At 55.9% G+C, this 247758-nt stretch overlaps 79 protein-coding genes across 79 annotated transcripts in view; 38 read left to right on the forward strand and 41 right to left on the reverse strand.

Moving 5' to 3' along the window:
- Window positions 1-203: 203 nt before the first annotated feature.
- On the reverse strand, window positions 204-2031 carry IE81DRAFT_323063 (hypothetical protein). Its single transcript, XM_025513821.1, has 3 exons — window positions 1557-2031; window positions 1263-1477; window positions 204-1190 (listed from the first exon to the last, which is right to left on the reverse strand). Exons 1-3 carry the CDS (start codon window positions 1778-1780, stop codon window positions 445-447), a joined length of 1185 nt encoding a protein of 394 aa, XP_025369881.1. The 5' UTR covers window positions 1781-2031; the 3' UTR covers window positions 204-444.
- A 2050-nt stretch (window positions 2032-4081) lies between these two features.
- IE81DRAFT_356253 (hypothetical protein) lies at window positions 4082-4981 on the reverse strand. The gene is made up of 2 exons (XM_025516678.1): window positions 4734-4981; window positions 4082-4624 (listed from the first exon to the last, which is right to left on the reverse strand). Exons 1-2 carry the CDS (start codon window positions 4858-4860, stop codon window positions 4308-4310), a joined length of 444 nt encoding a protein of 147 aa, XP_025369882.1. The 5' UTR covers window positions 4861-4981; the 3' UTR covers window positions 4082-4307.
- Window positions 4982-6046: 1065 nt separating this feature from the next.
- On the reverse strand, window positions 6047-8389 carry IE81DRAFT_313037 (putative low affinity ammonium transporter). The gene is made up of 3 exons (XM_025512477.1): window positions 8163-8389; window positions 8064-8073; window positions 6047-7895 (listed from the first exon to the last, which is right to left on the reverse strand). The coding sequence occupies exons 1-3, from the start codon at window positions 8175-8177 to the stop codon at window positions 6370-6372; spliced, it is 1551 nt and encodes a 516-aa protein (XP_025369883.1). The 5' UTR covers window positions 8178-8389; the 3' UTR covers window positions 6047-6369.
- A 3158-nt stretch (window positions 8390-11547) lies between these two features.
- Window positions 11548-15985, reverse strand: IE81DRAFT_112887 (Vps5-domain-containing protein). The gene is made up of 8 exons (XM_025510107.1): window positions 15649-15985; window positions 15075-15555; window positions 14549-15008; window positions 13182-14429; window positions 12704-13081; window positions 12524-12617; window positions 12233-12438; window positions 11548-12141 (listed from the first exon to the last, which is right to left on the reverse strand). Exons 1-8 carry the CDS (start codon window positions 15725-15727, stop codon window positions 11719-11721), a joined length of 3369 nt encoding a protein of 1122 aa, XP_025369884.1. The 5' UTR covers window positions 15728-15985; the 3' UTR covers window positions 11548-11718.
- A 434-nt stretch (window positions 15986-16419) lies between these two features.
- On the forward strand, window positions 16420-18489 carry IE81DRAFT_112925 (kinase-like protein). Its single transcript, XM_025510109.1, has 5 exons — window positions 16420-17154; window positions 17288-17357; window positions 17446-17893; window positions 17980-18093; window positions 18223-18489. Exons 1-5 carry the CDS (start codon window positions 16600-16602, stop codon window positions 18386-18388), a joined length of 1353 nt encoding a protein of 450 aa, XP_025369885.1. The 5' UTR covers window positions 16420-16599; the 3' UTR covers window positions 18389-18489.
- Window positions 18490-18989: 500 nt separating this feature from the next.
- IE81DRAFT_112911 (hypothetical protein) lies at window positions 18990-19669 on the reverse strand. Its single transcript, XM_025510108.1, has one exon. It carries the CDS (start codon window positions 19522-19524, stop codon window positions 19042-19044), a length of 483 nt encoding a protein of 160 aa, XP_025369886.1. The 5' UTR covers window positions 19525-19669; the 3' UTR covers window positions 18990-19041.
- Window positions 19340-21142, reverse strand: IE81DRAFT_341146 (hypothetical protein). The gene is made up of 2 exons (XM_025515640.1): window positions 20639-21142; window positions 19340-20546 (listed from the first exon to the last, which is right to left on the reverse strand). Exons 1-2 carry the CDS (start codon window positions 20813-20815, stop codon window positions 19815-19817), a joined length of 909 nt encoding a protein of 302 aa, XP_025369887.1. The 5' UTR covers window positions 20816-21142; the 3' UTR covers window positions 19340-19814.
- A 503-nt stretch (window positions 21143-21645) lies between these two features.
- On the forward strand, window positions 21646-22652 carry IE81DRAFT_323071 (glutaredoxin-domain-containing protein). The gene has a single exon (XM_025513822.1). The coding sequence runs from the start codon at window positions 21772-21774 to the stop codon at window positions 22174-22176; it is 405 nt and encodes a 134-aa protein (XP_025369888.1). The 5' UTR covers window positions 21646-21771; the 3' UTR covers window positions 22177-22652.
- Window positions 22543-24700, reverse strand: IE81DRAFT_323072 (putative UBC1-E2 ubiquitin-conjugating enzyme). The gene is made up of 6 exons (XM_025513823.1): window positions 24155-24700; window positions 23974-24047; window positions 23654-23713; window positions 23216-23563; window positions 23076-23134; window positions 22543-22952 (listed from the first exon to the last, which is right to left on the reverse strand). The coding sequence occupies exons 1-6, from the start codon at window positions 24243-24245 to the stop codon at window positions 22901-22903; spliced, it is 684 nt and encodes a 227-aa protein (XP_025369889.1). The 5' UTR covers window positions 24246-24700; the 3' UTR covers window positions 22543-22900.
- Window positions 24701-25555: 855 nt separating this feature from the next.
- Window positions 25556-28014, forward strand: IE81DRAFT_323074 (aminotransferase). The gene is made up of 11 exons (XM_025513824.1): window positions 25556-25755; window positions 25822-26433; window positions 26537-26564; window positions 26627-26795; window positions 26908-26940; window positions 27026-27123; window positions 27193-27406; window positions 27491-27519; window positions 27596-27667; window positions 27737-27786; window positions 27855-28014. The coding sequence occupies exons 1-11, from the start codon at window positions 25676-25678 to the stop codon at window positions 27961-27963; spliced, it is 1494 nt and encodes a 497-aa protein (XP_025369890.1). The 5' UTR covers window positions 25556-25675; the 3' UTR covers window positions 27964-28014.
- A 1191-nt stretch (window positions 28015-29205) lies between these two features.
- IE81DRAFT_334364 (Alpha-glucosidase subunit 1) lies at window positions 29206-32497 on the forward strand (the record flags this gene model as incomplete). The annotated part of the gene is made up of 3 exons (XM_025515406.1): window positions 29206-31402; window positions 31467-31598; window positions 31662-32497. The coding sequence occupies 3 exons, from the start codon at window positions 29206-29208 to the stop codon at window positions 32495-32497; spliced, it is 3165 nt and encodes a 1054-aa protein (XP_025369891.1).
- A 4191-nt stretch (window positions 32498-36688) lies between these two features.
- On the forward strand, window positions 36689-40346 carry IE81DRAFT_329940 (hypothetical protein; the record flags this gene model as incomplete). Its single annotated transcript, XM_025515170.1, has 4 exons — window positions 36689-37146; window positions 37227-37333; window positions 37409-37802; window positions 37874-40346. The coding sequence occupies 4 exons, from the start codon at window positions 36689-36691 to the stop codon at window positions 40344-40346; spliced, it is 3432 nt and encodes a 1143-aa protein (XP_025369892.1).
- Window positions 40347-40847: 501 nt separating this feature from the next.
- Window positions 40848-41756, reverse strand: IE81DRAFT_334365 (Caleosin-domain-containing protein; the record flags this gene model as incomplete). The annotated part of the gene is made up of 2 exons (XM_025515407.1): window positions 40848-41355; window positions 41473-41756. The coding sequence occupies 2 exons, from the start codon at window positions 41754-41756 to the stop codon at window positions 40848-40850; spliced, it is 792 nt and encodes a 263-aa protein (XP_025369893.1).
- Window positions 41757-42502: 746 nt separating this feature from the next.
- On the reverse strand, window positions 42503-46488 carry IE81DRAFT_323079 (ARM repeat-containing protein). Its single transcript, XM_025513825.1, has 5 exons — window positions 46028-46488; window positions 45565-45930; window positions 44875-45489; window positions 43244-44803; window positions 42503-43165 (listed from the first exon to the last, which is right to left on the reverse strand). Exons 1-5 carry the CDS (start codon window positions 46169-46171, stop codon window positions 42629-42631), a joined length of 3222 nt encoding a protein of 1073 aa, XP_025369894.1. The 5' UTR covers window positions 46172-46488; the 3' UTR covers window positions 42503-42628.
- Window positions 46029-46769, reverse strand: IE81DRAFT_113179 (hypothetical protein). Its single transcript, XM_025510110.1, has one exon. It carries the CDS (start codon window positions 46612-46614, stop codon window positions 46180-46182), a length of 435 nt encoding a protein of 144 aa, XP_025369895.1. The 5' UTR covers window positions 46615-46769; the 3' UTR covers window positions 46029-46179.
- Window positions 46770-47447: 678 nt separating this feature from the next.
- Window positions 47448-49155, forward strand: IE81DRAFT_323080 (DUF962-domain-containing protein). Its single transcript, XM_025513826.1, has 5 exons — window positions 47448-47825; window positions 47917-47982; window positions 48090-48273; window positions 48342-48500; window positions 48704-49155. Exons 1-5 carry the CDS (start codon window positions 47620-47622, stop codon window positions 48890-48892), a joined length of 804 nt encoding a protein of 267 aa, XP_025369896.1. The 5' UTR covers window positions 47448-47619; the 3' UTR covers window positions 48893-49155.
- Window positions 49156-49209: 54 nt separating this feature from the next.
- On the reverse strand, window positions 49210-49808 carry IE81DRAFT_347111 (hypothetical protein; the record flags this gene model as incomplete). The annotated part of the gene is made up of 2 exons (XM_025516119.1): window positions 49210-49282; window positions 49366-49808. The coding sequence occupies 2 exons, from the start codon at window positions 49806-49808 to the stop codon at window positions 49210-49212; spliced, it is 516 nt and encodes a 171-aa protein (XP_025369897.1).
- Window positions 49809-50205: 397 nt separating this feature from the next.
- Window positions 50206-53089, forward strand: IE81DRAFT_323083 (hypothetical protein). Its single transcript, XM_025513827.1, has 7 exons — window positions 50206-50819; window positions 50916-51143; window positions 51227-51583; window positions 51655-51806; window positions 51885-52110; window positions 52191-52238; window positions 52319-53089. Exons 1-7 carry the CDS (start codon window positions 50352-50354, stop codon window positions 52634-52636), a joined length of 1797 nt encoding a protein of 598 aa, XP_025369898.1. The 5' UTR covers window positions 50206-50351; the 3' UTR covers window positions 52637-53089.
- IE81DRAFT_347113 (hypothetical protein) lies at window positions 53001-54591 on the reverse strand (the record flags this gene model as incomplete). The annotated part of the gene is made up of 5 exons (XM_025516120.1): window positions 53001-53730; window positions 53841-53998; window positions 54073-54127; window positions 54206-54261; window positions 54352-54591. The coding sequence occupies 5 exons, from the start codon at window positions 54589-54591 to the stop codon at window positions 53001-53003; spliced, it is 1239 nt and encodes a 412-aa protein (XP_025369899.1).
- A 2966-nt stretch (window positions 54592-57557) lies between these two features.
- On the forward strand, window positions 57558-58905 carry IE81DRAFT_113344 (hypothetical protein). The gene is made up of 3 exons (XM_025510111.1): window positions 57558-57703; window positions 57785-58012; window positions 58098-58905. Exons 2-3 carry the CDS (start codon window positions 57902-57904, stop codon window positions 58860-58862), a joined length of 876 nt encoding a protein of 291 aa, XP_025369900.1. The 5' UTR covers window positions 57558-57703; window positions 57785-57901; the 3' UTR covers window positions 58863-58905.
- A 1376-nt stretch (window positions 58906-60281) lies between these two features.
- IE81DRAFT_323086 (putative ATP-binding multidrug cassette transport protein) lies at window positions 60282-65359 on the reverse strand. Its single transcript, XM_025513828.1, has 2 exons — window positions 62955-65359; window positions 60282-62874 (listed from the first exon to the last, which is right to left on the reverse strand). Exons 1-2 carry the CDS (start codon window positions 65012-65014, stop codon window positions 60507-60509), a joined length of 4428 nt encoding a protein of 1475 aa, XP_025369901.1. The 5' UTR covers window positions 65015-65359; the 3' UTR covers window positions 60282-60506.
- A 3388-nt stretch (window positions 65360-68747) lies between these two features.
- On the forward strand, window positions 68748-70400 carry IE81DRAFT_323088 (hypothetical protein). Its single transcript, XM_025513829.1, has 4 exons — window positions 68748-69203; window positions 69315-69474; window positions 69615-69890; window positions 70040-70400. The coding sequence occupies exons 1-4, from the start codon at window positions 69049-69051 to the stop codon at window positions 70085-70087; spliced, it is 639 nt and encodes a 212-aa protein (XP_025369902.1). The 5' UTR covers window positions 68748-69048; the 3' UTR covers window positions 70088-70400.
- On the reverse strand, window positions 70342-72161 carry IE81DRAFT_323091 (hypothetical protein). The gene has a single exon (XM_025513830.1). It carries the CDS (start codon window positions 71980-71982, stop codon window positions 70474-70476), a length of 1509 nt encoding a protein of 502 aa, XP_025369903.1. The 5' UTR covers window positions 71983-72161; the 3' UTR covers window positions 70342-70473.
- A 1787-nt stretch (window positions 72162-73948) lies between these two features.
- IE81DRAFT_323093 (hypothetical protein) lies at window positions 73949-75923 on the reverse strand. Its single transcript, XM_025513831.1, has 4 exons — window positions 75548-75923; window positions 74854-75446; window positions 74489-74790; window positions 73949-74321 (listed from the first exon to the last, which is right to left on the reverse strand). The coding sequence occupies exons 1-4, from the start codon at window positions 75603-75605 to the stop codon at window positions 74144-74146; spliced, it is 1131 nt and encodes a 376-aa protein (XP_025369904.1). The 5' UTR covers window positions 75606-75923; the 3' UTR covers window positions 73949-74143.
- A 2270-nt stretch (window positions 75924-78193) lies between these two features.
- IE81DRAFT_113602 (hypothetical protein) lies at window positions 78194-80539 on the forward strand. Its single transcript, XM_025510112.1, has 3 exons — window positions 78194-78494; window positions 78943-78991; window positions 79237-80539. The coding sequence occupies exons 1-3, from the start codon at window positions 78397-78399 to the stop codon at window positions 80443-80445; spliced, it is 1356 nt and encodes a 451-aa protein (XP_025369905.1). The 5' UTR covers window positions 78194-78396; the 3' UTR covers window positions 80446-80539.
- Window positions 80540-81278: 739 nt separating this feature from the next.
- On the reverse strand, window positions 81279-84531 carry IE81DRAFT_329950 (hypothetical protein; the record flags this gene model as incomplete). Its single annotated transcript, XM_025515171.1, has 4 exons — window positions 81279-81454; window positions 81731-81776; window positions 81879-84440; window positions 84502-84531. The coding sequence occupies 4 exons, from the start codon at window positions 84529-84531 to the stop codon at window positions 81279-81281; spliced, it is 2814 nt and encodes a 937-aa protein (XP_025369906.1).
- A 5163-nt stretch (window positions 84532-89694) lies between these two features.
- On the forward strand, window positions 89695-90806 carry IE81DRAFT_347122 (putative H+-transporting two-sector ATPase chain b precursor, mitochondrial; the record flags this gene model as incomplete). The annotated part of the gene is made up of 4 exons (XM_025516121.1): window positions 89695-90138; window positions 90268-90393; window positions 90480-90702; window positions 90781-90806. The coding sequence occupies 4 exons, from the start codon at window positions 89695-89697 to the stop codon at window positions 90804-90806; spliced, it is 819 nt and encodes a 272-aa protein (XP_025369907.1).
- Window positions 90807-90927: 121 nt separating this feature from the next.
- On the reverse strand, window positions 90928-93851 carry IE81DRAFT_323099 (Arabinanase/levansucrase/invertase). Its single transcript, XM_025513832.1, has 7 exons — window positions 92750-93851; window positions 92487-92666; window positions 92357-92401; window positions 92112-92275; window positions 91824-92038; window positions 91288-91742; window positions 90928-91206 (listed from the first exon to the last, which is right to left on the reverse strand). The coding sequence occupies exons 1-7, from the start codon at window positions 93592-93594 to the stop codon at window positions 91080-91082; spliced, it is 2031 nt and encodes a 676-aa protein (XP_025369908.1). The 5' UTR covers window positions 93595-93851; the 3' UTR covers window positions 90928-91079.
- Window positions 93852-95133: 1282 nt separating this feature from the next.
- Window positions 95134-96128, forward strand: IE81DRAFT_113863 (hypothetical protein). The gene has a single exon (XM_025510114.1). The coding sequence runs from the start codon at window positions 95268-95270 to the stop codon at window positions 95814-95816; it is 549 nt and encodes a 182-aa protein (XP_025369909.1). The 5' UTR covers window positions 95134-95267; the 3' UTR covers window positions 95817-96128.
- An 835-nt stretch (window positions 96129-96963) lies between these two features.
- IE81DRAFT_334373 (glycoside hydrolase) lies at window positions 96964-98145 on the forward strand (the record flags this gene model as incomplete). The annotated part of the gene is made up of 1 exon (XM_025515408.1): window positions 96964-98145. One exon carries the CDS (start codon window positions 96964-96966, stop codon window positions 98143-98145), a length of 1182 nt encoding a protein of 393 aa, XP_025369910.1.
- A 321-nt stretch (window positions 98146-98466) lies between these two features.
- On the reverse strand, window positions 98467-102641 carry IE81DRAFT_289647 (putative AMS1-alpha-mannosidase; the record flags this gene model as incomplete). The annotated part of the gene is made up of 12 exons (XM_025511824.1): window positions 98467-98537; window positions 98610-99500; window positions 99570-99749; window positions 99827-100164; window positions 100229-100242; window positions 100322-100737; window positions 100807-100882; window positions 100950-101213; window positions 101281-101372; window positions 101439-101563; window positions 101634-102416; window positions 102514-102641. The coding sequence occupies 12 exons, from the start codon at window positions 102639-102641 to the stop codon at window positions 98467-98469; spliced, it is 3378 nt and encodes a 1125-aa protein (XP_025369911.1).
- An 860-nt stretch (window positions 102642-103501) lies between these two features.
- On the forward strand, window positions 103502-105521 carry IE81DRAFT_113981 (hypothetical protein). The gene has a single exon (XM_025510115.1). The coding sequence runs from the start codon at window positions 103669-103671 to the stop codon at window positions 105481-105483; it is 1815 nt and encodes a 604-aa protein (XP_025369912.1). The 5' UTR covers window positions 103502-103668; the 3' UTR covers window positions 105484-105521.
- Window positions 105522-106133: 612 nt separating this feature from the next.
- IE81DRAFT_337270 (hypothetical protein) lies at window positions 106134-108550 on the reverse strand (the record flags this gene model as incomplete). Its single annotated transcript, XM_025515499.1, has 3 exons — window positions 108418-108550; window positions 106470-108265; window positions 106134-106397 (listed from the first exon to the last, which is right to left on the reverse strand). Exons 1-3 carry the CDS (start codon window positions 108470-108472, stop codon window positions 106134-106136), a joined length of 2115 nt encoding a protein of 704 aa, XP_025369913.1. The 5' UTR covers window positions 108473-108550.
- A 4308-nt stretch (window positions 108551-112858) lies between these two features.
- IE81DRAFT_337271 (DnaJ-domain-containing protein) lies at window positions 112859-114529 on the reverse strand. Its single transcript, XM_025515500.1, has 4 exons — window positions 113851-114529; window positions 113513-113756; window positions 113305-113432; window positions 112859-113222 (listed from the first exon to the last, which is right to left on the reverse strand). The coding sequence occupies exons 1-4, from the start codon at window positions 114275-114277 to the stop codon at window positions 113161-113163; spliced, it is 861 nt and encodes a 286-aa protein (XP_025369914.1). The 5' UTR covers window positions 114278-114529; the 3' UTR covers window positions 112859-113160.
- A 120-nt stretch (window positions 114530-114649) lies between these two features.
- Window positions 114650-116739, forward strand: IE81DRAFT_323107 (PNK3P-domain-containing protein). Its single transcript, XM_025513833.1, has 5 exons — window positions 114650-115107; window positions 115186-115445; window positions 115522-115607; window positions 115683-116085; window positions 116157-116739. The coding sequence occupies exons 1-5, from the start codon at window positions 114897-114899 to the stop codon at window positions 116718-116720; spliced, it is 1524 nt and encodes a 507-aa protein (XP_025369915.1). The 5' UTR covers window positions 114650-114896; the 3' UTR covers window positions 116721-116739.
- A 19-nt stretch (window positions 116740-116758) lies between these two features.
- On the reverse strand, window positions 116759-119872 carry IE81DRAFT_114193 (hypothetical protein). The gene has a single exon (XM_025510117.1). The coding sequence runs from the start codon at window positions 119505-119507 to the stop codon at window positions 116796-116798; it is 2712 nt and encodes a 903-aa protein (XP_025369916.1). The 5' UTR covers window positions 119508-119872; the 3' UTR covers window positions 116759-116795.
- A 1335-nt stretch (window positions 119873-121207) lies between these two features.
- Window positions 121208-122006, forward strand: IE81DRAFT_114222 (hypothetical protein). The gene has a single exon (XM_025510118.1). It carries the CDS (start codon window positions 121369-121371, stop codon window positions 121900-121902), a length of 534 nt encoding a protein of 177 aa, XP_025369917.1. The 5' UTR covers window positions 121208-121368; the 3' UTR covers window positions 121903-122006.
- Window positions 122007-122967: 961 nt separating this feature from the next.
- Window positions 122968-124474, forward strand: IE81DRAFT_323109 (hypothetical protein). The gene is made up of 3 exons (XM_025513834.1): window positions 122968-123392; window positions 123475-124312; window positions 124379-124474. The coding sequence occupies exons 1-2, from the start codon at window positions 123272-123274 to the stop codon at window positions 123999-124001; spliced, it is 648 nt and encodes a 215-aa protein (XP_025369918.1). The 5' UTR covers window positions 122968-123271; the 3' UTR covers window positions 124002-124312; window positions 124379-124474.
- Window positions 124323-126825, reverse strand: IE81DRAFT_114088 (FAD/NAD(P)-binding domain-containing protein). Its single transcript, XM_025510116.1, has 11 exons — window positions 126478-126825; window positions 126180-126400; window positions 125855-126082; window positions 125671-125785; window positions 125446-125603; window positions 125146-125372; window positions 124996-125078; window positions 124805-124925; window positions 124679-124733; window positions 124548-124599; window positions 124323-124474 (listed from the first exon to the last, which is right to left on the reverse strand). Exons 1-11 carry the CDS (start codon window positions 126686-126688, stop codon window positions 124347-124349), a joined length of 1599 nt encoding a protein of 532 aa, XP_025369919.1. The 5' UTR covers window positions 126689-126825; the 3' UTR covers window positions 124323-124346.
- Window positions 126826-127819: 994 nt separating this feature from the next.
- IE81DRAFT_313105 (t-SNARE) lies at window positions 127820-129438 on the reverse strand (the record flags this gene model as incomplete). The annotated part of the gene is made up of 5 exons (XM_025512478.1): window positions 127820-128105; window positions 128188-128605; window positions 128680-128955; window positions 129074-129245; window positions 129303-129438. The coding sequence occupies 5 exons, from the start codon at window positions 129436-129438 to the stop codon at window positions 128094-128096; spliced, it is 1014 nt and encodes a 337-aa protein (XP_025369920.1). The 3' UTR covers window positions 127820-128093.
- Window positions 129439-130907: 1469 nt separating this feature from the next.
- IE81DRAFT_323112 (hypothetical protein) lies at window positions 130908-131952 on the reverse strand. Its single transcript, XM_025513835.1, has 2 exons — window positions 131454-131952; window positions 130908-131375 (listed from the first exon to the last, which is right to left on the reverse strand). Exons 1-2 carry the CDS (start codon window positions 131737-131739, stop codon window positions 130999-131001), a joined length of 663 nt encoding a protein of 220 aa, XP_025369921.1. The 5' UTR covers window positions 131740-131952; the 3' UTR covers window positions 130908-130998.
- Window positions 131953-132155: 203 nt separating this feature from the next.
- Window positions 132156-133509, forward strand: IE81DRAFT_323113 (hypothetical protein). Its single transcript, XM_025513836.1, has one exon. The coding sequence runs from the start codon at window positions 132369-132371 to the stop codon at window positions 133266-133268; it is 900 nt and encodes a 299-aa protein (XP_025369922.1). The 5' UTR covers window positions 132156-132368; the 3' UTR covers window positions 133269-133509.
- Window positions 133352-135753, reverse strand: IE81DRAFT_114717 (hypothetical protein). The gene is made up of 5 exons (XM_025510121.1): window positions 135225-135753; window positions 134996-135138; window positions 134761-134893; window positions 133575-134671; window positions 133352-133501 (listed from the first exon to the last, which is right to left on the reverse strand). Exons 1-5 carry the CDS (start codon window positions 135549-135551, stop codon window positions 133435-133437), a joined length of 1767 nt encoding a protein of 588 aa, XP_025369923.1. The 5' UTR covers window positions 135552-135753; the 3' UTR covers window positions 133352-133434.
- Window positions 135754-136378: 625 nt separating this feature from the next.
- On the forward strand, window positions 136379-137530 carry IE81DRAFT_114787 (hypothetical protein). The gene is made up of 2 exons (XM_025510123.1): window positions 136379-137145; window positions 137200-137530. Exons 1-2 carry the CDS (start codon window positions 136529-136531, stop codon window positions 137387-137389), a joined length of 807 nt encoding a protein of 268 aa, XP_025369924.1. The 5' UTR covers window positions 136379-136528; the 3' UTR covers window positions 137390-137530.
- On the forward strand, window positions 137395-139404 carry IE81DRAFT_114770 (hypothetical protein). The gene is made up of 3 exons (XM_025510122.1): window positions 137395-137448; window positions 137540-138719; window positions 138792-139404. The coding sequence occupies exons 2-3, from the start codon at window positions 137671-137673 to the stop codon at window positions 139105-139107; spliced, it is 1365 nt and encodes a 454-aa protein (XP_025369925.1). The 5' UTR covers window positions 137395-137448; window positions 137540-137670; the 3' UTR covers window positions 139108-139404.
- A 20-nt stretch (window positions 139405-139424) lies between these two features.
- IE81DRAFT_323116 (Bin3-domain-containing protein) lies at window positions 139425-141448 on the reverse strand. The gene is made up of 4 exons (XM_025513837.1): window positions 140660-141448; window positions 140227-140593; window positions 139865-140145; window positions 139425-139757 (listed from the first exon to the last, which is right to left on the reverse strand). The coding sequence occupies exons 1-4, from the start codon at window positions 140991-140993 to the stop codon at window positions 139504-139506; spliced, it is 1236 nt and encodes a 411-aa protein (XP_025369926.1). The 5' UTR covers window positions 140994-141448; the 3' UTR covers window positions 139425-139503.
- Window positions 141449-141963: 515 nt separating this feature from the next.
- Window positions 141964-144077, forward strand: IE81DRAFT_329965 (protein phosphatase 5; the record flags this gene model as incomplete). The annotated part of the gene is made up of 7 exons (XM_025515172.1): window positions 141964-142333; window positions 142364-142405; window positions 142547-142920; window positions 142989-143094; window positions 143173-143404; window positions 143471-143547; window positions 143632-144077. The coding sequence occupies 7 exons, from the start codon at window positions 141964-141966 to the stop codon at window positions 144075-144077; spliced, it is 1647 nt and encodes a 548-aa protein (XP_025369927.1).
- Window positions 144078-144450: 373 nt separating this feature from the next.
- On the reverse strand, window positions 144451-147578 carry IE81DRAFT_323119 (hypothetical protein). The gene is made up of 6 exons (XM_025513838.1): window positions 147155-147578; window positions 146988-147082; window positions 146625-146884; window positions 146344-146509; window positions 145425-146261; window positions 144451-145357 (listed from the first exon to the last, which is right to left on the reverse strand). Exons 1-6 carry the CDS (start codon window positions 147223-147225, stop codon window positions 144591-144593), a joined length of 2196 nt encoding a protein of 731 aa, XP_025369928.1. The 5' UTR covers window positions 147226-147578; the 3' UTR covers window positions 144451-144590.
- A 2305-nt stretch (window positions 147579-149883) lies between these two features.
- IE81DRAFT_114930 (hypothetical protein) lies at window positions 149884-157327 on the forward strand. Its single transcript, XM_025510124.1, has 5 exons — window positions 149884-150768; window positions 150881-154326; window positions 154396-155707; window positions 155791-156149; window positions 156230-157327. Exons 1-5 carry the CDS (start codon window positions 149994-149996, stop codon window positions 157226-157228), a joined length of 6891 nt encoding a protein of 2296 aa, XP_025369929.1. The 5' UTR covers window positions 149884-149993; the 3' UTR covers window positions 157229-157327.
- Window positions 157328-157891: 564 nt separating this feature from the next.
- Window positions 157892-160327, forward strand: IE81DRAFT_366337 (TMS membrane protein/tumor differentially expressed protein). The gene is made up of 5 exons (XM_025517002.1): window positions 157892-158420; window positions 158578-158681; window positions 158765-159727; window positions 159800-159957; window positions 160033-160327. Exons 1-5 carry the CDS (start codon window positions 158124-158126, stop codon window positions 160056-160058), a joined length of 1548 nt encoding a protein of 515 aa, XP_025369930.1. The 5' UTR covers window positions 157892-158123; the 3' UTR covers window positions 160059-160327.
- Window positions 160328-161906: 1579 nt separating this feature from the next.
- IE81DRAFT_115010 (hypothetical protein) lies at window positions 161907-162812 on the forward strand. The gene is made up of 2 exons (XM_025510125.1): window positions 161907-162396; window positions 162451-162812. Exons 1-2 carry the CDS (start codon window positions 161999-162001, stop codon window positions 162515-162517), a joined length of 465 nt encoding a protein of 154 aa, XP_025369931.1. The 5' UTR covers window positions 161907-161998; the 3' UTR covers window positions 162518-162812.
- A 294-nt stretch (window positions 162813-163106) lies between these two features.
- On the forward strand, window positions 163107-166949 carry IE81DRAFT_347143 (hypothetical protein; the record flags this gene model as incomplete). The annotated part of the gene is made up of 1 exon (XM_025516122.1): window positions 163107-166949. The coding sequence occupies one exon, from the start codon at window positions 163107-163109 to the stop codon at window positions 166947-166949; it is 3843 nt and encodes a 1280-aa protein (XP_025369932.1).
- A 278-nt stretch (window positions 166950-167227) lies between these two features.
- Window positions 167228-168706, reverse strand: IE81DRAFT_301592 (hypothetical protein). Its single transcript, XM_025512239.1, has 2 exons — window positions 167811-168706; window positions 167228-167575 (listed from the first exon to the last, which is right to left on the reverse strand). Coding segments are annotated over exons 1-2 (462 nt in total). The 5' UTR covers window positions 168272-168706; the 3' UTR covers window positions 167228-167574.
- Window positions 168707-169287: 581 nt separating this feature from the next.
- IE81DRAFT_347145 (hypothetical protein) lies at window positions 169288-170766 on the reverse strand (the record flags this gene model as incomplete). The annotated part of the gene is made up of 6 exons (XM_025516123.1): window positions 169288-169422; window positions 169497-169631; window positions 169721-169816; window positions 169915-170433; window positions 170535-170609; window positions 170680-170766. The coding sequence occupies 6 exons, from the start codon at window positions 170764-170766 to the stop codon at window positions 169288-169290; spliced, it is 1047 nt and encodes a 348-aa protein (XP_025369934.1).
- A 1096-nt stretch (window positions 170767-171862) lies between these two features.
- IE81DRAFT_289722 (hypothetical protein) lies at window positions 171863-174271 on the forward strand (the record flags this gene model as incomplete). The annotated part of the gene is made up of 3 exons (XM_025511827.1): window positions 171863-172151; window positions 172236-173152; window positions 173231-174271. 3 exons carry the CDS (start codon window positions 171863-171865, stop codon window positions 174269-174271), a joined length of 2247 nt encoding a protein of 748 aa, XP_025369935.1.
- Window positions 174272-175784: 1513 nt separating this feature from the next.
- On the reverse strand, window positions 175785-179835 carry IE81DRAFT_115129 (hypothetical protein). Its single transcript, XM_025510126.1, has one exon. It carries the CDS (start codon window positions 179558-179560, stop codon window positions 176003-176005), a length of 3558 nt encoding a protein of 1185 aa, XP_025369936.1. The 5' UTR covers window positions 179561-179835; the 3' UTR covers window positions 175785-176002.
- A 777-nt stretch (window positions 179836-180612) lies between these two features.
- Window positions 180613-182769, forward strand: IE81DRAFT_341182 (hypothetical protein). The gene is made up of 6 exons (XM_025515641.1): window positions 180613-181030; window positions 181102-181174; window positions 181257-181333; window positions 181408-181645; window positions 181717-182065; window positions 182153-182769. The coding sequence occupies exons 1-6, from the start codon at window positions 180823-180825 to the stop codon at window positions 182372-182374; spliced, it is 1167 nt and encodes a 388-aa protein (XP_025369937.1). The 5' UTR covers window positions 180613-180822; the 3' UTR covers window positions 182375-182769.
- IE81DRAFT_323127 (hypothetical protein) lies at window positions 182170-186147 on the reverse strand. The gene is made up of 7 exons (XM_025513839.1): window positions 185699-186147; window positions 185591-185615; window positions 184449-185501; window positions 183845-184381; window positions 183165-183769; window positions 182957-183079; window positions 182170-182867 (listed from the first exon to the last, which is right to left on the reverse strand). Exons 1-7 carry the CDS (start codon window positions 186040-186042, stop codon window positions 182582-182584), a joined length of 2973 nt encoding a protein of 990 aa, XP_025369938.1. The 5' UTR covers window positions 186043-186147; the 3' UTR covers window positions 182170-182581.
- A 750-nt stretch (window positions 186148-186897) lies between these two features.
- On the forward strand, window positions 186898-188603 carry IE81DRAFT_323129 (hypothetical protein). The gene is made up of 3 exons (XM_025513840.1): window positions 186898-186987; window positions 187067-187263; window positions 187378-188603. Exons 1-3 carry the CDS (start codon window positions 186924-186926, stop codon window positions 188530-188532), a joined length of 1416 nt encoding a protein of 471 aa, XP_025369939.1. The 5' UTR covers window positions 186898-186923; the 3' UTR covers window positions 188533-188603.
- A 3664-nt stretch (window positions 188604-192267) lies between these two features.
- On the forward strand, window positions 192268-193152 carry IE81DRAFT_115227 (hypothetical protein). Its single transcript, XM_025510127.1, has 2 exons — window positions 192268-192943; window positions 193123-193152. Exon 1 carries the CDS (start codon window positions 192407-192409, stop codon window positions 192869-192871), a length of 465 nt encoding a protein of 154 aa, XP_025369940.1. The 5' UTR covers window positions 192268-192406; the 3' UTR covers window positions 192872-192943; window positions 193123-193152.
- Window positions 193153-195875: 2723 nt separating this feature from the next.
- IE81DRAFT_366347 (hypothetical protein) lies at window positions 195876-197881 on the reverse strand (the record flags this gene model as incomplete). Its single annotated transcript, XM_025517003.1, has 6 exons — window positions 195876-196313; window positions 196434-196637; window positions 196727-196938; window positions 197024-197058; window positions 197152-197285; window positions 197366-197881. The coding sequence occupies 6 exons, from the start codon at window positions 197879-197881 to the stop codon at window positions 195921-195923; spliced, it is 1494 nt and encodes a 497-aa protein (XP_025369941.1). The 3' UTR covers window positions 195876-195920.
- Window positions 197882-198509: 628 nt separating this feature from the next.
- IE81DRAFT_289684 (actin-like ATPase domain-containing protein) lies at window positions 198510-201414 on the forward strand (the record flags this gene model as incomplete). The annotated part of the gene is made up of 5 exons (XM_025511825.1): window positions 198510-198642; window positions 198727-198953; window positions 199026-199340; window positions 199387-201089; window positions 201192-201414. 5 exons carry the CDS (start codon window positions 198510-198512, stop codon window positions 201412-201414), a joined length of 2601 nt encoding a protein of 866 aa, XP_025369942.1.
- A 259-nt stretch (window positions 201415-201673) lies between these two features.
- IE81DRAFT_334388 (PLP-dependent transferase) lies at window positions 201674-203342 on the reverse strand (the record flags this gene model as incomplete). Its single annotated transcript, XM_025515409.1, has 4 exons — window positions 201674-202237; window positions 202319-202730; window positions 202799-202857; window positions 202968-203342. 4 exons carry the CDS (start codon window positions 203340-203342, stop codon window positions 201674-201676), a joined length of 1410 nt encoding a protein of 469 aa, XP_025369943.1.
- A 1702-nt stretch (window positions 203343-205044) lies between these two features.
- On the reverse strand, window positions 205045-207481 carry IE81DRAFT_115507 (hypothetical protein). The gene is made up of 2 exons (XM_025510128.1): window positions 207023-207481; window positions 205045-206958 (listed from the first exon to the last, which is right to left on the reverse strand). Exons 1-2 carry the CDS (start codon window positions 207193-207195, stop codon window positions 205443-205445), a joined length of 1689 nt encoding a protein of 562 aa, XP_025369944.1. The 5' UTR covers window positions 207196-207481; the 3' UTR covers window positions 205045-205442.
- A 3746-nt stretch (window positions 207482-211227) lies between these two features.
- Window positions 211228-212156, reverse strand: IE81DRAFT_115560 (hypothetical protein). Its single transcript, XM_025510130.1, has one exon. The coding sequence runs from the start codon at window positions 211972-211974 to the stop codon at window positions 211264-211266; it is 711 nt and encodes a 236-aa protein (XP_025369945.1). The 5' UTR covers window positions 211975-212156; the 3' UTR covers window positions 211228-211263.
- IE81DRAFT_115559 (hypothetical protein) lies at window positions 212157-213162 on the reverse strand. The gene is made up of 4 exons (XM_025510129.1): window positions 212935-213162; window positions 212767-212862; window positions 212584-212688; window positions 212157-212511 (listed from the first exon to the last, which is right to left on the reverse strand). The coding sequence occupies exons 1-4, from the start codon at window positions 213000-213002 to the stop codon at window positions 212340-212342; spliced, it is 441 nt and encodes a 146-aa protein (XP_025369946.1). The 5' UTR covers window positions 213003-213162; the 3' UTR covers window positions 212157-212339.
- Window positions 213163-213629: 467 nt separating this feature from the next.
- Window positions 213630-214928, reverse strand: IE81DRAFT_323135 (hypothetical protein). The gene has a single exon (XM_025513841.1). It carries the CDS (start codon window positions 214518-214520, stop codon window positions 214050-214052), a length of 471 nt encoding a protein of 156 aa, XP_025369947.1. The 5' UTR covers window positions 214521-214928; the 3' UTR covers window positions 213630-214049.
- Window positions 214929-216484: 1556 nt separating this feature from the next.
- On the forward strand, window positions 216485-220404 carry IE81DRAFT_323137 (hypothetical protein). The gene is made up of 3 exons (XM_025513842.1): window positions 216485-219589; window positions 219674-219711; window positions 219776-220404. Exons 1-3 carry the CDS (start codon window positions 216719-216721, stop codon window positions 220197-220199), a joined length of 3333 nt encoding a protein of 1110 aa, XP_025369948.1. The 5' UTR covers window positions 216485-216718; the 3' UTR covers window positions 220200-220404.
- On the reverse strand, window positions 220265-221847 carry IE81DRAFT_323138 (carbonic anhydrase). The gene is made up of 3 exons (XM_025513843.1): window positions 221183-221847; window positions 220713-221019; window positions 220265-220638 (listed from the first exon to the last, which is right to left on the reverse strand). The coding sequence occupies exons 1-3, from the start codon at window positions 221784-221786 to the stop codon at window positions 220572-220574; spliced, it is 978 nt and encodes a 325-aa protein (XP_025369949.1). The 5' UTR covers window positions 221787-221847; the 3' UTR covers window positions 220265-220571.
- Window positions 221848-222248: 401 nt separating this feature from the next.
- IE81DRAFT_115663 (hypothetical protein) lies at window positions 222249-222603 on the forward strand. The gene has a single exon (XM_025510131.1). It carries the CDS (start codon window positions 222340-222342, stop codon window positions 222568-222570), a length of 231 nt encoding a protein of 76 aa, XP_025369950.1. The 5' UTR covers window positions 222249-222339; the 3' UTR covers window positions 222571-222603.
- Window positions 222604-223328: 725 nt separating this feature from the next.
- On the reverse strand, window positions 223329-227322 carry IE81DRAFT_289632 (hypothetical protein; the record flags this gene model as incomplete). The annotated part of the gene is made up of 7 exons (XM_025511823.1): window positions 223329-223415; window positions 223478-226246; window positions 226321-226401; window positions 226471-226597; window positions 226665-226861; window positions 226959-227156; window positions 227221-227322. The coding sequence occupies 7 exons, from the start codon at window positions 227320-227322 to the stop codon at window positions 223329-223331; spliced, it is 3561 nt and encodes a 1186-aa protein (XP_025369951.1).
- Window positions 227323-229645: 2323 nt separating this feature from the next.
- IE81DRAFT_337288 (MFS general substrate transporter) lies at window positions 229646-231922 on the forward strand (the record flags this gene model as incomplete). The annotated part of the gene is made up of 6 exons (XM_025515501.1): window positions 229646-230283; window positions 230354-230528; window positions 230590-231454; window positions 231541-231633; window positions 231703-231859; window positions 231888-231922. The coding sequence occupies exons 1-6, from the start codon at window positions 230085-230087 to the stop codon at window positions 231920-231922; spliced, it is 1524 nt and encodes a 507-aa protein (XP_025369952.1). The 5' UTR covers window positions 229646-230084.
- Window positions 231923-233441: 1519 nt separating this feature from the next.
- On the forward strand, window positions 233442-234258 carry IE81DRAFT_115833 (hypothetical protein). The gene is made up of 2 exons (XM_025510132.1): window positions 233442-233871; window positions 234050-234258. The coding sequence occupies exons 1-2, from the start codon at window positions 233561-233563 to the stop codon at window positions 234114-234116; spliced, it is 378 nt and encodes a 125-aa protein (XP_025369953.1). The 5' UTR covers window positions 233442-233560; the 3' UTR covers window positions 234117-234258.
- IE81DRAFT_323144 (monooxygenase, flavin-binding family) lies at window positions 233952-236213 on the forward strand. The gene is made up of 4 exons (XM_025513844.1): window positions 233952-234254; window positions 234352-234452; window positions 234621-234683; window positions 234759-236213. Exons 1-4 carry the CDS (start codon window positions 234174-234176, stop codon window positions 235996-235998), a joined length of 1485 nt encoding a protein of 494 aa, XP_025369954.1. The 5' UTR covers window positions 233952-234173; the 3' UTR covers window positions 235999-236213.
- Window positions 236214-236681: 468 nt separating this feature from the next.
- On the forward strand, window positions 236682-238621 carry IE81DRAFT_323145 (putative ras-related protein rab-18). The gene is made up of 4 exons (XM_025513845.1): window positions 236682-237347; window positions 237450-237568; window positions 237728-237856; window positions 237963-238621. The coding sequence occupies exons 1-4, from the start codon at window positions 237074-237076 to the stop codon at window positions 238137-238139; spliced, it is 699 nt and encodes a 232-aa protein (XP_025369955.1). The 5' UTR covers window positions 236682-237073; the 3' UTR covers window positions 238140-238621.
- Window position 238622: 1 nt separating this feature from the next.
- IE81DRAFT_289813 (mitochondrial tricarboxylate transporter) lies at window positions 238623-240137 on the reverse strand (the record flags this gene model as incomplete). Its single annotated transcript, XM_025511828.1, has 6 exons — window positions 238623-238869; window positions 238948-238966; window positions 239076-239214; window positions 239313-239387; window positions 239523-239754; window positions 239875-240137. The coding sequence occupies 6 exons, from the start codon at window positions 240135-240137 to the stop codon at window positions 238623-238625; spliced, it is 975 nt and encodes a 324-aa protein (XP_025369956.1).
- A 1603-nt stretch (window positions 240138-241740) lies between these two features.
- On the forward strand, window positions 241741-244650 carry IE81DRAFT_323147 (terpenoid synthase). The gene is made up of 3 exons (XM_025513846.1): window positions 241741-242471; window positions 242549-242893; window positions 242967-244650. The coding sequence occupies exons 1-3, from the start codon at window positions 242166-242168 to the stop codon at window positions 244422-244424; spliced, it is 2109 nt and encodes a 702-aa protein (XP_025369957.1). The 5' UTR covers window positions 241741-242165; the 3' UTR covers window positions 244425-244650.
- IE81DRAFT_323148 (hypothetical protein) lies at window positions 244580-246616 on the reverse strand. The gene is made up of 3 exons (XM_025513847.1): window positions 245792-246616; window positions 244886-245719; window positions 244580-244805 (listed from the first exon to the last, which is right to left on the reverse strand). Exons 1-3 carry the CDS (start codon window positions 246445-246447, stop codon window positions 244697-244699), a joined length of 1599 nt encoding a protein of 532 aa, XP_025369958.1. The 5' UTR covers window positions 246448-246616; the 3' UTR covers window positions 244580-244696.
- Window positions 246617-247064: 448 nt separating this feature from the next.
- IE81DRAFT_347167 (hypothetical protein) overlaps window positions 247065-247758 on the forward strand; it is a gene marked incomplete at both ends in the record, with an annotated part of 2399 nt that continues 1705 nt past the window's right edge. Inside the window, one exon of the mRNA XM_025516124.1 lies at window positions 247065-247681. Coding sequence (XP_025369959.1) covers window positions 247065-247681 — 617 coding nt within the window. The remainder of the gene's footprint in view (window positions 247682-247758) is intronic.

Below are 247758 nucleotides of genomic sequence, written 5' to 3' on the forward strand. Positions count from 1 at the left end.
ATAAGGATAGCCATAGCTTATACACCGAGGCTGTTTCAGGTGGTGCGTTTGTCGTTGTACGCATGCTGCGAAAAGTTGATCTGTCTTACACTGAAGGTCAATGCGCGTGTCCGCAAGAGCGCCCGCAAAACCGTTGTTCTCCACATGAGTACCTCGAGGCTGTCACAGCAGGCCGAACGTGGAGAACCATTCACGGAGCAGAATGCGTAATTCATCGATTTCGTCTTGGAGAACCATTCACGGGAATAGAATGCGTAATTCATCGATTTCGTTTGATTTACAGAGTCTTAAAACTGAGCAATTGAGCAAATGAGTTTCCGGCAATAGGACGGCATTGAAATATATAATGCAGGAGCACGAAAGTCAGGGTGTGAATAGCGCAAAGACGATCCGAGTTCCAAGCCAGGAATTGAAGAAATTATTGGCGGTCTTCGAGCGTACGGCTTAGTACTGAGCAGCGCACTCAATACGCTCTCCAACGGTTCCGAAGATGCGGTCCCAAATGCGCGTCTGCTTTCCGTAGTTCTTGCCGGACTTGCCGAATCGGTGGTGAAGATCGTGGTCTTCAACGGCAAGCTCCATGCCGAGGGGACGGAGCATCAGACCGAGAAGTGGGTGGGGCCAGTAAGCGCGGATACCCGAGTGTCCGAGAGCTTCAACGTAGAGCAAGTAGCAGATGGCGTAGTGAATCTCGACGAAGGACATCTTGGGCGTGACGAGAGAGGCGAGGAAGGGAACAATGAAGATCTCGATGCACTCCTGGATGTCGTCGGCCAAGATGGAGAGAATGGGTGTCGGGTGCTTGGTGGCGTGGTGCTGACGGTGGATGAACCACAGGCTGTCAAACTCGTGGCAGGATCTGTGGTAGAGGTAGAACCAGTAGTCGAGAGCAACCTCGAATGCCATAATCTTGGGGATGGAATAGATGCTCAAGCCCTCGAATGGGTTCGACATCTCTCCGCGCCATGACAAGATGAAGGGGCCGAGGGTGCGAAAGACGGTGTAGATGAAGATGGAGCGACCCAGGTGGTTGACGTGCCTGTCGTCGACCATGTCTCGTCCACGGTTGAGTTCGTCAAAGGTACCGTACGTGGCCATGTACTTGTGCAATCTTCCGATCATCAGGAACGCGAACAGGATGAAAGACAAGTGGTACAAGACCCATCCCGGCGCAAAGTGCAACTTGTGCTCTGTGGTGTCACGGGCAATATGAGGGGTGAGCGAGATGCTAATGCATGGTTGGCCATTCAGGCGTTACTCACCGGGCACAAGCTTGTTCCACGCCCAGTGAATCGCCAGAGGAATGGAAGCAGTGGGGATGATGAAGGCATTCTCACGCCACATGGGTTGGTAAGGAGGGGGGCCGCGCAGCTTTTCGGTTGCCGCTCTCCTTTGGTAAGAGACTTCGGGGCAAAGATCGAGCGAAGCGATGAACTCCCACAGAGTCCAGGTGGCGGGAGGCTTCAGCTGCCATGTACTGCGAGCGCAGGGACAAGCGACGGCAAATAAATGTCAGCGGAGGCGTTGAGTGGTACCGGTGCCGAGTGAACACTCACGTCTTTGGCCTGACACCGTACACCTTGTCGAAGTTCTTGCCCTCTGAGTCCTTGGCAATGGCTGCGTGGCCTGCGCCGCCGGGAGCGGTGGGAGCAGGCTCATCGCAAGCGTTGTCTGGCGCCAAGGAGGGCACGTTGCTGTCGGTAAGCTTCTGTTCGCCCATGTTGGGTCGACGGCTGGGCGCTTCGCCCATCGCCTTGGGGAATTGCGAAGGATCCGCCATCGTAGAGTCTATTGTGTTCGTGAAAAGTGTATCGAATGCCTCACGTTGACCTTACTTGTGAGAGGGTGGATGGTGGGGGTGGATTCAAGGCAAGGGATGGGCGTCTGCAGCCGTTATGTAGTCGCCCGCCCTCTTTGCTGCTTACCTTGAAGAGTGAGACGCTAAGGTCGAAAGGGAAATCTGGAGTGTGCGAATCGATCAGACACCAAGACGGGAATAATGCCCAAAGGCAGACGCTCAGACGTCATGCGCACCAGCTCGTGGCAAGAGCCAGCGCGCGGCGGCGCGGGGAAACAGAACTCAAGGGCGAACACCGCGCGATGCTGCTGGACTCAAGCTGCATGCTGCATGCGCGACCACAGCTAGGACACCGTCATTCGTGATTTCACGGCCTGGGCACTGCAGACTGCTGAGCTGGCTGAGCAGAAGTCACAGCTAGGTTTCAGAGCCGTGGTCCACGCACTCAATGACTGCAACCCTAACCCACCTTGATCGCTCGACGGACGACGCTGCCCTGACTCAGCAACATTCGCACTTCACAAGTACACTAGAGCCAAGCGAAGTTTGACATGCTTACGAGAGCCGCAGCATCGATCGCAGGCCGTTGACATCGCGCTGTGGGGTGGGCTTGAGTTGAGGTCGATTCGAATTCCGAATCTCATTGCGGAGGCTGGCCATGCAGAGTTTCGTGCGTCATAAGAGGAGCGACCGCGGTGGCTTGAGCACAGAGCCACTGCCGTCGTAGGCCTCTGGATGGTCATTCTGCCCCGATCGTCTAGAGCAAAAGCTAGCCCGGCTTTGCATCCGTCTCGCCACCTGAGCTTGGGCTTGCAGTTCTCATGCAGGCCTCATGCCGGAAATGCGAGCGACAGCAAGCGAAGCTTCCAGATTCGACCATGCAGACTGCTCCAGAGGCAGACCTTGCCACAAGCTTTGCTACCCCGCGACGCACGGCCGCATGAAGCGCTCGCCCGAAGGCCGAGGTGCAGGCTCCTAGCCTCGGCCGATTGTAGCTGTGGTGGTGCTGCAGCAGCAGCTTTGCTGTGGTGATTTTCCAGCACATAGAAAGGCGCAACAGACGCTTCGCCCGAACAATCGAGCAAGCGGCAGTTGGCCCGCCAACCAATCGAAGATCGAGCGCAGCTTTCAAATAATGTGCTCAGCAAGCGCACAGTCGATCCTCTGCTAGGATCGATCGATACGTGAAAGCGCTGCTCAAAACCGGGTGGAGGATTGTCAGGTCACGTGTCTCCGCCACCGCTCGATCTGCAATCAGGTTATCTTTTGATTCTGATTGCCAGTCTTATATAGCAGCGCTCTTCCGAGCCAAGCAATCAAACGGGAATCGCGCAAGCATTCGTGATCGGAGCACGCACGTTGCATTGTGGAATGCTGCGACACTCTTGATTGCTTCCCATTCATTCTACACAACGGTTAGAACACTGTAATCACCAGCCTTGGCCTCCATCGTCCGCGAATGCGCAGCAAGGCGTTGTCGGTTTCACACCGCTGCCAGCTGCGCTAACGTGATGTCCAGTTGTGTACGGGGAGCATGAGGCGTTACGATTGGCGGGCCCCCGCGCTGCAAGTTTATGCGTTTCGGGAAGTCGGCTTGTGAACCTCGCTGGCTGGACTCGCACTGAAATTTACGCAGATTCATCAGCATGCTACCCCGGCATGCCATCTTCACTCGTCACGCCCAATCATGCCGATAAGGTTGGCGAGGAAGGAAGCAGGAATACCCGAAGCACGGCACATCAACTCGGGTGCAAGCGCGACCTTGCGTGGGTGGTCGAGCCAAGGAAAAATATTCAATTACCTGGATAAATCGCTGGGCCTCATCGCTCCATTGCGCACAGACAACAGAAGCCTAAGCTCTAGATCTGACGACAGGAACACGAAGGCTCGCTGCTCACAGTCTGGCGTGTGGCTGCCCGATGCGTGCGCACAGATTCATCGCTTGGTCGAAGCCTTGATCGCTGATTCGTGCGTAGCGATACGGTCTTGCGTGATCTTTAGCAAGCGTCAAAGGTCGAAAGCTTGCGCCGTCACCTCTGGATGGATGGTGACATCTCGGCGAGGATAGCGATCGCGAGGTGGAGGCGCACAGGCTTATCACACTGCCAAGCTCCCGTGCGCTTCGCTCAGTCTAGCTCGCAACCATGATCTGCATCCATGGACCACAAGTTTCGAGTATTGCAGCCTCATTGCAGTATCGATGCGCACCTTTCATTGCCAGCTCTGGTTCTACATTTGGCGCCACGCTTCTCTCGACACGATGGGCGACGAAATGTGGACAGGTGAGATCAGGGTATTGACGGTGGTCATTTGTCAGAAAGTAATTCCCTGTCGCGGGTGCTTCGAGTACATTTCAACGTCGGAGCAGCAGCCAACCGGGCGGATGACGCCAATGAGTCGAGGCAAAGCTCCCTCGCCTCCTTCAAGCGAATATCTTCTACGACCGACAATTTTTCGCCGATCCCCTCTGCTTCGGGTTCTGTCTTGCGTCCTGCCTCTCACAAAATGCTCAAATGTCGAAGTTCAGCCAAGAGGAGTGGTGCAGTCCGTCCGGTGAATGGCTGAACTTGAGAGGACCGGAGTAGCTGGCCAAGTGGCTCTTGCCTTTGACGCCGCTGCCGTTGCCGCTGCCGCTGGTAGTAGACGACTCGAAGCGGGTGCTGGTTGTAGTGGACCAAGATTTCCCATGAGCAGTCTTTGTGGATGTCTCACAATGTCGAGATTCGGAGAAGCCGTTTTTGACCTTGTGCTTGTGGTGCTCGCAGAGGCTGGCTGGTTGTCTGTTGAAGAGCGCATCGACCTTGTCCATCGCTTGCTCTCGAAGATCTGCGTATGAGCAGGAAGGGAGCGAATGTCAGAAACGAGCTGGAGGGATACATCAAAGAAAAGCCCGCTCGCATCGTCCAGGTCTCTCCCCATACCCAATTGCACTCACAGCCGAAGCTTGGCACAGGTATCGCTGTGGTGCTCGATGTCATCGCGAGCAATGCAGCGAGACAGAGCAGCACGACGACCAGCGTCGGCTGTCTAAAGCTCGAGCGGATTCGACTTTGCCTGGTCATTTTGGTAGGTGCTGAAAAGTGGCTGTCTCGTGGCTATAGATCGTCGTGTCGTGGAGAAGACGGGGCAAGGAAGGTAGCTTTTCACAAAGCCTCGCCTTATACAAGACATGAATGGCCCTCCTCCCCCCCCTTTTGTAGCCAGAAAGGCGCAGACTCGTCTCACGATCGAGCAGCCCTACCTTTGCTCGTGCCGCATTGATCCAGCAGCAGTCGCAAGTCCGACGGGCGTACAAATTGGCTACAATACTCAGCAATGATGGTATCGCTACCACGTATACGCGGTGGCGCGCCCGCAACGCCAACGGTGCACGTTCGGCCAACACAGGACACTCTTCACTTGCCTGCTCGTGTCCCATTTGCAAATGGCGAATCCCCATCTCAATGAAGGGCAGCCTTGCTCGATATCGAGCCTCCGTTGGGGCCCACACATTTGATGTACGAAGCCAAGGGGCCTCAGATTGTGAGATGCACTTTCGCTCACACTCTTCTTCAGAATTTTGGCACGAAAAGAGCAGTTCACGAGCAGTGTTGCCATGTGTTGGAGACGTTGCGCGCCAGGGTAAGACGTCTGCGCCTACGACGCCGCCTCACCTCGCTCCAGCGTTTGTACGGCAAGACATGCCGTACACGCAGCGACATCCTCTTCGCGCCAAAAAAAAAAAAAGTAAACGATTTGTTCTCCTTAAAATAGCGAGCGAGGCACGCATCGAGCCGAATCTTGGGCGTCGACGGGACGCGTAGCTTTCGAGCCATACGATGAGTTGCTGGAGGGCGATCCAAATCCCAGCTCGAATCGATCGGACCTGCAAGGCGAAAAGGTCCTTCGACACTGCAGACTCGAAGGGTCTGTAACAATCACGAATGTGTCGTCGTTCTAATGACTCGTCCACGTCAGGATCAAAGTCGCAAGCTGCGTCGCCAAGCAGGCCCCCAACCGAGGGCGGATACAGGTTTCTCTGGTCTGCACCGACATGACAACCCACTCGCCTACAGCCGACTGCCATGTCCTTGGTCGCGACTTGCAACCAAGCCTGCGGCAACAGTCAGCAGTGGCAGCTGCGACACATGTCTCATTTCCATGCGGCCCTCAGATACAACAGAAGCACACAGAAGCACACGGGACAACGACCACTTGCCCCACCCCGCTCGCCTTACACAAAAGGACAATGTAGACCAATTCCAAGTTCAACTCGCAACTCAATCTCCATTGGTTGCTTGTATACTTTTGGCGAGCGCGTGGGCGAACAGCCGTGTCATTTGATGGTACAATCGGCCAGATGAGAGCATGATCTAATGGTGGCACGCCATCCCAAAAGCGAAGAAAGGACGACGCCCAGTGAGGTCTGGTAGGATCCTCAATTCAGATGCGAGGGAATAAGTAGGTACGGTCTCAAAGATAGCAGTAGACTGGCCGGTGGAATGCAGTCCACCGAGGCAAAAGCGATTGGAAAGAATGAACAGATGAAAGGCAAGACGACGAGCGGAGCTAGGCACTGCATGGCAAATGCCTCATGCTTTGGTGGCCTCTGCAGGTGCAGGAGAGGGCGCGGCAGTGCCGTTTCCCTCTTCGGAAGATGCGCTGGGAGCGCTCAAATCTGTCGCCTTCTCGTGAATGTTGAGAGGCTGGGCGTGGTGTCCCAAGTCAGCAGGAGAGCAGTTGCCCTCGAGATCTCTGTTGATGAAGAAGCTGTCCTGCGCCCATTCTCCACACTGATCCTCGTCCACACCGATAATCTCTGCGGTCTCAGATGCGCGGAAAGGTCCCACGTAGGGGATGTGGTCGATGACGAGCATGATGGCGAAGGTCACGCCACCGGTCCACGCGGTGGTGGCAGCGCACCATGCCAATTGGATGGCAAGCTGTACGTAGTGTTGGTCGATCCATCCACCAGGGATCTCGAGGATACCATCATTGTTGGCGACAGAAGCTTGCGCGAACAGACCAGTGCAGAGAAGCCCGACCCATCCCGCGAGAGCGTGTACGGCGAATACATCCATAGCATCGTCGCATCGCATGGGAGCCTTCAATTGTGTTGCCAAGTTGGAGAAGAAAGCGGAGAGGAAACCGACAGCCAAGGAAGCTGGCACACCAATGAATCCTGCTGCCGGGGTGATGGCCACCAGTCCAGCAATGGCACCGGTGCAGAAGCCAACAACGGACCACTTGCGCTCCAATCTCCAGTCCATAAACATCCAGGTGAGTCCTGCCATGCTCGCAGCAGTGTTGGTGGTAGCGATGGACATGCCGGCGCGGAGGTTTGCAGCGAACGTCGATCCTCCATTGAAGCCGAGCCATCCGAACCAGAGGAATGCGGTGCCGAGCACAACGTGGGACACGTTGTGGGGCTTGAAGAGCAGACGCTCAGTTCCGTAGCCGCGACGCTTGCCGAGGTAGTAGCTGATGACGAGGCCGGTAATACCGGAGCAAATCTCTACAGGTCCTCCACCGGCATAGTCCAGCACACCCCAGTTGTAGGCCCAACCGGCGCTGTTCCACACCCAAGAAGCGATGGGGTCGTACACCAGCGTAGTCCAGACAAAGACAAAGACGATGAAAGGCCAGACGCGCGCACGCTCGCATGCGGCTCCGATAGCAATGGCGGGAACCAGACTGGCGAACATGCACTGGTACATGGCGTAGACAATGTCGGGAATCTTGTTGTTGGCGTTGGCATTGGGAGCTTGCAGCACATCGATAAAACCGAAATGGTTGAGGTTACCCAGGAATTTGCCTCCCGTAGGTGAGAAGGCGAGAGAGTAGCCCCAGAAGACCCATTGAATGCTTACTACGGCAAGAGCCATGATGGTCATGAGGAGCATGTGAAGCGCATTCTTCCTTCTCGTCAAGCCAGAGTACAGGTAACCAAGACCTGGAATCATGAGCCACACGAGAGCTGTGCAGGTCAAGATCCAGGCCAGATCTCCTGGGTTGTACGCCACAATGCTCTCGTTGTTGGAGCCGTAGGTGACGATCAAGTCAGTTCCCTGGCTGGTGAGAAGGGTAGAATTTTCGGTGGCGCCATCAGGAGCAAGCACTGCAAGAACGAGGGGGCAGGAGCAAGTCAGTAACTTTGCTCTGATTCAGATCTGTCATGACTCATGTTTGCCGCGCATACAAGCGAGCGCGCTGCCGCCTCTGCACCATGGCATGCGTGTGCTTGTGCATTGAATCACGGCCAATGATGGTCACTCGAAAGACTCACATACTCCGTACTGATGGGCGGGAAAGCAGCAGCAGCAAGGTGCAGGCGTCAGTATATGTCCGGATGACAGGCAGAGCTTTTTCGAGACTGTCGACTCACAGTGATGTTGACCATCTTGTCAGGCTGTTGATCGGGGGACTAGGAAAGTTGCGGGCGCGCGGGGGGGCGGGGGGTGGACAGGAATGAGGGGGCTGAAGGAGAGATACCTCTGCGGAGAAGAGAAAAGGGGAAGAGGGTACGGACTGCAGCGGCGGGGCAGGTCTTCTTATGTGAAACGCAAGCTAAGCGTCGTCCGTAGAAGGAGAAGCCTGGCTGGGGTGTGAACGGGTGTGCATTGATACGGTTCTTCGGCTCGGCCAGCCAATGAATGATTGCACTCACTCCCTCACTCACTCACTCACTCACTCACTCACGACTTGCGCCTCGCTTGCCCTGAACGACCGAGAGCGAAATCCTTCCAAACGACCGCCGCGACCAAAAGAGCATACAGTGCATGCGTGCATGCTGCATGCACTCGTCGCAGCTATTCAGTTGAGCGGCATGCGGCCAGCTAGCTGATGAAGGCTAGATTGTCGATGCACGCGCACATCAGGAGTTGCTGCGACCGCGGCCTCCGGAACGATTCGCGTTTCATTGGATGACTGCTGCATGGATGTATAATATGTATAGCGCGTGTGATGGGTGCAGTAGTGCCATCCCATCAGTGTCATCGTTCCAAAATCGCGCAGACTCAGCAATGAACACATGCTGCAGCAGCAGTCTCAGTCCCCAGCGCTTGGAAGCCGCTCGCAGCTGAAGCACCTCCATAGCAGGTCGAGGAGCAAAGTGACAGGCATCACAACAAGAGCTTCCATCTTCCCAAATCGATGGACGTGCTATCAGTCGCACAAGGCGGAGCAATGACATCAGGCACCATCGAAACAATCACTAGTGCCGTAGATTACGCTCTTGGAGTCTCGAGTGTGAATCGAGTCAAATTAAGTCGTGAGTGTGAACAGCGCAGAGCGTGGAACAAAGTCGTGTGCACCGCAGGCAGGGTTCCATCCGCACCGATGGTCTCTCCCCCCGGCCCCCGGCCCCGCCCCGCTCCGCCTTTCCCCGCCGGTGGCTTCCATGAAAACCCTGCACCAGCCCACGGGATCGGCTTGATATCTAAGACCCTCGTGCTCATGTCCGAGGTGACCTCATCGAGGACGCGCTAGCGGCGCTTTCTGATGATCATCAGTCTCGAGTCAGAGTCGAGTCGAAGTGGGGGAGGTGGAAATCTGCAGGCGATCAAGCATTCGCTCGGAGGCGGCTGCTGCCTGCTGACTGATCCTCGCGTCCTCATGCACGATCGAGTCTTGGCAAGAAGTTTCGAATACGAGACTCTCGATCTGGTATGATACACGCGATGAAGAGGTTTATCTCTGCTCGAGACATATATGCTCTAGATATGGATATTCCTAATTCTCCTTCCCCCCTCCCCTCTCTCTCGATCTTGAAGGATGTTGTTCGATCGGATCAAGCCTGCTGATCCATTTGCTTGGCAGGCACACGACTCCCGCACCACACCACGCCATGCCGTCTTTAGGTATTCGTTCAACCTGCACAAACATTTGCGCTTGTAATTCACAATCCTCGCCCGACTCGAGAATTGGTCGGCAGCGTCGGGGCTCTAGCCGCCACAGCTTGCGAGTGGCTGTCTTGCGGAACCCCACTTCGATCGATTTTGATTCTTTCCCTCACCTTCCTCGCGCTCCGCCTCGTGATCGGTCGCAGCGACAAGGGCACGCACGACCCACGAGAGAGGGTTCGAAGAGCTCGCACAACAGCGGTGATGCATGGTATCCTGCTCAAAAGCTTCAATGCAGGTTATATGCAGGTCGCAAGCCAAGCCAGGATTTGTGCATACGAATCTCAAAGATAAGAGATAAGAGCGTCTCAGCAGTGTCCGACAAAAAAGCCTTCATATGCATGCTCATGCATCTCGATGCGAGGCTTTCAAGCTCGACTTTCTCTTCGCTGATCTATCTGGGCCATGCAGCTTCATCCTCTCTCCGCAGGGCCCGCCATTCACGATCGATTTCAGCGATTCCATGCAGTCAACGAACGAAACCTCTCGATATTTCCGTCTTGCTTCACCTAATTGCTCTCTTCTGTTGCATGCAAAGACAAAGGCCGGGCGACACGAGCGAAAGGGCTCAAGTACCCGTTGAATGATGGTCTAGAAATGTCACGCGAGCTCGGTTGCTGCGAATGATCGCGATAGCGAGCGCGAGCTTCCAGAGCTTCCCTGCACGTGATGCACCTGCGGAGCAGCTCCGATATCCCCGCTTGATCAATCGCCCTTGCGGGTCAGGCCTGATCAGAGTACTTCTACTATATACTGGTCTTTGCATCCAGGCAATGGGCTGACGTGCCGATAGCAGACGCTGCTGAAGCTGGAAAGCTGATGACCTTCACGTGTACCTTGGAGGTCAAATGCCGCCGTGAATTTGCAGTCTGATGAGAGTGACGTGTAGGGTGACAGGAGGAGATTGCAAGCACACGCAAGCACACACAATTCGCAGCAGAAGCTACGCAGGATACTATCCAAGCAAATCGCCCAGCAAATTCTGCTTGTTCTTCTTCTCCTTCGCCTTCATCTCTCTCATCTTCTTCGCCCTTTCCTTGTCCTCCTTTGCTTTGCTCTCCCTCTCCACCTTTTCTCTCTTCTCTCTCTCTTCCCTCTTCAGCCTCGCTTCCTCCGCAGCTTGCCTGCCTTGCGCCTCTGCAATCTCTGAAGCGGCGGCTAAGTCTTCGGCTCGAGCTGGGCCAGGTACTGGACGCAGCATGGGCGGCGGCGGCGCGGAGCTCTGCTGCGAATACAGCCTTGGCGCTACAAAGGCTTCGGGCGTTGTCGAGGGTGGTGCCTGTGTTGGTGAGCCGAGAGTAGTGACAGGAGCGCGTGATGGTTGTGAAGAGGCATCAGCATTCGGCGCGGCCGAAGCTGTTGTGTTTTCTTCTGATGTACGAGTGGCTGCAGAAGCTTGCACTTCTGTCGCTTGATCTGGGCGGGCCTCTTTCTCGCTTGGCTCCCTGGTGCCGGCTGCGGTCCCAGCGACTGAGATGTTTTCAACGAGCGCATCCTGGCCAGCTTTAGGTGCGATCGTCACTTCGCCCTGAACCGGCTCCGCTCCCGCCGTAGAGGGCGCTGGCACCGCAGCTGTCTGGCCTGCAGTGACAGGAGCTGGTCTACCTATGGATGGCTCGCTTTCCCGACCAGGCTCCATCTCGGTGTCGCCAGGAGCTTTGGCTTGCGTCGCTTCGTTTGACGAGGTGGCCTGCTGCATTGCTCCATCTGCATTACCACCAGCATCGCCACTCGACCCGCCAACTGGAGTAACAGAGACCGCGGAGGGCTGCGCCTGACCATTGTCATGTCCATCCAGTGGCTCGACGATATTTCCTTCCGCGCCGACCACAACAGTCGGCTGGCTGTGGCCGTTGACCAGAGTCGAAATTTGGGTAGCACTTCCTGTCTGCGCGTTGCCGTCGAGCGTTGGCTGTGGATCGGGTCTGCTTTGACCTTCCACAGGGGCCGGAGCGAAGGGGACATTGCCATTTGGCGAAGGCTGCTGGGCTTGTACCGGCGCAGGTGGAGGATTTGGCCGCGGTGTACCCGACTGTCGACTCAGCAACGCACAGTACTGTTCCCATTCGCCAATGAGCTGTAAAACGTTGAACAGCGCAAGTCAACGATGGAGGATGAGCATGGCAACTTGGGCACACGGGTGTGCAGAGATGTACTCACCTCGATCTGTCTCTCAATTTGGCCCTGGATCCAACTTTCCACAGCAGCCCTAACCTCTTGAACCTTCTCGCTATCGAAGCGATCCATTTCATCTTTGCACCTCAGGCCGACCAGATCGAAGTCTCTCTTCAGGCCTAAGCTCCTGCTCTCGGCGTCCGCAACGTCCTGCAAGCTCATGTGCATCCTCTCTCCTCCCGACCTGCCTTCCCGAGTCAGCTTTTCATGCTTCGAGCGCACTTTGCGGTATTCCTCTTCCGACTTCTGCCAAGCTTGCCAGACGTCTATACGAGTAGCGAATGCTTTCTAGAGAAATGTTTATGCAGAAGGATCGCGTCTCAGCCCAGTACTTCCTCAGTTGGTCGGATGAGCTAGGACACGCCAGCTCTTGACTCACACGAACACTGCCGACGATGCGCTCATACTCATAGAGGACGGCGCCCATCTCACGCATGTCAGCTTCAGCTTGCGCGTCATTCAGCTCGCAAGATCTTCTTTGAACTTCTCCCAGGCCAGCAAAGCATGTGGACAAGCTCCTCGAGAGGGAGCTTCCGGACAGCATCATCAGCGCGTGCGACAGCTCCGAGATGGCCGACGCTGCATCTGTGGAGATATGCGTAGTTATCAAGGATCAGCACCGGTGCGCCCGTGAGACTGCTTCTACCGACGCCCCCACACTGAAACGCACCTCGACGTTGCTGCGAGACCGAAGAGACGGCTCTGACGAGGTTCTTGAGTTGCGTCTCCAGATGATCCAAGTAATTCTTCTGGTTGCCAAACCACTGCCAGGCATATGCATTCATCGTCGGAGTGATGAGCAGCGCCATGACGAAACATTTCGCTCTGTATCGCTCATAGTCAGGCTCACCTCATCTGTCTCGTGAAATTTGGGGGCGCTCATTTGATTGCTCCATCCGAAGTACGTCTTCTGCTCCGGAGTAGGTACGGGCCCTTTCCTGATATCCCTCAGCCTGACATCTGCAGCAAAGTCCACGCTTTCCAAGAATAATCTCAGATCCTCATCTTCTTGCAAGAGTCTATGATTTGCAATCTTGTTGATGCAATTCTCCAATCCAAAACGTCTGGCTTCCACCAATTCGGGATTGAAACGACCCAGCTTGTGCTTCTCCGGCACTGGAGGAATGAATACGCCCGGATTATTGTGGACTAAGGCGGCATGTAGCCATCTGAAGTCTGAATAACGTCGCAATGCACTGAATTCTGATCGGAAAGCTGGATGATTGGTCTGACCCAGATGGCAGACAAACGCGCAAGAGTATCAGCATGTGATCGAGTAGTTTGACCATCGACGGAGCGCCTCTCACCTTGGTTCTGACTGTGTAGACAATGTGAGCAGTGACGGGATCACCTTTCCTTTGAGGATCTCCCACCTTGATGGAAAAGCTGGGTCTAGGAGCAACCGGTGTGCTTTCCGCTTCAGTGGATTTCCCATTTGTCACCTCCCACGACTGCTTGTGCGCCGGAGTGACGCCAGACCCCGCGTCCTGAGCAGCTTGTCGATTTTGGTCAGCCTCCTCATCTTTCGCAGGTGGCACATGATGATCTTCCTGCGAAAATTGAACAGAGCTTTCCCGCGGACTTGGCTGCCCATATCCATCTGAATCTCCATCATTGGGAACCTTGGTATCCACATCAGCGCTCGGCGCATGTTGCCCTCTCACGTCCAGGCCTGGATCGTTCCTTGGCACAGCCAGTGAGGGAAAATAGCTTTCGTCCCTCGAGGCTTGCATGTGCGTCGCGCTGGAGGCCGAACCAGAGGCAGACGCGGAATTGGAGTCTTGGGTGTGAGCTTGCGATGAACCTTGCACTAGCGCGCCATGCTCAGCATTCGCGCTCAAATTCAGGGGATCTTCCTCCAGATCCTCGTTCCTCGCAGTGCTTTGGCTCCGAGTGACGCTCGCATTTGCGCTTGCTGGCGAGTTTCCGCCACTCTCAGAGATGTTAGTCGGGGGCGGAGTGGGTCTGGCCCTGAGAGAGCTGAAAGATGGAGCATTCGGTGAACCAAGTAGACGTAGGGAAGCGGGCTTGGAATCGCTCGCGTGCGCGTGGTTCTCCTCTGCCAGTCTGGAGATGGGTGACCTGGCTCTGACTGAAGAAGACGATGAAGCAACTCCTGCTGCTGATGAGTTGTTTGCGTGCATTTCTGCGCTGACAGGCTGCTGCGGCTGAGGCTGCATTGGCGGACTAGCGTGCACGCCTTCGCCCTCAACGAATTGTGGTGTCTCTGATGAGGCTGTTACAGCGTCGTGTTGAGCCGCTTCCTCAGCCTGCCTTCGTGCAAGCTCTTCTTCCCTACGCTTGGCAGTCTCCTCAGCTGCTTTTCGTGCCAGATCCTCAGCCTGTCGGCTGGCTTCCTCTGCAGCTTCTCGCTTTCGCCTTTCCGCTATTTCTTTGCGCTCCTCAGCCTCTAATTTGGCCTTTTGCCTCTCCTCAGCCTCCTGTCTGGCTCTCCTGCTCTCCTCTTCCTCTTTTCTCGCTCTCTCTTCCGCCTCCTCTTTCTCCCTCTGAAGCCTTTCTTCTTCCCTCTTTGCGCGTGCTACCACGGCCAACTCGGTCAAGTAAGGTGTCCACCACTGTCATGGTGAAAGTGCAAGGGAATGGGGCGAGGAGAGAGCGAATTGAATTGAATGCGGTTCAGCACCATGTCCATCGACGATCTTTGACATTCTCGGTCGCGGATCGCGCCACTCACTTCCTCAAATCCGATGCACTTCGTATCCACTCCGCACCTTTCCGTGAGGTCCAGATCTAGCTTGACATGTCTAGGTCTGCTTGTATCGTTCGGATCCACTTCGTAAACGGGCTCCAAATGATCCGTGCTGGTAGGCTCTTCCAGTGCGCGCTGAACGCGAGAGAGGACGAAACACATGTCTTGTTTCGTCATCGCTTCTCTCGCTGAGAAATGCAGGACGGGCGGGACCCTGCCTCGAACGATGCCATTTTCGCTCTGCGCATTTGAGTCCTCTTCAGACAGAGACTTGTACCAGATTTGAGAGAGGGAGAGAAGTCCGCGAGATACATCCTCAACGCTCGTTGGATACCTGACGGCGACTGCGTCCATCTTGACCCTGCCTTTTGATTCCTCGCGAGGTGAGATCACGTCCAGCAAACAATTGACTGCTGACTCAGAGTGCGTCTCCGCTTTGCCGTACCTGCGGCTCAAACAAATCAAGCATTAGTGGCGACAGGCAGCGCAGACGAACGAGCGAAGGACTTACAGGACGGGAACTCTCCAAACGCAGACCCTCCCGCTCTCTCCTTTGCTCAGCACAGCCTTTTCCCCATCCCGCTTGCTGCGACCATATGAGTTGAGCGGATTGGGCTCGTCAGAAGGGCTGTAGGGCGGTGAGATTCCATCAAAGACGTAGTCTGTCGAGATATAAATTAGTAGCGGTGATTCTTTTCCCCCTCCTTCCGTTGGTGTCTCCGCCTCTGTGCCCGCTGTGGCCGAATGCGCATCATCCGTCACAAGCTCGAGAGCAATATCCCTGGCTATTTCTGCCAACCTTCCTGGGACGTCCACATTGAGCTCCATAGATCCCTGGGGATCAGCTTCAACCACATCAGGTCTCCTTTCTGCGGCTGTGTGGATGATGACGTCCGGCTTGAAACGCTGCAGTACCTCTCTGAGCGAGGAGGTGTCGAGCAGGTCCAAGGAGATCAGAGGCGGAGCTGCCCGTGACTTGGCAAGACCGAGGACTATGAGCGCAAGCGAGGTGATGCGCGTGTGAGCTGATGGCGCTTCGGTTGCTCAGGTAACGCGGCACGTAATTGGACAGTAGCATAGCTCACCTTGATGCCCCTCGGTTGTACATCTCTCTACGACCGCCCGGCCCAACAAGCCGGAAGCTCCAGTGACTGCAATCCTCATCGCTCTAGCTTGGCTGACTGGCGTCGCAAGATACTTCGCTTGCGATGTCGGCGTTAGTGCTGGCCTGCACTGTGATGGCCCCGAGCCACCCTAGCTGAGCAACAGTGTGGACTTGAAAAGGGCGATGAATGCCAGGAAAGGAGAGATGTGATTGCAGAGCCGCGCGCTAGTCGAGAGCCGAGCAATGTCACGGTGAAGCTGAGCCGAGTGTTGCGCTCGAGAGATGCAGGGATGTCATTGCGTGTGTGAGTGCCTGCCCCCACGCGCGCGTCTTCATCATGGCGTCCGTGCGCGTGCGCGGCGTTGGCACAAATATATGCGCGCTCGCGAGAAGAGCGGGGGGGGGGGGGGGGGGGGGGGGGGGGGGGGGGGCTGATGACCCGCGGGGGATGATAGAATGGCTGTGCAGCTCATGCTGTTAACCATTCGTGATTCAGAATTTACGTTCAATTGCAGCTCAGCGACATCCGTTCGTCACCTCCCGACAGCTCCCGCAATATTGGGTGTGTGATACGCCATGCGCTTCAGATCCAAAAAGTCATGTGCAGCGCAATACCTGAACTTGGACATCAATCCCTGAGCAACAGCCAAACTCCTCGCTTTGCTCTGCGGGAGAAGGCGGCCCCAAAGAGGTGCAGAGCTCGATCAAGCCTGGGCTGCAAGCGATCAAGGTGCACACGGAAGCAGTCGACGTCGCGTCAAGTGCAAAGTGCCAGCGAGAAAGTCTTCGGTAAGAGCTTTGGGGCTGCGAGCGAATCGGCGGGAGGGCAGAAGCACTCGCGTTGCCAAGCAGGAAGTCGACTCCAAGTAGCAATAGCAACGGCAACGGCAACGGCAACGGCAACCAAATCGACACCGACAACGACACTCACATGGCTTCTGGATCGGGAACGGGGGTGACGAGCACAGGTAGAGGCGGAGGCGCGACGTCGAGCTATTCAACTCCAGCATCTCTCCTGCCCAGCGCCATCAACGCAGCGCCTTCAGCCTCCTACATCGTCTCTTCCCATCCTCTTTCTTCTTCGGCCTCTTCAAGCATGGGCCCAACAGATTTGGCCCTCTCGCGCTCCTTCATTCCTCGCACGTCTTCTTTGAAAGACAGCATGGAGAGCTACAGAGCTTATCGTGATGAGCGCAAAGAACCGCACGGCGTTCTTCGAACGTATGATATACTCGGATTCCTCAGCAGTGGAACGTATGGACGGGTGTACAAGGCGAGGCTGAAAGAAGACAATGCGCTGGCCTTGAAGAGGAACAGGCGAGCGGCGGGTTCTGGAGCTTTCTCCCGCACGGCAGCTGCGGAGAGAGATGCGAAGATTCTGGCAGAAGAAGAATCGAACGTATTTGCTATCAAAAAGTTCAAACCTGACAAGGAGGAGCAGACCGGCTACACGGGCATCAGTCAGAGCGCAATGAGAGAGATTGCTGTGAGTCGGTCGCAAGAGGTGCGGTGTGGGACCGATGCCTGCGCTCTCGGATGTTCGAAGAGCCATCAGATGCCTCGCCCTTTGATGTTGTCCACACTTCTTCACTGACGCGCCACGTTTCGCTTCAATCCAGCTCAATCGCGAACTGAGCCACATCAACCTCGTCACGCTGCGGGAGGTCATCTTGGAGGACAAGGCAATCTGTGGGTGTGCTGCGATCCTGCATTGCGCGTCATTGTTTCCAAAGCTCGTCTGATAGTCCGCCTCGCCTCATCTCGTTATCCACCGCAGACATGGTCTTTGCCTACGCCGAGCACGATCTGCTTCAATTGATTCATCATCACCACGTCACTCTACGAAGCTCCATCTCCTCTGCCGTTCTGAAGTCCATCCTTCATCAGCTTCTCTACGGTCTGTCCTACCTGCACTCCCACGCCGTGCTACATCGAGACCTCAAACCCGCCAACATTCTCCTGACCTCTTCAGGCATCCTCAAAATAGCTGATCTGGGTCTGGCTAGGCTCTCCTCGCAACCTTTGCAGAGCTTGTATACGGGGGACAAGGTGGTAGTCACCATCTGGTACAGGAGTCCTGAGCTGCTGCTGGGAGCCAGACACTATGGTACCGCCGTGGATGTTTGGGCAGTGGGCTGCATTTGGGGAGAGTTGCTGGCACTCAGACCCATGTTCAAGGGTGATGAGGCTAAGGGGGACGGCAAGAAGGGCACACCTTTTCAAGGGTCAGTAGCTGCGCGTTGCGTTCTTTGACCGCGTCGTGTTGAATCGACCCCTCTTCGAACGTGCTCCACGTCGCCTTCGTCCGCAGTGACCAGCTCAAGAGGATCGTCGAAGTGTTGGGCACACCTACGAAAGATAGGTGGAACGACATTGATTTGATGCCAGAGTACAAGACTTGGTGGCCACACCTCCGTCTTGAAGGGTGCGTGCGAGTCATTTCTTCTTAATCAGCAGGCTTTCAACTCTTGAGTGTCACTGACTTCCAAGATGACTTGTCCCCAACCGCTCTGGGCATTCTTCTCCCAAAATCTGTATAAATCTGTATCGACAGATACCCGGGCGCCCTGTATCACTGGTACACCGTTCGCGCAAAGACATCGTCTGGCTTCGACCTGCTGGAGAACTTATTGCAATACGATCCTGCCAAGAGACTCTCGGCTGCTCAAGCTTTGGATCATCCCTGGTTCAAGGAGATGCCTTTGCCCACTGCCGAGTAAGTCGAGACGTTTCAAAGCACATGTGCTTCTTGCACAGAGCGCCTGGCTTCTCATGAAAAATGTCAAGGATGTTTTGTTGATGTCTGACTGGCTTCTCGGTCTCCAAGCGCATTTGCCTCGCTGGACAGGAGCACAGATACATATCCTAAACGTAGGCTGATCAAGGACGAAACGGACACAAAGATGGTTCCGGTAGTCGCAGCTCCCAGCACCAACACCACCATTGGTGGTATGGCCAATATCGTCGGAGCAGCTGGAGGAGGAGGAGGAAGCGGGCTTGGCGTAGCAGCAGCAGCAGCTCCTGGACCGACGGGGGCTCTTCCCATGAGCATCGGTGGTGTGGCCCCAGGCGGAGCTGCAGGAAGCGCAACGCAATCGCAGCATCCTGGCCAGATACAAACGCAGCATTCCAGCAGCACTTCTATCCTTAGCGATCCACCCTTGCCGACCGAGACGAGCGGCAGCGGGGCGAACAAGACTGGACTCGTCGCTACTGCTATTGGAAACTCTAGCGCTGGAAGGGAAAGGAAGAAGGCTAGAAGGGATTGAGCGACCGACTTTTTGAGCTTTGTTGAACGCGAACGACTTGAGAGCGCCTCGGCCTCGGTCTCGATCTCTTGTTACTGGCGAAATTTCGACTGCATCGCCCTGCTTCAGCAGAGACGACGGCAGCAGCATCCAAAGGGAGGAAGAGGACAGAACTGCAAGCCTGGTGCAGACACTCCCACTACGTCCAGACCTTTCGGATGTCTCAAAGCGTCTTTCAAGCAAGTCACCCACTCTTGTATTCGCGATGCCTGCGCAGATAGAATTGTACTCCACTCACATTGACCCTCGCAAAGAGACCTCTGAATACGGTACAAGAGCTGTACCCGTCTTTCAACGACCCATAACGTCTTGCCAGGCACAAAATTCGTCCGACTTTTGTCGAGCGCACAATTGCCAAAATGCGAGTCATTGGTTTCAATAGGTAGCACGATCTTTTGCTCGATTGTGCGAATTGCGATGACAGTACAAGTACAGTATTGCGTGGCTTTCCGGAGCTTGCAAGGCCCAAAAGATGCGACGAGGTGCTGAATTGAGACCTCGGCTTGACTGCCATGACGCTCGCGAATTCGGCCCAATCTTGCGAGCATATGAAGCTGCGGCGAAGAACAGTTGTTCTCGCTTTTTCACAGTGCTCGACGAAGGATTCCAGTGCCGATGAGATGTCCGGAGGCCCTGTGCAGATGCGCTGGATGAGCGAAGCTCGGACTACTTGTGGCCATTTACAAGAGGCGCCATCATCGATCTTTGAAGACCGAAAGGATACGGACGGCGAGACAAAGACCGCAGAGAGGCCCTGCTGGGCCATGCTGAAGCGTTTTGGAAGAGTCGCTACGCCGTCGGAGCTGCGGTAGGTTGCCCACGGGCAGCGCGAACAGTTCTACGCTTGCCTCTTGCGCTTCCTCGTCTTTCCCTCGTCATTGCGAGTACGCGTTGATGCGTCCCCGCCCAAACTCTTCCGAGACCTCTCTGCTTTCCTCTCTTTCTTCTTCTTCTTCTTTTTCTTCTTATCCCCCTCCTCCGTCCTCGCATCTCCATCTCTCGGTTTGGTTGTATCACCTGACCCAAGCTCTAGTTTCGCATCGCGCAACTTCTCTTCTTCACCGCTATTAGCCGTCAAACTCCCCACTTTAGCATTCTGTTCCTCTTTCTTGCGCCTCTTGGCTTCTCTTCGAGCTCTTCTTTCCTCTTTCTCCCTCTTCTCAGCCTCTTTCACCCGTAGCCGCTCCATCCTCCTCTGCGCTTTATCCTCCTTCTGTGCGCTCTTCATCTGCATCGGCACCGGCACCACCGCTGCCTCCTTCTCTTTCCGCGCAGTCAGCCTGGGCGGTGCCTCGCTGCCACTCGAAGCGGCTTCCTTTCGAGAAGTTGAGGGCGCGGCGTTCAACATTGCGCTCTCCTTTTCTCTTTGCTTCTCGCTCCATTCCAGATGCACTTTGCCCCTAACGAAGCCGGCCATGAGGGCTTTCTTGGCCGATTCCCTCTTGGCTGAAGCGATCAGAGAGAGGCGTGCTGCGCTCGTAGTAGACGTGGGAGTGAAGGATGAGGATGGCGCAGTATTAGTTTGAGGCGATGAAGCAGCCGAGGGCAGCGCTAAAGCTTTTGCTGATGCCTTTGTCGCAAAGAGAGCAGGGCAAGACATCATCGTGTTGTCAGTCAAAGGAAGCCACGTCTCTTTCATTGGCGCACTGTCATAATGCGCACCTCGAACAGACAATCCCACCATTCGTTCGCCCTGTCTCTATCTTTGCCGATCCCTTTGAGACCCCTCTTTTGAGGAATGGCGAGCGGCTTCTTCAAGCCTGATCCGTTCAATCCCAAAGGGTTGCCTTGGCCCGCCCAGCCTTGAGATTGCATATACGTGCTTGTATTGAGAGGCATGGTGAACCTTCTAAGCACGAGTGTATGCTGAGCTGTTGTGAGTGTGAGTTCCGGCTACAACGCTCAGTCTCTTGCGTGGTCCTGCTGCAAGTGGTGTTCCGGAACGCGCCTCGATGGGATGACCTTGTCTTCAGTCTCGGATGGCTCGGTAGACAGAGCTGGCTAGCGCTCCTCACGACCAGATCGTCGTGAGGCTTGAAGGTTGGAGACCTGATGCTTTCTCCCTTCCTTTGGCGCAATCGCTCCCGCAGGATTGCTCCTACGAATTGGTGACTGGTGTGCGATCTCCCATGGAGGTGCACCACAGCCTTGAATCGCGTTTCAGCTCCACTCGGAACAGACGACTTCGAAAATCAAAATCTTGAATCAAGAATAATTTTTGAATGCATGGCAACTCACGCACATCGGAGTGTGTGGACGCAGACGAACACGTGACCGTCAACAGCCCACGTGATTTTGCGTCATTTACGCGGCAGCCAACGCGGCCTCCACATCCTCTTCTGTCAGCATCAGCGAGGGAGCGGACGATTGTCGGCGCGCAACGCACCGCGGCCCGTAAGCGGGGGCCGCGTTGATCATCATCATGCCATTGTGCCGTGTGCTAAGCTTATGTCCGTGCGGGCCTTTTGTCAGAGCGAAAAGTCTCGCGCATCGGACGCAGCGTCATGCTCACTTCGAACGCATCGCATCCGCACATCATTGCGTTCTCCACCATCCAATCCAAATCGCAATACCTACCAAGCAATCTCAAGGTCGTCCATTCCAGACGTCCTTACCAACCCGAACATTCTATTCAAGCTGGGTCAATTAATTTCCTACTTTAAAATCACCCCTTGGTCCTCCTTGGACGAAGAGGCCAAAATGTCGGCTCAGAAGATTGTAGAGGACCTGATCAAGAGCACTACGGTTGCCGTGTTCAGCAAGAGCTACTGCCCTTGTGAGTCGCCCTTCAGAGAATGTGTGATGGAAAGAGGGAAAACGGGAGACGCATGTTTCTGAGGAGAAGGGCGCAAAGTTATGGACAGTCTCGCACGTCATACAGCCGTAGGAGAAGCAAGACCTCGGCACTGCTTCACCAGATCACCTTTCACGTGCAGCATACTGACCTCCCTGCATTGGCATCTCGCGCATTCACAGACTGCTCCCGCGTCAAGTCCGCTCTTCCCTCTCTGGGCGCTCAGTTCAAAGTGCTGGAGCTGGACCAAGAATCTTCGGGATCGGAGTACCAGTCCTACCTGGCCGAAAAGACGGGTCAGAGGACCGTTCCCAACGTGTTCGTCAACGGCAAACACGTGGGAGGTTGCGATGACTTTTTCAAGGCTCAGAGCTCGGGAGAGCTGAGCAAGTTGATTGGTGCTTGATGCGGATACGATGCCTCGACCTGGAGCAGGAACAGGCAGGCGAAGGCCTGTTCTAGCAGCATCAGGTTGAAGAGCGGTGGTGTGCAAGAAGACTGGAGATCGTTCTCAAGACGTCAATGGATCAGCATCATCCGCAACGTCCTGGCCACTTTTCTGCTGTCCAACCACTCCTGTCGTGCTCCCTCTGCTCTACCACATCTGCGCCCTCTCGATCTGCATTGAATCGAACATAACCGCTCCATGTTCTGTTGCTTCATCATAGGTGCCCGCTGGTTAGTCTTAGCCTTTTCGTCTCTGGCAACATTTGCACTTCTTGCATGTTCGCTTGTGTCACGCAAATGAACAGCTCAAAGATGGCGCAGGCGAGGCGTTTGCGCTAGGGAAATGGATGACATTCCTTGCCTTTCTTGCGCCCAATGGCGCGATGCAAGGTGAGACTTCGCGTTTGCAAGGGAGAACAGGGAGCGGAATCGATTATGGGGGGGATGGATCGCTTTGGCCGCGTATAGCAGTCGGCTAGTCTTAGCAGGGTTGATGCTCGATGGCGGCCTTGAATGGCGGAGCAGTCTGCCACGCTTGCTGCTTGCACAGATGTGCCAGTCTAAGTTTGAGACGGACACTTCTACGCGGTGCCTTCGCTATCTGCTTCGTGAGGCGCTTTGACTGCTTTGCTTGCAGCTAGGAGGCATGCACCGGAATCAAGCGCGATGTGGAGGCGCGATGCTCAAGCGCTCAAGAGAGCATTGAGAACTTGCTCATCCGTCACGTTGCGGACGCTACCCACAGGGACGTGGACGATAGAGCGTTACACGAATCATTTATAGTTAGCATGCTGTCAAGTGCAAGGACACGCCCTCATCCCGGGACCGCCCGTTGCCCCTTCTGCCCCTTGGACTCACTTGTCGCCCTTGTAGTTGAGCTTCTTGAGCACTTCTATCACTTGTTTCCTTGTGAAGCCCTGTATGGAGGCAGAGACGGAAGCCAAATTTGTTAGGATGCCCGGTGCGGCTGACGCCTAGAAGCCCGTCCGAGCACTCACCATGTCCTCGAAATTCTTGACATGCTGAGGCTCCAGCCCCGCCGTTCTGACCTCGTCCACCTCCACTTCCTTGGTCTTGTTCTTGTTGGCATTCGCTTTCGACGACGAGCCGGAAGGTCCACCCGCGTACAGCTCGCACCAATACCTGGCCGTGTTTTCCGCGTCTTTCTTGTCCTTCATGAAGTGTTGTGCAACGGCAGCATCCTGAGGGTCTGTATACTCAGGAGAGACCAAAAGCGATCGGAGAGAGATCAAGGTTGATTTGAGAGTGAGGACGGGCGACCAAGCATTCTTCAGAATATCCAGACAAATGAATCCGGTTGCCGAGGAGACGTTGGGATGATATATCTGTGGAAATGCGAAGCTGGCCTGTCAGAAAACAGAGATCGGGAAAACCCGCATAGCTAGCCCAAACAGCCCAATAGCACAACGACTGACCTTGGTGATGAAGCGCATCTGGATAGGCTGAAATGGGTACTGCTCGGGAATGACCACATCCTTGTAGGTGAAGCGGGACAAGCGATGGGGGGTGAGCACAGCTTGAGGGGTAGCTCTACAGGGCAGCAAGACATCCGACGCCGCGCTTTGTATTGTCGTGCCGAAATACTCGGAGGCAACGATCACCTCCTGGCTGCTGGTGGTAGTGGTCGCCCACACCGAGTGGTCATCGTGGAGCTTCGATCGTTTGCGCCCTCGAGTGTTGCGTCAAAGGAGCGAGGAGGGGGACAATGCAACTGCGCTAGCAGCTCGCAACTCACCACGTCGAAGGTGCCGCTCTCATAGATACTACCTTCTGGTCCTTTGAACGTCCCTTTCAAATGAAAAGGTGAGTCTGTTGTAATGGTCACGCAGTCCGAGTCGACATCAGTAAGGAGGAGCAGCCTGAGCCTGATCACCGGTCTCCTTCGACGCTTGTATGTGCGCCGAACTATGACTCACCGCCTACCAGCTGAATGGAGACTCCGCTAGCTGGATCTGACTGAATGTCCACGATCTCCTTGTTGACACGTCGGGTACGAGGATCCGACATCTTGAGCAGAGTCACGCGGCAGCGGACAATGGAAGTGCTGTACTCCCTCCTGTCCCACGTTCCTTTTAATGACCTCCTCTCCTACCGATGCGAGGTGGCTGTGGCGCTGGTAGTGGGCGTGTCGACGTGGATGGTAGTCCAAAGAGCTTGTGATCTCGAGACTGTGGAGGCGCGCGATGCGACGAAAAGGATCGAGGCTGGACTCTAGCTCCTTGCGACGCACCGCGGCCTCCGGTTGGGACAAGTTCTGCTTTCGATGAGAGTCTGGGTGAAGTGATACTGAGCGAGGATCCTCTACGCAAGCACAAGGCAGATTGGAGGAGAGTCGGCTGGTTCCACCTTCACCTGTTCAAGCTCATCGCGTCGATCACGATCGGGCTCTTGACTGACGGTGAGTGGTTCTAGAAGCAATCCGTGATTTGATCAGTCAAGAGTGTTTCTCATTCGTGATTGCGTTGCTCCTCGCGACTCTCTCTGACTCGCGTTGCTTATTCATAAGCCATCGGCAAGCACGCCTCACAAAAACGCCTTGGCTTAGCGCGTGCTACAAAAGCAGGGCGCAATCAGGTGGAGGACGACCGAGCGTCGAGCGCCACGCGTGGCACGGAAGCGTGTGTATCGTACGAGACAGCCCACAGAGATGCACCTCTCTTTATCACGTGATCTTCACCACCGACGCGATTTTCTTTCGTGCGCAAAACAAATTCGAAATCCGGTTCGCGGTGGGCCGCCATTCATACAATCAGCAGTCTCGACTCTCGCAATCATGTGACCCCTCTTCCCACTTCGCTCCAACCCTGGCTCAATCTCGAATGATGACACTTCTTGGTGACACCTCGCATGTGGTGATGATGGTGATCAGTCGGGACTTTGGACCGGCGGCGCAGGACGGCGCAGTCCCATGCATCATGCATATTGGCGCCGCGCTCTCTCGCCTTACCGCCGGTATAAGGGCGATCGCTCGAGCTACATAGCGCGTGCTGAGGCCTGCATTATGCGCGTGTGCCGGCGGAGCGCACGGACCTTGAACGCTCTTCTCCGCTTCGGCACGGTGGTGGACCTTGTGTGTGCAGTCACATCTACGAAATGCGGGTAATGTGAATCAAGAATGTGTAGACTGACTGGCGTTTAGAGCATGCAGCTAGCTCAGCTTGAAGCACCGCTCAAAGGGCAGGCTTTTGTGCCGCATCCGCGGTGCAGGCCGGGTCCCAGCGCACATGCTGGCAAAGGCGCGGTGATGGCGTCGAAAACAGATTTACGATGTGCGCTTGCTGAAACTGCTGACTGCGCGCCGGTCGGCACCGCATGCACGAGGTTGCTCGTTCACCTGTCACCACGTCGCACGCAGTCTGGAGCACGAGAGCTCTTTCTCTCCATCATCGCATCTAGCCTCGTCGCTCTCATCCCATCATTCGACCGCAGCCTTTGCCATGTCCGAAGCTCCTAAGCATGGCGTGCAGCGCTTGCATTCTTTCAAGGATGTCGCGCAAGCAGTCCTAGAGAACATCAGGTGAGCTCGATCTACTGCTAAGCGGCTATTCAGCTTTGCAACATCACTAATCTCGACTTTGCGCAGACATGAGTCGCAGTCGGAAGCACATCGCCTCTTCCGTGAGCAGCCAGGTCATCAAGACTTGACGAGCAAGCAACCAGCCAAGCACATCGTTCCAGGCATAGAGCAGCCAGGATCTGTCGGTGTGGTGTACGTGACAGAGCGCGCTGCTGCCAATGGCTTCAAAGCCGGGGCCAAAGACTGGGCCAACTTTGGACAAGGTGCTCCCGAGACGACAGACCTAGAGGGAGGCTGTCCAAGACCTACAGTCCTCGATCTCTCGGCTTTCGGTGACGACATTCACGAGTACGGACCTACCACTGGTATCACGGAGCTACGACAAAAGGTGGCAGATTATTACAACCACACTTTCCGTCAGAACAAGCCGAAGAAGATCGAAGCTGCCAACATTGCCATCGTGCCGGGAGGCAGAGCTGGCTTGGCACGGATCATGAGCGTACTGGGACCGGTGCTGCTTGGCTATAGTCACCTAGACTATGCAGCGTATGAACCTCTGCTTGGCATGAGTCAGGTTCAGGGTGTTCCCATGCAGCTAGAAGAGTCGAAGCGCTTCAAGGTAACCGCTGCCGACCTCGAAGCAGAGGTCAAAGCACGAGGTCTGACTACCCTTCTGCTGTGAGTTTGGAGGTGCCCGTCTCTCTGTATGCGAGGTGACCAGCACACAACCAGCTCACCCTTCAGAGGCGGCCGTTGCTGTTGCTACTGCTGTCACTCTCAGCTCCAATCCTCGCAACCCCACCGGTCAAGTGAGTATGCTTCTGATTGTCAGCCAGAGCGAAAGCGAGTCTGACGCGTTCTTCCCCTTCAGATTATTGAAGGCCAAGAATTGAAAGACGTGGTTGACATGTCCAGCAGGCTCGATGTCACAACCATCATGGACGAATTCTACAGCCACTATCTTCTTGAAGGGGAACTTGGGCGCTCTGTGAGCGCCATGGAGTACATTGATGACATAGAGGAGAGCAATGTTGTCCTCGGTGCGTGGTTGAGGCATGGACTTCTCCGTGGAGCGCCCCTCTGCGCCTCAAATTTGTTTTCTTGCGTTCCACGTGCTAATAAATGTCTACTCCTCGCTTTGCCCCCCTCCAGTCGATGGACTGACCAAGAACGCGCGCTTACCAGGTGTGTTTCTCGGCTCTCGACATTTGTCTCGTGATGAAGCTGCTTCTCTCATTCTCTCTCCCCAATGTCTACCGTACAATCTCAGGCTGGCGTGTATGCTGGGTCTCGGGTCCGCGCGACCTTATTTCTGCCATTGGCGCCGTGGGATCATATTTAGATGGTGGGGCCTCCCATCCCATGCAGGTGGGTCGTGTACTTTCCCGCCTTTTTCGTCTGAAGGCTCAAATTCCCTTCCTGACGTGTCTGGTGCAGGTCTTCGCCCTGCCGATGCTGGATCTCGATCGCATTGCGCAAGACCGACTCGCCTTGCAGAAGCACTTCCGCATGAAGAGGGACCATGTGCTCAAACGCCTCGCAAAGATGGGACTGCCCGTCAATGTGCCGCCTGTCGCGACATTCTACATCTGGCTCGACCTCAAGCCGTTGCCGCCTCCGCTCAATAGCGGCCTCGTTTTTGCTGAAGAGCGTGAGTCGCGCGCGCCTCTCCAGCTTTGATGGTCGTGTCCGATGGTTCGCTGATTCTGGCTACGTGCCCCGCACGCTTTTGCAGTGCTCAAGGAGAAAGCGATTGTGACGCCCGTAAGTCCTGAGACCGCCGCAGAACTCGCTGGACCAAGCTGATGCTTTCAAGCTGTCGATTTTCTGTCTGCTTCAGGGCATCTTCTTCGACATCAACCCGGGACACAGGCGCAATATTGTGGACTCACCTTGCGAAAGCTACATCAGAGTGCGTGGAGAGGAGGGAAGCAGCGAGAGGGCCTGTCTGCTGTGCTGATGTCAAAGTCTAACTGCACAGATCTCTTTCGGGCCCAAGCTCGAAGAGCTGGATAGAGGTCTCGATGCCTTGTGAGCCTGTTTCTGCAACTGCCTTCAATAGGACATGGTCTGATGCTTCCAATCATTTTCTTTCGTAGCGAGCGAGTGCTCGCCAAGGCCGCTAAAGGGGACGCGAGCCTCGGCACCAACTACGCAAAGGCTGACCCGAGCAAGAAGCATGAGGTCACGCCGCAAGCGCACGCTTAGAATGACCGGCACTATCGACTTTTTGCCCAAGTTCGAGCACCCCCCCCCCCCCCCCCCCCCCCCCCCCCCCCCCCCCCCCCCCCCTTTCCCCCTACTCCCCCTAACCTTGTCAAGGTCACATCTGATATCTGATGCTCTATGTCGATTGTCGATCTATATGCGATGTGCCCAGAATGCTTTTATTATTGTGTTCTGACTCGTCTGCTCTTTCTCGAGCATTCTTGCTGTCGTGTGCTCCTCGTCGGCCGCTTTGAGTCATGAAGTGACCGCGAATTCAGCACTGGCAAAATGACGGCGAGTGATACTGTAGCCTCGGATGTAAGCGGGCTTCTAAGATGCCGAAGGGTGCATCTCTCCTTGTGCCTCGCAACGTCACTTTGCAAGATCGTGGACGCGCCACGCGCGAAGGAATGCGGTCATCATGAGCAAGAAGAAGACGTATGGCGAGCCCGAAATGCGGGAGCTCAGCAGGTAGGCAGCAATCAGGAACGCAGCACCGCTATAGCATGCATATGATGAATGCAATTAGCTGTAGGCGGCGAGCAAAGATGTGGAGAAGGAAGCAAAACAACGCGATGCGCGCTCGGCCGCATTTCGGTCTCCAATTCCGCGCTAAAATGGGATTTGTGATTCTAGCGCGCGCGTGCGTGTGAGGGAATCGCGCTCGCGAAGAAACAAGTCAGAAAAGTCACACATCAGTGTGGGGCAGCGCGGCTTCCCCGGCCGCGCTTCGAACAACTCTTCTCTCACCAAGCCGCACCATCAGCGCGGTTGACCGATGCGTTGCAAGAAAGTCAATGCGTGCACTCACACAGCACGAACGTGCAACGTGGGGCTCCTCTGATCTCTCTGACGTTAGCGCCAAAGTTCCACCGAGCATCGGAGCTAAAGCTGCTTTAGACGATGCTTGGCTCAGCACTCCCGGGCCGCCCAGGCCGACGGATCTTGCCGTCGCTTTAGGAGCGGTGCCGCTTGGGCAGAGCATCGCTTTGCGGACCCCACGGGGTTCAAAGTTGCCAGAATGCTGGAGCCCTGTGTGGCCGTCGGTGCAGAGTAGCTGTGATGGATGTGCAACGTTCAGACGAGAAGCATAGCAAGCGCTGCTCACAGTGCCCGAGCGCCTTGAGCATCGCCTATTGTCAAGCTCGTCGAAAGGTATTTAAGCAAGGCTAGTCTGCAAATTTCTCGACGCCTTTTCTCAGGCTTCTCACCATTAGCCCTTCCCCCTCAAAGCTCAGCAGCATGAAAGCCACCATCACATCGACGCTGGGCAGTGCTGCGGCGCTGCTGGCAGCTGTCAGCTCTAGTCAAGCAGCACCCGCGGGACTCTCTGTGAGGCAAGAGCAAGGTGTACGGGCCTCGTACGATGTCACCAAGTGTCCAGGCTACAAGCTCGACGGTCCCATCAACGAGTCCGAGCACGGCTTCACTGCTCCCCTCTCCCTCGCTGGTGATGAGTGTCACGCGTACGGCTACGACATCAACAACCTCACGCTCTCGGTGGTGTACGAGACGGTGGACCGGATGCACGTTCACATCTACGACACAGATCTCAAACAATACCAGCAGCCCATAGACATGCTCTTCAATCGATCCGATTCCGATCCTGCCAAGGTTGACAACGCCTCCACCAAGGGCGTTTCCCACCTCGAGTTCCACATGTCCGACAACTCTTCGCAGCTGTTCGAGTGGTGGATCACCCGAAAGGGTTCTGATGGCGCACCCCTCTTCGACACACGTCAATCGAACCTTCCTACATTCGATGAAGGCCTTTCTCAATTCAATGACAGCCAGCGCAACACGACGGCCATCCGCAGCAACGCCATGGTGTTCGAGAATCAGTATCTGCAGCTTTCCTCTGCTCTGCCAAAGGACGCTTCCCTGTACGGACTGGGCGAGCGCTACAGCGGTGGCGGCATTGGCGATTCCAGCTGGCGACTCCCCACCAACATGCTTCAACCGTTCTTCACGCTGGATGATGGCGATCCTTTGGAGTCCAACATGTACGGCTACCACCCCATCTACCTCGAGACTCGCGCGACTGCTGACAACAAGACCGAAAGCCACGTGGTGGCTTTCCAATCGACCGCCGGTCTCGACATCCTTCGCCGTGAGAATGACCAAGGCGCTTTGATCCAGTACCGCGCTATCGGTGGCACGCTAGACTTCCGCTTCTTTAGCGGCTCCGCTGAAGCCGCGACGCCACCTGCTGACGCCGAGGCCGAGCAAGTCGAGGCCACCGTCGAGTCCTCGCTTGCTTCCCGCGCTGACATTGGCAGCAGACAGGAGGCGAGCAATGCGACGACTTCCGACGTTTTCGACGCGTCTCGCCTCCTGAACAACCCCACGACGGCCTTTGAGCAGTACGCAACTTATCTTGGTGGTGGACCTCTTCTCGTGCCTCGATGGGCCCTTGGTCTGCACTTGCTGCGCTGGGGACTCAACACCGTCAATGACAGTCGGGAAATGGTTGAGAACATGCGCCAGGCCGACATTCCCCTCGAGACCGCCTGGGCCGACATTGACTGGCTGCAAGCATACCGCAACTTCGCGCCAGATCCCAACCGCTGGCCCGCTGACGAGCTCAAAGCTTATGTGGAGGAGCTGGCTACGAAGAACCAACACTTTATGCAGATCATTGATGGTGCTATGCCCGCCGCCCCAACAAACGACACCGATGTCTACTTGCCGGGCACTGCTGGCGACGAGATGGACCTCTGGTGGAAGAACGCGAATGGCACCGACTACGTGGGCCAGGTATGGCCAGGCTACACGAAATGGCCCGATTCTCATCACCCCAACTCGAGCGAGTGGTGGTACCAAAGCCTTGCCAATCTTTCCCAGACGCTGCCCAACCTGGCCGTGTGGCTCGACATGCAAGAGCAGTCCTCCTTCTGCATTGGTTCTTGCGGATCTAACCAAAACCTCAGCGACACACCCGCTTACCAAGCAGCGACCAGTGTAGCTGGATGGCCCGAAGGTTATTCGAACACTACTTACGGCAACTCCGGCAACATTACCGTGAATGGCACGCTCACCTTTGCGGGCGTCGGCTCTGGCAGCGATGAACCTCTGCAGCGCCGTGCCGAGCTCCCTAGCAGCGAGCTGTCCGTCCGCGCTGTCAACGCCAGCGACTTCCACTACTCGCCTGCCGATCACGTGTACCAGAATGCCACGCAACGTTTCCTTTGGGATCCGCCTTACGCCATCCACAATGGCTGGACATCGAGCCCTGGACCATTGGTTGACAACCTCAACAAGAAGACCATCTCCATGGAGGCTGTCTCGAAGGGCGGTGTGTCCCACGACGTGCACAATTTGGAAGGCAGTTTGACCGGTGCACACATTCATGACTCTTTGCAGCGCATCAATCCCGAGTCGCGCCCCTTCATCATTGCTCGTTCGACCGCTCCGGGTGCAGGACGTCGTGTGCACCACTGTGAGTAAGACGGTACTCGCTGTTTTCTTGGATGGTGTTGACGTTAGATCATCGTCGATTGCAGGGCTTGGTGACAACTACTCGACGTGGCAATACCTTGCCAAGTCGATCCAGGGTGTGCTTCAATTTCAGCTCTTTGGCTTCTTCTCTGGCTCAGACGCCTGTGGTTTCAACCGCAACTCGAACGAAGAGCTCTGTGAGTGCTTGTCAATTTGAAGAAGCGCCTGACAACGTGGCTCATCGAGGCGCTTTCATCCAGGCAACCGATGGATGTCTCTTGCAGCCTTCACACCATTTGCTCGTGGCCACAACACACAAGGCGCCATTTCGCAATTCCCTTACGACTGGGAGAGCGTGGCCAACGCAACGCGTACAGGCTTCTATAAGCGTTACGAGCTCCTTCCGACGCTCTACACCGCTATCGCCCGTCACTCGCAGCGGGGCACACCTGCTGTGAAGTCTCTCTGGGTCGACTTCCCTGAGCACTTCAACGAGCTGAAGGCGACCGACACGCAGTACATGTTTGGCCCCCTGCTCGTCACACCCGTGCTGCAACCCAACGTCACCACTGTCGACGGCTTCTTCCCTGCTGCGGGTGGTGCTTGGCGCAACGTATTCGACAAGTCTGCCGTTACTGATTTCAACAAGAACATTACCATTCCTGCGCCGCTTTCCAGCATCAATGTCCACCAGCGACCTGCGAGCGTTTTGCTCACGCACGCAAGACCCGCTTACACCACCACAGAATCCGCCGCTGGTCCTTTTGGCCTGTATGTTAACCTGGGCGACGACGGCAGCGCGACAGGCGATGCGTATGTCGACGATGGTCTGACACCACTGCCAAACCCCGCCAAGGAGCTCAAGTTCAGTGCCAAGAATGGAAGCTTGTCGGGCCAGGCGTCTGGCGACTACAGTCTGGAGCAAAAGCTCGACGAGATCTTGCTCTTTGGTCTCGATGCTGCGCCATCGAACGTCACTGTCGGTGACAGACAGTTGGATCAGGGCGCCCTGATCTTCGACAACAACACCCAATCGCTCAACATCACTGGTCTGGGTATCGATCTGAATGGTGCTTGGTCCGTCACTTGGCAATGAGTACGCAGCGTCATTTCCCGCACTTTACCAATGAATAACATGATCTCCTCTCGATCGCGCGACTTGCCCATCCAATTTGAGCCCTAGCGCTTTAGACGCCGCATGTCCAGCGGCTGACATTGAGTCTAGTCGCTTGTGTTCAGCGCGGGGAGATTATGCCGACCGAACATTCAGGTGTGATGCTGAGGACAGAGTCGAGAGCTTTGCATATCTGGTATAGCTGCTGCAGCTGCTGCCAAGTTTTTCTTCTGGATTTCCCGTCGCGCGCCAAGAGCTTGCGTTCGCGTGAACGCTGCATCCCAAATCGCCGAGATGCAGTTGGAACGCTTGCATCCCTCCGGAATCAGGTTCTCCGCAGCACGCAACTCCCGACTCGCAAGTCAAAGGGCAAGTTCAGCCCCCTCCCCCCACACATGCAAGCAGCATGCGTGTTGGTCGTATCTGCTGATGCGTACCCACTCGTGACTGTGCATGCAAGCAGAGTCGAGGAGGTCGGACGCATCGGCCACTAAGTGCGGCGCTTCATCACGCATTCACAGTTCATCGTGAAGGAGGCCCATTCACGATTAGGACAAGTTTTAGACGCCGAGTGGCTTTTGCAGCAGGGACCCCAAAATGGACTTTCCGCGTACGCGAGGCGCACGCATATCATGCGCTTCCATCTTGCAGTCGAAGCAACTCAGCAGCGAGGCCGGCAATCTTGAATAATATGACCGGAATGACTTGGTGGAATTTCCGTCGCGCTTTGAAGCGAAGCAATCTCAAGGCGTGAATGTTTACGGGACCTGGGCGCGCGGGCTGCACTCTTCCGCATGAGCGCCGGGCTTGACACTAGAACACGATTTGTAGTCAAGACTGCTGGCACGAATCCGAATGCATCGCTGCTCATGCACCTCCCTCTCTCTGTCACTCAAGCGATGCGGGGCTGGGCTGGGCTGGGCACTTTCCTCAGCTTTCTTTCACAAACAACCATGTAGAAAGTTTCCGTGTGAATGTAAGCCGCAGGCGCAATCTTTCGGGTAATCTCCTGATGGTCTCCACGCATCATCCGGCACAATCGGGACTGACTCAAAAGCAAGTGAGGCTCGCAATTTGTCGAGGCTCATGCAGGCGCCGATGCAACCGGTGTCACAGGCCGAAGAGCTGATCATTTCACACCGCGACGTCGATTCTGGGTTGTCACGCAGCTCACGACTGATGTACCAACTACCATACTTCGTAGCTGTCACGTGTTCGTCCAGCAAGTCAAGTCGCCAATCACGAATGACTGCATGATCACGACAAAGTGAAATCCTGCACGGCTTGATTGGGAGGTTTCGGGGCATTTTGCAGCTGCAGGCACAGCCGCAAAACTACGCTAACGGCCGAGAGGCTTTTCTTTTCGGGCCCCGATCGGCTTGATGATGAAATTCGGCGCTCGCACAGCCCGCGCAACGCTGCCGGGCCCTGGCAGGGCGCAGGTCAGGATTTTGTTTTTGGGTGACGACCAGTCACGAAGAACAACTTCAATTTCAAGTGGACAGTCGAGGAGGAAGAAGTAGAAAACTTGCCGACGATACATTCAGGAGTTCTGCGAAATGACCATGGCCACGGCCACCCGAGTCCAACAGGGGCTCGGTGCGGGCCCGCGCAGCCACCACGAATCACGAATGCCGCCGGCTGTCCTGATAAAGTCAATCTGAGCGGAGCGTAAAGTGAGCTCGACGCATATGATGCAGCTAGAGAAGAGCGTCGAGATGTCGCGAAGGCAGCGAGCGAGCTGGCAGCATGGACAGCGTGTTGCGAGCCTTGAAACCGCGTCGCGTGATTCCTCTTCGCGCGTGAATCGAGGGTTGTGATGGCGCCTGCGTGAGCTCTTGCAGCATGCTGATGATCATGCGCATGCATGCCTGATGCATGCATGCCTGTGCTCAGAAGCCGCGGCCCGGCCGCATCTGTGTCAGATGATGACGGGCGCGTGAGGTCTGCGCCAGCGCCCTCGCGCCCGCCGTCGCACTTTTGCAGTCCGCGGTCCTTCTCACTTCTACCGCATCAAGCTCCTGAAAGTCCTCTCGACGCCCTACCTGCTCAGCTGCCCCGCCATTGACTCGATCACACAAAAGCGATTTGGCTCGGCTCAGCACATCGATCGATCGGCCGCAATCAACATCGGATTTATTGCTCAAGCTCAGCTGATTCTTGCATTCAAAATTTGGTGACAGCCGGCCTGGCCCTGTCTCGCCGTTTGCCGCCCTTCCGCCCCACGACGCGGACCAGTCAGCAGGCCTGACCGTTTCGGTAGGCCTGTACGGTACCTTGGGTCTCAGACCCGTACTTGCACACACACACATGACTGCAACTCGACTCTCTGACGCATCGGATGCTGCGGATACTTCCCTGCCGCACAGCAGGGATCAGTCTTCTCACGCCCGCATCCTCACTCGGCAACAGGCCAGCCCAGCAGCGACACGCGGCCATCCACCACGACCCGTCTTGAGCGCATCGGACCACGAGGTGAGTCTTCTTCTGTCTTTCTGGCTTCCGTTGGCTCTTGCAGGTGTTCCGACGACAGATTGAAAGTTCGGTGACTTTGATGCTGCAAGGCTACATGCGAGGGGAAGCTTCCCTTCCTCTCTCATCGATCGCAGTCCCCCCCACGCTTGCTGTGAATGTGTTGTTCGCGTTCACATGCTGCTGCTCCTCGTGAAGTTCAAGATTCCACACCTTACTCGCTTCACGCTAGGAAAAGAGGCTACGCAAGCCACACGAATGGGTAAATGCGCAACGGACCAAAGAGGCTGTGTTTCCAACTGTTCTCCTCCTTTGCTGCTGTGAGCCTTGCTCTCAAGCATATATGGGACTGGGGGCGCATATATCAGAGACTGTATACAGCTCTTTGGAATGCAGCGTCTATATCCGGAGAGCCAGGTACAGACAGATCTGGCGGCAGAATCGCTTTTCGGCCTTCTTCGGCTGTGGCCCCCTTGCCAGCTTCATTAAGCGGCGGCTCTTCTGTGCTCCTGCATCGTCATAGAGCTCGATCGTTCTGCACAAGATGTTGTTGATTTGGTTGCGAGATGTCTAATGCGTAGAGCAAAGCACAGCCTTGCGTTCAAGCAGCTCATCACAGACAGAAGCGACATGAGCGGGAAGCGCCGTCCGAGGGGCGGGCATGACGGTAATCGTGAATCTCTGCTGGAAATGGGGATCAGCAGTAGTAGCAGTAGCTGTATCGGCTTGTTACCATGCGCACCTCAGCAGAGATGTTCTTCGTGCAAGTAGTAGTAGTGGTATTGACATGTTCAGCTGGCTCTCTTGTAGCAGACCATAGCGGTGGTCTGTGATGAGCGCTGTCCTAGTGCAGTACGAGTCACAGCGCGCCCGCCTACCTGGGTGCAGATTATGTCTGTTGCGCTGCAGTCTCACAACTCACGACTCCCTCGCTTCTGGAAAGGCGAGCTTCGAACCAACGAGCCCGTTATCGTTGAGCCAAATAGAGGTACAAGAGTCACAGTCTACCTTGAAACAGCTCCGATGGAATCGGATCTCGCGCGATGCCAGGCCACGCTCGTGCTGTTACCTCTGCTGGGATCAGGAGTCCCGCTGCGTCGAAGTCTCACTTCCAGAATTTGCAATCCGCCCTGCAGCGCGCTGCTCCACCCACGCAGCACACGCGCGGCTCGCATGTATAGGCCCTACGCCCCAATTTCTCCGCCCCTCCGCACATTCGGGATTTGCGGTTCAAGCTTCCCTGTATGCACGCGCGAATTGCTGACATGTTATTCACTCGTCCTCACATCGACCTTCTGGCAACTTCGCTCTCAACCCTATCACCGCCATACGTGACCCATCAATTGGCCATCCTTTTGCCCTGCCCTCCCCACTCGTCCATTCGCTGCGGGTCATCTCACGTTTCAGCACGTTTGGTCTCCGCCTCCGGTGCACCAATCGGGCTCACAACACCATTGGGTGCCGAAACAGCAGTCACAAGCTTCCTTGCCATCGATCAGCGCAGCCAACCTTCCCCGACCAGATCCACGCTATCGCCCGCCATCAAGCGCATCGTCTCCATCGACGATAGGCTCTCCGGGCGACATTGGTCTCTCTGTTTCTCAGGCGCCGTTGCCCGTCAGGTTTGAGGAGAGTCCATCTCGACGCAGCTTCACCAGCGCAGCCGGCTTTCGCTCCCAGCGGGCAGTTTCAGGTTCCGAGATGCAAAGCCCTTATAGCCAGCACCAAGGCGACGCTCGCACCGCCGGGGGCGCTCTGCTGGCAGGCGCCAGCGGCGTTACTGGAATGCCGTCTCGAACCTTCTCTGGAGACTCGGATCACAGCACGCCCACCGGTCCGCAAGGCCAACGCAATCCTTTCACATCCAGTATTCTCGGTCAGGACTCGTATCAGCCATACGTGCACAGCCAGAACAACCAGAATGCTGCTGGCTTTCAACAAATGGTCGCGGGGTCTAGCGGGTCGAAACGCAAGGGCTCACCAGCAGATCATCCCAACGGCAGCAAAAGGTCGCCAAACTCTCACGATGCTTCGCCTGGTCGGGCAGGTAGCTCTAGTGACCTGAATGGAGGCTCGCAGTCCAACGGCTACCTTTCTGGTGGGGCAGCAGCTGGCACGAAGAGAATCAAGACTGCCAGAGCGTGTGATTCCTGTCGAAGGTGAGCGGCGTCACGAATGGCATCGTCTTGTGTGCTTCTCGCTCTGACGCAGCTGCTCGCTCTGATGCTTGTCTGCTCAGGAAAAAGATTCGGTGCGACGTTATCGAGGACGACGCCGCCCCCCTAGGAGATCCTAACAATGGCAACGGAGGCTTGATATGCGCGCACTGTCGACAATACGGCTTTGGTGAGTGGCCAAGGAAGCGGTGCGATGTGGTCGGACGGGTGGGAGCTGCTGCTGACAAACGGCCGCACTCTGCAGAATGCACTTTTTTCCTGCCGATCACTGAGACGCGCTTCAAGAAGAAGCACGAGCGTGAAAGGGAGGAAGCAGCGCAAGCCCAGGCCCAAGCTGCTGCTGCCCACGCTGTTATGGCCCATCGAATGGCCGCATCTGCTGGCCTTCCGCAAGCGGGTCCAACGGCAGCATTCCCTCTGCACTCAGGACCATTGCCTTCTGCCCCACTGTCCGGCATCGCAGCGGGTCGATACGCTTCTTATGCGGCTGCGCAGCCAATGTCAGCACTAGATGCGACCGGGCCCAGACATATCAGTGCGACACAAGAATGGCCTCCTCGCAACCCTTCGAGTGCTTCTGTCGCAGAGGGTTCGAGCTCCAGATTAGCAGTCAGCCCCAAGTCGGCACCCACACACGCGTGAGTCGCGGCTTGACACCGTGATTGCAGCTCGCCATACTGATGCATGCTTGCCTTTGGACCGATTTTAGTCGACCTTCGGGTAGTGCATCCGACAGCGGAAAGACGTCGCCACCACCACCGAATACAAGAGTGCTCGGTCCGACCAGCATTGCTTACATAGTGCACTCGACCGCTTTCGTGCCTGGTGCTGCGATCGAGGAACACGATTTGAAGCACCATCAAACTTTTGAAGTGGGTGCTTCTGGCGATGGCATCATCAAGTTCCACAAACCTCCCCGACGGCAGTCGCATCAAGGCTCGATCTCATCAGAAGCAGATGACTCTGATGACCTTCTCGCTGTGCCTGACGCCTTACGCTCCAGGCTTGCTGGCGATGTTGCCGAGAAGCTGGTCAACACGTACTTCGAGAGGATAGGATACCTATTCCCCGTCATCACCAAGAGCGAGTTCCTGAGTCAGACTCCGCCACCACCTTTGCTGCTCTACGCCATCTGCGGCATGGCAGCGTTGAGCCGGGAGACGCCTAGAGAGGTCTTGGGCGCAGTCAAGATGACTCTTGCTGCCTTTTTCAAGGAGAACGACCTGCTCAGCAATTCTAGCATCCACACAGTGAAAGCGCTGCTTATCATGAGTCTACACAGCGACCTGCATGGCTTGAATAACGTTTCTAGTGGAACCCGGTGCTGGAATAGGACCGGCATAGCGATTCGAATGGCCCAGGACCTCGGCATCCATCGCGATGCTTCTGGGCGCGACGATTTAGATGGCGATGCTTTCTTCCTAGAGCAAAAGCGACGAATTTGGGGTTGTTGCGTCACTGCGGACAGGTGCACCTCGATCTCTCTCGGGCACCCGCTTGCGATCGACCTTACGGATTGTGACGTTCGTCTGCCGTCCCCGCTTGAAATTTTGCGCCACCCCTCGGACCTACGCGCCAATCCAGCTTTAGAGCGTCCGTTCGCATTCAACACAGAGATGCTCAAGCTTAGCATCCTTTTTGGACGAACGCTCAAGACGATCTACAGCCCAACGGGTCTGATGAAGACCACCGACGAGGAGATTGTCAGTTTGCTTGCTGACATTGACAGTTGGAAAGAGTCTCTGCCAGCTGAGCTGCGGTATGATGGACCCGACGCCCAAGCACCCGCTGGCATTTTGCACACCTGCTTCGCCTGCTTGCAGCATCTCTTCTTCCGCGTCTTCATGCGTATTTCGTACAGCTGCCCACAGCACCTCAGTTTCAGCTTGAACATTGAAAGAATGACGGCGATGATCAAGAACGCTCGGGAGGCCATCGAATGGGTAGATAGGAACGAATTCTATTTAGACACCCTCCATTTCCTAAGCTACTCGCTGGTGTTCTGCGCCACAATTCAGTATCATGCATGGATGCGACGAGGGGATCAACAGGCTTTCGAGACTCTACGCAAGTGCAAGGAGTGCGTGACCCGTCACAAGCCGGAAGGCGCTCGCCACGACCTATCGCTCCGTGCCAAGACTGGTGAAGTGGTCGCCTTGCTCTTCAAATCGGCAACCGGGGTGTACAATACCGTTGATGGCAAACCGAGCTCAGGGGCTCTGAACCCCACTGCCGGTGTCACTAATCGTCGAACGACGGACACGGTCAGGGGCATTGTCTTCAAAGCAGATCAGTCCAAGCCTGGGGGAGGGGTGTATGTAGTCGCCGACAGAAAGCTGCTTCTCAATGATCTGCCGACCGGCACCATCCTGCTCCACGAGACTGCTGCTGGGCGCGTCCCTGCACTGGTGCGGACCTCGGACGAAGCTAATGGCGGCTGGCAGGCATTCCCACGCCAGACTGCAGCTGCTCAAGATGGAAAGGCTAGTGCTTCACCACAAGGCCAGCCTTCAAGCGATCTGACTCACATTGCCGGAACTGTGTTCCAAGACGCTGAGGGTATCCCAGTCGATAGACGCGGCTCACGCATGATCACGATGATACCAGTAGGTCAGCCAGGCATGCCACAGCAGCATCAGCTTCAACTTCTCCAAGCTGCACAGCAGGCAGCGCTTCAGCAGCAACAGTCTGACTCTAGTGCGCCGAACCCGCCTCCGGAAAACTCTGCGGCCGCTGGCTGGCAGTCCGACGCTGGTCTCAACGCAGACAATGGCAACTCGCTCTTGCAGCACCGTCCATCGCTCAGTGCTGGCAATCTCGGCAATGTCAATCCGCATCTGAACGATGCGTCCTGGGCATCGACTCTGGCCAGCTTGGGCTTTCCCGCCGATGCATACACCTTCGATGGCCAGAACGTGTTTCCGCTTGGCAACGCGACCAGCGCAGACGCCTCCGCCGGTTTTGAGCCGCTGGTCATCGACGGCTTCCCGGATGGCTTGGATGTTTGGGGTGCGTGGGCACAACAGCTCAGCCGCGCCAATGGCATGGGAGCGCTCGACGCGTCCACCACTGGCGGTGGCTTCTCAAACTCCAACGGTGCTCAGCACTCGGGTGACAGTGGATACAGCGCTGCAATTACCGCTCCTCCCACACTTGGTAGCCTAGCAAATGGCGGTTTCTGAAGGCGCATCGGCCGCTCAATCCCACCGTTACTTGTCTTGTCGCCGTCAACTCTCAACCTCGATTCCGCTTTCCGTGACCTCTGTCACCTCCGCGCGCCGGTTGCGTCTTCAGCTGACCTGCGCGTCATTCTGTCCGCACATTCTTGCTGGTCAAGAAGGATCGCTCTTTGTGCACAACATTTCAATCACCTGTAGCATGTACCTCGGCGCGACTGTGCTCGAAACCTTCCTTCCATCGAAAAGCGGCTTGGGATCGTCACCTTTTCACGTCACCAACGATGATCAGGAATGAAAATATTGAGTCTTCGACCTGGCTCGTGTGTGCGTTGCAATGGTCGTTCACTTCGTGTATGCGTCTATGGATGGCGAGCAGTCAAGATTGTGGATCGTGGCTCGAAAGTGCGCGCATTGTCAGAACAGTGGAGTGCAGAAGAGGGCGCAATCTATGGCGAAGCGCAACGAGCGCCCGAAAATTTCCGCACAATTGGGATGCCCAAAGCGCTAGATTTGCTTCCTTTCTCTGGCATGAAAGGCACCAAGACCTTCACGACGGCGCGCTGCGATAGAGGTGAAGAGGCTGCCATCGATGATGCCGTGGACGTCATCCTTCTTGACGATTCCGTCCGAAGGCCACAGCAGGAGGTAAGTGCTGCCCCACTCAAAGGCCATGGCGAACCAGCCAAACGGATCCATGAGGTTTCTTCGGGTGGTGATCATGACGACCAAGTCGTTGAAGGACAAGCCATCCTTGTTTGGGGCGGTCGAGTAGAGATCAAAAATGTCGTCGAATCTTTGCCTCTGCAGTTCGCCCTTGCGGTTGTAGGACTCGCTGTCCGAACCGTGCTTGTTGCGGTGGATGTTTGCGATCCAGATGCGAAAGAAGGGATCGGGAAGGTAGTCTCTCCACCTTGCCCCGGTGTAGGGAATTGTGGGGTACGAAAATGGCCCGTGAATGATGCCGACCGCTAGGAGGGAGAGGATCAGTCCGAAACCGAGTGCGTAAAAGCCGCTGATTTGAAGAAGCGCGAGGGGATAGGCAAGTAGGGCTCAGCGAAGTGTGCTGAGGCCAGAATGGCTAGCGAAGCGCTGAAAAGGCCAGCTATGGCCATGACGGTAGGCCACTCACAAGAAGGTGTCGGTAGGCCAGATGATGCCATCCGCGTCCCCATCGAAGTACACGCAATGCTTTTGAAGAGCAGTCAAACCGTTTGTCTCTCTCAAGAAACGCTCCCTATCAGCAACTGCGCCCGAGTATGTGCTCGCCTTTGTGTACGGCGGCTTGTCTGAGCCTCCCAGCCACTTTACATTGCTGTTGTTGAAGAATTGATCCTCGTCCAGCTTGCGTTTGGAACTTGCGAGTGGCACGCTCTCCACTTTCGTGGGGGCTGAGGATGTCTGGACGGGCGTCATGGCGTTGGATACTTGAGCAGAGATTGGTCGACTGAAGCGGAAAGGAATTTGGATCTCAAGACGGGGTGAGGTGACTTGAATGGTGGTGTAGCGACACGATAGCAAGCACGGGACGTACGCGCAATCAACTTGTCAATGAGACGACGGCATGGACATCGTGGATGCTGGTAGCCCGGCCATGGCATGCACCAACCATGACGCAATCCTTGGCTATCACGAGCAGTCTCTGCACCCAATCTCCTCATGAACAGCCCCGTCACGAGTGCTCGAGGACTGTGTGCCGGTACATGGACTCCTCGGCCAGAGTTTAGGCTGACCAAAACGTTGCTTCCTAGTGGAGCGCTGCATAGGAGCCGAGGGGGGTTTGCTTTGAAATCAAGTTGCCCCATTCCGTCTCAGCGCGGCCTCTCTCCTTGCGTTGCGAACTCTGCACCTCTCGATCATGCAGCAGGGTCGAATGACATAGCTCCGCATAGCTGCAAGCCCTTCAAGCCACACGCGCCACGACGATTGCACCGTGCAGCATCCTGGCGTCCCCCTGCGCAAGGTCGCGCACACATGCAGGGTCCTCCACGTTCGCCTAGCTTTGACTTGAATGTTTCCACGCCCAGATCTTTCAATCTATTATGAATGGGACACGATCACGCATGCTTGCAATCACGTGCTCCGGCGTCGAGTAAATCCACTAAGACTGGCATGGCTCCCTCGATGCTCCGCAAATGTACCGATGGGAGAAGACTCCTTGTGACTGTGCAAGCGCATCACGATTGAAGACACTCGGAGGGTGCAAATACATATCGGGTGACAAGTCTGATCACTTCAAAGTCGATGGTCGTACACCAGGCAGGCGCATCGCTCGCGCATCGGAGCGCTCAAGCGTTCTTGCTGATATAGTAGCTCAGCAGATCCTTGTGATGGGGTTCAAGAGGCGCGAGAATCGAAAAGAGAATGTCAAGATCCTTGAGCCTGCTATTCGCCGTTTTAATCACGTCCGTAGCAGCGATCCTGAGGTCCGTGTTGGGATCGGCAAAAGCGTCTTTGACAAAAGCTTTGAACCTCGGCAATTCCTCCTCCACCAGCTCGGCAGGCAGTCGAGCCAGCAGCTTGCGCAACGCATACAGACCCAGCTTGCGCACTCTTTCCCGTCCTGATCTCGACGCTTCGCTCTCGCGCAGCGCTGGCTCCAACGCGGACATCAGCGTGCCCAGCCCTAGAATCGGCTCAATTCCGCTGCTCCAAGCATCAATCAGGGACTCGCAAGCGTTCCTCGAGACATTTTCTTTCTCAAGTCTCCGACGAAAGACGAGGCTCAAAAATTGCGTCTCCTTGTCAGTCGAAGAAATGAGGGGCAGCTGGTTCTCCAGAATCCGTCTCAAGACGACCAGTGCGGCACCGGTGAGGTTGACATCCTGTGAGAGAAAGCGAGATGTCAGACAATGCTACGGATGGGCTGCTCGGATGACAGCGTCTATGCTGCATGCACTCACAGCACTGGGCAAATTCAGATACCGCATGATAGCTTCCCACAGACGCTCGAATATCTGCGCTTCCCTCCACGCCGCAACGACTCTCTCAGAGTCTTGCTCAGCATCAGGTTGAAGTCCAAGAGCACCGCCTCCGCTTTGCAAAGGGGCTTCGCCTCTTGTCGCAGCGTCAATGTCGAGTGGTGTCGCGCTGACCGGCAAAGGCAACTTGTATTCTCTCGAAAGCGCCCCAAGCCTTTTGAACGTGTCGAGGTCCGCATTTCCAGCATGGAGATTCGTAACCCACTCTTGCACGCCGGGCCTGTTGCTCAGGATTGAAATGGAGGTGCCTGAGGAAGATGCCTTGGCTCGCGGCGAACCTAATGCCACTTCAGCAGCCGCGCTGTCGCCGCTCAAGCCGTTCAGTCGCTCTTTCTTGGTATCTTCATTCGACGTCGCGCTGCTTTTGGCAGGCGATTCCGGAGGCGCTTGCGCATGACTCCGCTGCGCGGGCAGCAAACTCCGTCTCGTGGGTCGCTGAGGAGTAGGCGAAGCACTTCCCATGAGGTCGACGGACGCGTCCGCAACACCCAGATCTGCCAATTGCACAGTCTCATCGTGGTCCGGCGTTGCCGCAGGCGCTCTTTGAGCTCGCACAGGTCTAGCAACAGGGCGAGCTGTGGTTGACTCTGGTGATTTGCTTGCCCTTGAAGGCGCTAAAGCTGATGTTTGATAGGCAGCAATCCTGTCCTTCACGGAGCGCGAAGCGCTACCCGAGCTCGCGGAGCTAGGAATGGAATGTCCGTTGCCGGGTGCAGCGGGCTTGGTCAAATTGCTTGCTTGCGCTCCCGCCCGCTCAGTTGGCGGGGTATGCGCGTCTAAATCTCCATCCGCCTCTTCCGCATCCTGCGCCTCGGCTTGCTCTTTCCTCTGCTGAGCCATTCGTTCGGATGCAGCTCTTTTGGCAGCCAGCAGAGCGCTCGAGGGCCCGCCTGGCCTGCGAGGCGGTGCAGCCGAGACTGTACGTGCCTTAGCGGTCGTCGCATTTGCAGCAACAGATTGCGAGGTTGCAGCAGCAGTAGCAATCTGCTTCCTAGTCGTTGGATCCAGCGATTCCAAAAGACGTTCAGCCTCAACCGGCCACACAGCTTGAAACCGCCCAAACCCCTCCCTCGCTTTCGAGCGCACATCCGGATTCGGATCGGGCAGAGCCTTCTTGAAAAAGTTCTGAAACGTCTCAAGTCCGCTGTGCGCTTCGAGCTGATGTTTGCGAGTTAACGCATTCCTCTCGAGAACAATGCATAGATGCGCGCAAGCAAAACTTCTTATAGCCACGTTTTTCTCTTGCAGGCCGCCCCAAAGCGCTTCTAAGAATGTGGCTCGGTAAGAGACGTTCTGCAAGATGAGAGCGACTGCGCTCTGCGCAGCATTGGCAACCAGCTTCTTGGTGAAGCCTGCCATGCCAAAGAGACTGGTGAAGAAAAGATCGACTACGGACTCGTGCAACTCATCTCCGAGCGCAACAACAGCTTCTCCGACAAGACTGATGCTGTGCATAGCCAGAGTGGTGCGCAGGCTGGCCGTCTGTTCAGCAGGAAAAAATGGCTCGTCAGCATGCAAGAAATTGCCTCAAGCCAATCTCACCAATCGCTTACACCTTTGCAAATGCCCGCTCCTAGCCCTCGAATCTCCTTCGCCAAAGACTGCCCTAATTTCTCCGCGGTTCCCGTGCGCAAGATGCCTCTGATCTTCATCATCGACGCTTCCCTGGCCGCCCAATTGTGTTCCGTCTCCTTGCCCTCAAAGATGGCCTGCATAGGCGCAAACGTGCGCTCAATGTCTGCCCTCGACGCAACGTACACCATTGGCACATCGTCCTGAGCAGACGGGGTTGGCTCACCACGTGCCATTGCCTGTGGTCCTGTTGGTGCGGCACGCGAGGGGCCTGAACGTGCAGCGCTACCAGCCTGAAGCTCAGCGTCCCCATCAGCGCCGGCGAGATCAGCGGGAGGCTCAACGACTTCCGCAAAAACGGAAGCAAGGAGCGGATCTGCCGTCTGCTTCCTCACTTGCTTCCTCTCCAGCTCCTTTTTCAGATCAGTCTTGGCCGCTGCAGGTGCCGGCGCGAAGAGGGCGACGACGGATTGCCTAGCTGCTTCTCTAGTGGGGCCATCGGCGTCGGACAGAAGGTCGACGAGGTTAGGAAGGATCGGCTTGAGCTGCAGAGCATTCTTCACTTGGTGCCTGAGGATCGGCAAGTGAGCCGTTGTCTGCACAATGGCAGAGACGATACGTGAGCAGCGGACACCTCCGTCAAGCGAGCACAATGCTCGCCTGCCACTCACACCTTCTCTGACCCTCGGACTTTTGGCAGCCAGTCCATTGTCTTTCAAAACTCTCATGAACGCCGCACCAGGTGTCTCTTTGCTGCTAGAGCCGCCGAGCTGCGTCGATGCAAGCGTAGCCTCTGCAATGGCATCTAGTGCATCCCTTGCGACAGATTTGACCCTCTCCTTGCCATCGCCTATCCTCTCCAGTACAGCAGTCAACCACTTGTCTGCGACTCGACACAACAACGAAGTCGCGTTCGAGGCTTCCTTAATGGACTGGATGAGACCTGATATTGAAGCGAGCGCGGGAACGAACAGGCCGGGATGACTGTGCCTGAGCGCCTTTTGCAAGGGCTCAATCAGGGCAAGAGGATCGGGAGCCTGCGGTCCATCGGCGTCGAGGTGACACATCACAAGGGCGACTGGACGATGAGCTGACGGACTCGTCGCTTGGGTGCAAGCAATGCTGCTGACTCACGGGGGCGGTCAAAAGGCGCGTGATGAGCAGAGATAGTGCCGTCGCTCGCTTGTCCACGTCGTTGGCTGAAGAGTCCAAGATGGCCAAATTCTCAGCGATGCGCTCCGCATGCTCCTCCTCATCGAACGCGCTGCTTGACGCCATCGCAGGCTCTAACGCTGATTGAAGGTCGCTCTTTGTAGGACGTCTGTTCGGCTCTCTTTGATTCTTCTAGTCTGGACGTAGAGCCGAGGCTTTCCGATGATCTCGAATGTTACTGTTACTGTCACGTCACGTCTGATGCTGATGTAGGAGGACGACGTGGCACTTGTTCGCACACGACCGCTGGTGACGACACAATCGATTAGAATTTGTGGGGCGGTAGCTGAAAGAGATGAGTCGAATGGTGTGATGCCAAAGAGAGAGAAGGCGATGACCAGGTCAATGGTGCGTCGTGTTGTTGTTGTTGTTGTTTGTCCGACATTCTCAATGCTCGCTTGCGCGACGCTCGATGCTTCGACGGTCGAGGGTCTGAGCGTGCTGCATGGCCGCAACAGCAGCCGCACGTTTGCGCCGACGCAAAGCAGCAGCGCAAGCGCGATCTGCATCAGCCAACTAACTTCCCGCTCACGCGCGCGCGTCGACGCGACGAACACACAGACGAGTCACACCTCCCCATACAGCATATATGCTGTGGGCATGTTGGCTGACAGCCATGCACGAGTTCTATATGAAAAAGTGTGAGATGGATATTGTCCTGCACTGTGTCCCTTTCAAAGCGTTGGCGATGGGTCTCTGGGCGCAATTAAAGTCAAATCAGAGGCAATGTGCAGCCAGAGTATGGTGGTGCCAGGTGGTGTTCTCTCAGCAGCTGTTATGATTCGCACGATTGTCGCCTGGCATATCAACCTTGAGGCGATCACGATGCATTCACGCTCGTGATTGGCACGTGAGGCCTCTGCGACCTCTGGTGAAACGACGAAATGGCGAATAATGACGAATCGTGATCCAAGCATCTTGAATGCGAGCCCGACCACGAATCCGGTTCGCAATCTTCTTCGCACGCCGAGTAGAACCTGCAATCACGAATGAGGACGATGTTGATGTGATGTTCGGCTCCAAAATGCTTGTGGCGAGCTGGTCGAGCTCGCTCAGGAGCCGAATAGAGCGAGTTCCATGTAAGTCTAGGAAGAAGCTCTCCCCAGCAATCTCGCAAGGCTTCGAAACCAAGCTTGTGATTCTGATTGCAAACGTGTGACTAATCAATTGAATGCAATTTAAGGCTTCAAACCCAAGCTCTGCTTGCGGAGGGCCGGGACGAAGCGAAGAGGAGCCGATTTGAGTCCCATCGCCTACGTCTGTTCTCTAGCCAGCGCACAAAAAGTCGGGCGGTGCGCTGCGCAACGAGCTGCTGCACGCACCACTTACTTGCATTCACGAACAAGCACGCCCACAGGGCCGCCCGACGAGCTGAGCAGCAGCGCCACACGCAGCAGCGATAGAGAGACGTGTGCGGCTGCTGCGTGTGCAGAACATTGAAGCGGATGCTTGTGCCGTGTCGGCGTGCATGCGGGGGAAAGGACATTCAGGATCATTGTGATTGCTTGCTCGCCATGCAGTCGCTCGTATGTATGCAGCAACATCACTTAAAGTCAAACGCATTCCCTCACCTCCATCCTTGCAAGCGTACTGCCACATCCTACAGCTCGCACACCATCACACAGCAAGTCTTGAACCACGCGTCGATCTTATCGCCCAGCATGGCACTCAGCAGCAATCCCAAAGACCTCGTCAACCTGCGCAAGCAGCTCGCGTTCTAGTAAGTCGTCCTCACGTTGGGCTGTCTACGCATGTGCACCAAACGTCTGGTCAAGCGGCACTCGAGCTGACATTCTACTCCTGTTCCTCAGCGGAGCATACCATACCAACCCAGTCAATGTTGCCATTCACATCGTTGGCGTGCCGACCATCATCTTGTGAGCAAGAGCACCCTGCGATGCTTTCAAGGGCTACAATGACGATGGAGCAAGGTGAATGCATCAAACACGTACTGATAGGATCTTTCCGAATGCTTCCGCGACAGCGGCACAGAATGCTTGCTTGCTGCCATAGGTCCAGTGCAAGCACCCGAATGGGCCAAGCCGATGCTCGACTCTCTCTCCGACGCCGCACCAGACATTGTCTCGAAGTATGCTAGGCTCAATTGGCCCGCACTCTTTGCAGTCTCGTACTGGCTGTACTACACTCTACTGGATCACGTGGCAGCGGTAAGCATTCAGCCCATCTCGTGCCCGACGCTCTTGGCTGATCACACCGCTTTTGCTCTGACCTCCAGATACTGCTGCTTCCTATCTGGGCTGGTCTGTACTTTGCTGTGCAGTACGTTGCTTTGGATCATCCGGCCGATTTGGTCAAGGTTGGGTCCATCGCTTCAGCAATCGGTTGGATTAGTCAGTTCTATGGTCATGGCGTACATGAGGGAAGGGCCCCAGCAGTGAGTATCCTCCAACTTTGCTAGGGGGAAAGGTGGCGCGACGGGGGGCACCACCCTTCGGCTAGCCCATCCACTCGCATGGGCAAGGAGACGCAGTGGCAGGGGAGCAAGATCTTGATGTAGCGGACCAAGCATGCATGTATGCATTTCAGATGCATTTCAGGTGACATGCAGCGCTGACCTTTTCGCATCCACCATCGCAGCTGCTGGACAATCTGTTGGGAGCAGTCGTCCTTGCGCCATTCTTCGTTTGGCTGGAGGTCATCTTTCACCTGGGCTACAGACCCCAGTTGCAGAAGCAGCTCAACAATGACATTGGAAAGCTGGTGCTGGAGTTCCGAAAGGGCAACAAGAAGGCCAGCAAGGAGGTAGCCAAGGGCAAGGCTGCTTGAACGCTGAATGCATGCCATATATCGGCTGTTGTGTTCTCGTTCTGGTCCAACAGTCCCTTTCCACAAGCGGAATGGCCGCTCTACGCTCACCATCCTGCAGTGAATACTTGCTGCTGCTACTACTGTGTCGTCAGACACGCTTCTCGTCCTCATCGACCCAGTAGCCCCTCTTCTCCCAAGCAGGCTCATCTGTGTAGCGATTGCTTTGTATTCTTTCGGCTCGCCTTTGCGCTGCTTCTTGCTCATATCGCATGGCTTATTTTGCTATTTTGCTTGCGCCTTCTAGCCTAGCGCTCTTCGGCATGAGCGCCCTCTGCTCATTCGGAGCCTGGTGCGGCTCTCTTGCGTGCGCTGCCCTGTGCGACTGTCTGTGGAAGAGTTGTTTGCCACCTTTGTGCCGAGTGTGGGTGAGGGTGTGCATTCAGACGTTGCCTTCATGGTCTGGGATCGGGACAAAGAGACAGCTAACTCACCAAGCGAGGCAGCCGATGGCCAAGAGCCCATGTATGGCGGCCAGAGTGGTCTCTGGAGTGATCAAGAGCGTTTCTGCTAGCTTTCCGAAGGAGACGGGAACTACTCTAGGAGCTTGAGCAACGATGGGAGTGATCGCTCCATGGTAGACCAGTATGCCCAGCACGACTGCCCTCTTGCCTGGCAGGTGATCGGGCAGAGGTCTGACTAGAAGCAAGGGAACACCCAGCGAGAGGAGAGCGATGCCGTAGAGACGAACGAGCAGGAGCAGAGAGTTGCTCGGCTCTAGCAAAGGAATGGAAAGCGGCGAAAAGAGACTCAAAAGACCCAGAGGAAAGGTGAAGAGGAGATGTAGACCGAAGATGGAGCTGCCTAGTGGTGAGATCAGCGCTGCTTGGGATGCTGCTGGCGTCGCCGCGCCGCCTTGTGGCTTTTTGATCGGCATGGTCGTGTGCGCAGTCGAGCCGCAGATGCTGCGCTATTCGCTGGGATATATTTGCAGAGCAATGATAAGATGGCCACGCCAAGCAAGTCTACGAAAGCGTAGCTGAGCGTCAGCCGAAGATGATGAGAATGAATTTCAGTGAACACAAGTACAATTCTCGCAGTAGTCTGCCTGCACCGCCACCGAACGGCGTTCCTCCATGCAGCTGCAGCAGGCCAAGGCGGTGGTGACGAGGATTCGTTTGTGCTGTCAAATCGAAGCGCTGCTGGGCACGGCAGCAGCGTCTTCGTCCGGGCCGCCACGAAGATGGCGCGGGTGCATGGTCCGTGCTGCATGCTGCTCAGCAAGCCGCATGCTGGGCGCGCGGTCGATCCTGAACTTCCCTGCATGGTTCCCACTCGCTGCCATCCAGCGCGTCCGACCTGACGACCACCACCGAGTCGTAACCAGCACAGTCGCAACAACCGCTCAAGACAAATTTCAGCACTTTCGATTGGAGTACGCTCAACGGTCAATAGCGCTATCGGTCCCGCCCAATCCGAAATGTCGTTGGGCGTCAACCTGTCCGCTCCGGGCATCAAGTCAGCCTACGACGCCGTACTATCCGGCTCCAAGGACTACCTCATCCTCTCCTACGAGCGAGGATCCAACGACATCAAAGTGGATACGCTTGCCTCTGGCAGTCTAGACGATGCCTTGTTTGATTTTAGCGACGGGTCCATCATGTACGGTTTCATACGAGTGGTGGATCCCAACAGCAATCTTCCAAAGTACGTCCTGATCAACTGGTGCGGAGAAGGCGTGCCCGTGAATCGCAAAGGTCTCTTTCCAAGCCATTCTGCGGACGTTGCCAAGTTCTTGAGAGGCTATCATGTCAGTGTCAATGCGAGGACGGAAGCTGATCTGGACGCAAAGGCCATCATGAAGAAGGTGGCAGACAGCGGTGGTAGCAAGTACTCGGCTGCTGGCGATGCTGCAAACACTCAGCGCGGTGGGCGCATCGAGCCTGTGGTGAGTTTCGACTGGCTTCTTGGCATCGTCCGAAGCTTCTTGAGTTGAGACCCATCTTCTGCACCCTTCACATCACTCCTTCCTTCGCCTGGCCAGGGCACGGCATACACCTCGCGCAAGGACGATCTAGCCAACATCCGCGCAAATGCAGCTGCTACGGCATCAGCTCCGCCCCCTGCCCCCAGACCCGCAGTGACTCAGCCTTACACTCCTGCTGCTCCTGCAGCACCTCCAGCTCCTGCTGCTCCCGCGACATCCACTGGCGGCTTTGGTGCTCCCAAGGTTGGCGGAATTATCGGTTCTGTACCACCAGCTCCTTCCCAAGTGAGTGACGGATCTCCTGGCTCTCCATTTCGATTGCTCCGAGAAGCTAAAACAATCCATACGCGTGGCGGCTTTGACCGTAGCAGCCTGCCGCGACTGTTGTGCGCTCTGCTGCGCCAGAAGCGCCTGCGAAGCCTGCAGCAGAAGATCGCATAGGTCCCGTGGGAACGGCCTACGAGCCGGTCCGAATCGGAAAGCCCGGCAAGCTGGGAGCCAACAGATGGAACCCTAGCGCGAATGCTAGCAGCTCACCTTCGGCCCCCGCCGCAGCTGCTGGACCCGCACCTCGTGCGCCAAGCGGAGGACTCACCTGGAGTCAGAGACAAGAGGCTGCTAAGAAGGAGAGGGAGGAGGAAGAGGCTAGAGTCAAAAGCTTGGCTGGAGCAGCTGCGACTGTGGTGCCTCCCCCGGCTCCAGCTGCTCCTCCAGCACCTGCAGCTGTAAGTATGAAAGCCGTCCCAGCCACTATTTTAGATGCTTACCATACATTCTCAACGCCCACCATATGTAGCCTCCCGCCCCTCCTGCGCCACCGTCTGCCGAGCCCGACGTCGCTCAATTGGCGAAACAAGTAGACGACACCAAGTTGGCTCCGCAGACTGCCGAGGCACTTGCCGCACCTGCGAGCGGAGCAGCTGGTCTGCGTGCTGTCGCGGTCTACGAGTGAGTGTTAGCTTGCCTTGTTTTCTTCGCGTCCTTGTCGAGCTGTCTGACGCCCGGATCATCGCATTCACTCGTCAGCTACGACGCGACAGAAGAGAATGAGATCTCGTTCAGAGAAGGCGATACTATCACTTCGATTCAACAGCCGGACGAGGGTTGGTGGAGCGGTGTTGCTCCGGATGGAAGCGAGGGTCTGTTCCCGGCGACGTACGTCGAGGTGATCGAAGGGGAGTCTGCTATCGATGGCGCGGCAGGAGAAGAGGCTGCACCACCACCTCCTCCACCACCTCCTGCGCCTCCTGCTGTGAGTAAGGTATTTCGCAAGTGACGGCTTTGCACGTCTCGCTCACACCGTCTCTGGACTTGTCTGCTCCTCGCGAGAAGCCGCCTGCGGCTCCTGCAGCCCCTCCTGTGGCGGCGGAAGAGGTACCTGTGAGCGCAATCGACGTCTTGATTTCTATCAGCTCGTTGCATCTCTGACATGGAAACGCATCTCACTCCATCATACAAAGCCTCCACCGCCCCCTCCTCCTCCTCCTCCACCCCCACCAGCAGCTGAGCCAGTCGCTGCAATTCCTGCTGCGCCTCCCGCACCGCCCGCACCGCCCGCGCCCCCAGCTCCACCAGCGGCGGCAGCTCAAGAGCCAGCTGGTCCGACAGCCACGGCGCTTTACGCCTACGAAGCGGACGAAGAGAACGAGCTTACGCTTCAGGAGGGAGAAACGATTGTTGGGATCGTGTTTGAGAGCGAAGAGTGGTGGAGCGGTACCAGCTCGGCTACGGGACAGGCAGGTCTCTTCCCAGCCAACTATGTCGAGCTGCACGAGTGAGCTCGATCTTCTCGACGCTGGCCTAGTCCTTGATTTGCGAAAGGTCGAGGAGAACCGAAGATACTTTTCGTCTAGGAGAACAGAAAGAATTCTGGGCATGATTTGTTCAGACCTTTTGTCAAGCAAATATCATCGCATTGCTCGATCGGTTGCGAGTCGTGACGTGATGGGCAGCGAGACTTTACAGAAGAGCGCGCCGCGTTGAAGAGACGCGAACATGTAAAGGGAAACGAGGAATGCGAGGTCTTGAGCTCGAGAATCTCTAGAAGAAGAGGCCACTCTCTACAAATGGTCTTGGGCGAGGGCGGAAAGGCAGGGTCAAAGAACACTCTCATGGTGTGTTTGCGGTCGGATTGTTCTGCATCTACTCGTCAGAGCTGCGCTCGACCGAATTGGATCTCGACGTTCCCGCGAGCGTCTTTGATGATTCGTAGGGCTCGACCTTGCGGAGCTGAGTGGGTGCGCCATTGGGCGTAGCGCTGTTCCTTCTAACGTTTCTAAGCTTCATGGTTGAGCTGGCGGCCTCTTCATTGACGGACGGGTTGGTCATGAGCATTTCCATGGGTTCCGTCTGCTGCGTCTCAATGTCGTGCATGGGATCGGAAAAGATTTGATCCAACAACGTTCTGGTCGTCTCGCTTCTGCTTGGCGATTCTGCTTGACGTCTGTAACCTGGCGAACGTAAAGGGTCTCCTCCGCTGCCCTTTTCCGAAGAAGCGTTGCTCGATCCGTTGAGAAAGAGCGTGCGACGACTCGTCTGATCGCGAATCGAGGACCAGACGGTGGCGAGCAGCGCACCGATGCACGAGAGGTAGACGTGACAATTGACGATCGGTCCGAAACTTTCTGGATGCGTGTAGTACAGACCAATCTGAAGAGCGCAGGTGAGGCATGGCAGCATGAAAGCGCAGCAGATCGACTCGATCAGGAATTGCAACTGAGACCTGACGCGAGAAGTGTTGCGAAGACCGGCTGTGTTTGTCGAATTTGGATGCTGACGGTGGAAGGCAGCTCGAAGGTTGGACAGCTTCCAGATTAGGAAAGCGCAGCAGTAGGTGATGTCTGCGAGCTGCAGACTCCACTCGACGACTAGTCTGCAGGGCGCAAAGCGATCTTCGACGGTCAAATCCTGGCGCGACGTTTCCCCCCCCCCCCCCCCCCCCCCCCCCCCCCCCCCCCCCCCCCCCCTTTGCCGACTACTCACAGATAAGACTTGAAGATGGAGGGTTTCGCGAAGTACGTGATGACGACGTACATCAAGCAGATGAGACGTGGGATCTTGACAAGGACTGGAAAGGCCACCACGGCAAGTCGCTTGTTGTTGCTGGCGCTCGAACGTGGGTAGAAGGCAAGCAATTTGAACTGGAGCGATGAGATCGGATTGTTAGACTTGATCGCGTATAACGTGATCCAAGTCTGAAAGGCCAAAGACTCACGATGAGACTCGCGTCGATGAACAGCGGTAGCCAATCGGTGAGGATCATGGTCGAGCTGCAGACGATTCGAAGCCGACCATGTTTGGCTCTCAGAGCAAGCACAATGAGAAATCTCGGCGAGGCCCACACTCACATTTGAAGGGACAAAGACTCCTGCGACTGAGTGGCAAGGAAAAGGACGTTTGCTTCCTATACAAGACGGTCGAAATGTCTTCCGTCAGCCACTGCAACACACTTTGGAGATCGTTGACGGCGGATCATGCTGTCAGCATTGCTCACAATAGCCATCAGGATGCCCTGGATAATGGTCGCAATGGCGCATCCTACGAGCCACCAAAAGAGAAAAGTCTTGCGGGTGATGGTGGTGCTGAAGAGGACAAAGACGATGAGCAGGGCAAAGAGGAAGCCGGTCAAGGTGCAGTTGAGCGCCATTTCTTGGCGAGAAGCTTCGATGTACTCGATTCGCTCCTCATCAAGCAGCGGCACCGGAACGGCTGCTGGATCCATGGCATCTGCCATGCTGTCGCGAGCGTGGGCGTGGACAGGAAGAGCAGTGTGGTCTTTGAAGTGTGCTGTAAAGGCGGAGCGGCCGGAGCTGCACGCTTTGCGGGCAAATTTGGTCGAGAAGGAAGAGGTGACGGTAAGGCTGGAAGGAGGTGAGGGGAACGGATGTGCTCGACTTAAGAGGAGGCGGGGGCGATGTGCAGCAGCCTGTCAATGTAAAGTCAAGCGTTCGAGGTGGACCAGGTCAGAGGGGGCGCTTTGACAGTCAAAAAGTCGTGACTAGCAAATGAATGCCCCAACACGCATCTGATGCCACACCGTCACATTCGTTAGTGTCATTCGAGTGAGACTTGATTGATACTCACCTATGCAGCTATCTTCTTCCGTGAGGCTCATCGTCAACGACCGACGTCTGCGTTCAACGTCGTGAGTCAAAATGGTTGAATGGCATGGGCCGCCTGAAATATACATACCATACCCGGAGTTTGTTGAGCGTCCATTTGATTTCAACGGGCGTAGCCATACCACTTTGCAGGCTGTATTGAACTTTGTGTGTGGCGTCCAGAGCCACTTTGGCTGATGGAATCACGAATGGCCATGCATGCACAGATGCGTCGTCGTCTGTGCCGCCCAGCTGATGTGTAGCCTATTATAGCGCACACCTCGAATCTAAATATCGCCCTGAAATGTAATGGCGGACAAGCGCAATCAGCTAGATTATTCGCAGCAGCACTACGACTTTGACTGGATTGCCGTCGTGCTGCTCTGCTGTCCCGGATGCTGGTTGGATCGTGCTTGGAAGGCCGGGGTGAGGCTTTGAACGGTGAGTGAATCAGGTACCGCGACTCTTGAGTCGGAACGCAAACTCAATTCTTGATTGCGACTCTTTCGACACGTTGCTACGCTGAATCTTTTCCGCTCACTTGTTGGTCGATCGTGTGACACTTTCCAAGACTTGGTTGGGCCTGCAAGGCGACGTAGTCGATGTCAAAGTCGTGGGTCTTTGAGTCAAGACGCTTGACTGGATTAGTCACGAGTTGACTGTCGCAGCTGCCGCCTCACGGCAGCATGTATGCGTCTGTCCTAGTCTCTAGCCCACGGTTGAAGCCAACAAGCCGGCGCTTGGGACGAGTAACCAGAGTAACTTTGTTATATGAAACCGGCTTGAGCAGCTTGGATAAAGGCGCCCCTTGATCCGCGCCCCTCAAAGTGTCGAGGTAGCGCGTTCCACAATCATGGGATTCATCGAAGCGCTCTGGGTCCGAGGTGCAACGCTCCATATACCATATATGCAGCGCGCAGTCGCCTAGCGAATCCGCGCCCTCGAGTCGTGAGAGTATTTACGAGATCGATCCTGATGGGTGTACTTGCGCAACGCCCAGCATGCAAGCACGGCTCGTATGGCGGTGCATGGCTTGGATGCATGCTGCGTGTGCGGAATCTCAGCCACACGCCGGCCGACTCGATTCAGAGATTCTCCAAATGGTCCACTTTTGGCTCCGGGTATGGCTTCTATAATTAGGCCAGAGCTGCCTTTGAGAGCCTGTATGAACCTTGACCGTGCGTCGCGAGCAGATCGAGTGGCAGAGGTTGCCCAGCTTCACCTCCCCCCACCGCGTGAATAGCGCTTTGCGTGATCCGGCCAGTCAAGCCCCGCCTGGTCCAAGACTTTGTTTTCGGTTTGATTTAATTTCAACCTCGAGTGGATCGGTGAACAATCAGGAATTTGATTACCATTGAACTTGGATTGCACCTTGCTGATGCAATTTCGATCCGGTTCCCGACATGGCTCAATCAATTCGTGACTGTTACAGATTCCGGCAAACTTGCGCACCCATACCGGATGCCTATAAGTACTACTGCGACGCGGAGTGGTAGTCTTCAGCGGAAGGTGAGACGCAGATGTGATCGATCATGAAGGCGCTGCTCGACACCCATGACTGCGCACATGCCTTTGCACCCTCGGCCCCCGCCAGTAGCCACGTACGATTGGCCGTTGGGGACTGTGCTGCTTGTCAGCTTGTCACTCTCCTTGACTTGCGCCTCTCGTGGCGCGACAAGGCTGACGTTGACTTTGACAGTCACATGCTGCCTCGATGAGCGGTGCAACGGTGCAGCCACTGACTCGAAGACAATGGGGGATGCATAGCACGAAGCAGGCGCTGACTCAAGACTCTCTTGGACTCGTGACTGATGATGGTGGTAGGCTCAAAAGAAGAGCACGATGAGCCTTCGTGCACAATCAAGAATCCGCCTCTTGACCATTTGGCAGGAGCACGTGACTGGGGAGATGGCGCGTTGTGATGCGCGTCTGCGCGTCTAGGACAGCGTGGGTGAGTGTGAGCGTCAAAATAATCACAGGTGGGCGTCGAGCCACATGCCAGTCCATCGCGCAACGCACCCATGTCCACCATCCTGGGCCCCTGCTCTTCCATTCGACGCCGAAGTCGATGTGTCAACGCTGCGCAAAGCAGACCACGGTCGCACACCTGCTGTGCACGTCGCTCGCACAGCCGCTGTAGGGGCAGGTGGTTTTGCGAGGATGTCCCTCTCATTGCGCTTCGCCGATTTGGATGGGGAAACTCCGCAATATCATGACAGATCAAGCAGAGACAGCATGAGAGGGTGGACTCCGAAGGTTGAGAAACGAGCTTCGAGATGGCAAAATTGGCGAGCTTCTGCGGCCTTCCGCCCATCACCTGGCAAAGCGAAGTCATTATCCTCACCTTCGGCCAAGGAAATTAGTCATCAGCTGCTTAAGGACTCGCGATGCCGGGTAGATCGGAGACAGCTTGTGCTGGAGTGGAGCGGACCAGAAGCGCAGGCGCGGTGTGCCTGGAGTCGTGGATGTATGCAGTCTCCTAGCATGCAGTGCGCGCTGCGAGCCTTGCGGCAAAGCGTAGACGGCAACAAGACTGAGGATGTGCTGGTTGGCAATATCATCGATGTTCTCAACGAATACACAAGGCAGTTGAAGCAACTCAGGCAGACCGGCATTCAACGTACCGCAGGACAGCAAATCGAGGCAGTGACACTGAGCCCAGAGGCGACATCGGATCTCCAGAAAGCAGCTCTTGAGCTGGGAAGCCTCGAGGTCACGGCTCATTCGCAGGGAAATGTCACGCTGGTGAGCTGAAGGGAAGGCAAAGCTCAGCCTGCAGCATTGCTTCGCTAACTTCAACAAAAATTCTGCACTCGATATGCACAGAGCAGTAACGGTTAGCGCAACAAACCCGACATTGGGCTGCAAGCCACCCGCTTCAATTCCATCTGCGATAATCTCCTGGACAAGGACACTGTAATAGGAGACAAGTCTTTCCCCGACATGCCAGCACATATGCATCCTTGGTTACAGTACGTCGGTGTGATCGAAGTAAAGCGCCTGACCAAGAGCGACCTCGATAGCGAAATGGTCGGCCAGATGCTGAGGTACGCGGTAAGTCCATCTATCGACCTCGCCCACCCGTCTATCACTGATGGGGGGTCTTTCCACCCTTCCTTCACACCATTTTGAATCGCAGCGCCAGCTCCTGATCGCGCATCCATTTGCGCGTTGGGTTCACGTCGTATCATGGACCGGATTGAAAGTGAGGCTTTGGCAATTCAACGCAAATGGCGTGGTCTTATCCCGAGCTTTGGAGGTAGGCGACAAATCTGTGAGCTCTGAGCTGGAGCTCGATGAGCTTGGCAAACTGCTGCATCTCCTGCTTTCAGGAGAAGAGACCATTCTGCCACGGTGGACGCCTGTCAAAAGCCAAAAAATTCTTCAAGATGCCGCGAGAAAGGCACGTCTCAGCCCAGACCACATCCTTCGATCTCGCATCGTGAACGTCCGACCAGCTTTGAACGGCTCTCGCACGGTTGTCTTTGGTGCTGAAATCAGCGACGATTGCTCCGGCAGCTCGCATGAGCACCGCGGCAAGTTCGTCTTCGTCAAATGTAGCTGGCTACCAGAGCGTCTTGCCGACCACGAGCACCAAATTCTGACCGAGCTCAGCGGCGCTAGCGGCGCGCCTCTGCCTCTCGTCTCGTTTGAGCTGGGCTGGACCACGTCCACTTCCTACACAATCAGCGACCAGAAGCCTCCGGCGGGCAAAAAGCCTGCCTCAAAAGGCCGGGTAGCCGCATACGCTGTGGTCTTTCTTCAGCATCGAGGCGACCAGATTCCTCGCAGTCTGAAAATTTCAGACATGTCTCGGATCTTCAGACAGCTTTCCGAGCAGCTCCTTGCCTATGCAAGGCTGGGTTTCACTACAGAGATCTCAACACAGGAAATATCCTCATGAGGTACAATGAGCAGCGCGAAGCTGTCCTCCTTCTTGTTGATCACGGCAATGTCCGCAAATATGGCAGCGTGCATCGTGGCAAGGCGTCATCCTCGGACGGCTTTCTGCCCAAGCTTGTCCAAGATGACGCTCGGTCGGTCAACTCCTTCTTTGTCCCATCCGGCATGGAAAGGGCGAAGACAGCAAGCTCCGAATTTGGGCATGCGCTTGCCCATGTGAGGGAAGCTCGGCGAAATCAGGCCGCGTGCGAAAGGCATTCAGGGCACTGGAACCATCATGAGTCCAAAGCTGTGAAGCAGGACTTGCTTTGGAGGCACAGCTACAAAGAATTGTTTTCGCTCACTCATCGATATTGTGACGACCTTGAATCATCATTCTACATTCTGGTATGGCTTGTGGCTAACGAAGCTAGACTGGAAGAGCTCAGCGAAGATCTAAGGAATCAGCACAGCAAAGAGTCATCTTGGTCCGCGGTTGGATTTCCTGTGGTTAGTCAACTATTCCGTACTCTCTCGATCTAGGGATCGCGCGCATGACTGATTTGCCAATTTCGTATTGCAGTTCTGCAAAAAGTACTTCAAGACCCTAAATCTCAAGGACAGCCCTCGAGGACCTGCACGAAGTCATCTCGCAAGCTCAGGACGAAACACGCCAAGCCTTGGCCGAATACTACGATGCGGAAATTCTGCAGGGGCGTAACGATCTACCTCTTAGTGAAATAGACAGTCGCCTGGCGAAAGTGCCCGAAATGCCTCTCACCGAGGCTGAGGAGAGATGCATGTCGGAAAGTGTGCCAATGATCTTCAGTTACATCGAGTCCGAAGGAGCGGTGAGTGAGAAGGACACCTTCTGCGCGCCTGCTCCCGATTCATGCGCGACGACTGAGGTGGGCCCTTTGTCGCGTACCTCGCTTAGAATTGGCGGTCACAAGATTTGGCTAAAGGCATGGCAGAGCTGGACATCTCCTCGTCTTGGTCTTACAACTCATCTGATTGACTAAGCACGACGAGTGTCACCACGTAGAAAATGCGCAAAGCAATCCCTCGCGCCACTGCAAGACCTATTCCGGCGCTTCTCGTTTCGCCTCCCCGCTTCAAACGCGTCACACCTTGTATCCGTACCCGCGCCCCTTCATCTCTACGTACATCATACATCGTCACACGTGCCAAACCAGCCTGCTGGCCACAACTCACTGAACGTCAACATTCCGTGGTGTCGTCCAGCATCGACATTTGCAGGGGCGCTTCTTCGCTCCCAAGTCAGCTGCGCTAGAGACTTGTGTGTGTACTAATTGTGTGGAACATGTGCGCTGGCTGCGCCGCTGCGGTCCCCTTAGGTCTCAGTGCTTTGGCAGGGTCATTCGCGCCACTTCTTCACAAAGGAAGCCGATGCGCTTCGCACACTACCGTCCGCTCTTCATCACATTTACGGGTATTGATTGCTGCTCTGGTCTGACTCGCGCGTAGTCTATTGAGATCTTACATGGTAGCGTGGAAATCGTATTGGTAGGAAGAAACTAGCGGGAGCTGCTTGCGCCGATCGGAAGCACTAAAGTGGCGTATCAATCTATGTGTGGAAGCAGTATGTACGCGGTCGATGGGTTGCACCCAACGAACCGACGATGAGGCAACGACGCAATTTTGTTCATCTGTTTGCGAATCGAGTATACTTGGCGGCAAGAACCGTGATGATCCAATTTGATGCCGCAAAGGCAATCATGATACCGATCGAGCGACCACGATTTGCGAAGCTGACATTGATCGGTGCGAAGAATTCCTGGCCGAACTCGTATTGACAGTATCGGCAAGCTTCAGAGTCTCCTGGATTGTCCAAGTAGCCGGTGGCAGTGCGCAAGAAGTCTGCTGCATACGCTTGACAAGTTTGGTCGCTTGGTGGGTCGAAGATGGCGAATTCGTTGAGGTCGCATCGAATCCTGAGATCTTGCAGCTCGTTTGCAATGAATCCTCCAACAGTGTGTGTAAGCGGGTTCAGCCAGTACAGCCAGGCGCGCCAGAATGGCGTCATGGTGGCGTAGACGATGGTGACGCCGCAGAACAGACTGAAGGTTAGGACGATGAACGGAATGAAAAGCGTGCAGACGTAGATTGAAGGAGTAAGCGCAGCCATCGCTTGACCAAGGCCGATGGAGAAGAATTCCAAGACCAAAAGAAGGGCAAAGAAATAGCCGGCGCGGTTGGAGTCCGATTGGAAACCTGTGACGAAGTAGAAGAGCAAGAAGTAGACGACAGCGCACAAGATTCCGTATGGAATCTCGGCCATCATTTGCGTGAGAGCGAAAACGACTGGCGTGTACATCTTGGAAGAATTCTCTCGCAAGAAGGTGGAACGTGCGATGATGTACATAGGACCAATGGATGCCAAGATGATAGCCGGCAAGACCGCGGTCATGAAGATACCGAAGATGCGGAATTGGATGCTTGCGACGTTGTTGCCGAGCTGGAGGAAGACGAGACCAGTGAAAAGAGCAAAAGCGCCGTGCTGGAACAGTCGAGTAAATTGGTAGTCGGGAGTGCGCCAGCTGACCAAGAATGTGCGGTTGGCGACAGTCTTGATCTGGTACATGAACGGGGTGGCATATTCGGAAATATGACCTCGCTGCGAGGGCTTTTCGAGGCAGTCTCGCTTGATCTCCTGGATCTTCTCCAAATTAACGCGGTTGAGCTCTGATTCGTTGTAAATATCTGCCCAGTCACGAGGGCCAACACGCTTTTGAGATCCAGCTCCAATGATATCGAGCATTGCTTCCGCAGGGTTGACGTCGGCAGGCATCTTGGCGCCATTGGCTTCAAAGTAGTCGATGAGGTGCTGGGAGCCAGTTCCGATGTCGCCAAAGTAGACCGTGCGCCCGCCAGTGCTGGTACCATCGCTGTTGATGATACCACGCTCCAGCAGCAGAAGGCGATCGAAGTGCTCGAACAGAAGACTGCTAGGCTGGTGGATTGTGCAGAGGATAGTCATACCTGCGTGGGTCAACTTGCGCAAAAGACGGACGATGGTCATGGAAGATGCACCATCGAGACCACTGGTGGGTTCGTCGAGGAAGAGCAGCTGGTTGGGCTTGGCTGCCAGCTCGACACCGATGGTGACACGTTTGCGATCCGCGACGCTAAGACCAGCGACGGTCCATCCAATCATAGCATCGGCAATGTCTTGCATCTCCATGAGCTCGATAATGTCTTCGACGTACTGATTCTTCTCCTCCTCGCTCGTGTGGTAGTCTTGACGCAGGTATGCACTGAATCGAAGGGCTTCTCGGACCGTGGCAGTAGGCTCGTGCAGATCTTGCTGCTCAGCATATCCGCAAGCGCGTTGGAATTCCGTGTCGACTGGACGTCCTTCGACCAGACGGTCGCCTTCGATTTTGCCGACGCTCTTGCGATCAGCAAGGACGTCAAGAAGAGTAGTCTTTCCTGCACCACTGGCGCCCATGAGAGCGGTCAGAGATCCGGGTACGCAGTAGCCGTTGATGTTGTCAAGCAATTGTCTTTGCCCGCCCTTGACAGGTACGGTGTACGAAAGATTCTCCCAGGTGAACGCACGTCCTTCTGCCTTGAGTTCGACTTCGTCCGTCTTGCCTTCGAGGACCAGCTCACGACGCTCAGAGAGACGGGCGTTGAGCTTCTGCTCTTCTGCATTGGGCTTCTTCTTGAAAACGATGGCCGAAGAGTACGATCCTTGCTCCATTGTCTCAACAAAGAATGCGGTGAGAGCAGTGAAGCCAAAGAAGAAGATGAATTCGATGCCGAGGTTGAGCCATTGATGCCAGAGCTCGAAGCCAAACGACTCGCGCAGGTAGTCGATACCTCGAACTGAGGTCTGCCCAAGCTCCGCTCCTTGCAGAGTACATGTTTGGTACTGGATGTTGTTGTACTGGGGAAATCCCGAAGGCACAAGATAACCGGATGCGGCATCACATGCGAGGTCGAGACCACGGAACTCGTTCAGCATCAACGCTTCGAAGAAGTAGTAGATTGGGTTCAAGTAAGAAATCCTGAGAGGGGCGTAGCGTCAAGCGATGGTTCAGCTATGGGGTAATGAGACGTGAGCGAGCGAGCAGGAGTGACCACTCACCAGAAGAGCCATCGAGGCATGGCATCGCGTGGAAGCACGTAGCCCGCAAACAGCACAAGACCAGACATGACTGATGCGGCGAGACGCGCCGCAACGTCGTAAGACCTGCAGACAGTTCCGAACAGCGAGAAAAGCGCTCGGAAAGTGTAGTTCGCTAGGATGACGTGGATCCAGAAGGTGAAGAAGGCACCTGCGGTGTACCTCAAACCAGCCATGAAGTAGATGATGATGACGAACATTGTGATCTTGGGAATACCAGTCGGGAAATCTGCGGCAAGATGGGCGATAGTGAGAGCCGAGGGACGATAGAACGCGAATCCGTGGCTTTGTCTGAAAAGGATCGGGCGGCCTCCCATCTGAGTTGGCAATTCCGCAAAGGCGCTGAGAGATCCGAAGAGCAGCGTGATGAAGATGACACCACCGCGAGTGAAGGCGCCAGCTGCGTTGACCTCGATCTGGTAGAATAGAGAACCGATGACCAATGCGAGAATGAGTGAGGTGATGTAGGCAATGACAAGATCCCTCCTATCATTGAGGATCATTAGGACTTGTCTGATCCAGAGGGCCTTGACCTGTTGCAAATAGTTGACAGTGTATCGACTCTTCTTGCCGACACCATGGTTCTTGTCTTCCATCACGGCTTGGCGGAACTCCTCCGCTGCGCTAGAGTCCTTCTCGAGCTCAGACTTGTACGTATCCTTGTCCGCGATGACCTTCCGGTAGATGTCGCTTGCTTGGTAAGCCGCCTCAAGGGCCTCGGGCGTGGAGGGGACATTGGACGCGTCGCGGCCGTCGGCAAAGACACGAACGTACTTGTCAGTGCAGCCAGCGACGTAATCAGCACTGGTTTGGCGGGGGAGGTCCTTGTAGCCCAGGCTCCAGAAGTACGGTCTGCATTGCTCCCTGGGTCCGTAGTAGACGCAGCGACCTTCAGTGATGACCATCACGTTGTTGAACTGCTCATAGATACCCTCGCCCGCTTGGTAGAGAGAGACGAAAGTGGAAAGGCCAAGAACGTCCGTGAGGATGCGAAGACTCTTGGCGAGGTCCAGAGCACTACTGGCGTCGAGACCGCGGCTAGGCCCGTCCCAAGACAAGACGGCAGCACGCGTGCAGAGCATCTCAGCGACCGAGACGCGCTTGCGTTCACCGCCAGACACACCCCGTACGTAGGCGTCACCGACTTTGGTGTCGCGTGTATGCCTGATGTTGAGCATGCTGAGGAGCATGTTGACGACCTTTTCCCTGAATTCCTTCTTCGACTCGCCTGGGAGCAAGCGACCGGGAGACTTGAGTCTGAGTGCAGTCTCGAGAGTCTCGCCGACGGTGAGAGTGGGGAAATGCCTGTCATCTTCTTCATTGTAGACGATTTCTCCCGGGTACCTGTTGGTGAAGAGCTTGGCGGGCATGCCCCCGTAAGTGACCTCGCCGTTGACGCCAATGTATCCACCGCGTTCGTTGGCTATAGTCTTGAGGAAGGTGGAGCAACCTGAGCCTGGTCGACCGAGCACGAGGGTCATCTCGCCTGGACGCATTGAACCATTGAAGTTTTGAAGCAGTTTGCGCTGTCCCAGCTTGAGCAGATCCACCTTGAGCAATTGGAGTATCATGAAAAGGGGTGCACCAAAGTTCTGCACGAGCGCGTCGGGGAAAGTTCGGACGCCCAAAGTCAGAGAGCCCATGCCGAGGACTTCCAGGTTTTCCCAGACGACGCCGACACGCTTGCGCTTGATGCCAGCCTGGCTGGAGGCAGATGTGTTGCTCTGGAGGTAGTCGAGAAGACTGAATTCGTCGTCGTCGCTAGCGCCCTCGATGTCCTTTTCCTTCTCAGCGGCGCGAGCTTCAGTGCTGAGAGTGCGGCCGAGGTTGGCAAATTCCTCCTTGGCGCGCTCCACATTGACGCCTTCGCCGTGATTCTCCAGTGACTCTTCGATGCTGGACGATTCGACATCGGTGGGCGAAGAGCTGTGCGCTTCATTGCGCTCACCAGCAGCCGTCAAGGGGGCAGAGTGGCTAACGGGACCACCGACACCGCCCTCGCCAGCTGGCAAAGAAGACATGATGTGTGAGTCGAATGCGGATGAGGAGGTTGTGTCTTGGATGGCGGAGAGGTTTGAAAGTGGGGAGTGCGCAGTCAGGAGGTAGATGGTGACTGATTCGTCTACCTGGCGTTGGTGATTGATAAGCGCTCTATACCTGCGGAAGGAGGGGCGAGTGTATCCCGACTTCGCCGTAAGCCACGGTTGCTCACTTGGGGGAAAGCGGAGAGATCAATGCAGCGACCGAGAGCGTGCTTTATATAGACTGTTAGTCCCAACTCCAACTCCAAGAGTCACGAGTTGCACCTCGCGCGGTGGCGGTGTGACCACATACAAATCTTAGCTTTGATCGAAAGTGAGCCGAAGTCATGCCAGGGTGCTCGGCTTTGTGCTCGGCTTTGGACATCCCGATTTCAGCGTTTTGTCGTGCATCCACGGGACGAAGGATCCGTGTCAGCAGCAGCACCCATGATGCAGGTGCAGGGAGAGAACGCGCGGTCCAATCACCAATGGCGGGCTCAAATTGTGCCTTGCGGATGTTGGGCGCCGGAGCTCACCGAGCATAATGCGTGAGCTGCGTTGAGCTGCTCGGCCAAGGAGCTTTACTGCGAGAAAGCCAGAAGAGTCATGCATGCGGAGAAGGCTGCATGCATCAGATGCTGCTGCTGCTGCTGCTGCGATGAGTAGAGTCATCGAGGCAGCACAGATTCAAGATTGGCGCTGCTCAATGCGGGCGCGCCTCTCATGGATGACTCTTCGTGCATGACGCGCGGGCAAAGCCCGAAACATGAGCAGATCTGGATCGAGAGCTGTTGCAAGCTTGCTCCTGCGCCTGTACGGTAGCTCATGCTTTGCTTGAGTCGAAAAGCTGAAGAAAGCAGCGCGGATGTGGGCATCGAAGCTCCCTGTGACTCATGGCTGCGTACTTGTGCGACACGATGTGTCATCTCGCATCACTCCCCAATCGAGTCAAGTGAGTCAGAGTAGACACGAGTGTCATTTGGAAGATTTACTACTGCTGGTGACAAAAACTCTAATCAGGTGCATCACGCGTAGGATACCGGAGAGGCGTTCGTACAAGCAACATTTTCCCATCTGTCGGCCTCGGCGGAGTGAGCTGATGTCGCTTGCTGCAGGGGTACGTGCGGTCTAATGTACCTATAGACTACCAATAAAATAATGAAATGCTGAAAGATGTTCACAGATCGCATGCCTTGGCGCGAGCGTCGGCTGCTGACGATGACACCTCGTCAATCCCAAGCGAGGCGCAGCAGCAGCCTGCTGTGCTGGCTGGGATAGGACATGTTGAATCGCGTCTTCTTCCGGTTATTCTTCCGCGTGCAATCACTGAGGGCCGCGATACATACAAACTATATACGAGCGTAGTAACCCGTCCGAAAAGGCCGGCCGAGCGGGCGGGTCTCATATCCGAGAGTCGTGAGCTGCGTTGTACGAGTCGTGGGTCTTGGTTCCGCGAGTCTGCTCCCGTGCCCGCACCTCATCGTTCCACATCAATCATTTGATTCTTTCCGCGCGTGTTGGACTTTTGTTTTGCTTCGACCGTAGCCTCGAGTTTGAATCTTGAATGAATGCTTTCAGCGATTTGTAAAGGGCAGCATCCGTGCGCTCTAATTTGGACCCGATTTTGTTGATAAAACCGCGCTTCTTGCACCTTAGCTCAACACACCTGCAGGAGGCGTGGCAACATGAAGAGTCGAGGGACGAGTCACACACACGCTTTTTCCCACCCCTGGCCGCGTACAACTATACTCGAGACTCATCACTCAAACTGACTGATGACTGATCGAGACACACTCTCGTGACGTGATATTGCTACCAAAGTGCTGGCGCCAGCCGAGTCTACGCCAAAGGCGTCTTATTGGGTTGTCCACAGCACACTTGATCGCCAATCTCGAATCAAGAAGGTCAATCTTGAATCAAAAAAACGAGTCAGAGGATGGCGGAATTGGACTCATGAGACGACACACATCCTACAGTAATTCTTGATTGCTGCACGGTGACTCGCCCCGGCGGAATTCCGTCGAAGCGTGACTTGTACCGTGACTGGTGTCTATGCAGGCAGCGCCAGACCTTCGGGCGCAATGCGCGCATCCTCCATGAAAGGCCCGGGCATCCGAAATGGCAACCAGACTCATCAAATTCTGACTGACTCGGCCGGGCAAGTTCGCTTCTACAAGCGTGACTGGTCGAATGCATGCTGGTCGATCGCTCACTCATGATCAGTCACAACAGACTCACGACTCTTGTGCGAAGTTCGTATTCGTTGTGCCACCTACGGCATCGCAACGTCCGCCACTCGATCGTGAAGCTGCCAAGCACTCATCTCACGAAGCCACATACGATGCATCGCAGCCCATTCATAGACATGTATAGAGAGCCCTGAGCACCTACCTGCGGCCTGCAAGCAAGCAAGCAAGCAAGATGCAACGATTTGCTCGAACAGTCGTGAGCCGGCGTTCCCTAGGCTCGCGCGCAGCTTATTATAGGTCGAACTCATCAGACTCTGGAAATAGGACATGCATGGATGACGTGCATGCAGGAAAGGGAAACGTCACATCAACCGAAAAGTCGCGATCGAGTACTCACGACTGTGCGAGTGCGAGTGCCCGCGGGTCTTGATGATGGGCCTTGCATATTGAGCAGCAGCGGCACGTCACATGACGCGGAGCATGAAGCATCATCAGCTGACAATCAACTGAATCACGAATCAAATCGCGAATGAAAACTGCCAAACAGCCCAACGAAATTTCCCGCTTCTGGCCTTTAATGCTTCCAACGATGATGAGGAGTCGAGCTGGGAGCGAGCGCACGGTCAAGGCAGTCCAGTGACGACCGTGAAGGTTCGCACGCAAGCTTCCAGGCTGATCCTCACCCTCGGGCGGCGTCTTCCGGGGCATCCACGAAGGCGCGCGTCCTTTAATCACAAGTGAGTTTGAAAGGGAAGGGCTCGCGAGCCTCCACTCGTGTTGTGTACGACGAAAAGCATAGTTGCGCACCGTGTCATTCACGATGGCCAGTCAAATCAAGGATCGTGGTGATACTTCAGCCAGCTTCAGACGCCGAGGCGACTCGACGGGATCAACTACAGCACGCAAGAGTCGAGGCAAGCGTGCGACCTTCTGTACCGGTACTGTACTGTGTGGGGATGATATGGAAAGTCATCGCCGAGACACCGGGGGAGCATCTTGGCGGGTGAAGCTTGCCGGAGCGCAGCTAGCTCAGAGCTTTTTGCCTTTTTCCTTTGTTGCGGAACCGAGACGATGATGTCGCAGTGCGCTTTTAAGTTTCATGCACTTCTTGGCAATTCGTCCGGCCTATAGCGATACATTCGTGATTCACAGCGGATTTGATCGAGTGATCGTCCCGACGCCCACCTCTTCGCAGCTTAATTGCAAGACGAAGGTCGAGTGAGTTTCGAATCACCAGCTTAATGTCCCCTCCACGATTGGTGCCCCGTCGACCTGTAAGGCGACTTCTCTTCATCAGTAGTCACGAGTGGGACTTTGAGCTCCAAATCGATGCCCTCGTGCAGTCTGCGAAGATCAGTCTTGGTTTTGCCCAACGCTCACAGCTGGCAGATGCGGAGCACGCTCGCAGGCGACGTGAATAAACAAACACCCATCAGTCAGAGTGCTTCGTGACTGATGCCGAAGAGCTTTGCCACAGCGGCCCCGCTCATGGTATATAGCGACGGATGAGCCTGCCGTGGTTCGAGCTTAGGGACAAGAGAACAGCCGCTGCGTGGTTGTGCGTTGCGAGTCACGTGCTCGGGCGGGCTCTCGCACGGCCCTCTGTGAGTCTTATCGGCCGAGAAGAAGGCACCTGATTGTGACGTTTCGAGAAGGCTCCAAAGGCGCGTGCAGCAGCTGTTGTAGCTAAGTGACTCACTGTTGCTCCCAAGCGCTTCAGTATGTCTGGCTCCACCTCGCTTTACCCATCACAACTGTGCTCGCATCGCTTATCCACTGCACTAGCCACGTCCCTCAGCGCGCAGGATTCGCGCTCGTCAGTATTGCATCGGCAGAAATTGAAAGATGTCGGACTCTTGGAACAAGCAGTATCACTGGAGGACCAAGGGAACCACGGCTTGGGCAAAGAGCTATTTCAACGCTCACTTGGTAGGCCTGGAAGCGCAGCTAGCTGGTGGAAGCATCAAGACCACCGAGATCAAGGATTGGGAGGGTGGTGAGTGCAAGACTTTCTTGCTTCGCACTCGGCTGCGCTTTCATTGCTGTGGAGGTCCGATCGAGCCAGCTGAACTCCTCACTGTCGCATAACACGTCCACAAACGTGCCACAGATGTGGAGCTGGGCAACAGGAAGAACAAGTTGATCACCATCTACGATTGCTCTTTCGCTCTTAATTGGAGCGGTCAAGCATCCGATGGGTCTGAAGTAGCCGGTGTGATTAGGTGGCCGGAAGTGAGCCACGAGATTGAAGACAATGATGAGGAGTACAGGGTAAGTGCTTCTTCCCCTTCCGAGCCGATCGCTCGGAGTCGCTCCAAAACAATCAAGACCATGCGGCAAGCGATACGCGGAGCTTGCTGTCCACTTGCGACGTGAACCTCTGCTGACATGCTACATCGCTTCTGACGCAGTTCGAGACGGAGCTCACGACAGGCGGTAACAGCGCCTCGTCACTCTACACCGAGCTTCGTTCCAAATTCGCTCCGACATTGATCCCCGTTTTCAAATCCTTTAGACCCACACTAGTAGCTACGCACGCAGGCGATCTGGGCCACGAACAGGAAGCCGAGAGTGCCAAAAAGGATGCCAAGCCGATTCCGGATGGGGCGCCCGTGATTGGGGCTGCAGAGGAGAAGAAGGCCAGCGATGAGAGTGCAGAGAGGGAAAAGAAGGAGAAGGAGGATAAGGTGAGCACTTGCTTGCGTGGCTGTGCGCCATGGGCCAGCAGCTCTGCGGAACTGCAGGGAAGCGTGGCGCCTTTTGCACCGCCCGCGTCGCAACTTGTCCTCGAGCTTGACTCACTCGATGTGTTCCACACGACCATGGATATTCCCAGGAAAAGGCCGGCATTCCCCTCTTGCCTCCCGGCTTTGGAAGTATCTGAGCGTGTAAATGAAGCATTTGGATATTGGGGCAAATCTACAAGGCGAAATAGATGCGACAACAGAACACACAGGACTTAGCAGCGGCTCTACGTTCTTGAGCGTTCGCAGTCTGGGTGCGCTAGTTCAGTGAGGTCATGTCATGAACCAAGCGCAATCGGAGGTGCAGCCTCGCTGCCAGTTTGGTCACGTCACGGGACGGATACTAATAAGCGGTAGGGCAGAATCTCTGGCGGGCAATCGATGCAAAAGGTCATGACATTGAGAGTCTGGACGAGAGAGATGCAATGCGAATGGAGGTGACGTGTGAAAGCGGGAAATATTGTCATGGGGAGGCGAGAGTGGGAGAGTAGCGCGAAATCTCTAAATGCTTCGTGAGCGGCTCCGCTCATCTGCTCCGCAAACCTCTGGAGGAGAGATCAGCGGTCGCCTTGTTGCGTTGATAGATGTCGATGGAGTTGATGACGAACTCGGCGTCTTTGTAATTTTCGCCGCTGGCAAGAGCTTTGCTCTGGTCCGTGCCGCAGCTCTCTTGCATGGGCACATTTCCCGCCCATTTGCCAAAGAGCGTGATGTCCATGACGATGCGTTGCGGACCGATCATCTTGCCAAAGTCGCAGGCGTTGGAATTGGCGAATCTGGCAGTCGGGATGCCCCAAGTGGATGGATCCAACGTTTGGCTCGACACATCCCGAAGACGAGCGGCTGAGGATGGCAGGGAAATATCGGAAGCGTAGGGAGAAGATTGGGAAGCTGAGGAGAGTTCGAGGCCGATCTCGACGTCTCTGTCCCGGATAGAGTGGCTGCCGCTAAAAGGATTGCCATTGACTCCGTACGCGGAGCCTTGTTCTTCCGGGGAGGAAGAAGCAGCGGATGAGGATGCAGCGCTCGTCGAGACGATCGGCTCGTCGGTCTCGATGCTGGCAGGGATAGACGCGTCGACAGAAGCTGTCGCATCGGTGTAAGGCTCCGTGGAATTTGGGCCCCTGAACTCTTTGGGAAGTTCGGTCGAGTTGCGGCCCCAGAACCAGATGGATACGCCATCTTCCGGCGTGAAGCTCATGGCAAAGACGCCGCCTCCATTTTCGTTGAACTTGCTTCCGAAGCTGGGTCCCCGCTCGTTGGTGTCCTTGATTGCGCAACCCGCGTTGCCATTGGCGAACGCATCGCAGTCGGCAGCGCCGGCCAATATCCTGCCCGAATAATCAGTGGCTAATCGCGTGTTGCCTGTTCCAGCTACGGTCGTCGAAGGTGCGATGGTGCATCCAGGCTTGGTGTGCACCGTCATTTGATTGGAATCGTCGTCGCCAACGGATTCTAGCACGTCTATCTCGCTGTTCAAAGGCCAATCGTCGCCGACGGTCCACAGCGCAGGCCAAGTCCCGCAACCAACGGGCATCTTGACAACGTCGAACACGATCAATCCTTCGTCGTACGTCCTGTTGCCTTGAAACCTGACGCTTGGTCGATCTTCACCAAGGGACAGATCTTCCGAAGAGACCTTCATGCGCGCTGCGGTGCGGTTGGAAGCGCTGATCAATCCCAACTTCTCCGCGTCGGATTGAGTTTGAAAGGAGACTTGGCCATGGGTCGGGTCTGGAAGGGACCAAAATTCGAATCCGTCGAAAAAGTTTTCGCCGCGGTGAGAGTCGTATAAGGTCCAAATGGAGCTTTGGGAGCTTGAACTTGACGTAGCACTCGAGCTGCTGCTGCTGCTGCTGCTGCTGCTGCCAGATTGATGATTGGTGTGCGAGTGATTGGAATCGTCGTTCTGGTCGCGGCTGTCGTCCCTGTTCTGCAAGGAGTGGGACTGGCGGGATGGAATGACGAACGCTTGAGCGCAAGCTGCGATGGAGACCACGCCTGCTAGAGCGACGAGGCTGTTGGCTGCCTTCATCTTCAAGGAAAGCAAAGGAAAGAGAGCTAAAGGAGGAGGTGTTTTGTGTGAGCGATTGGGTTCCAAGTTGGCGAGTGCTGCGTGGAAGGTAGCGTATGCGGAAAGGCAGGCTGTAAGAACCTTATGTCTAGGCGAGAGGATGGGAGAGCATCGTTGGATGTGGGCGAAGCGTGACATCCCATCTTATACATGACTGCTATTCGCATTGAGCCAAGACAGACGAGACTTCAAAATCGAACGAGTTTTGCAATCCTCTCAATCAGACATCAGCTAGCTGAAACATCCGTTGCTCTGCTCCAATGGTGGGTGCTGTCCATCCATCGCTGTGGGAGAGGACAAGTCTTGGAGCAGGTAGAGTTGTCCAAGAGACGACTACTGCCCAAGCCGCCATTGATATCTCCGTAGCGCGTCTCTCTTTCCTCCCTTTTTCCCGACCTGTGCACCATCAGACATCTTCTCAAAGCGTCGATCGAGAGCGGGCACATTGCCATGCACGAACCAGCGTCCTACTGTATCGCATCTGGGACCTAGCTGGCTCGCTCGGCAAGACAAGTTTTGCGCTAGAATAATCAAGAGGCACCAAAGAAGCGCGCGGCTCGCTTGCGGGATGACGAGATGTTGGATGTTTCAGTTGGATGGCCCAAAAGATGACATATATGGATCCAAAATTGGCGCCGCGTGTCTGCGTGCTGCTGCTGCGTGCATGCATGCCGAGGCCCTTCCCCTACTCACACTCACGACTGCAGACACCACTGCGCACGCGGCCCTGTTGTCGCTCGTCACTCAAATCAGGCTTGCGTGCGCGCGTGCTCCATTCGTGGAAAGGTGCAGCTGTGATCAACGGTGCATGACCGAGGGAACGTCGTACCTAACAAACATGCTATATGGCCGCTGCTATGCTCGATCAAGCGGCGAGTCCAGCAGTCCAGCAAGGAGCGAGACGCGGGTGCTTCACAATTCCCTGAAAGATCCCGCCGTTGTGTGCCAGCTGCTGCATGCTGCTGCTCCCTTCAAAGTGCCGACCAGCGCCTCGCAGCCGATTCGCCATTCATCTTTCTCTAAGCGAGCGCATTTGAAGGAGCAAAAGACTTGACGAACGTGGGGCTCGCTCTGTCGAAGGGCTTCATTGACTACTCAGATTGCAAGTGCTGAGAGTTTTGTGGTCGCTTGAATCGCAAAGCTCAGCGTCGAATGCCAGATCAGATCCCCCACACGCACGTACGCGGTCTCACATTTGGATTCACGATTCAGATTCGAGCCCGCGTGAATGCTGCATGGTGTAGTGAGACAGGTCTGTCTGACTCGCTGCACGTACGCGCTTTGGTCCTTCGGTCAGGTCCGCATTTCGACGGAGGTGATGTGGTGATGAAAGGTCAGCTTGGCATCCTTTTACAACAAACGCTAGTCCCTTCCACAGAGCCTGATGGAGGGCTAAGCGAGGTGTGAGCAGGGCATCGCGGGCGTATCCACCTCCGCCCTGTGCTCTCTCTACAGCGAGCGAATCGTGATGGTGTGACGATTGGAGCAAATCAGAAAATGATTCTGATCGATGAGCTTCTCATCAAAATCGCCAGTCATGCAGATGGAGCGCGTCGTCGCGCGTCGCGCGCTGACCCGCACTAGCGCGTTTTGGGGGGCCCGCGGTGGAGCTGTTGCTCAGCTAGAAGTCGTGAGTCGTGAGTGAATCAAGAATCAAATCTGGCTGGATTCAAGCGTTTGTTTGTCTTTCTTTGGCCCTGCTTTGGTATAGTCCTCCGACCAATGTTCCTCATCTCGACTCTTGCTCTCGGCATTTGTGGGCCGGAAACGCCGACACAGAGTCAGAAGTCTTGAGTCACTGAGTGTCGAGTACGGGGGCGTCGCCTCCCACATTGGACACGTGACGCAGGTTCGAGCACACCCATCAAGGTGGTGCGTGCGTACAGATTCTTGATACGTGACTCTTCACTTTTAGACTGACAAAGCTCCACGGTTGACGTCGGCGGGTGACGAAAGGGGCAGCCCAGATGGCTGTCCGTCCCTCCCTTCCGCACATCAATCTCATCACCCAGACACCTATCGAACGGCTGCCAACGATTGCGAGACATCACACACAAACCATCGACATGTTCTTCTCAGCTCCATTTGCATTTCCGCGATGCGCAACCTCAGGGAGCGGCGCTTATCCTCTCCTTTCCGCCACTCTGAGAAGATCTGCAGTAACGCCGCTAGCGGTGACATCTGCACCGGCGCCTGCTCCCTGCACAAGCAGAGGCCTAGCCGAGTATCGCTTGGTGTGGAAGGCGATGATGTTGTCGCTGCCAGACAGAGAGGTGGCAAACGGGTGCGTGGCTGGGTAGCTGTAATTGAAAGTTGCGCAGTCTGGTGTCAGCACAGCCAGCTTACATGCGCCTTTGGTGGACTGGCTGGCCAAGAGCAGGCGTGTGGTGGCCAGCCACTCGTGTGGCGTATCGTGGTGCGCACTCCCAGGTGGCCCAAATTCCAGCATTCAAGCTACAACACTCACCTTTCCAAGCTCGCCTTGATCTCCTTCTTGGCAACATCGATGGTTCCTACGTATCTCAGTACCTTTCCTTCGCTGGCAGCTTTCGATCTCAGCGCGTCAAATTCTCCATCAAACTCTTTCAACCTTTGCGTGTACACTTCTCCGTCCTGCTCTCCCTTGAGCCCTTCCGGCGTCAACGACGAAGTAGGCACCGATTCGAAGCCTTGCGGAAGCAGGTTGACGAGCGAAGGGATGAGGCGAGACAGAATGGTGAGCTTCCTCGACACGTCCGAGCCCGACAGATCAGCGTCGGGATGCGGTTCCTGGGCGAAAGATTTACGACGTGAGCCAGCAAATTCCCTCGCAGCAGACATTCGCAGACTTACAGTGTATCCATTGTCCTTCGCCACCTTGACCACCTCGGAGAATTTGACTGTAGCGCCTGCTGGCGTGGAGAACTCATTGAATATGTAGCTCAGAGTGCCGGACAAGACTCCTTCGATTTTGGTCACCTCATCTCCAGTGCTGACCAGGTCCTTGAGAGTGCCAAGGATGGGCAGACCTGCGCCGACAGTCGACTCGCCGTAGAATAGCGGTGCGCCTGCTTGGGCCGGGTTGGTAAGCTTGAGGATCTGAGAGTACAGCTCCAAAGAACCGGACACGCCCTTCTTATTGGGAGTCACGACGCTGAAGCCGGCTTTGAGGAACTCTGGGTAGAAGCTGGCGACCGAGTCGTTGGACGTGTTGTCGACCACCGCAGTGTGTCTGCCAGTCTCTCGGGTAAGCTTTTGCAAGGTGGCGACCAGCTCCGGAAGAGCTGGCACAGAGTCTGTGGAGCCATCCAAGGAGGACTTCCAGTCCTTGAGGGCTGCTGAGCTCGGCGAGAGAAGGATCTTCCTGCTGTTTTGCAGAGAGATGATGTTCAAGATCGGCAAAGCGGCCAGCTGAGAGATCACAGCTGAGCCCACCAGGCCGACGCCTGCGAAGAGTGGTGGAGTCCACAAATTTGAGTGTGAGCTTCAAACCCTTGAGCGTACGCCTGATCTGCGACAAGGGAACTTCGATAGCAGCGGCACTGACCGATGATGGCGACGTTGATGCCTTTTGGAGCTGCACCGGAAACGAGGTGGGCAGCCATGACGCGGTCGAAGAGGATGCAAGGGTGTGTATATTGCGTTGCAGTCTCCAGAGACTACTTGTCAAAGAGTGGGTCGTTGGTGTGTAGAGGCTCGAAAGAACGGACGATCTCGACTACTGCTCGTGAGTGCTTGAGGGTGAGAAGTGATGAGTGCTTATGACAGCCTGCGCGATAGTCTGTGCACTCGTACAAGTGTCGGATTGCAAGCCTTCCGGAAATCAAGAATCACGTGAATGGGCACGAGGCAAATCAAGAGTTGGCGCCATACCTCGGGCATCGCACGCGAAGGAAGATTCACCCTCACGACTTGAACTCACGATTGCATGGAGAGCCGTGCAACCGTGCAAGAGAATCGAGTGTGCTGCATGGGCGTATCATTTACGCTGCGTGCACGGACATGCTAGAAGATGCTCTGTTGGATTCCACGTGATGACGAGGGAAGCCTCTGCTCGAAATCTTGAGTCGAGAGTATTCTGGCGCGGTACGCCCGACGGCTCCGAGCCCACCCTTCGGCGTCGCTGGCGCGCTAGACCACGCGCTGCGAAGCAGAGAACATTCGGGTGGTCGAGATGGTTGGCCTTGGCGCGCGTTCGCGCGGGCATGATCCTTCCGCATGCTGCGCTGTACCTCGCTCTTGAGAATCGTTGCACCTTAACGACACAAATCAAGCGACCCTCCAACGTGGCGAGACAAGGATTGTAGCCTTGCGGCTTTTGCCAGCGGACAGTATAGGCAACGTCGACGGTTACTGCGACTAACTCCAATGGCCCAAGCAAGTCCGAAGTGATTTGAACCCCTGAACGAAGTAGACGCTCATCATGATGCCATGCGAGGTCAAATGTCGACACTCCGCGCGATCTTTGGTGGCGCTCTAGCATGGGTCCGATGGGTTGAACGCCGGGCATGCTGGTCGTACTACTGTACCGCACAGCTTAGCGGCCCAATAAAGCTGACCGTTGGTCTGACGGGCATCGCCTCTGACCCAGCGCTAAGAGGCCACATGCACGCAAAGAAAACTGCCGCAGGACAGCGCTGTCTCCGTTGGCCGCTCGAGTGGCAGAGTCGATCACCATGCATGGGTCCATTTCACGGACAGCTCCGCAGTGACAATCACAATGGGCACTTAAGCGGCAGGTGATACAATAAGGGACGCAAGCTGCAGGAGAAGACGAGAATACGACCTTTCTTCGGACCGCAAGGCGCAGGCAGCACAGGAAGCCACCTTATCTGAGCAGGTCGTTCCAGCAGCACCACTACTATAGCTATAGGGGTGAGTGGCACAGCGAGGCGTGAGATATGATGGTCAAAGCGGCCCCTCATGTTTCATAGGTCCATGCTTGGAGAATGATGAGGCATGACGTAGATACGTATACGTGCCAGGGGGCGAAAGGAGGTGCGGCTCCTAAATTGGCACGCAACTCAAAGCGGCCTGCTGCTGGGGTCATTCAGCCATGGAAGACAGGATCAGCAGCGACAAGAGTAGCAACAACAATGGCAGGCGTCGCCCCCTTTGACGTTAAGTCGCCGCACGAGACGTTTGGAACAAGACACCAGAAGCGGATGTTTTCTCTCCAAGGCTCTTCTGCTGCAGCACCGTTGAAGGTTGCAGCGATCGTTGTTTCGATCGCGGCGTAGCTTGCAGGCGCAAAAGTGGACAAGGCCTGAGCCCGCTTACGAGTGAGTCTGACTGGGCGAGATTGTGCACCGTCAGCAGCAGCCCTTGATGCACCAAGTTGCGTGACCCGCGTCATGTCACTGTCCCCTGAGGGTGGAAAGCTGCCACGCTGCGAGTCTCTGCACCTTCAGCGGCCGATCTGCAACGGAAGAGATGCCGCAGGCGCACACGCCCGCTCTGAGACAGCTGTGCCGAGCAAAATTGCTCGATCCCATATGTCGCCCGCTTGACGGTACATGCACCAGCGCAACGGCCGGCCACCAGCAGCGGGGGCTTGCACGTTCAAGAGCTTCCTTCGCCTGTGCAGCCGTTCGCGTGGCGGGTGTAGTGCACTCTGCCACTCATACTCGCCTGCATACAGCTGCTGCAAGCGACTATTGCGCCCGCAGCGAGAGCCTTGCAAGAGTCGTGAGTGATGATGTGCTCAAGCGATGTCAACCTAGCTTTCGCTGCTAGTCGCTCGGCGCACATCGGCGCTGTTTGCTGCTGCACCTGTGTGCACGGCTGCCGCGCCTGACTGCCCGCTCTGCCCCTGCCGCACACGTTGCGCGGCGTTCCGCACATTCCTCGGCGGGAGAGAGGGAGCAAATAAGCGCGATCCCCTCGCCCGCCCGCGCGCCGCCAGACCAAAGCGATGATCCTGATTTTGAAGATTGCGCTTGGCAAGCCAATCTCTCTCCATCGTTCCACAACCTTCACTCTCTTGTCCCGCTCTACTCTCCGGTCTGATCTCCCCCATTCTTTCCAACAGAGCGTTTCCCACTCACACTCTCAACCATACGAGACGCCTCGCGCGCGCTATCTAGAGGACAGCGCGAATACGAGGGAAATCGACACGCTCTCCACCACGGACCTCTCAATCGGTTCCTCTCCTTCTCACACTCTCTTTACTTCAAGGCATACTCGCCTTTCTCGCTTCTTGCTTCATTGCGCCGGATCGGTCCGTCATCCAGGCATCTGAGCGTAAAGCTTGCATCATAGACAACGACAAAGGCGAGCAATCTCTTGCGAGACATTCTTGGGCAGGCCCAGCGATCGCACAGGCGCCTTGAGTAGCATCCAGCATCCAGCCTTTGATCCAGCGCATCATGGTTCACGACACTGCACAGGGGCTCAATGCTCATCGACGCATGGAACGTCATCGTTCTCGATCCCTTGCACCTCATGATTTGCCATTGGAGACTCGGGACTTCATCAAAGATGTTCGAGCAGCAGTCGAGCGTGCTCACGACGAGGCGCATTCTCCTCAAATCGACCGTCGATTGGGTCCTGACTTCTTCGACCCGTTTGGCCACAATGATGATGACGATGGAGGCTCTCCCGCTAACGATCAAGGTGGTGCAGGAGGCGATGACGATACCACTCCAACCAACACGCGTGGTCAAACTCGACCAACTACAAGCGCTTCTAGGACAACGACGTCCTCGAGTGACAGGGGCTTGCTGGATACAGTGCTCGATCCGATCACTCGTGAGTTATAGTCTTGCATGACAAGCGTGTGATGACATCGTCACCGACCTGCCATGTTGTGGGCAATGTGATTGACTCACGGTCTCATCACTTTGAACGGACATCTTCAGGCTCGCGCACCACGACGAGCAGTAGTAGCACCAGCACTACCTCATCGTCTACGAGCTCATCCACACGCACCACGTCGAGCAGCACGCGAACGACCAGCTCATCCACAGTGAGGCATACGACATCTTCTACGGTTGGTTATAGTTTTCGTCCCCTTTCTACCTTCCTGCCCCCTTTCCCGACTGGTTTGGGCCTGCGCCAACGACGTCGAAGAGTGGGCTCCTTTGCATCGAAGCTGCATCGCATGATCGCTATGCCTGCCTCGATGTCACAAGCGAGCCCCTTTTTAGATCGTACTTGCTCCTCCCTCCGATCTCCCCTCTCCTCGCCGTAGCTTTCCGAGCTCAATGCTGACGCTCCTCCTTTCTCTGCCTGTAGGAGCCCTTGCCGACATTGACCACTCCTACGCCATCCACCGCGACAGCCGTGGCTTACGTCACGTCCTCGTTGAACACCGTCACGCCAACCGCGACTCCCGAACCTCAAAGTGACGGTCCCGGTGCCGGTCCCATCATCGGTATTGTCGCTGGTGCCCTCGCAGGAGTAGCTCTACTTGCTGCCATCATTGGCTTCGTCGTCAAGAAGGTGAGGAGCAAGGAGGATCCATACGAGTCCAACCCCTTCGACCGTGACGATTTCCGCCGTCAGAGCGCTATGTTGCCGGAGAACTTTGACGATGAAGATGGCGCCCCTAGCATGTCCGAGCATCAGCATAACAACCTTGCTGCTGCTGGCTATGGCGCTGCTGCTGCTGCTGGCGGCATGGCTTACGCTGGTGCCTCGCAGTCTTCTCACAACGCCTCTGGCGGTCCTCGTCCCCCCACCATGTTTGAACGGCACATGGCAGGCCCTGGCGCTCAGTATGCCTTCGATGATGCCACCGCGCCTCCCGTCCCTCAGGTCGGTGCCGTATTTAATCAAGGCCCAGCACCCTCCCTTCCACCCATGGCGTTCGGAGGCAGCGATCCTTACACGCTTGCTGGAGTTGGAAACCGTGACCACGAGAACTTCAACAACTCTGTCAACCCTTACGCCCACTTGGATCGCAACCGCTCATTGGGCTCTGACCGTGGCTATCAGCCCAACTTCCAGCCTGGTCAGCTCGCCTTTGGAGCACAGGGCTCGCAGAGAGAGACGGACTTGGACCGCGCCGGTTCCAACGGTAGCGACTTTAGCCAAGGACAGGCCCTCGACGCTGCTACTCAGAATGGCCGCGATCTGATCTCGCCCTTCACGAATCCCCACGAAACTTTTGCACACCATGGTGTGGGCCAGCAGTTTGAGGATGACCACGCATACGACACCGCTGGTCGACCTGGCACTGCTGAAGGACGCAGCGGCACCCCTGACTTGGACAACCCTCAGAATCACTACGCTCCGACGGACACTATCAATGGCGACCAACGTCACTACCAGACCAGTCCTGAGCCTTCTGCTAGAGCCGCGTCTCCCTTCAACGCCCTCGACAGCCCGCCTCAGCAGCCATTGCAAGTGAGAAACCTCTTGCCAGGCCACCCTCAGCAACAACAGCGACCCATCAGCACCGCCACTGAAGACCCAAGCGATGCTTATGGCGGCTGCTACTAAGCTGGAGCGCGAGCTCTAGAGCGGCAGTGATCAGCATGGACGCTGTTGGTCCAACCCGCATCGTCCCGCTTTCGCCTCTTATTCTGAACGGTTTCGTCCGATCGGTCTCATAGTCATTACATTCAAGGTTTTGGGAGCAGTGACCAGGCTGCTCCACTGCGTGAATTTTGTCACCCCCTCCCCTTTGCATGCGCCCAAGAGCGACAGCAGGACACAGTCTAGCTGGTGCTCAACGAAGCAGCCATCGGCGCAAAAGCTCCGATTCTTGCTCCTTTAGATTGCCTACCTCTTGTTCCTTCCAAGTCCGCGCAAGAATCCCTGGTGGATCTTTTGCATGCCATACAATTACAGCGGATGTCAGTCCCTCTCGCCCCCTCCCCCTTCCAGGTACACTCTCCAATTTTCGAGTATCGACTGTTGTAGTGCCATTGCACAGGGCCTTTCTATACCTTCACACAGGTACCCAGTAAATGCATGGAATCGCAAGATCTCAGTGACTGCTGTGCACTCGGCGCACCAGCTCGCCCTATCGTGGACATTTGCAGACACGCTTAAAGGGCTCGAGGCAAGAGATAGCAACGAACATTGATTAGCTAGAGTACAAGTGCAAGTGCTGTGAGGACGGTGAAAGGAACGTGAGGCGAAGTGTGAGTGTTTACATCGAGGTATGAGGGAAAAGGAGTGTGTCTGCCTAGCGAAAGTCAAGATGAGCAAGCAAGCAAAGGTGCATACGTGGACTTTTTCGGATGATGTCTCAAGTGGTGCATGGCGGTGGTGCGAGTGCAGCGGTGGCAATGCCGGATCTACAAGTCGCTCTGGTTGCATTTTGCTCCTTACTTGGCCGGGATCGACGATTGGTCGGCTGTGCGCCCAAGGCTGATGATGGGCAGACACAAGCTTTGCAAGGCGTTCTTCAACCTCGAGCTAGCTGCCATGGGTGGTGGAGGCGGTTTCACCTTCCACCGCTTGCCTATGCTCTTTCTGAACTTGTGCGAAATGAGCGTCTCGCCTGAGAGGGCGCATTGCAGGTGGAGATAGATGCGAGGAAGGAGCGCTAGGAAGATGAAGCAAAGGCCGGAAGCGAAGAGCAGGCCGCTGATTGGAGACGCGCGCAGAGCTCGAGCGAGTGAACCTCGCTCGTCGGGAAAGACGGCAAGACCGGGAGGTCTGGGTTCCGTAGCGTTCAAATGTGCAACGTGAGCCAGATGCAGTGCTGCAAATACGACCGTGTAGCTGAGCGCGAGAAAGGCGAAAAGCAGAAAGCCAATGAAAGCGGCCAGATTACGTGTGCCGACATCGCTGCCCAGCCAGTCGGTGTGGTAGGACAGGTTCTGCACGCAGCGATCGCAAGTCACGCAATGATGTGTGCCAGGCGGAGGGTACAGCCTGCAGGCGGCACACCATCGAGTACGCATGACTGCGCCACCGCGCACCATCACGCTCTTGGGCAAAGGCTCCTTCTCGATGTCCAACGGTGGCAAAGAGTGACCGGCCAACCTTTGCCCACGAACGACTTTGACGAGGTGTTTACCGGAGAGTCGAAGTGGCCTGAAAATTCGATGCCGCCTCGTGAAGCGGTCTGCTTCATCGCCTTCGTATATCAGCCACGTCTTCTGACCTTCACGATCGACGAAGGGGATTGCGCGAACAGAGGTCTCCACCTGCAGCGGCATGAGAGTGGTCGCTCGTCTAGCTTGAGAAGTCGTTGAAGCCCTTCGCCGCCCGCGCTTCGTTCCGCTTTGGACTTGGTCCGCAGCTTGCTCGCCCTTTGGTGGTCTGATTTTGAATTCTGCGCTTTGCGCCTCGCGCTTCGCAACATTTTCGCTCGTGGTTCCCCCTACTCGGAGCTGTAGACCCGAGCCCCGCGCTTGCGTATCGCCAGCCACAGCCCGGGGCAAGGCGGACGCCGCTGCGCCGCGCAGCTGTTGTCGCAGCTTTGCAATGGCAAGACGTCTTCTCGGCGAATCTTCGTCCAGATCAAGTACCACCGCATCCGAATTTTGGGGCGCTGGCGTTGTCCGACCGTCCTGATCAGCGCCGGGAACGGGCGATGCAAACGCACGGTTAGCGCCATAAGGAGGATCCCTGTCAAGGCCCTTGGGCAAGGCGCCTGGTTCTCTAAAGACCGCTACAACAAAGTTGACCATCATGCCAAGGAACAGGTACCCCTGCACCGCGACCACGGAGGGATGAATGGCTTGAGCGAGGTAAGGGGCCTCAAAGACGCCCCAAAGAGCAGCAAAGGTCACTTGAAACAGGGAAAAGCAAAGCATCCGTGCGTGCGTCTTGCCCCACGTGGATCCGCCTGCCTTTCGCTTCGAAGCATACGATCCAGCAACTGCTGCATGTGGGATGGATGCAATCATCGCACGGAAGTCTTCGGCGCTCAGTACTTGATGGTCGACGTGCTGAAATGCGTTCGGAAGGATCGGACCGCGATTGGCCATGTAGGCGAAGCCTTCTGCTTCGGAGCTTCGCGCATCAACAGAACGTCTGCTGAGGCTGCTATTCGCATCCAAGCTACGTGGTGGGCGCTCGGAAGCCACCAGACTCGTGGGACGCCGGGTCGAGCGGCGACGGTCGTGCTCTTCCACGGCAGAGCTTTGCGAGGCTGGATCTACAGATGAGACCTCCCCTCCATGACTTTCGATCATGCTCAGACGCTGCATCCTAGCGTGTCTGGCTGACAAAGCATATGCAGGAATTGCGGCAGCTTCTGGCATGTCGTCGCTGGCCCGGCTCATGCGTCTTCCTCCTGCAGGCCCTTGGACAAAGCTCAGGTGGGAAAAGTTCCCAGAGAGGTTCCCAATGCTATGATGCCCCCCGCTTCCGCTCCAACGTGGTCCGCTGCTGCTACCAGCCGATGCGGAGGAGTCTCGCGGGGCACTAGGCCCAATGTCCACGGAGGCACCGAGCCTTTCACGAGTGGCATCATTCAGAGCTGAGATTGCGTCGTGGGCAGAACCGCGGCGCAGGATAGACACGGGTCTTTCAGGCGTCTGTGCAATGCCAAGCCCGACGAGAGGTGGCCCAGAGCGGATCGAGATGCTTCTCTGAGGAGCGTTCGAAGCGCTTGATGCCGGCGAGCGCACTGCTCTGGCCTTCAGCGGGGTGAGGGGGGGCTCAGCATCGGCTGTTCGAGGATCTTGAAGTACGTAAGACGATGGCGCACCGTGCGCACCGGAATCTGCAGCACTTCCTCGTCGATCCCAGAATTGGACGCCAGTGTATTCCAACTCTGAGCTGGGACGTCCCACCGTCGCCGCTTTCGAACCCATCTCGCTGTGAGCTGTGCTAGGCCGCAGTGCCTCGCGGGATCGCATTCGCGACCACAGTGATGACTTGCTCTGCTTCAAACGCAATCTGGCAAGCTGCGGATTCGAAGAATTTGGTTCAGCATCGTGTGAGGCCGAGTGCCCCCCGGTACCTTGGGCAGAGCCGCTCGAAAGAGGCAGACTTGTGTTGCTCGAGAAATAGAGAGCGAACTGAGACCGCAAAGCGGAGCCGAGCAAGGCCATTCCGGAGGATTCAGGCTCGGCGTTCCAAGCCGGGCCAGCAGACGACGAAGGGTCAGGTCGACGATCTTGGTTCTCGTCCGCGCCGACGGCACTAGTTGCCGGCAGCAAATCCAGCTGGAAAGCTTGCTGCTCGGTGGCGGGGGTTTGAGGGATCAAGTCAGGGGTCATGAAAGCGGGCGTGTGGCCTGATGACCCAACACTTAGAGCGGCGCCGGAGTCGCTTCTAGACATCGCGGCGTTCGACGTGGAGCTGCTTGTGGTGATCCCCAGGCCAACATTCGACATCGACGCTGGGAGCAGGCCTCCGTCTCGCTGTTCTCCACCTCTTGCTTCGCCCGCGGTGGAACGTTGTGGGGAGGGCCCTTTGCTGCCGCGCACTGAGCCGCTCTTCTCATCTTGGACCAAGGGTGCTTCCCCCCGCCCTCGCCCTCGGTCTGCGTCCGGGGATCGAACGCCGAACGTGCCCGCAGATGGAGGCTGATGAGAGGTGGAGGCAGTGAAGTTCGTTGACAAAGTGATGGGCGGTGGTCGGCGATACCGTGGCGCAGGTCGAGCGGTAGAGCGCCATGCTTCTGCTGAATCATCTCGTGAGCGAGGTACCTTGACCTCTTCTTGCAAGGACTCGCTCTGTGTCTCCCGACTGGCCTCGACTCGGTCATGCTCTTGTGCTACGGTTGGCAGGGGCTCCGAACGGGAACCATCTCGTGAGGAGTGGCCAGAAGGCGGGTCCAACGGATCGTGACTCTTGGCACGACTTGCACGATACGAAGTCGGCGGAGGTGAAGCAGTTGAGCGATCGAGACCGCCAACGGCACTCGCAGTTGACGGAGGATTGTAGGCGAACCCACTACCGGAGAGTCCACCAGGAGAGCGCGGAGATCGTGGCAGCAACCCGAAGCTTTGGGAGCTTCTGAGACGCTGGTGATCGCGACCTGCGCTACTGATGGAGTCTCTTTGCACGGTCTCTTCTAGCGCGGAGGTCTGTTCTCCAGCACTTGATGATAGGGTCCCGGCTCCCGCGGCATCATGTTGCTGCAGCTGCCTTACAATCCAAGAGGAAGGGCGAGACGTTGGAGAGGAGCTCGTCTGAAAATTTCCTGCGCTGTCGTACGAAGCAGCTGACTCCGGCCTTGGCGACGCCGATGTGGACCAAGACGGCGTGCGCCTGTAGCCAAGAGAGCGTTGGGACGAAATGACGACGAGATGGTGCGACCGTGCCGGCCGCCGCGCGGGCTGCCGCTACCGTCGCCTACGTAAACCTGCAAAGGTCGGTCCCAAACGTCATGTCAGCTTCAGAGCGTAGCGTGGACAGCGCCGTAGCGCTTCAACCGGTGTCCTTCGCCTCTACAACAATGATCCATCCGTTCTTCCGGTTCGGGCTCAAGCCGCAGCCACATGAATAAGGTTCAAGTAGCGCGTCACGAAATCAAATGCATGCATGAACGGCGAACTGCCCACTTCGAAGGTAGCGTGCTCGAACAGCCACTCCATCATCTATAGACGGCAACAACTACTCACTGACTATCAGAACGAGATGGATGGGCCAGAAGCGAAAGGGAAGACGCAAGTGAGACACGGGGTCTGGACGGCCTCCATGAGCTATTGTTGTTGCATCAAACATTCGTGGCGCGCAAAGCGCCCCTGTTTGTGTTCGCCCGCCGTGGTGCAAATTACTGTATCGAGACTGTCGGCGGGGCGCAGTACTTGGGCGACACCGACGCGCAGGCTGCGGTTTCCTGGAAGGGTATATACCGTCCTCAGAGCATTTGACAGCCCTGTACAGCGAAGGCCAGTGGTGTCAAGATCCGGAGAGATGAAAGGTGAAGCTGAATGAGGGCAAGGAAGATGGGTTGTACGAGGGGTAAGAAGCAAGCGGGAATGCAAAGAGGTGCTTTCTGCTATTGGTAGTAGGTCCCTCGCGGGTGGTGCATGCGTGATGGAATCATCAACCGTGGTGTCCTTGATCAATCGTGGTGTGCCTTGCTGAGTTTGACTGCGAGTACCATCCACCTAATCGTGAATCCGACTGGAACGCGAATGCGAATGCGACGGGCCAAGTCCTCGTTCGATGTTCCGAAGGCAGGAACAGCATGGTCAAGGCGCCTCTCCACCCGCGACCCTTCTTGCATGGAGCGAAGCGGTGCACCGACACTTCTTCGCAAGTTCTGGCATCTGGCGAAAAGGCTGCGTAACGAGGGACGCTGGAGGCAGCCTGCCTGAGCTCGACGACGTCAGCAAGAAGAAATTCGCATGCTCGCATGCTCGCATGCTGGTCACGCATCGCAGAAAGAGCAACACTTTGCAGGTCATCAGTGCATGTGGGAATCGGTCCCATGCGCTCGCTGCATATGGTCGAGGGAGCGGGTCGGCTTGCAGCAGAGATGGAGCTAGGGGCCAAGTTCGCAGGCGGGTTGATGCATGCGAGAAAGGCGAGAGCTGCGTCAAAGGCCGAGCCTGCAGTCATCATCAGCTCGACACAAGGCTCGCGCAATGAAGGACTTCCTGTTGCGAAGATAGAAGAACGGCACCGTCGTATCTACAAGGCCGTCAAGCCTTCGTCATCCTGTTCGCCCCGGAACTCCCTCTCCGTGAGCATTCTCTGTGCCCTGTCATGAAGTGCAATCCATGCGAAGGGCTCCTTTGCGTGAGAAAAGGTTTGTGCGCCTAGGCCGGGCAGCAAGTACAAGTACAAGCCACATCAAGTACCCGTGCCTCTGTTATGGTGTCCAGCCTCTTACCCGCGCTACTTGGCCGCAACGAAGAACACTTTTCAATGCGTTCTCTTCCTGCATACGCTGCCTCACATGAAGCGGCGCGGCTAGGCCGTAGCCGCTGCAAAGCTCCAGCAAGCGATTGATTAGCGAGTTGCCCTCAGACTGTGAAACTCGCGGAGAAGACCTTTCTTTTGCCCTCGACAAGGATAGTGGGAGCGCTGGTCTAGATAGACTTCTTGGTCGTCTTTCGCTTCGCAAGAGGATTGAGGCACTTTGCCAAGCTCAGAGGTCGAGGTGACGGCGGCTTGTGGAGATCGTTCTGCAATTTCCCAAACGCAATGCAAAGCGCGTGAGCTGAAGCGCAAATCTGAAATTGTGACCGCATGGCAGCATGTGTGTTTGTTTGGTTTGTTTTGGCCCTATCCGCTCCATCGTCAATCTTTCAGTGAGCGTCCGCGGGCACTTTCGCGCACGGTTAGCAGCTAGCTCATCAGCAGAGACAATCCTTCATGGCATATGGCCGCGCCTGAAAGTTGTCCCGCGCATTTTGCTGTACAGCACGTACATCTGCGTGCAGTACGTGCGGCCGACTGTGTTTACAATCTTGAGCTCCGCTGTTGCCTCCTTCTTTCGTGAGCTTGCTGCACAACGGCTCGGTGGGAGAGTAAGGCGGGCAGCACATCCATGTTCAATCATCTCCGAAGCTCGGCTCGCACGACTGAGCTCGCTGAGCTGGCGCTCCACCCGAAACAATGGGACCTCCTGCTGGCCGCAAGACGCTACTACTTTGCTCTGGTACAGCCGCTTCGAAACGACTCCGAGGCTGCTTTCATGCCGAGTAGCGCTGGCTGTAATGTGACAGGCCCGCCCGGTTCCGACCTCGATTGGCATGCAGAGACAAAGGTCAGGAAGACTTTGAGTAGTGACATTGCCGAAGCAAGTCACAAGACCGGTCAGCTCGATCGAGCCTGTTGTGAACGCGAGCTTTCGCACGCTCAGACATTCTTGGCCTTTTTCTCGAAAGAAGAGTCGTGAATCTGAAGGCTGCTACCGTTTGTGCTTCACTTCGTGATTGCATCTCCGCGCCGATGTACCAATGAATGACTGTTGTTGTGTCACTCCGTTGCCCTAGCCCAAAGGTCGAACGCCGATTCGAGGCCCATTGTCCCGGCTAGCGTGTCGTGTCGGGTGCCGGACACGCGAATCGTCTAGCGGATGTGAATGGCGATGTTCTCCTCTGTGGTCTTCGACGTTTGGGCCTCATGTGAACCCGGAGCTGCAGCACAACAGCTTTCGCGCGCTACCAGGAACAAAAGCCCGACCGATCGAAAGGGCTCTGTGCACGCGTAAGCCATCGACGTCTTCTGTAATCTCGTCTGCACTTGTCAGCCACACGAGGACCAGTCCTGCACGCGGGAGTACGTGCGCGAAGCTCCTCAAGCTTCATTGGATCGACAACGGTCTCTCAAGCCGGTGACAGCCACTCATACTGATCTCCGCAATAGGCGGACCGTGTCGGAAAGCGCAATTCCAAAATCGCGTGTAGCGAGTTTAGAAGCGACGGTCGTCGCGCGTAGACGATGATCCGCCCGCGCTTTGGAAACCTCACCTGATTCTCTGTTGCCTGGATCGACGCACACTTCACTCAGGAGTCTTCTTTGGCAATGTCCATTTGGCGCCGGACAGGCCGCCCGGTGTTCAAGCTTGTGGCCCTTCAAACTTTGCCCATGTCTCACTTGGAGTGTGAGAGCATCCATGCACGACTTTGCTGCATTCACGATTCACGATTTGCTGCTAGAGAGGCGTCATCTGCAGGGGCAAGGATACAGTACTTGTGGCTGCCATTTCCCCTGAGCACTGTGGGCGAACGCGGAGATCGGGTTGCCCTTGATTGTCGCAGCTGCGACTTGTGAGTGCAATTGGGAATGTACAAGTACAATGGCAGTATCAGTATCCCGGTCGGCCTCGGCCGTTGCTGCGCTAGAGAAAGTGTCATGCGAGTAGGCGTACTCGCGTAACGTATTCCTACTAGTGTGCTCCCACTTCGGAAGGAAATGCAAAGCTCGCAGAGGAGACACTCAAACTTTAGCTCTTCGGCTGTGAATACCGTCGGGTACGCTAACCTTACGGTGGCTTCCCGTTGTCAACGGTCGCCATTCACATGTGCCCCCTGTCTTGTCAAGGGAAGCCGCGACGTTCGAAGGCTGAGGTGTGTTGGGCTAGTGTGACTTCTAAGGCGAACGCAAAGGCGTCTCTGCCTGCCTCGGCGACACTCTGGCCTGCAAGCCCTTGTCAAGCAATCGGAAAGCAGTCACTACGCTCAGGCAGCTTGTGAGCTCAATGCTGCCTCACAGCAGCTACTCTGACTCTGGTCTCAAGCGCGATCTGATAGACCAAGAAGATATTACACGGAAAGTGCCAACTCTTATCGCGAAACGCAGCAAGGCGATCATAACCGCTACCAAGCCGAGAACTTCTCCCGCTCTCTTCTTCACCGCCCGAAGCGGTATCGAGACACGGCGAGCATCAGTGTGACTCGTCATCGCAATCAACGCCACGCCGAACGAAGGCATCGTTGTGCGATGTTACTCTAAGAGTTGAGAAGTCGCATGACACATCAACGCTCTTTGTGGTGATCAGGCTCGTGTCAAAATGTGAATTCTCATTCAATCGTGAATCACGAATGTGAACGTCATATATGATGCAAGCAGAAGAGGGGGCGAGGGGGCGCGTGCTTGTTGAGCCGAATATTCTCGATCGTATGCACACCTTCCCAAGATCGACGGTCAAGCCACGTGGTCGTCCATCACAGATAATCACCCTCGGCTCGAGCCGCGCGCATGGGTCTTGCCTACCTGCACGGTTGCCAGCCGCCAGAATCGTATGGGCGTCACGCTGATGTTCGACGTCGGAGCGCAAGCCTGGCGGAAGACGAAGTGGTCCAAAGTCGGCGATCATTCTTGCACACACACCGCCATAGACATCAGACCCTTACCTCTAGTGAGACTCGAGTCAAGATGAGTCTTCGAGCTGCTCTGCCCCGTGCTGGTGCGCTGCGCACCGCTGCGCGCCCCTCGGCCGCCATGGCCCAAGCCGTCACCATCCCCAGCGCTTCTCGCGGATACGCCGACAAGCCAGCACCAGAGAAGCGCGCTACCGCCCTCCTCGATCTCCTGCCCGGCAACTCCATTGTCAGCAAGACTGGATGGGTCACAGCTGGAACTGGCATCGGGGCTTTGGCCATCTCCAACGAACTCTACGTTGCCAACGATGAGACCGTCATCCTCGCCGGCTTCGTCATCTTCGCTACCCTCATCGGAAGAACCCTTTCCGGTCCCTACCAGGAGTGGGCCCAGGGCCAAGTTGACGTGAGCATCATGGATGGAAATGGCGTAGAGCTGGACCAGAGCGGGCCGATTGCAGTAATACGAGCCTACTTTGCGATCCACTGGGGACGTCGCGTAGGGCCGGCCTGACCGGCTTCGTCACGAGGGTGGACTTCCGTAACGCTTCAGGTCGAGAGCGCATCGAATCATGCTGGTCAATGGGAGCTGCGTGCGCTCGGCTGACGTGTGTCTTGCCTCTCACAGAAATTCACGAACATCCTGAACGGAGCTCGTGCCGAACACACCAAGGCAGTCCAGAGCCGCATTGACAACGTGTCCCAACAACAAGACGTTGTCAACATCACCAAGTCTCTCTTTACTCTCGCAAAGGTGCGTATCTTGTTGTGGAATACGTGTGTCCTCCTGAGCAAGGCACTGATCGTGCCACCCTTCATTCCCGCCTTGACCGCGTACAGGAGACTGCGCAAACCGAACAAGCCGCATTCGAGCTTCGCCAGAAGACCGAATTGGCTGCCGAGGTCAAGTCCGTTCTTGACTCTTGGGTGCGCTACGAGGCTCAAGAGCGTGAGGCTGAGCAGAAGCAGCTCGCGCGATCCGTCATCGAGAAGGTTACTGCCAGCCTGCGCGACGAGAAGCTCCAGAAGTCGATCCTGGACGATGCCGTCTCCGAGATCGAGCGTGAGTCTCACATGCCGAGCAGATGTAAGCCACGGATTTTGAATTGCTAACAGAATGTCTTGGACCGCTTACTACTAGGTCTTGTCAAGAGCAAGGCTATCTAGGCGCTTCGGGTCACATAGCGAGCAGGACCAGACACGCTGCATCGAAGCTGCTAATGGGCTTTGTTCCCTTATGGAAGGTCTGTCCAGGCACAAGAATAACATCTCGATTTGACTCAGAACTCTTGAACAGGCCTGCGAATGCTCTCGTGGTAGGTGCGCGCGCTCGATGGTTGCTACTACATGGTTCAATGCGCAAGCTGCGCCGGCCAGACAAGACATCAAGGGCGAGGGGACAGGAGAACATTTGGCAAAGTGGCTGTGGTTGAGAGCAAGCTATGCCCTGCCAGTCGCAGCATGCGCCGCTCCCGCCGCTTCTGCCGCGCTGACCGACCATTGCTGTCCTTCGCGGGATCGAGTAGATGTGCTGGACTGAGTTTGCATCGCATTGGTACCTAGGCTACTGTGTGCAGAGATCAGCGCGAGGCGCGGCAAGGATTCAGCGCTATGGAACTGGCTCGAGGCCAGTCTCAGTAAAACGCACCTGGCGCACGTGTTTGGTACTTCGGCGGTCACGACGGTCTTCCATTCGCCTGCGCGGTTGAGACGATCATACCTAACGCTGTCCGATCCCGGTTTGAGCTTGACGTAGCTTAGCACGAACAGGCCGTGTTTGCCCTTGACAGGTCGGGGTTCACCGAGCAGAGGTCTTCCGTCCGCATCCACCACCACGACGCGATTGGTGCCTTCCCTAATGTCAAAGGTGCCATTTCGGTGCGAAGTGACCGAAATGAGCAGACTCGTGCGCGTCTCTGAGAAGACGCACGATAGCTGGCCAAACGTGATGGGCTCGACCTCGAGTGGCAAAGGCTGATCTTGACTCGTCAAGGACATGGAGATCGTCGAGTCCAGACCCTGTTCTGCTGCGCTCTCCTCGTCTATCTTCATCCGCGTCGTGTACAAGAATCGATCTGACATTGTGGAATTGCGACCATGGTGCTGGACGGTTCGCATCCGCGATGCAATGGAACGCCGCTTCAGTTCCCAGCATTTCGAGCCTTCGTGCTTTAGACTACTCACAACGTAGAACAATTCAGAGCCGCTCGGTGTCTCGTGAGTGACGTCTTGAGCACCCAGCCAGAGCGTGTTGGGCGATGGAGTCGCTATGATGCTCCCGTGTCCCACGGAGTAGATTGGCGGGTCGAAGTTGGGCTTGGAACTCAGGATGGGATTCTTCGCCGACTTGCGGAACGGACCGAGAGGAGAGTCATGACTGTACGCAAAGCCGACCCCATCTGAGCGACGAATGGAAGCGAAGAGTCTTAGCAAGGTCGCTCGCGAAAAGGGGAATTCGCGAGAAAGACGTACAGTCGGGAGATTGGAAGTTGTTGGCACTGTAGGTGATGAGGTAGGTCGTAATTGAGGAGTTGGATGCGCGAAGCTTGCGGGAGATCAGCGTTGACCCCTCCGACCACCTTCGATCCTTGTTAGTGCCGTTGGTCTTTTGGTAGTCATCGACGTGCGCATTTTCCCTGACCATGGCAATGATGTTCGGGCTCTTATTTAAGGACGCGGCGAACTTGAATCAGAAAGCAGCTAGTACTGCGACTCACCAGGATTGCGGATCGGCGTGGTAAGATATGACCGTATAGAATCCGCTAAAAAAATCGAGCCGCATTTGGCGACAAACATCAGCAGACTGTTTTCAGTCGGCACCCGTGAGTGGAGAACATAAGCGCTTACTCTTTCCTCGGTGGATTTCCAATTTCTCCGGTACCATTGTACGAGGTGATGTTGCGAGGCAAATCAGGAGCATCTGGAGCGGTCTTGTCCTTTTCGCGACTGATGATCTCTGGCATCGTTTCCGCATTTGGATCCTCCCACCAGTCTCTAGTCAATTGCACGCCAATGACGTTCGACTCTCTGATTCGTTTGGACGCACGCACAAGCCGTCAGCACTGACATCGAGGCACCAACGGAAGTTTGATGCTGGGCAGCTTACTTACTCAATGTACTTGCTGAGCTGATCATCCCAAACCCAATTTCTGTACGCATTTCTACTCCCGTACAAATAAATTTTGCCATCCTCGTCGAAGAAGACGTTGGCGTCGATCATTGGGATAAATGTGCCCATCGGTGCTTGCCTGCCTTCCTGCTGCGTTTTGGGAGGCAGCAACTGTTCTTCGTCCATGATGAGATTGACGTCATAGTAATCGGGATCGAATGGAAAGTATTGAATGGGCCGATGCTGGATCTCCTCAAACGGACCGTATGGTTCTCTGGAGACTGCGACGCCAATTTTTGAGCCCTCTTCGAATTTGGAATATCTGAAGTAGTGCTTTGTCAAGTCTTTTTGCAATCGACCGGCAAAGAAGAAAAAGTACCAGCCGGTTTGGTTGTTGTGGTAGACTTCGGGAGCCCAGTGCCAATCTTGTGCCCAGCAAGCTTGACCCGATTCTCGAGGCGTTCCTCGACCCGAGCATTGCTTCATCGCGCCTCCATCCATCTTTGTCCAGGTGGAGAGATCGGGAGACTTGTATATTGCGAACAGATATCCGCTACCCTCCGCCCCCGATGTCGAGTAGGCGTAGTACGAGCCGCTGCGCTCGTCCCAAAGTGTAAAGGGATCCGCTCCTGGATGCATTGCTCCATTGTAAAACGTACCATTGCCAACTTGCTGCTCTTGCGCTTGAGTCTGTTCAAAGCCAACAGCACCTGCTTGAGAAGCGATGCGCTTCTGCAAGACGATCTGCGGAGGGATGATGCCCTGCACTCCTACGGACAACAATAAGGTGAGCAGCCCCACCACCAATGGCAGCACGCTCAACGAGAGACCGCGAGATGTGCGCATCCTTCTTGTCTTGGCCCGCATTCAGGTCAGTCAAATTTCTGCTTCACCTCGATACGCGCGGGCTTCTGTTCGAGGTGACGGTCAAAAGCGAGTCGGCAAGGTTGACCGCTCACAAAGGCCAAGTGAAGGGCGTCGAGTCAAACAAAGAATGCTGCATCGGCACTCTTGACTGCAAGTCGAAGGTCACGTAAGATGAACTCGGTCCGGAAGGCCGAGGGACCCGCGATGAGCCAGACGAGCATGCTTCAATCGGTAAGTGTCAATCAGCGCAGACAGACAGACATCTCTGGCCCCGTATCGGTGTGGGGAAAAAAAGGATGCCGAGCCGCTTACTGCATGGCAGCTACTTCTCCCAAGAGGGGTCGTTCCGCTGTGGCTCTGTGATTGTGTTTTTGGTTTGATATTCAATAGCAACGGCATTTCCGCGCGGGGCAGGGAAATCTCCTTTCAGGCTCCTCGCTCCTCGCTCCGTGACATGCTCAATTGAAGGCCGAGCTTGCAAGTCGGGATGGATACTCTGCTCATATGAACAGGTGCCATGATGGAGATGGTGCGAATCATGCGAGGCTAGTTGAGCCGATCGGCTAACATCGATTCCATGATCGCCAGACTATGCTGCTGTACTGCTCCGCTTCCCCATGAGGAGGAGGACAAGCACTTGCTGTCTAATCTTCTTCATTGCCGCCGCTCCAGTGCATGTCGGTCGACAAATGTCACAAGCCCGAGCGCTTGATCCTCTCGTAGCGCGCATCTCTCATGAAGCTACGTCCAGCACTGTATGAAAGCCAATCTTGAATCTAATGAGACAGCATCTCTTGACTTCAGGGTGTCGAATGCCGTAGTGTGCTGGCTCGCGTCTCCTGGCCCTTGCCCCGCACGCATAAGGTCGACCAAGTACAACAACTTCTTAGCGCGAGTCGCGAGTCACGAGTGTGGAGACTTACGACTCAAAGGACTTTCGCCGCTGCTGTACCGGTACATCACGCAACATGGAGCTTGGACTTCGGCAATTTCGGCGGGTGCAAGCGCTGCAGCAGCAGGAGCAGCAGGCAGTCAAGGCTGCTACGTACGTGTGCCATCAAAGTGCAATCTTGAGTCAGACAGGTCTTCCGTCTGCGGACCAGCAAGCTGCTTGCAATCACAATGCTAACTCGAAGCAGCCACAGTGTGAGTCACAGGAGGGGGGAGGAGATGCGTGAAAGATGATGATCGTCGTGGAGGCTCGCTGCGTTGAGCGGTTGAATTCGATGCACGTGGATGAGCATGCTCATCAGTCATGAGTGTGCGAGTGTGCGAGTATGCGAGTTCATGCTGCACGCGGTGGTGCGCGCCACCAACACACAAATCGCGTGAATTCTCTCACAAAAATGGGCGCCGTCTCTCTGCGCGGCGGGCGTTGCGCGTGAAGCGAGTCGTGAGTCATAGTCGCGTGAGTTAATTGACTTGGCTCGATGTTCGTGATTCGGTTTGACGAGAAAGGAAGCACAGCGTGCAGGCGCGCGCGCGCGCGCAACTCCTTCCCTCCTTTCTTCCTCCGCCATTCACATTCACATTGCGCCTCCAACACTTCATCTCACAGCTTATTTTTGCACATCGGCATCTGACGTCGCTTCTACAAATGGCAGCGACCATGCAATTGCTATGACCAAATGCAGATGTACAGTCACGAGTAGATGCTCAGTGGCTGTCGCAACCGCGCGCTCTGTGTTGAACTTCTTCGGCAGTCCTACCGCGCAACCCGAACACGGGCCGATGCAACAGAGCCAGAGCACTGCAGCGTTGATCCGACGTTGCTCGTCCGTTGGGACCCGTTGACCGAGCTTCTACGCGCCTCCTCCTCGTTGCTCCGACCCACGACCTGGGTGGTCAGGTGCGGGCGCTACTACCCTTCATTTCACACCTGCCTCGGCATCCGCTCACGAAGCGGTCATCGTGTCAACCGCACGTCTTGCGCGAATCCCACTCGCACCGCCTTGCAACAAAGATGTGGCTGGTCGGCTTCAGAGATGTCACAATTGGGACAACTAAGCTCCAACGCTGCTGGCACCTCTTGCGTCGCCGCGATACTGTACCTGTCCATTGCGTATTTCGTACAGGGCCAATGTTACTGCCAGCACCGGATGCTGCATCGCTCGGCACTTCTCGGCGCTGCTGTGGCAGAATCGCAAGCTGGATTAGGAATGCCACCGTTTATGCCATTGCTATTTTGCGCAGCGAGCTAGGAGGGGGATGTCAGGACAGCGCATGTACCTGTGCGATACCAGAGTGATCGAGAGATATTCAGATCGCCGCGAAGGATGAAGACGTGCGAGACCGCAGGAACGTCATCGAGCACGTCGGGGTACGTATGGCAGCTTATGTTCGGTGTTCGTTGGGAGAGCGTTGCGCTGGGGGCTGAGGTGCAGAGGCGTGCAGCATGGTGAACCGCACCCTGTATGCGCGTTGCGTTGCGTTCTGCTGAGTTGACGGCCATCGATGCCCGACTTTCCCTTTGTGCTTGGCCCGCCTTGCGGTGCTCAACGTTTCGCTCAAAGGCTGAGCTCAGCCCACTGCCTTCTTTTCTTCTTCCCCCTCCCACCACCATCAGGACAGGCCCTTTGGCTCACCTTTCAAAAAAAAAATTCCTTTCCACATTCTTTCCTTCTTGCGACCCTAGCGGTTCCTCGGGTCAGGCACCCAACTTCATTCTTCACACTCATTCCTTCATCCCACTCTCATTCTTCAACTCACAAGCGCCGGACGCTCTGGCACCTCTTTCGCATTTTCGAGGAAGCACAGCCTGGAGTCTGGAACTCCTGAACGCGCATTGTATTCCAGGAGTCGATACTGCTACATTTCAAGATCGACATGAAGCTGCAAAGACTCGCAGCTCTTTGCGCCCTCATCATCGCTGCAGCCGCAACGACGAGGACGAGTGCAGCACCTCTCGAGGCGTCGCAAGCCGAGGCTTTTGGCGCTGCGCTCCATGACGAACGAGCTCCGCCGCCCTTGCCGGTGCTTGATGCGCGCAGCGCTGTGGCGCTAGGCACACGATTGTTAGGATTGCTCGAGACTCGAGGGAATTTGCGAGGCGAGTCAGTTCAGGGAGGCCTTCAAAGGCGAGACCGGAGCAGGTCGAGCTACGCAGCGCAGGTCACGCAGCAAATCAGAGACGGCAGACAAAGACGGAGGCGAGCTCAGGCAGACGGGTCCAAGAGGCAAAGGAGACGGGGTACTTGCGGCACCAAGAAGAGCAACGCTGCATCATCTTCTTCCTCGGTTCCCAAGTCCACCTCCACAAAGTCATCCGCTTCATCCAGCAAGGCCACGTCGACGTCGTCATCTGCAAAACCTGCATCAACGACCAACTCGAACTCGACCAAGAACAAGATGGTCTCGGCGGGCTACTGGGCTGATTGGACTGCTGGCACGCTGGCGCCCGAAAAGATCGATTGGACCAAGTTTGATTTCATCAATTTTGCCTTTGCCACTCCGCAATCAGACGCATCCATCAAATTTTCGGATGGGGACAGGTCTACTGCCCTGCTCAAGCGGCTGATCAGCTCTGCCCATGCAAACGGCAAGAAGGTTGTCCTCTCCCTCGGAGGCTGGGGAAACTCGAATGGATTCAGCGGAGCAGTCTCTTCGCAAAGCTTGAGATCCACATTCATCAAGAATGTGCAGTCTCTGCAATCCAAATACGGTCTCGACGGCTTCGACTTTGATTGGGAGTACCCAAACAATGTTCAAGGAGGACCGACCGACCCGTCCGACACGAAGAATTTCCAGACATTCTTGGTGGATTTGCGTCAGGCTCTAGGCTCCAAGCCCATCTTGGCAGCTGCGGTGCCTCACTTGCCGTGGTTAGCAGCTTCGGGAAGCCCTGTCAACAATGTCAGCAGAGCAGCCAGTGCATTGGACTACATCACCTTGATGAACTACGATGTCTGGGGATCCTCTTCCAATCCCGGTCCCAATGCCCCGCTCGCCAATCTGTGCGGCAACTCTACCCAGCCTGCCGCCTCGGCTGCCGCAGGAGTGAAGCAGTGGGCTGCAGCAGGAATGCCCAGATCCAAGATCATCCTGGGCATTGCGGGCTACGGCTACATCAACACGAGCTCCAAAAAGACTCTGAGGCAGCGCGGCGAAGCAACAAGCAGGGAGACGGACGATTTGAACGCTTCTTGGCCCGTTCGTCCAGAGCCTCAACGCGACCCTCGATATCGCGCAGTACCCTTTGCCAAGAGGGCACAATTGGTCGGTCTGGACGGCTCGAGCTCCGACGGTCAGGTCAATTTCAGACAATTGGTCGATCAAGGAGCTCTAAAGGTCAAGTCGGATGGTACATACGGGGCAGGATCGGGCTGGACAATGTACTGGGACGATTGTTCCGACACTCCCTTTCTATCCAACGGTAACAGGGTCGTCACGTACGACGATACCTATTCCCTCTACGACAAGGGATCTTTCGCCAAACAGGCGGGCATTGCAGGCGTAAACATGTGGAGCGTGGATGGCGATACCTCGAATTGGGCACTCATGAGTGCTGCTAGATCAGGTATGGGCTTATGATCAGCCCCTATCATCATTCAACTTCCCTCGCGATCATCCATCGCCTTGCCGATCCCACGCACTAGCGCCGCTCCTACGCCAAGTGGTCGAGCCAGTGAGCTCCCGCAGCTCATTGACGCTGTGCCTTTGTCACACTGCCGTACCATTTGCTTCGCCAAGCGTTCCACCGGGTCTACATCTCCATTCTCCTGCTATACTGGCTCCTTGCAACCTCCGCAGTCTATCAGATCTCATCAATGGAATGCATTCGTGTCATGCGAGCGGCGTGAAAGGCGTAACTTGAGAAAGCAAAGTCTGTACGATGTGTCGTGATGTTGGTGCTTAGGCAGCCAGCTGAACCTTGAGTGTAATGACCTGGAAGGGCCTGAGGTGCAGTCGGACCCTAGTGTGCTCTCCATCAGGACCACTCTGGTACTGCAGCGTCTTAGCCTCACGAGAGAAGTCGGTTTCAACTTCGGTCCAACCCTCATCTGCAGGGGTCGTGAGATCAACGTGGTAGTCCGAGGCTTTGCCAATCGTATCTTCCAACAGATTGGCTAGCACAACGGATTGGACGTTCAGTCCAACGATATCCAGGCTCGCCCCAGCATGCGCACCCAATGCTTCGTAGAAACGGAGGATGACACTGGTGCCCGAGCCGGTCTTGCCGTGATAGTCAAAGTCAGCTTCTCCACGCTTGATCGTATCGAGAACGATGGAGGACTCGACATCTTGATGCAGACGGAAAGGGGAGCTGAACGCCTTGCTTGGACGCGTCGTTGCTGCTCGCGTCAACGGAGAGTTGAGCTCTCTAGCTGCATTGACCGTCAGCATCGACAGCGGACCGGAGTGAGGCAGGATGACAAAGTTTAGAGAGTGCTTGCCTTCATCCGTATGAGCATCGGGATACGTTGGCGCTTTGAGCAGTGAAAGTCGCATACGCCCTCCCTCGACGCTGGCTCCGTACTTGCAATCGTTGAGGATTGACACGCCAAATGAAGACTCGCTAAGATCGAAGAATTTGTGGCTTGCAACTTCGAACTTGGCCGCCTCCCACGTCGTGTTGCGAGTAGTAGGTCGCTTCGTGACACCGAAAGGAGTCTCGAAAGAAGCATTGTCTGCATTGAGGATGGTGGGCAGCTCAAAGCGCAAGAACCGATGTTTCTCCTGCCAGTCGATCTCGACGTGGAAGTGCAGGCCGCTCGTGCTGTGTTGGCAGCTTGCAATAGAAGTGCCTATCGCGTCAAGCGAGATCTTGACCACAGCTGAGCTCTGGCCCCACTGCGCCTGAAGGCGTAAGGCGGCGCGGAACGGCCCCACCTCCGAGATGCGCACTTCATGGAAGGGGATGTCTTCGGCGGTATTTAGAGAGTAGACTGCAAGGGAAGTCAAGACCACGCGTGTCAGACAGTCTAAAATTCGCGTGTGTCTGTCCGCAGGCTCACCCTCTGTCTCCCAAGCGTCAAATTGTGGCGGGTAGTCCTCGGCGATTGTCAGGCCAGCACGCCTGCCTGGTGGAATGAGCTCGACCCAAGTACGCTTCTGCAAAGTGCGAATGCTAGTAATGAAGCCACTCGCGACAGTCAGGGAAACGTTCGCATTCCGCAAAGTGAAGTTGGAGTTGTCTTGGATGACTGCGTTGCACGTGTGTGGAATCAAGGCTGATCAGAGGAAGCTGCAGCGTACGATCGAACTTTCGGACAATGTTCCTTACCGTAGACAGCTTCACGTGCCGCAACCACCGCGGTCCGCTCCTCCACGATGTTGCTCCCCTGCTTGTCCTCCAAGAACACATACTCAGAGCCATCACTGTTAGTCCCGTCGCGCTCAGCAGATTCCCAGCTCGGGTCAGCTCTGACAAGGTGCTTGCGAGGGATGCTAAGAGTGTTGTACGCCTTTGCGAAGCCGGTACCATCCTCTAAGGCGGCAAGACCCTTGAGGACCTTCTCGGCCTCCGCGGTGGCCTTTGCTACCCTCTTGTGCAGGTCAGCGTAAATCCGCTCCGCGTCGTCATAAACCAATCGAATAGAGCTTCCCGGCCTGGTAGGAGCGATGATCATATCATTCAGCACAAAGCCTGCAGCGTGCAGTAGCTTTGACTCACAGCACGTCGTGGAACTTTGAGATGCAGACAGGAAAGGGACCATTCAGCCGGAACGCGGAAGTGAAGCAGAACGGCGTGCGCTCGACTACGTACCTGATTCGTCAGCAGAGGCTCCCAGATGCTATCAATCTCATCCTTCGGATATTTGTAATTCCCTGTTGCGGAGCCGTGCTGCAAACCCAAAAGACTCGCGTGTGTGGCGAGCCATTCCAAGCGCTGCATGGCAGACTCGAGCTGCCGATTGTGCTTCTTGATGCTGCCGTGACTCGTCTGTACACCTCGATGGAATTCGAGGTACACATCCCCTACCCAACGAGGCAACCGATCGCCGCCTTCGGTTATGTCGAGCACATTCTTAAAGAAGTCCTGCACTGAACGTCCGACACCTACTTTAGGCATTTCGGTGTGGCCATTGTTCCAGGTGGCCCGCGCACGGCGAAGACGCTCGAGATGAGGGGTTGTAGGACCACCACCTCCGTCACCGAAACCAAAGAGCAGAAGTGCAGTGGCTTGGAATGGCGGCGAGGTCACGTCAATCAGCAATGGAGAGGTTGCGTGCGAAGGGCGTGTGTACTCACGCTGCACATTCAGGTTCTGGTTGTTCTTCACCCCACGAACGAGATCGTCGACGCCGCACATGCTGTCGTAGTTATTCTGCGCCACATATCGCAGCCTGGTCAGGGCCAAGTCGCATCCTGAGTGCTGCTACTGGTGTACTCACGACGGGCGTCAAGTGGGTGATGATCTGCGTGCCATCCAAGCCGACCCACATCATTGTGTTGTGGGGGAATCTGTTGACATTTGACCAGCTCAGCTTTTGAGTGAAGAAGTAATCGCATCCGCTTGAACGTGCGATCTGCGGCAGCTGCGCATTGTATCCGAAGGAATCGGGCAACCAAAACACGTTGCATCGCTTGCCGAAGCGAGATTCGAAGTAGCGCTGACCGTACAGAAATTGCCTTGCAAAAGACTCGCCGGAGGGCAACTGAAGCAGGTGGCTCCTCGTGAGACTCGGAGTGATACGTGCAGCAGCCGGTGATACCGCGACTCACGTTGCCGTCACACTCCACCCATGTAGCTCCAATTGGCTGGAACGTGCCCCGTTTTGCTGCTTTGATGAGGCGCGCGAAGAGCTTTGGGTACACTGGCGAAGCAATTTAGGATGTCAGCTGCAAGCGAACATCGCTGGTGGCTGGCCGCGACCACGCACGCTGCTCTAGCCAGATATACTGCTGGGCTGTGGAAGCAGTGAAGCGATACTCCGGATAGCGCTCCATGAGTGCGATTTGGGTGCTCCAAGACCTCGCGACTTTCTGCTGGGTGGCGGAGTATGGCCTAGAGAGGGAAAGCATCATGGTCAGAGGCGATTACAAAGCCCCATGAAGGCTTTTGTCCTCTTGCTCACCAGAGCCATGCAGTGTCGATGTGCGTGTGACCGATGGCCCAAAGTGCGACGTCCTCGCGATCTTTTCTGTTGCCGACATCGTACAAGCCTTCCTCGAGGTCTTCCCAGTCTTTGCCGAGCACCTCTTGCGCAATCTTCCTGCAAGCGTCAATGGTGCTCAGATCGTCGCGCCTAAAAGTGTCCTGGATCTTATTGGCTGCCCACAGCGCCTTATTCTGCAGAGGCCCGTCCCTTGGCATGTTCTTGACGCATCCTTCCAACATCTCAAAGTCCCAAAGCAGCTTCCAAGCTTGTGGACGCTTGACTACGATGGCACAAGAGTCGAAGCTGAACGTTCGATTTGGGTCCGGGTCGCCTTCTTGACCGTTGGGCACACCGAACATTCCATTGCAAGACACTTCGACGTAGAGCTCCAGTGTTCCCTCTCTCATCTCTGGCGTGAGAGGAAAGTCGACTCTACGATCAGCACCATAAGAGCCCGTGATACCTTGCAGAGACATGCCATCCGATGAAAAGATCATTGCTTCGCAACCAGGATCAAGTTGCAGCTCGACCCATTCCTTCTTCTGCCACTGCTTAGGCACTTGGATCTCCAGACGAAGCCAGTGGTTTGACCAGCTTGGAGAGAAGTTTTCATGGGTCGATGAAGGCCTGAAAGTCTGCTTGATGGCCTCATCGAAGCTTGGCTTGTCGCCAGGTTTGGGATCCCAACGCCAAATCCTGATGACGCCCTCATCATCGCGGCTGCTCTCAAAGAGCACCGAAGCCAAATTCCATCGAGAGCTGCACCCGGCGCGCAGGTGCGAGAGCCAGTCAGCGAATCGTTTCGGTTACTCTCCAAGACGTGACAGCAGCCTTAACGAACCGCGCAGCGACTCACTACTGGCCGCCATGGAACTCTTCCAGCCTCCTCTCCTGGACGGAGCGGATGTCGATGCCGTGGACAGGGCGCTCGGAAGCGATGGACAGCTCAGGGTAAGGCCGAGGACCTTGGCTGGCGCCCGACATGCTGAGAGTGATTGAGAGTACGATAGCTCGAGCAGTAGACGTGACTTGAGAAAGGCAAGTTATGCCTCTCAGCGACAAGGGAGCTGGTTGTAGACGCACAGAAGAGGGCGCTACCAGAGAGATGAAGTCGCTTGTTAATGATTCGATGCTGCTTTCCCTTTGGCGAGACGCCGAATGCGAATGATCGCGCAGTAGCCTAGAAGCTGAAAGAGCTGCTGCGATAATTATGATCGATGATTTCTTGGCAAGGCCAGTACTTGTATGTTGTGCAGCTCACAGGGAGAGCCATGGGTAGGTGTACAGTCAGGTCGGATATGAGGCGTCGAGCAATGAGCACCACACACTTGGTAACGACGAGGCGCGCGTAGAGGCGCATGGCCCTGCAGGATGAGCACCGCTTCATTACCTCGAGACTCACCGACTCGTGATTGTGGTTTACTGTCACCGCATCTATCACAACGTTTGCGTGGTCCAAGCGCACATCATGCAGCAGCAGGCCGGCCCCATCCTCCTGTGCCTGCCGCCGCCTGCCGCCTGATGCCGCCGCCGCCACGATGGCAGTCACACAGTCGGAGGACCGATGCCGCGGTCGATGTGATGGATTCTTCTTGCATCGCACTCTCCCTCCCCTCCACCTCTGCCTAGTCATCTTTGACATGGCAACGGACCACCACAGGGAAGAGGCCCGAGCCATCGATTAGGCACCCAACTACTCGTCCTTTGACGCCGCTCCCTGCTCACGTCGAACGTCGGCAACGCAGACAGGATCGCTTGCCGACGTTGCTAGCGACGCGCGAGGCTGTGCCCGTGCGCTCTGTTGGCCGCAGCATTATCAGGACGTATTCACCGGTACGATGTTCAAGCCGAAGGTCAGAGCAGCCCCACCTATGTAGAGGTATCTCGCCGTCACTTTTCCCAACCGCGGCTCAATCATCTTCGAGTCCTTTCGTCACCGTCAAGCGCCTTTTCTTGCACAACGCTGTCATGAGCTTGGCCAAGGCTCTTCTACGCACTCGAGTCGACGAGCATGAACGGTTTGATTCCTTTGGACGACTTCGAGGCGGCGCTTGCCCATCTGTACTCGGAGAAAGTCAGCAGCAGCAGCAGCCAGCGCTCAAACGCTGCCGATGACTCGGCTTTCACTGCCACCGATCAGCGGCGCGCAGATCAGTGCGCTATAGAGCGAGCCGGCAAGTCGGTCAATAGCTGGAGCATCGCCGGAGACAGATCGTTCAAGCGCTCAGCTGCGAAAGAGCGACCCACTCGCTCAGGCTCGCCAATCGTCGGGCCGGCCAAGCTCCCGCCCGAGCTCATCTTTCACATCGCTCTGCTCTTGTCCAGCGAGTGCGCCCCGTCAACGCCATCATGGCACCTGGCTGTTTGGCCAGCAGCCGCATGGACGAACAGCGATGGTACAGCTGTCGTGTCAGCAGGTCAGGCTGGTGAATCAATGGCTCCAAGCGCTCGAAGAGTGCTCAGGACGCTCATAGGCTTGTCAGCGCTCTCCACGGGACTGCGCAGACTCATCTCGCCCCTCGTTTGGGAAAGGATCGACATCAGCTACCCGTCGCGATTACCATCTCTCCACGCGCTCTTGAGCTACTACTCGCACGCCCAATCCTCCAAGAGTCACGATCGACTGGTCTCGCCCTTGACGCATGTGCGACGAATGCATCTCTCACTCCCCAGTAGGTACTCGAGCGTGGATCAAGAAAGTCTGCTCTCACTCTTGAACGGAGGAGTGCGCTCCGATCTGCTTCGAGAATTCATCTTCGAAGCTGGAGAGCCTCCAAGCGGCAGCCTTCTGCGCGCGCTGCTGCCCACCTCTCAAAGGGCGAAAGCTGACAAGCGGGTCAAGGCGCAGAAGATCGCCGCCGAGAGGTTGCGCAGCACCTCTGAAGGAAACAAATCCGGTATCACTACGACTTTTGGCCCGACAGGTCTGAGGCAGATCAGAGTCAGGAGCGAGATGAGCGACGAGGTTAGACAGTGGGAAAGAGAAGCTCGACCGGGCGCATATCCCGCCCTCGCGGTCACTTCGGTCAAGTCCGAATCCACATCGGCATTTGAAAATGGAGAGACAATCTCCGATGGCTCGGTGAAGACGGTTGGATCGGAGGAGGAGGAGGACGACTCGTCGCCGACGTACGGCTTGACAGCGCTCAGCATGTCGTGCTCCATCTTTTGGCCTGGTCACGCTTTGATGTCTTCGTTCAGGAACATACAGCATCTGCGTCTCACATCGTACGAAGCGCACCTCTTGCCTCAGCATCTTCCCGCCATGCTCTTGGCATTGACCAAGCCTCTCAAGAGTCTCAGCATGAGCACGAGCAAGACTGCGGTTCTGCACGTCAGGGAGCTGATAGACTTGGGCGTATGGCGAGGATTGGAATCGCTGGACGTCTACGCTGTGACGCCCGAACCGCCCTTGGCCGAAGCTCTGAGGAGCGCTAGAAAGACGCTCAAGCATCTGCGGCTAACGCTCGACATCAATGGAGCATTCGGCAATTACGATCGATTGTGGAGAGACTTGACCAAACGTCAGGAGGCCATTCGTGATTCGGAGGATGGCAAGCATGCGCACGAGCACGAGCACAAGCACAAGCACAAGCACAAGCACAAGCACGATCATCCACACGAAGACGACGACGAAGGTTTGCCAGCACTGCAAGTACTGCAAGTCGATCCATTTCCTCAACAACACACCTCGCCTTCCTTTCCCGACTTTGTCCGCGCTTGCCCCTCTTTGCGCCTCATCAACGGAAGGGATGCTGATCGTCTCAGGCTAAATGGCTTTGAGCTGCTGGACCCGGATCATTACACCGGCGCTTTGGCCTACTAATCAGTCCATCATGGATCTCAACAAGAGCTTACAGCGCACAAAGATACTCTCTAGATTATCCCAATCCTTCGCAGACTCTATTTGCCGTACTCGTGACTTGATTTCACACCGCTATCATCCCCTGCCGTTTCGGTCAAGTTTGACATCATACGGAATCTAATGCATGGATTGTCCTTGTAAGCGCACGTTGTGAGGGCATGAGGATGGGAGACGAGCGGAGAAGCTGAACGGATCCGCCAGAAATGCGCTCGAATGCTTTGCTCGCTTTCCAGTGCGAGCTGAATGGGTGAGGGTGGGAGCAGAAGGCAGCAATGAGAGCGGAAAGGGGGGCGATGACTTGGGGAGACCGGAATATCAGAGGGAATTGGGGCAAGAATGTTGTTGCGCTGATGATGCGACATCAGAAAGATTATGGTACGCGCTCTCCAGAATGTGTGATTGAGCTCCAATGAGAATGTATGAACAGAGACCGAGAATACAAGTGCGGAAGAACGAATGCATAGGTAGAGACACAGAGAGCTGCGCTACCGAGTGACTTGCGTTGGGGCAGCTTGAAGCGGCCTTGGAGACGTCGGAGGAAGTGCAAGCTGCGTCCTTTGATGCTCGAGTAAGCGCCCGGCAGCAGCGGAGCGAACGAGTGGAGATCTTGATTAGGCGATCAGGGGCCGTCTGCTGCCCGCGCTGGCGTTATCAGACTGATGGCGTGCCGCATTGGCGAAACGAGGCGAAGGGGCCTCCATCTCGATGGGGTAATCCTTCCTTCGTGGGCTGTCGTATCCGGATCCAGCATAGGTGCGCGGTGAGTCAAAACCTCCCGACTCGCGGTAAGGCTTGGGCGAGTCGTATGGACGCGCATAGCCCGACTTGTAGCCTCCCAAGTTACCGTATGTGTATCCCTCATCGCCATTCGCGCCCTTTGGCTCGTAGCTGGCTGCTGCACCTGCTGCGAGCGCTTGTCTTCTCCTTGACCGCCGGCGGCAGCAGACGACGCAAAGTGCGATGATCGAGATGAGAGCAATGATGATGAATGCACCGCCGCCTGCTGCAACGCCGATGATCTGCTCCTTCGTGAGTACTTGATCGCTTCGGAACCCGTTCGTGGCCTTGAAGGTGGGCGCAGCACCAGTAGTGCCATCAGTAGATGTGGCACCACCTTCTGAAGATGTTGCAGCGAGAGCGTTGCATGCTTTGTCATCGACTGTCGTGTCAGAACCCAACGCCGATCCAAAGGCGACTACGATTGCTGATCCGTCTCTGATGTTCACCGAGACGACCCCGTTATTGATCTGCACCTGTTGCACCGCTGGTCCGGATCTTGTGGCAGCCCCGTTGCTAGACTGCTCGTACGACATGCCATTCCACGTAGTGCCCCTGGTGGAGTCCGTTCCCGATGCGATCAGCGTCGATACGTACGCGGTCCCGGTGAAGCCGGGAACTTGGAAGTCGACAGCGAGAGACGGCTTGTTGCTGCTGGTGGACTGGGTGGTCTGCGAGTTGATGAGGACTATCGCATTCAGTCTGTTGTTCTGGTATGATCCATAAGCGGTCAGACGATTGTTGTAGCTGGAGGGTCCAGACACATCAATGCTAGCAATGCGCGTGTTGCACTTGGCACCGATGATCTGCGCCATGGCGGCGTACGCGTAGTACGATGAGCGCACGTGTGGAGCTACACCATCGACAGTAATGGGTTGCCAAGGTGATCCGAGCGATACGTCGGTCAAATGCATCTGGACGGATGACATTTGTTGCGTCGCGGCGTACAAGAAGAAGTTGAAGGTCCACAGCGTGTTCGCAAAAGTCTCGCTGATGCCAGGTAGACCGCCAGGGCCGACGCTTCCCATTTCACGCAGGTAGTAAGGCTTGCCCGTGACCGCCGCTTGTTGAGCTTGTCTGGACCATTCGCTGAGCTGAGACCTGGTGGTACTGAAGTCCAGCAGCAAGTCCGCTGTGAGAGTGTAGGTGCTGACGTTGACGTAATAGTAATAGTCGTGCTGGTTCCACCCGGCGACGTAGATACCATTGCCGGTAGCGACTTCGGTATCAACCAAGTTGGAGATGCGGAATTGGTGCCCATGGTCCGTTGCAGTGGTGGCGGTAGCAGCAGGCTCAAAGAAGTTGGAAGGCAAGTTGAGAGGCTTGAGTACCTCGTTGTAGATGGCAGCCGCACGTTGAGACCACTCGACTCCGTAATCGGCGGATGTCCAAGATTGAGGTCGGTATCCGTTGACGAAGAACAGGTCTGGCTCATTTCCTATTTCAAGTCCCACGATCTCAACATTCTGAAGACTCGAAAACGTGATCTTGGCTTGCTCTACAATCCGGTCGAAAGCGTCCGACCCCGTATATGCCAGATTCAGCCCATAGGTGATGGGTGTGCCTTTTGGCAGCATGTCCAACGCTTTGTAGTAATTGGGACCATAATAGTACGCATCCGTGGCCACACCACCTTGCCCGGAGCTGTTTGGATTGTCTATCAGGGTATAGCTGTTGACATTTGCGTTGTAGAGCATGTTGTCGCCCGAATTACCGCCCAGCCGAATATGCGAAGGCTTGCCCGTATAGTTCCCGAGATTAGCAAGGAGTTGGTAGGTCAACTCGTTGCGACTCGTCGTACCAGTGAATGAAAGAAGATTTGAGGGCTCGATGCCCATTCCTGCGTAAGACGGGGCCAAGATGACGGACAATGAGCCAGCATCTTGAGCATTGGTGGGTGCGCTGATGGTGAGGTCGGCAGCAAGAGCCGTGGAAGCTAGTGCCAGAGCTGAGGCCAGCGCGGCTGCTGGTCGCAGTGGAGAGATCTGTGAGGGATGGAGATGCGCGAACTATGTTAGACTCTCGTCGGGCGCTCGGCGAACAAGGATGAGGCGCAAGATTGAGCGCGCGGGGTGGCGCGTCTTGCTGGCGTGAGGCGAATCAAGATAGATGGATGACTTCGGAGAATTTCGATTGTCTGCTCCCGCTTCCGAACGCCTTGCACGCTGCCCATCCGATCCGCATCTGTACCGCGTCGCTGAGCTACTCACAATCATGATGCGTGTAGGCTGCGTTGCTAGACCGGCTCGGATGCGCGAGTGACGGGAAGCCAAGTACAATTTGCAGAGCTGTAGATTTTGTTGAGCACGCACCAGCTCTCGAGATTAGACTCCAGTCCTCGCGCTGACTAGACCCTGGACTTGAGGCAATGTCTGTGCCGATCACGAGGGAAAGAGTCGACTGAACAAAAAGAGCGAGCGCTCGTCGAGGCGTGATGATAGTCGACTATGCCGCCCTTCGAAATCCAAAGTGGCAGTGATCCGGGTGTCCGCACGAGCAGGAGAAGCAAAGTTTCCGCGGGACAGGTGGCGGAGCTTACGAAATAGGACAGCCGTGCCGTCGCTGAACGGGAAGGAAAGAATTCAAGGTGGGTGTGAGGTATTGACGGACGAGTTGACCCGAATGGAGCACGATTGAGGGAATCGAGAGATGAAGGGGAGGATGAGGATGCTTTAGGATCACGACTTTGCGCGCCAAGTGATCCTGGATCGCGATGTGCAATCACGAATACGCAGGGCAGACTCGTGACTGGGTATGTATGGTATAATCGTGAATGCGCGGCCGGGCTCAATCATAATCCTCCGCTTTCATGCCGTCAATGCGCTGCGCTGCACCGCGCTGCACGCATCGCATGTACTGTATATGCAATTCGCAATTCGTAATTTCCAGGCTTTGCTTCACGCGCTTGCTTGCCTGCAGACGGTCCCCATTAAATTGTACGATGTTCTCGTGACTACAGTATTGTCTTGCTCCTGCCTTTCCTGTGAACCCTCCGCGCGTGCAGTGTGGGGAGGGTCCTCTGGAGTCAGCTCAACGCGCAGCAGGTGTGCCTGTCTAGCTACACTGCCCATCTGCTCTATTTCATCACCGTTGCGTAACGGTACTGCACGCACAGTCAGCGCCTTCTTACAGTGTAGCGACAGTTATAGAAGCAGTCAGGTCGCACGGCCGGGCCAAGCATCGGTTATAATCACGAAGTGTCCTCATCAGCTTCTGAACGGACCAGTCCGTTCAGCTGCCGGGTATCCGTACACACAACAGGAGAGTCGTCAGTTCATGCGCGTCGATCACTTTTGGCCGGCAACGTGCATCGGAGGAAAGTCAGCAGGCACGCATCAGGGTGCTTGGCTGAATGACCGCTTGTTTCCGCGTGCATGGATTCATGCACCTGTGCTGCAGCGTCAGAGACGGGATGTCCTGCCGGTTGGACGGAGCCGTTGGGAGCGCGCGCAGCAGCAGCAGAGAATAACGAACGACGTCGTGATTCACCGTTCATATTCACGATTATCGATTCCTGATTCAACATTTGCGCTTCTCACTCCATGACTGTTACGTCGACCGCACCATCCATCGACTATAGCCACCAGGCGCAGGGGTCATACCCCTCGCTGATGACCTCGGCTGCCCCTAAAACGCATTCAAGATTCTTAGACACAAAAAAGTCTGGCCAACGGCAAAGAATCTGCGCGGCGATTCCGTCGAGCCGTGATGCGGGAAGAGACGAGCGGAGCAGGCGCCTATATACGTGGCTGCTGCATGATATGGAGATGCCGATTTCTTGATTCTGTCAGGGCACCTGCGCCACAGTCTCACCTACTTCTGCTGCTGCTGCTGCTGCTGCTGCTGCTGCTCCTGCTGTGTACGTACGTGGGATCGAGCGACGCCCCCGCCTGCTGGTTCGTGCTGTATGTGCGCTCTCGCGCGTCCGCCGCTGATGTGATGCATGCTGCTCTGGAGGCTGCTGCTCCCTGCTCCATCCTGATTTGTGTCGTACGCGCCGCACACGCATGCAGCCGCTGATTATACGTGGCAGCAGCCTCCAGAGCAGCATGCATCACATCAGCTAGGCGAGGTTCGGCACGCGATCACGAGCTGAACGCTTCTAGTCTCCCACTGTAGCTGCTGGACCTCAATTGCGCACCGTACTCACTCTCTTCTGACTGATCTCGTGACTGTACCACCGCGGCCGACATTCACGGTTTAATTGCCTTGATTGTGAAGTCGGAAATTGGATCTGATCCCGGCCGCAACAAGCGCGTGCATCACACATCAGCAGCAAAATCGTAGAAGCAGCAGCATCAGCACGACCGGCAAAGTGCTGCATGGATGGCGAGCAGTGCGCTGCACCGCCTTAATTGCGACGTGCTCGGCCCGGGGTTAGGCTTATGCGTCCGCGGCCATGAAAAGTGAGGCTTGCGCTCTGATGACTCTTTTTTCTTCAACCGCAAACCTCGTATCCCCTGTTCCCGCACGGATCTCCAATGACGGGGCTCTGTCGTGACCAAAGCGCTCACGAGGTTCCGTTGATCCGAAAGACTCGCGTCTCTCCATCGACGAAGCGGATTAGCCAGAAGTCGTACGTAGCACACACACAAGAGACGGTAGTCACTGAGTAATCAGCGCGGAAGCGCGGGACTCCGCACCGTTGTGCGTTGACGGCGCGTTTGTCGTGGAAGTTCATTTTCTCTTCTACCTTGCCATTCTCGGCGAGCGGACTTTATATATAGTGATCGCAAGGTTTGGGCTGGCGAGCGTGCACGAGGGCAGTGGGCAGTGAACCAAGTCGCGGAGCTCGCGAGAATCAGACGCAGCCGTGCACACATGCAGCGCTTGTTGTGACTTGCATGGCTGTCCAGGGTCTCGGAATTACTGTTGTGCAAGCATTTGTGGAGTTGTGAGTTGCATCGCGGACTTGATGAGTTTCGATCGAATGATCGTAGTCCAACATCAAATTGCGCTTCAGTCAGGCGAGCTCTTACAATCCGCCACGGTGCCAACAACTTGATTCCAGGCACGCAAGACGTGGCAGTTCGCCTCTCTGAATGCGGTAGATCGATCGGTTTGGCCCGACCGCATCCACCGCACCATGCAGCAGCGAATAGTAATCGCATCGATCGGTCGAGAGGCGCACAAGTGCTGGTCAATTGCCGTGCTTCCACATCATATATCTGGTCTCCATCACACACAGGCACAGGCGAGACACTTCCACGCTATCCGCATCAGAGAGGCAGCAGGAGGCCCTCGAGATTGATGTCTTGATGGAGAACCCAGTCGCGCAAGTCGTGCATCCTTTCACGATTCGTGATTGTTGATCGAAAGCGTGAATTTGATTGAGATCCGAACTCAGCCACGTCCAAAGGGATCGCCGGTGTTGAGACGAAGAGTCATCGACTCATCATGCGCGGATCGCGATGCTCTTGGCATTCGCGCAGCTCAAACAGACCTCGTAGCCGACGTTCTGCTTGCTGACCTCAGCTTCCGCTCCCCGCCAACGTTGTCGACTATCTACTGTACTGTACACAGCTCTCTTGCTGCACCGCACGGTGCATGCCGGACGATGCTGTCGCTGCTGCGATTCAGGACGTTGGCGCGTGTAGTCACAAGCGGACTCGTGAGTTGCGAGTGCCAAGACGTCGGTCCGCGCAGGACTACTCTCCAGACTTTGACTCGGCTGTACCTACCGATAGATCGAAGGCTGAATGGACGCTGCCTGGTGTGGAAAGTGCGCGCCTCTTTGAAGCGTGTAGCGGCACATACAGTGAGCGGGGCTTTCGATCACAAGCCCGCTGTATGCCCTTCACCGAACGACTTGCAAGCACGCACTTACGACTCACGTGTGAGCAATGTCTACGGGCCGAGGCGTGCCGTCACTCAAAGGAGCCTCCTTTGTCTGATCCCAAGCACATCAGGCCATGACTTTCCCAAACAGAGCCTGATGAAGTGACTTTAGTGGGGAAGCCCAGCGCGGACTACGCGAAGTGTACTTCGCCAAGGCCTCCTACCAGCTGTGGCTCTGACCAAGCACAAGCAGCGTGTCAGGGACGAGACCCTAAAGCTCGGAGCCAAGGAAATGCCCTTCTTCGCGCACCTGTGTGCTTCGTGGTAAGCGGCGAGCACCGCGAATGAGCAAGCTTGCCTGGCAGGGGCATGACCATCTGGCCCCGAATGCGGGGCAGGGCGCGCGTGATGAAGAAGGGACAACCCAGTTGTGCGAATTGCTGAATGTTGACAGCAAGCCACCGAGAGAGGACGGCGTGCCAAGCTATACATGTGCCAAGCCCACCCTCAACAAGGCGCCACCTGCTGCGCGGCCAGCACAGCTACCACAGCAGCTTGGCAATCAGCTGCCCGCGCCAAGCTTTCGACAAAAGGCGCATCCTCTCGTGTGCTTTTGTGCGCTCATTGCGGAACTTCACAGGCTTGGGCAACGAATGTCGGAAAGCTGCTGCTAGGGTTCACAGTCTCGGGCTAGAACGGACGAAAGAAGAGGCAAACTTCTATGCAAAGGGCGCTCGCAAAGCCCAGCGCTAGCGCTCGTTGATTTTGCCAGCTACTTCCTCCTTGGCAGCCTACGTATCCGACGAATTTAGCACACTCGTCACAGCTTTACAATTAACAGCCCACGTGATTGCAACAAAGCGTTGGATGCAAGTTTGAGTGCTATCATGCTCGCGAGTGCTTTCAATGATCAGCGACACATCCTCTACCAGCACGAGCCAAGATGCCATTCCTCTAAGTTCTGCATCGTGCATTCTTCTAATCATACTCTTCGAGACTGACACGTCCTTGATCGCGCCCCTTGCTTTGCTGACGGCGAGTCGTACGATAGAGAGAGGACGAAGACACCGGCAGGTTCAGGGCTCAACCAAGCACATTTTCGTCCTTGCGTTTCTTCTTTGTACCTTTTTGGAATGATCGCCATCCTGGTGCACCGTAGTGGTGAACGGTAACGAGCTTATGAGATCAGCTTGCCTTGGTGCACACAAGCACAGACGATCGACTCACCTTGCACCCGATGCTCTCTACCATTCTCCCACTGATCCTTTTCATCTGCTTTGCGCTTCCGTTCCGCAGCAGCAGCTTCCTTCTTGCGCTGCTCTTCCCCTTCGGTCTCATGCTGAAGTTTGATTGCCCTGATCAAGAGCACAGCCCAATCACAATCAGTCCCACGGGTTGCACTGACAGCACTCCTGTAACAGGACGAGCTACTCACTTTCTCTTTCTGAGCTCATCATCTATCATCAATTCCTTGGTCTGCTTGCGCACCCTTTCTTCAAACGAAGGGACCAAGTCGGCTAATCGAGCATCGTCCGCGGAGAGATCTCGTGGAAACTTCAAGTCCTGAAGGACCATGACTTTGGCATCGATGACCACCTCGTCCAACTTTGATCGCTGCTCCTCGTCCTGTAGCACCGTTGCTGCTTTCTTTAGCATGTCGAAAGCAGTAACAGCGCGAGCTGTTGCGAGACAGAGGGGCGAGAAGGGCAGATTGCTCAGTCGATGCATCTTGCCTGCGCATGGCCGACTTGCTATCGAGTCTTGGGTGCTCACGATCTTTGACCTTGTCAGGATGTATCAGCAAGCTTTTCTTCCTGTAAATCTTTGTGATCTCCTTCAGATCAGCTTCGAAAGGCGCCTCCAGCACGTCGTAAGGGTTGAGCTTGAAAGAAGTCAATATCCGATCCATCTCTAATTCCTGAAAGAAGGACGTAGACTCTTGCTGGATGGATCTTTGCGGCAGCGCAGGCGGATCAGCTGCCGGAACATCGTTCTGCAGCGTAGAAGGGCCGGCTACAGGCGAAGGTGATGGCGCCGTTGTGGCGGTGGTTGTCGTCGACTTGGCCTTCGAAGGACCAGCGGATGAGCCGGGGTCTCCAGAAGTACGTGTGCTTGTGTCCGCGATTGGAGGTTGCACGGGCGGCGCACCAGGAGGCGGGCCAGGGGGCGGGCCTGGAGGAGGGCCAGGTGGTGCGGACATGGTAGACGCTGCGTTCAGTGGATGTGCAGTGAGGTTGGGTATTCGACGGGCAGCGCGCCCAGTGCGGCTCCCGAATAGCTGGCAAGATGCGACGACCACGCGATCGTGAGACTGAGTGTTGTCCCTAGTCGATAATTCTTAGGTGCGCATATTTGGACGTCGATTCTGCACTCATGGACTTGTGTTTGGGAAGAATATGCGAGGCTTCGAGCTCGGTGGTCGCGAGAACCAGATGTAAAATCAGAGCGCGAGCCGCCAACGCGCAAAGAAGCGCGCGCTTGATTGTGATGCATTGATGCTTAATTCGTGATTGCGACTGGCCTTTCTAATGCGGGGCGCGCGTGTGGAGGGAGGGCTGTTGGCACCGGCTCACCAGCATCCCACCATGACCGTTCAGCACCACGCATGCGATTCGCCAGAGAGACTGCTACTTGCACACAGCGAAGCTCTATAGCGAGACTGCACCGCACCGAAAGTGCTTCTAGCCTGCGAGCCGTGTCCATTTACCTCCGATAGCGCGCGGGAGCGCGCCTCGTGGGCAAGCGGTCTCGGTCCGCGTTCGAACGGAGCTCAAAGGAGCAGGGGCAGCCAGCCTTCAGATCTCACAACGCAGGTGGGGATGCCGCGCGACAACGAAGCCCACTCGACCAGCTCGGCTACATCACGACGAAAACAAGACGACTCAAGCAGCAGTGACAACGACCAGCGAATCGTGCTCACGTCGTTCAAGCGTGCTAAGCCTAACCCAAACCCCTCTTCCGCTGGGGTGTCTCAAAGCGACATTGGCGGGGCCAAGACGAGCAGCAGTGCGAAGAAGCAGCCTGAAACATGTGAGCTACACTCGATTGCGAGTGATAGCTTCGAATATTCATCGCAGATTGACGTTCATGTCTCCGTGCGCGTCTCAGTGGCACCCATCTTCGCGCGCAAAACCCAGAATCTCCCGCAGTCACGGGCATCCAACAGATCAGGAGGGACGATGAGGCTGGCCTGGCGCTCGCCTTTGAAGCACTTGAATCGGCCTTCTTGTCTCGTTGGAGCTTACGGAGATCCCTTCTCAGCTGCCATTGCTCGTGCTCGAGCACTTCAGAGCGACACTGAACGTAGAGGCTCGCTTAAGATCGCAGCTTTCGACCTGGATGGCACCCTCGTCACACCAAAGCAAGGTGTGAGTGCCTCTAATCCCATCATTTGGCAGACCTGGGCAGATCTGAGGAACGCTCCTTCTCGCTTCCCTTTGGTAGACCTGGCCGTCGGCGACGGATGAATTCGACTACAAGTTTGTCTTCCCAAGCGTCTGCAAGAAAGTAAAGGCCGAGCACGACGCCGGGTGAGTCCCGAGGCAGCTCCATTGAGTAACAATCCCCCGCAAAAGCTTAGGCACAAAGGCTTCTACGGGGCCCAGAGCGGTCATTGTGGTCATCTCTAATCAGAAACAGACAGGCGGGAAATTTGACCCTGCAGCTCCTCCCAAGAAGGTGGTAACGTGGCAAAAGAAGTTGGGTCACATAGCGGAAGCAATCGGAGCGCCAATGCTCGTCTTCGCGGCTCTAGCCGATGACTACTACCGCAAGCCTGCCCTTGGAATGTGGGAAGCGACTCTAGCGGAGTTGGAAGCGAGTGGTGGAATGAGGGATTGGATCTGCATTGAAGCTGGATCTACAAGGAGCTCTTTCTATGTTGGAGATGCAGCAGGGAGATCAAAAGGAAAGGGTCGTGAGGCCGACCACAACGATACGGACCGGAAGTGGGCGCTGAATGCAGGGCTGCCGTTTTATACGCCAGAGGAGTGGTTCTTGGCCAGTCAGGTACGCGATTACAAGTCTTGCGACGGGGAGTCAACTTCTGACCCGCATGCACCTCGCTGTGTTTCATACAGCCCGAGTCGTACGAATTGAGTGGATGGAGACCGTCTCAGGAGCATCTGGCCGAAGTTTCGGACGATGCACCTCCCTTTCACGATGACGGCAAGCTCGAGCTAGTCTTTTTCGTCGGGCCACCGGCTTCCGGGAAGACTTCGTACTATCGTCGTCATTTTGCGCCTCGTGGATACGTGCACGTCAACCAAGATACTCTCAAGACGAGAGACAAGTGCATCAAGGCTGCAGAATCTGCACTACAAAAAGGACAAAGCGTCGTCATTGACAATACGAATCCCAAGAGGGCTACGCGAGAAGAGTACAAGAAGATGTCGCTCTATGCATCAGCACGCGTGCGCATGATCCTCTTCGATCTGCCCAGGCACCATCTGGAACACAATAATCTCGTGAGAGCACATGCGATGCCGGATGAGAAGAGGGAGCGCATCCCAGCCATCGCTTTCAACTCATATTTCAAGAACTTGGAAAAGCCGCACGAAAGCGAGGGAGAGATTCATCACGCGCAATGGACTTTCGTCGGAGATGAAGAGGCCAAACGTAAGTACCAAATGTGGTACACCTGAATATATTCCATTGTGAACGCTTTGCTCGGAGTGACTACATGGCGGCGCTAGTGCAAAGAGGACACCTATGCCTATTCAGACGTCGCGCGACCAGCCACGCACGCTGCGAGCTGCTTTGGTGCGCAGGAGAGGCGGCAGGATGTGATCCTCCTCCGCCGCTGCGACGTCACGGCGAGAAGCGGTAGGTGTAAAGGTGAAAGTTCCACCAAACAGGTTGCTGAGACCCATCTTGGTCAAGAGATTGTCAACCCAAGCTCCCCAGGTGCTGGGAGTAGCTGGCGTGGTGTTTGGAGCGGTGCTGGTAGATGTGGGCGAAGCAGCTGTGGAGCTCTTGTTGCCTCCTGTAGTCGAGGCCGAGGCCTTGGTGGACGTGGGCGCAGAGGCTGTACTGGTCGGCTTGGCGCTGGGAACGAACGTGGCAGCGGTGCTCTTTACGGGCACAGATGTGGTGGGCGCGGCTTGCAGAGATGTCTTGATGGACGAAGTGACGCTCTCATCGTCGTCGTCATCCTCATCGTCCTCATCGCAATCCTCGTCATCCTTTGAAGCGTCGTTAGTCGGCGCAGGAGTAGGTCCGGAAGAAGCACTGGTGGAAGTCTTGTTGGCAGCCGTGGAAGTAGCCTTGGCGGAGGTAGAGCTGGCAGAAATGAGGGGAGGATGGCCAGCTCCGAGATCGTCGGTTGCCGCAGCTAGCTTACGCACTCCAGTGCTGATATCGCTAGTCTGACTCGGCTTCGCCGACGAAGAGACGGCGGCTACAGTTGGAAAGTCGTTGTCGCCAAAAGCTGCTGCACTCGCGGATGAAGCGGCGGCTTTCAGCTGAGTGTAAGCCTGCGCCGCGATGCGAGCCGTCATCTCAGCGCCAGACTCGGCGCTCGAGCGTCGCTCACCGGACATCTGGAGAGCTGATGCCCGATCCGTGGCGCTGGGAGATGCAGCAGATGCGGCAGTGTCTTCTTCTCCAGGCATCAAGACGACGATGGTCTTCCACTCAGCACCTGGCACGTCTGTCTCGCTGGCTGCGAGCGCTTTGCCGCTGTTCGTGGGCTGCGAGCTGCTGCTAGGCGCAGATACAGTGGACAAGACCATGTCGACGGTGTTGAAAGGCTCGGCCGAGCGCTGGGGGTTCTGAGTGATAGTAGCTGTTGATGTGGCAGCGGTTGAGGTTGGAATGAACGAAATTGGTGAAACCTTTGCGTTCGCGGTGCTGGTGACCGTGACGGTAAAGCTGTAAGAGCCGCTGATCGTTGCGTTGTCATCGTCATCAGGAATTTGCACGCGCGATTGCGTCGCAGTAGGGCTTGAGGCTGCGGATTCGTCAACGGTGACCGTCACAGTCACTGTCTCTTCAGCCTGTGCGACGGCACTGCGAGTAGCGTTGTTGGCACTGGAGGATGCCGCACTGGTAACGATAGAAACTGACTGGCTGCTTGCTGAGACAGTGGAGCTGGACGAGACAGCTTCGACAATCGCGCTGCTGCTGCTGCTCGGCAGTGCTGCGCTAGAGATGGGAGCTGCAGCAGAGCTCGAGGCCAAGACTGAGGAGCTGACGGGGGACGAGCTTGAAGGCAGCTCCGAAGAGGAAGCAAGCAAAGAGGCTGCTGAAGCTGACAAGGTTGCACCTGCTGCGGCTGAGACGGTCTTACTGACTGCTGCAGAGGCAGAAGCAGGAGCGGAAGAGGTCGCGACAGCGTCTAGTGGAGTGGATGCAGCGTTTGAGACCGCAGGCAACAAGGTGGGTACGCTATCCTGGCTCGCAGCCAGAGCAGCCGATGTTGGAGCTGCAACGCTTGATGCCGGCGCGTCGGACGTGCTGCTCGCAGCGACGGACACAGCAGACATGCTATCTATGTCGGAGACCACACTTGCGTCCTCGGCATCTTGAGTTGGAGCCTCGGGCTCTGCAATGCTAGCATTCGCCGAATCTGTCGCTGCTGGCACCGCTGCACTCTCGCTTGCATCGCTTGGAGAGGCAGACGCCGTGGGAGGGTCGGCTTGGTCCGACGTGTCCTCCTCTGGAGTAGCGAGAGCTGCATCAGGGACAGTCGAAGCGCTGCTCGTGGTTGACGCGACGCTGGAAGTTCCAGAGGAACTGTCGGTGGCTGGGACACCTTCATCGACGGCAGTACTTGGCTCCGCGCCGGACTGTTCGGTTGCCACGGCGACGGGATCAAGATCTCTTCGCTGTTGTGCGCCCACACCAAGGATGCTGGCAAACATCTTGCGTTGGACCTCAATCCCGGCAGCTGCTTGCCATTGTGCTTGTTCAGAGGGGACTTGCACGCTCGAAACGGCGGAGTCGATTGGCAGGGGCGCTGCAATAGGGGCGGCGGTGCTGACGGCAGCCGCAGCCGGCGCAGGTGCGGATGCGGCAGCGAGTGAAGCAGAGGACATGGACGCGAGTTGAGAGAGGTACCAGGCGCCGGGGCCGGGAATCGCAGCCGAGTAAATTTGCCCTGGCAAAAGCGCGCTCGCTGTCGTGGGCGCTGCTACAGCTGCGTCGACAGGAGTAACAGAGACTGCAGGAGCATTTGTGGCTGCAGCCAGAGCGGCTGCTGAGGAGGATGATGCTGCTTGAAGTGAGCTCTGAGACAAGTACCACGCTCCGGGCTGAGGAATCGCTTGGCTATAGATCTCTTGAGGTGTCAGACTTTTGGTGGTCAATGGACGAGCATCAGACGCCGGAAGAGTAGCGCCCACCATCAGCAACGCCGTCAAGACATGGCCGGAGGTGAGAGCTGTTCTGCGGTGCTCGCCAGAGCGACGAGATGCGACGCCTTTGGACATCTTCGGGCAACGGTTGTGGAGGGAAGAGAGACGACCGCACAGCGGCGCTGGGAGAGAAAGAAGAGCGTGCAAACAGCTGAGGTAGCAGTGAGACGTAATAGAGGCTACCAGAGCCTGTGCGAGAAGAAAGAATCGACCGTGGGAGAAGGGGAAAGGTAATGGAGGGGAGTTTGGTGGGGGTAGAAAAGTCGCCACACGATGGCAGGCGGCATCTTATGAGACCCAAGCAGGACCCAGAATTCTCAGCCAAGCCGGCTTCTTTACGGCCAACGTTTCTCAATAGCTCGGCTTGGCGGAAGTGCGGCAGCAACTGTGAGGCCCAGAGCTCAGCTCCCTAGCCCACAGACTCAACATCGACATTGTGCCGGCAGCTCCGGCGACTCCGCCACTGTGTCACTTCGCGCAAGACTTGCCCGGAAGGGTGCTGCGCTCACATCCAGCACATCGTCAGCGTGGTCGGTGAAGCTCTCGAAGCTGGTCGCGATAAGTGGCGCAGTTCTAGACTCGAGTTGACGTGGATGTTGCTTACTCCATTTGGATCAAGGTGCTTCTTCCTCCTCGGCGCTCGTCATCTGCTCTGTCCTCGCCTTGTTCGAGCCTGGGAGATGCACGTCTGGGAATCTCCTTCTTGCCTCTTTGAACAGATGTGTCACGGTCGCGGGCGATTCCATGATCCGTTGGATGGACTCAGGAACGAAGATGCGAGGGCGCGAAGGCAGGGCAATTTAGAATGACTTGTCTCGCCCGTTGGATGGACGTTGGATTCGGCCAAATCGGCAACGTCCGTGCAAAGGCACGACACGTGACTGAGTGCGCGACGCGCCGCGTCGCGGGTCAGACTTGGCTAGTCGCGCAGTGCCACCACGCGCGGCGCCTTGAGCATTCAAATTCCGTTCTGAGACGGAGTCCATCCACCTCTATTCTTCCACCATCCCTCTCGATCTTCGGCGACGTCTCCTGCTCTTGAGACGCTGTCACTCTGTGCACCGAGGATGATCCTGTTCTGCTGCTGCTGTCTCATGCTCTTGTTGCGACTCTCGCGGCACCTCTCGACGCACCCTGGAAGGGGCCCACTTGGACATCGCGGCCATCCTTGCACTGCCAAAGCTTCTCGCGCTCGCTGCTCTCGCTCTCCGCTCTTTCATGGTCGAATGTGTCCTGGCGCCATGTTTCATCGATCCGCTCTCGCACAGATGGTGCTGCACCTGGTGCGATGGCGTTTGCGCGTATGGGTTCTCTTCGAGAGCCCCCGTGAATGCTGTGATCCAGCGTGTTGCACCGACGAGAGTATTGGACGATCCTAACCCTAAGTTATTGTTAGTCGGTATCGCTTTCGGGCTCGGCCTTTGAGGTCATGTCTGATGGCACATTGGAGGACGACTGCCTCCGATTGGAACGCTTTCGCTTGGAATGTCTGCGTTTCAAGAGGAGGCTTTGCCGCCAAGGATCTCTCGTTGGAGGGAGAGTGCGGTCGTGGAGCGTCCGGCGTGATGCTGAGCGCACTGCAACATGGCTGGAGGAGCATAGGAAGCCTGACATGGCAGATGACGAGGATGCAGCGAGTACCTAGCATCCTCTGCATGCTTGGCGCACCAGGATCGTCGCTGCCTTGGTCCCGTCTTCTTGCAAAGTTACCTCTTCGCGGGGCTTCCCATGTGAGGACGACAGCCTTGCTCGGTTAATCTTCTAGGCAAGTTTTGGCTTTGTCATGCCTGCCAGTCGAAGCTGAACCGCTTTTCCTCGAGGAGAGACCCGCCGACCGGCGCAACTTGCGAGTGCTGCCCGCTCAGCTGCTCACCGTGCGACTTGCGCCCAAACCTTAAATCGTAAGCCTATCTTAAGATCCTTGCTCGGAAGAGCGATGCTTTGCATTGGAACACCTTCATCAGCACCTGCTCCACTCGGCTCGTTGGAAGGCGCACGATCGGGCTTTGGAGCAGAAGCTTCCAACGGTCGTCGCCTTGGTCAGTATCGTTTCTGTGGGAGCTCTTTCTATTCCCGAAGAACCGTGCAGCTGCTCAGTCCGACACTTCGCACGTCGGAGGACGGAAGAACAGTAGAGCCTCGAGCCGTTTGGTTTCGCCAAGCGGTCTCTAAAACAAAGCACCCATCAAAAAAGAGTTCCGGTGCGGCATCAAGCTATGTTCGAGCTGAGTTCGGGAACGTGCGATCAAGGGTAAGTGATGGCAGTGCTCGATGGCAAGGGAACGTCAAGAGAGACAGTGAGCCGAGGGGAACAACAGCAGCGGCGCAGAGGACACGGCGCATACGTGTAATTAGTTCTGCACGAGGCGGGACGCTCACGGGCAAGCTCAGCGGTGCTTCCACGGCTCGGATAGGAATCGTGCTTGAGCAGCCTTGCCGCCTTCGGGAGCCGTGCAACACGGACATGTGAGAGGTGGCTGACAAACGTCACCACCCTTTCATGGTGCTTGGTTAGGGTCTGGTGCCCGCTTTGCTCGCAGAATTTCCTGCCGTGGGTGTTGGGGACCGCGGGCCATGCGCAGAGCGGCTAGACGGGGGCCACTTCCACATATGCATCCTCATTGCATTCGACTTTTTCTACTTCCTTGAAGTACCGGCCCAACCTACGCTTGTCGAGGATGGGCTCGGCCACACAGCAGCAATGCTATCATGATTTGACTGCTTGCGACCCTTCTTTAGGAAGGAGAGTGTCTCATGAGCACGCATGCCAGAGAGTGTCTCTTGAGATGACCACTCCCCCGATCCCGCTGAGATGCCCATCAGCGTGTCGAGCCGGCATAGCCGGACTCGCCGTCACTGTGCAGGCCTCGGCTATGGCGCTGGGCGCAGAGACGGTGGACCACCTCAGCATCTATGTTGACAAGAAGAATCCCGACTGTGAATGCGGTTGTACAGGTATTGTCTTTGCAAATGCAAGGACCGCGTGGTGCTCAAGGGAGCTGCATGCTCAGTTTCGAAGGCAGCATGGATCGACGCCACCCTCTGTGGGGTCGTTCGCGTTTGCGTCTCATAGGGACCCAAGAATCATGATTCGGAGGCAGGTGATGCGCGACCGAAATCTGTTGCTTCGAGTCAAGCGCGAGCATCTCGCAAAAGAAGTTGCACCAGAAGATGCGCTTTGTTGAGTCCGCCGGGTCGGACGCGGCACGAAAACAATCTTCCGATGCCCGCACTCACGTCATGCAGGCGTCACAGGACAGAAAAGCAGATTTGATGAGTTGTGGATCATTGAGGGCACTGGCTCAGAGTTGGCGAGAAGGAGCGGCAGGTTTCGCCGTTTGGCGTTCGACGCTAAGGACTCAGCCGCAACGCCATTCACGATTGGTTTTCGTGTCTCGGGGCGGCATGCAGCTACGTACGCTGCAGGGCCACCAGCACAGCGGCACGCCGCGCGAGTACTGCGCATGTGCAAGACACCTCATCAAAATGCGGTGCTCGCAGCTCCACATAGCCTTGCAGCAAGACCATGTGGTCGCTCTTGACCATAGAAAGCAAGGCTACACAGCGCTCTGAAGACACCTTGAGTCGCCCAGCATGCTTTTGCAAACTTCACAAGAATGCGGAGGATGCTCAGTAGGTGAAGCAGGCCGTTCGCGTGGCTCCATACGGACCTCGCATGACGTCGAGTGGTCCATATAAAGGGAGAGCATATCCAGCTTCCCAACTTGTCCAACCGCACAACCCTCTATCAGACCATTCCCACGACATTAGCTTTCGCCAGCAGTCGACAGGCCCTTGCTCAAGGCACGTGATATCTCGACAAATCAAAGCCCATCACCATGAAGTTCACCACAGCATCCGCATCTACCATGTGCGCCTTGGCTCTGATTGGCAGCGCAGCAGCTGCGCCGGCACCTGCTGCCACTCCAGCTCCCGCCAAGCTTCTCTTCAAAAGGCAAGGTGAGAAGTCAAGCCCTTGCAATCTTGTCCTTCGTGCGCACTCCATTGACCGACTAGTGACATTCGTACGCTCTCCTTGCAGACGGCGGCATGACCGGATTCGTCAACAGTGACATTTTCCAGAACGGCATTTCTATTCCAGATGCAGGTTCCATCGCATCGGCAGCGCAGGCGTCCGCATCCTCCATCGCAGCGGGAGCTCAAGCGTCGGCATCCAGTCAAGAGGCGGCGCTCACGACGCGATCCACCACAGCGCCCATCGCATCTGGTACGAACATTTCAAAGCCAAACAATGCTACTTGCAGCACCGTCAACAACGACACGGTGTGCTGCCCCTCTGGCTACAGCATCGTGAATCAAAAGTGCTACCAGAGCGTGGATGGTAATGATGCCATCATCAACAACTCTGGCGGCAGCAGTAGCACAAGCGACAGCAATGGCAACGTGAGCAGCAGTGGAGCCTCCAGTGGTGGCAGCAGCAGCAGCAGCAGCAGCAGCAGCAGCTCTTCTTCCTCTGACAAGAAGGGCAACAGCGCAGCCTCTGTCAAGAGCACACCAGCAGTGGCCCTTGCAATCTCGTTGCTCGGCACTGCATACTTCTTCCTTTGAGCAACAGCTCCTTAGCCCAAACCTCTGCAACGGTGCCACTCCACGCGTGCTCGCTCGACCATTGATTTGACCTAGCACAGCTAAGCCTCGCTGATCCCTAATACAAATACTTGGATTTGCACCCCTCCTTTTATTGGAGTGACCTATTTCTTAGAGCTCATTTGAGCCGGCAAAGAGCGCTGAAAAGCTCCACGATGAAGCACTCAAACTATCGTACTAGTGCTTGACGGCCTCTCCTCTTGACTTTTTCTTGTTGGCGCTCGCTTTAGTCTCGCGCGAGGAGATGACTTTGCGTCTGTAATGTGGGATGACTGCAGAGACAGCAGGTCAGCAGGTCGGTGCGTTCTAGCCACCCGCGTCTACAATCAACAACTTACGCTTGGTGATGCTCAAATGGAAACGAGGTTTGCCTGCCGGCTTGCCATCGGGAGCTTGGTCACGCGACCAGAAGCCGAGGCCAAAAAGCACAAAGACTGCAGACGCGTGTCGCCGGTGTCAGCGAAGTTTGTGAAGCTGCTGCAGGTCTCTCCGCCAAGTTCGACTCACAGAAGAATTGGATCCGCGTCCAACGGAAAAACAGGAAAGTAACAAGCCAAATCTGAAAGCAAATGGAACAGATGAACGCTTAGAAACAAGCTATATGCCAAAGCCTCGTCGATGCGTCACGCTCCACTTACACAGAGTTCCATGTACGTAAAGAAGCTTAGCTCGCCGCCAGGCGCATTCTCCTTGCTGCATTAGGCACAGTAATCTTGATGAGCAGCTGCAGTCGACATCTTGAGAGGGGAGGTTCATGCACTCACACCCAACGAATCAGATCCACCCAAAGGCGCATGTCCTTCGGTACTGGCCTCGTCTCCGGCTCAAGGACGAACAATGCGAGGATACGCGCATAGATGCCAATGTGCACGTGTCCAACGGTACCTGAGTGCGAAGTGAGCGCGGTTAGTGAGCGCGCAGCTACGCGGTGCGTTTCCAGACCAAGGTCACTCACCGACTGCAGCTTGGAAGGTGGAATTCGTGCACGATACTGTGGAATCTTCGACTGGAAAGACCTGCAAGTACATGTTTGGGCGACTGGGATCCGAAGACCTGTGTCAGTTGAGAAAGCGAAGCAGGGGCGAGAGCGCCGCGCCTAGCTCACATGTATTCGCCAGGGAACAAGTCGTCAGGCAGGAAGTCGATCTTTGGCTTCTCGAAACCAGTCGCAACGACAATGACATCAGCGTCATAGTGGACCTTTTCGCCAGTGGTCTCCTTCTTTTGTCCGCGCTTGCGCTTGTTGAACTCGATGCCGTCTGGGGTGAGCTCGAGCACGTCGCCGCGCTGATAATCAGCTCTCCCCTCCCGGATGTGCTCGAGGCAAGACGTCTATAAGAGTCAAAGCTGGGTGTCAGCTGGTCACGTTTCTGCGCATGTGCCAGACCCTGCTCGAGCAACCCACATTGACGATTGGCGTGTCTTGGTAGAAACCTTGGGTAGGTGCCATCTTTTCCTCGAGGTCACGATAATGCAACTTCTTGAGCAAGAACTCGGGAATCTTGCTGGTGACGGTTTCGCGGCCGAATGGTTGAAGAGCCAGAAGGATGTCCACGACGGTGACTAATCAAGCGAGGTCACTGTGAGTCTTCTGTGATCTAAATACTTGATCGATCAGCAAGCCACTCACACCTAGGAATGATCCACTTGTCGGAGCGGGCGAGAATGATGGCAGTCTCCGATTGCTTCTCAACTGCCAGCTCCAGCGCTTCTACACCAGATGCCCCACCGCCTACGACGAGAACCTGCCATGACCAAGCCGCACGCGTCAATCACCCTACATTTGGTAGCAGCAAACGAAGCACTCTTCTCACCTTTTTACCGCTCAGCTCGACATCATCAAGCTCGCTCGAGTGTACAATCTGACCCTTGAATTTCTCCTGACCCGGCAATTCCATGCGCTTTGGCTTGCCACACGTTCCCACGTTGACAGAGATTCCGTCGAAAACCTGCGTTTCGTCGCCATTGATGATCCACTTGGCGCTGCCTCTCTCTGCAGGGTCTGTGCTGCTCTTGTGGCGCGTGACAGATTGGACGGGTGTCTGCGCAACGTAGCAAGAGACGGGTCCGCCGTGGCAGCCTGTTAGCGTTCCACCAATGTGAACTCTCCGAGCGCTTTGCGTGGCTGCTACCACTCACATTGAACCTTGTCTTCTTGTCCAGGCCGTAACGAGTCCAGACGCGCTTGACGTTGGCTAGAATCTCATCTCGCTTGGGGTAGCCCTTGGACCAGCGGACGAGCGGGTGCCAGCGGTACAAAATGGAGCTGATCTGCAGTCCAGAGCTGCTGTTCACATTTGCCCAAATTCCTCCAAGCTTCTCTTCCGAGCCCGCCTCGAAGATGGTGACGTCAAAGCCATCTGCAATATCGCGAGAGAATTGCGCGGTTGATAAGCGGTACGACTCGGGCATGTGCACTTTACGCACGTATACTCACGACCAGCAAGATGAGCAGCGGTGGAAATACCCGTGATACCCGCACCAATGACTGCGATCTTTGCGAGCGGCTTCTGTGCTTGTTGAGCCGAGGGAGGCAAAGGGGCAAAGAACCAAGCGATGAGGACTTGGATGGCTTGGTACACCAGCGAGACGATGCCCAGTGGGTCTAGCGAGGAGACGGATACCCTGACGGGTCCTACTTTGGCCATGATTGCTGCTCTGACCTTATCCTTGCGTGTGTGTGTGTGTGCGTGTGTGTGTTATTGCAAGACTAGAATGAGTGCGCGCGAACGTGAGCTTACTGGCGCGTATCAGCTTCGCAGTGGTGGTTGGGTTAGTCGGGCGCTTAGACCCTTGGTCGGTGCGTCAGATCCTGGCAATCGTGATGAGTGCGAGGCACCGCGTTCGATGTCCGTGTGCCTACATCATGTACGTACGCATTGTGATTCATGATCGAGATTCTCAGAATCCTGATTGAATAGCATGTGGAGTGTGCTGCTGATCGGACGCGACCCTTCATCGATCAAGCAAGCACGCAAGCACGCAAGCACGGTGCATCGACGGCTTATTGCCAGAAAGACGAATTTCGAACTTTCGCAGCGAGCAAAAGCGTGCGCGTGGATCATATATCCCCTCGACCTCGTCTGCGGTGTATGCTACTCTTGATTCTGACTCGTGCTGCTGCACAGCAGCATTTCTACGAATCGCGGTCGTGGGATCAAAGATGTCACCGAAGAGCGTCCATTCGACTCGCGCAAGGGCCACACGCGCATGAGACGCCACGGCCGCGCTGGTTCAAGCAATCTGCTGGCTGAATCAATCAGAATCAAAATGAATCTGAATCATTCACATTGAATGCTGCATGGTTGCATGGTGCGTGCATGATGTGCATAGCGTGGATTTGCCTGACTAGGCTGCAGCACGCACGTGCGCCACACTTTACTCTGACGTCACGCTAAGGTTTTAGATCTGGCTCGGCCTCCCAATGCAAAGTGTACGACGGCGCGCACCGCCGATGTGTGTAGCGAGCATATTCACGATTCATGACTTCATTCGTAATTTGCTGGTTATCTTCACTCGAGTCCCGTTCAAAGATTGAAGATTCACAATTTGACTTGTTCATCGCGAAGCGCAGCTAATATCACGAATGTGTGGCGTGGGTCCGCGAAGCCGCGTCCAAGATCGTGAGTGCGGTGAATGAGTATACATATAATAATGTACAGACATCGCATACCGTACACAGCGTGCCAAGAGCTGCAACCCAGACTTTGTCAAGAGGCCAGTCTGATCCATCAATTCCTTCGAAGCACGACATTCACGAGCTCGGACCCTAGGCAACCCCGTCGTTGTCCGGATCATGGTTTTGCAAAAGCCTCTGCCACCTCTAAGACTTGCTCCATAAGAGATCAGATTCAAGCAAAATATTGACGTCGAGGCTTCGGCCCTGGGCAAAGGTGACGTGTGCATGTAATCAAGGAAGTCTGGGAGGTGCTCAAACAAGGTACGAAATACTAAGCTGAGCTTGCATTGGCCAACGAAAGGGAGTTGGAAATGAGGACGAAGAATGGAAAGGTGACGGGACAAAGAAACCCATGAAAGGCATGAGCGCACGTATCAGCTTAGAGCCTGGGAGTGTGCGAAAATCGTCGGTGTCAGCAACTGGCGCACCCCTGGAATGTGTTGACATCGGCAAAGGCGCAACACTCACAGCGACGAGAACAACAGCAACGACAATGCCCACAATGAGCAGCAAACAAGCCGCTCTCCTTCCCGCTTTCCTCTGATATTCGTGTGCCCTGACCAGCTCTCGATCAGCTCCTTCGGTATGCAGAGCGATCTGCGAAACATTGTGTTCGATGTTGTCTATCATACCGCCCTGCTCTTGAACAATATGTCCCAGATCTCTAAAGATTTCGTTCAGCTCTTGGATACCTCCCTCGATCTCCTGAATCTCTGCCTCTCGTTCTGAGATCAGCGCCTCCTGAAATTCGAGGTCGGATTGCGTGGGACCAGCGTTGACTCGTACTTGTGCTTGCTCCTGCTCTTCTTGACCCTCGTCGAATTCGGCCGATGGATGATCGATCAGACCTCCTTCCGCAGAAGCCCCGCCAGTCGACTCCAGTGCTCTGGCGACGAGTATGAAGGGCAGTCCGTCAGCATCGAGAGGCAGCAGCAGGAGCTTGCCATGCGAAGCCCTTACACTTGATTTTCGCTGGACTTGGCATTGGAAGCAGACGATGTGGAGGCAGCAGCGCTTCTCCTCGCTCTTTCTTTGTCCAATGCGGTCCTAGTCACGTTGGCTCCTGCCCTCTGAGCTCTCTGAAAGTTCTTCAAGCCATTCTCGACATCCGTCCTCAGCTTGTTCGTCGTCATCTTGTGCTGAGATGATCCGCTCTTGCTGCTCAATGTCGAGAGAGTCTTCATGTCGCTCACGAGGGAGGTCGACACCGATCGCGTCGTATCGGTAAGATCAGCTCTGATTACCAGTTTGTCAAATGAGAATGGGTGGTCAGCCACTTATCTTGAGTGTAGAGCAAGACTCGCAAGCCTACAGCAAGCTGAAGAGGCGGACTATGCTGAATGACCACACTCACACTTGCTTCGTCCAGTCTCTACCTTCTTTGCTCTGAGCCTTGCTCTGAGCTGCAACCTTGCCGCTTCCCGAGCTGAGCTCCACGAGCTTATCAATCGCGCTCACATTGGCGTTCAACTTGAAGATCTGCACCCCCATTCTTTCCGCCAGCTTTTTAAATTCGTACTCTTCATCTTGTGTCAGCTTCGCAGATCCTGCGCCAGAGTTTGAGTTGTGAGGAGAGCTGGAACGATCGGAAGGAGGGGCGTGGTACAGAGGCAAAGGGTTACCGGATGCTCGGTTGGATGATCGCCCCACGCTGCCCCTGCTGCTATTGTTATTCCGGGGTGATTGAGCTGATCCTCGCTCCAAATCGTTGAACGACATGGCACGCTGGACAACTCTTGAGCCTCTTGTCCCTGCTTCTGTGCGAACTTTCTGAAGGAGTCGATGAGGATTTGGGCGAGAGCGATATTGCGCGGTTCCCCTCAGAGAGTTCAGTCTCAAGGTTCGTAGCACAGCTTGCACCTGGTTGCTCGGTTCAGCTCGCGTACGCAAAGGTGAAGGCGGTAGCTGTCTGCGGCTGTCGACTGCGGAGATGAAAGTTCTAAGGTTCGAAGTGGCATGTGCATGTGAATCGTGAATCACGAATGTGTGCGCTGGATGGGCTGATCTGCTTGTTGCTGAGCGCGCCCACGTTACCGACGAGCCCAAACACCATCGCGCGTGGCTTATATAGGAGCAGCAGCACCGCCGCATGTCGCGCGGCAAAGTACGCGCTTGCGCATGCACTCTGCGCTTTATATACTCGTGATTGACACGCGCTTGCATGACTCTTGACTCTTGACTCTTGACATTGCCGGCTCACACTCATTCACACTGACTCGATTGTGGCACATTTTCGACTGAAGCGAATCAGGCAGCACCAGATCGACAAGTCTCGTACGCGCCGAGTCGCTGGCTCACGCTCATGTCAGATTCCAATTCGACAAGTGCACCATTCTTGAAGGTATGCTGATGCGCATTCATCCAGCCGTGTGTCGCACCGATCACCTCAAGATGGGGCCTTAGCTGTGCGCAGTCGAAAATGCGAGTGATGTGTAGAGGAGCTGAATGATTGCACGTCCTTCTGCTTGTTTGGAGAATCTGTTTGTAGCTGCGACGCAACGTTCTAGCAGTATCAGTGCGATGCAGCTGAGGGCGTTCAGAAGGAAAGATGATAGCAAAAGGCAGCTTTCAGATTCGACACCGCGCTCCGACAAGGACCAGCACGGCCGTGAGGCCCTACAACCTTCGTTGGCCACTCTCAAAATGTCATTCTCTCACTCTGACTGAAAACCCTCGCTGCACCGCTTCGCCCTGGACGTGCGAGCAGTTCCAACCCTGTTCTTGGCCCTCAAAAATGTATCGCTGGTCCACAACACCTATGAGCAAACAGTCGAGCGTGAAGGTGCATCTCGGCCGCATGGCGAAATGCTCGGCATGCACAGACCATCATTGCTCGTCTCAACTTCCCCCCCCGTCCGTCCTCAAGGCGTTCACTTCGAAGTGCTAGAACGCTGAGCAAACGACAAGAGCTCACCGGGTTGCATACGAGCTCCTGCGCAGGAGGAGCCAGATCTAAACCCCTTCTGAGCCCCTAGCGACTGCATGATGGTGGGCTGAACGATCGGGTCTTCGTTCGTGTCTCCTTAGACGCTCTTTCTCAAACAGAAGAGCTGCAATCCTCTCGTCACCCCGACGTAGCCTCGCCATGGCTGCCCAGCCCCGCAGTATCGTTCGGCAAACCTAAGACTTCGCGCGCAGACCGGTGAGGTTGACTAGCCTGAAGGGCCGACTAGCACCAAGCCCCTCGACACGATTCACACAAACGTGACATTACCGCGTCTTGTGACAGACATTGCTCAGCTTCCGAGTCCCCTTGACCACATACAAGCCTAATTCGCTTCACTGGTCCTTGCCCGCCTTGCTCAACTTCAACTCGCTCATCTCCTTGTCCCTAATAGCCTTCTTCTCCAGCCTCTCCGCTCTCTCCAACCACCACTCCGTCCCCTGCATCAGCAACACGCCAGCCAGCAGCAGAATGATGATGGTGTTCGTAGCGCCTATGATTCTGAGCGCATCCACCCTCTCCGAAGCGGTCAAGGGACCAGAAGGGACCAACGTTGCGTCGAGCTGACCAGCTTCTGCTCTTGCAGCCAAAGTGCTCCGTTGGGTAGCCAGCGAGGAGCGAGCAAGGAGAGCTTCGTTGTTGGGATCTGCCAGTAGTCTGATGGTTGGCATCGAGACGGTCAGGTACATGGACAGAGCACCAACGTACAGGACTGCACAATGGGGGCAGCAACAATCTCGTCATCAATGCAGCCAGCGCGTGATTGTGAAGTTTACTTCGCTACACTAACCGATGGCAGCACCATCGAACCACTTGGCAATCTCTGTCCATCGATGCAGCTTGGCCAAAAGTCCAACGATTCCCAACCCAATCATTCCGTGTAGCAGAGCAGGCACGGCCGCGGGAGCTTTGAAAAGACCCAAGTAGAAGAATTCTGCTCGGTCGGCTGCTTCGAGACTTTCTGTGGAGGAGAGGCTGCTGCCGTACAAGAGGGGAAAGTCGTAGATGGATGCCATGTAGATGACTCCAAATTGGAACGCTACGGCGCTTAGGACGAAACCTGTTCGGAACCCCATCTTGAGTAGGGAAACGCGTGTCCGAGCAGAGACGGGCTATTGGAGTGCGCCTGTAATGAGGTTGTGAGCGTGACACCAACGCTCCAAAGTTGCCGATCGACCGTTGTCGGTGCGAGCGAAATGTGAAGGGTCGATGATGACGGCGTTCTGAAGGATACCTTCTCACTGACGAATCACTCGCCTGCCTGAGACACGTACGATCTTGGATCGAGTCGAGCGCATCTTCCTGATGATAACGCGCACACATATAGCAGCATGCGCACGTTACTCACGCAAGCACGCACGCACGCACCCACGCACGCACGATGCAGTTGTTTGTCGGCCGATACAGCTTCGCTTCTTCTCAAAGCCGCATATACCTGTATGCACGCAGCGCGCTGCTTCTGATCGCCTTGGCCCGAATATCTGTGCTTCACATTCGTCATCCTTGCGCACTCAGCCTTCACTGAAGACTACTGCCGATCAAAGCTTCTCATCGTGATCCACCTCTACGGGCGCCCAGAGCCTGCACGATAAGCACTCGAAGCGGTGCCACCCAGCTGGAACGCAACACCCCTCATCGCTTGTCTCTGTCTGGCCGGTGCGAGGTAGAAGCGTGCACTCGCCTTCCCACCATCATCTCAAGCACCATGACTTCCATCTCAGTGCCTGCGATTGGTTCGGCGCGAGGCTTAAAATCCACATTCGCTGTGTGTAATCACGTCGCTGCCAGCAGGCGCTTTTCCAGTGCAGTCACGGCGCGACAAGACGCAGTTGCTGATCAAGCCAGCAGTCGCAGTAGAAAGAATCAGGACAATTCCAATCCGGGTCGCCCGCAGAGCAACAAGCAGCGTCCACCTCGTACCATTGAGCGGCACAGACCGGAGAGCGTGATCACATCCGCCTCTCGCCCTCCTCAAAAGCGCGGCGACGACGTTTCTTCTTCTCCTACTTCTGCTGCCAGACTTCCTTTCGTGCTTCCAAAGACAGACTGGTGGAATTCTGCGAATACACAGCGGCCTGACCGACCTACGCTCCAACCAGTGGAGGACACACCCTGCCAAGCCGTACCTGCTCGACCAGCCGGCGCAGAGGGTGCCATGCCCAAGTCCAAAACTCTGCGAGATGCGAGGCAGAGTCTGCAAGTGCGCGTCAACTTTTCAGGCAAATTCGGTCCGAGAAGAGGTCACGGAGCGAAACCGATCGCTTATAATGGACCCTTGTCATCCGTTCAGGAGAGAAGAGAGATGGAGTTGAGAGAACGAGTTGCGGGTGATGCGTCGCAGTACCAATCTTCTACACTGCTCAAGCTCAACGATACACAGGTCGTCAAGACGGCCGCGGATGCGCTCTCTACCGACTCTCACATGAAGCTGGAGCTGAAGTTTTGGACAGTCGATAAGATCAGGGAGCTGCAAGACGCACAGGCTATTCAGGCTGCCAACGCCAAGTTGATCCATCAGCGCAAGACGACAGAGGTCGAGGTGAAGAGCAGCCCTACCCCCGAACCTGCCAAGGCGAAGGGCAAAGGAAAAGGAGGCAGAAAGTAGGCATCGATACGACCAATAGCATTCGGCGCAGAACGCAAAATAATGTCCGTCAGGCAACGATCCACGCGAGGGTTTAGGGATTTCATCAGGTCGCAACGGTCCATCCAGGGGCTGCACAGGACACCGACACCCCGCCCGCCCGTACGGTTATATGCACTCAAGACGGTCATAGCACGGGATTTTCCCTGCCATGGCGTGCATCATAGCAACTGAGGTAGCTTGCATAGCTCCAGCTGAAATGAAGATGATAGTGTCACCATCGTCAGCGTCTTGCCTGGCCTTTCTGCTGATCTCGCGAATGCTCACCTAAGATGCCTAGCGCCGCGCTGCTTGCCTGTGAAGCGTTCGATCTGCTCATCCATTCTTCCTTCGGCGAGCAAGACCTCTCTGCACCGCTCTAGCTGCTTATCCGCCAGCGCCCGTAGGCCTCGGATGGCAATTTGAAAGGCGCTGCTGCCTTGCTCATGCTTGCCCACCTTGGCGCGAGGGTCAAAGAGCTTATAGAGAGGTAGAGAAATAGCAGTGATCTCGACGTGATGGATCGCCAGCCAGTGCGTGGCGGTGATGTAAAGCAGCTCCGCAGTTGCGTGCGTCGTGAGGAACCAAGGATGGCCGATGGACTGCTCCACGCCATTGTACACATCTTCGGGATACCTGCCTACCAGGATACCATCCTCCAAGGAATGTCCTTCGTTGATCTTGTAGACACTCTGAAAAGCGATCAGAGCGCGATGCAGTGTTGCTGCTGCGCGCTCGGACCACGGCGACCATACGTCGCTGTGATTGCCGTCATAGTGACCGTCCCAGCTGTGATTGAAGGCGAGAATGCAGGCAATGTCCACCTCTGTTGGTTTTTGTTGACCTCCTTGCCTCAACAAGGTCGGTGTGAGGTGAGGGAGCGCGAGAATGTCCTTCGGAATGATACCCAGGCGCCGATCATCGTCCCAGTTGATGGCCATAGGTCCATCATTGATGGTCGGACCGCCCTCATGATCGATCTCGGTGTCCGTTATCCAAAACTTCTCGAGTCGCTGCGCGATCCCTTGAGCTGCTTTTGCATACCTCTGTGAGCGCTCTTCGTCAGCTATCAACGGCGTCTTGGCGAACGCAGCGCCTGCCTCGAGGGCTCCTTTCTGTGACATCAACACGTGAAAGTGTCCACCTCCATCGAGGGGCGAAGAAGCAGCCTCCACCTCTTCCCAGAGCTCAAAGCTGTTCTCCGTCTCCCACACGCGCGCAACGTAGTCTAGGTCGTCTCTGATGAGTGTGCGAGAAGAAGGGGCAGAAGCTGGTGCCCATAGCCTGTCGGTGATGTATGTGTCAACCTCTTTCGATCCGGGTCTTGTGTTCTGCAAAAAGATGGCGTAGCGAAGCGCAGCTAAAGCACGGAGGGCTGGTCCATCCTACCCATTCAGAACAGGATGCCGATAGTGTCAGCTAGATGCATGTCGAGCGATTAGCCCAGCTCGTGACAGCTCTTTGATGTACCCACATTCTGTGGCCGACCCCAGCTCGCCTGGAAAGCAGAACCGTCCACGTTGAATTTGGGCTCTCCGAGACCGCCCGTCTCGTAAGTGCCCGAAGGATTTGGCAAAGCCTGCAGCTTGATGCTCATCTCCACAAAGCTATCAACGTCCAACGAGCAAGGACAAGGACTGGTCAGCTCTGCCCGCCAAACCGAGGCAGTGGCTCAGCACAGCCGTACCGGAAGACATCATTCTGCTCACTTTCTGAAGATCTCGTGGAGATCTTGTGCTTCTTCGTTTTCAATGCCGATCTGGTGACCCTCTTCGGCACGAACGAGTGCACCGAGCAGCGCTCTCGCGCAAAGGCCGCTGTCTCGCGACCACTGAAAGTAGTAGCTCTCATTCTGGAGACAGAGCGCAGGCAGCGAGTCGCTCATTCAGCCAAAGAAAACCATAGCACCTCCGAAGGGGCCGCAACGCATACACCCACCTCGTCTTTGCCTCCTGGTCTGTCCTCTGGTCTGCTCGGACTCGCTACCATACATCCAGCAGCCGTATCGTTGGCATGTCTTCCATCAGGACCAAAAGCAGCAACCAGCCAAGTGAGAGAAGTCAAAGCGAGCTGATGAGCTTGCGATTCGGTCTGGGCTTTGGAGCGCGCAGAGGTCGATTTGGTGAGGAATTGGGAGGTGCGACTGTTGCGCGAACTGCGCAGGATTGAGCTGCGAAGATACCATGCTGCCCCACCCAAAGCTAGCGTCACTGCTCCCACAGTCAGCGGTATCGAGGTGCGGCTTTGCAGGGAGTGAGCTGACATTTTTTACTATGAATGAAGTCGTGTTCGAAGTGAAGGATGGGAAAGGTAAGAGTCGAAGGAAGCGTTTCGGCTCAAAGAGAGTGGTGAGCGTTGCTGTGGAGTACGACCAACACTGCAAGATCGGAGATGCCGTGGTCTAGTAGTCTTGCAACTCTCGCCTCGAGTACGGGCGTCTGCAGGTGGAAGTGGAAGTGGAGGCACGAAGGGTTGAGAACAAGCTCAAGGCTAGGTCGATGAGCACATTACACGTGAGTTGGACCCCTCCTTTCCGAGGTCAGACTGCTGCTTCCTTGCATGGTGGCTTACTATTGGGTGTCTATTGACAACCTCATGGCTTGGCCTACGGCTACACGCCTATATGCCTGGAAGTGCACATCATGGATCATGGTGAAGCGGGTATAAGCCTCACCCGACAACAATCATGAATGTGGCTTCCGAGCTGCCACCATTATTATGCCGAATGACAGTGGAAGTGCATTCGGGTTTTGAACGATGACTGATGTGTATCACGTAGCTCCTATAGCGATCACGCGAGTCAGTAGTCAGAGTGTGTGATTCAAATCGTGAATGAAGCATGGCTGTGATCTTCCTTCTTCGTGGCTTCTTTGGTTCCGTGGACCCTGACCGACCACCTTGCAGCATCATCAGCATCCATCATCTGCCTCAGCACGCTTAATGCTGCTCTCTGCGGGGGGTACAGCTGATGGATGTGCGTGCGAACTTCACGCTGCAGGTGTCGCGATTCTGCGTCATCGAGATGAATCTGTGACGATTGGGCGGGGGACGCATGATGTGTGGAGGGGCTCGATCATCACGCAAAGGCGTGGTGCGCACAGACTTGTGCTGAGGTGAACATGCCTGCACCGAAGAGCGGGTCGGGGTGTGCACGGCGTGGGTGCATGCTGAGCAGGACGGACTGCGCGCTGAGCAGCGCGCGTTGTAGCGCAATATGCGACTGTCACATTTAGGGCCCGCGGATGGATTCACGATTTCACATCGGCTTTGTTGAGGATCCAGTCGTGAGTCGTGAGTCCTGCTCCATTTCTCACACCGGCACCAGTAATCGTCACATCCACCCATCTACCATTCAGATACTCAAACTTCGTCTGGCTCGGATGGCTGCCAGCAGCAGCAAAGGGACGCAACGCAACATGTCGACCGCAGACGTCTTTCAGGATTACAAGTGGTCAGGCGACGAGGCGTATCTGAGCGTTCGGGCAAAATGCGTCCACAGCGCTTCGGATTGCGACTCTCGCTTGGTTCGCGTGCCCAAGGACCACCTACATCGAGACTTTGAGTTGATGCTACAGATCGCTGCTGGAGTGTATGGCGTCGCCGAGTGGCAGAAATGCGCTCTGGAAGTGCGCCACGCTTCTGGCCCCACTTCTGACAAAAGGGTCATCACTAGCCGAAGAGAGTGGCTCGACTTTCATGCCTACGAGAGGATTCTACGCGGAGAAAGGCCTCACGTCCACAACACGGCAGCCCCGTATAGTACCGGAGGTGGCTTTGGTCACTACTCGCTGGACCCTAAAAAGGTCCATTACCAACCCGTTGTTCTCGTCCGCAAACCTTCTGCGCTCTCTGTGAACGAGTGAGTGTATGCTCTAGAGTGGGTGCGTTGAACATGAAACTTACTCAACTGAAGCCTGCATCTACCAGCTTGTACGAGTCGAATGGGACACGTCGAGTCGTCGGCGCGACATCTTCTGCCCAAGCAGCTGGTGCTGCTTCGACAAGCAGCACCAAGACGTCGAGCAAGCCTGCTACCAACCTTGTGCAGGCTGAGACGAACGCGGGGGTACGTGACGCTATTTTGGCTGATTGTCAAAAGGTGATCGACGATGTTCGCAAGCGCGTCGAACGCGACACAATCTCGCGAAACGTTTCCACTCCAGTCTCCAGAGCTGCTCACGCAAAGACGTCAGGCGACGCATCCACCTCAAAGCCATCGTCGCTTACTGCAGCACCTGCTGCTAGTCAGCCAGCTGTACCTCCGCCGGCCACTAGGGCCCCTCAAGCTCCGTCCACCGTACCAGCTATCTCTCCGGATGTGGCCCCAGTCACAGAGTCCGTGCAAGAGCTCATCCGCACGTCCACAAAACTCTGCGCCGAAGTGATGGGCTGGACCAGAGCTCTTCGCGACGAGGTTCGTCCTTCGACTGCCCTCAACGGCAACGCGAGCTTGCCATCGGCTGCGCAGGACTTTCGTCGCAGCATGGATGTGCTCATTGCAGCAGCTGGAGACATTGCAGCATCTGTTCAGCTCCGTAACGTGACTGGTGGCGATGGATCACGTCCACCATCTGCGTCAGCGTCGATTTCAGCTCCTGCGCCACCACAGTCAGCGGCTCCATCCGCTACCCATACGGCGACGGTACCAGAACAAGTGAAGGCGGTCCCAAGTACGACCCAAGCACTGCGTCCAGAGACCAAGCCTGCCCAACAAGAGACGGACACCTCTGCCATCACTCCTGCCCCTCACAGACAAGGCGCCACCGTCAAGGGCACCGGTGCCACGTACGAAGAGATCATGGCGGCCTGCCGCGCTCAAGGAGAAGCTCAAGGACGTGCCTTTGGAGAGATCAGCGCTCGTCGTGCGGCCAAGCTTGGACTTGGCCGTGACGAACATGAGCACAACTCTACCCCTAGCAATGTGTCTGACGATGGCTTCTCACTGGTGGAGCACGAGCACACGGGCAGGGAGGAGCAAGTCGTTTCTGAACAAGCACGAAAGCAGCATACAGCCACAAGCATTGCCTTGGGTAGTGCTGCTCCAAACGTACCGAATGAGCCTCAGAGCAATTCGTTGCACAACAAGGGCACGCAATTGAACAATTCGGAACCTCTCACCATCACTGACGAGATTGCGGCACACAACGCATACATGCAAGATGCTTGGCAGAAGCGCTTGTCCGAAATGGGTCATGTTGGACAGTCTCGTGCTGAGCGCGATGCCGCACTAAGGGGTAGTCAGGAGTTTGGTTCGCAAAAGAAGCAACTGGCATCGAAGATTGCCAAGGGTAAGGAGCGCGCTGTTTCTCCCTCCCTCGCGCACCGCAAGCCATCGCCCAAGATCGAGCAGGCCGACGATCCTGTTCCAGCTGAGCAAACTACGGATCCTGCGCAGCAGGCCGAAGTTGAAGCCACCAATGCGACTCTTGCAAAGTGAGTCTTTCGTGTTCACTCTCAGATCATCATGAAAGCGCTAATTCTGCAAATGCTCACCGTGACGAGCAGCAACTTCGACAAATTTTTGGAGGAGATGCGTCAAGCGCGCAACGAGAGCCCCTACGTCGCGCGCCAGCCGAAGCCATCGAAGATGCAAGCCACTGCAGCTCCCCAGGCCAACTCGCCTTCTCATCAGCAGGCAGCAGAGCCTAAGGGCAAAGATGATGGAGTTTCTACCCTGCCTGCTAAGCGTCCCAAGGTGGAGGGCGGCAGTGACAACCTCAATTCTGAGCCTGCGACTGCACCAAGCGAGATGAACAAACACCTCGAGGATGCTTTTAAAGCTATGCTTCAGAAAGCTCAATCCACCAAAGCTCCGCAGTAGGCTCTTCGTCCATGCCGAATCGACGAACGAGGATTCTCCTCAGACCGTCAACGACTCTGCCTCGTAGCTTTTGAAACGAACAACGACTGCAAACCACCCGTTCTGCGCGTCCTATTGGATGTGTACAGCTCAAGGCTCGATCCAACCGAACTCCGCTTTGACCCATGATCCGACCGCAAAGACTCGACACACCCCACTCAATTTTGTGACAGGAATCCCCCCACACGTTTCCGATCGCTTCCGCTCACAAATACGATCACAGTATCCGCTCTACGAACAAGCTTTGTACTCTGTCAGACCCGTCCGCGCGATCTTGGCGCTCAACAATGAATCATACGAGTTCCAAATGTGCTGGTGGTATCGTGCAGTGCGGTGGACTGACTTTGGATGTGCGCATCACGAGTCAGCGTTCGGCCGCGGAGCGGAACGCTGAGAGAAAGGTCTGGCCACCCAGGCGAATGCAACCGCGGTATCTTCTCCTGCTTGGTCATTGCTCGTCGACCGATCATGCAAAGAGAAGCTCGCGCCGTCAAGAGGGTGCCTTGCTAGGCGTTCTGCTTCGCTACAGATCTGATCTCTGAGCGAGACGTAGCATGCTGGTGTGCGCTCCGCGGGAGGTACATGGTACGCGTAAAGGTCTCGTGAAAACCCTTTGTAAGAGGAGAAAGAGAACGGCAAAAGTGATTGGTGAGAAGGCTACATGTGTTCAAGTCGGATCGATGCGACGTGCGCGTAGTGGAGCCTGCATGCTACGCACCATAGCCTGCCGTCTGGCCCAGCCGCACCGGTTCTGCGAAGCCCAGCTCCATCGTCAGTACGAATTGGAAATCTTCAGGTCGAAGACGCAGCTTCTTGTGTCTTCTTCTACCTTCGGCACCTATTACGCGCCTGGCTTGCTCGTACGACTTCCAGGGTTGCGGTTCGAGGATCAGAACGCCACCTAGAGGCCTTTTGGACAGGGTTTGAGCAATGCGGCTGAAGAAGTGCCGGATGCCGAGATCGGAGTGAGAAAGGTGGATCCATTTGGTTATTGAGAGCCTGAAGAACAGCATTTGATAAGCGGTCAAAGAGCCAACGATGAGCTGGAGGGTGGGTATTGTACTTCTTCAGCAGACTCACGCTAGGATTACGTCCCAGCCTTGATCGTCTTCACGCGCAAGAGCGCTCAAGCAGAGCTCTCGACTTTCTTGTCTCCGCGATGCGAGCAGCTCAGTAGTGTGTTGAAATGGCGCAACATCTGAGATGTGACGTTGACTGGTCAACACAGCTCTCTCGATGGATAGCCTGGGCCAGTCCGCCGTATGAAATGCTAGATGCGCGGGACTCTGTTCTTGCGCACTCGATGCGACCTCCTTGTCCACGCCAGTACAGCGCGGTGGATTCACGCACGGTGAGAACCCCATGCGACGAGCATAAGCTCCCGCGCGCTTGATCAACGACTCATCAATGTCCACGCCGTGTGATTGAGCGTTTGGGAAGGCACTCGCTGGTATAACGGTCTGGTTGTAAGTTGTTTGGGCCCCTAATCTGAATTGGAGCGCATTTGACTGACCCATTGCGCATGTCATCCTGCCTTCGTTGCAGCCGACATCCAATATCCGGGTAGGCCAAGCTCCATGCATCTTGTCATTCGAAGAAGCACCTCCTGTAAACGTCTTGACATGCTGCTGGATGTGTTTCACCATGACGTCAAGCCTAGGATCCACGCTGCCGGACGAGACGTGTGTCGGCCGCTTGCTTTCACTTGCATCTCTTCCTCGGCCAATACTTCTTGAGGACTCCGAAGACGCATGTTCGGCCCTGATAGAGTAGTAGGATGAGAAGTTGCCATGCTTGGGTCGAGCGCGGGCTCCTTCGGGGTCAATATGAGCTCTTTTGGGTGCCATCCTGAGCCAAATGGGGGTCGCAGCTATGCTCAAAGCGGATACGATTTCAGCTGCCAAAGATGCTGGCTGACAGCTTCATCGCTCTTGATGGCCGACCATCGCATCGCAACGACAAGATGAAGCCTCTTTTGCCTTCGTCCAGTCGCGAATGTGCCGCAGCAAGCACCGTCGCTCAGATATGTTGCCTCTCCTCTTGGTGCCGCTCTTGCTGCTTGCCTGCCTGCATCACTCGTCAAGTATGTACGAGCTGAAAGTAGATCCGACAGGAGCTGCGTGCCGAGCTTTGGCGATGTCTGCTCGCAACCCACGGCTCGCACACGACTCACCACTCCACTGATCGGAGGATGCGGTACCTATGCCTGTGCGTTTCTTGGCGCATCTGAACTCGTGACTTGCAACAAAGGTGGTGTATCGCGTGACACACGTTTTGACTTACTCATCGAGTTGAAAGTCCTGATGAGTCATTCAATGATTGATGAGTCAAACTGAGTGCACAAGCATCCAGTCGTGAGTATCACGTGTGGACACTTCCCGAAGCCCCACGCGCAGCTAGCAGACATGATGCATATATGCATGCATACATCTGCTTGCTGCGTGCAGCAGCACACGACGCCGATCGCCGTTGCGGCTGATCGTTTCAACAGCAGCAAAGCGAGATTTTTCGACGTGCGAGAAGATGGCATGCACTCGTGACTCACGCACGATTCATCATTTGCAAATGGATGCTGATGCTGCTGATAATGTGAATGCTGCTGTTGCTCGCGTAGATGCTTCCTCTCTACCGTGACGGTGAAGTCCCCCTATTGGAAGCACATCCAAACTCACTCGCATCGCTCGATCAGCTGGACACTTTCATCATCCTCAGCTTTGCGCTTGCTGCAACCACTCGTCCTCCCATTTCTGCACTGCTGCTCATTGCCTTTCCCTTCGGCGGGACCGCTTCGACAGTGCCAGCGACTCGCCATCTAACATGTCTTCGCCAGAGGCATCAGACACCGAAGCAGCTTCCAGCACGCTCTCCATAGGCGGGGAAGAGCAATCCACCTCAACGTCCATCCCCTCCACTTCCTCCTCTCCAATTCTCCCATCTGCAACCTCTTCGGATCTTCCTCCCAGTCCGACCTCAAAGACTGCACAATTGTCCCCTTCGGAGCGCTCGAGTGCTGCTTCCAATTTGAAGGATGAGGGGAATCAACTCTTCTTGAAACATGATTACGAAGGTGCGAAGGTGGCCTTTGGCAAAGCTATCGCTTTGGATCCCAGTGTGCCTCAGTTCTGGAGCAACAGAGCCGCCTGCGAGCTCAAGTTGGAGCAGCACGGCTTGGCCATCGAGGATGCAAGTGAGTAGACAATTCGGAAACAATTCGCAGAGGGAAGTGAGGCAATGAGCATCTTTGGCATCTTGGGTCCAGGTGCGAAGATGCAAAGTGTGATGATGTTGTTTCTGCAAGACAGCGGCGGGCGCAAACATGCGAAGTAGGGGCCCCAAATTGAGTGAGGAAGAGGCGCATACATGGCTGACTTTTCCACTCTGCAACTTCATCCATCTTCAGCCAAAGCCATTTGTTTGGACGCATCTTTTGCCAAAGCCTACTACCGCAGAGCTTCAGCATTTCTCTCGATCCTCGATCCGAAATCAGCCTTGCCAGACTTGCGCAGGGTAGCCCAGTTGGAGCCCAACAACAAGACGATCAGAGGTCAGGTGGACGCGACGACGAAATTGCTGCGTAGACAACAGTTCGAGAAGGCAATCGTGAAGCAGGATGGACCAAAAGCTTGGCAGAGAGCCTTGGAGACGCTTAGAGAAAATCTACCTACCGTGCACGTGGAAGAGGGCTACGAGGGTCCCAAATTGAAGGAGGGACCACTCGCAAAAGAGGGTGACGATCCGAACGCTGTAGGACCTTTCCTCGGTGCTATCGATCAGGTAAGCGCGAAAGGTCCTCTTGACCTTACAAGCCGCCCGCTCATGCAGCACCGAATTTTTTGAGTCAGGATTTCATCGACAAGATGATAGAGTGGTTCAAAGATGGAAAACGGTTGCCCATGCGGTATGCTTGGCAGATCATGCTTGGCGCTCAGCGAGAATTTTTAAAGGAAGGTGAGCGCAGCCCGAGCAAGCTGGAAGCACCTCCATACTCCTCAGAAGCTCAATTGTCACCTCGGTGCGCCACCACAGGGACGATCGTGGACTACACAGTCCCCGAAGGACAAACAATCGACGTCATCGGCGATACCCACGGACAGTACTATGATCTTCTGAATCTCCTCTCGAAGACTGGAAGGCCATCGAATACCCACGCCCTCTTGTTCAATGGCGATGCTGTCGATCGAGGCTCTTGGAGCTGCGAAGTTGTGCTCACAATTTTAGCTTACAAGTGGCTCTATCCCAAGACTTGTTTCTTCAACCGGTGAGTCGTCTTTCGACCGAGCTTTTCGATGCGCCCAGTATCTGACGCAGCGGGAGCTCTTCGCAGAGGCAACCACGAGACTCACGATATGAACACTGTCTATGGGTTTGAGGCGGAATGCAAGGCGAAGTTCAACGAGATGAGTGAGTGAACGATCTCAAGCGCGCACAGGGATGGGGTTGCTCATCATGCACCATGTCTCTGATCTTCATTCGTCCGATGCGCAGCATACAAAGTCTTTACCGACGTTTTCGTGTCATTGCCGCTAGCCACCTTGATCACCGCCAGTAAGCCCGCCGTTCCGGAGTCGGAGCTGCCATCTGGCTGTTCCAAAGCGCAGCGAGAACCTATTCTCTTCGATGGAGATATCAAGCGCTTCTTTGTGGTTCACGGAGGTCTTTTTGCTCAAGACGGCGTTACGCTGGACAACATTAGAGCTGTGAACAGGTTCGCTGCTGGCGGACAACCGCCCAATTCGGGCATCATGCACGACATGCTCTGGGCCGACCCTTGTGCTGCCAATGGCAGAGCGCCATCCAAGAGAGGCGTTGGGTATGGATTTGGACCGGACATCAGCAAGGCTTGGTGCACACTGAACAAAATTACCGCGGTGTTCAGAAGTCACGAAGTCAGGCAAGCGGGGTACGATGAGGTGAGTCTGGTGCGAAGCTGACAGGATGCGTAGGGAACGCACGAAGCTCATTCGCTTTTTGCCTGGCCGCCGTTATTCGCAACAGGAACACGAGGGTCTGATATGCACCGTCTTCTCAGCTCCTAATTATTGCGACCAAGGAGCAAATGAAGGAGTGAGTACATCATGGCCTCCTTTCCTGATCTGCTACATCAACGCGTTGTTCATCGCCTTCCTCTGCCTTGCGCACACAGGCCTTTGCGCGCGTCGACGAACGAGGGACATACGTCTTTCACAAGTACACTGCTGTGCCACATCCTAATTTGCCGCCTATGTATTACAGCAACCAAGGCGGTATGCGAGGCATGCTGTCGTGAGCCTAGCCAATCTAAACACGTACCCGCATCGCGATCGCGTTCGAAGTGAGAATGACGGGGCGGCGCATCGCTGTGCGGTAGCATTGCATGAAGGGTGATGATTTGACAATTTTTCGGTTCGACATCAGTCTAGCGGAATGCACCGCGCATGCTAAGGATACAAAGGGCGAGAGGAGATCTAGACGGCTGGACCAGCAGACGAATGGGAAGAGAGGGGTGTGGAGATGTTGGTGCTCTTCATTTGAGCTCTGAGTGCATCGACTGAAGAAGCAGGTTGCTCAGGAGGACTAGCGCTCAGAGCCAAACCATCATTGACTAAGGCGGGATGACCTTCTCTCGCTGTGAGACCGGATAGGATGGGCATCTCATCGATGGGTGGAGGAGCAAAGGGTCCAGGCACTGCTAGTGGTGCCGCTCCGGGCGGTAATGGCTGTAGTGCCGGAACACCATCGACGAGGCTTGAAGGCGCCGCAAGGCCAGATGCTGCTGCGGCGGACAAATTTGCGCTTGCACCGCTCCCTTCGGCAGATCCTTGGCTGCGATCAGAGGCTAGCGTGACTGGAGGTGATAGGACACCGGAAGGAGGTGCCACAGCAGCCGATGGTGCTGGTCTAGCCGTGCTTGGTGTGGTGGGCGAGGATGAAGCGAGTGGCGGAGCAAGCTGCTGAGCAGTTGCGGCCATCGCACTCAGCGAGGGGCTCATATGAGGTTGCAGAGACCCGGCTGTGTTGTTGAAGGGATCACTGAGGCTTGGACTGTAGGGGCTGAACACGGCAGTCGATCCAGGACCACTTCTGGAAGTTCTGTCATCACCACTGTCGTGGCCTTCGCTAGCCACGCTTTCGTCGTCAAAGTCACTGACTTCTCCGCTAGCCGCCGAACCTTCCCAATCCTCATCTTCGCCCTCTTCATCGTCATCATCATCGTCCTCTTCACGATTGAGCACTGTAGAAACGAGCCGATGTCAGAGTGCGACCTTGCCCAGAAAGGGCAAGCACATTGCACCACTCACTCTCTTCGATAGTCTGCTCCACCTCCTCGAATTGAGCTCGCAGGATCGCTTGGCCCTCTGGGACGCTGCCATCTCGACCCAGCCATTTCTTGACTCCAGTCTCGTTGCCTTCCTTGTCCTTGACATCGCTGCGCATCCCGTCAATCTGATGCAAAGCAAGTCTGTAAGGGTAAAGGTCCCTCATCGTGAAAGGCCCTCCATACTTGGAGACCTCCTTCAAGCACTTTGAAATTGTCGAAAGCTTGTTGCTGATCGGCATCAGCTCCTCTGAGATGGGCTCTGAAGAAGCCACCAAGCGGTAGATCAGTCCATAGCATCTCCGCAGCAGGTAAAGGAGAACCAGCTGGCCCTCTGGCTGCTTGCCCTCGCTGTCCACGAATTTACCGTTTACTCGCAGCCTGTCGATCTCTTTGAGTGTGACCTGGTAATTCCAGAGATCCGTCTCTCTGAGCGTCCAGCGATGCGTGAGGACCAGGTGCTCTAGCTGACCGCAGATCTCAGACAGCCTCTCGTGAATGGGCTGGAGCGTGTGCGGCACGTCATCGTTTCTGACTGTGATGTCGTGACAAATCTCGAAGCAGTCCTCTAGGATGCCCACCAAGATGGCTTGACCGGCAGGCACAGAAGATCCGCCGGGACCCAAGAATTTCCCGTCCACTCGCTTGCTGTCGATTTTCCGCAACTCTTCTTGCAGTTGTTTGATCTCTTGCTTGGCGGGCTTTGGCTTTGCAGCAGCTGCTGCGATTTGACGCCGCACGCTGACCAGTCTCTGATGAATTGGGACGAGCTCCACGGACAAAACCGATAGCGTGCCCTCCAGAGTTCGCAAGACTTTCTCTGTGGGGAGTCAAAAGTGTCAAGGGGGTTCAAATTAGAACGTTCCAAACTCGAGGCGAGTCATGTTTGCACTTTCACGCACCACAAGCCTCAAGTTTTCTGGTCATGAGCTTAGTCAACTGAACAGGGTGCTTCCCAGCATCACCGTCCTTTTTAATGATAGCACGAAGCTCTGCCAGACGTTTGGAGAAGGGCTGGAGGTCTGCTTCCGTGTAGATGCCTGACTCAGCAAGATGATCGAGCAGTTGCTGCAGTGCAAGAGGGGAGATGGTGCGCAGTAGAAGACGTGTGAGCGCTTACATCGTTGCTGTTGGCTTAAAAGGCTTCTGGGCTCTATTTCGAATCAAACGGGCGATCGCTCACCTTCATACACCCGATCTGACTGAAAGTGGCGGGAGTCTCTCTGCTCTTTCCGATCGTGAGGAAGAAGAGGCTGAGCAGGCTGAAGACGTCATTCAGTGTCGTGTCTACTCTGTTTGTGGCCGCGAGCGCCGCCGTGTCAACCTCTCCGCCCCCGCTGCCTGCCTCTCCACCCCTGGAAGTTGATGTGCTTGCGCGTGGCGGATCCGAAGTGGAGACCTCGCTCGCAATTGCCTCGTCGCGGACGGTATTCAGTCGCGTGACTTTATCGAAGTGAGGGAGAAAGATGGCACGAGCAGCAATGATCATGGTGAGTAATGCTTGGCTACCAGTTGAGTGTGCCTTGCCAGCGCGCGTATATCGCACCTTGTTTGATGACTTCTTTGTACAATTGTTGGACATCCTGAGGTCTGATGAACTCGCTCGAGTCTTTCTTAAGTGCAGTCAAGCGGTTGCGAATGCTAGCGCGGGATGAATTTGCTTGGCATCAGCACGAGTGTGTAGAGGGTTGTGCTGAGCTGAGCTCAGCTTACCTTATCAGAGCTTCGAGGATGGGCAGCTCCTCAGCTGGGATCGCAGACATGGCGCGAGAGGTGGTTGACATGCTGATGGACTGTATGCTAGGTTCGGACAGGACGGGGAGCGTCGCCTATTTGCGAAGAACAGGGCGAAGTCTAGGATGTTGAGATTCCACCTGCCAGGATGGCGATGTGTTTATGCAGCTCGCGCGACGTGTCGTGTAAGCTGATAGCGTGGTTGATACGCCGGAAGCTCCGATAGGACCGAACGAGCAAGCTGCTGGTCAGGTAGGCGTGTTAAAAAGGCGAGACAGTCTTCGTGGAGACGAAGCAAGAGATGATGCGACCAGGAAACGACGGCACGCTGTTTCATACGAGTCGAGTAGGTGATGGAGGAAGAAGCAACAAATGTGAGGAGAAGAGTCGTGAATTTAGCAGGCATCAGCGTTTTGTGAGCAGGAGAGGTCGCGGCAAGCGCGCGCGGCTGCAGCACGACGACATCGGGCGCGGCGATCACGCCGATCGAGCGCCTCGCCCTCAGCCAGCCAGCCATGCATAGTCGTGAGTCTTCCTACGGGAGTCCCCCGAGACGCTTGCATTCACGTGACTCAAGACTCGGGCAGCCTTCCTCACTCGGTGACTCTTGACCCGCAAACTCAAGACTGTTCACGATTGGAATTCAATGGTTGATCACACTAGGCGATTCAACCCCAAGGTCCACTCCCTACTCTCGACTCGAAATCCACTGTGTGACCGCCCCTGCCTTTCCCAGCTTTCAATCAAGACTGCGCGAACGGTTAGTAACGTGGTCACACCCCGTTTGATTTCAGAGCAGCACCCCGTTTCCTTGCACACCTTTCGTGGTCCTACACCAACCGCATTTCCTAGGCTCTTCGAAACGCTCAGTCAGGCGCACCAGAGTCTCTGGATGGCAAGGCACTTCGCTAGACCACACTTAGCAAGCAAGTAGAACGTGAATAAGGTGCGATGGACCCTTTTTCGCGCGCGGTCGGGGCGCCACGCGCGTGCGCGTACGGGCGGCAGCGTGGGTGAGACCCCCGCAGTGCTCTCGACCCTCGATCTACGGCGCGCAGGTTTCACAACAGCTATGCGGGGTCCGCTCCCCGTTTCATCAGGTGCAAAGTTCGAGCCTGCAAACGCTTGCTATAGATGTAGCCCGGCCAGACTCACACTGAGCTGCATGTATGCTGCTGTGGTACAGGACTATAGAAGCAGCGTCCTTCGCCCGAGCCAAGAACAAGATTAATAGTGTGAGTGATTGATGCTGCCAGGTTGGCCTACATAGCTCTATAGGAAACACAGCCTGCGGAAGGCCGCCGCGGTGTGTGAAACCAGAGTCAAGTCGTGAGTGCTGTCAATCAACTCCGGATTGCGCACGAGGTGAATGACGCATCGTGAAAGTCAATGCAGCAAGCAGTCTGAGTCTATTGTGGTCGCATCTCTCCATTTCTGCAGAGACTTTCCAGTGGCTGAAGCTGACCCTTCGCTGCGAATAATCGTGAATCGTGAATATGCAAACCCTCCGCGACACCTGCGGTAAAGCGGATCAGCTGCAGATGGTGTGTCTCTGCATCACAGCTAGGTGTGTGCTGTGCTGTACTGCACTGCTGCTCACTACTGCCGTACAGCTGCATGCGTGTCCCACTAGCTAGCTGGTCCGAAGGGCTGCTGCTAGCTGTGCTGCAGCATGGGCAAGGCAGCAATCGCGCATACAGTTTTGAGTCACGAGGACTGCACAACTTACACCGTGTCGGGGCCGTGTGCGGCTGTTGTGTCCGCCTCACTTGCACTACTAGCCTCTCGATTCGCCTGCAGGTGCGGTGCGTGGAAGAGCAGCTCAGGTTGCCTCCGCCTTTTATTGAGCTACACACATGCAGACCACACAGCTGCCCAATGCGCGTGGGCATACAGAAGCGAGCGCAGGAGCACAGTCAGCCAGCGAACAGGAGCGCGCGTTCCTTCTCTCGCTCTCTCCTCCCCCGGCGCGGCGTTTGTACCTGTATGTCTGCTTGCCTGATGCACATCATTCGCAAGAACATCAGTCGCTCATCCGCACATGTGATGAACTGCAGAGCAACTCATCAGCCAACTGCGGCTAACGCTCGATTTTGGTTAGGAGAGCCACTTCATTCTGGTCAGGAGAGCCCCATCATCTTGCGGTGTGCTACCTACCACCTCACCAAAGGCCCATTACATCGTCCCTGATAGCCAGGCCGCTCCACACTGCGCCACACTGGTAGGAGGTCGTGCTGAGCTTCGAGTCTCTCTGTCGCCCACACCTACACCGCTACCTACCAAGGTCAGCGTGTTGCACTGACACGCGGCTCACCAGAGTGCTGGTTGTTGCTGCATGCCCCTTCGTCACCCTCTCAGCATCGGCCCGTCGCATTCTGCCGTTACGTCACGCCGCTATCAAATCGTCGGCCCCTCACTTCTCCAGCAATAGCGACAGCTGCGTCGCGCCGGCGCAGACCATCAAGCGTGCAGCTTAGCATCGCAGTGCGGCCACGGTGTCTAATTTTTCTCCGCCTGGATCTCAAGGCCGTGGCTAGAGGCGGACATCTTCGTCCAAGGTTGAGCGCGTACTGAGCGCGTCCGCTGTGTAAATCCATCGCGACTCTATCCAGCGTGCGCAGAGAAAGACCAACACGTGTCTTTACCTGACCACCCGCTACTTTGCGAGAGCATCAGTCTCAGCGCGCTCAACAGCTTTGATTGAAGAAGGATCGCACGAGTCAAAGACACACCGGCCTTGTTGCAAGACTGGGTCTGCATAGACGCATGAAGGTCGAGTCTGCAGCAAACCTCGGCGCAGCACACCGATAGGACTCAAATGCCAATCCACCGCAACAGCGTGACGACCTCGTCTCCTGCAAGCGCGGCTTCAAATCGTCGCAGGGTGGTGCACACGGCTGCAACAACACCGAGAAGAGGCAAGCCTGCTTCCCGATCTTCCATCGCTTCACCTCTATCAATCCAAGACGCTTCGGTTCTTCCTTCTCGCAGCAGTAGCAGCAGCGGCGGTGGTATATCCAGATCGGCCAGCTCTCGTCGACTATCGAACATAGGCAAGTCAAGCACCGGCTCATCAACATCCACTGATGACTTGAGAGATCGCGAAGTCGGCATTCCGAACTCGCAATCGAGCTCTCACGGCATGTCTTCCTATCACAGTGTTGCGCACGAGCAGTACGCCAGCAGCAATTCCCGCATTCCTTCGCCTTCAACAACCCGAGCTAGTACATCTGTTGTCAGATCTAGACCTTCGAACGAGTCGGCGCAGAGTCAGACAGGTCGTACTCCGCGTGGCGCTAATTCTGCGCTGCCGAGCAGGCATGAGCCTCCCCCTTCTCCCAGAAATGCCACAAGCGGCACTACAAACGCTTCCAGGTTGAAAGACACCTTGCTGGGGAGCAGAGGCAACAGCGACCGGTCTGTCAGCTACTCGGTAGGTGGTGCACCGAGTGTTGATGATGGAACCCTGTCTTCGAGCGCTCGAAGATCGGTCTCCTCATCGGTGGGCATCCCCTCCAGCGCATCGACTCGAGCAGGACACGGAGGGTTAGCTTCATCTACGATGGGTCCACCGGCTGCACGTCCCAGTAAAGGTGAGTATTTCCGCTGAGCTGATCACCGTGCGCTCCACATCGGTGTCAGGTCCGTCATTCTCGCGGCTCGTCTCTCGTTGCTGAATATCACGCCCCATGCACCCCTTTAAAGTCACGGCTTCAGCCTCTGGTGGCGGCGCTCTATCGCCTAGCGGCTTTAGGTCGCGCGGCGATGCGAATGGCACAGCATCCACGACCTCTCGCAAACCGAATTTGCACCTGAACTTCAACGAATCTCCTCAACCTTCATCGCGCTTTTCCATCTTTTCTTCTGTCGAGGGAACCCCTGACGGATCGAAAGCCTTGAACCTCTCAGATCGCAAGGGCAGCATCAGTGGAGCAAGCACTGGTGGACCGCGTCTGACATCGAGCAGCAGTCCAGCCTCATCTGGCCCTCCCAGCACTGTTGGCACGCCTGCTTTAGAGCTCGCTCAGAATCAGACCATGTCAGGACTCGGCATTGGGCTGCCCTCGGCACGAATAAGCAGGTCTGGTGCGGGACCTGCAGCTGCCAGTGCACGCCCACAGCAAACCCCACAGCGAGGCAAAGCAGGAAGTGGTCCGCTTTCCCCTTCGCTACCTTCAGCGAGCTCGACAAGGTCGATTAGCTATGACAGGGCTGGCCAGGTCGGCATTGGAGAATTGGCTACTCCGCGATGGAACGTGGGAAGCTCCTCGGCCCAGTGGGCGAGCAAGCCTCGACGGGTAGACGAGAGTATCTCTTCACCTGCAGCCGATCGCCAATTGCGATCCGGCCAGGCCTCAATCGTTGGGAGCGGCGCCTCGACTGACTCCTTCGCTCGCCAACAGTCTGGCACATCGACATCGAACAAAAGCGGTGCGGCAGGAGGTCGCGCTGCCCCAACCCCCGCCACAGCAATCTCCGGCTCCAAGACGGAGCGAACCGCACGCGAAGCCGAGGCAAGCCGTCACTCTCGCGCCATCTCGTATTCGGCGTCAAATCCGGTCAAGCGCGAGAAGCATTTGCTGCGCGTCTCTCCAGATCCAACTGAGAGTGGCGAGAGCATGCTCAAAGCCAGTCCATCAATGCCATTGTACGTGCCTCCGCTGGGAGGACAGACATCGCTGGCGACGCTGGCCCGGGGATATCCACCCGGTGAAGACGGCAGTGGAGCAGGTTTGGATGCGGAGGATGCCGGGGAGAGCCCAACCTTTTCGATCAACGCGCTGTCGGAGTCAGAGTCGGATGCGATGCACGGCGACGACACCAACGACTTTCTCCTTTCGCCGCGCAACTTTATGCAGGATGCTCGGCCTTCACCAAGGATTGGAGATCTGGTGTGGTCAGAGGATGAAAACGGGCCTTTCGGTTGGGGTGGGGCCGGGGATGACAATAGCCGCAGTCCTGGCCGTGTCATGTCCTTGGCGCCCGGTGTGCGTCGCGGTACTGCACTCGAGCGACATCTGGCTCAGCTGGATGATGAGTCTGTCAATGGCAGCTTCGACCTCAACGCTGCCATTGCTGATCTGCTGAAGGAGGACGAGGAGAGGCGAAAGCGCCGTAGCGGTGCAGCAGGGGATGTCGCCGCAGGCACAGACACCAGTCCCTCGACGTCCAGGCCAACTTCGATGGAGGCTTCAGCGACTGTGCCATCGAAGCGGACCTCTCAGACCTCTACTGCACGCTCAACAGTCTCTAGACAGACGCCCGATGGTGCGACAAAGAGTAGCCGCAGGTCTTCCACACGAGCTGTCTCTTCTCGGCCTTCTACAGCAACCTCTGCACAGCCTTCTAGTGGTGCAGCAAGCATCACGTCCCGAGATACCCGCCGAACAAGGGGCCCATTATCGCCGCCTCACAGCGGAGGCTCGTCAAGACAACCGACTACGAGTTCAGGCAACGGCGGTGAACGTACGCGTCCTAGCGTTCCATCGGGCACCATCGGCAGCAGCGGCAATGCGAGCCACGCAACGGCCGCGATGAAGCGTGCTTCTTCGGCTAGCATCGGACATTCCCTGCTGCGGGGGTCGATGCCGTTGGGCGCTGCTGAGGAGTTTGAACTTTCGTTCGACAGTGGACAAGGAGAAGATTCTGCGGCCGAAGCTCTGCGCAAGCTGGACGGGTTAGGCGGAGGCGGCACGCCAAGATCGAGTAGAGATGCATCGAGGCACCGGGACGCTTCTCGCAGCCCTCGCACCAGTAAGCAGTATTCGCGACCTGGCAGTGCAGGCCGCAGGACGCCTGGCGGAGCCGCAAGTCGCCCAGCATCGCCCAGCCGCACGGCAACCGGAACACTGACACCTCGCAACGATCGTCAAAGGGAAGAGTCGAGATCTTCCAACACTGCTCGCACATCGCGCAACCTTGCTGCCAAATCTCGCTCCGGAGAAGAGCGGGCTTCGCCGAGCGCTGCCAGTGTTGAGAGTCCCAGATCGGCCGTCTTTCCTAGTCCCCGGACGCGCCGAGCGCAGTTGCCCCCGCTGCCAAATGTTGACACGACGCTGGAGAATCGTCGCACTTCCCAGACTTCTGTCGCCTCTCGCGACACAAAGTACTCTGCGTCGGATCGGAAGCGTATGAGCGACGCTTCGGTGCACAGCGACCTTCAGCAGCAGTCTCAAGGCGGAGGCGCACGGCAGCAGCCGAGACAGACAGGGCAGGGCGCTGGCAATGCCCTTCATCGCGGTGCGGCTGATGAAGAGGATCGCTCGCGTAATGGCGTTTTGGTCCCGCCTGTCCCTCCTCTTCCGAAGGGCTGGGAGTCTCGGTCGCGCGCGGGCAGCACGGGCACAGGCGATGGTCCTCCGGTGTCCGGCTCCGCCCTCGTCAGCCAGGCGCTTGGTGCTCATGCGCCTTATACGTCAAGCGCCGAGGCGGCATCGCCTGTTCGGAGCCCGAAAGAGAAGGGTCCCTCGCGCAAGTGGAGTTTCTCGAACTTGGCAGGTTCCTTCTCTCGCAGCCCATCTGTGCTCAAGAAGAGTGCCGAGTCGCAAGCGCAAGCGTCGCCGATTGTCTCGCGTCGACCAAGTGTGACCGCCAATACCTTTGTCTCGACGGATGCCGAGTCAGAAAAGGCGCCTCGCCCTAGCTTTGCAGACTCGCAAAAGACTCCCAACTCTCCTGCGGTGCAGTCGATCACCTCGGAACGAAGCGGCAAGAGTTCCTCAAACGACGATGCAGTCGCTCGCCTGCGCGACGGCAAGACGTCTATGCGCTCGAACAAAGCAGCAGCACGAAAGGCTGGGGAAGGAGCTGGATCTGAATCGTCCCTTGTGGAGAAGCGTACGGGATCTGATCTCCAACTCGACTCGAGCACACGAGAATCTCGCGATGAGAAGCGCAGCGGAGACTCTCATGCCCCTTCAGCCAATTCTGGTCGCATGAGCCGCACGCGCTCCATCCTTGGCCTGGGAAGTCTGCTCCGGGGCAAGAGCTCGCGGCAGAGCATTGTGCAGACCAATGGTACAACGGATGGGAAGCATGGCCCCATCAGCGTGGATAATTCGTTCGAGTCCTCGCAAGCTGCGGACGCTTCGCCTCGCACCTCCAAGTTCCGTCCGTCGAACATCATGGGAAGTGCTCGCAAACGTGGCATGGTAAGTACAGGCTCTGCAGTGCAAAATACCTTCCAGGTACTGAACGTTCATTTCCCCTGGGCGCCTCAGACGTTGCCGTCATCGGCAGACCCTCCAGCTGTCGAGGCAGCCACTCTTCCGCCCATGCAAGTCGCCCCTCTTCAGTCTCCCGTCTCTTCGACTGCCTCACCCCGCAAAGCATCCGTCAGTGGCCGCAGTCACGACGCGCTCATGTCTCCTCGGCGTGCTCTGGCCAATTCCAATTCCGCTGGTGACTTGAGCGCATCAGCAGCTCGTCAGCGCGATCGCGCCGCGGCGGCTGGTAAAGGCGCCACACTTGGGGCTCATGATCCTGCAGCCGGCGCTGGATCCCGAGATTCTCAGCTCTCGCCTTCAAGGCCCCTCGCAAGCCGCATCCCTCGTGCGCTTGCTTCTCTCAAGTCTACGCCTTCCCGAAGTCAGCTCGGAACTGGGCCCCTCGGATCGAGCACATCTTCCCAACTCAACAGGCGCGTCAGCACGAGCGGCGCTGCAGGGCTACCCAAGAGCGTCACCACATCCTCGTTGGCCTCAAGTATGGGCATTGGCTCTGAAGAAGATGCGATTTCTATCATCTCGGCGTCCGATGTTGGAGATGCAACTGCTACGAGGAGAAAGTCAATGTCTGGTGCGAAGAGCTCGGAGACGTATGGTGCTGCGGGCGGCAATGCCGCAGCTGGAGCCTCTTCGACGAGCTTGGTCTCAATCTTGAATTCGTACGCAGCTGCCAAAACACCTGCCGAATTGGAAGTCGTCATGCGTAGAGCACGCGTAGCCTCGTACTCCAGTGCGCTATCTGCCAGCGAACGCGAAGTTCTCAATTCGCTTGTTTCCAGACAAGAACAACGTAAGGCTGCTGGAAATTCTTCCTCTTACGACGGATCGACGCCGAGTGTTGCGACGCCGCGGGGATCCTTGAAGCCCGGTGAAGCTCACTCCACTCGCCGAGCTGTGACTCAATCGACCTCATCCACCGTCCTGCCGTCTGCTGCCGTCAGTGCTAACAGCGCTCAAAACAACACCGCCCCTCGCAAAGTACGCGCTTCTCTCACTGCCGCCTCCACAAGTGCACGCCAAGCGCGCGACAGTGCTTTGGCCCCGCGCAGTGTGCCTCGACAGTCTGCAGTTGCTACAAGCGCCTCGGCTCCTCGAGCAAGCCCTGCCTACTCGGACCGGACGAGCCGCACTGCCAGTGTCAGCCCGCGTGTCGACGAGGAAGAATTGCAGGGCGATGCCGAGATGGAAGCTTACATCAAACGACAGCACGCAAAGAAGATCGCAGATGGGAGTAGTCTGGAGGAATTGGAGAAGATGCTCAGATTTCCCGATCCGGTGCCACCGAGCCGAGCTTATTCTCCAAGGCGTGAGTTGATATTCTGCAGATGGCTGGTCGCACCACTCAACCGTACTGATATTCTAAATACGTGCCATTCGCGCGCTGCACAGAGGCGGAAGCGGTGTGGGGCGACAAGCTGTCTGCTTACGAGATGCAGGAGATGTACGACTACAAAGAGATTTACTTTGTGGGCTCAAATCCGGCCAAGAAGCCTGCCGTGCCCAGCAAGTCGGATTGCAATTATGGATACGATGACGAGCGCGGCGACTATCTGGTCGTCAACCGTGACCACCTGGCTTACCGCTACGAGATCATGGACCTGCTCGGTCGAGGCTCGTTTGGCCAGGTACTGCAGTGCAAGGATCACAAGACCGGCAAGTTTGTCGCCATCAAGTTGATTCGAAATAAGAAGCGATTCCACCACCAGGCCTTGGTTGAGGTGAAGATCCTCAAAAATCTCACCGAATGGGTGAGTGAATCATGCCGGTCGATGCGCTGCGTTACACGCTGGCTCGCTGACACGCCAACGCTGATGTCGGTTTACTTTAGGACCCCGATGAGCAATACAACGTCATCAAGATGACAGAATCGTTCTACTTCCGCAACCACCTTTGCATTGCCATGGAGCTCTTGAGCATCAACTTGTACGAATTGATCAAGGCAAACAGTTTTGCTGGCTTCAGCACACGGTTGATCAGGCGTTTCACCAGTCAAGTGCTTGCGTCGCTCAGTCTTATGCGGCACCACAGAGTTGTGCACTGCGACTTGAAGCCAGAGAATATTCTGCTGAGGCATCCTCGCAAGAGCGGCATCAAGGTGATCGACTTCGGTAGCAGCTGCTTCGAACAAGAAAAGGTGTACACGTACATCCAAAGTCGCTTCTACCGCTCTCCGGAAGTCATCCTCGGGATGAACTACAACACGGCCATCGACATTTGGAGCTTGGGTTGTATCATTGCAGAGTTGTACACCGGCTACCCCCTTTTCCCTGGGGAGAACGAACAGGAACAGCTCGCTTGCATCATGGAGATTCTTGGTGTGCCTGACAAGTACTTGATCGAGCGCAGCTCTCGCAAAAAGCTCTTCTTCGATTCTACCGGCGCGCCCCGACCAGTCGTCAACAGCAAAGGCAAACGAAGACGCCCAGGAACCAAGACGCTTGCACAAGTGCTCCGAACGAACGACGATTCTTTCGTCGACTTTTTGGCGAAATGCTTGCATTGGGACCCAGAGCGCCGACTCAAACCGGATCCCGCGATGAGACACCCTTTCCTTAGGCCCTTCACTAATGCTCCAGCTATTGGACCGATACCCCAGCACGGCCGCCAAGCTTCATTGTCCAATGGAGGGGCGCGAAGGTCCGTCGGCAACGCAACCACCAGTGGGCCTGGCACGACCCGCACGACCAAGCTTTCGATGACCAGCAGCGCATCTACCACAGCTGCTCGCGGCGCGACGCTGACTGCGAGCAACAGCAAGCGTACTTCTGCAGGGGGTGACATGACCACGAGCCCAATGTACCGGTCTCAGCAACAGACCGTCTCGTAGTGATGTCGCGCTCCAAACTTCTACAACTTATGCCTCATCAATCGCAATCACGACCACCTTGATGACCTTCGCAATAGCGAGCTTCAAAGACGCAACTCAACTCCACCTTCCACGTGTGCATCGGGACTACGAATGTCACGCTTCTTCAAGCTATTCCTTTGCTTCTCTGCACTAACAATTCTCTATCCGTCCTCGCGATGATCAATTTGGAGCTCGGCGGTTCATACATATCACCATGGTCGCCGGCAGTGAAACGTTTTCGTGTTCCTCTTTACAATGGGTGGCCCTTCGCGCATAAATATATACCTTTCCGATCCCATCGTTTGACTGTCAGTGCGAGACGACAGATGGCCTGGTGGCCCTCTCCCTTAGACTCCCCTGGCGGCGGATCGCCACAGGCTGGTTGACGACGTACCAATCAAAATGTGGAGTCTTGAGTGTGAGCTCAATCACAATCTCGGATTCGTCAATGTGATGTAAGGCCCAAGAGCCCTTTCTCCTGAAGTATATAGCAGGGCGAATCTGAGCAGCTGGGCAAGGCCACGCAAGGTTGCATGCGTGATGCAGGTCACGTGATTCAATCTCTGTGGCGTCGCAATCTTGAATCACGACTCTTGACTCCTGGCTGAAGTTCATTCTGATTCGTGATTCTCCGCTGTTGCGCAATCAGAGTGCGATAGTCAAGAACTCAGCATTCAGGAGCACAGGCGTGACTCCCATCTCTAATCAAGATCATTCGTGCCGTGATCCGGATACTCTTGTCACACCACCCGCTGATAAGCGCTGCCTGTTTTCTACATACGACCAAAGCGCTGCAATCACAAGTCCGGCACCAACTCCACGCTAGGAGGACGACAGAGCGTTACCTCGTACTCACGAGAAGCTCGGTGGCGCGATGGGTGCACTGCTGTCGATACCCCTCGTGGGCGTCGGTGGTTCTCTTCTAACTTCAGCAATCACCGGTCTAACCTTTTGCTGCGCTTCGACAGCAGCTTCGTCCCTGTTCAAATCATGCAACTGCCAATCGAGCATCGCGACCAGGATCGCGTTCGCCCTCATCTTCACTTTGGATGCTGTTTTGGCTTGGATCAGTCTGAACGGCTTTATCGTCAAGAAGATCGAGGATTGGAGTGGAGGTTATTTGCGCATGGATTGCTCGGCTGATAGGGATAGATGCTACGGCGTATTGGCTGTGAGTGCTTCTCGGGGGGTCCTGCAGCGCTGAACGTTCACGACGGGTTTTGCGGGGTCCTGCAATAGCTTTGGTATACTTGTTATCAGTCGTCATGGCAGTGATCGTGCGCTGACCTTTGAAGTACCTGATTGTACAACGCCTTATCTGCGCTCAGGTGCACCGCATCACTTTTGCCCTCTCGCTCTTTCACTGCATCCTCGGCTTGCTACTGATCGGCGTCAACGACACGCGCAACAAGAGAGCCGCCATCCAGAACGGGTCAGTGCAGATAAAGACGTCTGCTGTATTCCCTTGACTAGCCACTGATCACGCTGCTCTGGTCCTCTGCTTCGACACCTCAGCTGGTGGGGTCCAAAGGTGCTGCTTTGGCTCTCCTTGATTGGTCTCACCTTCCTCATTCCCAACGGCTTCTTCATCATCTGGGCCAACTACTTTGCCCTCATTCTCTCCTTCGTCTTCATCCTGCTCGGACTTGTGCTGCTCATTGACTTTGCCCACACCTGGTCAGAGACATGTCTGGACAAGTGGGAGACAACGCAGGCTCCATTCTGGAAGTACACCTTGATTGGCAGCACGCTGGGCATGTACGTCGCAGTGCTGGTCATGACGGGCATCCTGTACGGCTACTTTACTGGTAACGGATGTGGGCTCAACATCACCTTCATCACCCTCAACCTCTTCGGTATCATTGTGCTCACGGCACTCTGCGTTTCGCCGGCAGTTCAAGAAGCCAATCCAAGGTCTGGCTTGGCACAAAGCAGTATAGTGGCGGCATACACCACCTACCTGGTTTCCTCCGCAGTCATGAACCACGACGATGCACACTGCAACCCCATCACCAGAGGCCGCTCGATTGGCCCTGCCAAGCCGATGACGGTCGCGCTGGGAGCGCTCTTCACCTTCCTGGCTATAGCTTACAGCACCTCTCGCGCAGCCACCCAGTCCAAGGCGCTCGTTGGCGCACGCAAAGCCAAGGCGAACCGCAACGCCCCTCCGAGCGGATACGGTCCTTTGGCAACGACCGACCCAGAAGCTGCGAGCAGTGGCACAGACGCCATTACTTCGCAGCCCGCTCGCAAAGACGACTTGAAGATTCAAGCACTTCGCGCTGCTGTCGAGGCTGGAAGCTTGCCCGCTAGCGCTCTGGAGGATAGCGATGACGAGGATGATGACGACTATGGAGATGGAGGCTTATCCAGCGGAGACAATGACGACGAGAAGAATGGAACGCGGTACTCATACGCCTTCTTCCACTTCATTTTTGCTATCGCTGCATGCTATGTGGCCATGCTGCTGACTGATTGGTGAGCACTCAGGTCGCTGGAGTGCGCTTGCAAGGCGCGCCGCTTACGTCGTGACTTCATTTGGTACCCCAGGCGCATCGTCAAGGTTGGAGGACCCTCAGCTGATCCCTCTGAAGACGGAGCCCCCGTGGTGTGGATTGGCCGATCACCCACAGCCATGTGGATGCGAGTCGTCAGCTCTTGGCTATGCTCCGTGCTTTACGCCTGGAGCCTCATTGCGCCAGTCCTGAGTGAGTAGGGGCGCAACGTCCAGAGCTTTGCATACATACATGCTAACAAGCGTCCCTGCTTCTGCATGTATCCAGTGCCTGAGCGCTTCGGCTCCGACTAAGCCTGGCCGCGCGTTTTTGCTGACACGTTACGAGGTCAGCCTCATTCTCATCAGAACTTTACGTACTTAATGCATCTATTAACGAGGCCGTGGCTTTGGCAGACGATCGGGACTCTGCTCGAGACTCATTTCTGCCCATCTCGACAAGGACTACACATTTGAGACCTTGACTCGCACCGGCGATCTCGCTTTCATTATCATCACGTGCTGCGCCAACGGCGAATGGTTGATTGTTGATGTTTCTTCACCTCGGGCCAGATCGAGAGACCCTACCTATAAGAGTCGGGCCGCGCAGAAGGGTCTGGGCGTACTCTGGGCGGCTGACCACGGTCCACTGGTTCCAGCACTAGCGATCGAGGCGGTCTGAGGGAGGACCAGGGTACAAGTTATTTGTGCGGGCAAGATGGACCCACGATCTGCAAACCTCTTACTACGGGCCAAAGGACACCCGGGACTCGAGCGTGGAGCACGGATGCTGAAGACTCCAGTCCAGATTGAAGGCATGAGCATTTCTAGCCGAGGCTGCGCGAGCGAGTCACAGGTGTGAGTTGCGAGTGGTGCCGGACCGTGAAGCTGAATCAGTGAATCAAGAATGGTGTGCAGCGGGTGTCATGACGTCCATCAGCAATTGCAACTTCTTGGACGAGGACAACCTTACCTGGTGCTGCGTGCGTGCGCCCCTTTAGGCGCGCGTGCTGCAGCAGATGGCGCAGCTCGAAGGGCGCCCGGAAGCACAGCTATAGCTCTTGCTGATTGATGCTCTTGCTCGACGCCAACGTGCATGACGCCCGCATCAAATGCACCCCCCACCCATGCCGCGCTTTTTTTGGGTCGATCGAGCCAACGAAACTTCAGGTTTCACAAGCCGACGCACAGACCGGCCGCGCCAGTCACGAGTTGCGGGGCTTTGAGCTGAGACTGGTGCTTCGTTGCGGTTTCGTTCGTGAAGCGGAACAAAGCCAGTGTCCGAATCATGGCAGATGATCACGTATAGGAGTGGAGTGTGAGTGATGACAGGCTGGATCGCATCAGGTCACTTGTTGGCCAAATTTGCTCAGTAGAGACAGCGACGGGCTTGTGCATGACGGGCAATTAAGGCAAAGGAGGCGCGTAGACCCAGCTTCGGCTAAAGGGGACAAGCACGCACGCTTACTGCACCCAGGCGCGCTCCTTCTGGGACTGCGCCCGATCCCGGCATGTCTTTTGTGACGAAGCTATAGGCTTCAACGCGTCAGACAGCTGCATGGGCACCACAGCTCGTCTCTCCTTTGCTTCTCCGTAGCTTGCGCCCTTGGTCCCGATGCAGCCAACAGGGCGTACAGCGACAGCAAGCTAAACATCAAGGAATTTGGCTGTCTGGTGTTTGTCGGCCCAGCAGGTGGTGTGTATGCATGGTGTGAGCGATCTTTTGACAGCAACAATTCACGATTGTGAATTCGATTGCAAGTCTCGAATCTCTACTCCGCGCAGACGATTAGCATGGCGAGTCGCCATCAGTGCGCTTGGCATTCGCTGCTGATGAAGGGCGGCCATTTGTGGCGTCGCAATTCTGGTCCTGAATTCGGCGTCTTCCAACTGACATCTTCACTGCTTCATTCACTCGACTCCACTTCTGTCTTGCCATCTCATGTCTGACCAGAGTCGACACGAGCAAGATTCAAGATTCAGAGCTGAGCTCCATCTCTTGAGCGTGCTGTGACGCCAAACCACCACCATCAAAGCGTTCTGACCCTCCCACGCCTTCCATCCTCTGCCTCCGATCCTGACTTCCCTCTGTTCTCTGACACTGGCGCTTTGAAAGGTGAGTGCTAGCCGGCCAAGGGTATCAGAATGGATTGGCCAGCAGAGTCGCCTGGGAGCGTCTCGGCACAGACTGTCCACGGGGGGCCCTCGGGGATCAAGTTCTGCCCTGTGCTGACCCGTAGCTCTCCTTCGCTGCTATGTCCACTTCGACGACCTTGCGCTCACGACCCGACCTGAACCAACCATTCACGATTATCTGCGACGCTTTGCACGTCGACGCGCGCAGCCATAAACCTATCTCTGTCACTTTTGGCAGCGTCGCGTACCGGAGCACTGTGACTGACTCTCACTTGCTCGGCCAGCGATCATCCCACTCATCGGCATTCACAATCGATTCATCCGCAGACCGATCCGCGCCGTGTCGGTCTTCATACGGAGCGGTACTCGCCAGCACCTCGCGAATCTGCGAGCTCCCGGTGCGCATTATCGAACGAGAAGCTGCCAGAGGCGTCTGTTGCAGCCAAGCTTGTGCGCGGCTCCGCTTCAGCTGCGTCAGCTGCAGCGCTCGATCAACATCAGTCATTTGTTGGAGCATGTGAGTAGTCAAAAAGTGCCCAACTGCATCGACCGCGTTCCTGAACAGCGCTAGTACAACACGCGCGCAACCCAACGCCTCTCGAGTGAGACTGACTGTTCTCGTGGCTACACTCATCTGACTTGCTCAGACGCTGCAATCAGCTTCTGCGCCGACCGTCGCGTCGCTATAGTCAGACGCGCAAATCCCCTCTGCCTGTTCAGACAGCAGGCAACAAGAGAAGCCACGCCCAATTTCTTTTCTCCTGAAAGCGCGCTCTGCTCGTCAGATTTGCCTTCACAGCAACTCCTCTGCCAAAGTCAGTGTCTACGAATAACTGAAGGTTCAGCAGTCAGTAAGCATCAGGCAGTCGCTGATCACGCGCGCAGCAGGTGTGATTTCATGCCGACGCGGCCAGAGACTGCTGCTGCACCCACGGTCTATAAGCTCGCAACGCAACGGCTGCCCTTGCTTTGCATGAGACGAGCGCGCACGCATTAATTGGTGTCTCCGATCGCCTTGCTTCTGGCCCCCTGCCGCCCGCCGCCGCTGCTGCTGTCCCCGCTGCACCCTCAGCTGATCGGCCGAACAAGCACGTTTACCCGCACACACTTTTGACTTTGGGCAGCCAGATCCACAGCAATTGGCGAAATACAACCAGAAGAGATCGACAGCGCGTTGTTTGTTGCGCGCAGCAATAAGTCACGCGGCATTCGTGATTTCAAAGTGAGATGCCACTCTTCCATTACAACCACACCTCCCCTTCTTGGTCTTCTTCCCACCGGCCAAAGGAGCCTTCAGCGTTGTCAGCAGCGGCGCTGCGATTGCACACGCGAGGCCCGGTGCGCCACGGCCCTTTACTGCCTCGCACAGACTCCTCCGCCTCTTCCTCCACTCACGGATCGCCCGCGACTACTACTCTACCTGGTGTTGCTGGCGTTGCTCGGCGAACGTCTTCATCTTCATCCTCTTTCACCAGCACGTCGTCCCTCTTCGATCGCCAAAGTCCAGATCGAGAAGGTCAGCGTCACCGTCTGGTTCGAGCCAGGTCGCAGACTCTCGAGAGCGCTGGTACCACAGTGATCACCGAGTCGCCGGCCTCTTCCGCATCGCCTGCCTTCTTTGAGCATCAGAAGGGTGCTCGAGTAGTACAGTGCATCGGTTATCTCCCCGGTCAGGCGCCGAGCGACGAGGGCGCGCTCACGACTTCCTCGACAACCTCATCGGCTAACACCCTCAGCCACGAGCAGTGCGCATCATCGTCTTCACACCCGCCAGGAGCTAGAGCGTTTCCTGGTCTACATGGACGCTCACTCTCGGATACTGTCCAGCGCGCTCAGGCAGCGTCCATCGTCCTCGGCACCACACATCAGATCTCGCCAAGGCGTAGAGCGTCAGCGTCTTTCCTCGTTCTATCGCCCGTCCAAATAGACATCGACGAGCCACTCTTAGCAGCTGTTCTACCTTACCTCTCGACTGAAGAGCTGGAAGCACACAGCGAGTCTGCTTATCAGGGCGGCAAAGAATTTGTCACCGTCAGCGGAGGCGCTTTTCACGAGGACAGACATTCCGAGAACCCGAACAATTCCTCGACTGTCGAAAAGTGGTCCTCCTCTCTCAAGTCGCGTCGCCTCAGACCTCCTCCTATTGTCGTCCCCCAACGGACGTCGAGCCAGGCCTCGCGACTCGGAGTGGTGGATAGAGGCGCCGACACGGCAAAGCAAGCAGTCGGTGAAGGTAGAAGCTCAAGGAGGCCGTCCATCAGAGGTCGTCCGCCTGCGGCGCCTTCGCAGGCCCTGGCTCGAAGCCTTCGCAGAGCAACATCCCAGAGCGCGCTGCCATCGGCCTGTGCAACCATGGCTGCCGACGGATCTTCAGGGTCCAGCTCTGGTGCTGGACTTGGCATAGGGATGAGTCGAGCTGGGGGTAATGCGAGCTCGTCAAGTCTTACCGTAGGCGGAAGCAGTCACGATTCTTGGAGACGGCCTTCCATGGTCAGCAGCGGCTCGAGGGGATGGGACAGTGAGGGTGATGAGGAGGACTTTGAGGAGATCTTGGCCACGCCTGGCGTATCTGCCGGCATTCCCATTGGTAGGGCCGGATCTGCAGCGCTCGCCCGCAAATCCTCTGCCAGCAGCATCGCGAGCAGCGCCAGTGGGCTCAGCTCCTCGACCTCGCATGGCATCCAGAGCCGTGCAAGCCGCAGAGTCCCAACAGCTCTCGAGATTAGTGAGAGTCACTTGGTCAGTCCCTCCTTGCAGAATTCCCCTCGCACTCGAAGTGGTTTCAATTCAAATAGCGGAGACGACTTGCCTGGCGCAAAGGCCCGCAAATTGCTTGGCATCAAGTCGAGCAGCGGATTCGATGTCAGTCCAAATGCCGACTCTTTCAATGAAGGCTATGCGTCTAGCTCGAGCAAAGGCTCCTCACGGTTGGGCCTGAAAGCTGCTTTCAAATCGAAGCGCTCCAGCAAGGCTGCGCTATCATCCACCTCGCGCATGTTCGGCCGTCATTCCGGCCAGGCCAGCGCTGATGGAACAGGTCCTCCTTCCACGCAGAACGCGTTGACGTCTCCAGGTTCAGATGCAAGCTTTGCGCAACGCCAGCGCGATTCGAGCGAGAATAACAGCCTCAGCCCTTCATACTCTCAAGAAAGCGCCTTTTCAACCTCATCCTACCCAGCTTCGCCATCCATGGCGTCTGTGTACTCGGGTCATTCCTCCACTGGAGTACCCTCACCTGCGCCTGCCTCCGCTACCAGAGCGTCCTTTGCGCTGGGTCGAAGAGAGCGCAAGGTGCGTCACAAGCTTGCAAAGGACGTGCTCAGAGAGTCCGAACGCCCTACCACTTCGTCTAGCAGCAGAGCTGTCAGCGCAATCGACGAAGCCCTGTGGGAGCGTGAGCTTGCTGCAGCAGAGTCTAATGCGTCGTGGCAGACCTCGATTGAGCATCGACCAAGGAGGCCGCCCATGACAAATCGGGGCTCCACGCAATCCTCGCAAAGCGTGGGCATGCTCGCGTCGGGCTCAATAGGCTCGACGGATAGAGCTGTCAATCCTCTTCAGCATGCGCTACGCCGCCCGGAAGATGATTCTGACGATGAGCGGTGGATGACACGCGGTTCACGAGAGCGACAGCTGAGTTCGAGCAGCGCCGGCAGCATCACGGGTGGCAGGCCAGTGTTCGATCGACAGCGGCGACCATCTTTCGATCCAAACCCCTTGCCGCTTTCCATGTCGCGGTCATCGTCTGCTACAGATCTGCAGGAACTGGTGCGCTCCTCGTCTTCGTCTTCGTCTTCGCAGCCGAGCCAGGGTCGACTTGCGCAATGGGCCAGTCCGGTCCGGCCCTTCAGATCTCATGCGCGCGCAGACTCGCAAGCAAGCGCCAACAGCGTGGAATACATTGCGCCGTCGCAATCTTTCACCGCTTCGCGCTATCCCCATCGCATCCCCCTTGGCGCATTCAGAGCGACAGCGGGCAAGGCTGCGACGTCGCAGTCACACGATATCTACGCGCCCTTGCATAGTCCAGCTTTCAGTCAGAGCAGCGGAGGCAAGTCTCCGTCTTGGGATGATACGAGTGGACGGGGAAGTGCCAACGTCAGCATTCGCAGTCGGACCTCGCAAGAAAGCGTTCAGCGCTCGCCGGTGTACCGCAACGCGTTTGAACGGACACCAAAGAAGAGCTCTGCTTCATTGCCGTCGATTGGGCCCGAAGCTCCCCCGGCACCCGCAGATGCTCTCGCAGCGGCCGGATGGACGGCTTTTCCAAGCAATGTCGTAAAGCACGATCAAGCAAAAGCGCAATCGGCCAGCTCTTTACCAGGCAACGTATCGACGGAGGATCTCGACTTGCTTCTGGATCAGAGGTCCCCCCTCAGTCCCTCTTCACATTTGCGCAAACCTTCAAACGAGGACGTCTCGCTGATGCTCAACGCCGCACGAGTTAGGCGTCCTTCGAAGAGCAGCGATACTGTGCCGTCGATCAGCGTGCCTTCAGATGCCGTCTCGGAGTTTGAACGGGACTTTGATGCGGACAGCGACGCTCATGCGCCCATCAATGGGAACGATGGCGATGGAGACGGAGTGATCCTCTTGCAGCTGGCTCGGAACACGTTCCAATTGGATGACGATGCGCGCCTCTCTTTCCCTAGCTCTGCTGTGTCGGAAGTGGACAATATGAGCATCCGGAGTGGCTCTAGCAGCGATGGCGAAGGGAACATGGGAGGCGTCCGACTTCGCACTAGCACAATTCTCGATGACGAGGATGAAGAAGACGAGGTGGATTACGCGAAAGCTCTGACGAGCCTCTCGCGCATACAAATCGACGGCTCCTCCGGTCTCTCCTCAAAATGCGCGAATGTCTTGCCAGAGAGCACCCCGACTCCGACGCCCTTGGCTGCAAATGCTTCCACGAGGTCTTTTGCCGCTCAACAGCGTTCTCCGCAGGACCGCGACTTGGGCGCTCCTTCGAACACTCGCAAAAGCCCACTCGAGGACTTGCCAGCTGAAGAGGAGAATAGCGGCGACGAGTACGATGCTGCAGTGAACAAGACGCCGATGCCTACTTAGACGCTTCGTCGCGGCGCACATCGCACAGGTCCCTCCCCCGCTATCGATCCAACCCACTTTTTCTTTTTCTCTTTTCACCTGCCCTCTCGATGCCTGTACTGCACACTTTGCTCCCAGCAAGCGCCAACGACCCTGAACGTTGTGCGCACATCAATGATCTTGGACCACTTTGGCGCGCGCGCGTGTGTGCGGATTTTGAATGAAGCTGTTGCGAGAAAATGAGTGAGTGCAAGGCGAAGCGACGACGCAGGAAAAGGCAGTCCCGGTGGCTCTAGGGTCTCTGCCAAAACTTCATTCGAGGCGTTAGCCAACAAGAGCTGCATGTCATTGCTCATAGCATCTTGATAGGTCCCCGCCTTTGCAGTGTTTCCAGTCTGCCGCAGCCATAGGCATTCACATTCTCGTCGCGACCAACGCAACCAAAGGATGAGCTTGAGCCACGAGCGTAGCTGCGCAGCTCGTCGCACGTGTGGGGCAGATATCGATGAGTGACAGCGGTGGGAATGAAGGAAGCGCCAACAGCCGACGCATCGATTGAGGAGTTGGAGTTGGTCCCAAGTGGTCCAAAGCGATGCTCTCTTGCTCCTGCTTTTACCCCCTCTAACTTTTTCTTCGCGGCGGATAATCTGGAGGGCGAAGCGGAGATCAAATTGGGGCGTCAGTTTTAAAAAAGTGTTGCATCGTATTAGACTCAATGCGAGTATCACCCTCCTCCCTCTTCCTGTGGGGAGGGTTGTGAACGTAGTGCGTGGTGGATGCCTTGACGCACACCTAGGCCAGCAGACCCAACTTTCTGCTCGGAGCAGTCTCCTTTCGAATCGCCTCTCCTTCACCAGCCACAAGAAGCGCAAGACAACTCACCACATTGCTCGAGCCACCAGCTCTCCCTGCCATTTCCTCTCTATGGCTTCCCTAGCTTCGCACCAGCCATGTTCGCCCGCATCCACAATACCAATCTCGCCGGTCCTGAAAGGGGGAACGAAAGCAGCTCTCCTTCCCGTACAAAGCAACAACAAGTCCTTTTCATCCACAAAGATGCGTTTGCTGGGTTTGGAGACCACGTTGAGTTGACGCAAGACGGGAGATTGATCCGATGTGTATTTGATATCTAGCCAGATCTTTCGAGAACCGTCGGACGTTGCCTGATGCCAGGATGAGGGAGATGGGCCTTCATGAGTTCCCAGGGTGACATTGTAGAGGAAGCCGTGCTTGAGAAGAACAGAGGAGAGATTGAGCGCTCGTTTGGTGAAAGGCAAAGGAACGGATCTTATCCTTCCCCGAGCTCCATTCTGGATCATCGCGCACAGATCGTGTGCCAGCATCGTTGATAATCTCCCGTCCCCCCTTCTCCTTGGGAAAGTTGCGCTTCAGCTACTCCTGCTCGACAGTTCCGTGCGATGAAATCCGTGCCCGCAAATCGATGACAACACTGCGCTATGGGATGCGCAAAAAGCCTAATTTAGACCCACAAGGATCGACGCAGCAGACGCAACAGGACGCTTCGTTGGCTGCTCGCAGATGTCGGGGTCTGCAGGCGCCGATCGTAATGTGGACGGTCGGCAAGTTTGAATGTGTGAGGGAGTTTGGAGGACTGCAAAGCTGTCAATACTTGTTGCGGGATAGACGATTGATTTCCGGCAAGAAGAGTCCTGAGAGTCGCTCAAGTGTCGGTGGTGAGTGTGAGATGCTGATGCCGAGGAAAGTGCCCACTCGACGCTCCACGTTGCGTTGCCTCTGAGCGTCAAAGTCAAAAGTCGTCAGTCGTCAGTTGAGTATAAAGTCGCGTAGCAGGCTAGGGTGGTTAAGCGCTGCAAGATTATTCCAGATTATTTGTGTGCGCGTGAAATTGAATCACAATCGTGAATGCTTCTCGCGCTCACATGCGCTCGATCGTCTCCCCACGGTACCGAAATCAGGACACACGGCAGCTTCCTACCATAAGTGGGGTCAATCTTGAATGCACACAACATTCATCATCGCGCATGACATAATCAGAGTACCGAGAAGCTTGCTTTTTGCATTTTTTGGTCTCGGCGTCCTGCAATAGGTGACCAAGTCAAGAGGCGTGGTGGGTTGTTACATGTAATGGAAAAGGCGGTAGTAGATCGACGGACGACTCTCTGCTCTGGACGAGACAAAGATCAGAACGTCGAGTATGCATGAGAATGCGAGGACGCGCGGTCGCATGGATAGAGATCCGCGCGAAATCACGATCATTTGCCAGCTGCTCCTCTCGCGGATCTGAGAAGAGACTGGATTTGTGGTGAAGTGAGGGCAGCGACAGGCAGGCAGGAACGCGCGCAAATGGACAGGAGGCTAAGAGCAACACATGTCCGTTTTAAGCGCTAGCGGCTTCCTTCTGACGACGACGCTGGTCACGCTCCTCAGCAATGGTGAGCTGAACACCACCACCCTTGGGCAGGCTGACGGCAGGCTTGGAGCCGTCGCCGATGACGAAGACGTTGCTCAAACGCTGCGTGCAAGAGAAGACGGCAGTGTGAGTGAAGGCGCGGCCACGTCGCATCGGTTCGCTGCGCGCTGACTCACAGTGGAGAAAGAGCGGTTGAGAACGTCGGTGACGTGGACGATCTGCGCGAGCCCGAAATTAGGGAGAGAAAGAGTCGCAGATGTTGGCAAAACGGTTGTCGAAGACGTGGCAAAGCTGGAAAAACGCGTGGGGCTCTAGGCGAACGTGCACGACTTGGTCGCTTGATGATTGCTCATCCTGCTTCCAGACGTACACGCCGCTTCGAAGCGGGCCAGCGACTCACGTCGAATCCTCCAGGGTGTCGCTCGCGACCAGAAACAACACCAACACGGCCCTGGTTACGACCACCAGTGACCATGACGTTTACACCGGTGTCGAACTGTTAGTTTGCGGGGAGGCGAGTTAGCCAAGTGACCAGTGGTCGAAGAGACGGTCTGCAGGAATAAATCGTGTGACATCTCGTCCACTGCGACTCACCTTGATGAAATCGACCATCTTTTGCGCATCGAGGTCGTACTTGATGGAGTCATTGACGCGGACCAGAGGGTCTGGGTAACGGAGGGTGCGTCCGTCGTGGGTGACGACGTGAGGGACACCACGAGCGCCGAGTTGTACCTTCTTCACCTTGAGAAGCTTGAACTGAGCCTCCTCTGCAGTGATTCTGTGAACGATGAATCTTCCCTTGACATCGTAGAGGATGCGGAAGTGTTCGCCGGACTTCTCGATGGAAACGACGTCCATGAAGCCGGTTGGGTAAGTAGGCTCAGTCCTAACCTTGTTGTCCACCTTGATCAACCTCTGCGCCGTGATGGCGGTCACCTCACGTCCAGTGAGGGCGTACTTCAAACGGTTGCGCAGCAAGATGACAAGAGGCAAGGACTCGCGCAACTTGTGGGGACCGGGCGCAGGGCGAGGGGCATAGGTGCCAGAGAGCTTGTCCAGCATCCATGATGAGGGTGCCGCGAGACGCTTCAAGTGCTTTCTAGGACCGCGAACCTGTGATGAAATGCAACATTCGTCAGCGCAGTGTTCACGAGCTCATCCGTGTCTGTTCCGATCCACTTTCTTAACGAAACGCGTTCCTTCCCGCGCCCTACTCGATTGCCGGTGCTTCGCTCGTCATCCTGATCCTGCGCCAATCCAGCTCTCGCTGCAACGCCTGCCCCCACATGCTGTAAGCAACGCCTACATAGCGTCGGCTACACCCAGTGCGGCATCATGGCACCAGCTACATCGTGATACCTCGCCTCCCAGCATTGCTCTCAACCCTCGCTTCAGCCTCCATGTCTGTTCTGTCCCCGAGGCCAGACTGGTCCAAACGCTCACCATTCTGTGGGTGGTAATGAAAGGCTGTCAGCGGACCGCTCGAGCGATGAGACCAAGCAAGCACTGCTTACTCACTTGACGAACTGCTTGCCGAATTGTTGAGTCGGTAGTGTTTGTTGGGAGAGTCTTCGTGGGGCGGATGGTTGAATGAGGGCGTCCAGTTCTGGCCCGATAGCTTAAGGTCTCGATGCAGGCTGCGGTGAAGGAAGAGCGGGCGCATGCGCCTGCATGCTCCGCCACGTGGTAAAACTTTGCGCAATGCAGACGCCCTGCCCGAGGAACTCTCGAACTATCTGCGAGGACCTGCAGCAAATCACGTGCGCGACCTGAGCCCTTCGGGACGCGAATCTTTGACCCAGACCACCTCCACCTGCATTGCTAACTCCCTCACTCCTCCGCAGACTGCACGTACAAGCTCGCCTCCACCAACTGCTCACCTGACAAACTACGTGTTTTTTTTAACAGCCTCACTCCTATCTCAACGCTCGACGAACATGGAACATCGCAGACATGCATCTTCTGGACCCTCCGGTGATCGCCAGGGTGAGGATACCCATCGCGCATCGCGTCCATCTCACCGCGAACGAGAGCGGGAGAGAGACTCGCACGATCGATCTCACAGCGAGAGGCATCGCAAGTCGGATCCTGAACGCAAGCGGGGGCATCATCGGGACGAGGAGAGGCGGCATGACTACGGCAAAGACGAACGGAGAGATGACAAATCGTCTCGACATGATCATTCCTCGCGCTCTCATCGTGACACTAAACGTCATGACGAGGACGGAAAAGAGCGCAGAGAGAGGAAACGTAGGAGGCGAGAGGAAGAGAGGCAAGGAGACCAGCATGGGCAGGGAAGCGGGACAAGGCACGGGTCTTCCAAGAGCGTCATAGTCGATGACGATCCAAACTTTCAGGATGAAGCTCCTGTAACGAGTGCTGGCGCAAGCGCAGCCGAGGTGAGTGATGAAGATCTAAGAAACTGTGTCCGCAATTCGCTCGCCAAGAGTGTCTGAGCTGAGAGCTCCACTACGAACCTCGTCTAAATCAGGCTGCAACCCATACGATTCCCACCTCTGAGTCACTCGCTTTGAAGAGCGGCATGCTCCCCTCTGAGCAATCTACGGCTGAAGGAGCGACCGTCGCTGCTCACGATGCAAGCTCAATCACCGCTCCAGCGCCAAGGCACCAACGTCGAGATCCGTTGACGGGAGATTTCATTCATGACGATGTCGAGGGTTCTGATCAGGACCCCTTCAGCAATTTGGCCAAAGATCGAGACAGGAAGCCCAGACCGGAGAAGCCGGATCCTGAAAAGCTTCAGATCAGTAGCAGAGAGCTCAACACGCAGCTCGTTCAGGGCAAGTCGCTCGATGAGTATTCGACAACACGTGAGTACAGGATGCGGCTGCGCGAGGCAAACGTGCGGATCCCATTTTGAGCGCTCATCGCATCGAGCAACCGTCACGCCGCAGCCACAAATGCCCCTTCCCATGGATCTTCTGGCTACCAATGGCGCATGATGAAGCTCAGAAGGGTGTACGAGACAGCAGAGGAGCAGAACAGACCCTTGGAGGAAGTCGCGCTGGAGAGGTATGCTAGCATGGCCGACTTCAACGAGGCTCGAGCGGAGAGGCAATTCATCGAAGATCGGTCACAGACTCGCGGTGCAGGGGGTTCTGGCAGAAACACGCCGAACGCAGCGAGCGCCTCCAGAAAAGGCTTCATGTTCAGCACGCCGGGAGGAAGTGAAGGAGGATCGAGGCCGAGCAGCAGGGCTAGCTTCAGAAGACCTGGCGAGAGCAGCAATCCCGGGACTCCATCTGCACAACTGCCACCCTCCGTTTCGACACGGTTTCAGCAGCGCGGTTTCGAGAGTCCGGCAAATGGTAGCAAGCCCGGCACACCCATTCCGTCAGTCTTCACACCCACCGTGCCGCGTCGCTCGCAGCTTTCGCAGCAAGAGCAGCGCGCAGACCGGAATGACCTGCCAGCCGATCAGGCCACTGCACCATATCAGAGAACCGCAACGGCTGCAGAGTCCAGCAGCGAAACTGCGGCACCGCCCATGGATGCCACTGCGCTGAACAGACTAGAAGCAAAGGTGCTGCGAGCAGAATTGACGGGTTCGTCTCAGGCCACCAGCTTGCGCGCCAAGCTCGAAAGGGAGAAGGCGAGATCAGGTACGGGGGGTGATAGAGGAGGAGGCTTTCCTACCGATGCACAGCATATACGGCCTGATGCTGATGAGGGCGCAACAGTACAGGTTCTTCCCACTTTGGACGCGCGCGGACGCCTATATGATGTGGGATCTGGTCAGGCTGCTCAGAATCCCACGTCGATTACAAGCGGCAATCGCTTGGCGGAAAAGAACAATCCTGATCGCAAAAGGGTGCGCTGAGCGATGCTGGCGGTGGAGAGCGAAGTCGACGGCACTAACTGATCCACAAGCACCCTATCCTCTTCGCAGTTCGAATCTCATGATAAAAAGACGGGCGAGCGTCTGCGCTACAATGCTGACGACGACGAGGTAACACTTGCTGAGCTGGTGCGGCAAGAACGATTTGGAGCGGGAAGCTCTGACCAGAAAGACATGGACGCCGAATTTGCTAAGCGCATCATGAACGACTCGAACTTTAAGAACGATTTGGATTACATGGACGAGAATGTAGAGAGGTTGGGAAGGAAAAAGATGAAGACGGATGCGATGAAGAGGCAATTTGCCATTCAGGACTTTGCCAAAACCAAGAAAGCCTTGGATGCGTGTCAGTACTGTTGGCAGGAGGAGGGCGCGAAGCCTCCCCGAGCACCAGTTGTCAGCAGCGGAACGCTCTGCTACCTCGCTCTGCCAGAGGGCGAAGCGTTGGTGGACGGCCACTGCTTCATCGTGCCTATGCAGCACTACCTCAGCTCGCTGGAAGCGGATGATGACACCTGGGACGAAATCAAGAATTTCATGAAGTGTCTCATGCAGATGGCGCATGCTCGCCAACAGTCCTACATCTTTTGCGAGACGGTCAGATCGATCAAGCATCAGCGGCACACTGCCATCGAAGCTATCCCCGTTCCTCACGATCTCTTCAGCGAGCTGCCCGCATCGTTCAAGCAAGAAATTTTGACCGTCGATGAAGAATGGTCCCAGAACAAAAAGCTCATCGAATTCACTTCTGCAAGACCTTTTCGCAAATCTTTGGTGCCGAACCTACCTCACTTTGCCGTCATGTGGGACTACAAGGGCGAAAAGGGTTATGGGCACATCATAGAAGAGGGCGATTTGATGGAAGGAGACGAGGACACGTACGGCTACAAGGGCGCATCCAAAGGTGGCAACACTTTTCCCAAATACTTCGCGGCCGAGATCATTGGTCAGCTGCTTGATCTCGAGCCTAGGCAGTGGCGCAAACCTCGATGGCTGGACGCTAATCAACAGACGCAAGCTATTTCCGCATTCAAGCACAAGGGTTGGTCGGTGGTCGACTGGACTAAGATGATCGGCGTCCAACCAAATTGAATTATTCTTGAACCAAGGAATAAACGAGTGGTGCTCTCTGCCCAGCCTTGCTGTGTCCGAGCACGAGGCTGTTTAGGAATACATGCAAAAAGTGACTCTCACGGGGCGATGAAGATCAACGCCGGGCTAAATGAGCGTAAAGTCGCGGAAATGCCAAGATTGAAGTGAGACTTCCAAGGCGATCCAATCTTCTGGCAAACGAGTGTGAGGGCGTCAGGGGGTGAGAAACGAGATATAGTATACAAACAAATGATCAGGGTCCAGGTCCAGCTGCTACTCTTCAAAGTCTTCCTCGACAACATTGTCACCACCATTTGGGATTCCGTCTCCTTTGACGATCTTGATAAGCGGTCGCAAAGCCTGCTCCTGGTCCGCCTCGTCGGCCTCGCCACGTCTCGCCACCTGCTCGCGAGCCACTTCACGACAAAGTCGCACAAATTCTCCTTCGGTCAAGCGTCCTGCGGCGTCATTGTCCTGAGCGCCTTCGGTAGGCGCTGTTGCTTCTTCCAACAGATCCCACACACCTCTCAGAATGGCCTTTGCAGCGTCGTTGCGACGTCTGATGGACATGGCTGCCTGGCGACGTAGACGAGCTGCTTGTGCTCCCTGACTACGGGCCTGATGCAAATCCATGGGCTCAGACTCTTGCACGCCATTTGGTAGCTGCCCCTGATGACGAGCTCCGATGCCCGAGACCCTGCGAGGTTCTTCTTGCGGCTCAGCGATCGTTGCAGCTGCAGGAGAAATGCTGAACTCTTCGGACTGCTTCGGGTGCAGTGGTTGTAGCAGCATCGACTCGTCTGCTTGATTGCCGGCCCTGATGGCAGGAGTGCTGAGCATGGAGGGATCCTGTTGCACCCAGCTTTCTCGCACATTGTCGTGTGAAGAGCCCAGGCTCTCCTCCTCGCTAGGCGGGGATGGGGGCAGAACGGCGCCGGCGGCTACGTCGTGAGACTGCGAAAGACGCTTCCATGAGCTGGTCCGTTCGCCATCTCCTTGGTCAAGAATGCGTCCAGCAATGGGTCGAACAAAGCCCTCCTCGAACGTGGATTCATCTTCGTCCTCGACGCCTTCTGGCTGCTCAGCATTGACGGTGAAGCCTTCTGCATCTTCAGCTGCTCTGTCGCTTTCCTCATCCTCTGCGCCGCTGTCTGCCACAGGCCCTTCATCCTCATCAAGGGGAAGCTCGAGCGAAACAGGCTCAGATTCTTGACCAAAGACGCGTCGGTCAGCCTCGGGGTCTGCGTCAATCTCGGCAGCTTCTTGGTCATCGAAGTCTTCGTCCAACGACTCATCGACGCTTCGCGACTCGTCCGGTTGGACGGCGTTCTTGCTCAGTCCAAGGCCGGTTTGTTCGCCTTCCTCATCCTCATCCTGAGGCACGTTGCGCTCTTCCCTTGCCTCAAGACTCTCAGCCTCGGCCTTGGATTTGCTGTTGCGAGCGGCTTCCCTCGAAATTGCCATCATATCGTCGACTTCGCGAAGGGTCGAAGATGTGCGGGAGGTGGTGCTCGTGAGCGCACGTGGATTTGTCGGCCTCGCTTCGTTTCCGTCAGCAAACCCCGAAGCCAGCTGTTGAGCGTCACGCTCAAGGGGCATGGGCGTCCGATCGTCGTACGTGTCTATGTTGAAGTAGCCGGCGTCTTGTACTTGCTTTTCCGAACTGATTGCAGGACGTGCAAAGAGGGTGAGTTTACATATTTGGTACGTTGGGCCCACAAGCTCAACGACTTACTTTGTGCGCTGCTGTTGTTTCTGAACGACACGGTCGCGTTTACTTTGTAGAGCTTGTCGACGCTGCTGCTTTAGGTAGTCGTGGAGCATGTTGGCTGTATGAGCAGAAGTCGCACTAGGAGGCGGACCAGAACCAACTGCACGGAATTTGACAGGCTTGGACTGTATCGACTGATCATTGCTAGCACCATCGAGGTCAGACCGATTTGAGCTGACTCCCACGCCTGGCTTCACCGGGGCCTCGCTGGGGCTATCCAGACCAAGCTGCTGCTGCGTCGAGGAAATCGACTTTCCATCGTCAAAGTCTGTCTCTTGAAACGTTTCCAGGTTGAAGCGTGTGCGCGCAGGACGAAGAGCGCGTGCCGCGAGCTTACCAGGTCCAGAGTCGGGCGAGTCGGTCTGCGAAGGCCAGGATCCCTGACGACTGCCAAAGAGTGGACGCACGGAAGCGTCCGAAGCTGCGCTCGGCATGAAGCTGTCACTCGCAGCAATGACCGAGCTGCCACCAGGCGAGACTCGTGCCCGACCCTTGCCGTGACCGCGCATGCTATTTGTCACTTGACGAACCAGGGAATCGCCTTCGCTTGCGTTGGGTGAATCGATGGCGTGTCGCACCTTGAGATTGAAGGCTTCGGAGGGGAGGAAGCTTTTTGCCTCCGGCAGCGGCAGGTGAAGTTCTTTCTGATTGAACCTTTCGTCGTCCACTGCATCATTCTCATCGGACTTGTCCTCGCCGATGGCCACCTGCGAGTTTTGCGGATCCAGATCTTGCTTGTCCAGCTCCTTCGTAACGCGCTGAGCTTCCTGAGTGTCAAGCTGCATCTCAGAAGCGATGGCATGGCCAATGTTCGTGGCTTCTTCGTCGTCCAAGGTGAGGTCCAAATCGTGCTGTTCATCTGCAGCCTCATTTTCAGGCGCTCCTCGAGCCTCTGTGCCCTCAGGATGTTCCAAAGTTGTGTCAGCTTCGCCTTGTTGAAGCCGGCCTCTGGACAGGGCGGATGCGTGTTGATCGGATTCGTTGGTCTCCTCATTAGGCTGAGACAGTTCAGGTACCTCATCAGCAGCCTCCAGTGTCGAAGTAGCCTGATGTTCGCTTTCGTTTTGTGGCAAAAATGGGTCATTGACCTGAGGCAGGTACGTCGGAGATGGCAGCGGCGGTTCCTTGGCGAAAGAGACGGAGCTGACGTCGGTGACTTCGCTCGGCGCCATTTGCAAGAAGCTACCAAAACCGCCGCCTTTCTGTGCCGATTTCGAGCCCGAGGATTGACGACTTATTTCCGAGCCGGCAACACCACCCCATCGCATATTGCTTTCTCTTTCTTGCTGCTCGGCAAGGCGTCTGAGAGCATCCATGGAAGCGTTGCGGACCACCTTGCGCGGCTGGTCGCTTTCACGAGCCGACTTGGGTGCAATTCCAAGAGCGGTGATGGGGTCGAGATCTTTGATGCTGAGACTTCGCTCGCGTGTCGCGGGGCTCTGATGAGAACTAGGCGACTTGACTCCACGATTCTCGTCATCGTCAATCCCTGGAAGCTGCCCGCCCCGACGTATTCGCTCGCGCTTCTCTTCTTGACGCTTTTGATCGCGTGCTCTGTAGAAAGCTTCGAGGTCGGCAAGCTCCATGTCTGCTGGAGTATCGTAGGATGACTGCACACTGACAACGCTGCGTGGGGGCCGCGGGGCCATGACGCTGCTCAGACTTGCAGTTGGGGAGGAAGGAAGCAGCGAACCGGCTCGAGACCGTGAGAGGACAGCTCCTAGTTCGTCCTCAGCCTCTGCTGCCTCTAATTCCTCGTCGTTGGGAGCTTGAGGGCTATCAGCAACGAGGTCATCACGACTTGGCTTGGCGATCATCACTTTAGGACCGGCCTGCGAGACTAGAGCGTCGCCATCCGGCTCTACGATTGACTGCGCTGTTTGACCAACATCCGGAGCCGTAGCTTTCGAAGAGGCGGGTTCATCCAAGTCAAAGTCATGACCACCGGTCTTGTCAGAAATGGTGTCCAGTCCAAAGTTGTCCTTCTTTGAATCTTTTGGACTCGCTGACTCTTCATCCTCATAAGGGTCGTCCGTGGCCTGATGATCGATTGCTTCGGGAATAGGGTCGAGTGCGAAGTCCTCTCCGGTTACAACGTCCGCGATTCCCCGCTCTTCATCATCCTCGACGCCAACATCGGGATCTTCATGAGGCAATATATCACTTGTGTTCGGTAACATGGAGATGCCATCGGCATGCGTACTTTGAGACCGATGATCCTGCAATGTCTCAGTGCCGTAGTCCGTGGCGTCAGAGCGGATTGATGACAAGCGGCCCAGCTTGGGTCGAGCAGGCTCGCGCTCCGTGATTCCATTCGGGATTTCCCACCATTGTGGTTGTTGTGGCTTTGCATCGTGACGATCAAGGGCCTGAATCGTGAGACCGCCGGATGCTAGTGCGGGCTCATTATGGACTTCGACCGGCGAAGACATGCCAGCAGCGTGCAGGCTCAGTTCTCGGTGTTCGGCACCGGCAATGGCAGAGCCTACGCTCAAAAAGTCGCTGAAATGATTCGCTGAGTGGGCAGATGACAAGCCTTGCGTTGAGCCTACGCCGTCAATATCGCCACCGTGCTGTTCGCCATTCACGGAGCTTCTACGCCCTTCCGCCGCAGGTTGCTGCAAGTCATAACGGGCCCAGTAATCATCCTCAGCCTTCTGCTCTGCCTCGGGGGCTTCAGTGGCAGGCTCCTGAGCTTCGTCTTGGGCTGAGTCCTCGTCATCACCATCATCCACACCGCCCCAGAACTCGTCCGGGTCAGTAATGTACTCAGCACCAGGAGAGGGCTTGGCCGAAGCATCGGCTTGAGATTTCGCGATATGGTCTTCTTCGAAACTCGAAGCTGCAGTGGCAAAAGAGTTGTACGTGCGCGTGGTGCCAAGGCTTCTGTCGCTGTATGAGCGATCGAAATTCGGTACGTTTGTGCTGTCCACGGAGACGTTGCGTTCGCGACCGGCTTGACGGGCGATACTCGCACGGACTTGTTCTTGTCGGTGTGTCTCGTAGGCTTGTTGCAGACTGCTGACCCACGCACCAGGCAGGGTGCCGGCGGGAACGAGATTGTCAAACTTCCAAATTCGCTCCGCATCGTCCTCCGAGACGCCCATGGCTCTGCGCAATACCAGATCGAGGAGAGGCTTCTTGCTGTTGATGTTGCCTAGGCTTACACAAGCAAGCGCAAAAGTCTGCTCTGGAGCGCTGAAAGTCACTTCGCCGACTACTTTCTTGACAGCACTGGCAGCGCTCGGTTGTATGCCGAGCAGCGCTTCGAGCTGCTGCTGGAGAGCTTGGATGCGACTAGTGACACGCGTAGCTGTGCCAGGAGCATGACCAAACACATCGCTGAAGAGGTAGCCATCCTCGTCTGGCTGCATGTCTAGCAAGCGGTGTCGCTGATTCAGCTCGTCGGACTTCATGCTTGCAGGAATGTAAGGCGGGTGGGTGAGCAGCATTGGTAGCAGCTTCACGCCCGCCGAGATGACGGCAGCCCGCTCTTTGAGGTCGGCGCTGCTCGTCATGACAGGGGAGGGAGACTTGGCCTACGCTGCAAAGGCTAGATCGAAATTGATGTTGATGGTGTTACAAGTGGTGTCCACAAGGAGAGCGAAGCGCGTCAAGGGCACCCACAAGGAGCGTTCCGACGTGCTCCTTTATAAGACAGCTGGCTCGAAGCTCTCCTCACAGACCGCGCCAGCGTCTGTCTGCTAGCGCTTGATTTGCGCGAAAGAGATCAAAGAGGCCCTTGCACAGTCGTCGCTTCGTGGCCTGGTGAATGTATGCGCTGATCTCAGGATTGCATGACTGGCAAAGACGAAGGAGAGGCCTCGGGCCAGTCGAGCGCCTGCAATCTGTGTATGTGTATCTGTGCAGAATTTGATTTGCCTGTCGACCAGAGCGTTGGGAAACCAAGTCTTAGAAGACCTTGCTGTCCCCTCCAGACCTCAGACAGACCTGCGATGCGATGCTTGTGTCGCGCGACGTCCATTGACTGAGCGCAATCAGTCAGGCGAGTCGTGAGTGATGCCGATTCGTCGTTGACATGCCGGTCGATTGCACTTCAATCATGAATGCGACCGGCTACTACTGCAGTGAGAGCTACGAAGTGCTGCCTTGCCAGCTCGAGAATCTCATCCACGTTGAAGGCCCAAGCGTCAGACACACTCGGCGCGATGATGCGCAAAGGAGATCCGTGCGTTTGTTGGGAGGGGGCCCCTCCGACGCTCTCGCGATCGGTCGATGTGACGTCAGTCTGTGAGCATCCACACCTCGGATGCGCTGGGTCCACACTCAAGACTACCTTGAGACCCCTGTCCTGAAGAGAGAGGCTGAGTGATCACGCACGAGCCTGAGGAGATGGATCGGAGCTAGAACATGGCCTGATCATCCTCCCGAGTCAGCATACCGCGTGCCGAACTCATGACTTCTTGATTTAGGCCCGCGGGACAAGTCAAAAAGTCACGAGTCTTGAGTTTGAGTAGTCACGTGAGTAGTACAAAAAATCGCGTAAAGTCAAGTCACGTGTTAATCGAAGGACCCAACATCTTGGCTGCTTCATCATGCACGACCGTCACAATGCTGAACGTGCTCCCGACTACTAGCGACTAGCGAGTCAGGACGCAAGCAACAACAGCCGCGACCTTCGTGCTTCTCTTGATCCTTTGCACAGTGCCACCTCGATTGCACCCGCACGAGGAGACCTCAGAGCAGTCCATCAAGATACACATTTGAGCCAACGTCCGGGGGTCCTCCATCCTAACCTCGCTTCCAGGTCCAACTCACCATGGGTGGGTATGAGCTTCATCAGAAGCTGCGAACGAAGGCCGTACGACAATTGAAGAAGAAGGATTATGCAGGCGCCATCGAATCGCTGCACGGGGGAGCCGTCGAGCTGCTGAAGGAGGGAGAGCAAGGATCCGGTTGTGACTTGGGAGTTTACATGATCGATGTATATGGTCAAGCTGAACTACCTAGCGACGAGACCAGCAGAGGTGAGACACACATGCTGTGTTGATCTGACGACCTTCTCCGACACTGACTTGTGAGACGCTGCTTCCTCAAGGTCGAATTCTCGAGATCGTCAAAGCTGCCAAGCCTGACTTCTGGCGCAAGAAGGTGATTGATGCGGCCATAAAGTAAGCATAGAGCGAGGTTTCTGAGTCATTGAAACTGTCCCTCTGAGCTGATCCCTTGCCCATTCGTTCCATACCCTTGCAGGTGGTCTGCGAAGGTGACAAGTGCACCAGCTGGAGATGGGCACTTGCGTCTGGCATTGGGAGAAGCTCTTGTAGCCTGTGAGTGGAGACTTGCTGCATTACGCAGCCGCCATTTTTCACCTGACCAGTATATGCCACTTTTGGGCCCTCAGCTGGCGAGTTCTACGCGGCAGAAGGACACCTCCTCGCAGCTTCGGCACCGCCCCCCGGAAACGCCAGCTTAGCTTCTCAACATTTTGATGCATCTGCTCCTACCAAATTCGCCTCCAGTCAGCTGACCTGGCTGTATGCGCATGCGGAGACAGAGTCTCAAGCCAAAGGCGAGAGCAGGGATCAGGCAACCATCGCAAGGTCAGCATCAGGAAGATGGGCCTTGAGAGGACTATTGCCGTGAGTCTTTAGCAGAGGTACAATCGCCGGGCCCCTGACCTCAGCTGACGTGCGAAGCCCCATGCTTTCAGGTTGCTTGTCGCTCGAGCTTTCACAGGCTCTCGAGCATTCCTCATTGCCTACGTCAAAGAGCTCGTCACAAAGCATCCAAAACTTCTATTGCCAACTCAACCGAATCCCAAGGCGTTCTCGCCTGTCGGGGGAACAACTACTGTGCAATCCGATCCGTTGCAGCTGTACATGACGGCCAACGCGGATCTCAACTTCGCTCAAATGACACTCGCTCTCGTGGGTCAAGCCGTGAGCGTCAAAAAGTCGGGTCAGAGGGTTGGCGATCAGCTGCGCAATGCATGGGGAGGACTCATTCAGCAGTACCAGAGGGAAGGACCTGCGCTGGAAGCGGACGAATTCGTTGGTGATGTGAGTGGCGAACCAATGCTCGCTCGCTCTAGGTCCCTCGTCATGAATCATGCGCTGCTTCCTGACAACCTCTTTCCTTCTCAAAAGACGATCAATGGTATTTCGACGCTCTACTTTGACGTCAGGTCCAATCAGCCGCAGGGAAACTTTATGCAGGACATGCTTGGAGCTCTGATGGGCGGAGGACCCCAAGGTGGCTCGCAGCCGGCTCCAGTCATCGTCAAGCAACCGCCCGCACCTAAGGGCGTACAGAGGCCAGACACCGAAGAATCTGCCGGAGATGGGGGAGAGGAATTGGACCTCGACTGATTTCGTTGATCTCTCACCTTGGGCGCCACACGATCTGCAGCGAAAGTAGCAGATCAAGCGAGTCACCGCAGTAGACTATGCATGCATCTAATTGACCAGAGCCTTGCTGTGATTTGCGTACTCCGACACGGAGCAGCGATGCGTCAATATTGGTGCTGAGGGGTGGACGATTTCTTTGGTCCTTTTGTGCTGTGGCGACACAGGACATCAAGGACGAGCCCAAGCTCCGGTCCTCATGTGAGCGCGCATTCGATTCTGCTCGTTCGACGCATTCGCGACTTCCTCCTCCACCATTCGAGCCCACGCTTCGCTGTCGAGGTTAATGAGCATTCTGACGGCAGACCTAGCAGCCGTGGTTACCATCTCATTTGCGATTGCCGTAAGACCAGGGAAACCAAAGAGGGCTAGCACCGAGGGTCGATCCGCTTTGCCCATCCGTATATCTCTCGCTCTCTGCAAGAAGTTCTTCTCCCGCGGGAAGCGCACTAGCTCGCTGCATCAGTAGAGTCGGAGGAAAAGGCGGCGTCAGACCATGTGAATAAGAGGTGTGCGAAGATGATAGAACTTCCGTTTCAAACTCACAGATCGCCTTCAAAGCTGATTTGCCCCGACTCGTCAATGACGCGTGGTCGACCGGGTCTCACAGCTTGCATAGCCTGCTCCTTTGTCATCTTATGTTCAGTAATGAGCTTCTGAATCTCAATGCTGTGGGGGCACGAGCGCAACGCAGCGAGTCAGCATCGGAAGCGCAAGAAGTCCTGGACGTTCAGAGGGCTCGATGACAACTCACGAGACCTCGGTGGCGAACGCCAAAGCCGCAGCTTCGCCCAAGCCTCCAATGGTATCAATGAGTCCTCGTCCATACGGACCCTTAGGCACGTCTGCAGCCCCTTCGGTTGCAGCCTTCTCCTCTTCATCAGCTTTACGCTCAGCCTCGGCAACCTGATGAGCCTTCTCGGCCAGCTGGTCTTCCGCCTCCCCATCAATTGCGGTCTCTGAAGCAGCAGCAAGAGCGATCGAGCCTTCCTCTTCAGCCACCAATCTAGCGGCCTGGGCTACGATATCTTCGTCCTGCTTTTCTTGCTCCGTAGCAGATGCAGTTGCGGAGGTAGAAGCAGTGCCCGCCTGCTCTTCGGAAGCGTCACTTTCAATGGCAATGGTCGAAAATTCGCCTTGACGCGTGATGTCTTTGGGTCGATATCTGAAGGAAAGTTTCACGGGTTTCTTGGCCGCGTTCGGAGTCTCGGAGGCAGCCTCGTCGCCCATCAGCTCTTCCTCTGGCCTGCTCTTTAGGAGCGCCGTCAGACCAGTGTAGACTCTGCCTCCTGCAAGCTCTTCGATGACTTCCTTAGAGATACCTCGACCCTCACAAACCTTGCTTAAGAAGTCGTCGTACTATTGTGGAGATGGAAGGGTCAGTGACGATGAGACGGGCTCGCCATCTCGGCAGGAAAATGGGCCGAGACTCACGGTCTCGTCAATATGCTCTGCGTTCCTCTTGCGGTACTCTTCGCTCATCTCATGCATCAACGACTCGTTCTTGCTGCCCGTGAAGAAAGACTGCATGGAGATGCCCAGCTGATCAAAGATTTTGCGCGTAATCGTTGGTCTGAGGCCAGCCACGCCGATGGATCCGGTGATGGTGGACTCGCATGCCAAGATAGCGTCTGCCGAAGCGGAAGCATAGTACCCTCCAGAAGCGGAGACGTTTCCAAAGCTTGCGATGACAGGCTTGCCGTACTCTTCCTGACATCTCCTCACGGCATCGTAGATCGAATCGCTGTCTACCACAGATCCTCCGCCGGTGTCCAGACGAAGAACGATGCTCTTGATTTCATCATCCTCGCACGCCTCGCGAAGGCCCTTGATGGCGTGCGCGGCAGTGAAGTCCCCGGGAGCGCTACTGATGCCCCCTAAGAGGTATACGACGCCAACCTGATTCTTGTAAGAGTCCGGTAAACGCTTGGCGAGTGTGCGATCAATGATGTCGGAGTACAGTGGGAAGCTCTGGGAAAGAGGAGAAGTGCTGGTCAAGGAGGGGCTTCGCTCGGTCCGTGCCCATCTAAATGCTTACCTTCACTTTGGCTTCTTGTCCTCCGATTTGCTTGAACAGCTCTCGCTTGTACATCGTACCAGTGATGAGACCTTCTTTGATGGCCTCGTTGGCCGAGAAGGGTCCTTTCTTGACTAGTTGCGCGACCTTGTCAGCAGCTTCGTCCGGGTCCATGTCAGGCCATCTATTGACGCCAATCGCAAAGCACATTCCTCGATTCAAGTCACCAAGCAATGAAGCCTGATTCTGTAGCTGAGGTTCGGTCAATGTGCCATCTTCCGTGTATTGGGATACGACCGACTTGTATTCTCGCCGAGCTTCTGCGTGAGGCTTGATGCCTAGCTTTTCCAATGCTCGCCGGAAAAAGGTAATGCTGCCGCCAATACCTCTGAGAGGTACGGAGCCGGATGGCTGGATGTAGACCTCATCAAAAGCGGACGCCAACAGGAACGCGCCTTGAGAGCTGAACGTATCCGTCCAGGCGATCGTGGCTGGCAATTGTCGCGTCACAGGTCCAGCTGCCGCTCCCTGGCCGTTTTCAACCTTCGTGGCTGCCTTTGTCTCCGCCGAAGCTTTGATACGATCCACCGCTTTGTGCAGCTGCTGGACCTTGGCCTCTGCTTGCTCGGGCTTGAGCTTGGGGTCGGCTTCGGACAACCAAGCGACGAGCTGCTCCTCATCGAGGGAGTCGGCATTCATCATCTCCGGTTTATGTCCCGGCCTAGTAATCTCGACCTGCAAAATTTTGCCTGCTGATCCCTTCTGCCTTTCCGTCAGCTCTTCGTTCTTTGCGATTTTGAAATCGTGTATGGCTTGGGTCAATTCTTCGATTTGCGCAAACCCCAGCCCTGGACCTCTTGAGCTTCCTGGAATGTGCAGGCCTGAGAAGTCGGCAATGAGCCCTCGGATGCGAGAGTCGCCTTTGGCCCACTTGAGAGCCCGCACGGCTTCGTACAGCTCCATGACGCGAGGAGCATCCTCGCCTGCTGATGCGCCGCCGAGCAGCGCCGTCAGACTCGTGGGGCCTCGAGCCTCGACGATGGCGCCATCGTAGATCTTCCATACCAGCCAGGACTGAGACCATCAAAAGGCGGACAAGTCTCAGTGCAGCTCATGGAGCAGATACCCTGCTAGCACGATGAATGTGGTGCCGTTGTACTCACATCATCAGCTACGTGATCCCGTTTGCTAAGCCGCGCAACGTTGGGTGGGCCATGACAAGCTCAGCCTACGCCTCGAGTGGAACCTGTGAGGCGCATGTATGCACTCACATCTGAGCTATCTTGCCGCTGATGTAGCTCGTCCCCAAAAATGTCACAGCAATTCCAATACCCAAGTACCTCCTGTTATTCCAGACCTTCACAGCGACCTGACCTCCAGCGCTCTGTCTCGCCCTCTGAGCAGCAGCCGCAGCGTTTGGGAACCTTCTTGCAAAAAGTCCTGGTTGGGTCTTGGGCTGAGCGTGAGGTTGCTGCGATCCGCCGCCTGGTCCATTGCTGCCCGTTTGAGCGGATGACGTAGCACCGGCTTGGGTTGCGCCGTTGGAATTTGGTGGAGCTGCGACTTTGCCAGCCGCTCCATCCGAGCCATTCGTGGGAGTTTGAGCCTGTGACATGACCGTCGCGGCTGTTGGTGGGGCTCAGTCTCAAGTCGTGGCATTCACTCGCAGTAGCAAGCGATGCGATGATGAGAAGAGCGGAGACGCGAGCTCAAGCGGATGCGTACCCATGCAAAAGCTAAGCAAGAAGCACCTCTTTGGCTGGATCTTCCTGAAGGATTACGCAGCGTGCCGCGCACGTGATCACGAATTGCAAGGGTCCCAGCACCGCGGCAGCAGCGGTCAAACCACGCAAAGTCGCGCCGATGCTGCGAACCTCGCACGACAGAGCGCTGCAACGAGGCACGGCACGCATGCATGCAAGAGGACGTCAAAATGAATCAAGAATCCAACTTTCAAATTGGGCCAAAAGGCGTTATTTATGGGTTGAGCCTCGCGCTCGCTCGGTTCGACTTCGACTCGTGACTGCTGCTCGCCGCTCATGATGTGCTTCTCAGTCACCATCGTCACCATCGTCGCCGTCAGCAAGACCCGCCGCAAGCTTATCATGGGACCCAAGGCACTTCACTGAGCATCTCTCTCAATCGCTTTCCAACACGTCACCCGAGCACATCATTCGCATTTTACGATTCCCACATACACGCATCTCGAGTTGACCGCGTCCTCGCTCTCGCGCCTCGTATGAAGCCTCGCTGGTCGAGCACGTAATCTTCCAGTCAGCACTTCCCCTACGCTCATTTCGTACTTCGCCTGACTTGGAGAGAAGTATGTTGGTCCCTCTGCTCTTCCTCTTTCTGCTCATCTCGGTACCCTTGCTGGGTCTGCTGTTCTTGTTTTTATGGGTCGCCTTGTATAGAGCGCCTTCGACGACGCGCAAATCCAGCTTGGGCAGGAGTGCGGCAGTGGTGGTATTGGGAGACATTGGTCGCAGTCCGCGGATGTGCAATCATGTGGATAGTCTGGCAAACGAGGGCTGGAGAGTCGCCGTTGTCGGTTATGCTGGTGAGTGCCGATGCATCCTGTCCGGCTCAGAACCAGCACCGCGCGCTCAAGTGTTCACCCCTCACTGGAACCTGAACAGGCGTCGCTGTCCCTTCAAACCTGAGGAGATCATCCATCAAGCATCACCATCTGGCAACTCCACCTGCTTACATCGCGAGGCTACCGAGGCTACTGTTTGCGTTTGTTGCGCCTTTCAAGGTGCTATGGCAGAGCGCTGTCCTTTTCCTCGAGCTTACAACCCAAGTGCAGCCACCTCCTGAGCTCTTGCTTGTCCAGGTGAGCCTTTTTTGAGAAAGTTGCGCGTCTCCTCTTTGTCCTGATCTTCACTCACCTCATCTCATCGATGAATGTGATATACTAACTTCGGTAATCTACTGCTCTCATCTGCAGACACCACCGGCATTGCCAACGCTATTCGTCGTCAGAGTCGCCTCGCTGCTACTGCAGTCAAGGGTGATCATCGATTGGCACAATCTCGGCTACACCATTCTCGCCTTGCGCATGGGCGCCAAGTCTCCCCTCGTCGCCCTTGCGCGTCACCTGGAGAGGCTTACGGGGAGGAATGCGTACGCACACCTCTTTGTCACCCACGCCATGCGCACACGGCTCGCGCAAGAGTGGGCATTGAGGGGAAAGAAGCTGACCTTATATGACCGACCGCCGGCTCATTTTCGAAAGAGGAACCCGGAAGAGACGCATCGGCTTTGGACCACGCTCGCGCCTACGATCAGCCCGTCCTGCAACGACTTCTGGCCTGCTCATAGCTTGCCACGGACAACGCCTTTCACTTCCGAGAGCGGACCCTCAGCTGTGGAGATCGCGAGGCAGGAGACAGCTGCCGCCGCGCTTGTGACTCAGCGCTCGCCTGAGGCGGCTTCTTCCCCAGAGTCGCTGCTCAGGGACGACAGGCCCGCTCTCGTCGTGAGCTCCACCTCCTGGACAGCCGATGAGGACTTTTCCATCTTGCTCAAGGCCGCTGGCATCTATGAGCGTCGGGCGCGACAACTGGTTGCGGTAGCAGAAGCTAACCAGACATCTGCGTCCTCACCCACTTTGGAAGAGCCCATCGCCAGCGGCGACGCTTTTGATAGAGCTCGAAGGAGGCTCTCTTCTTCGAGCCATCGTGCGACCGGCTCGGGCTCGGGCTCTGTCGAGTATGCCAGCTCCGCCTCTGGCTCTATGCGAGAGAAGAGCAGGAAGCGAGCTTCCGTCTCCGCTGAAGAAGCCTTTGGACCTACTCGTCTGCCTAATGAGCCAGCTGAGATGCTGCCCAAAGTATTGATCCTTGTCACGGGGAAGGGAGAGCTTCGCGCACACTACGAGCAAGAGATTGCCAGGCTCGAATCCGCTGAAGAATGGAAGTGGGTGCGCATCAGGACGGTGTGGTTGGAGGCTGCAGACTATCCGGTCCTTCTGGGTGAGTCTGGCGGGCAAAGAGTGGGCGACGCAACCACAAACCGCGCTCAGAAGCGGCTAATAGGCGCTCCCTTCGAACAGGTTCTGCGGACGTTGGGGTGTCTCTGCATGCATCTTCGTCTGGTCTAGATCTCCCAATGAAGGTTGTCGACATGCTGGGCTGCGACTTGCCGGTCTGCGCGCTTGACTTTCCGTGCCTGGACGAGCTGGTCAAGGATCGTCGCAACGGTCTGACATTTCGAACAGCAGAAGAGCTGGCTCGTCAACTGGAAAGTCTACTTAGCAAGCACCCAGAACGGAGCTGGCTGGCTGCTGAGCTCGAGAAACTACCCTCGCCATTCGAAGTCCCTTTGCCCGGTGCAGATGCTTTGGCGAGTGCGACTTCTGCCAACGGTCGGGGTAGCGAAAGAATCCCTTCGCCCCCTCCCTCGCCCTTCAGTCCAACAGATCCCGCCACTTTCACTATGATGCCTTCGCCTGTGCTAGGTCGCGGCCTCAAGTCGTGGGAATACCCACGATCTGCACCAAGTTCGGTTCCAAACGCAGCTTTATCTCCCGTCGAGAGCCAGAGACAGCCGCCTCTGATCCAGACGAAACGCTCCACATCGACTTGGTCAGGCAATTGGAAACGACACGTTCGACCTTTGCTCGCTACTGATCCGGACGATGCCATCCATTCGGACTCGGAGCAAGATTCCCCTAATGAGGCCTCCTCTTCGGGCCGATCGAGCTTCGAGGGAGGCAAGCGTATCTCCCGCGTTCTCTCTGGCCAAGGACACAACAGGACCGGCACCCTCACGTCTAGCCTTTTCAACGCGCAAAGCTCGAACGCGGCTGCGCGCAATCAAGCGCACGCAGGGAACCGGGCCAGAGCTCAGCCTCGCGGTTGGCTTTCGACGATGACCCTGGGCTTGGTCGGCTCGCATGATCGTAATTTGGCACAGCCCCATCCAGGCGTGAAGTCATCAACTTCGCCCAGGAATAGCGGCGAAATCGACAGAGAATGGACGCAAGAGGACGACGAGGACGAGAGAGCTCGATTGAGTCAGCTTGGTCTTCGAGACGCGACCCAAGCGGGGGTGAGCGATTTGAGACATCGACGCAAGAATGCGCCATTATACAGCGGCAGCGGAGGTGGATGTGCTGACCCAAAAAGGCAGGACAGTCTTGGGCTGCCATTGCCCGAGCCCAGCGCTTCCGCCAACGAGACCGCGGCGTCTGGACTCTCTAGGGCACATTCTATACCAGATATTCAGGTGTCAGAGCATGCTCCTACGTGAGCCTTTATCTCAAATTTGATATTGTCATTGGAGAGTAGGCCGTTGCACTGCTGTGTGGTGCGACCAGGAGCGCCTCAAATCGGTGCGCAGACCCCACACTTGATCCAACTCTGGCGTTGCTGCCCGATCTCAGATTGCCGTAGGGACGGTCTCATCCAACGTCAGCGTCTCAGGCCCAGACTGGTCTAAATGGTCGCCGACTCAGGGTCTGACACGATCGCTGGGAGTTCTCGTGTCGCCGAACAGGTCCGTCGACAGGCTCCGCCGGATTGGCGCAGCATCCAGGCGGGAGACGACCGCTGTGAGAGAGACTTGACAGCGGGTGGGGAGGAGGGAAGTATGGAGGGAGAGGAACGGGTCGGAGAGCGTAAAGTGGGCGTTGCGAGACGAGATCGTGTCGCTTTGTGGGAAGCTCGATCGTCGGAGTGTGCCGGACGTTGCTGATAGATGTCTCTCGGAGCTTGAAAGGGTGGTCCGGGGCGCGCTACGCGACCGCGATGAGCCGGCGGTCAAGTAGCGCGCTTGCGCCGTGAGCGCACGTGGAGACAGCGACGATGTGCAAGCTCGGAGATCGCATTTTGGGCAGAGGACGAAGGTCACCACGGCATCTAGAAAGAGCCTGTGTGCTCCAAGTCTCACTTCCAATCGATCTCAGCGCGAGAGGCCCACCGCTCGCCCAAGCGCATGATCATTTGCTTCGATCGAGAGGCATAGACCTGCTGATGAGAAAGGAGTCACGAGCAACAGGCTGTGGAGGTAGCGAGACAGGTCGTGCACCTTGCCAGGTACCATCGTTCAGATATACTGCAAGCTGCACCGGCATTGTGCGTATTTGCGGCAGCCTCATCGGCTATTGTATTGCACAAAACCGGTAGACGTTCGGCCGGCCGGCTCGAGTCTGGTAGCTGCCGCTCCAAAGCAAAGAAACGTCAATGCGTGGCGGTGATAGCCCTCGTGCTTTCAGCTGTCGTACCTCGTCCCTTGCCAAGATCGTCAGCATGCACAAGCGGCCATCAGATCGTATGATGTTCCAACCTTCATCACGGTCGATACACACCCGCAGATCGCATAGCCATAGTCGCACGTGCTGACAGAGATCGTTTTACGTATTGGATTACGTTCCCCTTGCAGGGTGCGAGGTCGATCCGCAGGCCCGGCATACTGTTCACACGCTATCTGCGCTAAGGATGTCTCGGTCGACGCCACTTGTGGGTGCCGAGGGTGTCATGCCACCAGCTCGCCACCTGGTTCTCGAAATTGGGGCGTCAAAGCGACCATTTTGTTCGTTTAGCCTCTGGCCAGTCGCGATTTCTGAGCCGAGTGTCGGCGACATTGGCGGGCCTCTCGCTGCTAAAGAAGACCGCTTTTCTCGAGAGCAGATGAGAACTGTAGAAGGGCAACACGGGTTCGATCCATCATATGTTGCCGAAGTTTTCGAGACTGTATGTACCTGCTCGGACCAATCTGTATCGCACCACAATCGACAAGGAATTGACGCCCAGACGAATGACACCTCAAGTGTGAAGCAAGTCGGACCTGCGTACCTTTCACACTCGTGAGCTGATGACTGTGTGCACGTCTATCTTTGCATGTCCGCATCCATGAGGGAGCATGTGAGGGATGGAGCAGAAGCAGGCCTGTGGGGCATGCTCTCAGCCGCAGCCGTCACAAAGACGCGCACGCGCGCTCCGAGCTCCTGCGTGACGCTGCAGCAGCAGCTGCTTCATGCCGCCTTTACCTCGAGACTCACGACTCGTCGCGCGTGTCTGCAGCACTGCGCGCCCCACCGCGTCAACGAAACGACATGTCTCAGGTGGCAGACGCATCAGGCAAGAAGCCCGACCGGCTCGCAGATCACGACTCCCGTCATCTCGATTGCCACCTCTGTGCCAGTGCTGTGGCCAAATGATCTGTCTACCCAACTTGCTGGTGCACATTAGCTGCCTTGACGATCAGCCTGCACTGAGGCACTCAGAGGAACGACAGGCAGCTCATTCACCTCCGTTTTGTCGCCAATGGCTTCGCCGGCTCAACAACGGAGCTACCGCTAAGGACGATCCCTTATCCTTCGCCAGCAGATGATGTTGAGGCAGATTCGCTCCGCAAGCGAATCCAACATCCGCGCTAGCGAAGCCAAGATTAGGTTCCTCTGGCAAACCTGCTGCGAGGAAGCGCTCTGCAAGCCAATCGTTCATCCTCCGCAAAAGGCTAGACCGCCCTGATGGTGCACACTGCCATGACCGATACCAAGATGATGTGCAGTGGCCTATGCCTTGCCGCACAAAGCGCTTGCGCTGCAGTCACAGTACAGTTCATCGTAGACTGATCGACTCGGTCCTCCTCGGCTACTCCGAGCCAAGCGCAGCAACAGTGCACTTCAGAGGCACCTACAGTCGTCAATCGTCCAGGCTTAGTGCAGGCAGGCTGCTCAGCATGAATTCATAGAAAGGGTCGTAGAATTGGGGAGCTTCACGCTTGTGGGCGCGCTGAGACCATGTCCATGTTCGCGCTCCGCTACGAAACCGAACCAAAGGTCGCCATTGAGCAGATTAGGCAAGCCTGATTGCTGCGCGGACGGGGGCTCTTTATCCTTAGTCATGCGCATGCATGCCCACCCAAGTCTAAACCTTGTGCTGTTGCGAGCGTTGCAAGCTTCGACCGCAATGGGGTGGCTTTAAGCCGCATACAGGCCGATGTGGACCCGTTGAGATTGCCCGCTCTCAATGCGTTGCTACCGCATGTCTCACTTTGCTCACCCTCACCATTGCCGTTACTTCTTCTCCAGCCTTTCGCCTCACCCATTTACTCTTTCATTCGTTAGCCTCCCCTCTTCATCTGCTCGGCAGATCGCCCCCCGTCTTATCATTCTCTTCGGATCGTACAGAAGCGCTGTGCGCATCTGCAAATCTTGTCTCAGGTCAACGCCGCCGCCGCGGGTTCGATCAGAGCCCTGTAGAGCTACAACTGCTCTGCCCTCGGTAACTGCCGCACCAACCTTCACTCGCGCCGAGGCAGGACCCGGCCACAGTCCAACTCGCTCAACGCTCATTGCCTTCGCCACTCTTTCACTCGCACTCGAACGCGCATCGCAGTTTCTTGCGCTTAGCTTTCTTCACGCGGCTGCACCGAGCAGCTCGATCTGTCCCCGATCGAGTACATCGGTCGCTTCATCAAGCCCGCGGTCCTAGCGTCATCATCGGTTTCAGCATCCATCGGAGTGTTGGACCGGCAAAGGCCATTGATCAGCTCACCAGTCTCAGGTGAGTAGTTGGAGGTAGAGCTGCAGATGCACTCAAAGGTTCGGATAATTCGGCTCGGTAAGCTGCAGTCGTGTGTGGGAACTTTGCGGACCTGCCGTGCTTCACTATCGGAACCAAATCCTGGTTGGTCATGGCTCACTTACGTGGATTGCCTGCCCTGTGCACAAATCTCTTGTCAGACGTCTGTCCGCTCGAAAGCGGGGAACGTGGACGAAGGCAATCGTTTAAAGCGAGATCATCCCTGCGCTGAAGCCTAAGCGCGTCCCACGCATTATCCTCAGCTTCGATCAGCAGCGCTCCTTAGGCGTGGTATGGGCCTACTACATCTAGCCTTTGACAGTCTTACTACCACCTCTTCGCCGGTCCTTCGACTAGAAACGTTGCAGACCAATCTGACACCTGCCCTGTACCGCTCGCCCGCCATCCTCGACACATCAGTGCTGGAGCTGGGCTGTCAAAACAGTAGCGAGGGTGCCACTGAAGCCGCTCTCGACACGATGCATACTGGCGCAAGCCCATTGCTGCAAGACTCGCACCTTGGGGAGGAGACTTCATCCTTCACTTTTAGCTGGACGCCGCTGCTGGGCGGTTCTTCGGCCTTTGGGCCTTGGGAGCTTGGTGAGTACAATCGAGGAGACACTGATCCGTGACAGCAGCGCTGACCTTATTTCTGCAACGTGAATTTGCTCAGCTGCGAACGCAGATCATGGAGCGCTTTGCAGTGCGCTCATCGACAGACAGAGCAACTTCTCGGAAGGTAGCAGCAGCAACAGCGACAGTAGCGGTGGTCAGCCTGGCAGCCCTTCGAGCGCGCCAATTTTGAGTGTCGAGGGCCAACCCATGTCGGCGTGGAATGACGTTCCCAACACGTCCAACGCCGGGCAAAGCTCAGATGCATCGGATGACGAAGCGCTGGTCGAGGACGTTTGGCCTGAGAGTTCGAATGGCAGATCGCTCAGACGGGTCCGCCGCACCGCTTTCAACGATACCACTGGTGCGACAAACGACGGAATCACCGCATCTGGAGGTGGCTCGAACAGCATATTCACTCCAGTCACGCTGGTCGCACCTGCTCCAAAGATCGCTGCGGCGACTTCTGAAGCCACCGTTGCGAAGCTTTGCTCCGTCGCTTCGCCACCAGAGCTCAGACTAGCAATTGGCCAGAACACCACAATGACCTCTGCTTCGCAGTCTGCGTGGGCTGACCTGTCGCAGAAGAGTGACGGAGAGAATCAGTGTGCGGCATTCGATGCCAGCAACGTTGTGGCTCCTGACCAGGTCGGTTCGGCTCGAACGCACAATGGGCATTCGGACGCGGCGCTCGAGCTCTCGTCCTCGACGGCCTTCTCGTCTGCTCAATCGAGCACGGGTGTGGGCGCTCTGTTCCAACGCCGTGCGCACGCCTCGCGCGCAGGTGATATGCCTGCTCCCAAACCCATCGGGACATCCACGCTGAGCGGTGCGTTCACAACCCCACTCTCTGCTGCGCCTCTGCCCGCGAAGCAGCACAGTCAAGCACGCACGGCTACGTCTCCATTGAGCCAAACCTGGGACCAGCTTTCGCCGGAGCAGCAATCGCGCGTCATTCAGCTGCAAAGCAACATTGCGTCAGAAGCTCAGACTATTGTCCATCGTCCCCGCGGAGACAGCGGTGTGAGCGGCCAGGGCTCATCAGCCCGAGCAGCCGGCAACCAGGCTGCTCTGATATATGCTCGCGGCCGGCAGGATCACGCATCGAAACGGCAGGGACCAGGGTCATCTGGATTTGCGTACACTTCCATGGGTTTGTTAACACCGATTTCGCCAGTCCACGCACTTGCACCGAGCTCAGCACAGCTGCCCTCACATCATTCTTCGCCTGCGTCTTCAGTATTCCGGGTCAGCACCATGCCTAGCGATATGGCTGCTTCTTACGGTGTGCCCTTTAACATGAATACAGCAGTCATTGGCAGCAATGCTTTAGGACTCTCCCAACCGTTCTCTGGGACCAATGGATTGTCGAACAGTCCCAGTACCGGCCTGCAGGCGATCGATCCGTCATCATTTGGCGCCTTCACATCGGAATGTTCTGATCCACCTGCGTCTCTCTTTCACAAAGAACGCCAGTCGTCGCACGCTCCTCTTTCACCACGCTCTCCGAACAAAGCGAAGAGCGCACCTAATCTTCGCTCTGTCGACCCGCAACAGCACCAAGATGCTCCTTCCCGTTCGCCTCGCAAGATCGCGAGCAATCGTCGACTGCACGCGTCGTCAAACGCGTCGACGATGCCGACCGAGACTAGCCCCGCCAGCAGCTTCAATAGTGGAAGGCCGCGCACCATGACATTGAGTAGCGCAAGCAGCGGATATCGTACCCTCGACAGTCCCTCTTTCCCACCCACTCCAAGAAGCGGCGGTAGCATCTCCTTCGTCAACTACGGAATCGAAGATGCCGACGAGCTGTGCGCAGCTGTCGCTCCAAGCGGCAGTTATAAGATTCCACTTCGAGGATACGGCTCTGCTGGCGATATCAAGGAAGCGGGGGAGAAGGCCGCCAAGGCCGCCAAACGGGACGGTCCGCGCTGGGAAGAGCGGAAGGACTCTGCTTCTTCCACCTCTGTAAAGTCCAGGGCTGTGAAGAGGCGCAAGAGCGTGCCCAATCTCGCCGACAGGGCATCCGCGCCAAAGGAGGACATTCCTCCTGTCCCACCTTTGCCCCCCGCGTTTGCAGCTGCCAAATCGTCGTAGCTACTTCATACGGATTCTGCCTGCACCTGCATCGTCGTTTTCGCCTACACACATCGCCAGCGTGCCACCCCACCCATCCTCCCCTGCCTTGCCTTGTCCAACAACACACGTTCATACACATACACTCCCCTTATTGCAATATCATACCACTTTTGCTCAAAGTCCAAATCGTGCGAGCGTCGATTGTACAAAGAAGGGGTATCGTATTTGTCGAGGGCTGGAGCAGCTAATACCAATCCTGGACACCGAATCAAGTGAGCAGCTCCCAACCGGCACCATCCTCGTCCTCGGGCGGGGCATCCACAGCTCTGCCAGCCTCTGCACACTCAAGAAGGATAGCTCTCAATCTTGCTCTAGCTCCAATCTCTATCTGCAACCTACTCTCGACATCCTCTTCTTCCGAGCGCTGGACGGAAACCAACGTGGCGGAGCTAGAACGCGAAGATGCGTCGAGCACCGAACGAACGATGCTTCTCCTCACTTCCCTCAACGAGTCGCATGCTTCGCACGTCTCTGCGTCCAAGGAACGCAAAAGTGCTCGAGCTTGCTTCTCGCGCGCACGCGAGGCGCGAAGACTGTACACCATGTGCTGCGCACAGTGTCTGGCTTGAGCATAAGAAGCTTCGACAGAATGGTAAAGGTCCTGCGCAACCAGTCAATTCGAAGCGCCAAGAACGGTGGTGGGCGCACAGCAAAATTCATCATCGTCAGCTATAACACGAGCAAGACTCGGTCGCTACGCTGAGCGCACGAAACCGCTCACAGTCTCTGACAAGGCGCCCTTGTGTTTTCTGCCGGGAAGCTTGTACAGCTCTACGATCTCTAGCTTGCCGATGGGCCTGATTTCCGCCTGGATCGATCTAGCTTCTGCACCCCTCTCGTACATTCTTCCACTGAGCGTCTTTGCAGTTCTCACCCGAGGCTCCATTCCTCGAGCCGTTGCGATCGCTGAACTACCTCTGCCGATCTGGACAAAGCGCGAAAGAACCAAGCATATAGAGGAGTTCAGCTCGCTTCAATGTTTGAGATATGCCACTGCCACTATTGAGCACCTACCTGCTTCGTGTACTTGGTGTTTGAAGCAACGCCGAGATCTATGCCATGTTGAAGGGCACCCTGAAGCTCCTTGACGAGCTCAGCGCACGTCGCTTGAGCTTGAGCTAGCTTTGTTCTCGCTCGCGCCTCTCGGGGCAGCTCCGATCTGAGCAGATCTGAAGCCACTCTGAGCACAAGATATCTCGTTTCGGCGACGTCTTGTTCAGGCCAGCCTGCTCATATCAAGAGTGAACGTCGTCGAAAAGGCCATGTCAGCGAAGTGAAGTCAGGAAGATTTGGCCTTCTCAATGACCTTACCTAGCGTCGTGCCGATGAAGATCGCGTCATTGATGCTGCAGAAACAGGCATCCTCAATGGCTCAGCATCCGAATCCTCGAGGCGCTGGCGCGCCGCCAAGCCGTGACAATTGGCACCTCCACACTTACGCATCGATCTCAGTGATGAGCAAGAGGCGCCTCTGCTCAAGCTTCATCACAGCATCTTCATCGCTTTTGAGCGAGTGTATGCGAGCTTCCATGTCTTGCAAATTTCCCTTTAATTGACGATATTCTCTCTCAGACTGGTGAAGGGTAGCCGAAGCAGTCAAGGGGCGCATTTCAGCCAGCGCTCGCAGCAACGAGGGTGACTGGAGGTGCTCACCAGCTCTAATTCCAACTTCACAGCATGCGAAGGACCTCTGAGCTTTCTCAAGAAACCTCTCTTTGCTCTCGCTTTCACCTCTTCAAGCTTTCGCTCAGCTCTGAGCAGATGGGACCTCTGCGTAGTTGCCGCTGCCGCCGCGTCCACCTGCTCCGATCTCAGATCAACAAGCTGCGATGGCACCTTCTGCAGAGGTTCGAGTGCGGCATGCAGAGAAGCGTGATGCTTCAGGGTAGAATATTCAGCGACTCGCATGCGACTTTGCTCTTCCCTGAGGATTTGGCTGCTTCCGCCCGATTGGCCGTTGAGCTGCTGAGCCTCCCGTGACCCAGCTGCTACCCCAGCACTAGCTGCACCGCCATGCGTGCTCGCTAATCCCACCTTTCGCACATGTGTACTCGTGCCGGCGCCATCGGTCGAGGTGCTAGCATCCTGCGAATCCGGAGGTATGTCATAGACTCTTCCAAGAGCCCAATCCCAATTCTCTCGCTGCACCTTGGATGCTTGGTCGTCCATGCAGATGAGCGTGGATGGGCAAGGAAGGACCTGCATACGACTGGGATGGAGCCAGGCGCATCAAGTCCGGTCTCGCTTGCCTTGTATTGCCGTCGATGCGGATGCTTTCGTGGAAGAGGAGGAGCGTTGGAATGATGCTGGACGGGATTGTGGACGAAGGTAGAAGGGCTGTTAGAAGGTACTTATAGCTGCCCCCTGACCCTACCTCGTCGCCCTTGTCCGCCGAGCGAGCGAAATCGCAGGCGCGGGGGGGAATGCTTGCGCCTTCTTGGCATGCAGCAGTCACAGCAGCACACGCGAAAGTGGAGGAGCGCCTGAACCCGGTTTCCCCATCCCAACGCAGGCAGTGTGAGTACCCCATCACGTGTTCAGACTTAGCCATTTGTGTAGGCAGGTGCCCTTCAGGATGAAAGAGCCGTGCAGGGTCTCGCTCGAGAGTGACCAGTCACAGTCGCGAGTCAGTCGACAAATGGAGGAGAGTTCCATCACCGCCGCCATCAAGAACGTCGCGTTTCGACCAACTGTCGACCACCCTCGCCTTCCGCTGCACAGCCTTTCTCAAACGATCCGCAACACCACATTGGCTGCGAAGTCGCCCATCTACACAAGCAAGCTGCGAGAGTTCGAGATGCCTGCTGCTGCTTCTTCGGGCAGGAAGCCGGCCAAGAAGGCGATGGTGGAAGCTCCTCCAGCTGACGAAACGAGGGTTTTGCCATTGGCATTCACATCTTTCCAAGTGCCTGCACCCATCAACGCCAAGAGTGAGTCGCAATGATCGCTGCTCAGCAAGCATCACCAAAGCTCACATGGCGATCTTCTGCACCCCTTGCACACACCTCCCTCAGACGTATCCACCACCTTTCTCAAACACGATTCTCAGTCATGGTCCACACGCAGAGGCTTCAACAATCCTGGGCCTCTGGCACCTGGTATGGTAGCGAGCAGGGGCCGCAAGCGGAGAAGGGCGACGGATCAAGAGGATGCGGATAGATCAAGAGCTGCTTCCACAACCGCTTCTGCATTGGAAGACGAGAACAGCGATGGTGCCGATGGGGAAGAGGAGGATGAGGCGGTGAGTCCCCAACTCGTGCTGCATCCATGCTTAGGCAGGACTCCACCGATTCACCATCTCTTTGTCGCCGAGCAGGACATCAATCCGGCCTCCAAGACAATCGTCATACATCCAAGCTCCACCTCTTTGCGAATAGCTCTTGCTACTGACCTATTCCCAAAGACTTTTGTCAATGTCATTGCGCGCAGGGATAAGAGGGGCGCACCTCGTAGAGCACCGATCAAGAGCACTCTGCCCAGCATGAAGCTGGAAGGAGAAGATGCTGAGGAAGATCGCGCTGACCCCGAGAAGGATGTTAATTCTTCGTCTGGTCGCAATGCTCAGGAAGAGGAGATGGAAGTGGATGGGACGCGCAAGTCTTCTGTGAGTGTTGCGAACGCCACAGGCGTAGACCAGAGCTGACAGTCATGACGCTTGGTGCGAACATGTCTAGCTGAGCAAAAAGATAGACGTCCTTCGCACCGACTTGCGAAAGATCATGCGGGCGATGAAGTTGAGGCCAGTCACGAATGGTCGCGGCTTAGCAGCACAGTACAACGAATCCGCGCGTAGCGAAAAGATACCGGATCATGCAGACGTGACTGGTGTGGAGTGGACAAAGGTGGTAGACGAGGAGGCGGACACAATCCTGGGCCAAAGAGCGACTCGGCTGCCTCAGTACTCTAGCGGCAACTATCCGAACGATGAGCCCGTCGACAGACCGTGGGAGCTCTTCTGGCCTTTCAGAGCAGGCAGGCTCAACATCGAGCCATATGTCGAGCGGTATGGTCAATCGGCTGCTTCATCGGCGCTCAGCAAAGACATACAGAGCATCCTTCTTCATGCTATTAGTCTGCCTCGAGATGCGTCGGAAAGCGCTTCAAATGAGGAGACACTCGCAGATGCAGAGGAAGGCTTGGGTATATCTCCAAAAGACCTGCACCTTTACAGCGCCATTCTCGTCGTGCCCGATCTATACAGCCCGACTGATGTGGAGCAGCTGGTGGATCTGCTCTTTTGCGATCTGAATTTTGCGGCGATCTGTATACAGCAAGAGAGCGTGTGCGCGACATTCGGAGCAGGCCAATCCGGCGGATGCGTGGTTCATCTTGGCAGCGAAAGAATCGCTATCAGCTGCATCGACGAAGGTCTGGTCTATCCCGAAAGCAGAATTTCGCTCGCATATGGAGGCAGAGACGTCTCCTTGTTCTTCGCTCAGCTCCTGAAAGCCGCCAAATTGTCGTACACGGAATTGGATCCTGATCGTCGACTAGCTGATCGCTGGCTCATCGATGATCTCAAGCATCGTCTTTCGACTCTAGACGCCACCCAATTGGGACTGACCATCACCGAGTTCTACTTGCGCCTTCCCAGCAAGCCGACTGTGAAGTACACCGTAAGGACTTATGACGAAGTCATACTAGCACCCATGGCTCTCTTTAGCCCTCGAGTTGTAGACTTTAAGAGCAAGCAGCATTTAGCGCCAAAGACGATGGAGAGTATCTCGAGGGAAGAGAGGGATGAAGGAGAGAGGGTGGCTGTTGGCTCCGGGGCAGATGTCGCCATCACACAAGCAATGAAGGATTGCGTTCAACATCTTCTTCCCGTTCCCGTCGTCAATACCGCGTCCGAGGGCACAGCCGACGCTGCACCCATGGAAAGGTCAGCAAGCACTACCAGCAACATCGCCTCCGCTCATCCAGCTGCAGCGACAGTTACAACCCCAGCTGCGAGTGCAAATAAAAATAGCGCTAGTCCCATGCCACCTGGCATGCAAAGCCTTTTGCTTCCCAATTACCAAGAGGGCATAGCGGGGGCGACCAAAGCGGAAGATGGGGGAGAAACCAAGGCTAACGGTGGAGCAGAGACGTCTCGCGCAGACACGCCTTCGCTCAAGAATGCTCCTGGCGGCAATGCCCCAGCAGCTACCTCATCGTTGGGCGCAGGCACGACCCAAGGCTTAGCAGCTATTGATGTGCCCTTTGAAGCTTCCAAAGTCCCTCTGGATGTGGCGCTTTGGAACTCGATCAAATCTTGCCTGACTTCGCAGCTTTCGCCAGCTGCTGCCGAAGAGAGGATAAAGAGGCTGGCTGGAAACATCCTCTGCACCGGGGGATCCGCTCTGATTCCTGGTCTAGGTGCGGTTCTCGAAGCAAGGTGAGAGTGCGCGCGCGGGTGCGGAACTCATGAGCGAGGTATTTGGCTTCGCCTTCTCGTGATCGCTTCCTTGCTCACGCTTGCTCTCGTGACGCACATCAGGCTCAATACGCACCTGGAAAGCTGGGCAGCTACGGAATTGCATAAAGATGCAGATTCAGCACCCCTTGCCACCGTCATTCCCTCTCCTCGAGATATGGACCCCAGAGTGTTAGCCAGCAAAGGAGCGGCCGTCTTGGCTAGGCTGGAAAGTGTTGGCGAGCTGTGGGTGTTCAAGGAGGAGTGGGAAATGTTTGGCTGGAGGGCTTTGCGTGAGAAGAGGTGAGTTGTTGAAGACATGTCGAAGACCGGGAATGGTACCGCGGGCCCGCTAAAGTCTGTCCCTTCGAACTCGGCTTTGGCACAGCCTATTCCTTTGATCGAGATCTGCGCATCGAGAAACGCGAAGGCTGCAGCATGTGCAGCGATTTCCATTGCGATGCAATCTAAGCGGGGCTGCAGAGTCCAGACTCTGGGCAGTGTAAAATGATATTTGTACAAAGAACCTTCGCGGCAGATGAGCACTCGAATGCTGCGCAAGCACTCTACTTGGACTCGTCCTGAGCCTCCTCCACCACGGCTCTCAACCTTTGCAATGCCTCTGCAAAGTATTCCTCCTCGAGAATGGAGAAGCTGACGCGCACGTATGGCGTGGGCGTATCAGCGTCCGATCCTGGCAAGAAAGCGATCCCAGGCACTGCCAGGATGCCCTTTGCCCTTGCTTTCTCAGTGATGAGCGCAAAGCTGTCTCCTTGATCCGGCTTGCCAGCCTGAACAGAAGCTGCGCTAGGCGGCAATTTAAGCTTCAACCAGAGGAACATGCCAGCTACTGGTGTGACCCACTCCGCCACGGCCACCTTGCCACCTGCAGTGCCCAGAATGTTCTGAGCATGCCTTTCGAAAGCATCTCTACGAGCTTCGTAGAAGGATGCTACGGAGTCCACGTGACGCAACAAGCCTTCAGGGCCCCAATGCTGCAAAAGCCTGTAAATCACCGCTTGCGCTAATCCTGAAGGTTGCAAGTTCGCAGACGAAGAGTCGAGGTCGACTGCGTCTATCAGTGCCTCGGGACCCGTCATGAAGCCTAATCTAAGACCTCCGCCGATGATCTAGAGGTGTAGAGAAATGCCAGTACTGACGAGATCAATCCTAGTCTCCCCTCGTATTGCTTGTAAGAAGCCGCGGCTCACCTTTGAGAAGCTGTCGAAGCGCACGACGAAGCCATCGCCCAGCGCATCGCTTTCGTCCCTTTCGTCCCGTTCCAAATCCCAGTAGCTCCTGACCCTTTTGCGCGTGACTGGGTCCTGGCCCAGACCTTCAAAGCTGAGGAAAATGTACGGATCATCCTCCAACAACAAGACATTGAATCGTCTTACCACAGAGAGCACGTCCCTCTTGCGCTGCTCCGAGGCAGTTGTGCCCGCTGGATTCGCTCCAGTGGGTACCGTGTAGACGAACTTTGGAAAAGGATGAGACTTTGTCTTCTCGTCGGTGTGCCAGTTGGACAAGACTGAGAGCAGAGACTTTGGGCACATGCCTTCAGCGTCTGACTGGACCGGGGCCATGAAGGCCTGAGCCACAGTCAATTGTGGTAGGATACCGCTATTGCAAACAAGTCGCGAGGAGCTTGTCAGCCGTGAAGAGGTGCTTTGCGACTCTTCAGGACTTACGTGTAGACTGGGCTCTCGACCAGGATGGAGTCGCCCGGGTTGACGAGCGCTGTGAAGGTCTGCGCAGCGAGATTGATTGCGCATCAGCAGATGAAGGCGGACTGCTGACTGTAAGTTTGGAAGGCCTCGAATGCAGCATCAGCGTGCGCGTCGTGCGATCTCGACGCACCTTGGTGAGCAGATCTTGCGAGCCGTTTCCGACAGTCACGCGCCACTTGACTTTGCCGTGCGCCTGCTCTTGCACCATCTCTCTGCCATGAATGCGGGTCTGAAAAGCGACGAGCCAATCGTTCAGACCCTTGATACCCGCTGTCGGACCATAATTCATTCCCGCTTCCAAGTCCTTTCCGCTGACAGAAATTTGCTGCGTGGATTGCTCGGGCGCCCCAGGTGTGGGCTTGACGTTGATGGAGATGGCATCGATGGGAAAAGTGGAAGGGTTGGGTTTGCCGGCTAGGAAGGATAACATGCCTGGAATCAGTTCTGCTGGAAAGAGCGAACGGATGGCGGAAGGAGGTCGACGAAGCGCAGCTTCGGACAACATGGACTGGATGTCCACTCCACCGCTCGATGTCTTGCCTCGAGCGGAAGAGTTGCCATTGGAATGGCTCAGCTGCGCTGCTTTGCCTGCACTCGCTCCATGCCCATTCGCCGTTGCCTCTGCCGAGGCCATCGCTGCGACGTCGGCTCCATTCGTAGCTGTGGGTGCCATGATAATCTTGGGGGGATGTCGAGCAGTCGAGGTGTTGGCCAAGATGTCGAATGCTCACAAGAGAGGTGGGCTTGTTGACGTTGTTGGACACGGAGAGGGAGGATGGAACGGGCAAGGGAACTCGACGCGTACCGATGACACGCGTCTTCTTATACCAAGATAGAGTAGTAGTCGTGAGTCGTGAGTGGTAGTAGTGTGCTGTGAGTGAGATTTGGTCACAGTGTGGATAGCCTCATCTGCCTGCTGACTGTGTGACTCGTCTCGGTCGAAGCTTGACGCAGCAGCACTTTTGCGGATCTTCCATGCATGCACATCATCGCTCGCGCTTGGCACGGCGTGGCGTCGGTGTCCGCCGGTCCCTTGCACCGCCCTTGCAATCCTGGCCAAGCCTAGCTTTTGTGCTGATGTGTGGCACAGTCAGCACGTATACATACAGTACAAGGAACAGCATACATAGCAGCATTCGCGGCAGCTGCGCGATAGGGAATTTTCGCGCGGACCCCGCGGGCGATGCGTTCCAGCGCGTCGCCGCCACGCGTGATGACTCGACGCACTTGCCAAACCAGCAGCAACGCTGCTGCTGATGCAGGTTTCGCGGGTTGTAATTCTTATTCACGATCGTTGTGTGCCATCTGATATTATACATGACAGCATGATCGGCACAGAACGAGCGCTCGTCCGTCTCCAACAAGTCCCCTTCCGGTATCGTCGCAAGCGCGCGAATCAGAATGCATGGAGTGCAACCTGCCATGTCATGCTCACTTTTGTGCTTGGATCGACGAGCTGTGCAGCAGGACCGTGGTGGACTCCGAGTGGATCCGCGGCAGAGCTATGCAACGGTCGAGCCGCCGCGCGCGAATTCGAAACCTCGATTCACCTCTATGGATGTACTCCGATCGACCAGCTTCCAAGATTGCGATTGCGAAACAGCGCCGCGCATCGAAAGCACCGAGATCCACCGAAGCGTTTCTTTTGGCGAAATTGATCCATCCGTACATCCGCGTGTACAGGTCGCTGAATCGCCGTCCCATCATCGTCCATTGTCTTTCGCGGCCGACGCGGGCCGACGCGAAAAAAGGGGGGGCCATACAACGACGATCCAATCGTAGATCTCCATGCAAGCATTCGGCAACTTAGTAGACGGTGGTGAACATGACGAACCAGGAGGCAACAACTTGTCAAGCGTCGCACCGGTCCCTGAAGTGACCTCTGTTTGGGGACGCAGGTACACACCCGCGGGCCGTCGATCGAGACGTGGAATCGTGCGCGGCGTGACAAGCAAAGGTCCTCATGCCAAGACCCGCAACGCCAAGCTGATGGGCAGTCGATCAAATCGACAGCGGTTGAAGCGCATTTGAGCCAGGCCTCCGCGTTGCAAAGGAAAGGTTGGGACGACTCTGTAAAGCGGCATATCTCAACGTTGAGAAGTGAAATGTTATTAACAAAGACGCAAGAAGAAACAAAGGAATCTACATGGAGCCACAAGACTCAGACCGAGGGCGAGACGGCATGAAGACACAAGAGGGTGAGGCAAGCATTGGAACATAGAGCCGTCCAAGACGACCTCATGCCAAAAAGGTGGTGAGGGGAGAAGGCGGGCTGAACGTGCATGTTCTGGGCGTTAGAAGTGGTGGATAATGTATGATGTGGAGACAAATCAAGTCGCGAAAAAGACATTGGAAGAATGGGTGACTTCGGAGCCGTGGTGATCGGCACCAGTATACAATGGGCTGACAGTGCCGTACAAGAGGTATCCGAAGCGTCTATGGGTTTCGAAAAGAGCAGTACCGGCTGGGCAGCTACCTGGCGTGGGGATGTGACTCGCTGTAGAGCAATGACCGGTAACATCTGGCAAGGCAAGAACATATTTGTACAGTGGAGCGACGATGGCACACGTAGAGTAGCTGGAAAGACTGTCTCAAAGATTGGCAATCAAACAGTCTCTGTGGAAGGCGCCGGTGCGAGCGTTGATGCCATCGTAGCAGGCGATGAACTTGCCAGTACGCTGGTCGCAGATGCCAAAGTCGGTGATGCTTGAGCTGGCGAAGTCTTGGGCGAGGTGGATATGATGGGAGCAGGCGACGCCGTTGGGCTGGTTTGCGGTGTCGCCATAGCCTTAGCTTGCGCAGCATTCTGTTGCGCTGTCTGCGCAGCTAGCGCCGCTTGAGCTGCAGCGGCGAGCTGCTCGCTGGTCAAGGTGCTGGTGTTGACTAGTGGTCGTCCGGTTGACGTTTCAATTCTGGCGCTAGCCCCTCCGCCGTTCGCAGACAACAATGCCATGCCGAGTAGACCGTGGGAACCAGAGTGGGTGTAGTGGTACTTCAACCCTGAGATGGAGCCGAAGTGCTTGCCGCACGCACCAACCTGGCAGACGTAACGCTTCTCCATTCTGCTGGCGGCGATCTCCATAGCAGCAGCTGAGCTTGGACTGGGTGGCGTAGACCCATCGCACAATGTGCCGTCAGGGTTCATGGCAGTGCGAGCAGATGGAGTAGAAGCCCTGCTGTTTGGATGACTGCCATTGATGCTTTGCTGGTTCAACGGAAGCAAGTTTTGGTTGCAGGTCCCGTGAAGTCGGTGGTACTTCAAGCCGTTCGCTTGCTTGTAGGCCTTGTCGCAGCCAGGCATCTGGCATTTGAAGGGCTTCTCGACGAAGACCCCGCCTGCGCCATTGAGCTCGCCCTCGGACATGGCATCAGCCATGACACGAGCAGTTGAGGAGGAGATGGATCCGCCCATCGAGTCGACGCGCTCGCGCTTCATGGGAGGTTGCACGTGGCCAGACTGGGAAGCTGAACCGCCCGAAGGGAAGAACAGGTTGGGTGGGGCACAGCTTGGCAGGTTGTGGTCGTCGTGGAAGCCGTTGCGGATGGACATTGAAGAGAAGGAAGGAGTCATGCCACCAACGAAGGCAGCATCTGCCTCGCTTTCGCCGATTGGAGTGCCAGGCACGGAGCTGTCCGGCGTGGAAAAAGGCGAGTTGGCAGTGTAGATCTGAGGCTGACGTCTGCCGATGCCGCCATCGATCAATGCACGTCGCAGAGATTGATGGGTGGGGTTGTGTGAGCTGCTGTATTGACCGAAGCTGCGCTTTTTGCCTTTTGCTTGGAAGGGCGATCGCATGACGGCTATGTCGAATGCGGAGGTGTCGTCAGCATCGTGGTGGCAGCTAGAGCGAGGGCTGGGCGGTTGCGAAGCAGAGGATTGGGAGGAGTAATCATCGTCGGACGTCATGGATGGCAAGTCGTCGTCTTGGCAGCGGACATGTCGCTCTTCGTAGTGCTGCAGCAGGTCGTGCAGGTCATCGAGAGCCTTGCCACAGCAGGTGAAGTTGCGGCAAAATGTGGTGTCGAGCTTGCGCGAAACGGAGGTGGAAGGCAGCGCAGTGGCGTCCGAGGCTGTGGAGTCGGTAGAGGTTGAAAAACTTGCGATCGAGTAATCCATGACGCTGAGCACAGGTGTGTGGGTTAGTCTGAGGCATGAAGAACAATGCACATGGGCGGTTCACTCACTCTGCCACATCCTTGCCAAATGAAAGGGCCATTGCTTCGCGGTAGGAGGCGCTACCAGGTGTCGGGTAGGGTACGTTGCTAGCACTCACACCGGATGTCATATCGCTTGACCGTGGAGCGCCAAATGAGTCCAGATGAGATTGAGTCTGGGAAATAGCGATGGGTGCAGGCATTGTGGGCGGTGAGAATGAGGTGATGTGATTGACGATAGGGGGTGTTGTGTCAATTCACCTCAGATAGGTGATTCGTATTTTCGGGCCAGACAGTGGCGATGACTGTTTGTGGCTTTTGCGTCGACAAGGCGACGTTGCACGTTGACAAGAAAGTCGAACGCGCTTTTTGGATTACTCGAAGAGCGCAGTCGCCGAGAGGAAGGCTGCTTTTGAAGAAGTCACAAGTGCGGTTGCGACTTTATTTTGGGTTGCGAAACGGGAAGGAATCGCGTTAAATGCAGATTGAGCTATACGATGTGGCTCGAATGGGTTGTCGTAGTGGACTTTTGTGCTCAGTGACGCCAGGTCAGACAGGGAGCTTTTGAAGTATTTTGGTCGGCGTCGGGCGTCGAGTGTCCTTTTGGGTTGTAGATGATGAGGTTGAGGAAGCAAATCGGGTGGAAGCACGGATGAGGTGGAGATGCGAACATGTATCGCTTGTCGACCAGTGGGGCGACAAGGAGGGAAATCACACTGGCGCTGCCAAGGCTCCTTGAGTGCGCTCGCGGGACCAAATCCACAGGAGCTTAGCTATGCTGTCGTGGCGCAAGGCCAGACAACCGCGCAAGCTGCATGGCGCCCGCCCATTTCCAGCACGGTCGGCGCCTAGCTCTGGTTGGCTGCGCAGCCACTCGAATTTGGAAAGGAGACATTTATTCCAGAATCGGAACCGGTCTGGGGCTGCAGGCTTGTGTGCAGTTATTGTGGGCTTGACAGCAGTCTCGCCGGCAGTCTCGGTCAGATCTCAGGTCAGATTCGACTTGTTCGACCGAGGGAGCAGCAAGCGGCGGCACTGCATCTGCGCGCCTCGGCGGCTCTGAAAGCAGCCCTCGCTCGAGTAGTAGAGTGCTGCGAGGCGTAAGCTACACATGCACGCAGCACTGACAGCATTAATTATTATTGCTGCGCGAGTGCGGGAATCCTGTGTACATGCTGTATAGCCGCGGCACGTCCGTCTTGGACGAGTCGCCCGGCACTGCTGCGAGGATGAATGGGAACTGCTGGGCACCTTCCGAGTCTTGATCGAGAACTATCGTCGGCGTGTTGACCGCGCTGATGCCTGGTGTAACTGGATCTAGTTTCGGGCAAATGATCACGCTCGGAACAGTCGCCGCGCGAGCCGACGAGAAGCAGGCAGCACCGTCACCTTGAGCAATCACTGAATAGCAGCAGCCAGCAGCTGTCCTGCGACGCTATATAGAGCTTCGACGATGGGGAGGCCCGGTTCTGACTTGGAGCTGTACCGGTCTCACTCGGACGATTTCGACCGGTTGCCAGGTCTCAACCGGGGCCACTTTGGACGTGTCTGCGCTGATGGCCCCCGCCCATCACTCAGACGGAACTCAGACGGATTGATCACTCTATAGACAGCAAGGTCGTTCCAGCCATCGACGGGCCCATCATCATGGTCGCCATGAAACGACGATTTCGCGTTTTGTGATCATGGAACAGCTCGATTGCGCCTTGATCAGCGTAGGCTATACCTGAAAAATCTGTGCGAAGGGATCATTGACGATGCCAAGGCTGATGGGGAACAGCGCGGGACGTGTTTCTGCCCCTGCGTGGACCATGCAGCAGTTGGACTTGTGTTGCCGAGTTGCTCTGCTCACTCATGACCACGATCGAGGTGGTGCTTGCTCAAAGTCGTGTTGAGGTTCAGCAATTGTGTACATCGCAGCTTACAGTCAGAGTAATAAGGTAGCCAGACCCGGGGTGTCGTCGTTTGATGACAGGACAGCAGCAGCTTGGAAGACTTGCTGGGCGGCAAAAGAGCCTGAGCTCCTCATCGCTTCTTAGCGCCCGAAGTTCTCCGCTATATTGGCTTGACTGCAGGTGCTGCATGCATGCAGTTGCTCAGCAGCTAGCGAGCGCCACTCGCCGCGCGGCCTAGCTGCATTCTCACCCCCCTCTCGCCCCTCCCAGAAGGCCCGCGTGAGAAGCAACTCCATGCACGTCTGAATGCGCTCAATGCGAAGTTTCAACATCACGCGGGCGATCATGAGCTGCAGTCGTGAGTTTCCCAACCAGCAAGAGGAGGGCGGGCAGACATCAGAGAGCCTTGGGACCAGCAGCGGCCTGCTAGATTTCGAAAGACGGACGAGCCCGAGCCTGCACCCTCGGCTTTGTTGTGAACGCGTCCTTCATTCGCCTGCATATGTCACGAAAGCTCGAGCGCTTGGCGCCCAGCTTGAAGACTCGCTAGCCAGAGAGCAGCGTTCAGCAGAAGCTCATGAACAGACCTGCCTGCACGATGGATCTGTCTGTGACCCTTCCAGGGTTGCGCCCACTGTTCAACGCGCAAAGCGACAGCCCATATCCCACTGCTTGCATGCGGTCTGCGTCAAGATCTGCAGGGCGCACGAGAGCATCATTTGCCTCGGCAGGAGCGAAGTCATGTTTTGGATTTGACTCATGAATAACAGCCGTTGCTCCAAACGACACGTTGGCCCATCATGACCAGGATCGTGAACATCGTGTTGGCGAGAGCGGTCACGTCGTGCTGTTCAATGAGTCGACGGACTCGCACTGTGACTTGTGACTGAACGAGACGACGGGATCAATCACGAATGGCAGGAAGCGGACCCGGTCCTGCATGTCTCACGGCTGCAACTGTATGCGGTCGCCACCGCATCGCATTGTGCAGAAATCCAACGCACGACTTGTGTAATTTATTGATGTTCGACAGGCCATGCGCACTCCAATCGTGAACATGAATGTTGCTGGTCATCGATCGTCGACACAGTAGTCGCGTTTGACGTAGGCTGATGAGTGGCATCCACGGTTCAGATTCAGGATTCGGAATGAGCCAAGCGTTGCTTCTTGGCGGGGGCTCCTGGCCGCGGGTCGGGTGTCTTATTGGACTCGCAGGATGCCGCTTGATTGATGACGTGAATCGCTTGACATGAAAGCCTCGGAAAGTCCGTGCATTTGCGCGTCTGGAGCAAAGTAACGAGCTACTTGTGTCGGAGCTTGATGTTCGGAGATTTTGTCGAGACGGACCATACTTTCAGACTTCGCTCTCGGCCCTACGATGTGGCAGTGGCAGCCCTGCCGTTCTTGTCCTGCACATCCACTGCGTGACGGACAGAAATACAACGTCTTGGTCCGTGATTTGAGTGGAGGAGGGAAAGGGCACCTTCATAAACATCCAAAGCACTCAGAATCCGCGTGCGGGTAAGCCGGATCAGGCTTAGACGAGAGCCTCGCCGCTTGCAGTTGAGCGGCTCCTCTTGCTTTGCGATTGGTGCCGGCCGTGCAAGGTCCTGTGGCCGTTCCCGAGCTTGCCGGACTGCCGCCGTGTTGACCAATCAGCGTGCGAGTGCGAGTCACGCGACCAACCCAACCGTTGCGGTGCTGCATCTCCTTGGCTGTCTATATTCACTGCGACTGTCTCGACCTGCACCAAGACCACTAACTGCTGCACGAGTAGCTTCGCGCGGCGCTTCTGAAGTCCTCAAATTAAGCGAGACATGAGTTTTAGTAATCTACTCGCTATATTTCTGCGCTGCATCCACACCCCTGCAACCGAGCAAGGCTCTTTCAGCTTGTGTCGTCGGTGGAGCCCGACGTGGCTTTCAGCAGCCAATTGCTGCAAGAGAGCAGCCATCAGAACGGTACGCCTGCGGTAGGTGCATGTTCATCCGCCACATGTCGGTATGCCCGTTGAAGTAGCGCCTAGGTGCATCAAGATCATTCCAAATCTCGCGACCGGCCCACATGTGTGGACTCACACTGGTCGCAAAGTCGGGAGCAGTCACGAGTCAAGAGAGATCTTGGAGAGATTGGCACGTCATTGAAGACACGTCCGCGCATGCCAGTGCGCTACGAGATCTCCAACGGCAGACTGGCGAGCTTTGCACACGGCATCTTTCATTGTTCACGTTCCCAAGACGTGCAGCAGAGGTCAGAGGCTACGACAGAACGGTTGGGGACCAAGCGAGACTGGCTCGAATATGACAGATGGGGTTGAGCCAGGTTGAGGCGAGATGCTCAGTAGGCAAAATGTGAGGGCCATGATGTGAATGATGATCAAGCGCGGTCAGACAGGACTCTGCGCGATCCGTAAGGGATCGCACGCTTGCCGACCTTGTCTGCAGGTTTAGCAGCCTCCTTGGGCTCCTCCTCCTTCTTCTTGGGGTCATCACAGTCAGTCTTGCCATCGGTGACGGTACCGGCTGCCTTGGCTTTGCTGCCTTGCTGCAACTTGGCATGAGTACCTTGAGCCTTAGCTTGCGTGTCGCTGAGACACTTCCAGTACGACTCTGGGAGAGGTTGCTCGCTTCGCTTGTTCTGCTTCTGTTGTGGAGCGGTGCCGTTGTTGGTAGGAGGGTCGTAGTCGACTTGCAGCGACAGCTTCGAAGCGCAGGCAAGGATCAAGTCGTCGGAGAAGCCCTTCAGGCGCGCCTCGGCTACGGCACCGTTCTTGCCGTCGACACTGTCAGGAACAACAAGGTCAGCATGTTGTGCTCTGAGACTGACCCTACAGCACTTACGTAGCGAGCTTGGTACCATCAGGCTGGACGTGCGCATCAGCGTGCATCTTGGAACCAGTCTTGGTAGTCGTCTTGATTGCTGGAGCGTTGGGGTCCACTGGCGCATTGTTCTGGCCAGCTGGGGCAGCGTTGCCTTGGTCAGCGGGCTTAGCTCCCGGCGCCGCACCGCTGTCAGCGCTTGGCTTGTCGTTGGCGTTCGGAGCCTTGTTACCGTAGCTAGCGCCAGGGGTACTTTTGTTGTTTCCATCAGTGGGTGTTGCCGTCGAAGGCTTGTCAGGTAGACCAACGCCTGGCTTGACAGCTACATCCTCGGGCGCAACGGTGGCATAGGTGCTCAGATTCATCTTCAAGATCGCTTTCAGACCGACGTGGGGTGGCCTCTTAGCATTCGCACGTCCAAGTTGATCCAAGTCCTGTCAGATAGGCAACAGCACGGTTAGTATTGCTTCGAACACCACCACTCGATCAGCACTTACAGCGACGGCAGGAGCACCTCCTTTCACAACTTGTGTGCCGACCTCTCCAGTGACCCTATGGACGACGACGCTACGCGTCAGCGATGAAGAGCAAAGCGTGGCGAGGCGAGGCGAGTCGCGTCGAGGTCTCCTGCACTCACGAGATGCCGTGCATGGACTTGAGCAGGACCTTCAGGTGCAAGTCGATCGTCATCATGTGGTCCACGACGAGCTCGACGTTGAGCACACCTCCTGCTTGAGTGAAGTTGGAGATGGTAGACTTGACGTGGGCATGGATGCCTGACAGGTGACCAACAATGACCTCGACACTAGAGGCCAGCGATTGGATTCCAGAGACATTCAGTGTCAAAGACAAGGTGTATTTCTCGTCACCGACTCACTCTCCGTCCAAGATTGCACCTGTACACTTGCCGGCGGTGTCAGTGGCCTTTTGAATGGCTGCCTGAACCTCCAGAGCGGCTTTGATCGTGATGTTCTGACCGTCGCTACCAGGTGCCAGGCGGATGGTCCCAAATGTAAGCATGATGTCGACATTGAGGCTTTGGGATGGATTCCAAACTCACACTTGGCCGGCAACCATGGTCCCCATGTGCGCTGCGAGAGCTGCAAATTTATCCTTGACGGCGGGGAGCGCATCGCTGACTGGTGCACCGCATCCTCTGATAGCTCATCCGAAAATAATGGAAATCAGCCATGACGGGACCAGGTGCAAGGCCGGCGAGACAACTTACAAAGCCGGTGCTGTGATGCTGACAGCTCCCACGGCTATCGCCAACAATTTGAGAGGACTGAACTTCATTCTGACAAATTTTTGCGGAGTCGAGGCAGGTATCTTCTAGTCAAGCCGGGTGTGAGACGTTGACCAAGCGAGGTGGTCTTGCAAGCCCGCACGGGGGAAGAGTGATTCGGTATAACGACTGTTAGTACGGAACCGTGACGGTCCGTTGGGCCAGAGCCTGATAGAGATGAGGATGAGGGAGAATTGGTGTTCGTGGATCTGAGCGTTGGATTTAAACTGGTCAGTCGATCAGAGAGACGTCTGGGAGGGAGATGTGGCTGTGGAGCTGGGGTGAGTCTTGCTGAGGAGAAAGGGCGATTAGAGGTGAGAGGTGTATGCGACTCATGTATAGGAGGTGCGTCGCCTAGCTGGCATCTTGGCTGCTTTTTGAGGCTTCACCCTACAACCGTCGGCAGCATGTCTTGCCAGCAGCAACGCACAACTGGCGCGGCACACCTTACTACAGTGACTATACCACGATCCTGTTGCAGGAGACCGCACCCGTTGCCCCAGGCATGCAGGCAGCAGGCGCTCCCAGGAGATTGATGGAGCAGCAGCACCGTGGGTGTCTGCTGGAGAGGGCGGTCTGCGCGAAATGAATCCATGATCACCATTCGATTCTCATTTGATCATTCTGGACCTACATGAATGCGACTTTGGCTGCGCTCCGCCGCCAGCAGATAGCCGAGGGCGACGCATCGTCGCAATTCGGACGCTCAGCGCCCTTCTTCTGCTGTAGCTATATACCTCATGGCGGCGCGATGCACGGCGGGAAGTGGGTGTAAGAAGGGCACCGCGGGGCCCGCCGCGATGATGATGTGATGCGCGCTGCTGGGCTAGCTGGGCTAGCTGATGACGATCGACCCACCTGCTCGTGAATGATTGGCACGGCAGGAGGCAGACAGATGCAGCACAAGAGACATTCTTGAACCAGATCGTGATTGAGGAGGGTCCTTGGTGCGAGATTCGCGATTTGACGGTTGTTCGTCGGCGCTCGAGGGATAGATTTGGCCTTTGCGCCCGCGCAAATTGAGAATCTTGGCTGCTCAGCCTACTTTGATGTTTCTTTTACGGCGAGCTTCTTCTCGCATGCAGTTTAACCGCAAGCTGCATGGGTGCGACAATAGACTGCGCTGGATCTTCGTAGATGGTATCGCAGGGTATTTTGGGCGTCACCAAGTTGCGGTTGGCAGCGGTGTGACCATGACCGGGCGCAGACAAGCCTTTGCTGGCGTGCCCCCAATCGTGATTCTTGAATACTGGTCTGCGACCTGGCAGCTGCAGGTCTCTGCTGCTGTGCTTAAGTGCGGTTCGAAACAGCCAGCATGCGAGTCTTGAGTCAGAGTGCTTCATCGACGTCCCACCTTTTCCCTTATTCTTCCAAACTGCCGTCTGTTGTTCCATGCATGCATACCCCGAAGCATTTGTGTCAGCGCAAAAGCAATTGGCGACTTCTCGGTTTGAATCAATGAATGGCAAAGCCTCACACGTGTTCAAAAGAACTTGTGTGACTCTACTGAACTGGTGTGTGCGCGTCATCTTGACCAGCTGCGGTCCATGGGATCGACAAAGAAGAGTGCCGCAGGCGATCGCGCGTGCCGACTCAGCGAAGTGCTGACTACAAAGACTGGCCGGCCCCCATTCTCCCCTGCCATTTCGCGATGGTCTCATGTCCGACTGAAGGCAGCTGTTCGCGTCGCTCCAGGCTGCCTAGGCTCGTCTGCGCTCGAGTGGATTGTCGCCATGACAGTCCGATCGGCTTAGGAGCCGAGTCAAGCGCGCTATGAGCACACGAGCTATATAGCTGTGACAAAGGCGTTGTCGTCCGCGGAGGCGGAAGGACCTCATCCAGCATTTCCGGTCGGCCGCGACCCATATGATGTAAGGTACAGTCTAGACCGGGAAACGCGCTTGTCCACAGCACACCCATGCCGCTTGTGATACAATGCTGTTTTTTTTTTTTTTTTTTTTTTTTTTTTTTTTTTTTTTTTTTTTGCTAACGCGTGCGCAGAGCTGGCGGCCCGCGCTCAACCGGTACCATCAAATTGGGGCGCGCTTGATATCTCGCCACCCGGAACGGGTTGTTTCCCAGTCGCGTTCGCGCGTTGGTCAAGGGTGCACGCGATGCGCAGCATGAGACGTTGCTTTTGGTGACGTAGCGATTGAGCAGTCAAAAGTGTGGGTGCAAGATGGCCGTCGCCGTGAGTGTGAGTGCCGATCTACACGTTCGCTTGGGGATCCGCCAGACGAATGTGCCGCAGTATGTCAGCCGTCGCATAGCACCCGGCTTGCACGGGCACCCCTTTTTCACGCCAGAGAGAGCCGAAAGTTCCCATGAGACACATCCCCGTCGCCAACGCTGGTGCAAATTCAGTGGTCCGGCTCTGTGCGTGCTGCGCCAAGAGCGCTTTCTGCGTCCAGCAGGACTGGTCCCAGACGACACCCATGTAGAGACCTGACTGGCTAGAATGGAAAGTCTGCGTGGACACGGCGTTTGCGCGTATTGAACAGTCGTACCATCACAACGCGTCCGCACGAGTGAGCCGGAGGACTTTGATGTCGACGGTAAATTGGGTCCCGAAGATGCTCGTCTGCCAGAACTTCGATGGACTGCCCAAATGACTGGACACTCGAACAACACGGCTCTTGAGATGCTCTCTGAAACGGCTCCGAAAGGTCATGCGAGACTTGTCGCGCCAAGCGAGTAGTAGTGGATGCTCCGATGAGTTGAGTCTGTCGCTCTTGAAAGTGATCTTGAGGTCAAAACCAACTTCTTGATTCTCGTACTCGGCTGGTATTGAAAATGCCTGCTTAGTGGAAGTCTCAGATACCTATTCAAGATTATTCACGATCCTCAATTCGGAATTCGATTCAGATTCAGAATTCAATCAAATCGCCACTCAGAATCGAAATTAATGCTCAATTGAATATCTTGCCAGTTCAGAAATTTGAACCTCAAGATTACGTATCTGATTGTGGGTCACGTGCATCACGCATTGCACCACAGCCGGATGCGCACGTACGTGCGGCGGGAGATCAGTCAGCATCAGCACGCAGACACGATGCATGCATGCAAGCACTGTGTGACTAACCCCTACTGCTCGACTACCGGGAGCGCATCAGCAGCAGGAGATCGGCTAACCGGTTCGTGCACGACCCGCAAGGCATGGAAGGGTGATGATTGCGTGATACCCAAATACCGCGACCGATGCTGCATGTATGCGAGTGTGACTGCGATGACCAGCTTTGAAGACGAGCGGAGAATGGCAGCACCTTTGAGGCACACTAGACCGTCCAGGCCGGCGTGTTGTGGGTGTGGAGAATCGCAACGGGGCGGCGAGACCCTGATTCGCCATCGCGCTCTAATTTGGCCCGACGGTCGTCAGTCTGAGTCGTGTGTGTCGAGCCGGGGCTCGGAGTCGAAGTGCCCGCCGTAGAGATATCAGCTCCGGCTGATCAGCTTGCATGGGCATCCCTTGGCTTGGATAATCGCTTACGTATGCGCAGCATTCACATTCGTAGGTATCACCGTTTGATCACCAAATCACCATCATTACGCTCATCAAGTTCATGCTCGAATAGACAGCAAGCTACACAAGGCATTCCCCCAGCACTCCTCTGCAACGCTTCACCTCTCCTTTGGGCAAGGTTGCCACCATCCTTATCAGCGCGTTGATAGCAGCCTCGTTGGACGATTCTTACGCCACCCAGTCCATCATCATCACGTTCTCTTCAGCATGCCGTCAGAGACTATCGTGATCCCGGAGAGGCTTCCAGTGCTGCCGCTCCCATATCCACTCGTGCTGCACCCCTCCCTCTTGCTCTCTATTCCACTCTCTTACGCGCACTCGTTGAGCCTGCTCAAGGCTGCTCTGCAAGTTGGCTCCGATGAGGCGAGCGATGCGTCGTCAAGCAGCAAGGATGGCGAAGCAACACGACCCATCGTCGTGGCTTGCGTTCCCACCATGCGTGTTCCAGCAGGAGCTTCGAGCAATCCAGCCAAGCCCTCCACTACGAGGTCGGTGATGCCCAAAGACGAGGCCAATGATCCGCGAGTCCGCATCAACGATCTGTACGACTGGGGAGTCGCTGCTAAGCTCGTCAGGCTCACTCGCCACCCGGCCAGTCAGACTTGCACCCTCGTCGTCACTGGTGTAACCCGAGTCCGCATTGACAGGTGGCTCAGCGTACGTGCCCCGCTCACCAGCACCAAGCTCGATCGCAACATCACGGTTCCCGATGTTCCTGTCCCGTTGGCGGCCATTACTGGCTTTGCTGATGGAGGCCCCTTCCCTCCCTTGACTGGCGCGACCGAGAACGACATGGACGCGGTCAGGGCTTTGCGTGCGGCAGCAGACGAGCTTCTCGAGAGTCTTTCTGCTCTTGGTGCGGCGCCTTCGGTCAAGAATCAAGGGCAGGACAATGCTTCGCCACCTGCCCTACCACTTCTTCCTTCTGGCCTTCTCAGGCGCGTGCGGGCCTTCGTCAAAGAGTCTCGAGAAGGTCAAGCTGGCATGCTAGCTGATGTGCTGGTTGGCACTCTTGGAGGCGCTTGCGAGTGGTCGCAGCGAGTCAATGTTTTGGGCGAATGGGAACCGCGTTACAGGGTCAAGGCAGCTGCTAGCGCCCTATCAGCAGGTGCGGCGAGGGTGAGACTGGCGCGAGAGCTGCTGGCTTCCCTTGCCGCGCCTCTCAGTAGCAACACCAAGGAATCGCTCGTGCGAACTCAACTCGAGTCTTTGCTCGCACAGCTTGCTGCGCTCAACCCCAACACTACGGCTCGCATCAGCACTGGCACGAATAGCTTCAGCATTGGTCCTGCAAACAGGAGCGACACTGGCAGTAGCGGCAAAGACAACAACGGTAGCAGTAGCAACCCTAATAACAGCAATGCCATCATCACTATTCGAGCTCCTTCAAGACCCAACGACGGCATGCCTCGCAGTGCGCCTGGTGCTCGAAGCGTCGGTGGAGGAGGCAGCGGCGGCGGCTCTGGCGCTGGCGACCAAGAGGAGGAAGATGAGGTTGCGGACCTTACCCGCAAGCTCGATGCAGCCATGCTCACACCTGAAGCGCGTAAAATGTGCGATCGAGAGCTAAAGCGCCTCGCGCGCATTCCGCAGCAAAGCGTCGAAAGAGGCGTCGTCATCACTTACCTCGAAACAATGGCGGAGCTTCCGTGGGACAAGACTTCAGCGGACCTGAGCCCGCAGCCCTCTGGACCAAAGGATGCCGCAGCGCCTTCTGCGATCACCGAAGTAGCAGACGTCGACGTGGGACGAAGCCCCATCAACGCACCAATCGAGGACGAGGGCATCGTCGAGAGGGCTCGTCGCATCTTGGACGAAGACCATTACGGCCTCGAGAAGATCAAGAAGCGTCTTGTGGAGTATTTGGCTGTACTCGAGCTCAAGACCTCGCAAGCTCAGGAGCGGATTGCTCGCGAGGAAAAATTGGAGCGCGAGGAGCGCATCGCGAGCCGACGTGCCGAGAAGGCAGCCGCTGCCAAGAAACAATCTGCTGCTATCAATCAGGAGCTCGAAGAAGAAGGGGATTTCCAACACTTGGAGGAAGCTGCCGAAGAGGAGAAGAAGAGTAAGCAAGCTGTCGACGAAGCGCGAAGGAAGCGTCGTCGGGCTCATGTTGCGGACAAGGGACCTATCCTGCTCCTCGTCGGACCTCCAGGCACCGGAAAGACCTCGATCGCCAAATCCCTGGCGACCGCACTGAAGCGTCCCTTCACGCGCGTGTCGCTTGGCGGTGTGCGTGACGAAGCTGAGATTCGAGGACACCGTAGGACCTACGTCGGCGCAATGCCCGGAACGATCGCTTCGAGTCTACGCAAGGTCGGCGTGAGCGATCCGGTGCTCTTACTGGACGAGATCGACAAGTTGGGCAGTGGCAACGGTCTGCACGGTGATCCAATGGCTGCTATGCTCGAGACCCTTGACCCCGAACAAAATCATGCGTTCAACGATCACTACGTCAATTGCCCCATCGACCTCAGCCGCGTGCTCTTCATCGCCACTGCGAACACGTTGGACACGATTTCCCCCCCGCTGTTGGACCGAACGGAGGTCATCAATGTTTCTGGCTACACTCACGACGAGAAGGTCGCCATCGCACGCAACTACCTCCTTCCAAAGCAGACGAAAGCCCAAGGTCTAGTGCCAGAGGATCTCGTGGTGGGAGACGACGTGCTACTCAAGGTCGCCATGTCTTACACCCGCGAAGCCGGTGTGCGCAGTCTCGAACGAGAAATCGGCGCGATCGCTCGTTCCAAGGCCGTCGAGTATGCCGAGGCGCGCAAGGGTGTCAAGGGCGAGGACGGCAAACCCAAATCGTACGATCCAGTCGTTCGCGTCGAGGACCTGGAACGTATCCTCGGTGTCGAGACTTACGAGCCTGAGGTGGCCGAGCTGGAGTCCAGACCTGGTGTGGCTACTGGTCTCGCTTACCAGGGCTCGGGAAGCGGTGGCATCTTACACATCGAATCGGTCCTGCTGCCACCAGACAACGGAGCCCTCAAATTGACTGGTAGTCTCGGTGACGTGATCAGAGAATCCGCTGAGTTGGCACTGTCCTGGGTCAAAGCTCACTCTTACCAGGTACGCGCGCTCTGGAAATCTCCGATCCACGTCAGACCTTGACTGACCTTGTGACTGACTTCTTGCACAAATCGACCTCAACAGCTTGGCATCACTCCGTCTCGCGATGCAGAATTTCCTAGGTAAGTCGAGACGCTTTAGACTCGATGGCCGAGTTAGACTGACGTCTGCCGCCATCGTGTACAGGAATGGCGTTCACATTCATTTCCCGTCACTGTCGACACCGAAAGATGGACCATCTGCCTCGGTTGCACTGGTCCTCGCGCTCGTCACTCTTTTCACGCGCGTCTCATTGGACCCCAAGCTGGCCGTGACGGGCGAGATGGATCTGCGCGGTCGCGTCACACCTGTAGGCGGGATCAAGGAGAAGCTGATCGGAGCGCACAGAGCCGGCATCAAGCGCGTCATTCTCCCAGCAAGGAATAAAAAGGATGTGGTAGCGGACTTGCCGCAGAACGTCAAAGACGATCTCCGCATTCACTACGTTTCCAATGTCTGGAACGCGCTGGAAATCGCACTCGGAGAGAGCCTCTTTGCTCACGCCAATGGAGATGGCGTGGCTGAAGGCAAACGCATGATGGGCCTGGAGGACATCACCAGTCGTCTTTGAAAGGTTCACTCAGGCAATCAGCTCTTTTCACCCCAGCTCCCATCCTTTATCCAATTCAGTAACCTCTGTCTGCCTTTTTGAGTATCTGCCTTGTCGGTCCTTCTGCTCCGAGTCTGCTTCATCGCTCCATGCCTCCTCACGATACTCTGTTGTCTCAAATGCCTTTGTTCTGTTTCGCAATCAATATATAGTTTCTTGCTGCTGGCTGATGCTTGCTTGCTCCACACCCGCGTGCTGTCGGATGCGACGAAGACTTATGCTATTCTGAAGTAGGTGATAACAACATGGGTGATACGATAACGCACTTTGCTCTGTGATTGTGGACACCGTGACTCAGCCATATACCCAGAAAGTGCTTGCAGCTGCTCTCATTCATTGCGGAGGCAAGATGCTGATACCAAGGTCGGTGATCTTGCCGGTTGCGATGTTGTGGACCCAGCTATGGACAATTCAGCGCAAAGAGGTCAGCAGGTGTTGCTTGCAAGGCATTGGAGGCCCATAGAACATACTCACCCATGAACTTCAACCTTTTTGGTTGCTTCTCCGGGGAAAGCGCTCTTCTTTCCTGCCCAATTGGCCTTGATCACATCAGACTCTACAATGTTTTCCATCTGCTGCTTTACGCTGCGCTCAGTGATGAGCTGTACGAGCTCTGCCTCGCTAAGACCTTGGGCTTCTGGCGAGGCCCTGATCTTGTCGGCCAAGCTGATCAGAGGGGTGAGATAGCGAGCCAGAGGAGCCGACGGCAGGTCTTGCTTTGATGCGGCGCACTGTAAAGAGGCTGCCACACCGCCGCATGAGGTATGTCCGACAACGACGACTGAGGGCAAGAGCAAAGTAGTGCGAAGCCCAAGCAGATCAGTTTGCATTGGTAGAGAGCAGTCGAGCCACATCCTTCCCTGCTGGCTGACAAAGCATGCTAGAAGCCAACACCGGGGCCTCTCATCCCGACGCTCTCTCTCTCTCTTTGCAGTATCACTCACTCTGCTCCACGCCCAACGCCTCGACCGCGTACGTCAGAACCGAGTTGGCAGAGTCATCCTTGGGGTTGAATTGTCCAGCAATGTTTCTGTGCACAAAGAGTTCACCAGGAGCAGTTTGGCAGACGACGCCTTCGGGAACTCTGCTATCGCTGCAACCGATCCAGAGCACCTTGGGTGATTGACCTTGCGCGTTCGCTTTAAACTCTTCGATGTGCGCTGGACCGTACGATGAGACCCAAGAGTCGTTGCGGGACAGGATGGTGGCCAGCGTCGTCGTCATTTTGGGAGGCTCGGAGTCTTTGGATACGATGGGAGTAGTGTGAAGACTCCTGCTCGGCTTGTGACTCTGCAGCGGTCTTCCAGCGATGGAGTCGGCTGCTTTGCTGCAGCACGTACGAGCGGAATGAGCGGGAATGCTGGCAGGTGCTAGACTCTTGAACGCTTGCGAGGCTGCACGTGCGTGTGACCTCAGAACGAGTGGGCTCCGTTGGAAGGCGGGAGTAAAAAGGATCGAGGTGGGTAGCATCAACTGCGATTCTTGAACAAGAGTCGGGTTGCGGCTGATGTGGTGGGAAAGAGCAGACGTTTTGAATGCCGGTGGCATGAGATGAGGAGAGCAGTCTGGAAAGGACAATGTGAATCTGCAGTATCATGCGATAGTAGCGAGATGAGGCACATGCAGTGGCGCCAAGGCGCGCGCCGCATTGACCTTCATCGGGGGTCCAACCGGCCGATGCGCACGACATCTTCTCAAATCCCCAAAAGAGCGTAAGCGCCTGCTGGGCCCCAAATGCGCTGGACCAATCAGCAGAACCGAAGGCGCGGTGCGGTGCGCTCGCTGCATGAATCACGAACCGCGAATCGTCGATCGGTTCGGCTCGATTCACATCTTGAATTCAATCGCCGCGCAGGTCTTATCGCGCAGGCACGGGTCGAGCAGCAGCAGCAGCAGCAGCTTCGCCCAGACTGATCGGGCCTACACGTTTGGGTGACGACCGCATCCGCGACGACTTGCGGAGTTGTACAACGCAGCGGGCACCGCACTCTGACTCGCAATCGTTAATCACGCTTTGGTTGCCCATGGCTGCTATGTATGCCAAATCAATCGGCTCTGACTCATCCGAAGTCCGTGGAGCAGCAGTAGCAGGAAAGACTGCATGCCCCCGCCTGAACCGACGCTATCACCACTCAGATTTGACGGCGGTTTGATGTCCCTTTTTGCCCCTCAGAAGCTCCCGTACCGCCGCCTAGACCGGAGCACAACTTACCAAGTCTTGGCAACGTGCCAGACCCGGAATGCGAATCCATCGCCATGCACTCGCGATTGCTGGCCCAGAAGAGGTGCTGGACGTACAAGCGGGTCTTGTCATGCGCCTAGACGCGGCTAACGCAGCGCCAAGGAAATGACTGCATCTTTCAACTGCTACTGCATCGTCTTGGTGCCTGGTAGTCGTGGCATCCACGACGCTCTTGATCTGGTCGACGAGCGTTGTGTTGAGCAAAGATATGGGGGCAAAGATACGGCACGTAGCCGTCAACATGCCGGGTCAGGCGAGGTGCGAAGCTTTGCTGGCGAAATGTGGGGAGCGACATCGATTCACAAAGGATGCGGATCTGTCTGGGACGCAGTAAAGTACAGAAAAGTTTGAGACGCCGAATGGGCTCCACATCGAATTGCGCGGGAAAGGAAGAATCCCTAAGCGCACGGCGTAAGAGATGGCCATGCCATCATCATTCCTCTTCATCGCTGAGCTCCGAAGAATCACCATCGCTCTCCGTTCTCCTCGAGGCGCCGGCAGCTTTCTTGGCCCGTTTGGCTTGGTTCCTCGCGCGCACAGCTTGCTCTTTCTTGCGCTTCGAGCGAGCGCCCCTGCCTTCCCCTTCAGCTCCATCTGCGGCCTCTGCCTCTTCCGCAGAACTCAAGTCGTCGTCAGAATTGTTCTCGATGTCTGACGCACCCGACGTGGTCGCCCCACCATCCTCATCACCATCATCCTTCCGGGCGCGCTTCTTTTTGGGCTTCGTGACATCACGTTGCGTGGCCGGCTTCCGCATCTTGGTTGCCTTGGGCACACGAGGCTTCTGCTCAGGAAAGCACGCAAGGCATCTGGTCAGCCCTGTCGTTTTAATGCTAGGCCTCGCTTGATCAGTTGCTCACCTTGGATCCTGACGATGCATACTTCTCAGTGAGGGCGGAGACCATCGTGTCTGGCAGAAAGACGCGTTCGTACACCTGGAGTGGGGCTGCCAAGCGTGAGCAAGGAGTGCAGGGAGCACGTCATCATGTCGACTCACCTCCTTTTGGACCTCACGACTTGGAAGAGGTCGAAAGATGTCCGATGGCAAGTTGACCCTTCCCGGGTAGCTGGATATCGTCCAATTCTCTCGGTTGGCTCGCAGCTTGATATAAAGCTGAGCAAGCTCACTGAGACAGTACAGGTTGTCCGAGTGCCCAGGACTCTCGGTGTCGCGGATACCCTTGAGACGAGTAGACAAGTAGTAGAGCAAGCTGACATTTTGCGAAGTGCCGAGGCTATCCAGCCAAAAGTCGATGTATTTTCCGAGGTCCACGATTTCGTCTAAACGCTCTCGAGAGAAGTCCGGATGGTGGGCGAGAAGGTGCAGGAATCGCACGAAAGAGACATCAAAGTGCTTGACGCGCAATTCGGGCGGCATGGGCTGGTACATGCTCTGAGCGTAATTGACCACCATGTCCTGATTCTCCTTTTCTGGGTCGAAAGCCACCAAGAAGGGTATGGCGTTGAATCGAGGAGAAAGTCGTCTGAAGCGCAGATATTTCAGCAGCTTGTGCAGGAAAGTTTGGCGCACCTGGAAGCACGGGTCCTGGATGACAAGCGCAAGCTCAGTGAACTCGCGCTTGATGAAGGCTTCCAGGGCTTCCACGCGTGCCATCTTGAGCACGCAGAGTGATGCTTGCAAGCGCATCCGACTCTTCGCAGCAGGGGGAGCGCCCAGCTTACGGGGCTCGCCTTCCATAAGCGTGGCGAAGAGAAGTCTGAACACCGGCATGGCCACATCAGTGACGCCTTCTGCGTTCGCAAAAGCGACGCAGCGCTTCATCAGAAGATCCAGGCCAAGCAACTTAGCTCGCAAGTCTGCTGTCATCTCCTCGTCCTCGACCCATGCTTCGAGCTGATCCTCGCCCTTGACATCCTCCACTTTGTCTTTGCCCCACGGCTTCATTAGAATGCCGGTAAGCACGGTCTTGACGATAGCGTCGCCCACATCCGCAGCAGTCTCGCTGGCGTACTTGACGATCTGACCCAGTGCGGCAAGATCTGCGACCAGACGCTCTCCAACACTTTTCCCAAGGCGCCGGGTGAGCTCTTCAGCCAACTGCTCCAAGCTTGCGTGGGCAATCGACCTGGTCCTACTGTCGACGACTGAGATTGTCGACTTGTCAAGCTTGGATTTTGAAGGACTGGCTCCTAGCACAGCCAGGAGACGCGCAGCGTACTTTGATTGCAGCACAGTGCCACTGCGGACCAAGTGAAGAACACGTTCAACGACTTTCCGATCTGCCACCACAGTTGCTGGCTCTACATGCGCGAGGGCTCCAAGGGCGCGAAGGCTTTCCGTCAACAGCGCGTCGCAGCCTTGCACGTTCAGGGCTTTGAGAAGCAGAGGGACATGCGTCGAGTAAAGCCGCGGGCAAGCCTTGGAGATCTCGCGAAGCAAAAATTGGCAGTCGCGGCGGCAAGCTTGCGCCTCTGTCTGGCGCGCATCCATCGCCTCGGTGGTGCGCATCGTCTCGTCTGCGTCATGGACTGCAGCCACCTGGCTCTCGGTGTTGGAATAGCCACTGTGTTCCAAACGCTTTAACAACGTCGGTACTGTGCTTTTGTTGACCAAGAAGAGGCACGACATTCGCAAGAGCTGATCCATCGTTCCCGTCACACCGGGCTGTGTGTCTTTCAGCCGTGAGGTAAGCTCGCTGCGGACCTTGACAAGGGTTTTGAGATCGCTTTGAGCGTCCAAGAGACTGCGCAGAAGCCTGTAAGTCCGGTTATCATTAGCTTTGGCGAAGGCATGAAGATCAGAGGTGGCGTGAGGTGGGTCGGCCATGAGTGATGAAATCTTCTTGATACTGGTTGCCATGCGCAGCTTAATGGCCGCTTCGTCGTTGTCGATGATACCGGCATTGTAGTCCTCGCATGCCTTCACGAATTGTACGAACGGTTCGCGTACCTTTCTAAGGTTGGAGTGGCGAATGAGCGCTTTGCGAGCGCGGTCATCCTCCAAGTGGGACATGACCAGTAGCAATCTGCTGGTCCACCTTTCTGCATCCTCAGCATCACCAACGGACGCCGGCAACCTAAGAATGTGACGATCCAGCGTCCCTGCCACCAGACTATCAATCTCTCGACCACCCACGAAGCTAGCTTTCAGCACGCAGCTTGGTATCCAGCCGAATTGCTTGATCGCGCTCGGGTCCCTGGATTCTAGCTCTCCGCGCGCGAGTCGAAAGATGCGACCCAAAGCGTCGAATGCATGCTGTCGGACGCTGGCTTTCTTGTCCCTACAGCGATTCCCGATTTCTTGCCAAATCTCGCGATCGACGTGGTGTAACGCAGTTTCGTAGTCGGTGCTCCCCAACACCTTGACCATGGACGCTCGAACACGCTCATCAGGATCAGCGAGCTTGTTCTGCGCAGCAACGCGCAGATCAACACGGAGCTCCGGATGGTTGGCGAACAGCGGCCCAGCCGCCTCTGTCCAAGCAATGCGCAGCGTCGGATGCTTGTCGTTTGCGCGGGCAAGCCATTCTCTCCAGGTTGATGCGTATTTGCGGGCTAGGTCTCCGCCACCGCCTGTCTTCGCAGTCGTCTCGGCAAACATTTGACCAAGCGTCTTGATCGCAATGCTGCGCGCTGTCGTATCGTCGGTCCGCAACTCTTGTTCGAGTGCAGGGATGACGTTCAAGAGAAGGGCTGGGACTGCACGGTTGATCTGCGCGACTAGGAGATGCGCGTTTCTGAGAGATTTCTCCTTGTCCTGCACATCGTCTTCCTCTGAAACTGAAACCAGAATCTCGCTGAAGTACTGTGAGATTGGCAGCCCAGAGCGATCGGATGAGCGACCTGCTCTACAGGCAAGATCCGGCAAGTCCTACGTACCTGAGCCACGTGCTTCTGGAGTCGATCCTTGGTGGCGTCGCAAATCTCGACCGCCAGCTGGTGAGCGGCAGGGTTTGCTTTCTGTGGCGGCAAGGAGGAGAAGGCAGAAAGTCAGCTAAGTCGAGCCCTCAAAGCCTCGTTCGGACGTACCTCAGCCTTCGAGTGGAACGACGCAATGAGGATCTCCAGCACCTCCTGCGGCACATTGAGACACTCGTCGATTAGCTGCACGAGAATGTCCGCCATACAAATCTCGACGTTCTTCGTCGTCTCTGGCCTGTGATTTCAGTCAAAGTCAGACATGTGGTCACCGCACTTGCGGTAGCGTGGAATTGCCCACCTACTTGATCAACTCGAAGAATCCTCGGAAGAGGTCAGTCATCATCTCGTCCGCTCCATGAAGATCAGCAACGAGCGTAATGCTTTTGACGTTGCTTAAGCTCTCCAGTAAGTAGAATGTATCCGGGTACAGCGGACTGCTTGGATTGCTGAGGCCGCCTTTGGGAGATGTGAGTCGATCTATAAAGAATGCGAAGATGTCCTGAAGTCGAGGAGGGGCGAGAGCCGGGTTAGATTGGGGTTACGCGAACCACTTCTCGGACCTCTCGCGTATTCAGAGGTGCAGTCTATCTACTCACGCGCAGTTCTGCGCCTGTGTACGGTGCTTGAGGTGCGTACAAGCGGAGCAAGTCTGCAAGACAGCAAGCGGCCGAGCCTTTGACGGCATCGACTTTGTGGTGCACGAGTGGATTGGCGATGAGCTGCTTGCAGAGGGGATTGAGCGAGCTCAGATCAACCTGCTCCTGCTCCATCTCTGACAACTCTTTTTGAAGAGCCTATGGCGAGAGCGAAAGGTCAATTGAGAATCGGAGCCATCATTGCTGCGTAAGACGTACTGACCTTGAGACGCTTGAGCAGAGCATCTGCAGACGTGCCCTTCTGGTAGATCTGGCCAGTGTTTTGAAGTCGCGCGAGAGCGCGAGTTGATTGAGGCCGCACCATCGCGCCAAAGATGTGCAAATTGCACTGGCGTGTAGTGGGCGGGTCGGTGACGTATGAGCTCAAGTCGCAAGCTGGACAAAGAGACGACTTCGATGTGGTCGTCCAGGGAAGACGTTGCGATTCGCTGAGCACTCACGACCTCGTCGCGCGCTGTGTTGGTGTGCGCACCGTCCCCGCATGGCGCACGTCGCGCACGCGCGGTGAACTGCTGGTATAGATCGACGCGTCGCGTTGTCGCGCGCCCACTTTATTGCTTCACGCAAGCTTTCGGCGGTGCCGCACCCTTTCAGGTAACCTATATAAGGGCGCGCACCATTTGATTCAAGAGTGTCATTTTAATTCGTGATTGTATGCGCACACGACCCGCTTAAACCTTCAGGCGAGCGATAGGGTAAGGCGCAACCCCATGCACTCAAGACTCACGACTGTCCGTTTCATCTCCTTCACCAGTTTTCTGTGGCTTCGCCGGACGCGGTCAAGGGTTTTGCACATTCAAAGGAAAGCATTCACCAGCAACTCATGGAGTCACGACAACCGTGAAACAGATTCTTGCTTCGTATTGATTCACGATTCAATTTTTGATTCTTGTTTTTAGGCCAAAGCGTGGACACGAGCGGCGGAATATCACGTGATAGCTCTTCGCTTTGGGCCGCAAATGGTGCCAAGCCTTTTTTTGAATCATTTGGATTTGATCAATGATGAAAGATCTTGGATCACGAATGAATGATTTTGACTGAAATGAATTCAATGCTGGTTTCTGGTTGCGAACTTGAAAGTGAGAGCGTCGAGAGTTCCCACTCTTGACTGCATGGTGACCCCTGACTTCGTGTTTCCGCTCTCAAAACAAATATCGTGCCTATTCACTCACAACAGACTCTTCAGACTCATCAAGACTGATGTCGCGCGACATGAACAGCTACGGCTTGAATGCAGCTTCATTGCACTTTGACTGGCACACTTGAACTCAAGACTCTCGCGATCTCGCGCACGGAAGTCAATGATACTTCATATGCTGCAGATTACCATTCGAGTGAAGCTGCGAGGACAGACAATCATCCGGCTCTACATTCTACATTCTTTTGGGAAGCAGGCGTATTCAGACTGACAGAGAGCGCGTGTGTGCCATCTGCATGTTTGGTGAAACCGACATTTCGTTTGCGGGTTGGAATCAGTGTCAGATTAGGCAAGCGATCGAGGTGGCTGCTCGGCTCGGCTCTGATCGATCTGTACGTAGCTTTCTTCGAAGCCACAACCGCCTCGAGTCTCATGGCTTGCATGGCTCGAAAAGACTGATGAAGCTCAGCCAGTCCTTCCCGCCAGCTGACCCGTCAGCAATTGCAGAACAATAAGGCACATGTTGATGAATCAAGTCACGAGATCTCAGCCACGATTAAAGCTTTGCAGTACCGCGCCCTTGTCTACGATCCAAATCTTGAATGGCTGTTGATGGGTGCATCGCGAGCAACACCAGAATACTGGCCGACGATGGCGTCGTGGCAAATACCAAGTCACGAGTGTCTTTCCGGCTCAGCTGAGCCTCGCAACTTGGAATGTTGGACGGCTTTTGGCGCCTCGTGCAAGATGGGGTCATAAAGTGGCTCTGATGAATCGCCTCGAGAGTTGTGAGAGGGGAGGTGCGGGAGAGTGAGGCGCCAGGTAGAGCTCTGAGCAGACACAATTGGGGATCTCAGGTGACAAGCGAGAATGTGGATGTCCCATGGAGACTCTTTTGAGTGCGGTGGTCCATGTACACATGCATGCACCAGACTGGTGTATATATATCAGCTCATCTAGCTGATGTGCGGCGTCACTTGGCGCATAGCCCGGCTCCGCGCGACACAGATTGTGAGTGAGTTGAACATCGACCTCGATCCGCCAGATTCGGTGCTTGCGGTTGCGACATCGCCTCGCTGTTGTCGCATCTCACAGCACCAGCTGCAGGTTGCGAATAAGAATTCCTTGCCTAAGTGAAGTCGCAGCCGCAAATTTGGATCACGATCGCTGCTGGGTTGAGCAGACGAGGCGCTGATCGCTATGAGCTTGCCCTCGCCTTCCACCACCTGTTTCTCATCATCTAAGCTACGCGCACGGAACGGCATCGGCAAGATTGCCGGAGAGACCGAGGCTAACGCAGCAGCCTGTACCGTGTCACCTCTGCGGCTGCATCGTGATCGCGCTGCAGCAGAAGGTCGCCGCCGCGAGGCTAACTCAGACACGCTGCTGCTGCTGACGATGCGGCTGCGAAGCGTGTGACCTCTGCTAGTGCTGCAGCAGCCAGCCCATCCTGCCAAAATCTCCTGCTGCTTTTCCTGCACTCACGACTGTGCGCATCTAGCTTGAGAGCACGAACTTGCTCTCGCAGCTCGTGAGAAACAACGTTTCGCCGTCATTGCTAAGTCCATGTGGAAGACATCGGTCCGTGTTCCCTCGGACTTGCAAAATCAAAGAGAGATGTAGCCTGCCAACTTGCCACAAACAGCACCAAAGTCACCACCGCTCCGTCCTCTGGCGACAACATTGCGTGCAGCTTGCTCTGGAACTGGACTTCTTTCAAATGCCTTCTAGCTGACTGCCACAACCCGACGCCCTTAGCACGACTCCCTTCTACCACTGGCTTCACCAAGCCTTTTCTCGGTCTTCTACTCCTACCTTCATCATCCAATCCTGCTGAACTTTGCTGCAACGCTTCCCACAGAGTATGCCAATTTGTGCGCTCGCAACACCTCACAAACTGCCAAGGAGAATCTCTTAGTTGCTGCGAGATGTCAGCCAAGCTGAGGCTACCTCGATACAAGCCCAATCGCCAGAAGGAGGCGTTGGAGCACGAAGTCGATTTGGGAGAGCACGCCGTAGCTCTTGCCAGCAGTGCGGACCAGAAACCCAAGCCGTTCTTCAAGAGACTGTACTACAATCCTAGGACTCAAATTCTCATTCTTGGTTTGGTACTTTTCCTGTGTCCAGGTGAGCGCATTGGCATCACGGCGGTGCGTCAGGCAGCGGCTGAATATCGTTATCTGGATTTTCGTTGTAGGGCTATTCAACGCTGCGACGTCGATTGGTGGGGCTGGACTGGCGAATCCTAGAGTCGCTTCGGATAGCTTGACGTCGCTATATGCGGTGTTTGCTCTATCTGGCTTGGTGGGCGGAGTAATCAACAACAAGCTGGGAGTCCGACTGACTCTCTGCTTGGGAGCCACAGGGTACTCGTGAGTATGATTGGTGCTGCCCATCTATTCGTGTCCTGACTAGATCTGAGATGTCTTGCAGGTTGTACATGGCCGCTTTGCTCGTCTACGCAGTTCGGGGAGATGATACAGCTCCCTTCACGATCACCGCAGGTGCCATTCTCGGCGCTTCGGCTGGGCTGCTCTGGACAGCTTATGGCACCCTTGTTCTCTCTCTTCCAACAGAGTCCGAAAAGGGTCGCTTCTTTGGACTAGCTTGGGCTTGTTTCAATGCGGGCGATATCATCGGCTCTCTTGTCCTCGTGGTGGAGACGGCAGACTCCAAGGAGACACACCTTTCGGTCGCTGGCTATGCAGTCTTGCTCGGTCTTACCGTAGCTGGTGTAGCTTTGCCCTGGGCTTTGCTACCACCCATCAAGGTGACCAGGACGGACGGAACGCGCGTAATTTCGCCTCGCTTTCCCTCACTGAGGTCGGAGCTAGTAGGCATGTACAAGTGCCTGCGCTACGATCCTCTCATCCTACTAATGGTGCCTTGGTGGTTCTTCAGCAATTCCTTTTACGTCTATCACTTCAACAGCTTCAATCTGGGCAACTTCTCGATAAGGTCCAGAGCGCTCAACAGTCTGCTCTACTGGTTGGCCCAGTCTATAGCTGCACCGTTATTCGGACAGCTTCTGGACCTTCAGCGAGTTTCAAGACCCACGCGTGCGAAGATCGGCGTCGCAGTCGTCGGGAGTCTGACGATGTTAGTGTGGGCCGCAAGCTACCATGTTCAACACAGCTTCTCAAGAGAGTCACCTCGCGCGCTGGACTACAAGGATACCGACGATCGCGTGTACTATCTTGGCCTGCAAGTGTTGTACATCCTCTTTGGTGTGGCGGACAGCTGCTGGCAAAGTTTTGCCTACTACTCAATCGGATCCATGAGCAACAATAGCAGGAAGGTGAGTTGTTTGTGCTGCAGATGTCGAGATTGGGCCAGCGACAGATCATCGTCACTCACTCTTGGAACGCTCCAAATCTCCATCAGCTCTCATACATGAGCGGACTATACAAAGCTTTCCAATCATCGGGCAACGCAGTCTTTTGGCGATTGGACAGTAGAGGCATTCCGTATATGAGGGTCAGTCTCGCATCAAAGCGCACTCGGCACCGGATCTTGCTGACCTACGACCTCCGCGTCTGCCCTCAGCTTCTCATCATCACGTGGGCTTCGCTGGCAGGCAGTCTGGTCATTGCGCTTCCCATGATTCTTGTCCGCATCACTGACTTCACCACGACGAGCGTGAGGATCGTGGAGACGGAAGCGGAGGTCTTGGAAGCGACGTCGTACAGCAGTCTGGCAGGCGGTCAACACGGCGTCTCTTCTTCCCACAGACAGCGCGTCTCAAGCTACGGCGAAGCGGATCTAAAGACGGAAGAAAGCTCGGGTGTACCTCTTGCCCTTCGATCAGCGAAATTGGACACCATTGAGGAAGGCAGCGATGTGCTAAGCGGCTTGAGAGAGAGCTCCGCTAAGGAAAGACCTTTCACTCCGTTGGATTCACACTACTCCGATGGAGAGATGAAGAGAGCCAGCGAGGAGACATCATGACTGCAAAAGTGATGAAGTGAAGCTCATTGGTATGGCCAATTCTTGTACCACATGTTGTATTTGTTTCTCTCTCCTCTTCCTTGTTTCAGTCACCTCGTTCGACTTCTGCCACACTGGCGTCATCTTGCTCTGCCTTCCTTCCAACCCTTCGTGCTCGACGATACCACGTCTTTGTCGCCTTTCTAGACGGGCACATGTAGTGCACATTTGGCTTGACGATATTCATCAACAAGACGCTCGACGTCCCTAGATGCAATCGTCGCAGTTTGGGTGTGCGGTCCGGACTTTTGAGTTGTGAAAGCAGATGAGGTTAAGCATGCAGATTCGTCAAGCTCTAGAACAATCTTGATCACGATCGATGGGCACGCCACGGAATTCGGGTAGCGGTCACGCTTGCATGGCTGAGCGCTCGGCTCGACCGACTCCCGAGGATAAATTTGGCCAAGCTTGGGCGGGCGGGGGTGACGCGTCCCACCGATTCCGAATCGTTGCTGATGGCCTAGCAGCATCTGATCGGCTTGGCTTTGCCGGTGGATGAGGAGTCAGAAAGAAGCGTTAAGGGGGCGGGGATCGATATGGGAGGACTCCACTCACGACTCACACTGCAGACTGACACAGACTTGCGAAAAACCCATCTCTTGCGCTCGCTCGCTCGCTCCATGTGCTTCTTCCTCTCTGAAGCACGCGCGCGGCCGACTTCCGACGGCCTTGCTCTCGATGGCAATGTTGCGGTCACAAATGCTCTGCCAGGTGTTGAGGGCCATTCACGATTGATCAGTAGCTGCAGCGAAAGTCACTTTGCGGCTGGGCTTGCGAAAATGAGCTTCAGCTCTTAGCTACATGCGGCGGTGCGTTGTGCGGAATGCTTGGAAACGAAGCCCGAGCTTAATCCAACAGCATGTCGATCCTCAGTGGTCTTTTGAGGCACACGCAAGAGCTCCACGCGCATCTCGGTGCCACAGGGGCTACAACAGGTGGTACTGAGGACGGCAAGGCACGGTCGAAGACGGAGGAGGATGGTGCTTTCAGATGTCCAACTCCTCCATGTAGGCAAAGCAGAAGACGTGGCGAGCACAGATCAAAGCTTGGAGAAGGGCGGCTCGTTCGTCTGGAAATGAAGACGTCAGGTGGCTTTCGCTTGACGTGTCGGTAGGTCAGCTCAGTCAGTCAGTAGTGTGTGAGTGAGTACGCACCACTCACGACTCATCACTTAACCAGCTTGGACCCTTTCCTCTTGCTGGGGAGCGCTCCGAACGAAGGCCGTGCAGGGAGCGACCTCGGTCAGGAAGACGGAGATATTTTGAAAGGTGGACTGGGGACTGCATGCAGCTAAAGCGAGCGCACCAAACCTAACCGCAAAGTAGTGTGCACGTCATTCACACGATTCACCATCTCCATCGCGCGACGTCCCTGCTTGACGTCCTGGCGCGGCACAAATCCAAATTCTAAAATCACCATGCAGTCACAGCGCGAATCCACCGATCGAGGCTTCTCACGAGCTAGAGGAAGCGACCGAGGCGGAGATGACCGAGGCTCCTGCATATTCACAATGCTCGCACATGCTCAGCTGCTGCTGCTGAAAGTACCGCATTTATCGTTCGTCTATAGCTCTTTCTGCGCTGCTGCTGCTGCTGCCTCAAGCTTGCTTCGTGTCTCATTTCAAAGCCCCAAGACAGGAGGTCGAGAAGAGCGAGACATGCTTGCCCCTCATATGCTGCATGATCCTCCATATGCGATGTGGATCGCATCTGCAAGTGTCTCAGAGTCGTGAGTGGATATGCGATATAGCCGGAGCGGTGCGCGCTCATGAAAGAGCGTTTCCCCGGAACCAGCATGCATGCGTGCAGCTACGAGGAGGTCCCACCGCCGCCTAGCTAATTCTTGACTCTGACTCTACACTCACGACTTCGCTCGCGTCCCCTCTCGATTCTTCATAAGGAGCCAGCCATTCGTGTTCGTCGTTGCAGGCCTCCCTTCCACGCTCATCAATTTACATCACTTCCGCCACATAACGTTGCCTGCTTGCACACCCCAAATCAAGGCTCATACAATCTCCAGCCACCGCAAATATGGTTGCCGCCTCCGCCTCCGAGGAGCTCGATGTGGTCATCATTGGTGCTGGTATCTCCGGCATCAATGCATCCTACAGAGTGAGTGCGCGAGTCTTTCTACAGTGCCTTTCCACGTTTGAAGTCCTGAGCTGATCATACGACAATTCAACTCTGCGGCGCCCGCTTGCACTCGCAGCTGCAAACCATGACCAAGTGGCAAAATTACACCGTGCTCGAAGGTCGCTCCGAAATGGGCGGAACTTGGAGCCTATTCAACTACCCCGGCATTCGTTCAGAGTGAGTACCGCTTGATCGCCATCTGATGTCAAAGTGACGCGAACGGAGCGCAATTTGGCCAAGTCGGATCGATGTCAACACCTTGTGTGGGATCAGGAGGGCGAGCACGCGATGGTGAGCAGAGTAGCTGACTGCTCGTGCCACTCGACTCTTCTGTTTGCCACTCAGCTCGGACATGTACACTCTTGGCTTCCCCTTCCGACCATGGCTCGACGCCAAGGGTATTGCGAGGTGAGAGCAGCGCGCAAGGCACATTTCAAAAGGCTTCTTACTCACGTCGCTGCTTTCGCTTGTTGTACTACCCAGTGGAGAGGACATTTTGAAGTACGTCAAGGATACGGCCCGCGAGACGGGCGTTGACAAACACATTCGCTACAATCACAAAGTACAACGATTGGACTGGAATTCCGAGACCAAGAGATGGACTCTCTACGTCAACGCCAATGGCCAAGAGAAGACCTTCACTTCCCGCTTCGTGTATTCGTGCGCTGGGTATTACAGCTATGACGAGGGCCATAACCCAGAGCTGCCGGGTCAGGACAACTTCCAGGGCAAGCTTGTTCACCCCCAATTTTGGCCGAAGGATTTGGACTATGTCGACAAGAAGGTGGTGGTCGTTGGCAGCGGAGCAACTGCGATCACTGTCGTTCCAGCTATGGCTGAGAAGGTCAAGAGCATCACGATGCTGCAGAGAAGTCCCGGGTATTTCCTCAAGCTGCCTAGGCGAGACGCGGTAGTAGAGTTGTGGAAGAAGATCTTGCCCAGCCAAGCTGCCCACTCGTTCATCCGCATGAGAAATGCTTTCCGCGCATACCTGCTGGTCTGGATCTGCAAAGGCTTCCCCAGCGTTGCCAGAAGAGTGCTGAGATACTTGACTGCCAAGGAGCTCCCCCCTCACATTCCCTTGGACCCTCACTTCAACCCCAGCTACAATCCTTGGGACCAGCGTATCTGCCTGGACCCTGACGGCGAATTTTTCGCCTCCCTTCGCTCCGGAAAAGCCAACATTGCAACAGGACATATCGACACAATCACTTCGAATGGCATCAAACTCAAAGACGGAAGCTTTTTGGAAGCAGACATCATCATTGCTGCGACAGGGCTCAAAATGACAATGGCAGGAGGCTCTCAGCTGTACGTGGATGGAAAGAAGAAAGACATCGGACAACTGTACATCTACAAAGGACAGATGCTCGAAGACGTACCAAACTTTGGTCTCTGCTTGGGCTACACCAACGCGTCATGGACGCTCGGATCCGACTTGGCATCTCGCTACATTGCGCGCTTGATCAACGAGATGGACAAGAAGGGCATCGACGTGGTCACTCCTCGCTGCGACCACACTACTGTGAACGAAAAGCCGCTGATCAACCTCAATTCGGGCTACATTACCAGGGCTCGAAAGGATCTGCCAAAGGGAGGAAACAAGGCCCCCTGGTACCTGCGACACTCTTTCTTCTACGACTTGCTCGTCGTCAAATTTGGAAGCGTCCTCGACAGCCTCGAGCTTTCTGCTGCCACTCGCGCCCAAGAGCTGACAGAGTGAGCGCAAGAGTAGCAAGTCCTTTGCGAAAGGAGATCGCTATTCAATAAGACACTAACAAGACGTGAACAATACACAACATACTTTTTACTTGGACCCTCCCATCTCTCTCTTTGTAATTCAATCTTTGCTATTCTCGTCAGATATTCATAGGCCCCACGCTTGGACGTTCTGGCTTGCGTGCATGAGAGCGTCCTAGGAGGCGACATATGCCTGCTAAGTAGCCATGCGGTGAATCCGCTCAGCCCATGGACCGGCGTGCTGAGTGCAGCGTATCCAGTCAAGTCGCCTCAAGCTGAGCGCTTGTCCGCACTCGCGACTCACAAAAGTGTTTGATTGTGATTGTCGTATCACTCAAGACTGTACGGTTGGCCAATCGGCAACTCGGAAAGCGGGCTTGCCGACTGCCGTGGCGATGCTTTCAAAATCGCCGTGGTTTGATTGCGCAGCCTCAAAAGTTCGCAGCGCGAACATTTCAATTGGTTCTTCGAACACAAAATCCAAAGAAAATCAAATTGAATGCAAGATCTGCTGAGCTTTGTGGGCAGGCCTTCACGTGACGTCACAGCCGTGCGTTCAGCCCAACAGGCAAGGCACACGAGCGCGAGGATGATATGAAAGCGCGAAACCGAAACCGGCAACGAGGACCGCGCAAGTCGCAACCACGGAGTCAATGAACATGCACGCGCGCCACTCACGACTGCAGTGCGCGCGTATGCTTCGGATGCGTCTCCACAGCGGATTTGGGCTGAGCCGGGCCCCTCTCTCTCAGCGCTCGCAGATCATGATGTTGATCTGCAGTCATTGACCTGGTCAAACTTAGATGTAGGCTATTCACGTTGACCGCACCCATCATCTGCTTTGCAAGTCCCCAACGACAGCAAAATCCTCAGCAACAACGCTTTCCTATAGCTTCGATAGGACACTATTCGACTCTGCTACGCACGTACTTTGCACTCACAACGGGCCTCCGCCGCTGCACCTGCTCGCCACCGAGTCGCCGTCGGAATAGCCCATCGGGCATCAATCTTGAGCACGTCTGATCCGCTTTTCCTCTCAATCTCGACGCAAATACAAGATGACCTCGATGGCCTCGCCGGACATACCCACGCTCAAGATATTGCTCATCGGAGCATCCAGCGTAGGCAAGTCGTCCTTGCTCCTACGATTCACAGACGACGAGTTTTTGGGTCCGGAAGAGAGCAGCGCTACGATTGGCGTGGATTACAAGATCAAGGCCATCACTGTTTCGGGCAAGAGATACAAGCTGAGCATTTGGGATACAGCGGGCCAGGAGAGGTTCAGGACGCTCACTAGCAGCTATTATAGGGGCGCTCATGGGGTCATCATCGGTGAGTGGGGTGCTGGTTGGTGCGACATTGCGCTCATCAGCGCTTCAGCAGGCTGCACTATCTGTCGCCGAGCTGATGCAAGGACTGCTTGGGTTCGTGCAGCCTACGATGTCACGCAGAGATCTTCTTTCGACGCATTGCCTACTTGGTTCTCGGAACTCGAGACTTTCAGCTCCAGTCCCGAAGTCGTCAAGATCGTGGTGGGCAACAAAGTTGACAAGGTAAGTGTAGACAGTCGCGATGACTCGCAGTGGCTTTCTGTTTGCAAATGCAGCGCGAGAGGAGGTCACTGGTGTCTGTCCCAAGCCCTGAAGAGGCTGAAGAAGGGCTCCCAGCTGACGTATCCGACCTTTGCGCACCTCGGCCTCTCCTTTGTGCAGGATTTCTCGCGAGTCGTGACGACCGAAGAAGGCAAGGCGTTCGCAGACAAGATGGGTGCGCTCTTTGTTGAGTGCAGTGCCAAACGTGGTTCAGGTGTTAGCGGAGCTTTCGATGAGCTGGTCAACAGGGTGAGTGTCCAGTCCCGAGCGCTGCTTCTCGAACAAGTCTTGCCAAGTGTGGTACGGATGACTGATGCACGAATTTCGCACTGAACGCGATTGGCCTGCGCCGCAGATCGTTTCCACACCCTCACTCTGGGCTGCAGGGACGGGTCGAAGACCCGGCGATCGTATACCCGGAGGCGCGCCTGCTGGCAGCGCCTCGGATACGAGGGGCAACATCAGTCTGTCAGATCCTGGAGGAGTCGTGGGGTATGGTCTCGGTGTGGCGCGAGACAGGTGCAGTTGCTAGGCGATCAACTATAATCTTGGGGTCCTGAAGTGAGGCGTCCATTGCGCATCTGTGTGCAATGCAGCGAGCGCCCGGCGATTTGCGCAAGCTTGGCACAATTTTGCCCTGGATCACTCTAGTCCCGCAGTCCCACCTCGGCACGCCAGCCGATCTGAGCCCTCGAGCCTACTTAGCCTCAATCTTTGTTGCAAACGCTGTCTCTCTCGGGCATACGAGCGCATAGACCCGGAGCCGTTCGCGCCCTTCAACACGCACACTCTCTCAAGCATCTTCGTTTTGCTTACGTACCCGCTCCCACTCTCGACACACACTGTACAATACATATATGAGCCTGTCTATGCGCTGCCTTCAAGCTCCGACATGGCTGCTCTATCCCGGAAAGCAAAGGCGCAAGGCCAGACCTGGGTCCTCGGATCGCGATTTTTGGGTGTTGATTTGGAACGGTCTATTCGCGAGTGCAAAGAAGTACAACTGCAGAGCAGCTTACGCCTTGACCACTCCGTTGTCCTTGACCACGTCAACAGCCTTGTGTTCCAGGGTATCTAGTAGGTTGAGAGCATTCTCGTAAATGGTAAAGACGATGCCTCCGCTCAGTATCAACCTGGTAAGCCGCGGTGTTGTGCCTTTCCAGAACCTCAGCACACCTTCTTCCTTCAGGACGGTCGTGAAGCAATTGAGCATGCCCGTATAGCGAGCCGAATTGGCAGATTGCAATCGCGTCTTGACCACGCTGAGAAGAGTGGAAGATCGAAATGCGCGTCAGCGGGTCGTTGACGTGGGCTCTGCAAGTCACGCCGAGCACACTCACTCGAAAGGCATCGTCAGGTCTTAGAACGGGGGGAGGCAAGGAAGTCGATGAAGGGGCAAAGTACAAGAAAGTCAGTACCCATCTCTAGAGACAAGAGGTCTAGCAAAATCCTTCCTGGAAATACGCACAGACTGTGACCACACCCGCAGCAGCACCCATCAAGAATGTCTCCACACTGCCCGTCTTGCGCCCATCCTTGGTAGCGAGCGCCCTGAGTGTCGAGTAGGTTGTCAAGCGAACTGCAGAATTAGCTCCTTGTCTCGCCATCTGCCAATTGTGTGCGCAGGTGCAGGTGCAAAAAAGTGACGGCTCGTCAGCAGGGTCGTCGGGGCGCCTGGCTCGAAACGAGCTCCGATCAGACTCACGGTTGGCACGAGACCTTTGTAAATGCCGCGAATGCCTTCCGCGCGGACGATGGCTGCGCTACCGCTGATGAGACCCTGATGTGGCCAACGTGCAAGAAGAGCATCGTGAGACTTGCTTCGATCTAGACACCCTCTTACGAGCAGGACTGCGGAGCTATGCGCCGGTCCAAGCGCGTCTCACAGCTTCGAAAGCAGTCAAGAGTGACGCACCTTGTACAACCTCTCCGACTTGGGTTTCTTTCCATCTTCTATCAGTCTCGTCTTGATAGCTTCAGAGGGGGCGACAGCAAAAGCACCTTCGCACAAGCCTGCCAGAAAACCAGCAGCGATGGATCTTGGAAGAGTCAATTGACCCGTTTGGCGATCAGCTACGGCTAGCTTGATACTGTCGTAAGAGAGGAACCTGACTCCTGCTTTGACCGCGTTGCCCGCAACGAGTGCTCTATGCACAAGCCACAAGACATTGGTCATGAACGAGAGGTATGTAGGCATCGACAGCGTCAAATCTTGCCGCCTCAAACGCTCTCCGAACTCGGAGCTGTGCCAAGCTGAGACAACTCACGAGCAACCTGCGTACAAGCCTCGCACGCCGTTCCTACCCACCGTCTCCTTGACAATGGCAAAAGGCCCGGGAGGTTTGGCTCCGCTAGCCACTGCAAATTGAGCTTGCGTCTTGACGTATTCGGTAGGGTACGTTGCAAACCCTTCCACTGCGCCTGCAAAAGCACCAGCGACTAGCGAGTTGAGCGGCTTTTCTTGTCGCTTCTTGGCCGGCGGAGCTTTGGCAGAGGAAGGGGAGGTGGAGGTGGTGGTCGCGGATGACATGATGCGAGACAGTCACAGTACTCGTGAGTGTGAGGGCCAAGTGTGGCGGCTGGCTGCGTGCAAAGGCGTGTGTATACGTGACTGCTGTAGCGTTGTCCTGTCCGTCGGCGGCCGCTTCTCTCGATGCGATAGAGCGCTTCAATCAAGCAGCAGCTAGAAGCATCGAAATCGCGATGCGATAAGCAAAGGTCTTTGGAGATACTCTTGACTCAGATAAGCTAAGCCGAGGGATGTAGCTAGGTTACTAGAGCGGTCCTATATTTCGCCCAGCGAAGCACTTGAGCTACACTTGCTATCTGCGGTAATAATACGCGTGGGCAGGCCCGAGTATGACCGAATTGCGAATATGAGACGGGCTCTGTTCTGACTCAGATTGAACTGCGAGCTGTGGACAAATCAAGCCTCGCGAGCAGCGTGGAGTGCATGGAGAGTCGTTGACCGCGTTGCTGCTGATGACATGTATGATCGTGGTCGAATGGGAGCTGAAACAAATCGCAAGGTGGTCGATCGAGGTAGCGCATATCTGATTCACGTGGATCCGGCTCGGCTCTGCAGTCTGTGAGTCTTGAGTCAAAGGCTAGCGCTGCATGCATGGCCGCTTTTCTTCTTGCGTGTCCGCTCGCCGATGCCCGCGAGGATTACGAGTCCGCGGCGACCGCGGGGCTACGAACGTTGGTTGCGATGAGGCCGCCGCTGTTGGATCAATCTTTGACGCCTGATCGGGTGTGGTGATGATTGTACATTAAACTTAGGATCACTCACAACTTTCGAATTGATCACGAATGGTGGTGGGAGGCGTGCGCACTCACAAATGATGTGAAGAGCCGGTGCATGGCTGCTTGCAGCTATATAGCTGGTCTTGTAACGCACGAAACATATGCTAAGAGCTCCGCTGCTGGCCTGATGGCTGGGGCAACAAGGTGGGGGCAAGGCATACATCATCAGCTGCGGGTGGATGGTCGGATGACAATCAAAATAAGCAAGAATTACAAATGTCAGAGGTCGATTTGTCCACTCTCAAGAAATCGTCGAATTGCACAGATATTTGTTCCAGCTGAGCTGCATAAGACCAATCAATCAAGTGCCGGACCAAGAAATTCAATGAGCCCCATGCACGTGCAGTCACGTTGCTGCCTCGTCGCTCATGGTAAGCTTGAATTGAGGTGAATTGCAATCAAGAATGCGGGTCAGGCATGTGAATGCTATGGCAGCTTGGTCCTTCCTGCGTGCGAGGTCGTGACGAGAGTCTTGAATTGTGTATCAGTGAAACAGGAGCCCTATAATATACTGATATACCTATGACACGCTCGTGACTATTCTGGCTGAGGAGCGTGAGCGTGAGTGCGAGCTTGACCGCCGGCCCATCAGCAGCCATGCAAGCTCCTTTGCAGGTGCTGCACCCAGCCGTGCCGACAGATCATGCCGGGTCGGATCTGCAGGGTCCGTCATGGATGGATGGATGGATGGATGCATGCTGGATGGATGCAGCCGCTACAGGCAGGATGCTGCTGCCTGCTGATTGCATGCGCCGCGCGGTCCTCCCTCCACTCTGCCGCCAAATCACGAATTGCTCTCTGCTGCTGCTGCATCCTTTCCTTCGTCATGGAGTCAAGCCCTCGGCTAGACGGTAGGCAAAAACACTCTCATCAGCCTTGCTGCTTTCCCTTTGCCGGCCTTTATCTGGATCTCACTCCCCTCCTAACCTCCCCCCCATCATCTCACACTCGCACTCACGACTGCTGTGTGTTTCGGGCGCAGGCCGGCCTCTGCCATCAATTGGAGTCCTTTTAGCACCCACCCTCACGCAACATCAAAGTTCGGGATGCGAGTTGCACCGAACGTCTCCTGTCCGCTCCACTCAGACGGCCATTTCGCGCCCTCTTTCCATTCACGACAACCTTCACTGGTAACAGAGCGTACCTTGGCACGATCAAGCGATTTCAGAACGACGAAATGACGACGATAACTCACATTGCACGGCGAGCGCGTTCGACTGGCGATTTTCGGTATCGACGCTCGCCCCTCTTGATGCACGTCGTTTTGAGCATCACCGTCTTTCTCAGCTCATTCATCTCGAGTCCATCAACCGCCTGCCTTCTACGCTATTCCGATTTTCATTTGCGCTTCACCTTACCATCGCTTGCGTTGCTGTATGGTCTTGCAAGACCATTCCTTGCTCGCCTGGATAAGGCCAAGCTGATGGTGATATCCCTTCTAGCGTTGGTATGGACTACACCGTGGGATAACGTCATCGTCAAGAACAAAGCTTGGAGCTATCCGGAAACCTGCGTGTTGGCTAGAATAGGTCATGTGCCAGTGGAAGAGTACGCATTTGTAAGTCTAGCTTGCCGCGCCAAGTCGTAGCTCTTGCGCACCTGCTGATCGAAAGAGCTGACGCAATTGTACCCCAGTTCATCATCCAATCGCTCATCACGACGCTCTTTGCCACATTGATCCTTCGATGGCAACCGCCCACCGCGTCTCAGACACACCGGCGAAGGCTGTTCTTGGTGCCCATTGTCGTCTTCTGCGTCGGTTTGCACTACGCCAAGAAGGAGACACACACGTACTATGGCGGCATGATTGCCTGGTGGGTCTCAGTCCCACTCACGCTCCTCTGGTTCGGCGTTCAAGGGGCTTGGCAAGCGCTGTCTTTCGGCCGAAAAGCTTTATGGCTTTCTGTTTGGATCATCCCGACATTAGCTCTGTGTGCTGCTGATCGCTACGCGATGCAGAGAGGAACGTGGCACATCAACGTGAGTTCCGATGGCATCGCTCCAATCGCGGCATCCTAGGCTGTTGACTCTCTCGCAAGCGTCTCTTTCACAGGAGGCCACTTCGGTGAACATATTTCCAGTGTCCGACCTGCCGATCGAAGAGGCCGCATTCTTTGCAGTCACCAACTTGCTGCTGCTGAGCGCCTTCTTGGCCTTTGACACGACTGTGTTTCATTTGCGCGTCTGCGCTCCATCTAGTGTTGCACCTCTAGGCGCAGTCCATCTGCCCTTCGCCTGGTCTACCGTTGGTGCCCTTTGGAAAGCTTTCATTTCTTTCGACAGCTTCTCATCTGGATCGGCAAAGGGGTCCATGGAGCGTAGCGACGAAGCAGACGATGTTCGGACCGCCTTGCGAGTGCTGGAAAAAGCTAGCAAGAGCTTCGCTGCTGCTGCCAAACTTTTACCCTGGGACTTGCGCAGGGACCTGTCCTGCCTGTATGCGCTGTGCAGGGCCGCCGACGATGTCGTCGACGAGGTTGTCCCCACCGCCGAATCGAAAGCGAGTGCAGTGGCGGAAGGAACTTCGAGCAAACGAAACGTCAAGCTTGACTTCTTGCATGGAGTCATCGAAGCTGTCTTTGATCCTTCGAAAGACAAATCCGACTCGCAAATAAGGCACAACGTGCTCCGGGCGGTATCGTCCTTCTCCATGGGTGAAGGGGATGATGGGCTCGCGGCTGATCAGCTGGAGGAGGTGAGGGCGTGCGCTTGTGCGTGCATTTCACTGCGACATATTTTGCCTCTGTCTCTCTTCCGAGAGCTTTTGAGGGGATACGAGATGGATCTGAAGCTCGGAAGCACGACCCTAGCCATCGCAAGGTTCGAGGCTTCTCGAACAATGCGCACAGAAGAACAGCTGATGGACTACTGCCAATGTGTCGCGGGAGTGATTGGAGAGATGGTCGTTCGAGTGGTGTTGGGTCGCACTGGTCACTTGATCCCCAAGGACTTAGCCGTGAGCCGGGATGTTCGAGCGCAGAATGCTCGAGTTGACAAGAAAAGCGACACTTCGACACGGCGGATGGAAGAGCTTTTGTGGAACGCTAGGAATATGGGCGTGGCGTTGCAGCTCATCAACATCGCCAGGGATGTAGTGAGCGACGCACAAAGCCTCCAGCGGTGCTACCTCGTCATTTTAAAGCCGCAAGACGAATGGATCTCGCACGCACTCTCTCTAGGCAAGATTCGATGCTTTGCGGCCGAGGAACCTGCTGCCAAGCATAACCAGACAGAGAACGACCAAGTACCGACGACGAGGGACGTCCGACCTCATGTTCTGGCCTTGTTGGACCGCGCCGAAAATATCTTTGAACAGTCCTTGCCAGCGCTTAGGGCTTTGCCCTGTGCGCCCGCTCGAGCAGGCCTCAGAGCAGCCTGCTGCGTCTATGCGGCCATCGCTCATCAGATCAGAGCTCAGGAAGAATCAGCTTGGGAAAGAGGAGAAAGAGCTTTCGTCTCTTTCTACAACAGGTTGTGGATCGCTCTTTGTGCTGTGTATGCTGAGGGTTGAGAGCTCGCGTTCGTGCATGACGCGGGCGGCTCGTTCGACGTGCATGACTCTAACCCTGCCCTGCTTGCCTGTGCTCTACGAACAACAATGCTGCGTGCCGCATCCGCTCAAGTCACGAATGTCACCCACATTACGCCCGTACTGCTGCCATACGTGCGTGAGATGTGCACATCTTACGCGAATGCTCTTCATCACGAACGATGGCCAGTCAATGAGAGTTGGTGTTCTTCAACGTCTTCGAGATTGATCATTCTCGCGCGTGTTCCACCTTTCTACCATCCTTTCCAAGGTCTCCACACATCCGCTATGGTACCGCCGCCTGACTGGTCCGAGGAGTCGACGACGTAGAGAAATTCGTGGGCTGCTGCTACCATACAAGCGCTGTGTGCAAGGTAGGAAGCACGCGTCAGAGCTCGACTGGACTAGGTCTTGCCATGGCATAACGGCTGCCGCTTACGCACTGTTGAGGTACAATTCTGATCTTTTCGCCGACCTTGAATGCTCTCGGAGCTCCCTTGATCCACTTGCCCCTCTCCTTTTGAACATCCACACCCCATTCCCTTTCCCACTCCTCCACTTGTCCGTCCCTGATAGCGAGCACACCATGCTCCTGCGATATGCGGTCCAGCTTCCAACCCCTCAAATCTTTGGGATAGTAGACGTGTCCATGACCGCTAAATGGGCCCGTATCCTTGCTCAACGCAGTGCCTGCCGCATCGCACAGAGCTTCGTCCCAGTACCCTTCGGACGATTGCTCGGCTTGGTGGCTGGCCTCCTCAGAAGACAGAGACAGGACTTGTGGGCGACGTCGCGGATAGACGGAGATGATCTCGCTGAGCACCGTCACTGCGCAGCGCGAAATGGCGTCCGGATCGTTCAGACGCGTAGCTACTTGTTGGAGATCCAAGAAGGGTGCGTTGCCCGCGTGAAGCTCCAAAGATGTGCTCGGAGGGAGTGAAGAGAGGATTTGGTTCCAGACCGAAGAAGAGCTGTCCCTACCCGCGTGGAATGTAGGCGTGGCTCCCACACTTAGGGTGAAAATTTGCTCGATCGATTGATTAGGATGTCTGGAAGCTGACGAGCTGGATGATCGTAAGATGGAATGCGCCTCTTTGGCTGCGGAAGATACGGCATTGATCTCGGTCGATAGCATTGACGAGGCATCAGAGTGGGATCTGGAGCCGTAGGAATGACCTGCATGCGTATAGAAGCCCACCAGGTGGATAGCGGGAGAAGCAAGCGCTTTGTGCAAGACGTTTGTTAGCTGATTTGTTTCGAATGGGACGCCTGCTCGACTAGACGTTTGAACGTTTTGCAGGAGTCAGCAAAGAGCGGATCGCGAGAGCTTGGAACGCATAAGGGCTTACCGGTAGCCGCAATCTACCTTGATAAAGGCCTGCCAAGGCTGGTCAGCACTGGGTTGCTGTTGTTTGGTGAACGCCTCGAGAGCTTCGATTTGCTGCACATCGTCCAGCAAGATCTGAACTTCGGTCGGCTTTCCCTTGGTGGTGCCGTTCTCTTTCTCTACCGCGCTGCCGAATGCACGCTTGTACTCTGCTCTGATGGCCGCAAGTCGCGGGATGCGACCCGGGGAAAGTGGCAGACCATACAGCACCTGACTTAGGATGCTAGATTTGGCGCCATTGACGATGCCGTCTGTGAGGAGTCCTTGCAGCTCTGCTAGAGTAGACACGATCGCTCGATCAGTCCCTCTCGCATCATCGCAAGTCTCGGCCGCCAGAGCTACTGCGTCACGCCTGTTGGTGCCTTGCTCATCGGCGTACGCCGGCCTCAGCATCTCCCTTGTAGCTTGCCAGGTCTTGTGCGTCTTGAGGTGCCAGCGAATACCGATCCTGCCGGAAGTGGAAGCGTACAGAGTATAGATTCTAGCAATGTTGCTCCGCATGGGATGTACATCCACCACGCAGCTCGGCGTCGGAAGATCAGAGAGGGGTCGACCTATGCGAGCTGACACGTCGCTTGGCAGGTCGGCCCTGTGGACTGACGCTTCGCGAGCAGCCATCTTGGGCACAGTCAGTACGCACTTCTTGCGAGACTAAGCAGGAAAGGTACAAGATTGCTCAAAGATGCCGCAAAGCGAGACGATGGATGTGAACCATCAAGCAGATCCAGAGCGGGAAGTGGAAGCATGTATGCGCCGAGATGATGGTCGAGTCATGATGAGAGAGCATCGAATCACAGAGAAAGGGCATCGAATGGTCGGCGTATTCTCGCCACGTCCAGCGTCTCCGATATGCACTCACGACTGCGTGCACGCGTCCGCTGCGATTGCGCCGATGAGGTCCGTGCGCTGCGTCTCTCACCACGGTTCAGGTCGAAGTAAGTTCCGTATACCGTACATAGATCTCCAGCAGCTGGGGCTCCAGCAAAGGGCACATGCAGCTGACCATCACCATCTCACTCGAGAATCTGAATCGTGATTGAGGCTGTGTGACCGGTGCTCCTGACCAGCCTGTTCGATCTCGGCTAGCCAGCAATTTCAAAGGGAGCCGACGTGAAGGGAGCGCTACCTCTGAGCGCCTGCAGGTCACATCGTCTGGTGGCCTCTTCTTCCGGCAGACTCACTCACCGGACACACTCGTGCCTCCACGCATCTGCCTGGCCAACCTCGAGACGAAGATGATGTTCAATCAAGCTCAATCGATTGCTTCAACTTCCTACGCTGGCGCAAGCTCTACACCCACCTCTTCGAGATCACGCTCCTTCATCTTACCCATGCCGTCCAGCGCTCACGCCTCCGCCTCCAACACCAACGGCAACGACTTACGTGACATTTCTTCCAGGCGCGCTCCACCGAAAAAGCTTTCGAGACCTGCAGAATTGGTTCTGAGCGCAACTTACAGAATAGCAGTCCTACCTCGAAGAACGATCAGATCATTGACTCGAGCACCTCAGACTGTGCAATTCCTCCGGCTCTTCGCTCTGGCCCTTGTGCTCTGGGCAGAAAGATTGACCTGGGAGCGCTGGCGTCTCATTTCCCAACCATCTACTTCGACCAGCAGCAATTCTGCGCGCAAAAAAATGAGCAGACCGCTAAGGTTGCTGCTGGTTGCGGATCCTCAGCTGGTGGATGAGCACACTTATGAAGATGTGCCAAAGAGATTGGGACCGGTGGTCAGGTGGGCTGCAGACACTTTCGTGAGGAGAGCTTTCAAGGGAGCCAAAAGGAGTTGCGATGGGGTGGTCTGGCTGGGCGATCTGTTCGATGGGGGCAGAAGGGAAATGTCGGATGAGAGGTGAGTGAGAATCGTTGTTGCTACGCTGGCGGCGCATGTGCGCGCTTAGACTGTCCTTGTGGCTGACACTCAAAATG

Source organism: Ceraceosorus guamensis, assembly GCF_003144195.1.
Source record: "Ceraceosorus guamensis strain MCA 4658 unplaced genomic scaffold IE81scaffold_26, whole genome shotgun sequence".
In the NCBI taxonomy this organism is placed as follows: domain Eukaryota; kingdom Fungi; phylum Basidiomycota; class Exobasidiomycetes; order Ceraceosorales; family Ceraceosoraceae; genus Ceraceosorus; species Ceraceosorus guamensis.

Coding starts and splice junctions, on each gene's coding strand:
- IE81DRAFT_323063 (XM_025513821.1), bottom strand. CDS start 1,780: ATGGCGGATCCTTCGCAATTCCCCAAGGCGATGGGCGAAGCGCCCAGC. Junction 1,478..1,556: donor TACGGTGTCAGGCCAAAGAC/GTGAGTGTTCAC, acceptor CTGCGCTCGCAG/TACATGGCAGCTGAAGCCTC. Junction 1,191..1,262: donor GTGGAACAAGCTTGTGCCCG/GTGAGTAACGCC, acceptor GTGACACCACAG/AGCACAAGTTGCACTTTGCG.
- IE81DRAFT_356253 (XM_025516678.1), bottom strand. CDS start 4,860: ATGACCAGGCAAAGTCGAATCCGCTCGAGCTTTAGACAGCCGACGCTG. Junction 4,625..4,733: donor ACCTGTGCCAAGCTTCGGCT/GTGAGTGCAATT, acceptor GCTCATACGCAG/ATCTTCGAGAGCAAGCGATG.
- IE81DRAFT_112887 (XM_025510107.1), bottom strand. CDS start 15,727: ATGAGGATTGCAGTCACTGGAGCTTCCGGCTTGTTGGGCCGGGCGGTC. Junction 14,430..14,548: donor AGTGCATCGGATTTGAGGAA/GTGAGTGGCGCG, acceptor TCACCATGACAG/TGGTGGACACCTTACTTGAC. Junction 12,618..12,703: donor AATTTCACGAGACAGATGAG/GTGAGCCTGACT, acceptor TATGCCTGGCAG/TGGTTTGGCAACCAGAAGAA.
- IE81DRAFT_112925 (XM_025510109.1), top strand. CDS start 16,600: ATGGCTTCTGGATCGGGAACGGGGGTGACGAGCACAGGTAGAGGCGGA. Junction 17,358..17,445: donor CTTGGAGGACAAGGCAATCT/GTGGGTGTGCTG, acceptor TATCCACCGCAG/ACATGGTCTTTGCCTACGCC. Junction 18,094..18,222: donor CCACACCTCCGTCTTGAAGG/GTGCGTGCGAGT, acceptor CTGTATCGACAG/ATACCCGGGCGCCCTGTATC.
- IE81DRAFT_112911 (XM_025510108.1), bottom strand. CDS start 19,524: ATGCTCGCAAGATTGGGCCGAATTCGCGAGCGTCATGGCAGTCAAGCC.
- IE81DRAFT_341146 (XM_025515640.1), bottom strand. CDS start 20,815: ATGCCTCTCAATACAAGCACGTATATGCAATCTCAAGGCTGGGCGGGC. Junction 20,547..20,638: donor GGTGGGATTGTCTGTTCGAG/GTGCGCATTATG, acceptor TTTGCGACAAAG/GCATCAGCAAAAGCTTTAGC.
- IE81DRAFT_323071 (XM_025513822.1), top strand. CDS start 21,772: ATGTGTGATGGAAAGAGGGAAAACGGGAGACGCATGTTTCTGAGGAGA.
- IE81DRAFT_323072 (XM_025513823.1), bottom strand. CDS start 24,245: ATGTCGGATCCTCGTACCCGACGTGTCAACAAGGAGATCGTGGACATT. Junction 24,048..24,154: donor CTCCATTCAGCTGGTAGGCG/GTGAGTCATAGT, acceptor CCATTACAACAG/ACTCACCTTTTCATTTGAAA. Junction 22,953..23,075: donor CTCAACTACAAGGGCGACAA/GTGAGTCCAAGG, acceptor CCCTGTGGGTAG/CGTCCGCAACGTGACGGATG.
- IE81DRAFT_323074 (XM_025513824.1), top strand. CDS start 25,676: ATGTCCGAAGCTCCTAAGCATGGCGTGCAGCGCTTGCATTCTTTCAAG. Junction 26,796..26,907: donor GGAGAGCAATGTTGTCCTCG/GTGCGTGGTTGA, acceptor GCCCCCCTCCAG/TCGATGGACTGACCAAGAAC. Junction 26,941..27,025: donor CAAGAACGCGCGCTTACCAG/GTGTGTTTCTCG, acceptor GTACAATCTCAG/GCTGGCGTGTATGCTGGGTC.
- IE81DRAFT_323079 (XM_025513825.1), bottom strand. CDS start 46,171: ATGGCGTCAAGCAGCGCGTTCGATGAGGAGGAGCATGCGGAGCGCATC. Junction 45,490..45,564: donor GTCCGAGGGTCAGAGAAGGT/GTGAGTGGCAGG, acceptor GCCATTGTGCAG/ACAACGGCTCACTTGCCGAT. Junction 43,166..43,243: donor ATCTGAATTTGCCCAGTGCT/GTGAGTGCATGC, acceptor TTTCTCTCACAG/GATGTCAACCTCACCGGTGC.
- IE81DRAFT_113179 (XM_025510110.1), bottom strand. CDS start 46,614: ATGCAGATCGCGCTTGCGCTGCTGCTTTGCGTCGGCGCAAACGTGCGG.
- IE81DRAFT_323080 (XM_025513826.1), top strand. CDS start 47,620: ATGCAGTCGCTCGTATGTATGCAGCAACATCACTTAAAGTCAAACGCA. Junction 47,826..47,916: donor CGCAAGCAGCTCGCGTTCTA/GTAAGTCGTCCT, acceptor CCTGTTCCTCAG/CGGAGCATACCATACCAACC. Junction 47,983..48,089: donor GGCGTGCCGACCATCATCTT/GTGAGCAAGAGC, acceptor CTTCCGCGACAG/CGGCACAGAATGCTTGCTTG.
- IE81DRAFT_323083 (XM_025513827.1), top strand. CDS start 50,352: ATGTCGTTGGGCGTCAACCTGTCCGCTCCGGGCATCAAGTCAGCCTAC. Junction 50,820..50,915: donor GTGGGCGCATCGAGCCTGTG/GTGAGTTTCGAC, acceptor TCGCCTGGCCAG/GGCACGGCATACACCTCGCG. Junction 52,111..52,190: donor CACCTCCTGCGCCTCCTGCT/GTGAGTAAGGTA, acceptor CCTCGCGAGAAG/CCGCCTGCGGCTCCTGCAGC.
- IE81DRAFT_113344 (XM_025510111.1), top strand. CDS start 57,902: ATGCCAGCACATATGCATCCTTGGTTACAGTACGTCGGTGTGATCGAA. Junction 58,013..58,097: donor GCCAGATGCTGAGGTACGCG/GTAAGTCCATCT, acceptor TTTGAATCGCAG/CGCCAGCTCCTGATCGCGCA.
- IE81DRAFT_323086 (XM_025513828.1), bottom strand. CDS start 65,014: ATGTCTTCTTTGCCAGCTGGCGAGGGCGGTGTCGGTGGTCCCGTTAGC. Junction 62,875..62,954: donor ATGCCTCGATGGCTCTTCTG/GTGAGTGGTCAC, acceptor CGCCCCTCTCAG/GATTTCTTACTTGAACCCAA.
- IE81DRAFT_323088 (XM_025513829.1), top strand. CDS start 69,049: ATGTCGGACTCTTGGAACAAGCAGTATCACTGGAGGACCAAGGGAACC. Junction 69,475..69,614: donor ACAATGATGAGGAGTACAGG/GTAAGTGCTTCT, acceptor CTTCTGACGCAG/TTCGAGACGGAGCTCACGAC. Junction 69,891..70,039: donor AGAAGGAGAAGGAGGATAAG/GTGAGCACTTGC, acceptor GGATATTCCCAG/GAAAAGGCCGGCATTCCCCT.
- IE81DRAFT_323091 (XM_025513830.1), bottom strand. CDS start 71,982: ATGAAGGCAGCCAACAGCCTCGTCGCTCTAGCAGGCGTGGTCTCCATC.
- IE81DRAFT_323093 (XM_025513831.1), bottom strand. CDS start 75,605: ATGGCTGCCCACCTCGTTTCCGGTGCAGCTCCAAAAGGCATCAACGTC. Junction 74,791..74,853: donor CGAAGGACAATGGATACACT/GTAAGTCTGCGA, acceptor TCTTTCGCCCAG/GAACCGCATCCCGACGCTGA. Junction 74,322..74,488: donor ATCAAGGCGAGCTTGGAAAG/GTGAGTGTTGTA, acceptor TTTCAATTACAG/CTACCCAGCCACGCACCCGT.
- IE81DRAFT_113602 (XM_025510112.1), top strand. CDS start 78,397: ATGCTCATCGACGCATGGAACGTCATCGTTCTCGATCCCTTGCACCTC. Junction 78,495..78,942: donor TCAAAGATGTTCGAGCAGCA/GTCGAGCGTGCT, acceptor CACGTCGAGCAG/CACGCGAACGACCAGCTCAT. Junction 78,992..79,236: donor GGCATACGACATCTTCTACG/GTTGGTTATAGT, acceptor CTCTGCCTGTAG/GAGCCCTTGCCGACATTGAC.
- IE81DRAFT_323099 (XM_025513832.1), bottom strand. CDS start 93,594: ATGCGCACATCTCGCGGTCTCTCGTTGAGCGTGCTGCCATTGGTGGTG. Junction 92,667..92,749: donor CAGCTCAGCAAGTACATTGA/GTAAGTAAGCTG, acceptor CAAACGAATCAG/AGAGTCGAACGTCATTGGCG. Junction 92,039..92,111: donor CAACTTCCAATCTCCCGACT/GTACGTCTTTCT, acceptor TTCGTCGCTCAG/ATGGGGTCGGCTTTGCGTAC.
- IE81DRAFT_113863 (XM_025510114.1), top strand. CDS start 95,268: ATGCTCAGTGGCTGTCGCAACCGCGCGCTCTGTGTTGAACTTCTTCGG.
- IE81DRAFT_113981 (XM_025510115.1), top strand. CDS start 103,669: ATGAACGGTTTGATTCCTTTGGACGACTTCGAGGCGGCGCTTGCCCAT.
- IE81DRAFT_337271 (XM_025515500.1), bottom strand. CDS start 114,277: ATGTCCGCACCACCTGGCCCTCCTCCAGGCCCGCCCCCTGGCCCGCCT. Junction 113,757..113,850: donor TCCTGACAAGGTCAAAGATC/GTGAGCACCCAA, acceptor GTCTCGCAACAG/CTCGCGCTGTTACTGCTTTC. Junction 113,223..113,304: donor TAGAGAGCATCGGGTGCAAG/GTGAGTCGATCG, acceptor ACGGTGCACCAG/GATGGCGATCATTCCAAAAA.
- IE81DRAFT_323107 (XM_025513833.1), top strand. CDS start 114,897: ATGCCGCGCGACAACGAAGCCCACTCGACCAGCTCGGCTACATCACGA. Junction 115,108..115,185: donor GAAGAAGCAGCCTGAAACAT/GTGAGCTACACT, acceptor TGCGCGTCTCAG/TGGCACCCATCTTCGCGCGC. Junction 116,086..116,156: donor AGTGGTTCTTGGCCAGTCAG/GTACGCGATTAC, acceptor TGTTTCATACAG/CCCGAGTCGTACGAATTGAG.
- IE81DRAFT_114193 (XM_025510117.1), bottom strand. CDS start 119,507: ATGTCCAAAGGCGTCGCATCTCGTCGCTCTGGCGAGCACCGCAGAACA.
- IE81DRAFT_114222 (XM_025510118.1), top strand. CDS start 121,369: ATGCTTTGCATTGGAACACCTTCATCAGCACCTGCTCCACTCGGCTCG.
- IE81DRAFT_323109 (XM_025513834.1), top strand. CDS start 123,272: ATGAAGTTCACCACAGCATCCGCATCTACCATGTGCGCCTTGGCTCTG. Junction 123,393..123,474: donor GCTTCTCTTCAAAAGGCAAG/GTGAGAAGTCAA, acceptor CTCTCCTTGCAG/ACGGCGGCATGACCGGATTC.
- IE81DRAFT_114088 (XM_025510116.1), bottom strand. CDS start 126,688: ATGGCCAAAGTAGGACCCGTCAGGGTATCCGTCTCCTCGCTAGACCCA. Junction 125,786..125,854: donor TCGAGCTGAGCGGTAAAAAG/GTGAGAAGAGTG, acceptor TGGTCATGGCAG/GTTCTCGTCGTAGGCGGTGG. Junction 125,079..125,145: donor TTGTTCCCTGGCGAATACAT/GTGAGCTAGGCG, acceptor TTCGGATCCCAG/TCGCCCAAACATGTACTTGC.
- IE81DRAFT_323112 (XM_025513835.1), bottom strand. CDS start 131,739: ATGGGGTTCCGAACAGGTTTCGTCCTAAGCGCCGTAGCGTTCCAATTT. Junction 131,376..131,453: donor GTTCGATGGTGCTGCCATCG/GTTAGTGTAGCG, acceptor CCCATTGTGCAG/TCCTGTACGTTGGTGCTCTG.
- IE81DRAFT_323113 (XM_025513836.1), top strand. CDS start 132,369: ATGACTTCCATCTCAGTGCCTGCGATTGGTTCGGCGCGAGGCTTAAAA.
- IE81DRAFT_114717 (XM_025510121.1), bottom strand. CDS start 135,551: ATGTCAGCTCACTCCCTGCAAAGCCGCACCTCGATACCGCTGACTGTG. Junction 134,894..134,995: donor CTCCACGAGATCTTCAGAAA/GTGAGCAGAATG, acceptor GGACGTTGATAG/CTTTGTGGAGATGAGCATCA. Junction 133,502..133,574: donor CGCGGCGCTAGGCATCTTAG/GTGAGCATTCGC, acceptor TCTTCATTTCAG/CTGGAGCTATGCAAGCTACC.
- IE81DRAFT_114787 (XM_025510123.1), top strand. CDS start 136,529: ATGGATTCACGATTTCACATCGGCTTTGTTGAGGATCCAGTCGTGAGT. Junction 137,146..137,199: donor TCTGCGCTCTCTGTGAACGA/GTGAGTGTATGC, acceptor ACTCAACTGAAG/CCTGCATCTACCAGCTTGTA.
- IE81DRAFT_114770 (XM_025510122.1), top strand. CDS start 137,671: ATGGGCTGGACCAGAGCTCTTCGCGACGAGGTTCGTCCTTCGACTGCC. Junction 138,720..138,791: donor ACCAATGCGACTCTTGCAAA/GTGAGTCTTTCG, acceptor CGTGACGAGCAG/CAACTTCGACAAATTTTTGG.
- IE81DRAFT_323116 (XM_025513837.1), bottom strand. CDS start 140,993: ATGGCACCCAAAAGAGCTCATATTGACCCCGAAGGAGCCCGCGCTCGA. Junction 140,146..140,226: donor GGCTGGGACGTAATCCTAGC/GTGAGTCTGCTG, acceptor GCTGTTCTTCAG/GCTCTCAATAACCAAATGGA. Junction 139,758..139,864: donor GGGCCAGACGGCAGGCTATG/GTGCGTAGCATG, acceptor CCTCTTACAAAG/GGTTTTCACGAGACCTTTAC.
- IE81DRAFT_323119 (XM_025513838.1), bottom strand. CDS start 147,225: ATGTCAACCACCTCTCGCGCCATGTCTGCGATCCCAGCTGAGGAGCTG. Junction 146,510..146,624: donor GTCAGATCGGGTGTATGAAG/GTGAGCGATCGC, acceptor CTTGCACTGCAG/CAACTGCTCGATCATCTTGC. Junction 145,358..145,424: donor GGAGCAGACTATCGAAGAGA/GTGAGTGGTGCA, acceptor TCGTTTCTACAG/TGCTCAATCGTGAAGAGGAC.
- IE81DRAFT_114930 (XM_025510124.1), top strand. CDS start 149,994: ATGCCAATCCACCGCAACAGCGTGACGACCTCGTCTCCTGCAAGCGCG. Junction 150,769..150,880: donor GGCTGCACGTCCCAGTAAAG/GTGAGTATTTCC, acceptor ACCCCTTTAAAG/TCACGGCTTCAGCCTCTGGT. Junction 154,327..154,395: donor GTGCTCGCAAACGTGGCATG/GTAAGTACAGGC, acceptor TGGGCGCCTCAG/ACGTTGCCGTCATCGGCAGA.
- IE81DRAFT_366337 (XM_025517002.1), top strand. CDS start 158,124: ATGGGTGCACTGCTGTCGATACCCCTCGTGGGCGTCGGTGGTTCTCTT. Junction 159,728..159,799: donor GCCATGCTGCTGACTGATTG/GTGAGCACTCAG, acceptor TTGGTACCCCAG/GCGCATCGTCAAGGTTGGAG. Junction 159,958..160,032: donor CCTCATTGCGCCAGTCCTGA/GTGAGTAGGGGC, acceptor GCATGTATCCAG/TGCCTGAGCGCTTCGGCTCC.
- IE81DRAFT_115010 (XM_025510125.1), top strand. CDS start 161,999: ATGTCCACTTCGACGACCTTGCGCTCACGACCCGACCTGAACCAACCA. Junction 162,397..162,450: donor TCAGTCATTTGTTGGAGCAT/GTGAGTAGTCAA, acceptor GAACAGCGCTAG/TACAACACGCGCGCAACCCA.
- IE81DRAFT_301592 (XM_025512239.1), bottom strand. CDS start 168,271: ATGCTGGCACACGATCTGTGCGCGATGATCCAGAATGGAGCTCGGGGA.
- IE81DRAFT_115129 (XM_025510126.1), bottom strand. CDS start 179,560: ATGACGAGCAGCGCCGACCTCAAAGAGCGGGCTGCCGTCATCTCGGCG.
- IE81DRAFT_341182 (XM_025515641.1), top strand. CDS start 180,823: ATGGGTGGGTATGAGCTTCATCAGAAGCTGCGAACGAAGGCCGTACGA. Junction 181,031..181,101: donor TAGCGACGAGACCAGCAGAG/GTGAGACACACA, acceptor TGCTTCCTCAAG/GTCGAATTCTCGAGATCGTC. Junction 181,334..181,407: donor GGGAGAAGCTCTTGTAGCCT/GTGAGTGGAGAC, acceptor TTGGGCCCTCAG/CTGGCGAGTTCTACGCGGCA.
- IE81DRAFT_323127 (XM_025513839.1), bottom strand. CDS start 186,042: ATGTCACAGGCTCAAACTCCCACGAATGGCTCGGATGGAGCGGCTGGC. Junction 185,502..185,590: donor GGGATCACGTAGCTGATGAT/GTGAGTACAACG, acceptor TGATGGTCTCAG/TCCTGGCTGGTATGGAAGAT. Junction 184,382..184,448: donor GACAAGAAGCCAAAGTGAAG/GTAAGCATTTAG, acceptor CCTCTTTCCCAG/AGCTTCCCACTGTACTCCGA.
- IE81DRAFT_323129 (XM_025513840.1), top strand. CDS start 186,924: ATGTGCAATCATGTGGATAGTCTGGCAAACGAGGGCTGGAGAGTCGCC. Junction 186,988..187,066: donor CGCCGTTGTCGGTTATGCTG/GTGAGTGCCGAT, acceptor GAACCTGAACAG/GCGTCGCTGTCCCTTCAAAC. Junction 187,264..187,377: donor CTGAGCTCTTGCTTGTCCAG/GTGAGCCTTTTT, acceptor TCTCATCTGCAG/ACACCACCGGCATTGCCAAC.
- IE81DRAFT_115227 (XM_025510127.1), top strand. CDS start 192,407: ATGCGTTGCTACCGCATGTCTCACTTTGCTCACCCTCACCATTGCCGT.
- IE81DRAFT_115507 (XM_025510128.1), bottom strand. CDS start 207,195: ATGCCTGCACCCATCGCTATTTCCCAGACTCAATCTCATCTGGACTCA. Junction 206,959..207,022: donor TTTGGCAAGGATGTGGCAGA/GTGAGTGAACCG, acceptor ACCTGTGCTCAG/CGTCATGGATTACTCGATCG.
- IE81DRAFT_115560 (XM_025510130.1), bottom strand. CDS start 211,974: ATGGAAACAACAAAAGTACCCCTGGCGCTAGCTACGGTAACAAGGCTC.
- IE81DRAFT_115559 (XM_025510129.1), bottom strand. CDS start 213,002: ATGAAGTTCAGTCCTCTCAAATTGTTGGCGATAGCCGTGGGAGCTGTC. Junction 212,689..212,766: donor ACCATGGTTGCCGGCCAAGT/GTGAGTTTGGAA, acceptor GGCACCTGGTAG/CGACGGTCAGAACATCACGA. Junction 212,512..212,583: donor GGTGCAATCTTGGACGGAGA/GTGAGTCGGTGA, acceptor GCTGGCCTCTAG/TGTCGAGGTCATTGTTGGTC.
- IE81DRAFT_323135 (XM_025513841.1), bottom strand. CDS start 214,520: ATGACGCGCACACACCAGTTCAGTAGAGTCACACAAGTTCTTTTGAAC.
- IE81DRAFT_323137 (XM_025513842.1), top strand. CDS start 216,719: ATGCCGTCAGAGACTATCGTGATCCCGGAGAGGCTTCCAGTGCTGCCG. Junction 219,590..219,673: donor TCAAAGCTCACTCTTACCAG/GTACGCGCGCTC, acceptor CGACCTCAACAG/CTTGGCATCACTCCGTCTCG. Junction 219,712..219,775: donor CGCGATGCAGAATTTCCTAG/GTAAGTCGAGAC, acceptor CATCGTGTACAG/GAATGGCGTTCACATTCATT.
- IE81DRAFT_323138 (XM_025513843.1), bottom strand. CDS start 221,786: ATGCCACCGGCATTCAAAACGTCTGCTCTTTCCCACCACATCAGCCGC. Junction 221,020..221,182: donor GGCGTTGGGCGTGGAGCAGA/GTGAGTGATACT, acceptor TCTTGCCCTCAG/TCGTCGTTGTCGGACATACC. Junction 220,639..220,712: donor AAAAAGGTTGAAGTTCATGG/GTGAGTATGTTC, acceptor AATTGTCCATAG/CTGGGTCCACAACATCGCAA.
- IE81DRAFT_115663 (XM_025510131.1), top strand. CDS start 222,340: ATGCCCCCGCCTGAACCGACGCTATCACCACTCAGATTTGACGGCGGT.
- IE81DRAFT_115833 (XM_025510132.1), top strand. CDS start 233,561: ATGCAGTCACAGCGCGAATCCACCGATCGAGGCTTCTCACGAGCTAGA. Junction 233,872..234,049: donor TCTGCAAGTGTCTCAGAGTC/GTGAGTGGATAT, acceptor ATAAGGAGCCAG/CCATTCGTGTTCGTCGTTGC.
- IE81DRAFT_323144 (XM_025513844.1), top strand. CDS start 234,174: ATGGTTGCCGCCTCCGCCTCCGAGGAGCTCGATGTGGTCATCATTGGT. Junction 234,255..234,351: donor GCATCAATGCATCCTACAGA/GTGAGTGCGCGA, acceptor TTGCACTCGCAG/CTGCAAACCATGACCAAGTG. Junction 234,453..234,620: donor TACCCCGGCATTCGTTCAGA/GTGAGTACCGCT, acceptor TTTGCCACTCAG/CTCGGACATGTACACTCTTG.
- IE81DRAFT_323145 (XM_025513845.1), top strand. CDS start 237,074: ATGACCTCGATGGCCTCGCCGGACATACCCACGCTCAAGATATTGCTC. Junction 237,348..237,449: donor CGCTCATGGGGTCATCATCG/GTGAGTGGGGTG, acceptor GGGTTCGTGCAG/CCTACGATGTCACGCAGAGA. Junction 237,857..237,962: donor TCGATGAGCTGGTCAACAGG/GTGAGTGTCCAG, acceptor CCTGCGCCGCAG/ATCGTTTCCACACCCTCACT.
- IE81DRAFT_323147 (XM_025513846.1), top strand. CDS start 242,166: ATGCACGTCGTTTTGAGCATCACCGTCTTTCTCAGCTCATTCATCTCG. Junction 242,472..242,548: donor CAGTGGAAGAGTACGCATTT/GTAAGTCTAGCT, acceptor ATTGTACCCCAG/TTCATCATCCAATCGCTCAT. Junction 242,894..242,966: donor GAGGAACGTGGCACATCAAC/GTGAGTTCCGAT, acceptor TCTCTTTCACAG/GAGGCCACTTCGGTGAACAT.
- IE81DRAFT_323148 (XM_025513847.1), bottom strand. CDS start 246,447: ATGGCTGCTCGCGAAGCGTCAGTCCACAGGGCCGACCTGCCAAGCGAC. Junction 245,720..245,791: donor AAGGTAGATTGCGGCTACCG/GTAAGCCCTTAT, acceptor TCAAACGTCTAG/TCGAGCAGGCGTCCCATTCG. Junction 244,806..244,885: donor ATCAGAATTGTACCTCAACA/GTGCGTAAGCGG, acceptor CCTTGCACACAG/CGCTTGTATGGTAGCAGCAG.